Source organism: Lepidochelys olivacea (genome assembly GCF_965140295.1).
Source record: "Lepidochelys olivacea isolate rLepOli2 genome assembly, chromosome: 21".
In the NCBI taxonomy this organism is placed as follows: Eukaryota; Metazoa; Chordata; order Testudines; family Cheloniidae; genus Lepidochelys; species Lepidochelys olivacea.
The window spans coordinates 7,786,480-7,988,645 of NC_140431.1; the positions used below are offsets into that span (position 1 = coordinate 7,786,480).

General features: G+C 51.5%; 5 protein-coding genes across 8 annotated transcripts; all 5 read left to right on the forward strand.

Moving 5' to 3' along the window:
* Positions 1 to 25,701: 25,701 nt before the first annotated feature.
* Positions 25,702 to 119,813, forward strand: PLEKHA6 (pleckstrin homology domain containing A6). 3 transcript variants are annotated; one of them, XM_084611557.1, is made up of 27 exons: positions 64,613 to 64,737; positions 72,110 to 72,196; positions 72,640 to 72,754; positions 73,835 to 73,939; positions 74,452 to 74,524; positions 75,967 to 76,067; positions 81,181 to 81,356; positions 81,766 to 82,251; positions 83,044 to 83,554; positions 84,491 to 84,577; positions 86,351 to 86,404; positions 90,285 to 90,365; positions 93,085 to 93,153; positions 94,604 to 94,684; positions 95,386 to 95,535; positions 96,861 to 96,956; positions 99,186 to 99,297; positions 99,987 to 100,126; positions 100,676 to 100,756; positions 105,057 to 105,186; positions 106,405 to 106,514; positions 107,343 to 107,525; positions 108,319 to 108,483; positions 108,993 to 109,126; positions 109,562 to 109,704; positions 111,621 to 111,744; positions 114,356 to 119,813. In XM_084611557.1, the coding sequence occupies exons 1-26, from the start codon at positions 64,706 to 64,708 to the stop codon at positions 111,734 to 111,736; spliced, it is 3,618 nt and encodes a 1,205-aa protein (XP_084467683.1). In that variant the 5' UTR covers positions 64,613 to 64,705; the 3' UTR covers positions 111,737 to 111,744; positions 114,356 to 119,813. The 3 variants fall into 3 exon arrangements, with proteins under 3 accessions (XP_084467682.1, XP_084467681.1, XP_084467683.1); XM_084611555.1 differs by lacking the exons at positions 64,613 to 64,737; positions 86,351 to 86,404; positions 90,285 to 90,365 and adding an exon at positions 25,703 to 26,083; XM_084611556.1 differs by lacking the exons at positions 64,613 to 64,737; positions 86,351 to 86,404; positions 90,285 to 90,365; positions 93,085 to 93,153 and adding an exon at positions 25,702 to 26,083.
* Positions 119,814 to 121,955: 2,142 nt separating this feature from the next.
* Positions 121,956 to 128,568, forward strand: GOLT1A (golgi transport 1A). 2 transcript variants are annotated; one of them, XM_084611510.1, is made up of 6 exons: positions 122,051 to 122,062; positions 123,217 to 123,257; positions 123,475 to 123,566; positions 124,952 to 125,130; positions 125,620 to 125,683; positions 127,863 to 128,568. In XM_084611510.1, the coding sequence occupies exons 2-6, from the start codon at positions 123,221 to 123,223 to the stop codon at positions 127,899 to 127,901; spliced, it is 411 nt and encodes a 136-aa protein (XP_084467636.1). In that variant the 5' UTR covers positions 122,051 to 122,062; positions 123,217 to 123,220; the 3' UTR covers positions 127,902 to 128,568. The 2 variants fall into 2 exon arrangements, with proteins under 2 accessions (XP_084467635.1, XP_084467636.1); XM_084611509.1 differs by lacking the exon at positions 123,217 to 123,257 and having other exon boundaries at positions 121,956 to 122,062.
* Positions 128,569 to 132,424: 3,856 nt separating this feature from the next.
* KISS1 (KiSS-1 metastasis suppressor) lies at positions 132,425 to 139,787 on the forward strand. The gene is made up of 4 exons (XM_084611574.1): positions 132,425 to 132,450; positions 136,035 to 136,154; positions 137,108 to 137,403; positions 139,426 to 139,787. The coding sequence occupies exons 2-4, from the start codon at positions 136,052 to 136,054 to the stop codon at positions 139,432 to 139,434; spliced, it is 408 nt and encodes a 135-aa protein (XP_084467700.1). The 5' UTR covers positions 132,425 to 132,450; positions 136,035 to 136,051; the 3' UTR covers positions 139,435 to 139,787.
* Positions 139,788 to 147,331: 7,544 nt separating this feature from the next.
* REN (renin) lies at positions 147,332 to 162,028 on the forward strand. The gene is made up of 9 exons (XM_084611594.1): positions 147,332 to 147,470; positions 150,533 to 150,689; positions 152,073 to 152,196; positions 152,983 to 153,101; positions 154,335 to 154,531; positions 156,144 to 156,266; positions 157,010 to 157,154; positions 157,895 to 157,993; positions 158,659 to 162,028. Exons 1-9 carry the CDS (start codon positions 147,370 to 147,372, stop codon positions 158,818 to 158,820), a joined length of 1,227 nt encoding a protein of 408 aa, XP_084467720.1. The 5' UTR covers positions 147,332 to 147,369; the 3' UTR covers positions 158,821 to 162,028.
* A 5,819-nt stretch (positions 162,029 to 167,847) lies between these two features.
* Positions 167,848 to 189,965, forward strand: ETNK2 (ethanolamine kinase 2). Its single transcript, XM_084611469.1, has 8 exons — positions 167,848 to 168,370; positions 174,803 to 175,062; positions 176,113 to 176,250; positions 181,437 to 181,579; positions 181,717 to 181,800; positions 183,146 to 183,321; positions 186,815 to 186,888; positions 187,623 to 189,965. The coding sequence occupies exons 1-8, from the start codon at positions 168,194 to 168,196 to the stop codon at positions 187,693 to 187,695; spliced, it is 1,125 nt and encodes a 374-aa protein (XP_084467595.1). The 5' UTR covers positions 167,848 to 168,193; the 3' UTR covers positions 187,696 to 189,965.
* Positions 189,966 to 202,166: the final 12,201 nt, after the last annotated feature.

The window sequence follows — 202,166 nt, forward strand, 5'->3', positions numbered from 1 at the left end:
AGGAACAAGGCGGGCCTAGTCCAGACTAGAGAGTCCACCCCAAGGAGATTGTCAGGAATAAATCCATGTGTCCACGAGCGCCTTGACAGTGCCCCTGCTGTGAAACGGAGCCTATGCCTCCCTCCCTCAGGAGGGTGCGGGCTCCGAGGGTGCAGCGGGGGAAGCCAAAGAAGAGCCTAGGTCGAGAAGGGAAAGGAGGCTCGTTTGGGTGGCTCATTCAGGCCCCGGGGGCGCACGGAGCGTTTTCATGGGAGAGCCAGGCTGGGCGAGCCCCCGCCCCAGTATACTGTCTCTGGGCTGCCCTGCACCTTCCTTGGCTATCCAAACTCAGGCCCCCCTCCTCCTTTTTCCTTCTGTGGCTTTCCCGGGCGCGCAGGGACAGGAGCTGCTGCCAAACAGCAAGAGGCTCTTGTTCCTCCTTCAGGGTCAGCACTCGCTTTCCCGGGCTAATTATGTAACCCTCGACAGTTCAGCAGCCGCAGCACTGGTGGTGCAGAAATGGCGCCCGGCTCAAAGCAGCCATGGATCCAAGTCTCCACCTGAGCCCCGCTCGGGGGGGCTCCCAGCCGTTAGCGCTCAAGGGAAGGGAAGGGAAGGTCGGGGCCTGGGCCGCCCGGACGAATTGAGGGCAGCGCAGAACTGCTGCCCTCCGTTCCCTCCCCCACGCGTAGGGGCTGATCATGCAGGCTGCTGAGCTCCCTCTGCACGGTGACTTCACTGGCAGCTGACCGTGCCCGCAGGCTCAGGCCAGTCAGCCTCAGGAACATGCTGGCTCTGGTGGTGCCCGCTGGTTCTGGCTAGCTAGGCCGGCTGTGGGAGGCGTCCCCGTGGATCGGAATGGACGATGAAGAGGTTTGAAGTCAGCCGCTGCAGGGCGTGTATACAGCTAGGCACCCAGCCCGCAGTGTTACCGAGCTCCCGTTGGGAGTGACATCCAAGCATGGAGGAGTTGCAAAGCCAAGACTAGCCGGACAGCACCCATATTCCCGTACCGGGGATTGGGGTGGGGGGGCATGACACTGCCAGCCCTGCTATACCGGTTCCACTTGCTCTCCCCAGCCGGCAGCAGCCTGCTGCTGATTTTGGGACTGATTCTCTCCTCTGTCGTTCTCAGTGCCAGGCCGCATGTCCGGAAGAGCATTGTTCTGGCGTGCTTTATCTGGGTGCTCTGGGGGGGAGGGCCGGCTGTCTGGTACCACAGATGACTTGCCCACAGATTCAGTCTGCAGCCCACTCACCCTCATTGGGAAGGGGAGCAGGACGTTGTTCTGGATGTTTGCAAGAGGACCCTGGTGGGGGGTAGCCTGCTGGTTCCTGGGGCGAATGGTCCTCTGCCAGAGAGCAGGAAAAAGCAAGAGGGGGGAACGAATGCTGACTGTGAATGGTGAGAGGGGGCAGAAAATCCCAGGCGGTTACAGAAAACGGATAGAAAACCCCACCCAATTGGGAATGTTCTCCGTTCCAGATTGTCCCTTAGTCTCTTACTGGTCTCAACAACCCCCCGCTGAGCTGCGAAAAGAGACGCAGCATATGGGGAGTCAATGTGAGAAAATCTTAACCCAGGTGCCTCCTGACTTTGAGAGGTGACACAGTATCTTATTTAAGAACAGGCAGGGGGCCCACCCCCTCTGGCTACGGAGCAGTCCCAGGGGCTGGGTGAGTGGTGGAGCTGGTGAGAACTAATTACAGTGCACCCCCAGTTTGCCTCCAACGGCTTTCTCGGCTCTTCCAGTACAGGTGCTGCTGGGGAGGGGCAGGCGGTGTGGTCTGAGCTCTCATCCCACAGCTCTTCTAAGCCTGTACAGAAGCTACTGTGGGACCTGTTGGATTGTGCTTGCGGGAATGTGTCCGTGCACAACCAGATCAGATTTGTATCAGGGCTGGCGTTAGCTGGGGAGGGTGGTGGAGGCGGTTGATTTTCCTGGGGTTGCGTGGGGTGGCGGTAGCATTCAGCTGGGATCCCTTGCTGTGTGTCCCTTGCCATGGGCCGTCGGGTTCTCGCTGCTGGGGTTCTGTGCTGTCTGCGGTCTCCGTTACAGGGGCGCTGGAGCACAGATGGAGGTTTAGGGAAGGGGTGGCACAGGGAGTCTGGAGACTTCTCTCTTCTTCCCCCCTCCTCCCATTGCTGCCCACACTGGGCTTGAGACAGTCTTGCCTCATGGGCTGGGGGAAGATGGGTGATGCCCCTGGGGGTCTGGGGGGTGCCCAGCACGCCTCTCCCAATATCCTGTCATAGCAAGTGACTGTGGACTGAGCAGACCAAGCATCTCTGTATACACAGGGCCTGATCCAAAGTCAATGGGAATCTTTCCATTGACTTCACTTGTCTTTGGATGAGGTCCTGGGGACGGAGAGGCTAGGGGAAAAGGTAGCCCTGCACAATGAGGTGAAAATGTGCATACGCGTGCATACAATCTGCCTGTCCCTAGGGCTTTACTACGCTGTCCCCCGGCTCTGGGTGAAGTTAGGAGAGCCAGGGGCTCAGCAGCAGAGCTGGACAGAAACTGCCAGCTGGTTTTTCATGGGATGCTTTTTTTTTCCCCTCCCGTTCAAGGGTTAATTTAAAAAAAAAAAAGCTTTTTTATTAATGAATAAGAAATTGTTTTTGTGATTGTTCAGCACCCAGAGCGCTTTTTTCCATCAACATGCACGATCCCTGCAGGGCAAAAACTTCAGGGGAAAAACAGGGTATGGGGAGCCCAGGACTCCTGGGTCCTATTCGCAGCTCTGCCACTGACTCAGTGTGACCTTCACTGAGTCCCTCTCCATGCCTCAATTTCCACTCCTGCAAAAAGGGGCTAATTCACAAGGCCATTGGAGGAGCTAAGTGATTGCTCGTTGTAAAAGGCTTTGAGGTCCCCAGATGAAGAGCCGTGGTAGTGGTCTCTGTGCAGCCCTTGGATTTTACTTGAGATCCAGCTGTGCAGTGGGGACAGGCCTAGGGTTTGACGGTGGGAGGCACATTGGAAAATAAAACCAACCTCCACGTAATCCTCGGCCGGGTGTAAGAAAGTGACGGATTAGCTCAATCGGCTTTAACTTGTCTTGACCTGTTCTGAGCCCAAGTCAGGGGCTGTGGGGAAAGGAGTCTGAGCCGTGAATTCCAAAGGAAGGATTTCTAGAGACCAGCGCTCCTATTTCAAGTCTCTGTTCTTTCTGGTTGCCCAGAGTATTTCCTGGGGCGGGGTCCTATTGTCGAAGGAGTTTGGCTTGAGGCCGAGGGGGCTGTGTGGGCACGTCTGACCCTTGCTAGCTATAGCCTTTCTTTTAAACTGAGATCTCTGCCTTTCTCCACTGGTTAAGTGCAGAGCCCTCTGGTTGGTCTGTTCTCCATGGCATAACAGCCCCATGCATGAGGCCCAAGGCGCGCACAAGCTGTTAACACTGCCCATTATTTCGTCCCCTGTTATGTGAAAGGGTAAATAACACTTTCTTAACTGTCATGATTTTATAGATCTCTATCATATCCTCCATAGTCATCTGTTTTCTAAGATGAACTGTCCGTCTCTTTAATCTCTCCTCATATGGAAGCTGTTCCATAACCCAGTCATTTTTCTTGCCCATCTCTGTACCTTTTCCAATTCTTAGATATGTTTTTTTTGAGATGGGGTGACCAGAACTGCATGCAGTATTCAAGGTGTGGGCATACTATGGATTTATATATGTCAATATGATATTTTCTGCATTATCTCTGTCCCTTTCCTAATGGTTCCTAACATTCTCTTTGCTGCTGCACATCGAGCAAGTGTTTTCAGACAACTGTTCACGATGATTCCAAGATCTTTCTTGAGTAGGGACAGTTAATTTAGAACCCATCATTTCGTATGTATAGTTGGGATTATTTTTTCCAATGTGCATTACTGTGTACTTACTAACATTGAATTTCATCTGCCATTTCATTGCCCAGTCACCCACTTTTGTGAGATTCCTTTAACTATTCAGAGTAACAGCCGTGTTAGTCTGTATTCGCAAAAAGAAAAGGAGTACTTGTGGCACCTTAGAGACTAACCAATTTATTTGAGCATGAGCTTTCGTGAGCTACAGCTTACTTCATCGGATGCATACCGTGGAAGAATATATATAAAGTCTGCTGCAGTTTCCACGGTATGCATCCGATGAAGTGAGCTGTAGCTCACGAAAGCTCATGCTCAAATAAATTGGTTAGTCTCTAAGGTGCCACAATTACTCCTTTTCTTTTAACTATTCAGTCAGCTTTGGATTTAACTATCATGAGTAATTTGGTATCATCTGTAAATGTTGCCACCTTATTGTTTACCCCTTTTCCAGATTATTTATGAATATGTTGAACAGCATGGGTCCCCATGCAGATCCTTGGAGCACCCCCGCTATTTACCTCTTTCCATTCTGAAAACTGATTATTTATTCCTATCCTTTGTTTCCTATCAGTTACTCATCTATGGCTGCTTCCCTCCTATCCCATGACTGCTTACTCTGCTTAAGAACCTTTGGTGTGGGACCTTGTCAAAGACTTTCTGAAAGTTCAACTACACTATATCCACTGGGTCACCCTTGTCCACATGTTTGTTGACCCCCTCAAAGAATTCTAATAGATTGGTGAGGCACGATTTCCCTTTACAAAAGCTGTGTTGACTCTTCCCTTACGAATTGTGTTAATCTATGTGTCTGAAAATTCTGTTATTGACTACAGTTTCAACCAGTTTGCCTGGTACTAAAGTTAGGCTTACTAGCCTATAATTGCCAGGATCACCTCTAGAGCCTTTTAAAAAAATCGACGTTACATTGGCTCTCCTCCAGTCATCTGGTACAGAGGCTGATTTAAGTGACAGGTTACATATCACAGTTAGTAGTTCTGCAGTTTCATATCTAAGTTTCTTCAGAAGTCTTGGGCAAAGACCATCAGGTTCTGGTGACTGATTACTGTTTAATTTATCAATTTGTTCCAAAACCACCTTTCTTGGCACCTCAGTCGGGGACAGTTCCTCCGATTTGTCACCTACAAAGAATGGCTTAGGTGTGAAAATCTCCCTCTCATTCTCTGCAGTGAAGATTGATACAAAACATTCATTTAGCTGCTCTGCAGTGTCTTGTCTTCCTTGAGTGCTTTTTAGCACCTTCAACATGCAGTGGCCCTAATGATTGTTTGGCAGGCTTCCTGCTTCTGATATTCTCTTGTGGCCTCATTTCAGGCACCTCTCCACCCTGAGACCTGCTCACCCCTGCTTAATAGCAGCTGGACAAATGTTTCTCAGTACAGCAAAGTCTGCTCTGGGGAAGGTCTGTGGGGACCCAAGAAGCTGAGGGGTGTGTGGGGGTAAGAGAGGGAGAGCAAGAGAGTGAATGACTGTGGGTGACCCACAACAGTGAGTGTTTGCCAAAGGTGATGCAAGACCCCCAGTGTGTACCTGGACACGAGTAATGGTAGGAGACAGCTGCATCATGGATGATGATATTCTTGGCTCCGGCTCCAGCTGGCTCTCACAATCTGAACACTGGCAGGTTCTCCATTTCTGAATCTTCCAGTTACACCCTGGAAATCTGGGGGCAGATCATCTGGCATGAACGGGCCCGGCTCCAGTGAAATTGGTGGAGCTCTGGTTATTGACACCAGCTGTGAAGCTGGCCCATGGATTGCCTGCTTGCTCGTTTCCCAGCTCTCTTTGTGATTCCGTAGCCGGGCAACAAAGGGCCAGTTTCCCTTCTGCAGGCCCAGCTGAGCAGCTACATCGCTTTCTGGGGGGGTTTATGCTGTTTTTGTCCTATATTGGGTGGTGCTCAGGGTTTTGCTCTGATGTGGGCTTGGTGCCTGATTCTCTCCCCCTTTGGCTAGCTTCTAACTCCAATTTCCATGCCCCTGTCTCAGGAAGCTGTGCTGAAGCCTTGTCTGTGTTGGCGATTTGCCCCACTTACTGCCACTGGTGGCCAAACAACCCAAATGTCTGGCACAGGCAGGGTGAACCGGGGTTTGCAGCTTACGTGGGGTTCAAGCAGGGTGAAGCCCCACTGTTGCAGACTGCCCCATATAGAAGTTTTGGGGGGCTGCCCCAAAGGTTCTCCACTGGTGTAGGGTGTGAATGGCTGAAATCCTTAGTGTAGGCAATGTCAGCAATATGATGGTGATAGCTTTTCTATATACATTAGAGCATTCCACTGGTGACCATGCGCCCCCATCGGAGGGGGAGAGACTTATCCCCACATATAAACTTGTTCTGGTCAGTGTTTCTCTGGCCATTAATTGAAGTTGACAGATGGGAACTTCTCACTGATCAACTCCTCAAATGGGAGCCTGGTGCTTTGTCACATCATCCTACAGGGCCTCATTGTGCTAGGTGCTGTACATATTCAGAGTACGAGACTGTCCCGATCCCAAAGAGCGTACAATCTACATAGACGTGACAGACAAAGGAAGGAATGTTCTCCCCATTTTAGATGCACTGTTGCCAACTCTTGTAATTGTTGTTGCATGTTTTGCAATATTTGGGTTTTTTCTTCAAGCCCCAGCTCCCGGAGTCAGGGGATTAGGTGAGAATCTCAGCTCTCGTTTTATAACAACGTAAGCGTCTAGCCCTCGTGTGTGGAGAATAGGTTGGAAGTGCAACACAAATGCACTCAGAAGGCAAATAAAAAGACCCCCACCCAATCTACAATTTAAAATCTCATGAGTTTTAAGCCAATCTCATAATTTTAGAGGCCTGGCTGCCTTTTGAATGCTTGAGGTTGCCAATGCTGTAGGTAGAGGATTGGTGTACAGAGGGACTAAGTGATACACAGAGTCACACAGGGAGTCTGTGGCACAGAAGGGATTGAACCTAAATCTCCCGACTCCCAGTCGGTATCCAAAGCACAAGGCTAATCTTCCTATCTATAGGTAGGGTGTAATTTATAACCTGGCTTCCCGCTAGCTGGTTTTGTGCAGAGGATCCTTTGCAACGGCTATATTAGTGTAAATTAAGGTAGTGTGCGGTGGTGGGTTTTCCCCCGCTAAATCTGCAGCTGTAGTGACCTTTATCTGGGTCTAATTGGAATCCCAGCTCTGACTGCCGTGTGCTCCCCATCTCGCCAGGGAGATCAGGCTTTCAAGAGCTGTGCACAAACGCTGGGACCTCTGGGCTCCAACACTCAGTTGCAATCTGAGTGATGAGTTCCTGGAGGGGCGGAAAGAATTTTATTTTGCTGTGGTTTGATGGGGATGTAACTTTTTGTTTTTAATCAGATGTCAGTGCTAGCATTCTTCATCTCGCCCTCGTCTTAACGAAGTCCCTTGCTCCCTCGTAGCTGCTATCTATTATCAGCATGACCTTGGCCACGTCCGCTGTAGCATGGGGGCTCGGTTAGGGTGATCAGTCATCTCTGTCCAGGGGCATGGCGGGGATTCTTACACTCCCAGCTGCCCTCCTTTGAGGGCAGTTTTCTACCTGAGGCTTGTGTCAGGAATGCAGGAAGCGTCTTCTCTTGTTCGCTTCCAAGAAGGGTGACAGTATTTCCCAAAGGGAAAACAGTGCCCTGCACGGGACTTGCCCGAGCCCCCTTCCCTGCATGGGGGGCAGGTAGGGCTTGGGTGACCAGCAATGCACATACTGCATAGGGTGACCATATTTCCCAAAGGCTGGTGCTGGTGTCACTGCTCGCCCGAGCCCTGCCTCCCCTCGCCCCCCTGCATGGGGCTGGCATCACTGCTTGCACCCCCCTCCCCCCATTCCTCTGCACCCCCATCTCCATGCCGGCCATGTTGCAAGGAGGAATGCCTTTAAATGTCCAGGGGAAAGGGATTCAGGGCCATTGGCAGAGGGGGAGGCGGTGTGAATGGGAGTGTTTTGGCAGCCAGCCCCATGTAGTGGCTGTCAGCGCCTGTGCTGCCTTTCCAATTCTGCCTTTAAAAGCAGACCCCTTTCCCGTTGAGGGGGCCCTATGTCCAGCAGCCGATTCACGGCCACGTAGGGAAGTCACCACAGGGACGTATGTGACACCAGGATGCTGAATTTGGCTGGCTCAGCCTTGTGGAGCTGTGTCGGTGATGTTCTGCATGAACTGCTCTTTCCTTTTGGGGTGACTTTGAATTACCCTGGCATAATGATGAATATTTGTTTTCTTGTATCCCCTGGAGACCACAGCTGAGATCAGGGCCTCTTTGCACCAAGCACTGTAGATAGTTCCCGCCCCAAATAGGCATGTCAACAAATGGAGTATTATCAGCCCCATCTCTCAGAGGGGGAACTGAGGCCCAGAGAGATGAAATGACTGGCCCAAAGTCACATAGGCACTGAACTCACATCTCCTGAGTCCCAGCCCAGTGCCTTAACCCTGGCCCGTCTTTCCGCAAACCTGTGAACCTGACACACTCGTGCCATCTGTATTTTATTACTTGGGTTATGCTCTGGGTGGCGCTCTGACACTGGGAGAGGGGCTTGCTGCACCACAAGCCATTCTTGAGAGCAATTGCGCTGGGCAGTGGCTCCGAAGGCAGTGCCTCCCCCCCTCCCACCTGGTTGGCAGGCTGGCATGGTAGGAGGGGAGGGAGGAAGGTGTGTGGTGCCCTGACCCACTCGTTAGCTGGAACAGGCTGTAAACGTCAGTTGCATTGAGGTGGGGCTGCCCGGGCTTATTCCTCTTGACAGCCCATCCTGTCTGATTAATCAGCAGCTGGGTCACCTGCTGCAAGAAATCTCTAGCCTCCTCACTACGGTGAGCGACCTCTGTTCAGCTCTGGCTCATGAGGGGAGACCAGCCTGGGTTTTGGGTTGGCAGTCTGGCATTAATTCCTTCCTTTCTCCTCTGTCCCAAAAGGACATTGTGCTCTGGGTCTGGAGGACTCCCTGCTGTGTGGCTGATCAGGCTGACTAAGCCAAACAGTGTGGCATGTCAAATATTCTCTGTCCCCTGCCCCCAACCGGATGGCACAACCCATGTGTTGCCTGTTAATGGCACGCTGGGAGTTGGTCACTGGAGGAGGGAGGTGATCGGGTTGCCCAGCTGCTCAGTGAACAGTGTAGTCCAATGGTTGGAACAGGGGACTGGGAGGCAGGACTCCTGGGTTCTGTTCCTGCTCCGTGGCCCTGAGAAAAGCTTGCCATCTTCGTTCCTCTGTGAAATGGGGAAAAGGAGAATAAGATGAACCGACTATGCAGGGATGTGGGCATGACCAGGCTTAATCCGATAGCAGGTGCAAAGTGCCAGGGCTGTTCTCCAGAGTCTGGCGGAGTTGAATGGAGAGATGTGGAATTAGCTTTTGTTGCAACTCATTTTTGTCTCTTCCGCCCACGATCTTGTTGTTTGTGAGTGTGTCTCCCCCCCCCGCCATCCCCGCCCATGCTCACAGTTTTGCGTGTTTGGTTTTGTTTTAATTTGGCTTTGGAAGAGGAATAAAAAAACGAAACCTACGTAAGTGGTGAAACTATTCCTGAGCAGATTTAGCCCTTCTCTTAGCTGACACAATGTGATGTACTATCTAAAGGCTTGTCTACCCACACAAGTTGTAATGGTATAATTAAAGCAGTACAATTTCCTCCCACCTCCCCCCGGGTGGACACAATTACAGTGGTCTACAAGAGCTTATTTCAGCTCCTCCAATATGGCAATAAACTATCCTGGTTTAAGGCACCTTTCTGCTACATCAGTTCTCTGAGGTTATACGGCTACAATCCGATCAATAAAAAATCATACCCCTAACCAAAATAGATCTACTGGTAAAACATCTCTATTTAGATCAGGCCTGAGTAATCGCACGCGCGCGTGTGTGTGTGTATCTCTGTACCTTGCTCCAGCAAATACAACAGCCTGCTTGCAGGCATACCCCTTTAGCTCCATGTCTGAAGACCTATTGGGGTGCTGAAATTGCCCGGCATGTATTTAGCCATGGTAAATTACAGTGGCATAGAGCGTAACATTTACCCATAGCCTGGTCCGTGGGCAGGCATTAACATTTTCCTTTTCAAATGACCTCTGCTGGATGAAATCCCAAATCCCGGATCCAGATGGGACTTGTATTTAACATTGACACTTTTTTTTTTTTTTAACGGATGCTATCCAAGCCCCTGCGGTGCCAGGACTTGGGGTGTTAATAGAAATGTATCAGATTGAATTTCTCAGCCTTCCTAGTTTCATTCCATCGCTTGTGTGTGTAGGCCTTGTTTGTTTCCGTCACGTGTGTCTCAGCCCAATAGAACTGGTCATGTTTGGACATACTATCCTTTTTTTTAAGCTCCTGGATGAAATTTGCTGGTGGTGCCTGACCGTGAATTAGGCAGCTATGGTCACATGATTGCAGTAGCACCCCTCCCCCCCCACACACTGGATTTACCTATATCTCCAGTGTGGGTCAGGAAAGGGGGGTGGGAGCTAGGTGGTAACATGTTCCTTTTATCCCAGAGTGCTTTGTAAACTACATCTGTGCAGCACTGTTCAAATGCAGCCATTTCTGGGGTGGAGGGCAGCAGCCAGAGGACAGGACAAAATAAGAGAGCAAAGGTGGAAGAAATATCCCACACATATGCCAATTAGAGAGACTAATCTACATATGCATATGAAGTCCTTGCTTTCCCCAAAGCCATCCTTGGGGACTGGGGAGGGAGCCTGCAGAAGATTCCCACGTAGGTAGGTGTCCCTTCTCAGGAAGGAGCAGAGGGAGGTGGAGACGGGCGAGGGAGGGAGCGGCCCTAAGAATGGCGGGGTACAGATCAACTTCTGAGCACCTTGCTCCCACGTCCCGGATGTGGCTTCCATCTGCTCTGCTTTTTGAGACTCCCCTGCTGCCCGTTAACTCCCCCGTCCACCCCACTGTGTGGTTTGGACCTGTGATTCCCATGGTACCTTAGCGCAGAGTGAAAGCGGGCTAACAATGAACAAGCCCACCCCTGCGCCCCGCCCCCCGAGGCAGAGGCGAGCAGGGGAGCGGCTGGACATAGGGGGGCTTCTTGAGGTGCTGGGAGACCGTATGGGTGGCAGAGAAAGGTACCGCACTGGCCTGTCAGCTCTGGAGAACAGACTTGCTGTGTCTTTTCTTAGGGCCCAGGTGGAATAACCTAGTTTCTTGTGGCTGTTTGGCAATACCTGCCCTGAATAGTCTGGTATCACTGGCAAGTCGTTGCAAAAGAGAAGCTCAGGGCAGGACTGGAAGAGCAGGGCGGGCAGCAGGTTAGAACGGAGGTGCATTGATAGAGACAGCTGTGTGAGTGGAGCTTACACAGCACTTACCTCCCTTGCACCTGGCTTTGGTGGTCCGTGTCCCTCACTTGCAGCCCCAGGCTCACCCAGTGTCTTTGAAAGTGGGACATGGGCCCGTGTCAGGATTATTTGAAAGCCCCACCCCGGGTATGCTGAGATAAATGACCAGGGCTTGAGAGCACGGTTCCGGACCGGAATCCAGAGAGGGCACAACCTACGGTCCCGTAGGACTGAGTCTCTTACACCCTCCAGGCACTAGGAGTGACCCTGCTGTACAGGGATCTGTCCCTTCGTTAGCGCTGTAGCCTGGTCTTTTAAAATTGGGTTCGCAAGGAAACGTAAATGGTCAGAGAAGCCTGACGCGGTGGCCTGGATTAATTCAGAAGTGGGAGGAAAGTGTCAGTGAGCAGTGCCGGCATGTAATTAGCGTGGGTTAATTAAGGCAGGTTTTCTGGTTCACTCTTTCTATTCAACAGCCGCACGCATGCTGAACGCAGCACAGATCCCAGAGCGCTTCCTCCGCTGAGTGCTGCAGGACAGCTGCCTGTCAAAGCTTTGCTCTCACCCCATCTTCTTTAGGAAACCAACCTACTGCTGCAAATGGCTTTGTTTACTCTGCATGTGATTGCAGCAACTGGTCAGATTTGTGGTGCGAATGGATCTTCTGCACCCACACTGGCCCCAGGGAACTGGGTCGGGAGGCTACTCTGTGCCACTTTGAACTGTAATAAGTGGCTATCGTCGTCATTCAAATCCAAGAGCAGGGACCTAGCAAGCAGACACGCTGCTGACTGATCCAAGCCCATTATCCAAAGGGAAACGGTGGCCATACTAATACTTTAACCTTCCAACAGAAGGTCTTAGAGCATATTGCAAACATTAATTTATCTTCACATCACACTGGTGATGGAAGCAAAGATGATATCATTTTATTAGTAGAGAAACTGAGGCAGAGAGGAGCAGTCACTTGCCCAAGATCAGACAAGTGAGTCAGTGACAAAGCAGAGAATAGAACTCTGGAGTGCTGGCTCCTGGCCCCCTTGCTCCAACCACTAGGTGATGCTTCCTTCCTGAATGTCTGTAGAAAAAGCTCTTTATTCACAGCCAATCTTTCAAAATGTATGAAAAGTGCCTTTGAATGTGAATCCAGGGGGTGGCTTATTGTGCAGTGCAAGGTCATTCACGCTTTAAAACTGAACCCTTCATAACAGAGAAGACAAATGCCTTTTTCTGGCATCTTTCTTTCACTCCCTGCAGTAGGTCAGTCCTCTGCTCCTGGTGCTGTTTCGATAAAGGGCTGACTCTAGAAGATGTAGCTACTCTTTAATCGCCAGTGGTTCTTCTTCTTCGGAGTGTCCTTGTGCAGAGAGATAAAAACCTCTGGCTTCCTTTGCGCCGAGGGCTCTGCTTCTCTAGGAACAGGCTTGTGCGAGCCCTCCAGCCCTGCCGTTATCAGTATTTGTGACGAATTGGAGCCACTAGGAATGTTACTTATGCGGTTAAAGTTCAGTTGTTACCTGCGCGTTCCCTGGCGCTCTGCTCCTCTGGGCTTAGGTCTGAGGCTTTGGAATCGGTTCATACTCGAGGCCACATTTCCATCCTGTATGTCGCGCGTGTGGGGTCCTGAGCTGCGCTGTTAGTGTCGCCTTCCCGTTCAATTCAGAGCATCCCTACCTCAGAGAGACGGACGCTTCTGCCCGTGGCTGCGAGACCTCAGCCTAGCTGAGCACTGGAGTAGCTGGTGCTGGCCTGCTTTAGGAATTGCCGCTGTCAGTTTCTCTGGCTCCCCGTCAGTGGCTCCAGGAGTCAGCCCCAGCATGAACTGTAGGTTCGATGGCCCCTGTTGGGGGGATTGGGCTGCACACGAACATCCTTGTTTGTTCTTTTTTGCCTGGGGCAACAAAATGGGATTTTCTAGAGCAGACCAGGGTATTTAGCTGATTGATTGGGGTCCCTTGGGAGGTGACCGATTGATGCCTCCAGTTACCTCCTGCATGGCTCCCTTTGTCCCTGGTCAGTGGCTGCACAGCTGAGCCCTACAGTGAAGGGTGCTGGGCTGACACCCTGGGAAGCTGGTGCCTTCTGATGATCTATAGGGGACAGACAGAGCCTAGGCAAGTGTCCTCCATGCCGCCGAGCAATGTGCCCCCATCCTGACTTGGGTGGGAGGGGGCACTTCTGCCTCTTGACTGGTTCAGCCTTTGGCCTCTCTGCTGGCTTTGCAGACAAAGGCGGGGGGGCAAGCAGGATGTTGGTTTTGGGGGATGGGGACGCTCGCCTAGTGAGAAATGGACTGAGAAGCTGGGGTGCAGAGCTCTGCCTTGCCATGGCCAGCTGAAGCAGCAGGAGGGGCTATCATAACCCCTGCTTCCCAGTCGGCTCTGGGGGTGCAAAGGAGGATGCTCCCTGGCCCTATCAGCAGTCAGATGGTTGAATCCAGGGCAGATGGTGGATCTCTTCAGTGAACAGGCCCATTCTGTTACCAGGGGCCCAGCTCCCCACTGTGAGCCGAGCTCTGCTTCGGAGCAGCCACAGGGACCTCAAGGCTGTGATGGCAGGAATGACCCTTCCTGGGTGCTTGGGGATCGCTGGTGGATTGGTTTACTAGCTCAATGCAGTCACTGGGGCATCTCCTCCCTGAGATGCTCCCCGTGTATTCAGTGCTTCATCCACTTAAAAACAGGTGGAGGAAACAGCCTGGTGGAGGCTGAGAGACTGGTTCATGTTGGCTGTGGGTTTTTGAGGGGCCTCCTTTTAATATCTCAACAGACAGTGGACAGAGCACAGGGCTGGGCATTGAGAACCCTGGCAGCTAGAATCCGGGTTCTGCCACTGACCCTGGACCAGTCTGGTCTGTATCTGTTTTCCCCTCAGGCAAAAGAGGCATGGTGGAGAGAGGCATGTCTCGGCTGTGCTTTGAACACACACCGCCCTGTATTATTTTTATTGTTGTTTGTTTATGGAGATAACCATCCAAAACGCCCATACTGAAAGCTCCAGGCACCCGAACAAGTAAACATACGGCTGCACCTGATGACAGTCCCACAGCAAAAAACAATTGCGTGAGACTCGTGAATCAACTCGGTCAACCAGTACATCAAACCAGCCCCTTTAGCCCCCTCCATTGGGAACAAAAGCCTTGGCCTTATCCCCTGACCCGTTCCAGGAGAAGTGGTTTTTGCAGCGTGCCCATAGCCTGGTCTATTTCAAGCTTCTCATACCATTAACGGTGCAGCGAGGGTGGGAATGGAGCCGTGCAGGTAGCGGACGCTCAGAAGGGCAGCGTCCCTGGAGTCAGTGGGTTTAGATAGAGGCCGTATGTATCCAGTGCTGCCTTTCTGCGCATCCACTGAGCAAACACTCATTGATGCCGCACAGGGTTAATTATGTGGCAGAGAAAGGCAGCATTAGACAGGAGAGCAGTCAGCCAGTGCCAAGCGCTGGGTAAATGCTCACTATTATTAAGGCAGGGCTGTGCCGCTCATCAAAGCTGCCACCTCTCATTCTCTTGCCAAACAGTAAGAGCCTCTGCCGGGCAGGGAGGTGCGAGTCTATTCCTTGCTGCTCATATGGGGGCTAACTGTGCAATTTCCTTCTTTACATCATTCCGTGTGAGTGGGGGGAGTCGCCATGCCACACATTCCCCGCATGTGCCACATGCGGGAGATAGGGTATAGTCTGACCACTCGGCCCCTGCCTGGCCTCTGTGATTTTGGTTTATTTGTCTCGCAGCAGCTAGAGGCTCCAACTGAGATCGGGAGCCCCTTGCGCTAGGTGCTGTCCGTACCCATTGCAAGAGACTGTTCCTGCCCCAAAGAGCTTATGCTCTAAATCGACAAGGCAGACAGGACTGGGGGGAAAGGAAGGATCATTTTATAGATGGGGAGCTGAGGTACAAAGAGAAGAAGTGAGGAAATCTGTTGGCAGAGCCAGGCTTTGAAACTTTCAGACCTCCTGAGTCCCAGTCTAGTTCCTGGCCCACATGGCCATTCTGTTTTTTTGCTTCTGGTTGATAAATTCCCTGGGGTGGAGACTGTCTCTCCAGGTGCCTGGCACAACCAGTTTCAGAGCCTGATCGGGACCTTTGGGTGCTATTGTAACAGAAATATTTAATAATTAGTCTCAAATGAGGTGACAAATCCCTATGGCAGGATTATACTTGCAACGTAAAGGGCATTTCTCTACTGGGCTTCCTGCCTTTCCCTCTGTCTGTCTGGCAGAGAAAGGCCCTCAGCCTTTTGTGTCCTGCTGGACTTAATGAAACCTCCCTGATCTGGCTGCAGGGCTGAGGCAGCAGAAGAACCCTGCACCCCAGCAGAGTCCTGTAGCCTGGTAGCTGGTTGCACACACCCTCTTCTGCAGTCTACGCACCTGACCAGTACGTATGGAGAAGTACAGTGCTGTTCTTCTATTTGCTGGTGGATGGGGGGCTGACAGTGAGCTCTGGAATAGGATGTCCCGAAAGGGGCCCTTTTCCTCCTTGTTCTCATGAGCCTGTGCATCACACCTATCCTTGCCAGCCAAAGATGGCTGGTTGGAACGCCTGTGTGTGTGTGTGTGTGTTTCGACACTGCCAGGAGTGGTCCCCCATGAACAAACCAAGGCTCATCCCTTCTCTTCACCTGGGTTCGCCCTACTGATGGTCGCTGCTGTGGGATACCGGGAGAGGTTGAGAAGCTAGAGATACAGCAGAGATCTGGTGGGGAAGTTGGAGAGCAGAGACGTCAGCCCTTTGGGGAGGAGTCGCCATTACATCTGGGAGGTTCCAGCTACAGAAACTGGGGCAGCCAGGGCTGCGAGCCAGATCCCTCCATCGACACTCCCTTTCACTCCCTGCTGGCACCGGCTCCCTCAGCCTCCAGGGCCCATTAGAAATCTCCTCAGACGCGCCGTTCTCATTTCCCCTGGGAACGTCCGGCCGCCCAAGCCCCTGTCCGGTCGGGGAAGAACTCTGGGGGCCATGTTCAAGTAGAAGGAGCGAGCTGTTCCCAGCCCAAAGGTCACGGGCCGCTGCCCCACCCTACATGGGCACGCCAGGGGAAGGCTTGTTGGCTGAATCCCAGCCCCTTAAATGGCATTCATCAGTGTGTAACTCAGGCAAAGCTGTAAATAGCAGTTTTATGTACCTGCGTTCTCCCTGCCCTCCAACCAATGACACCATGTGCTTCTGGGACCCTGTGGAAAAGGGCTATAAAGAGGCTTGCAAAGGGGGTAGCCCCATTTTACAGGTGGAGAAAGCAAGGGACAGTGAGGCAGTAGCTCTGTGGGGAATCAAGCCCATTTCTCCTGACTCCTGTGCTCTAACCATTAGACTGCATGCTCTCTCCCCAGCACACAGAGATAGCAGCAGTCTAGGACTTGGAAATAGATGCTGCCTGGTTTTAATCTCTACTCTGCTACTGATGTGCTGTGTGACATTGGGCAAGGCCTTTCTGTGCCTCGGTTTCCCCAGTGGGGATAATGACTCTCACCTACCTGACAGTGTGAAGTAGAATTAGCGAAAGCATGTACAGTGCTTTGAAGCCACGCTTAGTGTGTTTTACACAACCAGGGCTCAATCCTGTTCTGTTACATGGGTGTAAATCTGGAGTAACACCTGGGGAGCAGGCCTGGGTCAATGAAACTTGTTGGAACAGCTTGGGATTTACATTCGGGTGAGCAGATGTCCCAATATTGGGGGCTTTGTCTTATATAGGAGCCTGGTTTTTCAGACTTGCTATTTGGTCACCCAAATGTATGTTGGTGTAACAGAGAGTAGCACATGGCTCCCATGTGGCCTCTCCAGGCACGCACCTACACCGGCACCTCACTCTCCCCTCAGCAATCCTGTGCCATACACACTTGCATACCAGCACGCGCATGGATTTTTGAACACACACACGGGCATGCCTGCGGACACGTGGATTATGCAGCCCGCGGGGACAGCTGCCCTGGAACAAAAATCTCTTGCCTTCACTAGCCTGCATTCCGGTGGGAACCAGGAGCCGTAAATCTGCCAGTGGGTGACACGAGGTGAGAGGCACATTCCTCCCTCGCACCTGCCCTTCCTGGGGCTGCCTATCTCCCCAGGCGAGTGGTGGGGAACCCTGCACCTGCTGCTGAGCAGGCACTCAAGAGAGCCCAAGCTGTGACCAGCTGGGTGAGCGTCCTGCCTATCCAAAGCCGATGGTCCCCAGACAGTCCCTGTGTTCTTGTGATAGGCCAGTCACTGCTGCTGGAGAGCTCCATGCACACAGAAGCTGCAGCACTGGATTGACTGGGGACCCTGCACTGGTATGGACTCCATCAAGAAGAACACGTGTTCTGTCAAAGGCATGAGAACTGGAGGAAGGGTCGGCTGAAATGTGACCCGATTTGGCTGGTTCCTTCTGTCCCAGCCCCACCTCCCTCTTTAAAAGCTTTGGGGGAGTCTTCCGCCGTTTCTCCTTTTAATCTCAACTTTACAAACTGCTATTCAGGACAGGGGATGGCAGAATCCCCGGAGCCCAGTACTGAGAGTTCAGTTTATTTATAGGCTGGGATAGGCACTTAGAGGCTAACTTGTTTTTTTCCCATTCCCCCCCTCCCCACCCACCCAATTCAAGAGGATGGGGCTACCTCATACCCAGGACGAGGGTGCCAAACTCATGGTTTCTGCATTGCTAGTTCATGCCTGCTTAGCATTCCCGTGCCAGTCATTAGAGGCCACCTGTGTGCAGACGGAGACGCCCGGAATTGCTCTGCTCAAGTGGAGAGACCTGATGACTGGCACAGCAGTATCGCAGCGCCAGGCCAGCACTAGCAGTGAGCCGAAGGATTAGTGGTGCCCAGGACATTGCAAGGCTGGAGTTCTTGGCCATCCTGAAGGCACAGTCAAATCGCAAGGCCATTCTCCCTCCTCTCCCCCCCAGTATTTCTGCTGCTGGGGGAAAGCATTGTCCTAAGGTTCAGTGTACATTTTGTCAAGTATCAGAGGGGTAGCCATGTTAGTCTGGATCTGTAAAAGCGGCAAAGAGTCCTGTGCCACCTTATAGACTAACAGACGTATTGGAGCATAAGCTTTCGTGGGTGAATACCCACTTTGTCGGATGCATGTAGTGGAAATTTCCAGAGGCAGGTATAAATATGCAAGCAAGAATCAGGCTAGGGATAACGAGTGTACATTTTGTCACCACTGAGCTGGTTCAGCGGCACACGTGGCAGGGATGATGGGAGCCCTAGTGTAGACAGGGCACCTGCAGTAGACAGGGAACTGTGGTGGAGCTAGGCCAGTTCACACCTGCTGAGGGTGTGGCCCATAGTTTAGCGTAGGCAGAGCCTGTGGCGGGAGGGCTGCCAGGCAGGGGAGTGCTGGTTTGTGGCTGACTGGCAGGCGGCAGGAGCATGTGTAATAAAGAGCCTGCCAGTGGTTGCTAGGGAACCCGATGCCTTTTCTCCTTGCTTGGCGCCCGGGTGGCTCTGCTGCTCTGGCAGTTGTGTGTGTGGGAGCCCGGGACTGGAACAGCAAGGGGGCTGCGGGGCAGGGTCGAGGGGCATGGGCAGACCTTGCCAAGTGCCTGCCTTCCCAATGTCAAACCCTAGTGTAGACAGGGCAAGTAATACGAACGCTTGTTAGCTGGCGGTGGTGATCCCGAGGGAGGAAGTCTAGATTTCAGCTTGACCATCTTAGCCCCCTGCCAGAGTCTACACAGGAGTGTTAGCATGGGTTGGCTACCCCCCCCCCACCCCCCAAAAGCCACACCTTTGAATCTCCATCAAGACATGTCTCTAATCTAGACAGACCCTGTATCTGGCTCATTAGCCACAACAAGGTGTCCCTCTCTCTGATCTGGCCCCATCCCAGCGGGCCCATGTTGGCTTGGGTCCATCACCCCCGAGTACTCTTCGTCAAACACTGTAACGTTCCCTAGCCAAAGCCTCTTCGGTCTCTCTCCCCCATCACTTGTACTGTCTCTCTGTTTCTCCTCTGCAGGCCCAGGGCCCTGCTTGGCTGAGGCTGCCTCTGTCCCAACATGCCTTGGTATTTGCCTGCAGGCTGCCCCGAATGCCAGGCCTTGCCAAGCCACCCCCACATCCCTACAGCCTGGACTGGTCTGATTCTGATGCTTGTCATAGCCTGATGCAGAATGGCAGAGCTGCGCCCCCATGCCTATGGGATGGGGGTTCACGGAATCCTAGCATTTAAGGCTAGACGGGACCCTCAGATCATCCCAGTCTGGCCTCCTGTATACATCACTAGCCACCAGCACCCACACGCTAAATCCAGCAACCAAAACAGAGCCAAGTAGTTCAGCCCACAGCAGCCTAGCCTATGTGCCACAGGCAGAGAAGAAGAGGGGCCAAGGTGCACCAATGCCTGAGGCCCCTGCAATGCCGTTCATGCCACTAACACCCAAGTCACCATCACAGCTGTCACTGCTGCCCAGTAGAGAGTGGGATTGTCAGTCATTTTAACACAGCCCCTGGTGCACGTGGGGCAGAGTACAAGGAGACAACTAACAGCAGAGGGGAGACGGCATTGAAGAGGGGAGGATGAGGGAGGGAGTGTGTCTTGGGTAAGGATTAAGGGATCTGGTGCCTTCTGGGGAGGGGAGTTCTCCTTCCTCTGCAGCATCAGCTCTTGGCCACTGCTGGAGGTAAGATACCTGAGTGGGTTTGCTGGGTGGCAAATTGTAGGCTGGAGAGGAGGGGCCATGGATGGCTGGGGCTGGTGTCTTTGGTCATCTCTCTTGCTCACAGTCCATCTGTGCATGGTGAGGTTGGGCCACTGCACTCTGCATGCCCCTGCTCCCACATTCACCATGTTCATTTTCCCTAGCACTGTGTATCTTTTCAGGTTGGCTGAACAGCAATGATGAGCTGTTCCGGGTTTTGTAAGTCTAATGCATCCTTGTTTTCCATTCCTACCTCCCCGAGGTGCACGCCGCGCTCTCTTCCTGTCAAGGGGAATCGGCTGCCAGCTTGTGTGAGACAAACTGTTTGCTTTGGTGTTTTCTGAATCAAATAGATTGTCCTATTTGGAAACAACAAGCAACTGCTGGAGTGTGAATGTAATGAATTCTTTAAAGTGCATCAAAGTGAGGGATTGACAGTGGGAGCTGGAGCCAGGGGTAGAGCAAACAGGTGCTGTACAAGCTTCCTTGACTCAGCCCTGCCAGTGCTTCTCCGTCCTAACCTCTTATTCCAGATGTACCTCTCCCCAGCTCCGCCAATGCACCTTTGTCCTGACACACAGCAACCCTCCCGATCCCAGTTCTTGGCTCTGCCAATGCCCCTCAATCCTAATGTGCTGCTCTCCCTGTCATCCCACCCCTCCTGGTCCTCTCCTGAGCAGGGACCAGATGGGGAAGGCCTACTGGTTAAATAACGGGACTGGCAGTCAGGAGTTCTGGATTCCAGCTCTGACATTGATTCACTTTGGGGCCTTGGGCGAGTCAGCTAACACGCGCTCTCCTTGTGTGTAAATGGTGATGACAACGATGTCCTGCCTCCCTGGAGAAGCTGTGAGGCTAAATCCATTCATACGGGAGGGCGTTTGGAGGCCTTTGGCTTGAAGGGGCTACATGCAGAAAGGCCCGGTGTGGCTGTTTGTTCAGCCTGCTATGCTCTGTGACACAAACCACCAGTTCTGCATGGAACTAGACTGGACTCACATTGCCAAGCCAGATTCCAGCCGGCGTCTCTAGGGAAAGGCGAGCTCACTAACTCTGTTAGCCACCGCTTTCCTCTCTTTGCCAGCCCTGGGAACAGCTTGTTTCATGTCTGGATGAGGAGAGCTGTCTGCCACAAACCCCTTGGCAGTTGGCCGTTGATGTGGGACATGTCCCGATGTGCAGCCTGGGAGGTAGCCGGTAGGTGCTCGGCAGGTACGTGTCACTCCAACACGTTCCAGTGCTGTGGAGCAGCAAGCAACAACTTGGAATGAAATCCAGGGGACTAATGGGACTGGAGGCCTGTTTACGTGTGGGGCAAGTATAAGACCTTGATTTCCTCTCTCTCACATGCGAAAAACCAAAACCAAAAGGCGACTTCCATGTGTGGAACGGGGTGTGGAAGGGAGAGACTCTGACCATGAATCAATTAAAATCCTTCTCATCTCCCTGTCCAGACACTGCCTAAATAATGAGTGACATAATTTAAACGGCTTTAAACCCCCCTCGACTCTCCTTGGAATCCCACTCCTGGAGGTCGAGACCTTGCATGCCAACTCTCGGCCTTGGGGAAACTTTTGCAGACAAGTTAGCTTCCTTAGATCCCTTTTAGGAGGGGTGCTTGATAGTGTGTAGCCTGACGGGCCCTTATCTTATCCCTCGTAATGCCTACATTATCGTTGGGCATTCCTGCCCGAGGCTGCAGGAGATAGGGGCAGCCTTGGGTTCACTCTAGGGCTTCCACCTTGTGTTTACTGTCTGGGCCCCGACTCGTCACATCTGGATGTTGCACCATGAGCACCGTTGCGTCACAAATGCAGCCTTTCTGCAACGCACAGCACATTCGGGACGTGTCGGGGAGAGGGGATACGGCTCCTCTCTGGTGCTGTCCCACTCCAGTACTCTCCCATGTACCTGGTACTGTACATCCTATAGCAAGCATTGCTCAGAAGTCTGGAGCTGAGTTCGGCTACAGCAGGGAAATGGCCTGCAGCCCTCATTCGAGCTACAGCTTTCTTAATGCCCCCAGCATCTAGGCATCAGGGGTGGAGGCAGCTGATTCAAAATTGGTAGGGTCCCACAGCAAATGAGTGGCAGCCTTACAAACCAGGCCCAGATGTCCCTTGAAGCTGGGCTAATTCTGCCTGACCAGATACTAACCATCTGAACACTCCTCCTTGTGTCCCTAGATCAGCCGATCTCTTCCCGTTCCAGTCAGTGGTAAGATTCCATGCTTGTTCCCTCTTTGGCTTTTATTCCTGATCGGCAGCCCCCACCTGGGTCCCTGGACAAGCATGGCCAAAGCATCTCTAGACTGATGTGCAGCACCCCCTGCCACTCCAGTTTGGATATGCCTGTTCCTGCCGAACTATACCGACTATATTGCTCTTGCAGACCTATGATCAGCTGGGGTCATGATCAGCTGCAATGAAAATACCTGATGCTTGAGGCAGTTTGGTCTATACCATGCTTGATGCAATCTGGTCCACTCCAAGGGCAAATTTGCTTTCCCAAGGTATTTTTATGAGCCCCAGGGATAAGCCCCCGGCAGCAGGGATAATTTAACAGCATTTGGGGACGCCAACCAAGACACAGAAATCCTCCAAACCCCCTTCCAATTTGGCAGAATTTTAGTAAAGACTTTCTGGATAAAGGAGGCCAACAGGGGGGCTGGGGGGGGAAGTAAAATTTACCTCACCCTTCCAAGGGCTAAACCAACTGAGGTAGCGACTGCCTGCTGCCCTGCAAGCGACGGGAACAGAGGTGAGCTCCAGAGTGAATGTATATCCGTCCATATGGATGTAGTGTCCTCCCTACCGCCCTCTCCCCTTAAAGGAGAGGCTGGGAAGGGGCCAGACTGGGCAGCGGGCCAAGCTATTTGGCGTGGCAAGGTGGAGTTTATCCAGCTGATGCAGTTAATTAAGGATTGGCGTGTCTCTTTTTCCTTTGCGAGACATTAGCTGTCATCGAGCCGAGTAACCAGCCAGGTGGCTTGGGGGAGTCCTGTGAACGTCTCGGATGGGTGTCTACTCCCCAGGCAGCTCAGGCCAGTCCAACAGGGTTCTTCTCAGCCCAGCGTTGGCATCTGTTGCTCATAAGCAATGTTGCAGTTGTGTTTAGTGTGTGTGTCACAGTAGCTCCTGGGAGGCCTACCTCACTTCACTACACGCCGCACAGACACCTAGCAAGAGACAGTCCCTGCACAAATTGAAATATAGGAGACCAACCCCCCCATTTCAGAGATGGGGACCTGAAGTCTGGAGAGAGAACGAACCTAGATCCTCCATCCAGTGCCATAGCCCCAAGCCCATCCTTCCTCGCTCCCTAATTTGAACTGTCTAATGAAAGACACTAGGCACAGTCCAGTATTCGCTGTTCAGCATAGGAGCCCAGGTGTACAGCTGTTCCAGCTGTGGGACATAGGTGAGCACAGCGTTTTGAAAACAGGGGAGGTGCCCGTCAAAGTCATTAGGTTTCCTAACTGTGCCAAGAGGCCAGGCAGGGTGAGCTCCCCATGAAATGAGCCTCCCTTGTGAGTGTCTTGGTTTTGCTCAATTTGTTTCTTTCAGCGGAAGTGAGTGAGGATTGTTATAACATTGGCATGAGGAAATCTTGCAGGGTGTCTTGGTCGACAGCGTTAGCTCTCTACTTTGGGTATCAAAATGCCTTTGTTTATCTTGCTTAATTCTCTCTGTGGTCACCGAACAGCTCTGGGTCATATGATGGCACATCAGCAGTACAGCTAGAGCATATGAGTTGGTGGAGCAAAGCGACAGCTCCCGGGAAAAGGCTGCTGGGCGAAAAAACTAAGCCAGCTCACAGGTCTGAGTGGTGTTCGTGCTGGAGAGCAATGGGCAGTGGCTCCTGCCTCTCCTAATCTCTGTGACTCCATCATGGCCATCTGGAGCTGCTCTAATGCCAGGGGAGCAATGGGGCCAAGTGATGAAGGGACTCAGAGAGCTGGGTTCAGATCCTGGCTCTGCTGCTGGGTAACCTTGGGCAAGTCACTTCATCTCCTTGTGCCCTGAGTTTCCCAGGCATAAAATGGGGATAATGATACTGACCAGCTTTGTCAAATGCTTTGGGATCTATGGGTGAAAAGTGCTACGTAAGAGCTAGGTAATATTATTGTGATGACTCCAGCCTGGTGTGGTTTGGCCAAAGCTCTGACCACCTGCCCCTCTTGGAGATGCAGGTTTGGCTCTGAAATCCTGTTTCATTTGGTTGGTGCATTTAACATGCTTATGGACTTCCCAGGCTCTCAGGATCCTGGAATCTCCTTTTAACAGAATGATCACAGCGGCACCATTTGGACCCCGTAAATAATCTCAGAAAGAATAAGGTAGCATGGGGCTGAATTTGGATCCCACTGACCTCAAGGCCGTTGATTTTGATGGCAGCAGGGTTTGGGCTGTAGAACTCAGAGCTGGGAAAGTCCGGCTCATAGGTTAGGTAGTTCTTTTCCTCTCCTGACACTACAGGAGAGTTCCCTCCAGCACCAGTGAATGTTTGTTTTTAGAAATACTGGATTACCGGAAAACCCTGTCGGATACTGGCCACAGGCTGGGGAACAAGACGGATCTGCTGTTGGGCTGAAAAGCCACGTCAGATGAGCTCAGTGGCGCTTCGGAATGGAGCACCGGTCAACCTGACGCCATGCCGTGTATCTGGGCCAGCTGCTGTGCAGTTTGCAGACTGAAGGTCCTGTCTTAGAAAGAGGCACTATGATTGTCCAGGAGCTTTCATTGCAGTCTGAGAGCGAGCGCCAAGCTCACAAGCCCTTTGTGAGTCACTTCATTTGGGGTCCCGTCTTGCAGTGGTCTCGCCCGGTCAGGCTCTGAAATGGCGATAAGACAATATGCCCTAAGTAATGTAATATTAGTACATATAAATGCATACAGTGTATCATACAGTATAGATACTATTTCATTGCCTGAGAGAGGCAGCTCTATCCAGCAGCTAGAGCACTGGATAGTTCCCTCCTGGGATAGTTCCTGGGAGTTGGAAGACCTGTATCTTATTCCCAGCTCTGCCACTGACCTCGTGTGACCTTGGGCAAGTCACTTCCCCTTTTTGCAACTCCGTTTCCTCACCTGTAAAATAGCAGCGATGATACTGACTTTCCTTTCCAATGTGCTTTGAGATCTCTGGATTCTGGCCCTGTGGAGATCAATGACACAGATCATCTGCTCGGTTTCATAGGGTCAGGATTTCACGCTTAGCAGTAGGCCATTAAAAAAAAAAATCTCACTGTGCCAAAGTTTCCCCTTCTGGAAAATGGGGGTGGCGATGCCATCACATTGCAGCGTTGCATGGGTGAGTTAATAATGTTTGGTCTGGACTTCAATGCTCTAGTTTGATGGAAGTGCCCGGTGGTGGTGTTGATATTAGTAAACATGACAGCTGTGCAGGTCAGAAATGTGCTGGAGTAAACACACTAGCTGCTGTTCCTTAAAACAGGACTCCGGAGCCCTGGGTTCTGTTTGCAGCTCTGCCATTGGGTGACCGTGGCCGTGGGTGAGTCACTTCTGTGTCTTGGGTCTCCTGTCTGTGAAATGGGGTTGGTGAGCCTTGCCCTCCTTCGCAAACCGCTTTGCAATCAAGAGCAGGATGTTTCTATGCTGGCAGCATGGTGGCTTGAAGTGGTTTCCGTCATATGCAGGGTTTAGTTTTGGTTCAGTGACTCTCAGCACCCCCACTGTACAAATGGTTCCCACCCCCCTGCCTGGCAGGCTGTGGAATCAGAGCTGTCCTCCAGGGGATATAAAACAGATCGGTTCCCTCAACGGCATTGGAGAAAACGGATGTCAGGTTTTGATTTTGTTCTCTGAGCAGCTTTTCTTCCAGAACTGATCCTGAGAAGACACGGGGGCGGACTGCTTTTTTTGACAGGTCTCTCTCTGCCCCCGCCCCCTGTGAATTTCATTGAGCGCCTATTTTCCAGTGGTACAGCTAGAGGGCTGCCTGATGTTACCAAGGAAGCGTGCAGGGGTGGCGTGAGAGCAGAATGAATGGGGGTGTGTGTGTGTGTGTTTATATATGACTGAGCCAACCTGCAGTTTCAGATTTCAAACCTCGCTTATCAGCCCCTCCAGCATTGGGACGGTCCTTTCTCACAGACAGCCCTACCAGGACAAGGAGAGAAGCTGTTGCCACTTCTTTCCCTTCCCTTTTCCCCCCCCTTTCCCCTTCTACCGGGAGCTTCCCTTGCTTTCCCAGCTCTGCCTCCAGTCCCTCCACGTTGGAGCCACAGGTTGGATTTTTAGCCCTCTCATTCCTTGGCATCGGCAGACGTGGCAGTCTCTGGAGTCGAGGTAAATCTGGGTGTCTGGTTCCCATGGCTGCCCTGACTTTGCAGCAGGGTATGGGGTGACAGGGAATGTCCTGGGGGTCGATCTAGCACAAAGAAGATCTGCTGCCAGACAGAAGCGTGGGGGAAATGTTTTCCTAGGTGTTTGTAAAGGGCAGGGGTGCTGGAACAGTTTGTACAGTGGGGGGGCTGAGAGCCATTGAACCAAACTGTAAACGCTGTATAAGATGGAAACCACTTCAAGCCAGGGGGTGTGGCAGCACCCCTAGTTCCCGCGCCTCTGGCAAAGGGTGGTGTGAAGACCGTTACATGGTTACAGTGCAGTCTGGGGTTCGGAAAGGATGTGCCTTGTCTGGGATTCCCCCTCAAAAGATGGCTGCAAGAGAGCCTTTCCCGGCACGTAGAGTTGCCTCTGGATTTCGAACATGCCAAAGTTTGTGGACCCGGGATTTTGGATTGGCCCATGATATAGATCAGCGGCTCTTTACCAAATTCAGACTTGTGCTCAGAAATGGAGGGCAGGGGGAAGGGAGGGAGAGACAGGCTGTTTTGTCTCACACCCCCTTTCTGCTGCCTCAGAGTGTAAGTTACACCGAATGCCATGTCGGTGCAAGCTAAAAGATTTTACTACTTACCCTGGTGTTTGGACTGACATACACCTGACTTGCAATGAACCCTGCTGTTTGTGGGGATTAGAAGTGCATGGGGCTTTAGCTATATAAAGTCTCTGCTTTGTGGAGTTTATAGTTAGGTCTCCAACGGGTTAAACCACTTCATAGTGGGACTGAGATAAATGAAAGGTGTAGGAAGTGCCTAATAAGGCTGGCGTCTCTGAAAGAATGAGTAGAGTTATGCGCTATAGGGCGGGAGGTGAACATATGTATGCATAAAGCATTAACTTTACACTGCCTGAGATGTGTTGAGCAGAAATTGGTTCCTGTCTCTGCTCCAGAGTGTTCAGTGGCTTATGGCCCAGGAAGGGTCAATTTCGCTAGGGTAATTGACCATGCCATGGGGCGGGTGGCTGGGCTGTGGGCACATTGTGCTGTAGGGGCTGCAGACAGACTGTGGTTTGTGAAGGGCTGTCGGCTTGCTCTGAAAAGGATGTTCTACTGTCCGAGCCCGGTGAGCAAAGTCAGGCAATAAATCCAGAGAGAAACACAGATACGGCTGAGATCTCTTGGCAGAACAGTTCAAGTCGGGCTCTGGTATAAGAGAGAGATCCAGCCTTTATTGACAGCTTTGATTATTCTTGGTGAAGTCTTTTCAGTGCCTCACAAAGGAGGAAGTGGGTGTGTAAAAAGACAGACCTGTATGAAAGACACGCACCTGTACATATGATCAAGCCATTTTGAGCTGTCAGACTGTCCAGTCGTCTGCCTTTTGAACTGACACTGGATAGGCTCTGGAGGCTGGCCATCTGCAGCCACTGGAGGGGCAACCCCAGGGCACAGTCCCCAGCCTCACTCCTTGAAGCAGCCTGGTGTTCCCTCTGTTAATAAATTGCGGGCTATGTGGCTAGCCGGTCAGTTCCAACCATCCGGTTAGAATGGTTTCCCCCATACAGCCAGGAGCTGTTCCCAATCCATTTGATAACTCCTCCTTCTCTCCCCCTGGTCTTATACAAAGCAGCAGGATACTGGGCTTTGCAAGCAAATCTAGCGGCTGCACCTTGTAAACATTAAACAGTACTCCCAGCCCATGGTGCCGTTCAGGACTGGCCCCTCCATTTTACAGGCTAGGAAAACTGAAGTGCAGAAGAGGGAAGTGACTTGCCCAAGGCTTCGTACCAAGTCTGTGTTGAAACCTGGACTAGAACTCTGTTGTTCCTAGGTCCTTGTGTTGGCCTGCTTTAATATATACATGATTCGTCTTGCGGTAGCCCCTAGGAGCTCCAGTCATGGTCCAGGACTCCGATGCGCTAGACACTGTACAAACACAGGACAAAAAGACAGACCCTGCCCCAAAGAGCTTACAGTTTTCCATCATTGTTCCAACTTGAAGTTCTAGTGATGGCACAAACCCCAAGATCAAAGTTTAATTGCCCAGAACCTGCCTCCCTCCGGCAAAATAAACGTAGCCTTCATGTTTTCCTGTAACCCAGACAAGGTGGACGGTTACATGATACTTTATAAATACTCTGGGAATGCAGTTCTCCACTGTAACCATCCAAATTAGGGCTGGCCAAGAAATGGTTTTCCCGTCCCATGAGAATTTTTGACATTTCAAAAAACTCTCCTGTCCCAAATCAGAAGGGAAAGTCAAAATCCTGACAATTTTTGCAAACCGAGATCCTCAGTGTTTTTGGTTCATGTCAATTGAAACATTTCATTTCAATTTCAACCTTTTTTTTAACCTTTCAGTGTAAATTATGAAAATTTCTAAATGAAGTCATTTCACTCAACCCCCGCCCCCAAAAACTTTCCAGTTCAGTGTTAGAAACAGGATGTTTCGACAATCTCTAAACTCTTTTTACCAACGTTTTTCAAAGAAGGTGTCTTCTTGAACCACGCCCGGTTTTGCAAACAGTTTTGGTTTTGATGAATTGGCATTTTGGGGCAAAAAAACCAAAACACATTTAGGCAAAATTTCTGACTAGCCCTTGTACAAATGTGTACCGCTTATAGCAGAGACTGCAGTGTGGTGTGCCTTGCTGTACTCTGTTGTTTCTGCTTTCTAAACCCTTTAGAAATGGAACCTCTGGTATAAAGGGTTAATAAACGATGAACCCCCTACTATGGGCATGTTGCAGACATGAGTAGCATATATGCGAGATGGTTGTAAGCACGTCAGAAGACAGTTATAGACAACACACTGACATCTAAGAATTGATTACTGTTTATGAAAACCTCTATTGATCATTGATTTAACCCTTTAATGACTGCTTAGAAATGAAACCTTAATGCCAAGCTCTTATATGGCACTTTCCCAGCAGTAGATTTCATAACACTTTACAAAAGAGGTCCACGTCATTATCCCAGTTTCACAGATGGGGAAACTGAGGCACGGAGCAGGGAAGTGATATGCCTGAGCTGACCCAGCAGGTCAGAGTTAGGAATATGTCTCCTGAGTTTCAGTCCAGTGTTCTATCCAATAGGCCACACTGCTCAGACAAGAAATCGTGGTGAGCAGTATCTCTTTATAAGGGAGACTCCCTAGGGGAAGGTGAGGCTGAGGGTTGATAACCTGTGTTAGCCACCCAGAGACTGGGGTGTATATGTGGAGCATGGGATCTCCTATAGCGCTCCACTCCCATTGGAGTCATTGGCAAAACGCTCATTGAAGTCAATGGGGCAGAGCTAGGCCAATGCTAAGTGCTTCCAAAAATCCCACCTGTAGCTGCTTCTTTCTCCTCTTGCTTAGGCAGAGTAGGTATGAAGTGCACTAATTCCCTGGCCACGGAGATGACTGAGATGCTCGCCTTGTTGGGCTCGAAAATGTCCTGACTGCTACTAACACTCCTGCCTGGGGAAGCGAAGGACAAATCCAGCCTCCTGTCCATCCATCGCTGCAGGGGGCAGGAAGGAATTGTACCCCATTGGGCCCAGCATGGCCCGATGCGGAAGGGTTTGCTTCCCTCCGAAGCGTCGAATATCAGCTGGCAGATCCCGCAGTGCTACATTCCCCATTGCCCACTGGGATCAGTGTTTTCATTAGGAAAAATCCTTTATTTCTTGCAATGCAGCAGGTTGGTTTGATTTCAGTTTTGAGAATGGCCTGGAACATTGGCCATGAAGACTCAGGGAGGGGGCGGGGGAGAAACATGTTTGCCCTCCCCTCTCCGAGAACCTTGAAGGGCCAGCGTCAAGTAGTGCAGGGAGGGGAACCTCTGTCCCAGTTTTTAATTCCCATCCACATACTGTGCTTGTCGTTCCCCAAATCTGGTTTCAGTCTGGCTCATCGGGCTGACAAGGTTAAGACACATTAGTTTCATAGCCAATGATACACAAGGCAATGATGTGGCCAGCATCGCGTCCGACCACCTTTGACTGGCCTAACCTGATGGACCAGGTACCCATTTTGCAGCTAGGTGAACTGGAGGTGACCTTTCAGTGTGAGATCACGTCAGACTCAAATTCACAACCTTCAGGAATGCTGTCAAGCGCCTTAACCACTCAGGCACCGTGCCTCTTGGAGCCGCATCAAAGCCAGGCGCCATCCGCAAGGCTGCTGGGGTTTGTTGCCGAAGCCTTGCGTGACTCTAGCGCAAGCCCGACTCTCCGATCCACTTTGTTTTCTTACTAGCCCCCTCCCACCATCAGCATGCCCTGGGAACTCCGGGCTGGCTAGGGCCTTGGCTGCACACCAGGTTTGCCCCAATTCCAGCCCCTGGCATAGCCACGCTGGTGCAGACGCCTGGTGCATGCGGCAACGCTGCAGTGTGACGAATGCTAGGCTACAGCAGTTCATGCTAGGGGTTTGGCAAGACCTGACTTCATGCAGGAGATGTCTTTGGTCACTGGCAAGCAGGAAACCTGCCTCTAGGGAGGCAGTGGCCACTGTGCCCCAAGGCAAGCAACCCATTAGGGCAGCGTCTGGTCTCTTATCTCCAGGTGCCATCAAGATGATGAGGGCAGCAACTGCCACTTACCTTGCCTGGTTGTGTCAGCTCTCAGTGAGCCAGCCCGTGATGTGTGACTGGTGCCATTTGAATCATAACACCTCCAGAAAACAAGGGGCGGCCCTGGGTTTTGAAAGAGGCTGCCGCCTTTTTTTTTCTTTTCTTTTTCCTTCCTTCTGTTCTCCTCCCTCTCTGCAACCAATTGGCTCTCCAGGCTGGGGCTTGTTTGCCAACAGTGGACTTCCCTCCCATGCCACAGGTGGGTTTGCAGGGCCCTTGCCTATTTCTGGCAGCAGGAAGTCGTCGTCTCCCCCCCCCCCCCGTACCCCCAGCTCTGCTCTGATTATGATAATCAGGTGAGGAATGCAGCTAGGTGGTGTTTTTCTTCCTAGTACTTCCAGTCATTTAAAGGGCTGCTCGGCCCCAGGACTGTTAGAACTGTTAGAAGGCCTAATCATTAAAGCTGCCCATAACCGCTATCCTTAGGCATGCACAGGGGGTTAGATCTTCAAACCAAACTTAAAATCACAGCCAGACAGGTCTGCAGATGCTGATTCAGGTTGGACACAAGCAGGCATCTCTTTCCAGCCTGTTTCCTCTTTTACTTGGTGGTGGTATGGGGGCAGAGCAGGGCCATGGGCGTTAGGACAGTGACTAGGTTTTGAGGTCAGAAGGGACAGGACAATCCCCAATCTGATGCATAACACAGGCCAGAGAATGCCACCCCAGCTTCCTGCATCGCATCCGGTGGGTTCTCCTTGAGTATAGCTGTGAGGATGGCACTGGTGATCTTGAGGAAGATGAGCACATGGTGTCCCCCACCCCGTGCATGGGAGGTAAGCAGGATGTGAATGCAGGACCTTCAGAGTTGCAGCACTTGAGCTAAAGGAGACCCCTGCATGCGCACATGCTCAGTCCTCCCAACCTCCCACGTGTCCATGAATTAGGGCTGTATCCTTGTCCCCATTCTACGGAAACACACTGAGGGGAAGTGACCTCCCAACTCCCTCCGCAGCTAGAGGAGGCAACAGCTTCCTGGCTCCTGGTGCTGTGCCCGGACCTGTGCCCCCTGCCTTTGTAGGTGAAAATCCCGCTTTTATTTCCAGCACTTCCACTGTGTGATCCAACAGCAAGTTACTCCCCCGCTCTGTGCCTCAGTTTCCCCTACTGTAAAATGGGGATAACGATCCTGGCTCATCTCGCAGGGGGCTGATGAGTCGGAAGAGTGGCAAGCGTGACTGTGAATTGGGAATCTCCCTTTGAAAGCCTCCATGATTTTGCTTGGGCCTGGCAAACCATAAGGGCCCAGTCCTGAGAGGTGCTGAGCACCTGCAGCCTCAATTTCTCCAGACCTCTCAAGCCTGGGTCCTTTTAAGCTGCTGTAGAATCTCTCTGCTGGTGATCCAGCGCTTGCTTGCGTGGCGGTGGTAGGTTCTAGGCACCAATTCGAGTCTGATTGGGTGTTGGGGAGATGCCCATGATTCACAGGGCACTGTACATCTCAGTCCCAGCTACACCCTGTCCCCTTTGCACCCACCTAACTCTCTATCATGCTGCTGCCTGGTGTTAAACCCTGTACAGTCACAGCTTCTGTGATCAAAGGGCATGGCAGACCAGTGATAGCTATAAAGTCAGGCCCACAAACTGTCCGTGCAATGTCTCTGCACCGAAGGCAGCAAGTAAATTGCTGATCTCGCCCTGACGCTTCTTTTAATGACCGGTTTGAGGCCCAGTGCTCCAAGCTTTGGGGCACTGAGAGTGTTTAAAGACCAGCTAGGAGAGCTGCTGGCTCAGTATAATTATTCCAGGCTGCTTATTTATCCTGCATCCATTGGTGGGGTAGCTGTGCTCCTTGCAGAAATTGAAGTGAAGTGGCCCAAATCGAAACCATCCTATTTGTCTAAGGTACTTGTATGGTTTTCATCACCATAGTAACTGAGCACCTCACACTCTTTAACACCCTTCTGATGTAGAGCAGTGCTCTGATGGGGAACTGAGGCACAGAGAGGCAAAGTGACTTGTCCAACATCACACAGGAAGTCTGTGGCAGAGCAAGGAATTGTGGGAGACCCAGTTCTTCCCAAGTCTGAAGCTAGACTGTCCTTCCTCTGTACTATTATTATTATCCAACGTCTACCATCCCTGGCCATGCGCAGGATAAATGCACTCTGGCTATAGGTCTTGTCCACACTAGGTGCTTTTAGCCACGCTTGTAGCTACATCAATGGAAACCTCTAGTGTAGACGCTGCATTGGTGTAAGATACAGCTTGCAATGGTGCAACTTACCATGACTGCAAACCACATTGGTGCGGTGCATCTACACTAGAGGTTTACACTGGTGGCTAAATACCCCAGTGTAGACGAAGCCAAAGTGCACTGCACTCTTAACAGCAGCCGTGCTCTGGCTCTGGACCAGAAGAGGGAGTAAATTCCAGAGCATAGGGCTTTCCTCTAGGGACACTGATGTCCATCCCTGGAGTTCAAACTTTGGGACCGATGGCTGTAGGGGCAAAGAGCATCTTACAAACACAGAGGAAGGGAAGGTATCAGTTATCTGTCCCCAAGAGAAATACCGTAACTGACCAGTGTGTGCAACACAGTCCTCTAGGGGATGAGACTGGAATGGCTCAGCTGTGTCGCGTATCCCCTATACACCCAAAAAGAGTCACCTTTGATTCAAGCTGTGAAGTTCTGTGCTTTTGGAGTAGGAGGGCCTGAATTATTATCCCTGCTGCTGCCATGAAGTTCCAACTGCCCTGGGGCATAGCCCAGCAGCTAACATGCCTAGCAGTCTCAGATTTGTTACAATGCCACACAAAAAGAAGAGATCAGTTGCTAGCATTGGGAGCAGGCAGCGTCGGAGAACAGGTTGACTCTGGAAGGCTGAGCAGGTGTGAGGGTGGAGAGATGAGCTGTGTGGAAGGAGACATGAAGTCATGCTCTAAGAAAACACTCAGCAGAGATGATTGGGTGGTGCGTAGGAGGAAATGAGCTGAAATCCAGGAGGGATCCAGGCAGGGTAAAACTTGCAGGGTGAGGGCGAGACCATGGCCTGGTGCCTTTAAAACTCAGGAAGAGGGAGTATTTTTCAGGCTCTTCTTTCTTAAAAAACAAAGTGCTGAGGTCATAGTGGTGCTCGTCCAACCCCTTCAGTCTCTGCAAAAATGGGCTGAGCTATTTATATGAGCATGAAGCACCCAGTGCTGGGGATGGGCCAAAAGGCCGAGGAGGGGAACGCCTTGTTTTCATTCACAGAACTAGTCCACTCGCAGTAAATATGCGTGGAATGTTATGAAATTCCAAGGTCATGTGATTAATAGTCTTTAGCCAATCAGATCCCAGCATTCAAAAGATGTGTTTAGTGATGCCTCTCTCTCGATTTAAATGCTGTCTCCTTGCACTTTGGGTAAAGCGATGCTGGGGGTTTGTTTGGTTGCTGTGTACAGTGCATCTGGTTTATTGAAGACTCCTGGTATGCTTATTTCTTTTTTTATGTATGGAAATTGTAGTCCTTGTATGTTAGCAACTCTCATGATTTTATTATGAGTCTCAGAATATTTGGTATTTTTCTTAAATCCCCAGCTGTTGGAATCAGGTTATTAGCTGAGGAGCTCTGTTTTTTTAAAGTCTGTTTTTTAGCTCTTGTGGTTGCAGAGAAAATCTTTAAAAATGTGACCCCAAAATGTTCCAGCACTAAAAGGCCAATAAAGGAACCCAAAATACGTTATTTTTTCAACCTCCCGATTTTTGAGCAAATCTTCTCATTTTTGGTGGGGCTAGAGTCCTGATTTTTGAACTCTTAAGTTCAGATTTCAGAAAGTGGCTGCAAGGAAAAACAACAGTAATGTCTCCGTGAGAGAGAGAGAGAGCGTACAGTGTGTTGCATCTCCTTTGTAATAAGCTGCAACAGCTCTGGGAACAAACCTGGCTGCTTTCTGTATGTCCTGGCACTACATGTCACAGTTACATAGTTCATAGATTCTAAGGCCAGAAGGGACCACTGGGACCATGTAGTCTGACCTCCTGTATAGCACAGGCCAGAGAACGTCACTGAAATAATTCCCGATTGAATTCGAGCCGTTCTTCTAGAAAAACATCCAATCTTAATTTAAGAACTGCCAGTGATGGCACATCCAGCACAACCCTTAGTAAGCTGTTCCAATGGTTAATTACCCTCACTGTTAAAAACATATATACCTTATGTCCAGTCTGAATTTGTCTAGCTTCAACTTCCAGCTGTTGGCTCTTTTTGTCTGCTATACTGATGAGCCCATTATCAAATATTTGTTCCCTATGAAAGTATGTACAGACTGTGATCAAGTCACTCCTCAACCTTCGTTTTATTAAGGTGAATAGGCTCAGGGAGCTCAATCTATCATTATACGGAATGTTCTATCACTATACAGCCCGTGAAATGCACTGGAGTAGAGTATGCTGATAATAATCCACCATGCTTTGTTATTCTTTCACTCAAAACACAGACACATCCAGCTTGCTGCTATGAATTCTGGGTTTCAGAGTCCACCAGCCCCTTCTTGCACTAAGTCTCATAATTAGAATTGCTACTTGAAGTACTCTGGGCCCACTTCTGCCCTCAAATACATGCTCACCACTCCCATTGCAGTCAGTGGGAGTTGTATGCACGTGTTGAACTTGCACACCCAGTGTGTGTGTGTGGCCATGTTACAGAATCCATTGCAAGTTGTTCAGTGTCCACGAAACCAGATGACCAGAGTCAAAACTGTGAGAACCTCCCCACAAATAAGTAAGTGTGTGTGTGTGTGTGTGTGTGAGAGAGAGAGAGACAGCCATGTACAGGAAACCATTGTGTTACCAATAGAACCTGGTTGTGGGGAGAATTTGATGGCCAATCTAGGAACCTCACTGCCAGGGAAGAGTATAAAAATATTGCTCGGGCATGCAGGAGTGAAATCAGGAAAGCCAAATCACATCTGGAGTTGCAGCTAGCAAGAGATGTTAAGAGTAACAAGAAGGGTTTCTTCAGGTATGTTGGCAACAAGAAGAAAGTCAAGGAAAGTGTGGGCCCCTTACTGAATGAGGGAGGCAACCTAGTGACAGAGGATGTGGAAAAAGCTAATGTACTCAGTGCTTTTTTTGCCTCTGTCTTCACGAACAAAGTCAGCTCCCAGACTACTGCACTGGGCAGCACAGCATGGGGAGGAGGTGACCAGCCCTCTGTGGAGAAAGAAGTGGTTTGGGACTATTTAGAAAAGCTGGACGTGCACAAGTCCATGGGGCTGGATGCGTTGCATCCGAGAGTGCTAAAGGAGTTGGCGGATGTGATTGTGGAGCCATTGTCCATTATCTTTGAAAACTCATGGTGATCCGGGGAAGTCCTGGAGGACTGGAAAAAGGCTAAAAAGAAACAGAGGACTCCAATTGCTAATGGAGACTAACAGTTTACTAGAGCATAAGCTTTCGTGAGCTACAGCCCACTTCATGGGATGCATGCAGTGAAAAATACAGTGGGGAGATTGTATATACACAGAGAACATGGAACAATGGGTGTTACCATAAGCAGGAGAGAAAAAAAACCCTTTTGTAGTGATAATCAAGTTGGGCCATTTCCAGCAGTTGACAAGAACATGTGAGGAACAGTACAGGGGGGAATATAAACATGGGGAAATAGTTTTACTTTGTGTAATGACACAGCAACTCCCAGTCTCTATTCAAGCCTAATGTAACGGTGCCCAGTTTGCAAATTAATTGCAATTCAGCAGTCTCTTGTTGGAGTCTGTTTTTGAAGGTTTTTTTTGTTGTAATATTGCGACTTTTAGGTCTGTAATCGAGTGACCAGAGAGATTGAAGTGTTCTCCGACTGGTTTTTCAATGTTATAATTCTTGACGTCTGATTTCTGTCCATTTATTCTTTAGAGGGCAGAGGTGCGTGCGAACACCCACACATACTCTTGTCAGTTATTTAGATGCCTTTAGTTTGCCTCATCCCTATCTGTGTTGCTGCAGTGCTGACAGGTAACAAGCTCAATGCAACAGCAGGATGGACAGGCCAGGTATGCATGGAATCTGCAGATCCTGTCATTACCTGACTGTGTGAGGATGCTTCACAGAGCAGCCACAACAGCTGAGAAATCACCCGGGCCTCAGGCAAAAACAATCTGAGACCTAGCCAGGCCGCAGACCGAAGAAGAAGCCAAGCAAAGCTGCAACAGCCTCTGCATTGCCCATGGATAGATGATGTGCTCCAAGAAGAGTGGGGTTTCTCCCCTGTGATCCTCTGGCTAGATCCTGACCCGTCCCTGCTCCCATGCAGCGCAGTGGGCCACGGGGGAACAGAGAGAAGGATTCAGCGTCCAGTGAGGAAATGGTTGTCAGACTGACAACGGTTCCAGCTGCACATGAACAAACGATGGCATAGTCCTGAGCTTTTCAAAGAGAGATGCTTCCTGCTCTTGGACTGAGTGCGGGGCCCAGCTCTGCCAAGAAGGACAAAACCGGCAGGGGATCAGGGCGGTGGAATGCCCCAGTAGCTGAGTGATGCTGTCAGAGGGCGATGAGGGCAACTGGAAATCTACTGCTCCTCCTCTCCTCCAAGGATTTCTATCTCTATTAGCAATGGATATTTTTATTTATAGAGCACATAGGTATATACCTGCACACATACAGATCACTAACAGAGGCAGGGACATTTCGACCCCGAGACCTAACAGGGTGCTCATAAAAGATATGACAAAGAGTAGTGGAAACCTGCCAGCTGCCATGAGGAATGTCTCTCCTAGGAAATTGTACAATCCAATCTGCTGGATTGTCTTTGCCTGAACCCCCAGGGCTGACCTCTTTTTTGTGTGCCCAGGACAGGGAAAATAAACAGACAGAGGGCAGACCTTGGGCAAGTCATTTTCTTGCCCTGTGCCTCAGTTTCCTCATTTGTAAAATAGGGATCATGATACTGACCTGCTTTTTAAAGCACTTTGAGTTCTACCGATGAAAAGCGAATTGGGTAATTATTATGAATTCTTTTAATGTCCTTCACCTTGTGCTTGAACTCTTCAGTTAAAGTGCTACAGTACAGCTTTCAGTATTGTTCTGTACAGTCCCTGACACAAAGTGTAGTGTTTTAGCCACACAATTGTTATGCCTTTGTGTTCTCTGTACTGCACCTTTTTAAATCTTGGAAGGATTCTGCTTACCTATAAAGAAGAGATGGCTGCTGTGTCCAGTTCAGTGCGGATGTTGGCGAGGAGACTTCACTTTGGTTCTTTCTTGTTCCCTTCTAGTGAGTAGTAGGACAGAGGACAGTGGTGCTTTGTGTAGCTTTGTGCAACTCAGGTGCCATGAGCCCACCCAAGATGGTGAAGGATGGGACAAAACTGCGAAATGGTTTGTCGTAACAGAATGGTAGGATCCATTAGGAAAGGGATAGCTACTAAAATAGAAAATATCATACTGCCAGTATATAAATCCATGGTATGCCTACACCCTGAATACTGCATACAGGCCTGGCTGCTCAATCTCAAAAAAGATATATTAGAAATGGAAAAGGTGCAGAAAAGGGCAACAAAATTGATTAGGGGATGGAACAGCTTCCGTACAAGGAGAGACTAAAAACAGTCTATACTGTGACTGTTCAGTTTAGAAAACAGATGACTAAAAAGTCTATAAAATAATGAATGGAGAAAATGAATAGAGACATGACATCTACCATTTCATATAACACAAGAAGTAAAGGTCACTTGGTAAAATTAATAGGCAGCATGTTTAAAACAAAAGGAAGTACTTCACACAGTGCATGGTCAACCTGTGGAACTCATTGCCTTGGGATGTTGTGAAGGCCAAAACTATAACTGGATTAAAAAAAGAATTAGATAAATTCATGGAGGAAAGGTCCATTAGTGGCTGTTAGCCAAGATGGTCAGGGATGCAACCCCATGCTCCGGGTGTCCCTAAATCTCCGACTGCCAGAAGTTGGGACTGGATGACAGGGTATGGATCACTCGATAATTGCCCTGTTCTGTTCATTCCCTGTGAAGCATCTGGCACTGGCCACTGTCAGTAGACAGGATACAGAACTGGGCTGACCCAGTATGGCTGTTCTTATGTAATATCCGCCGGTTTGAGGGTGAGATCTTATAGTAACCAGGTGTCTCGGGGGGTTGCAGCCTCTGGGGACAAGAGGCAGATGCTGCCTTTCAGCCAGGGCATATACAGCATGTGATGAAATTAACAAGAAATGTTCCAGGGAGCTAACTGGGCTGAGGGTCTGTTGCCTTAGGAACAAGAAGCACCTGGTTAGAGCCAAGGATAGATAGCAGGTGGGGTGAAGCTAGCCCAGCTCCAGTATCTTAAAGGCACAGACCTTGAGTGCAGGGGGACGATGAAGCTGTCTAGCACATGGAGACGGGGCTGAAATTTCAAGTGATGGTTCCATCATTCAGATTTGCTGTTCGATTAGCAGGAGCCGGGGCATGTAATGGAGTTACCAAGAGGCCCGCTGTGATGGCTGCTGATAGCAGAGGGAAGGCGAGCCCTGTTCTTGTCAGCCAGGCACTGGGTAATTCACTTCCCTTCTAAGAGCTTCCAGGAGGCTTCTTGTCACCAACGAGGCTCTTACATCAGCAATAAATAAAGGTATCTCACTGGGGCTGTGGTTCCATAGTGGGGAGCCCCTAGGGCCAGAGAACAGACCTCGGGTGATCTTTGGTCACTGGGGCCCTGGTTATGGCTCTCTGAGCTATAATGTGCCTGATCATTTTAAAATGCTGGGCTGAGCCCCGGATGCCCCCTGCCCCCTAAAGGGAAACCCTCCTTATAGCCACAGGTTCAAATCCCTGCAGGTCTGAGTGAGCCCCTCAACCAAAGCTTGAGTCCAATGTGGCATGGAAGGGTTTTTCCCAGCAAGAACTTGAACTCCTGCTTGCTCTACCCAGACCTCAAAGATCCAGAGGCACTTTATAGATGAGCAGGGGTTTTGTTCAGATGGCCTTGGCCAAAATGTTTCCCTTTACATGTATTGTTCTGCTGCATGCTAGCTGGCTGCCACCTTCCACCCCAGAGGTAGCTGCATTTCGGTGGCGGTGGTTCACGAAGCATTCTCAACGTGCAAAACTGCATTATACTGTGTGAGATGCTACCTAGATAGGTGTGAATTAGAAGGCTACCTCCATATGCTAAAGGGTACAGATGATATTAGGGTAACGATAACAGCAGAGCTCTGAGATTTTTGTTCACGATAGTTGGACAGCCGGGATGCTGGGGTTGTTGGCCCATTCAGCCAGTGACTGTCGGGCGGAGGTGAAGTTCATGCCCCTGGTGCTACCCTATTGGTTTTTGAAATGCTGCTGCAAAAAGTTGTCCCGGGCATTTCTTATGATTTCAGGAAGTGAAAGGTTGCAGCTGTGATGTCAAAGCCATGAGCTAGTCACCCTCTGGTGGCATCCTAGTTTGAGTATAAATATTTTGGGAGAGTTCTTGCTCTGTCTCTTAGGTAGCTACTCAGGAATTTAGACCGTTCTGAGTGGCATGTAGCCTAGTGCTTAGAGCAAGGACTCCTGGGTTCTCTAAACCTTTTCTTTAGCTCTGTTTTCCCCATCCATACAATGGGAAGAATAATTTCAAAGCCAGCAGAAGTCTTGAAATGCTTGGTTTGAAACTGATGGGCCAGTCTCCCATCTCTTTCGCCTCTTCCCGCCAACACTACTACCATTTTGTTTTCCAGGTATGGAAGGTGTTTAACATGGTCACATGCGCGGAGAGGCCAGACCCAGTGGATGAATGTCAGGAATAGTGGAGGGGAGGGAGGAGAGGTCAGAAATACTCAAACAGCCTCTAATGTGGGGGCCGTTCAGATCCAGATGCAAGTATCATGTCTGCTGTCTCTAGCAAGCCATAGATCAATCCAAACGTATATCCTGGGCCCCGGCAGAGGTTGGCTGTTGTAGCTAGTGCTTGAAAAGATCCACTTAGGTTTAGGTTTAGGGCTGACCTATGTGGAATGCGGAGGCCAGGGATGAGCCAGTCTCTGTAGTGTATCTCAAAGCTCTGGCTGCACCATGGTGCAGTGGATAAAGCACAAGATGGGGAGTCCAGAGCTCTGGGTTTCGTTTGCAACCCTGCCACTGCCTTCCTGTGTGACTTGGAGCATGTCACGTCAACTGTCTGCCTCGGTTTCCCCAGTCTATAAAATGGGAATAATGACCCCTTTCCACCTTTTGTAAAGCGCTTTGAGATCCAGGGATGAAAAGAGATCAAGAACTGTTATTAAAGTAACCCCAAGCAGAGCAAATGGACAGGGTTGGAGTCCAGAGCCACAATGGAACTGGTGTTGCTTTTTTTGTTTTGTTTTTTTAATGTCTTTTGTTCTTGCCTTGCTGGTCCCTGTCTCTCCCTGTGCAGCAGCAGCCAGCAGGCCTGGAGAATGCTCCAGATCTCGGAGGCGAAGGGGAGAGGGAGCCTGGCGCTCATTTGGGAGACAGCCGGGCCTGTCGTTTTTTGCAATCACAGGCTGTGATTCCAGTTGCAGTGGGACTCGTTAGCTGCCTCTGATCCAACCGAGCCAGATGTGCTCAGGGCGTTTGCCTTGGCGAAGGGGCCGCCGAACAGGAAAGGGGCGGGTGGGGGATAAGTAGAAGCCAGGATATTTCAGCAATGCACACATCAGCCGCGCTGTGAAGGTCAAAGCCTGGCCACTGTGTTCATGGCTGGAGATGGAATGTGAGGGGCTGGGCTTTCCAAGCAGCAGGGAGCTGGGGAGCTTTGATTTTTGATTCCACCTCGGTTAAAAAGTGGAGTGCTGGAGCAGCGAGGAGACCAGACGGAGCCCCAGGTGCCTCCCTCTCTGTGGGAAGGTGCTCCCTGGCCCAGAGCTATAAAGCTAGTTGCCTGCTGCATCTAGAGTTGCCATTCCTCCAGGATTGTCCTGCGGTCTCCAGGAATTTAAAGATTAATCTTGACTGAAAGATTACGTCATGTGACACAACCTTCCAGCCAAAACTGGCAACCCTAGCTGGATCTTGTGAGTCACAGGAACTGGGATCCTACCACCTGATGATGTACCCCCAGGCCGTCTCCTGCTGCTCAGGGCTGGCACCAGCTGCACTAGCGAAGGGACTGATTTCAGGGTCGCCACTCGCTAGTCCACCTCATTCACCTTCCCCTACAGAGGCTCTTGCACACGGTCATTCACGTCATGCCTGCATGTGCACACACACCAGTGCACACAACACGCATGCACACTCGCACTCCTACACCCTGGCACGTACATGTAAACACATGCAGTCATGCTAACACCAGGGGGTTTTAACCTCCAATTGCAGAGCCAGGCTTCCTAGGTTACAGGGAACAACTGCATAGTTTTGAGGTTAATAATTCAACATCTTCCCAAGCCTGGCCAAGGCTCCTGAGGGGGAGGCGGGGAGCATTATATTCCTGTGGGATTAACTAACCCCTTCGTCCTACAATAATAAACCTCTAGCCCCTTAAAGTACCAGTGTCTCAGTGGTATAATGTGTGACCAGGGGCAAGTCACTTAACCTCTCTGTGGCTCAGTTCCCCATCTGTGCAATGGAGATAATACTTCTTACCTCACTGGGTGCTGTGAGGCTAGATACATTCATGGTCGTGAGCTGCTCAGTCACGACCGTAATGAGGGGCCAGGTAAATATCCAAGGCAGATAGCTGGGAGTTCTGCTTGCATGCGCCCCAAGTGACAACTGAGCAGGACCCTTGGGAACTCGTCCTATGTCTGACTCTGTCGTACGGCCCTGCGGGAGAGGGAGCCAAATCCTGCAGCTGGATGTTAAACAGGGTTGGCTAAAGTTACAGCCATTAATCACCTTTGTAGATAATGCAGGCTAAGATCCAAAGGGAGCCAATGAGCTAATCGGTCTCTTCCTTCTCTGACTGCTCCTGTCATTACAGGCTCCTGGTAATGAAATCTCCTACTTCATGGCTAAGCTGGCTGTTTGCAGGGGGTGAGTGTGGAAGGAATTTTCCCCCTACCCCCTGCATTGCATGGCTCAAGTGTATTCTGGAAGAGTTTCTGTCGTCCTCGCAAGCGGTGGCTGTTGGCTACTGCCCAGGGGGAGGCAGGGAGCTGGGTCAGAATGATGGGCACAGTATGAGGTGGCAAATATTATAGTCCTAGCAAATGCTCCAAGAGTAGGAAAGGGAGGGCAGACTTGTGGCCGACGCATTGTCCTGGGCCTCAGGAGAGCTGGGTTCAATTCCTGGCTCTGTGAAAGACTCCTTGTGGGACTTAGTCTCTCGGCATCTGTAGTGCCCTTTGTCTGTGTAGTCTGTTGTAAGCTGGTTGAGGCAGAGACTCTCTTACTGTGTGCAATGGTGTCCTCAGCTCAGCTGATGCTGGAATAAGCTGCATTGCATTGCTCCTTGCAAGTGAAAGGTCGGATTGGCCCCCCATACTGGAGTTGCTCCTGATTGACAAGAGGAGAGTCAGCACCTAAATCCTCCCAGGTGTTCTCAACCCCAGAATCTGTGTGTGGCCAGAGAAGCCCTTGCCTTCTGATGTTGCATCGGAGGGGGCCTCTTGTTAGGGCAGCTCCTTTCTGGAGGAGAGCGTCTCTTCTTGCTGCAGGCCTGCTCTGTCCTGAGAGGTTGGGTAACTCTCCCCGCCCTTCCGGCCGTGTTTACATTCAGGCGTTCTTTGTCCTTTTGCCTCTCCAGTGTGGGGTTTTTGGCCGGGCTCCTGGCCAGGATCTGATCGGACACATGCAAGTGGGATTTGCGGGCTGCTGTTTTGTTTCCAGCTGGAGGAGTGTGTGGGGCTGGGGATGAGAGGAGCAGCGTTAGTGTCCGAGGCAGGGAGCGGGGTAACAGCATCCAGCTGCAGCTTTGCCTGCCATAATAGCCTTTGACTGCTTTTACGTTTCTGTGCTTGTCCAAGTGGGGGATGGAAAGCCGTGGCTCGAGTTAGGCAGAGGGCATGCAAGATTCACCCACGCCGCCGTTCTGCCGCTGACTGCACGTCCTCCTGACGGGCAGCATGCCATGGTGTTCCAGCCCAGGGCTCCTTCCCCACAGGCCAGAGCACCTCCCGCCTGATTTGGAGCCCCCCTGCAGTTCCAGTCCTGGGTCCTCACATCGCATGTAGTGCTGCCAAATGCATCCCATTCCTGACCTGCCACCCCCTGCTCTGCCTGGGTCTCCCCTCCCCTGCAGCTCTGCCAATGCCCCTCAGTCCCAGCCCCGCCGCTGCTCCAGCCCTGGGCGGAAAAGGCCTCTCTGCTGGGCACAGCCGCCGGTGCTGAGGCCGAGGCGGCGTCAGTCCTGACCCGAGCTGGCGACGGACCCCCGGCGTGGGGGGGAGCTGCTGGGCTGAGGGCAGCCATCGTGGGGGTGCCAGTGAAGCTGCCATTATGCCCGGCCAGGCCAAGGGGGGTGGCTGAGGCCTTGCTGGGGGAGAGCTTTTGAGGCGTGCCGGACAGCATGTGTCCGATGCGGGAGCAGAGCAGCAAAGCGCGGAGGTGTGGACTGCGCTCCGTGGGCTTGTGCTGCTGCCAGCCAAGCACCAGGGGACCATGTGCTCCAAAGGGCGCCCCGTGTTTGCCTTCTCTTTGAGGAGGAGCCGATGTTGCTAGCACCTGCTCGGTAACCCAGGGCAGGGTGAGGAGCTTCCCCCAAGCGGACCCTTGGGCTTCCCCGGCTCATGGCACCATGCCCCAAGGGGCAATTCAGTCATCTTTTCTGTGCGACGTTCCCCCACCCCCTCCCTTCCACCCCTACACCCTCAGTATCACCATGTAGGACACTGAAATTGCTACCGAGCCACCTAGCTTCTGTCAGGAGAGAATCCAGCTTGACGGGTCTGGAGGCTGGCCCAGCGTCTCCCAGCTATGCACAGATACAACGTGAGACCAGCTCTGAGGTGGAGAGAGCCACTCAGTTCAGCTCTGGGCCTCTCTGCGGATGGTGCCTGTGAAGGGGCTGATGGGAGCCAGGTGCGATCGGGGTGCCTGCCTGCTGGAAGCTGGGCTGAGACCCACCAAGCTCATAGAGCCACCAATCAGCCTTCCTGCAGTCTTGCTGTCGGTCCGAGTTGGTTTTGAACCTGCTACCGTGAGGCAAGTGGTTCCATATCTCATGACCCTGAAGGTCGGTCAGTCTGTCTTCATAGCTTGGACTTGGTGGTCTCCTCCCATCACCTCCTTTCGAGGGAAAGCCCAGTGGGGTCCATGGGGCAGATGCTCAGCAGTCATTATGGGAACAGGCCCACAGATGGTATGAAATAATGGAGTTGTTGTGTGACCGTATGCCATCGGGATGCCCTCACACATATACCTCCTGACAGTGGGCTTAGGAGAGTCAGTTTGCTCTGCTTGAGGTGATGGTGTGGGGACATGGGTGGCAGGGGTCAGACTGAGGGGAGGCGGGAAGTGGGGAGCTCAAGAGCCTCCCAGAATCACAGAGCAGTTGGGTGTTTCAGGTAAAATGATCAGCCGTGACACAGTCCATGTGTTTAACTGTCATCATTAGGTTTCAGCGTCAACACCTCCTTGAGTGGAATGTGGGCAGCTCAGAGCTATTGTTTCACACTTCAGGCAGGCAGCCTGGGGGGCGGGGGCATGGCACGTCTGGGAAGTTTTCTCCATGACCCCATGGCCAGAAACATTTTTTAACTTTGAAATGAAAGCTTTAAATTCTGTAAAAAGAAAAGGAGGACTTCTGGCACCTTAGAGACTAACAAATTTATTTGAGCATAAGCTTTCGTGAGCTGCAGCTCACTTCATCGGATGCATTCAGCTGTAGCTCACAAAAGCTCATGCTCAAATAAATTGGTTAGTCTCTAAGGTGCCATAAGACCTCCTTTTCTTTTTGCAGATACAGACTAATATGGCTGCTACTCTGAATCCTGTCATTATGCCAGACATTAAATTCTGTAGAGGCCAGCAGGGTCACTGTGGGGAAGGGCTGGTCCAGCATCCAGCTGAGCGCTCGCTCCACTCTAGGCCTCGCAGGTGGTTCCTAACGGCGGCTGGGGCATTGCAGGTGCTGTTCCTTTAAGACTCTGTTCAGTGCACACAGCCCAGCCGGGAGATGTTGACTAGAGGAGCCAAGACGGGAGGTAAGATAAGGCGGGTCTGGGCTCAGCCTCTGGCATGCCTTTGTTCTGGCTGGGCTGGCTGCTAGGTGAGCAGGAAGCGGAGGGCGTGGTGCCTGGGGTCGGAGGAAGGGGTTGGAGGCAGGGCAGGTTGGGGGCTCAGGCTGCTGGACTGGCAGGATCTCTGAAGCTGAAGAAAAAGGGGAGGGGGTGGAAGGAGCTGCTGAGAGCCCCACCAGGTGCATGTTGGGTGCTGAGCTCTTTGGAAAATCTGGGTGCTGTGCCCTTGGAACTCTGGCCCTGGGGGTCCTATATAAATACTCCATGGAACAGGAAGGCTGGAGTTTAGCCCTCTGGACAAGAGAGGGCATATGCCAGTGGAAGCTGGCAAGCAAAAGCCATAGCTAGCAGAGACCACCTTGACACCCTCCATCTCCTCCCAGGAACCTGGGCATGACCATGTCTGCTCTTGTGCCTGTCCATTACTTCAGACAGTCCCCATGTTGCCTAGGTCTCTCCCAGCCGGCCCAGCAAGCGTAAGCTCTCTGGATGGGCCGAAACGCTGGTGCACGACTGCCCTGGCTTTCACGGCTGCCCCAATGCCAGGAGGGAGGCCTGGGGTGGGGAGGAGCTGGAGCTGAGCTTGGCCACGTGGAATGTGGGGGCACTCCTCAGGTAAGCGCTGTGTTATGGTCGGGTCTGGATGGTGCCAGAAGCACAGGCCCGCTGTAACAAATGCAAGGCTTGCCTGGCCGTTAGCAGTGTGGGAGCATTGGGCAGCCCTGCTGGCGTGGGGCAGCGAAGGGGTTAAAGACCTCTCGCAGCTTAGGTGGCTGTTAATGATTGATGATAATGACCGGCTTGTGGGTTTTAAGGAAAAACGTTTTTCAGCAGCATGAAAACCACCGAGGCTTGGGGCTGGGAATCCAGAGAGGGGATGTGGCGGCACTGGAGGAGTGGGGCAGGGAGGTGGGTGTGCAAGGGAGTCAGCGCACAACTCGATAGTGTGGGGCACACAGGTGCAAACCTCAGCACCTTCCCCCCCACCCCCAGCACCCTCCTTCCCCTTCCAACCCCTTGTCTGCAGGGGGAGTGGGGAAGGGATCACTGCTCAGGGAGGTATGTCCCTGCCACAAATTCCGCAGGAACCGCTCTGTGCGGGGGAACAGCATCCGGGGCACATGGCGTAGGGGCTGCAGCTCCTTGTTCTCCACCTGGTTGATTTGAAAGAAGATGCTGTAAAAACAGCCAGGCAGGGCAGAGGGGTAATACCCTGAGCTGTAAATCTAGAGCGGGAGAGTGATGGTAGCGAGGTGCTGCTGGAGTCTGTCTAAACTGAAAAGGAGGACTGACTGGCCTGAGCTATAGGATCCTTCCCTGCAGACTCTAGTGTTTACTCTGTGCAGGGTGGGGGCCCATTAAGCATGCACAGTGGTCTTGCCTCTGACAGGCAGCTCAGGGTCTGGGAGCAACCACTTTAAAGCATCCCCAAGGCTCCCAGTGCAATTTCTTTCAACCAGTGCTTAAAGAGCGACCTCTGCTCCACAAGTGATTTTTTCGCTGGCCCCTTGGGTGAGAACTTAATTCAGGCTTTTCTGTGCAGTGGACGGCACTGCTGGGAGAGACGAGCCTAGCAGCCAGGAACACTAGGGTCTCCTCTCTGAGACACGGAGCAAACCCAGAGACCAGTGTCTGGCTGCCAGTGACGCACGCTCTGGGGTTGTACCTGCCTTCCCTAGCTCCTCAGTGAGCCATCCCCAAAGCAGGGAACTAGCCGTCCATCCATCCAGCGTGGCCTCTCCTTGCTGCGGCTGTTTCCCGTTGAAATCCGGGAGGTCCCAGCTGCTTCTCTGAAATGCACGTGGTGGAATCTGCGAAGGTCCCTGTCCCCAGTGAGGGGGAGGACGAAGGGTTTGGGATGTTCCAGCCTAGCTGTGTGCCTCTGGCCTGCTCTCCGGGAGTTCCCTCTGCGACCCCAGGGTTGGCAGCTTGCAGTTGTTTGCATTGGACAATTGAAAACAGAGAGGGGAATTTTTTGGACTTAAGCAGTTTCTGTTCTACCCGTGAAAAGAAAAACAGCCTGGTTAACCATGGGGCCGAGCAGACCACCAAGGAGGCTGGAGCCTAGCACAGGAGCAGGAGGCTGGGGCTTGGAGGGGAGCCAAGCATCCTGGAATGCCCAGGGCAGCTCCAGCTTCAGCAGATCCATCCTGCAATGATGAGTTTCCAAAGTCCCATCAGGCCCGTGGTGGGAGTGGCGGTGCGTGGCCAGCGCCCTCAGCTCTGAGCTTCCCTCGTGGCTGACTGGACGCAGAGGGGATGCCCGTGTTGTGCCGCGGTGCTTGACCCAGGCCCTAGCGCACACCTGACCCGACCTGCGCCGGAGAGGGCCGAGTCATTTTCTGGCTTGATCCCACCTCTTGTCTGTAGGGTGGGCATGATGGCAGCTGCGTGGCCCCACTCCCACCGGCTGCCGCCCCCAGCTGCACTGTGCACGGTGCTGTACGGTGCAGTGAGAGGTGCTGCAATGCCTCGCCATGCACGCTCAGTGGCGGTGCCTGGCAGGAGCGGGCCACGCAGCCACCACCACGCCGACCCCACAGGCAGGAGAAGGCCTTCAGCGGTGACCCAACTTGACCTGAGAGAGTTGTTTTCCCTCCCGAACCCAGCACTTGCAGTCTGATCCCACCGGGTTTGGGTTGGGTGGCAGGGCTCTGCCCAGAGCCACTCTGGTCTCTCCCCTACTGCACCCACCTATGCATCTCTGGCCACCTCCTCCACTAGACTTCAGGCTTAGTGCCCCCCCCAGCAGAGCCTTTCTCCTGAGCCAGCCTGGGGGCTGACCCGATTCTGTTTCCTTCCCTTGGCTTGTTTCTCAAGCCACCAAAGGATCTCCAGGCTGTGGTGAAGCTGGGACTGCCAGGGAGATAGAAATAGAAGCACCCAGTGCTACCTCCTTGCTGTCTGTTTCAGAGGTGGGTAGTGGTAAAAGGGCCGGTTCTTCACGCAGTCACCTGCTGTTTGTTTGCCAGGAACGCAGTGTTCTCTGGAAAGTCCCCATGTTCTCAAACTAATGCAGAGGCAGCCTGACATCTCGGGAGTGATTTCCCCAAGCATGCATGCCTTGGGGCTCCCTCCCACCCCAGCATCTGGAGCCCCTTGCAAAGCAAAGGGGTCTCTCCCCGTGCAGCGCTCAGCCTGCCATTCTCTGCCTTCTGCCAGGCCAGCAGGTCTGAGTGAGGAGAGCAGACAAAAGAAAAATACATGCCAGGGCCTGGCCAAGTCGGAGAGATAGCGAAGGGTGGGGGGGTGGGGATTTCGAGCCGGTCTGTCAGTTCTCTAGACCTGTCCGTAACCAGCTCCCTCTTCCACCCTGCTTGACTCTGGGAAAACCTGCTCTGGAGCGGATCCCACAGCCCCGGCCAGTTGTGTCTCCCGCAGGTGCAGTGCCATGTCCCCAGAACGGCCAGCCTTTGTGACGCTGCTGGGTGGGATGGGGAGAAGACGGTTGTACCCCATGAGGGGTAGGAGTTCAGGGAGTCCATTCCAGGAGGGCATGGTGCCCAAATTCCAGGTCCTCTCCTGAGGATTATGCCCAATGTGTCCATTATGGGTAGGCAGAGGAATCTGAGCAGAGCCTATGGGAGGATACCTGGAACTAATGTCCAGGGAGGTCAAATCCAACTCAGGATTCCCCCATTTCTCTCTTCTCAGGGTGGTGCCCTCGTGGGCAGGCTTTGAGAGCTAACTCCTTTCATTCCCGAGAGCTGGGGAAAATCCGAGCTGGGATGCCTCTAGCCACATGGAGCCCCCTCGGTCTGGCTCCGTCGGACTGTCCTAGGCTGAAGGTTCCCTCTGGGGCAGAGGGCCAGTTGGTCACGGCATCAAGCCATGTTAAAGCCTCTATCCCCCTGCCTGGTGCCCTTTAATACGAGTCTCTTTCCAGACAGTTGCCCTTGAGCTTGGTCACAGGCAAGTGATCATCGTTATGCATTGGGGAGGGGGAAGTTTTGCTCATCTGTAGATGTGAGTCTTGAGCCCTGGTGAATTATTCACTTGGGTCCTCCCCTCCCTGCTGCCCTGTCACCAGCATGATGAGATCATGCCGTGGTTCTGATCTCAGATGCTAGGTTCACCCGGCGGGGGGAGCGGAGGGGCCTGGAGCTCAGCTATTGCCCTGGACTCACGGGCTGCTGGTCCGGCTCTTCCTCTCCTGAACACAATGGTCATCCTGGGGTCATTTCTTCCTCTAGTGCAGGGTCCTCTCTTGCTCCTGTCGGATGGCCATCAGCGAGCATAACAGTGTGTGTGTCTTTCTCTCTTTTCCCCTTTACCTTCCACTGTTCAATCCTGGCGGATGGAGATGTTTAAAATTCCCCTCCAATCTGTCAACACCTGGGCCAGTCTCCATTCCTCAGGGCCACGAGCACCAGTCTGGGAGCCACATGAGCCCTTTGCTGAGCCAGAACAGAAGCAGGAGTGGCAGTTCCCACTTGGTTTGATTTTCTCTTCCCTGTTCCACAAGGGGCTCACATAAAGCCACCGAAGGCTCAGCGTTATCCGTCCATGCTGCCGATTCACAGTCCGGCCCCCTGTGGCTGGGGTTTCCTCGTATCCCCTAGACTACAGCGCCAAGGTGCTGCCAGAAGTGGTGTGGGTGTGATGGGGCTCTCTTCCAAAACAAACCAGTGCCCCAGCTTGGTGGTCAGAGGGGCTGTGATATTCAAGGCATCATTCTGATCCATGATCCTGACTTGCCTAGGCATTAAATTGCCCCTGGCTGCATGCACGGGTGTAGGCAGTGCCCTGGCCAAATCCCAGATTAGGTCATTACTTTCTGCTTCCCTAATTCCCCCTGCAGTTTCATTTGGACACGGTATCCTTCTCTTCGTGCCCTAAACCATTACGTAGCGTTACTTTTGCACTCCACCCCAGAGGTGGCTGCCTTTCCGTGGCTAGCGTAGTCATTCCTGTATCTATGGTAAACTGCTCAGGTTGCCTGGTGTCACACGATGCCACAGTACGGTTGTTCCCAGAGGGGCTACAGACTTCTGATGAAGGTCAGGTGCTATTGGATTCTCAAGGGAAGGAGCCCCAGCCTCTGCACTGCTTAGTGACCATGTTAGGTCCAGAGCGGGTGGCGAGATTCCCAAGGAGCCTGCAAATTTATGGGCTTGCTTGCATTTGAGCCCTACACTGCGTGAGAATATGCAGTCCTGTGTGAGCATACCCGGCTGGGGGCTCTGCTCTGCAGGCTGTCTGCTCGATGAGCCTAGTGGAGAGGGCACTGGAGGGGGACATGGGCTGTGGATTCTCTTCCCAGCTCTGCTGCTGAGCTGTTAGGTGACCTTGGGCAAGTCATGTCCTGTGCCTCAGTTTCCCCATCTCTAAAATGGGGATAATGATACTGACCTCCTTTGCAAAGTGCTTTGAGATCTACTGATGATACAGTGGAGGTGGTGAACATGCAACACAGCAAGCTCTTAGTTTCTACCTTGGCTGACTGAGTGCAGAGAGGAAAATGCTGCTCCGCTGAGTGGCAGGGGAAAGAGGAGAAACCACTGCCTGAGGCAGGAAAAGTCTCCCCGTTCCCTAATGTGATTAGAGACTGATCCACACCCAGGGGTGGGGCGTGGGTCTGCTGACCAGCTTTATATATTTTTGTAAGAAACCCCCGGGTGCAACTCCACACCTGGGACTCAGTCTTCAGATGCTCAGCACCCTCCATCCAGGGCACATTTTTAAAAGAGCTCAGCACCTCCTAACCTGGGAATCGGCTCAGGGCTGGCATTTTAAGACCTGTAGTTCCTCATGGTTATCTTATAACACTGATATTGGGCCAATGCCTGGAGGCTACTCAGGTCCGGGCCCCATTGTTCTGGGCACCGCGTAGGCAGAGGAAATGACAGGCCATGCCCCAAAGAGCTCCCCATCCAAAATGCTGGCAGCTCAGGCTTTGAACTTGAGCTGTATTGGTGGGAAGGCAAGTGTGTGTGTGGGGGGGAATAGAGGATCGACCGGCTGGCTGGTTCAGCTGTGGGACTTTCCTCCATTTCCTCACTCCTTGGCCTTCTGCAGCCCCTTTGCTCCCAGTCCCACTTCTTTTTCTTTTTTCATTCCCTTCTCTAAGGCCCCGAGTCAGACGTGCTCATGGGTAACTTTGAAGCACTGAGACAACATGGGGTTAGGTGGCACAGGAAAACCCGGAAGCTAGCTACGGCCAGATCCCCAGCTGGTATAAATCAGTGGAGCTCCCAGCTGGGCAGTGGCCCACAGATTTTTGGCCTTTGAGAACAGAATCCCATCTGACGCGACTGACCCAGCAGGAGGCTGGACTGCAGGACTACAACACCCCTCTGCCCACCACCCCGGGAGGTCACAGCCCACAGATGGGGAAAGGCAAGTCGAGTGGCTATGTGTTTTCTCCAAGCCACAACCCTCAACTGCAGGGCTTGATTGGTACTCTCTGATAAGCTGCCCTCACTTGGCAAGGCTGGCTGATAAGGAGCAAGCCAGGCAGGGGGTAAAATGCTCGTAGGGGAAGAAACTCAACAGCCAGTGGGGGGAAAAAAAATCAACGGCCGGTTTATTATTATTTGGGGAAAATAATAAATCCTTCCAAAGCGCCGCTACTCTCCTTCTCCCTCCTTGCTGTGTGCTGATTGATTCCTCTGGCTCCTCGGCCCCAGACAAAGCCTCCCCTTTGTGCTCCTGCCTGGTTTATCTGGGCACAGATGCACCGCTGGAGGAGAGAATGTTTCCTTTCTTTTTTTCCCCTCTCTCTATCTGCCTCCGACCCGCTGTGTCCCTTTGTCTGACGGGCTGGAGGCAGCTGCCGTGCAGATAGATGCCTTCTGGATTGGTAGCCAGCAGAGGGAGGCTGCTGGGTCTGGGGTTCGGTGGAGGTGGGAGTTTAAAACAATGGCAGTTTGGAACGTAGCTCGATGCTTAGGGGCTGGATTCTCGGAGGGGCTGAGGGCCTGCAGCTCTCCTTGAAGTGAATGGGAGCTTTGGGTGCTCAGCTCCTCTGAAAGTCAGGCCCTGAAAATCTCTCTCTCTAGGTAGTGCTTTCAATGTGGCTGCTGTTCCCAGGGATGGAGAGTTTCACAAGGCAGGAGGGTGTAGTAGCTAGAGCTCAGGTTTGGGACTCAGCAGACCTGCCTCTGCCACTCACTCGCTGGGTGGCCTTGGGCAAGGCACATCCCTGCTCTCTACCTCGTTTTCTCCATCTGTAAAACACAGGGAGAGACTGACCTAAGTTCCTGCCTTGCAGGGATCCACATTTGCCGCAACTTCCAGATCTTCACCGGCCACAAGTGGGCAGCAGCTTTTGGGTTTTCATTTGCTGTACCTGCAGCGAAGAACTCACCTAGCATTCTGCATTGGCTGTCCTTGCAGGTCTCCCATCCACAGACTGAACCAACCTGACCTAGGTTAATTAGCTGAGGCAATCTGACAGCACTAGAGTTAATTAGCTGAGGCAATCTGACAGCACTAGCCTACGGTGCTGTGGGGCCAAAGCATGCAAGGAATTCGTAGCTGTTCGGGGCAGCTTGTAGTTACATCAGGAAGCGTGAGCTATGGCTACCCTGCATTTAGAGCCCAGGTGTCCTTACTCACTTTCCACAATGCGGGGTAACAATACTTATCTCCCATTTTGATATGTGTGGCTGATTATTATTTGTATGGCAGCAGGGCTGGGGGGACCCAGTCCTAGATCCAAGGCAGGTGGTGCTAGGTGCTGTACAAACAACAAGTGGATGCCTAGTGTCATGTCCGTGCTAAACCGTACCATTGTGGAGAGGCTTTTCAATCAGGACTTGGCAAGTGTGCTCAGAATTCAGCCTGATGCGCCAACGTCTCCGGTGAGGTGGGTTGGTTTGTTTTTTAACAAAACCCAGGACATCCAAGTGTCCGCTGCAGTCTGAGCGACGCTGGGTAGCAGGTGCCCGCATAGTCACGAGGTGACGGCCCGGTGCTGAGAACGCAAGTTAGACCCAGGCTACTTCGTTCAATTGCTGCCCTCCCCTCTGGTCCCAAACGCATTGCAGCAAATTGCTTCCTCAGCAGAAAGTGCTTCCAAAGGCTCCAGCAATGCCTTAATCGGAAGAGAGTGATATGGATTTGGGGGAGGGGGAGAGGTGAAAGAAGGGATAGGAAAACAAAGGAGGCGGCCAAGGACTGGTTTGGACTGCAGCCACGCCAGCCCCCTAGGTTTAGAGCAGCCTGGCTCCTTGCCCCAGAGCCGTGTCTAAGAACATGTGCAAAATCTCTAGACAAATCATTTTATTCTTCGCTTTTGAAAAGGTTACGGCAAATTGTTGGCCAAATGTTGACTTTCCTCCAACGACAGCCCAGTTAATCCTCAGCCCCTGCTGACATGCGTGGTCCCTGCTGCCTCAAAGTGCTCGTACCCGTCGCTGTGCCTGCCGCTGAAATGCAGCTGTCTCTGGGGTGGGGGCGAGGAGGTAGCCCATTCTGCATGAGCAACAGGGCTTTGGAGAGGGTGGGAAAGAGAGGGGAGGAGTAGCTTCCATCTGAAACAGCTGGAGTGGGGCGGGGCAGAATGGAAGCGTCTGAGTTTAGATTTGGTTGGGGTGCTGGAGCAGACAGGGTTGTGCTTTCATATAAACCTAGTGCAGATGCTGGTGGGATTTCATTGGCGCCCCCGGCTCCTCTCCAGTGAAAATGGAAGCAGGCTCTGGGGGGGGGGGGGGATCTGTACTGTGGGCTCTGACAGGTGAGACAACTGGGGGAAGGGGTGGATGTGTCGGGTTCCCCCTCCCTCACATCCCAGTTCCCATCTCCCTTTCCAGTCTGGCCTGGGTTGAGAGCTCAGCACCCAAACAGCTCAGTGCAGAGGGGAGGCCCAGGTTGGGCTGGATTTTTTTTTTTCCTCCCCTTTCATGAAGGCCCCACCAGTCTGACCATTACCTCGGGCCTGCAGGAATCCCAGATGCTCCAGCAAGGGCAGGGGCTCGGGGAGATGGTTTCCATTAGCCTGTGTATCCCACACATGGGGTGTGTGTGTGTGAATCAGGGTGGTTAACCACATCAGTCCCGGCCAACAGTGAGGGATGTGGTGGTTGCATTTCGCTCTCGGTGCGACACCCGGGCGCGTTCTCTCGTGGCGCATGAACCCCAGAGAGACCGTACCCTAGGATGAAGTCTAGCCAGCTCTAGGGCTGAAGGCAAATGCATGAGGAAGCATCCCCTTGCATTGATCTGGAGGTGTGTACTAAACATATACCCTCCAATGCTAGAGCCAGTGTCTGGGATGTCCAGTGCCCCCCCGCACCTCGCATGCTTGGCACTCCCTGCCTGTCCAGTGCCCTCCACAGATTTCCAGTTTCCACCCAAAGGCTGGCAAGCAAACAGCTGTGGCCATGCCAATGCCACAAGCTGGTTTGCTGTGGCTCAGAACAGCTTGGGTGAGTCTTGCCCTGGTCCGGTGCCCGCTTATCGAAGGCGCTGCATCCCCGTGGATGGCAACACGGCTGGTGCCCGCTCTGTGAATGTCACCAGCCAAAGTCAAGGAACCGATTGTGTAACGAAGGGGAAACCCCCTGCTGCAGCCCTGCGGGCATAGGCCTGTTGGACCTGAATCACTGTGTATTTTTAGCGGCGGTGGCTCACACGGGTGGCCCTCTCTCCGGCCAACCCCTTTGCAGGGAGAAATGGAAACTATCTCAAGCAAGGGGGTGGGGAGCTAGTGTATTTCATGGGGGTGGGGGAGAGGGTCATTCCACTCCACCATTGGGTGCGATCACCTCCTCTTCCAGGCCTTCACTGCCTCCTTTGTAATGACACCTTGTCATGGTAATTGCATGTCGTCTTATACATGGGGTTTGGACGCTGCGTTAGTCAAGCTGATGTGTAAAGTAGGCAGATTTAAATTCTGTACCTGAATTCCCCGCTGGGGTTTCAATAGGCCGGGGGGGGGGCAGGGGTTCTCTTCATTTCCTCTCCCAAGCTGGCTTCTGGGTATACAGTTTGGTTAACTGGCTAATCCCAGTATTCCTGGGAGATAGGTAAACAGCTGTCCTGTCTCAACCCAGACACAAGGCTGCACCTCAGTGGTGGGGAAACGAACCCTCAGTCAGGCTTTCCAAAGTGGCCACTGGCTTTTCAGTTTGTGAGCGTGTGCACCTTGAGCCGCCTTAGCCGGATTTTCAGGGGTGCCGAGTGCCCACAGGAGACAGAACCGGTGGCCACCGTTGAAAATGTTGGCTGCTATGAAGAGACCCACTTAAAAACCAGAGCCTGCAATGGCCTTGCATGCAGAGCCCCTGTGGCTTCAGAGACATGGGCATCCGGCTTAGGATCCTTCAGGTGAAAGATGTTGTAAGGTCATCATGAGCGTAGTCACTGGATAATCATTAGAGCGAGCTTCACCCCACGGTCTCTGTCCCAGGAAGCCTGATTTTTGGGTTGGTTTCCTGTATATCCACAGGTGGGTGCCAGCCTTGTGATTTACTGTAACCTGTCCAAAATGAGAGCATTGGGGGTCACCCTGAAGGGTTACGTTTCCAGCAGGGCCCACACTGAGGCCATTGGCCGTGGCTCGGTGCATACCCCACCATGCCCTGGGACGCAGATGCCCGCCAGGTCACTGCTGGGCGGTGTGTGTTCTGCCCATTAGGTTACAGAGATCTGACCGTTGCAGAGAAGGGAAAAGAAGCACAGAAGTGAGCCATGTGGCTGGTGCCCACCTCCCCTGCTTCCAGTGTAATTAAAGAGGAGCCTGAGTCACTTTGTAAACTGCGGGCAGCAGCTGCCAATTAGCCCGAGGCAGGTGAGGCTGGGGTGTGCTAGGGGGGGCAGGGGCTGGCTGTGATTCAGCGAGGAAGGCAGGGGCATAGGTGACTGCACCCAGGCCTCGCTGGAAGCCAGTCCAGCCGCTTGCTGAGCCTTGGGGTATTGCATTGGCTGGCTCTGAGCCATAGCTTTGTTCAGAAAGCGTCTCAACATGGCTGCGTGGAGGTGAGAGGGACACGGCAGAGCTCCTGCCAAGAATGGCCTGCTCACAAATTGCCCTGCCCTTAGGCCCTGCTTGTGGTTCACGTGGAGGGGGGAGGGAAGAATCAAAAAAATAAAATCAAGGAAAACAACTGTTTGCAGGAACTGGGGCGAGGCCCCGTGCCAAAGAAATGAAACCACGCCCCAGATGCCTGGTGGAGAGCTGGCCAGAGGGATGCGTGTAATGTTGATGCATCGACAACTGAGCCTATGAATATTGCATGGAGGGAAGACGAGACTGCCAGCGGGTACCCTGCTGCGTCTCTAGAGATCCGTGGCAGGATGCAGCCCAGGTGGTTGCGTCTGCTACCCTGGAGCTGACTCGCGTGCAGGGCAGTCCTTGCTCACGCTCACTGTGTGTGCTACCCTCATATTGACCAGGGTGCAGTACAGTCCTTATCCACTGCTGCCTGGGCTCTGACTTGCGTGCAGCATGACTCTCCGCCATTGCTTGGGCCGCCTGCCTGTATTCAAATATCCCCAGCCTTTGGCAGATTAACTCTTTCCCTGGGGTGAGACTAAAACCGGTGCCTGCTTGCCACAAGGGCAGGAAGGTGGAGGTCGGGGGGGGGGGGGAATCATACCACCCGCTGTCCGTTCATTGGTCACCGGTGGGGCTGGTAACTAATATTGCCAAGCAGATCTTGAATCGGTGGCTGACTAACACTGTGACTGAGACCTTTATTAATGGTGATGGGGAGCATAAGGCACAGTATCTGAGTTAGGAATAATGCCACCCGAACACAACACAAGCCGGTCAAATTAGACACAGCTGGGGAAAACTTGAATGGAGACTCACGGGTAACCCTTTGCTCTGTTTAACTTCGGGTCTGATCCAGGGCTTGGCTTACAGGTACTTTAAATCCATCAGTGGCCTCCACTGACTGAAAAAGGACCCTGTAGTCACCCTAGGGCTCTTCCATGTATCGTGAGACTAACATCCTGTCCAATGTGCAGCGGCAGTTAAAAAAGCGAACAGAATGTTGGGAATCATTAAGAAAGGGATAAATAAGAAGACAGAAAATATCATATTGCCTCTATGTAAATCCATGGTACACCCGCATCTTAAATACTGCGTGCAGATGTGGTCTCCCATCTCAAAAAAGATATATTGGAATCAGAAAAGGGCAGCAAAAATGATAAGGGGTATGGAACAGCTTCCGTATGAGGAGAGATTAATAAGACTGGGACTTTTCAGCTAGGAAAAGAGACAACTAAGGGGGGATATGATACAGGTCTATAAAATCATGACTGCTGTGGAGAAAGTAAATAAGGAAGTGTTATTGACTCCTTCTCATAACACAAGAACTAGGGGCCACCAAATGAAATTAACAGGCAGCAGGTTTAAAACAAACAAAAGGAAGTATTTCTTTACACAATGCACAGTCAGTCTGTGGAACTCTTTGCCAGAGGATGTTGTGAAAGCCAAGACTATAAGAGGGTTCAAAAAAGAACTAGATAAGTTCATGGGGGATAGGTCCACCAGTGGCTATTAGCCAGGATGGGCAGGGATGGTGTCCTCAGCCTCTGTTTGTCAGAAGCTGGAAATGGGTGAGAGGGGATGGATCACTGGATGATTCCCTGGTCTGTTCATTCCCTCTGGGGCACCTGGCCACTGCCAGAAGACAGGACACTGGGCTGGAGGGACCTTTGGTCTGACCCAGTAGGGCTGTTCTTACGTTAATGCCATCTCAGACATCTCATGAAGATACAAGTGGAGGATGAGTCTGAGGGTAGAGCTGGTCAAAATGTATCTGTGGAAACGTAATTTCTTTGAAAAATGGTTGTGTAGAAAACTTTTTTTTTTCATTTTCAATTAAATATTTGGGGGTTTTTTTGAGGAAAAACAAATTTGAATATTCAGTTAAAATAGTCAGTTTTCAAAAACTGGGGGGGAAAAACCATGGGAAATTTGAATAAAAATGAAATGTGTTCAAAATTCCCCATGGAAAAAGAATTTGCATTTTTCTGGCAGCTGTAGTAGGAAGCCTGGGTAGGGCCACCCCTTCCTGCTGAACTTCCTTTTTAGGGCATTTGTACACTAAAGTTAGAGGCGCTGACGTATGGAACTGCACTGAGCTGATCTTGTGTGCAGGACTCCGGGCGCATGCATGCGTACGTACCCCCACGTGTTGGTTTTAATAACCCTGAAACGGACTGGGTTGTATATAGAGAGCACAGCTAGACCCACTCGTCGCCAAGTAGTTCAGGCCTGGATCTAGATCTGAAACTTCCCAAGGTTTGGGAGAGCTTGAATCCAGGCTGCTGGTTCTGACCCGTTTCCAGAGGCCCACCGCATATTTCCACAAAGCTGCTGGAAGCACATCTGCTCTTGTTCTGTCCATCACAAACCGGAGGTGGAGGGGGCAGACTGGGCACTGAAGGGGGATTCCTGTTCGTCACACCATTGCCAATGTGTTAGCACTAACTTGGGGTACAAGGCCATGCATGGAAGTTTGTTCCTAAATTCCAGCTCCACTGCAGAAACTTCCTTTTATCTTGTGCTGAGGTTCTTTGTTCTTAGGGTTAAGCTCTTCTCCACTGCTGTTGACACAGTTCCAGCCGCCATGGCCTTAGGCTGACTCTGTTTATGGAGGTTACCCTGCACAGAGGGGGGATATTTCTGAACAGTTTTGCACGGAGGGGATTTTTATGAAGGCCTGTGTGGTGCATAGAAGAGATACTTATGTAGGGGGTAATACACCAGTGAAGGGTTGTCATTGATTTGCAGCTAAGGAGATGATGATGTTGGGAAGTTGCCATAGTAAGTTACCTTGGTCTACAAGAACATAAGAACAGCCATAGTGGGTCAGACCAAAGGTCCATCTAGCCCAGTATCCTGTCTTCCGACAGTGGCCAATGGCAGGTGCCCCAAAGGGAACAAACCGGTAATCATCAAGTGATCCATCCCCTGTTGCTCATTCCCAGCTTCTGGCAAACAGAGGCTAGGGACACCATCCTTGTCCATCGTGACTAATAGCCAGAGACAGAGATGAGTCACCAGAGGCAGAGATGAGTTGAAAAGAAATCAGGAAAGCTGAGACCTAATATACCTCCCCTCCTCTCACTGGGCAGTTGTGTAAACGCACTAGAGAGCGAGCAGAGCGTCTCCCTGGGCAGAGCCGAGCAGTGCACCTCATTATCTATAGGCGGTGTTTCTGAGGGCCGGGGCAGTGTGTTTTGAAAGTACCATGGCTTGCGTCAGCCAGTCAGCAGGGACTGTGCACTCCCAGCTGTGGGTGGGATCGTGATAAGGATGTTATGGTTATTAACGAAAACGGGTGGCGCTCCAAGGAGCGTAAGCTTCCGGCGATCCACTGTGTACTCAGCTCTGTCAAATGATCATTAAATACACAATGCTGCTGCCCACTGAAACTGACTAGGAAAGTAACCGTTCTGGTTTTACTGCCCAGGCTGGGTGACGCATAGGAGATAAACTGCACCCTTGGCATCTGTTGGGTGAGACCCTGGTAGATTTCACAACCTAAAGAGGGTGGGCCCAGGTCACTAGTAGATGGGGGACTTTGAGGGGGATGGCATCAGTGACTGAGCAGTGGGGCACGCTTCACCCTGGCTTAGTATAGATTCCACCGTGCTTTAACCTTAAAAATAAGACCCTTAACACCAAAGCCTAAGCAGAGCTGTTTTAGTGATGATGACAGGCGGTTTGTCCTGCTGCACTGGGTCCATGTTTCTCCTGGTTGGTTTGTCTCTCTTACACCCCCCAGAGGTGGCTGCATTTCAGAGGTGCTGGTACACTTTTCAGAGCAGGGAATGCATCTCAAGTGAAAGGCGCTGTGTACCATACGTGTAAGATGATTCTAGTCTGTTCAGAGCAGGATGGTCTTGTGGGCTGGGACTCAGGAGAGCTGGGTCCAATCTGTGTGACCTTGAGCAAGTCACTTAATTTCTCTGTGCCTCACTTCTCCCTCCCCCTTCTATAAAATTAGGGTAATAATATTTCCTTTCTCCCATCCTTTGTCTTGTCTATTTTGACTCTCAGCTATTTGGGGCGGAGGCTCTCACTACAGTAGAACCTCAGAATTACAAACACCTCAGGAATGGAGGTTATTCATAACTCAGAACAAAATGTTATCATTGTTCTTTCAGAATTTACAACTGAACATTGACTTAATACAGCTCCGGAACTTTAATCTGCAGAAGAAAAATGCCGCTTTTAACCATCTTAATTTAAATGAAACAAACCCAGAAACAGTTTCCTTACCTTGTCAAATCTTTTTTCTAACTTTCCCTTTATTTTTAGTAGTTTAGCACAGTACTGTACTATATTTTGGGGCTTTTTTGGTCTCTGCTGCTGCCTGATTGCGTACTTCCGGTTCCAAATGAGGTGTGTGGTTGGCCTGTGAGTTCCTAACTCTGGTGTTTGTAACTCTGAGGTTCTGCTGTATATGTACCGCCTAGCACAATGGGGCCTCAATCTTCTGTGGGGGGTCTTGGTGCTCCTTTGATACAACAAATTATAACTGGAGAAGTAAAATACAAGAGACATTTATGGGCCTGTGAAACTGGCTAGTTATCAGGATGTTCCAGAGGCGAGCGGCACTGATTAGGAAACAGACAACTGCTTTGTGGGGGACACCTCCCCTTGTCCGAGGTCACAAAGCAGATGGGGCGATATGCGTATCATGTGTGGGGAGTTTTATAGGTACTCAGCTCTGTCCCTTATTGACTTTGATTGATGGTGCTTATGCATGAAATGGCCGCTGCGTGTGATTTAGAGAAGGAGAGAGGATCGAGGAGGTAAGGACAGGCTGCCCCTCTCCTCCTAAAGCATGGCGTAAAACCAGGGAGGATGCAGAGGCAATAATTTCGACAGTGACCTCTGTGGCATTTCCTCCATTGCTGGCCCAGCTGCCAAGCACTGATGGTTAACCTGACACTCGGGTCCCTGCTGCTGGGGAGGCGAGAGGCTCTCCCTGTACCCGTTGCTGTGCCCCCAGAAACCCTTCTTAACTGGCAGCCTGTATTATGCCCCAGCATTAGGGCAATCAGTGCAGCACCCTGATCTCACCCAGAGTTAAATTGGTTAGTCTCTAAGGTGCCACAAGTCCTCCTTTTCTTCTCCCCCAGGGAGTTGTTACTCCCCACTTTCTATCCCCCACCCTCTCAAATTCCCTTCCCACCTCACTGAGATGAATAACGTAATCGGTACGTGCCTTGAATATCCAAACTTCTCCCACTGCTGCCATAAGCCAGAGGGATGCGCTGGAGAGGGTGAGGCCCAGCGGCCTGAGCACAGGCAGAGGAGCCAGGCGTTCCCTAATTCTAATCCTGGCTCTGCCCTGACTCAGTGCGTGGCCTTGGGCAAATCATTCATTGGCTCCTTCTTCCCTGCGGATAACACAGCCCTGCTCTAAGCACTAGGCAGCATTTCCCCTGCCTAGCTCTGCTGGGACCACTCTCGGCAGGGCCCAGGGGAGGAGATATCTCCTGCGTCCAACTCATCTGGTAACTGCTGCGAGGAGAGGGGACAGCGCCTTCCTCGAGCACAGCTGCGTGATCTCAGTGCAGACACTTTCAGGGCTCAGAGGAGCCTATGTGGGGTTTCTGTGTTATGCATCCAGCTGTGAATGGGGCTGAATCCCCAACGGAATTAACAAAGTTGGCTGGTGTCAGGATGAACTGAAGCTAGACGGTCAGTCTGATGATCAGTGACTAGAAGCGTACGCCAGGAATTAAAAATTCTGTGACGAATGGGGCTGGGGCTAATGTGTGGGTGTTTTGGGGCCTGACCCTTCTCTCCACGGACTTCCAGGAGGTTACACCTGATTCATGCCAGGGATGGATGAGGAACCCGCTGTGTGTTTAGAGCCCAGCTCATTTGTTTAGGATTAACTCCTCCGTGTGAGGGCCCCAGGCCCAGAATGAGCTGTCTCCAGCTAAAGTTCAGGGAACCCCTGTAACATGGAGTCACATCCAAGCACATGTACATGTGTGGTGGTGGGAAGTCCGGTCAGATCGCTCCACATCCCCTACCCCCATCTTAAAGGTTCCCCCTCAGGCTGCCACTCTCACTGCAGCCAAGGAGGGCAGGACACCTGTGTTGTCCAGAGGCAGCTCCTTGGAAGGAACAAATGTTGCTCCCTCCAGCTTGGAAGTGTCAGGAGCTGCACACCAGCAACCAGAGGTAGTGAATTAACTGATTCACACACAATGCTACACATCCGCATGTGTCCATAAGTGGTGGTCTTTCTATCAATTGTCTACACAGATGCAGCATATTATAGAGCAACAAGAGAGATGAGCATCCATCCTCCAGGCCTGCCTGTCCTCCCATTGGCCTGGGTCATGCAGCAGGTCTGACTAGATGATCATAATGGTCCCTTCTGGCCTCAGAGACTTTGTCTCCCTGCCCAAGCGGTGGAGCGGGAAGCTTAGCATTGCCGCATGGGCTGTCGCCTGTCCCCTCGGGATGCTGGCTCGGTTTTAAGGGCTTCCGGGAAGCGACGGCCTTTTGGAATTACCCAGCGGAATGATACGATGGTAGCAGAAGTGCCGATTCGTCGGCTACTCGTGACACCCTTTGGATACGTCGCGCCTCCCCAGAGCTCTGCGGCGGTAGCGTGCCAAGGTGCTTGCAGCCCCGGGCTGGCTGTACTGCTGCGATCCTGGCAAGGGGGAGCGAAATACTGTGTGATATAAGCCAGCTGGTATCCCAAGCTCTACTTCCTTGTTTGGAGGTTTCCTTTAAATGTCACTGCTTCATTCCCCCCGGCCCCCCTCCCCACCCCAGCGTCTAATGCTAACAATCGGGATGGACTGAAATGTGCTTTTTAAAGCGTTGGCCTAAGGGGGAGAGTGGGTTGCTGTGTCAGTGATGCCGCCCCCGGCCTCCAGTGCTTTCCCCTTTAAATCTGGGATTGCACAGGGCTTTATAAACCCTAACGACCCCGCTCTGGGAACAAGGGAAGCATTCTTGCAATCAGTCCCACCGTCAGGAGAACCCAGCTTTTCCGCCTCTCAGCCCCCTGTGCTAGCTCTTACTCTAGAGGGCAGTCTGGTCAGGAATGGAACCCAGGAGTCCTGACTCTCAGGCCACACTCCCTTCCTAAAATGAACCGCTGGGCCTTCGCCTAGGAAGAAGCAATAGTGACTAAGTGCAGGGAGGAATATAAGGCCACACTAGAACTGTCTGAAGATGAGCGACTGTAAAAAAGAGCAGCAGGGGGTGGGCCCAGTTTAATAAATCCTGTGCCATGACCCAGGTTAGCAGTAAACGTCTGCTCAGTGTGTCTGCAATTTACTCTGTTGACAGAGGTCGGTCGGTCAGTCTGTCTGTCTAATCACTCCCATCCCTGTAGCATGCTCCTTCCCTTGTTGAGCTGCAGATTTCTCCAGCGCGGGATACGAATAATTCCCCGGGAGGGGTCAGGGTAGCCGAGTGTTTGTGTCTCAAGAAAACCCAGCACCCTCCGCTTTTCACCTTCAGCTTGGCAAAGAGCTGCTCCCTTATGCCCAAGTGGGTACGGCCAGGCTGCAGCATAAATCCTCCTCTGTCTGCACCTGCCGCATGAGTGTGCGGCCGTGTCTCTGCCCTTCACCTTTCTCTCCTTGGGGAGCCGTGCTGGGGATCTATTTTTTTTTCTTCTCACTCCATGCTCGGCATGCCTGCTAGCTGCTCCGACACGCGAGGCTGCAAGCGTCGTTCGCTTTGAATGATGAGCCTGGACGGGGCCAGAATAGACCCCGCTGCCTAGAGAGAACGGGTGCCTCTCTCCCCTCGCGTGTGCCCAGGAATAAAGGGGAGAGAGAAGGAGCGGGAAGCAAATGCAACCAGCGTGGAACTCAAGGGAATCGGACAAGTTGAAGATAAGGATGGAAAGCTTATTAGATCACCCACTCTGTCTCCCTGCCAGTGCAGGATCATCCCCCACGGTATATTGCCTAGTGCAATAGAAGAGCCGCTGGAGTGGCAGGAAGACTTACCTCTCTCCCACGGGATGGTTGTAGCTGGGGATCCCTGCTGAGCTTGGCAAGGGGACCTGTCACGATGCTAAAGTTCCGGGCAGACCGTCGGGTCAGGTAGGGCTCACCTGGTGATAACAGCAGGGCTGGCGGGGGGAAGAGGAAGCAGGCCAGGAAGGCAGGCCCGGTTCGTCGCCGATGGGGGGCTTTGTGTGTGTGTCTGTGTGTCATGAAGTGGATGAGGGAACTTCAGCTTGGTCAGTAATTGCTGCATTGCAGTGCTTCAGAGGAGATGCTTAACTCAGGAGTTTATACAGCCGGGTCAGGCAAGGCAGCTGCCAGGAGAGGAATTATTTAAGGAGGTTCTGAGGAAGTGACTTTGCTTTGGAGGGGGCCTGGGAAGCTGGAGGAGAGGGTGGTGGGTGGGATGGAAGGAGGCAATTGAATGAGTGCCAGGAGGAGCTGCACGGAGCTACCAAGGATGGAAGCTGGGGTGGGGGAACTGTGCCCGAGGATAAAGAGAAACCTGCTGCCAGCTGGCAGAATGAATGAACCTCTGACCAAAAGCTGCAGGCAGGCTAAGAACCGTATGGTTGAGCCCCGTCCACAGATGCTAATTCCGGCAGCACCGGGAACGTCAGCTTTGCGAATGGGGCCCTCCAGGATCTCAGCTCCTGGGTGCAGAAACGCTTGCTATAGCAAAAGGTGCTTCCCCTTGAATGGACATTCCCTGCAAGCTAGAGTGGGGCAGAAGGGACTTTTCTCGCCTGCCTATGTAATGCCATTGTGATCCTTCTAAAGTCACTGGTGTTTATGAGATTATTTTTAAAACCAGGTGCAACCAAGAGCAACCAAAACACAGCCCCCCTCCCCTGCCCATCAGATCTAGTTAGAAAAGTAGCAGTAAGGAAGTGGGGTTATTTAATGGTGTCAATTTCTTTGTTAAATCAGCTTCCTTATTTATAAAAATAATAATACGGCTGGCCCAGTTTGGAGAATGAGATTTCCCCCCTCTTTCACCTGGGGCGCATGCTAACAAAAGCCCTTTAAGCTAACCGAGGAGGGAAGGAAGCAACTGAAAGAGAAATAGTATTGGCCAAGGGTACTGGGGTTTGGGCAGTAATGGTGCTAAGCAGGAAGCCCTCCTTTTAGCAGGATTCCTACCAGCAAACATTTAATATCCTCTAACCCTGGCCTTATCTCAGACATTCAGGTGAAACTTGCAAGTGGCTGGGTGGAGGGATGAGCGGTCGTGGTAGCTATTTTTCTTGCTCCAACTTTCACCGTTTTGCTGACTCTATGCAGAGTCTGGCTGTTTGCATGGAGACTTCATCGGTGGGCATTCAGTGCACAGTGGCCTGGTGCCCAGCTGTGCTGCATGTCAGTGCTCAGATTCTGTGATGCTGGGGGGCCATGTTATACGCAGACAGCCGTGTGCAGGTAGCCGGTGTCTTCCTAGGACGATGGGAGCTGGAGGGGAGGTAATTTATATTGCAGCCATTCTCTGTGCCCTTGAAGAACATTGCAAACAGCCATTGAACAGGATCAAGCAAAGCTGGTACTGAACTGGTATTTGTGCCTTAACCTTGACTTCTAATTCACCAAAGTGAGGAGAGATCCAGGGTTGTAACACAGGCTGCACCTGAAACCTGCTCATCACTGGGGTTCTCCAACCTGGCAGTCAAAGGCCTGACTCAAAAGTCAGCGAAGTCCTTGGGGAAAATTCCCCTTGATTTTAGTGAGTGGCAAATCAGGCCCACTAACTGAATGTGTGGAAGGTGTTTTTCATCCTGTCTCTACTGGAATGAGGAGGAGCTTGCGGGCTGAGTCATCCTCCACTGCTTTGGACTTCCCGCAACCATCCACACCTGAGTGGAGTATAAAATGCTGCTGTTTTCAATCAGTCACAACTTGGAGTTTGTCCGCATGTGGGAGTTGCACTGGATTAAATGAAAGTGTGATGTTAAACTGGTGCAAATTTGTGTGTGGATATTCCTCATATTGGTTTAAATCTGGCTTATGTTGGTTTAGCTGATGTAAGGTACAAGCTAAATCACTATAAACCAGGTTTAAACCAAGTTGAGCATCTACATGCAAAGTTGCCCTGGTTTGTATTCACTGTACACAGGTGCAAATGGCTACAAAGGTATGAGGCAGAGAGGACTCAGACCCTGGCTGGCTCCATCCATACTAGGAAATTAGGGACCCATAACTCTTGACCAGTGGAAACTGTACTGGGCATTTAGGGTTAGACACCACAGTGGTAAAAGCGCCTGAGTTCTGTCTACATTAGGGTCCAATGGTTAGGGCACTAGCCTAGGATTTAGCCACTGCTCTGACACAGAATCTGTGAGTGACCTTGGACAAGTCACTTAGTCTCTCTCTCTCTGTGCCTCAGTTTCCCATCTGTACAATGGGGATGATAGTCGTGCCCGACCTCCCAGGGGTGTAGGGAGGATGCATACATTAAAGATTGTGAGGTGCTCAGATAGTACGGTAATGGGGAGGGGGGACAAAATTATTTGTGTCCTACAGGAGAGCCTAGGGTCCCTGGTCATGGCGCAGGCTGCCATTGTGCTGGGTGCTGTACAAACACAGAGCAAAGAGACGTCTCTGCCCCCAGTGAGCGTACAGTCTAAGTACCTTAGCTAAATAGATTACTACAACCCTTGGAGCTGCACCTCTGGTGGCTGGTTTTCCTCGCATACCCAAGGCCCCTGGCATTAGTGCTGCCTGCGTTTTGATAGCATAACAGGGCAATTAGCCAGTTTAAAGCGTTTTTCATAGAATCATAGACTAGAAGATCAGGGTTGGAAGGGACCTCAGGAGGTCATCTAGTCCAACCCCCTGCTCAAAGCAGGACCAATCCCCAACTAAATCATCCCAGCCAGGGCTTTCTCAAGCCTGACCTTAAAAACTTCTAAGGAAGGAGATTTCACCACCTCCCTAGGTAACACATTCCAGTGTTTCACCACCCTCCTAGTGAAATAGTGTTTCCTGATATCCAACCTAAACCTCCCCCACTGCAACTTGAGACCGTTACTCCTTGTTCTGTCATCTGCCACCACTGAGAACAGTCTAGAGCCATCCTCTTTGGAACCCCCTTTCAGGTAGTTGAAAGCAGCTATCAAATCCACCCTCATTCTTCTCTTCCGCAGACTAAACAATCCCAGTTCCCTCAGCGTCTCCTCATAAGTCATGTGCTCCAGTCCCCTAATCATTTTTGTTGCCCTCCACTGGACTCTCTCCAATTTTTCCACATCCTTCTTGTAGTGTGGGGCCCAAAACTGGACATAGTACTCCAGATGAGGCCTCACCAATGTCGAATAGAGGGGAACGATCACGTCCCTCAATCTGCTGGCAATGCCCCTACTTATACATCCCAAAATGCATTGGCCTTCTTGGCAACAAGGGCACACTGTTGACTCATATCCAGCTTCTCATCCACTGTAACCCCTAGGTCCTTTTCTGCAGAGCTGCTGCCAAGCCATCCGGTCCCTAGTCTGTAGCGGTGCATGGGATTGTTCTGTCCTAAGTGCAGGACTCTGCACTTGTCCTTGTTGAACCTCATCAGATTTCTTTTGGGCCAATCCTCTAATTTGTCTAGGTCCCTCTGTTTTTGGATATATGCTAGTGGTTTGGGGGCTTTGCCGAAACTGCCAGGTTTTCTGCTCCTTAATTTGTTGACTTTGAGTTTTGTTCACGTAACCGCACTTGGCAGTGGTCGCGTTTTCACTTTGTAAATGCTTTAATTTAAATTAACGGCTGGATTTTCTTACCCACTGAAAGCAATTTCTGAACAGGCCCACAATCAAATCAGTTATCTGGCCTGCAGGAAACAGGGAGCAAAGCTTTGGAAATGGAAGTGGGGCCCCGCCGGAACACTGGGTCTGCTGAGCAAATTCTGATTCAAACGTTGCAAGTCAGCTCCGCCCAGAACCGCTGATCTTGAAAGTCGCGCCCTTTTTAGGGGTGTTAGGAACTGAATACAATTCTGTAATCTGCTCCGTTTTTATGCTGATATAATAGTCTGGATGGGGTCGTTTACCGAAATAGCTCTACCAGTTCAACCCATAATGTGGACACAGTTATACCAGTAAAAAGGTGCTTTATATCAGTACAATGTATTCCCCTTCCTGTACAGGAATAAGCTCTAAGATTTTATAGCAGTGTAACTGTACTAGGGAGGTTAGATTGTTTTAACTACACTGGTATAGTTAATCTGGTACATCTTTTGTGGTTTTAATTCAGGGCTCAATCCAACCACCATTAAAGTCAGTGAAAGGCTTCCATTGACTCTGAGAGTAGGATCAGGCCATTGGTTTCCTTGGGGCTGCTTAAGGCACAAGGTTCTACTCACACGCATGGCAGAATCGAGCTCTTAGTGACGCAATGCCATCTCTAATTATAAACAGACTTCCCACGTGCAGTCTAATCTCACTAATTTGCATTTAGGAGGGGTGCAGGGCCATTAATATTGTGAATGACTCTTTTCCGAATAAAGGGGTAAGTGAAAAAACAGCAGGCCAAGTGGAGTTACACCAGCGTTGAGTTTTCCCCACTTACAGCCAGCGTGTTGGAGAACATTACCGCGCTAATTTAGTTGGACAGCAGTAGTTCAGTCTTATGTTAATAACTCATCATGTCACAGTCGGTGTCCTGTGATATGTCCTGTAAAGCTAATAAGGTCTCAGCAATCAGAGACCTCCCTTCGGCTCTCCATTCCGCAAGCTCTGCTGGGAAGTGCAGATGAAATTTGTTGTGCAAATTATGCAGCGTGTGGATTAGCAAAGGGAGAATCTGCTGCAATTTGCCATTCATTAAGTGTTGCAAATCCATCAGCTTTTGCAAGTGGCTCTTCGTGCCCTGTTGTGGCTACCAGGCTGTTGGATGAAGTCATGTGGCTTGTGCTGCTTTGGAGCCCTCTGCCGGCATCTGCACATGATCTGGGGTTCTACCTCCATTCAGATCCTTCGTGAAAGAGCGGATCTGTTCTTAACGTCTGTGAGCGGCGCGTAGAAGGGGGACAAAGGTAAACAGATGTTTGCTCTGGTGTTATTGTGCCCGTTTTCTGCCCTAGTTGCAAGCTGGCATCTCATCTGCTTCTCCCTGCAGCCAAAGCCAGTAGCCACAGCCCGCTCCTTTAAATTCCACTTGCAGAGCTCCCCCAGGGGATTCAGACTGCTGCCATACCTGGGAAGACTGTGCCTATTGTCTGGAATGGAGAAATCCGATTTGTTCCTGCAAGTGTGGGTGCCAATCACTGGCAGAGAATGTTCTCTCCTGGTCAGTCTCAGACAAAATGTGAGGCAGAGAGTCTTGTCTCTGTAGTGAAGCCCTATGCTCAGGGCTGTGGAAATCAGAGGGCTTGGGAGCAAGATATGGGCCTGTGCATCCAGTAGCCACTGGTCCCACAGACTGGGTTTGACAACAGTTAGTTGGGAGCTGGTGTCGTCTAGTGGTTAGAGCAGAGGACAAGGAGCCAGGACTCCTGGATTTTATTCCCAGTTGCCGCGGACTGACTGTGGATTTAGTGCAGATGCTGATACCCTCGCTCATAATCAGTAATGCTGTACTCCACATGTGGTCTGAGTCATTCCAATGCAACACTCAAGGAGGAAAGTCCTGTTCTGTGTGAGGGTGTCTGGATCTGACCCTTGCAGCGTGCAAATGAATTCAGATAAAGTCTGTAAGAGCTGCGGCAGCTCAGTCCCTCTGAAAATCAGTCCCTTTTAACCGCTCTGTGCCTCCATTTCTTGATCATAAAATGGGACGACTAATATCAACCCATCTCTGTAAGGGGCTTTGAGATCCAGTCTGAAAAGTGCTGTGTGATAACAGCGCAGGGTGATTGCTATGGGTACTGACTGCCACGCCGATAGCGAGGATCTGGAGCAGGTAAAGAACCACGGTAAAGCCAGGTCTTTCCAGGGGCCGACTGGCGATATCGGTGTGACTTTGGGCGTGTCACTCATTCTTTATTTACGAGTGCCTGCATAACCCTGTCCGTGCTGCATTATGTACATCGGTGCCTTGTAATAATGTACACCAATGGGCTTGCTGTTTCTTTGGCTGTTAGAACATGTGGCTGCGTCACACAGGAAAATTAATAGGGAGGAAACCCCCCTGAAGACTGAGATGTAATAGGTTGTTTTAACAAGTGAATGCCACTAGGGGGCTATTCATTAGTCCGGTCTATTAACACCTGTGAAAGCTTCTCTTCCAATACATGCCGCTCATCCAAATGGATGCTCCATAGGAAACAGCCTGTGGAATTCAAACATGGACTAGCTGGCAGTGAAGGGGCTAATGCTAGTCTGGTTTTGTGTGCCGGGTCTGTGCAAATGTGGCATACACGCTTCCATCCATCTGGTCGTGTACCTGGGAAAGTGGATGTACTGTGGATACTGGCCTGAGGAGGATCTGCCTTTGTGGCATCATTGCTCAGTGAGAAGAGGAGAGGGAGAGCATTGTGCATGGATGAACTCCGTCTCCCGGCACCATATGTCGGCCAGGCCTACTGGCAGCTGCTAGGTGGGCTCTACCATGTGTTTTTATCTCCACACTCTGCCCTGACCTTGTCTCTCTTCAGCCACAGAGATGGTCCAGCTGGTTTGCCAAGCCTCCTGCGTACAATCCCACCTTGTCTTAAAGTAGTAGGGCGGAGTTGAAATTACAACCACAAAGCCCAAGAATTTAGGGCTGAAATGGGCATATGACTGGGACTAGCACAGCTTGTGTTCTGTCCAGCTTGTGGGGCAGACAGATTCTTCTGTCCCTAATAAATAACCGGGCTGAAAGATGGGAGGGGGCAGTTATAACTGAATCACAAAACCCTCTCCTTCTCCCCCACCCCCACAACCCACCAATATTTCAAGTTCCTGCATCTCCTAGACATGAATTAATTTTACAAATCCCCAAAACATACTGAGGTTCTATCCACCTCAAACTACCCAAGGTTCACTCATTCTTAGTCATGAGACCAGCTAGACAAGAAGAGACCAGTTGCCACCTAGGCTGGCAACCCATCTCCAGCAGTGGGCAGTGCAGGAAGTTTCAGGGATATGTATACATATATATATCTATTGGCACAATGCCAATAGGTACATTTTAAGGAGGTGACCTTGTATACATACTCTATGGTAGAGGAGGGGAATCCTTCCTGACCCCATCTGGTGATAAACATATGCCCTGAAGCATGTGGCTTGGTAAACCTGGATCATTTTTTACTAGGGTAGAGTCACTGCAAATGTTGTTTCCACCCTTAGTGAATTGAAATTCATTCATGAGCCGTGTCAGAAAGAAGCCGAAGGCTAGGCACAGTCAAGCCTTCAGTTATTTGCCTCCGTAATATCCTGAAGCAGCAATTTTCAGCATTTTGAACTGGTATACGAAGCAAAAGAAAGGCCGTGATGCTTAACCCTAGCTCAGCCACTCCATTCACTCCAAAGCCGCTTAATTCCTGCAAATTCTCCTCTGTGTTTTCCAGCCACAATGAAAGACGGAACACGTTCCTGCATCCCGTGACTGGACACATCCCAGAAGAAAACGCAAGATTTGACTTACACTTACAGAAGTAGGTTTGCTTTAGAATGGTGTGTTTGTGAGTGTGTGTGAGTGTGAGTGTGTGAGTGAGTGAACCAGAGGAGAAAAGAACTAATAATACCAAGGAAATATTGAGAGCAAAGACCACAGCAGGGGATCTACGGGTCAGGCGTGGTAGAGAGTAGGGAACAGTGTGGCTTTGCTGTGAGACGAGGGACAGCCTTACTTTGCTATGTCTGTATGTGTAGTCTGTGTGTTTGCACAGCGTGGGCCTCATCTGTGGAAGTCAATGGAAGGACCCTCTGCTGGTTGCAATTAGCTTTGGCTCCGGCCCTGTGCATGTAGGCAAGCACCGTAAGTGTATCAGTCTGTCGTACGTATGGGGCAGACGCTTAGGCCGTTATTCCTCAGCTGTCCTTGCAGAGATCGCTAATAAGCTTCTTTCTCTCCCTTCCCTCTCTGTCTTGATGGCAGCTCTACAGTGGACATGTCCAGCAAAGCAGGTGGGAAGCGACCGGCGACCATCAGCAGCGAATCATCCAACCACACCATGGTGTCAGAGATGCCTCAGGAGCGACCAAACGGCAGGGTATGTTCATGGAACACTGGGCACTGGCCTGGGACCCTAGGAATCTATTCCCAACCATGCCATTAGTCAGCTGGATCTAAGCTGCCCCTTATACCTAATGTTCTCATTGCCTCTGGACATCTGAAAGGGCCTTTCTTCTTGCTGAATGGGCTGGGGGTAACCAAGCACACCTGCCCTGGTGGATGCCTGCTGGTAAGCAGATGTATTTGGCCTGCTGGAGTCGCTGTGGGCAACCAGAAGCCCCCAGCCCGCACAAAAGGCATTCAGGGAGGGAGATGGGTGTTTAGGCACTGGACTGGCACTCAGGAGATCTAGGTTCATTTCTCAGCTCTGCCACAGACCCCCTGCTTTCGGCCAAGTGGCTTCCCTGCTCCATGCCTCAGTTTCCCCCTCTGTAAAATGGGGCCAATGATTCTGACCCACCTTTGTGAGGTTCTTTGAGATGTGGAAATGAAAAATGCGGCATAGGAGCGAGGTGATTGTCACGCTCCTTCCAAACCAAGGGGAAGTAGCTGGCTGGGATCAGAGCATCAGCAAAGTAAAGACAGCGATTAGGATCCAACCCTATTTTGCAGCAGAATCATAGAATCATAGACTATCAGGGTTGGAAGGGACCCCAGAAGGTCATCTAGTCCAACCCCCTGCTCGAAGCAGGACCAATTCCCAGTTAAATCATCCCAGCCAGGGCTTTGTCAAGCCTGACCTTAAAAACCTCTAAGGAAGGAGATTCTACCACCTCCCTAGGTATGGAAAAGATAGGCCGAGCTGGGAGCTGGTTGCAAGAAGGAAGCAATTGCAAGCCTGGGACAAGTAGATAAAAGGCTGAGATTTCCCCAGGGGTGATGTGGTAGGTGCACTGGCGGTAAGATGCGGCTCTCCCTCGCTCACCAGATGGCAGCGTTGCATGGCATCCCTCAGCCGCATGCTCAGTGAGCTGCATGGCTGGGTCTTACTATTCCCCGTGGGTTTGCCTGAAAAGCAAACGCCCCCAACAGCTGCTGCCGCCACCCCTGGGAGAGGCTGTTCCACAGCCTGCGAAAGCCGGTGCATTCTGAGAGCCTCCTCTCTCCTTCTCCAAAGGCCTCGCGACCTTCCCGGAAGGGGATCGCCTTTGGGAAACGCTCCAACTCCATGAAGCGGAACCCCAGTGCCACGGTGACCAAAAGCGGCTGGCTGTTCAAGCAGGTAGCTTTCCCCTGGCTGAGCCAGGCATCTCGCAGTGCCACCTTCCTCTGTCGGGACGATGTGGTGACCCTAGGCCTCATGCTGCACTAGGACTGGTGTGGGACTGCCTGGGGCGTGGCTCTTGGGTGCCCATTCCAGGCACCTGCCAAACTCCCCCCGCCCCGGAGGGTCTCCATGTAAAAGCATGAGGTGTTATGCAGGGTGGGCTGCCCTCTATCTGTCCCAACCTCTCTCCGGTGCATCCCCAGGATCTGGCTGTGACAGCAGGGAGCGCTGCTGCTGGGTGCCTGCCTCATCTGGCCTGCACCTCTCCCCAGTAAATCCCTCTCGCAATGGCTCCTGCAAGCCGTGCAGCTGGGCTCTGTGCCACCCTGCGCCCTCTCCTCAATGGAGTTCATCCCGAGCTCTCCCTGTGATGCACAAGATGCTGCTGCTTCCCCCACTTTCCCCTCTCTCTGCTTTACATGCAGCTACGGGTCTGGGGCGCCCTCTCACTCATGCCTCTCTTGCAGGCCAGTTCTGGCGTGAAGCAGTGGAATAAGCGCTGGTTCGTGCTGGTGGATCGCTGCCTCTTCTATTACAAAGGTATGTGGTGGGGCCGAGGTCTAAAGAGCCGTCCCATGGGCCCAGTCCTGATGGGGCAGGGCCGCGGCAGCTCCTGGTGCACTCACAGCCCCAAAGCCAGGTGGCCAGGGTTCAATCTGGGCAGCTGGGGTGGGATCTCAGAGTCCAGCGCCAGGGAAGAAACCCAGTTTGTTTGATGCAGAGTGAGTCCCACCGAGCAGGTGGCTGCAGGGAGAGGGGTGCGGCCAGTCAGAGGAGGAGTTAAAACCCTCCTCTTCAAAGGGAAGGCTCTGCTATTATGAGGAGCTGAGGGATCCTTGTGGGGTGCCGAGCATCTTCCCCCTCAATGGGAGCCATGTACGGTTAGCACCTTGCAGGACAGGGCTCAGAGAGAGATTGTACAAGGTGCTCCCAGGGGTGAATGCTGCGGAAGGTAGCTTCGTCCATGCATCCTTAGGTTTGTTTTTCTGTAGCCTTTTCTCTTGTAGTATTCAAGGTGGGGGGGAAGGTTGCACGGCCCTCTGGTTAAACACTGTGCAAGGGATCGTGCTTGGTATAAATTCAGCTGTTCCCTTACTCACCTGGCCCAGAGGAGACCAGAAGCTAGCCCTGCCTCTCTCCGTGGGGAGCTGTGGGTCTGAATTCCAGAGGTGCTGCTCTTGGCATGCCCCGGTTCTGAATGCTCAAGACTCCGAATCCAGCATCCCTGTGTAAATGATTGACATCCGCAGACAAACCCGTCGCCCTTTTGCCTGGACCTCCTAAGGCCAGGTTGGCTTTTCGAGCAACTGTTATCAATGGTGCCAAGAAACAAAGAAGGCATGAGGTACCATACAGCAGCTCCAGGTCCATGGGAAACAGCCGCCCCATGCCATAAAGGAGTGACGGAAGTCAGTCCTGAATTTGGGTGCCAAATCAGTCCCCAACCTTCTCCCCACCCAGCCCTGGCCTCATTCGGGCTGGAGCACCCCTCGGTATGGAAATTCGCCCCTTCACACAGCCCACACCTTTTGCAACCTTCCGCTTTCCAGCAGGCCGCTGGCTCGGCCTAATCCCTGGCAGCAGGTCTGGAGGGCGGGCATGAATAATTAACCAGCCTGTATTGTGAGCTGACACTGATAGGTTTTTGCGGGGGCGGTGGGGAGGGGCAAGAAGAGAACAACAGATGGGCAGATGCGACAGGGAGGAAGCCAGCTTCCACAGGTAGGCTGGCTCCAGTCCAGGTGCGGCGTTCTCAGCTCCCTGGGTTGTGGTCGCTCTCAGGAGCCCAGCTCCCATTTCAGCAGGAGAAGGGAGGGATGCATTCCTAGTCAGAGGCACCTCGGCCACTTCCCTCTCTCCTCACTCTCCAGCTTTAAAGGGGAGACGGGTCTTGTCAACCACTTGGCATCTCCAAATCGGCCTAAGGAGGGGAACTCCCCTCTCCTTATCTAACTCCCATTTCTCCCCCTGGGTCAATGCAGATGAGAAGGAGGACAGCATCTTGGGCAGCATCCCTCTCCTCAGCTTCCGGGTGGCGGCCATCCAGCCGTCGGACAACATCAGCAGGAAACACACCTTCAAGGTCAGTGTGTGACCGTGACGGCGTCTCGGGGCCAGCGTTGCGCTCCCATTTGTTGGCCCGGTTCCCGGAGGCCACGAATGGTCCCGCAGTTTGTAGCGTGACCCTCCCTTCCGAGAACCTAGCTGCCTGGTAGGGCCGGACGTAGGCTGTCTGGTAACAGCAACGCTCAGAGGTCTCTTGGCTTGTGCTCTCCGCTGCCTGTGGTGACCGGCGCTTGGGGGAGGTGTGAGCTGCTGTGGACGGTCGCTAAAGACAGGCATGTACCTGAAGGGGAAGAACGGGCATTAGTGACCTGGTTGCCTGCTGCAAAATGGGGTCCTTGACACACCACTAGGAGTAGTGGCGGTGGAAGCTCTGCCCCAGAGAGAACTTCCGCTGTGTCCTCTCACCATGCTCAGAGCAGGATTAAGGGGTCCAGTTCTTTTAGCCTTCTCTGGCGTGACCCAGCCCTGCCCCTTTTGTCCCTGGCCACACCTGCACCAAGCGGGGTGGGGGGCATATGGCACCCCCACTCTGAGCCACCTGCTTTGCTCAGATGTGAAGAGGACCACATGAGAGGTAAAGCAGAGGGGAATTGGGTCTCTAGGTTTCCTGTCCAATAACGTTTAGCCAGAAAGCAAAGACCAGATCCAAACCAAACTGCCCCATGATTTGGGTAGGGGGCTTGGATTGTAGGAGGAATCCTGCTGCTTCTTCCTCCTCTGAGGCTGTCCCTCTGTCCGTAAGAGAGATGGGTGGAGGAGCTGGCGTGCAGATCCAGACTAGGTTAGAGCCTGTGTGATGGTGAGTCCCTTCAGCTCCTAATGCCTTCAGTGGGAGTTGAGGGTGCTTAGCAGTCTTGCTGCTAATACGGGGTGAAATTGACCCCTGTGCAGAAAGCAGCACAATAATAACACCACCGAGTGCTTTACACCATTGCTCTCAAAGCACTTTACAAAGGAGGTCAGGATCATTACCCCTGTTGTACAGATGGGGTAACTGAGGCACACGGAAGGCAAGTGACTTGCCCAAGGTCATCCAGCAGGCCTGTGGCAGAGCCAAGAATAGAACCCAGGTCTCCTGATGTCCAGTCCAGTGCTCTAGTCACTAGGCCACACTGCCTCTAACTGGAAGCCTTGTGTCAACCACATGGGTTTAAGTGTGTTAGCCTGCTGCACAAGAGTGAATTGCTCCTAGCCGGAGGTGATCAAAGCGTGCTAGTAACCCAATGCCAAGGAGGGGCTTCTCCTTCTTAGCTGACAGCTGTGGTGTCGCTGATCAGCCGTTCCCCCTGTTTTGAATTACTCTCCCATTTCAATAAAAACAACAAACGTACGTAAGCCAGCGTTGCTATGTGCAGGCGAGCTTCCCCCATCTCCCTTCTCAACTAGTTGAGACTAGTGTTCACACACTCTCTCACACACACACGCACTCACACACACACGGCAATAAATTGTCATGGTTTAGCACGTAATTAGTTTCTACTTGTCAAACTTCTGTGCTGAGGGACGCAGCTGCGGTGGAGCAGCGACTGAAGCTGTGAAATTCCTGCTGTGCTGTGGGCCAAAGGAGCCGTTTGGTTTCATCCTCCCAAGAACACTTCGTGTTACGCACGCACGCACGCACGCTCATACACGCACAAGCACCGTTGTACACGTGGTACATGTGCAACTCACCTAGACTAGAATAACCTGTACCTTCACATATTCACATTGAAATTTGCATCCAACCCATGGGCCAAACACAGACTCAAAGGCTTAATTTTTTTTCACACTTGTACATAGGCATATTCACACTTGCACGAGCACACAGACCAAACACACCTCGCGTGTGAACACACACACACAAACATACTCCCGCACACAAACACCCACTCACTTGCACATGTTTTACGCTCCGCTCTCGCTCAAAGAAAACCCGGCTCGCCCACTGATGCACACAAACGTACACACAGAAACAAAAATCCGCAAGTCACAAAAACACACTCCTACGCAGAGTGCTTCTGGATTCTCTGCAGCTGGGGGCAGAGACGCACACAGAGTCTGGATTCTCTCCAGCTGGGGACAGAGACGCACACAGAGTCTGGATTCTCTGCAGCTGGGGGCAACGCTACACATGCAACCTTGATTCTCTCCCGCCTGGGCCGTGCTACACCCACCCCTCTATTTTGTTTTTATTCTGAGGCATTTTTGGGTGCGCATCACTGGAATATTGTTTGCACATTCACTCCTGCTCCAAACCTTATATTGCAACATTCAGCACAGGGCGAAAGGTCTGCTCCGCCCTCCAGAGCCTGAGCTCCAGTCTCCCTGTCCTATCAGTGGCAAAAAAAGAAGAGAGCAAGGGAAGGAGCCTTCAAGAACTGGCAAGTCCTGGGAATGTTTGGGTCATTAATAAAGAATGGATCCTGCCTCCTGAACTCGCTGCCAGTCAGGTTAACCCCTTCAGGCCCATATGGGGAACAGAGGGAGCCCGGGTTAGAGAAAACGCGGCTCAGACCCAACGTCAGCCAAGGGGAAAATGAGAGATTTAAGGCTTTATCATGTTTTATTACTCTCCTCAGCCGCCTCCTTCCTGACCCAGGCCAGGATTTGGGGGAGGTCAGAGAAGCACTTAGTAGCTGGTTTGTGCCCCCACTTACTCTGTGCCGTCCCTTTGGCTTCTGTGGAGCTGCAGCGGCTGGAAGGTGCCGTTTGGGCAAAGCACATGCTACGTCCCATTGACTGCAATAGGACTCAAGCACGTGCCTAGGCCCTGATTCAACAAAGTCTCTGGTGAAGCGGGGCAGGATTTGGGGCCTGGTGGATGCCAGCACTGAGGGCAAAATTAACCTCAGCGCATCACTGGAGCGCCTCTCTAGAGCTTGTCTGGTTCCTAGGGACTGTGCTGAGCCTTGGTGCCACTCGTGGAGCGTGCTTACACTCATGTACCCCTTTCCACTGGAGCTGGGTGCAAGGTTCCCATCGACATACAATTCTCTGACCCCAAAAAGCCATTTTTTGTTGCAAAAGAAAAATTTTGACCCACATGTGTTTGGGTGACGTTTTTTTTACTGAAAACCATTTTTTTCTCCTTCCCAAAAAAGCCTGAAAAGCTTTTTTTATTTTGTTTTTCACTGAAAAGCTGGATGTTTTCATGGGAAATTTGGATAAAAACATCAGTGTTTCAAATTGGAGTAAACTGACATTTTCCAAACAGCGCTGCACAGAGAACCATTTTTCTTATGGACGCCGATATTTCTTAATTCTGTACGGGGCTTAGGGACTCGAATGGCTAGTGCCTTAGAACTAAACTGGTCAGCTAAACAGACAGGCTAACCCAGCGCTGACCATGCCCTCGGCTACCCTCCATCTGCCCTTCTTTGGTGACGGTGCTGCTCCTGCCATGCTCTGCCTGCCTGATGCATCTCCCGGTTGAATTCTCTGCTGGGTGGTTTGACCTGTTCTCTGTGTTTCCTCCTTTCTTCCACGTGAGGATCTCCCCCTTGGAGAGGAGGTTTCTTCCAAGTGCCTGTCTGCAATGCCAGCACACAGCCACCACATAGGTAGTATGCTCCTTCCATTTCCAAATGCATGCCAGAAAGAGAAGGGATGCGGCCGGTCACAGATTGCCCAGCATGCCTTATTCACCCCCACCCGACGAAGGGGGACGAAACACTGGGGTTTATTTCTCTCTTGCGGCTCGCATGCTTAGACCTTCCCAGTGTAGGGAACTTGGTGGAAAGACCGAGGTTTGTATGAGCCTGGCAGGAAAGATTCCTCTGGGGCTGGGAGCCCTTGACTAGTAACAGCAGTTGGTCAAAAAAAGCTACATATTGCCCCAGGGGGGACGGGTTCGAACATAAGGAAGAATTTTCCATTTTGTTGGAATATTTGGGGTTTTTTGGCAAAACAAATGTCAAAACTGTGGTTTTCAGTCTTTGGGGTTGGTGAGGAGGGAAGGGGAAACCCAGGGAACCAGTGAGAATATTTTGACCAGCTCTGTTCTTATCTTACCATTGCCAGCCAGCTCCTTTTTGAGCTCTGAACATCCATGTAGGGGACATGCACTGACATCAGTGGCCAACCTGCAAGATTTGCATCCATATTTGCAAAGAGCATTTGGATCTGGAGTTTGGCTCAGTGTAGCATCCTGCCACTTCCTGGATCTGAACTTCCTTGATGATCAGCTGTTTCAATCGGGGAGGTTTTGAGTCAGGCCCGTCTATAGTTGAAGTTGTGAGTTGGATGAGCCTGGATAAATCCATTCCTGGCGGGACATATTCCTCCAGTTCAGGATTTACCTGTGCCTGCCCCAGGATAGAGCCTTTATTTGTATGCTGTGATAACTAGCAGGTCCTGCTCTGGTGCAGGGTGGGAGTAGTGACAGGACTAGGGAGCGGTAACAGTGATGTGCAGAGCTGGACTCCACCCTTCGGAAGGGATCAGGAGGATATGGAGGTGGGTTTCTCTGTCCAGTTCTGCCCCTGGTCCAAGCCAGAAACCAGAAGTCCTAAAAATGCTCTTCTCACTAGTCCTGGTCAGGGTCAGAATTGTGAACTCTTGTTAAATCAGTGCTCCGGTATTGTGCAGTGACTGCCCCAAGCCTTGCAGCATCCCTGGAACAAGCTGTCCCGCTTGGGATCAGTACTGCACAGTGCTGTAGTATTTTATTTTTAATAAGGGTTCCATGCCAGGAATTCCCAGAGGGGGCCCATTCTGCTGCGGTTTTTCACATCTCAGGGTATGGGGAGAGCTTATGATAAGATGGTGCTCATCTGAACCTGTCTAGATCCTGCCCATCACTAGATATGGGTCTCCCTGAGTCAGTGAATCCAAGAGAAAGAGCCTTGCATTTGCTCTGTGTGTCTTGCTCGAATGGGTTGTCGGGAGACCCCTGGCGATGGCATGTTACCCAAATCTGACCTCTCCCGATGTCCCAGGGCATTGGGTCATTTTCACCTGACTGGCTGGGGGGCGGACCTGATGATTTGATGGGTCTGTGTCCATCTCTCTGACCCTGTGGCGGGGCGTGTGGTGGACTTGGCCCTGGGGGAGAGCTTGTCATGGCTTTGCCTACGATTCCAGGCGCCCTCAGCTGGACGACTGACTTCTCTCTCCTTCCTCTGTGTCTGCGCTTCTCTCCCTCCCTGTAGGTGACCGTGTGCTGGGTGGAGGAGGCACTGGGGCGTCACACGCAGTCCCTCTCTCCCCAGGCCGAGCACGCCGGCATCCGAACCTACTTCTTCAGCGCCGAGAACACCGAAGAGCAGGAGTCCTGGATCCAAGCCATGGGCGAGGCTGCCCGGGTGCAGATCCCACCCCCCCAAAGGTCAGCACGACAGGCCCCATACGCTATGCAACAGTGGCCAAAGACTCTGGGTCTCTTCAGAGAATTGGGGGGAGGGTGTCTTGGCTCAAGTTGGGGGCACACTGGAGGATACAGTGGCTATTAACTTGGGGGCACAGTTGCTAGGTAACTTGGGGTCCCTTTGGAGATGAGGGGAAGTGGCCACTAACTATGTGGTCCTTTCAGCACTTGGAGGGACAGTGGCTAGAAAACTGAAGTCCTTTGGAGCATGCAGGGTGTGCAGCAATTTGGGGAACGTGTCAGAGCCAAGAGGGTCAGTAACCATCCACTAGGGGTGCAGGGACTGGATCGGCCCCGCTGTTCTGGGATGATTTGGGCCCAGGGTTGCTGTCCAGCAGGAGGTAACGGTCTGCGTTTCTGTGCCTGGCAGGCGTGAGAAGACGGACTCTGAGAACATCCCCCCCAGCAAGCACCACCACCACCGGACCACCGCTCACCGGGAGCACCCCAAAGCAGACCTGGAAGCCAAGACCAGAGGGGAGGGTGATGGGCGTGGTTCAGAGAAGATTGAAAGGAAGCCAGAAAGGATCGACAGCAAGAAGGAACCCCTGGTGAAAGCCAATGGCATTGTGGGCCAGGAGATGCCATCTGAGCCCAGCAGCCCTTACCCTGAAGCCCCACGGTTTCCGGCGGGGGTGGAGAGGTCCACGCAGCCCAACGGCTGGCAGTACTCTTCCCCCAGCCGCCCCGGCAGCGCCGCCTACCCGCCGCAGGATGGGGAGAGCGTGGTGCACCGGCAGGGCTTTGTGCCACGCACCAACCCGGAGAAGATCGCCCAGAGGAAGAGCTCCATGACGCAGCTGCAGCAGTGGGTGAACCTGCGCCGGGGGGCTGCCCCGCCAGAGGAGCTGAGGAGGTGAGAGGGCTGCATGGTGTGCCGTGCTGGGGTTCACATAAGGGAAAGGGCTGCAGATATTCACCTCTCCCTGACTGAGCAGCATTCCCATCCTTCCCAGCTGATGGGTGGGGAGCGTTCCCCGTCCTGTTCTCCATCCACAGGGACGGGGGGGAGGGCCAGGAAACCTCCATCCCAAGCGGTACTCAGTGCCAGCACCAAACTATGTGCTGCTGGGCCTTGCAAACCAATAGGCCTGCCCCCCAGGACTGGGACTAGAGGGCAGTGAGTTTGGAGCATGGGGAGCAGCAGCATAAGCAAAGGGGGCCAGACGTAGAAGTGATCACAAAGCCTAACTCGCTGCTGCAGCCTGCCCACCGGCATAGGGGAGCAGCTGTGTGCCAGCCATGCCCAGGGGAGGTGGCTAGGCAGAGGGGAAAGTCGTGGCCTAAGGTCTTCCAGGACCTACACTGACTCAAGTTAGTTTCCTAAGGCAGCTGTGTGGGCCCCTGCTCTGAGATCCAAAGGCTGGTGCAGTGGGGAGCAGCCCCGTGTCAGAGTTCTAGCAGATTGCCCTCCGGATGGGGTCCAGAGGTCTGCCCCATCGCTGGCAGGGGATGCCGCACTGCTCAGCACCTTGGGCATCCCTCGCAGGATCTGCCCTGCTAGCAGGTGGCAGGTGGGCACTGGCCCGTCAGCGCAGTCCGAGGCCGTGGCTTTCTCATGGGGAAAAGCCTGCAGAGCCAGATGGCGTTGAGGCGCTGGATCCAGGTTTTACGATTCTCTCTTCCTTCCTTCCTTGCGGGGTTGTAGCCCCACCAGGTTTTTCCCGATGTCTCGAAGGGTCCCTGACTACTACGCCCCTTACTCGCCCCAGTACCCTGAGGATTACCAGTACTACCCACCCGGCGTGCGCCCTGACAGCATCTGCTCCATGCCCGCCTACGAGCGGGTGAGCCCACAGTGGGCTGTGGAGGACAAGCGCCACTCCTTCCGCAATGGAGGCCCCTACCAGCTGCGTGAGTGGAAGGAGCACCCAGGTTACGGCAGGCAGGACGTCCCAATCTGGATCCCCAGCTCTGGCCGGCAGCCCGTTTATTACGACGAGATGGATGCTGCTTCAGACTCCCTGCGGAGGATGTCCCTTCAGCCCCGCTCCAGGTCCGTGCCCCGTTCGCCCAGCCAGGGCACCTACAACAGGGCTAGGATGTACTCCCCGGTCAGGTCGCCCAGCACCCGCTTTGAGAGGATGCCATCCAGGAGCGAGGAGATCTATGCTGACCCCACGGCCTACATGATGAGGCGATCGGTCAGTTCCCCAAAGGTAAATGCCTGCCCTTTAGAGGAACAGCAAGGGGGACTGCAGGTCAGGATCAAGGGGCATTCGCAGAGCTGGATGGGGGGAGCCCAGGCCTGGAATAACAACGGTCTGCAGGTCAAGATTGCAAGCTCAACTTGCACCCCCGCTTGCACTGTCCCTGGCTCAGGGTGGGGGAGTTAGTTTCTCTCCTTCATGACTGCTCTGCTTGTGCCAGATGTCCTTAGACCAGGGCGCTGGCCTTCAGAGCTTCCTCCTGGCCTACCTCCTCTGCCTCCCCGTGAAGATACCCTGCAAGGTTATTTGTGTTTGTTTCCTTCCTGCTTCTCCTCGTAAGATGAGCAAAGAGGGCAAGCCTGTGCTAGCGTGCCAGGGCAGGGGATACAGCGGGGAGAGATGGCAATGCTCTCAGGGGCACAGGGTAATTCTGTTATCTGAGCCATTAGTGGCTTGAGGAGCCCCCTCTGGGTTTCCCTGACAGTAAGCGCAGGGGTCTCGGAGCTGTGACAGCGCAAGGGAACACTGGCTGAGCTGTTGTGCAGCCAGAGCTAGAGATGGGCCCGACCCAAAACCTGGATCCAAACACCCCCGTACTGTAGACCTGGGATCTGTGTCTGAACTCAGACCCACTTGTAGCCAGAACCCTTTTTCCTTTCCTGCCCCCTTCCCCACTAGAAAATCTCCTCCTAAGGAGTGGGAGCTGTCCATAAGGCAAACAACTTGGAGCCAAGTGAGTTGGGTTCTGCTCCCATCTCCGCGAGTGGCTCACTGTGTGATCTTGGGCATGCAAGCTCACTACCTCAGCTTCTCCATCCCTAAAATGGGCATAATTTAAACTGAGCAAGCTGAGATCCAACTGCACAGTGTGAGCGACCACAGTCAGTTTGTGGAGTGGTATAAACATCTCACATGTCTTGTGGGGGGGGTCTCTTCTTTTCTTAGTATGATTATCTGGGTGACAGGAGGCCTGTCCCTGCGGGAATGTATCCCTACAACTACCCGGCGTCCCCTACAGTCCACGACAAAATGGTATGTGCTGTCGGTGTCCGGGCGTTTTGTTGCTGACCTTGTCTCTCCCGAGCTGGTTTCTAGCCAGCGGAGCTCACGGGAGCTGCTGGAGTCAGGGATAAAGGAAGTGATACTGAGATGCCTGCTTTGCTGGCGTGGGGCCGGAAGTTTAGAGCTTCCTGAGATCGCGAGTGTGTCCAGCTAAGGGACATGTGTGGCAGCTGGGGTGTATTTCCCTTTCCTCTCATTGCACCGGACACCCTGTGAGTCCTGCTGCCTGGATGTGCAGGGAGCATAGCTGGGACTCAGACTAGACTGACTTCTCATCTGCGGGGCGGGAGGCTGGGTAGTGGGGTGCATCCGTTCTCGGAAGACTGAGGAGGAAACCGATCTGCTCTGAGTCCTTTGCAAAGATTTGAAGGGGATGCACCATCTGGCAGCGGGGGTGCCATTCGGGGCTGGGTCCAGTGAACACCATATGGAAATGCGCTCCCACCTTTCCCCACCTTGTCCACTGCAGAGTGGCGTACTCACTGTGGAGCGGAGGGTATTGGAAGGTGGCCATGTGTTACCCTGGGGGTACTTGCCTACCCTAGGACTCATCACTCTGACGCCCCTCAAGGGGTAACGAAGGTGCACAAATGTTTGGAAATCCCGGTATCCTATCACCTTGCTGTAGGGCTTTCAGCCGGGGGGGGTGGGGAAAGGGGGTGTGGATGCGAAGGATGGATCGAGCCCTCCATTTCCTCTTTCTCTTCCATTCCCCAGTTTTGGCTTCAATAGCTGCTTTTCTTTTCCCAACCAGCCTTAGCTTTGCTTTTTGATTTGGGTCTTATAATAGGTCAGGGGGCAGCAGCCAGAATCCACTTGATTGGGCTGGAACCTCCAGCCTGGGACTTAACTGCTCTGTGCCAGGGCCTTGATCTTTCTGACCTGATCTTTTAACCGGGGGAGCAGTGGGTAGACCCCAGACCGGGATTTAGACGCCTCACGGAACGGACTTGAGCCGCACACTCCTGCTGCACGCAGCTTCTCCCCCTCACTGCTCCTGTCTTGTTGCCTAGCTATGCACACAGGGTTTCAGTCTGATCGGTAAATGCATGTGGCTGAGCTGGAAAGGTGTGACTGGAATCCTGCTGCCATTGATTTCATTGAGCCGATCCAGGAACCATGTCAAAAAGCTCCATTCCCAACTTCCCATGCTGCAGGGCAAAGGGGCAGGGAAAGCAACGAGCAGTGGGGTGTGGCAGCTCGTTAGAGGAGCTGCTGGCTCTGCCAGCTCCCCTCACATGGAGCAAGAGGCACTAATGGCAATAATGCAGGAGCCCTAGCCGTGTGGAAGCTCCCAGCTGCTGCAGACCCAGCCTCTCCTAGCAGAAGGCGATGCAATGCTGGCTGTCGGGGAGCTCCTAGCTGCTTTGAACCCAGCCTCTCCCTGCCGGAGGTGCTCTGGGAAATGGGGAAGGAGCATTGGCTGTAGGGGAGCATTCACTGCAGTCCCAGCCCGACCCAGCGGGAGGCGCTCTAGGGAATGGAGCAGGAGCACGGGCTGTGAGGACGCTCCCAGCAGGAGCCCCTGCCAGGAGCACAGACAGAGCTCTTGAAAAGGCTGCTCGTGCTAAAGCACACACCGCCAGTCCTGTGTTCGGGGCTGCTTCGCCGCAGGAGGCAGTACTTGGCCTCCCAGCCCGAGAGCTCTTTGCCTTTCTGCAGCCTTCACCTAACCGCTTTGCTTCTTCTTTGTGTGTTTGTTTGTGTTTCCGTTTTTGCTGCATGTCTGTTGGCTCCTGATAGGATGAACTTTTAGACCTTCAGTTGCAAAGAAACCTAGAATATTTGGACCAGCAGGTAGGCAGAGTTGGCCGCGAACGTCACGCTGCTCATGTCCCCTCCTGCCTCCGTCACTGCGCCATGTCCCCTCTGCCTTCAGTACAGTGTCATTCCCTGCCCCTTCCCTGAACATCCATTCTGCAGCCTTTCTTGGCAGCCCGGCAGCATAAGCCATCTTTGGTTTGCTTCCTCCATTCTTCCCTTCTCCAGGGTCACCCATCACTTGGCTGGACAAATGCCTTCTGTGTGTCAAATGACTGCAAGGTACCACACCAGAGTCAGCGGTGCAATGAATATGTGTCTATTGAACGCCCCTTCACGCTGGTGCGAATCAGGAGTAACTTGGGTTGGGTCACTGGAGATTGGCTGGGGCGAGTGGGAGGAGAACGTGGCCTGTCCAGATGTGATTGGATCAGAAAATGGGTGCGTATGTAAATGTAAATTTCACCAGTCTGGGGCCTGGATTCTCCTCGCACACCCATGTGTCACTAATATAACTGTACTGATTCCAGTGGGCTCATTCCTGATTTGCACCAGCGTAAGTGAGAGCAGAATCTGGCAGCAGACCAGCACAGATTATGCTAATGTGGGACCAGATTCCATCCCACCTCACTCATCCGAGTTCCTTACTCTTCTGGGAGCCTGTCGATTGGTACAGCATGACTCAGTGGAAGGAAGGGGAGCAGAAACTGGTGCTCAGGTTCTCCACCTGCTCTGGGTCACCACTGAATATGGTGCAGTGAATTCTCCGGGAGCCGTGCATCTGCTTACGCTGAGTCTGATTGAGTGTACGGAGGTGGCAGATCATGGAGTGCTGGGGGTGGGAGGCAGGTAGTTTTCTGGGATGCGGCAGCAGACTGTTTTCGCACACGATACCGTGAGGAGGGGACAGCCAGGACCCAGCAGATTCAGGGCCCAGCAGAAATTGGAGATAATTGTTAAGAAATTCAATAGCATAAAAACCAGTTCCCTCTCATAGGTGAGAGACTTGATGCAGGTCTTGTGGAAGCATCATGCGGTTCTGATACAAGAACTGCCCTGGACAAGCATCCCCCAAGCCAACCCTCCGCTGCATGCAAGGGTGTGTTTGAGGCAGGTTGTAAACTCCACATCATCCTAGGAGTAGGAAAGCCTTTTGGGGAACATCTGCAGGAGCATCGAGATGAAAATTACAGACGAGGCGTGAGATTAAAAAGGGAAAGAAAAAGAAATTCCCCAGGCAAGTGCTGCAGCCTGATGTTTGCCTGCAGAAGTCTGTATTTCAATAGGGAAGCTGCTCCAGAGCCAGAGTCATATATGCCCATTGGTAGGGTACTCCCCGAGGTGTGTCTGGCTGGCTTGGAGCAGAGCCAGAGATGAGCGAGAAGGCAGTAAAATAAAAAGCTCTTCAGATTATTTCACAGCCATCAGCAGCAGGGTTTCCTCTCTGAGTTCTTTGAAAATGCTCCCTCAAAGGCCTCTGTCTTCTCCTTCCCTTCTGTCCTTTGGAGAGACTAATCAAGAGTCCCTTTAAAGCACTGTTTGCTTCTTTATTTTCTCATTCCCTGTTTGTCCGGGAAGCTGGAACGGAACATCTTAAACATGATCCTCAGCTAGTGTTCGCTGACGCAGCGTCACTGGCTTCTCTACAGCTATGCCCAGTGACATCAGTTGAGGATCTGGCCCTTTGTGTGCTAAACTGACCCCTACCCCTGTGTGGTTACTGGTGGAGCGTGAAAGGAAAGGGACAATGGCAAGATTTCATGGTGCAGAATTAGATCTCCTAATTGTGGTGTTTGTCTGGTTGTTTGCAATGCTGATTACATGTGGATCCCATCCACCAAAACAAACAAAAACATTAGGGCTATTTATAATTTTAAAAAGGAAATAAATCCCAGTAGCCAAGTACTAATGACCAACCCTACAATAATAAGCTAGCTTGTGCAATCTTCCCACAATACACGCCTATGTGGTGGGTAGCCCGACAGTCAGTCACAAACTCGTGGGTGAAACACTACACTTGCAAACTGGAGTCTACCAAGCTGCCAGTCACTTGAACAAAGCAGTTTGCACAGCCCTGCAATAACGAACCAGGTTATCCTCGCCCTAGGAAGAGGGGGGAAACCCAGCAAGATAAGAGATTTCAATGTTAAGTTTCCAAGGGGTTGTTATGAACAACTGTAAGAATGTCGTCTTAAAGAATCTGGTGCATGTGCTTTTGCTTCCTTTTATTCTATTCAGTGGGATCATCAAGATATCCCCTATCTACGTGTTACCAGCATCATTCTGGGGGCAGTGTTTATTCATTAATATGCTCAGACCAGCAGAGGGCACATTAGAACCCAATTTTTAATATGTAGGTCTGACATAAATGGTGTCTTTGTTTATCTTTTTATTTCACAATTAAGACTGGTTTTTTTTTTATTTTTTTAAAGGAATATGTAGTCTTGCTCCCCAGATAATAACACTCTTGGGGGGAGGGATGGCTCAGTGGTTTGAGCATTGGCTTGCTAAATCCAGGGTTGTGAGTTCAATCCTTGAGGGGGCCATTTAGGGATCTGGGGCAAAAATTGGGGATTAGTCCTGCTTTGAGCAGCGGGTTGGACTAGATGACCTCCTGAGGTCCCTTCCAACCCTGATATTCTATGATTCTTGACAGGCTGAATTTTAGGCCTAAAATTCCTTTCAGCTACTCCTAAATAGATCCAGCGTTGGGATCTGACTCTCTTGGATTCAGTCGGTGTGTCTCAGTGACTGAGTTAGTTTCCATGTAGCAGGGTGCAAAGGCTCGTTTCTGCCTCGCACATCTCAACTCTCCATTCATGCAAGGCCTGGGGCATAGCAAACACCGCAACATAGAGCGAACTCCAGCTCCGAGGGCAGGACGCTTCCTTCTGCAGCACCACCCAACGTGCCATCTCGCCCCCAGGCAGACCACGGACAGTGAGCGACGGGGTGGGAGAAGTTAGTGACATACGTGTGATACAACACAGGCTTTCCTTACCAAGAGACCCTGAAAGATTCCCCGTCGTCCACGTGCCTTGTAACCCTGTGCAGCCTCTCCAGCACTGCAATAATACTGTCGCAGTAGCGTAGATGTTAATGGAAACAAAGCAACCGATCCTGATCTTTGGAACTAGAGCCATGGGCTGCTGTGAGGTCAGACCCTGCTCCCGAGTTCCGATGTAACTCTTCTCTGGGTGCATTCAGCTCAGCAGTGAAAGGAGAACTCTGGTTCCTTCCTTAGCTCAAGGTTCTTGGAGAGAAAGTCCCTGGGCTCCCCCTCTGTTGAGGACCTTGGGGAGTCAGTCTTCTCACGGTGCAAGGAATAGCTGCAGACCATGAAGTCTTGTGCAGCCATGGGGGGCATGAGGTTCACAGCATGGGGAAGGAAGTACGCCTGCAGCCTCCTGTCTTTGTAGAGCAGAACCGCTGCTTCTCATCACTTTGTGAGAGCAAGGGAATTTTAGTGACCCTGCGGGACACATGCCCTTTGGTCTATCCCCCAGGACTGTGGCTGGTGCCAGGCTTGCCCCGCTGTGGACAGTAGGGTGGCCTTCCAGAGCAGCTCACTTCTGACCCATGAAGGTTTTCGCCGTGTCTCCAGAGCTTTGACAGGTGGCCAGGCAGGGAGCCAAGCTGACTTCATAGAAACTGGGCAGCAATGCCCCAGATGTGCCAACCCTGCACGGGGCTGAGCACCTCCTGTGAGGTCCTGTTTGATCCCGGCCCCTGTCGGCTTCCAGCAGAATTGGTGGCACTCAGCACCTTGCAGTACGAGGCCTGAAGAGCCCTGTCCAAAGCCTCCCTAACCGACGCCGAAGATCACCCCGTACTATGTCATGACCGTTAATGCTGGAACCGAGGGAGAATCCATGTCTCTTCTGACGTCTGAAATTTCCTTCCTTGTCTGTCGCAGATGAGTGAGAGCGAAACTTTGATCAGTATGGTGAACAGAATGGTGGAGAACTCCTCCCCTAGGGCCCAGCTGTACATGCAAGTAAGACACCACAGCAGCTCTGCCATCGATAGTGCCATTCCAGCTGCTTTTGCATGGCAGACCCATCGTCCAGCCTCCTCCCACACACGCAGTTCATTCGGGAATGCGCCACCCCCATCTCAGCTCATTGCAATGCCTCACCCGCCTGCGATGTCTCCATCACAAGCTTTGCTGGGACATCCATAAGCCATTCCAAAACCTACCGTCTGAAGGGACATAGGAAGTCCTGAGTTCTAATCCCCCTCTCCCATCAACTCCCTGGGCAGCCTCGGGAGAGACACTTACCCTCTCTCTGCCTTGCAGCTCCCATCTGTGAAATGAAGGTGATAAATACTTTACGTGTCTATGAGAATTAATTAGTTAAAGACTCCACCACCACTGGGTATCAGCAGGTTTAGACTTTGGGGCAGGCACTGTCTTTTTGTTCTCTTTGTACAGCGCCTAGCGCAGTGGAGTCCTGGGCCATGATTGGGGCTCCGGTGCACAACAATAATACAAATAATAATAACCCAGGGTCTTCATCTCCAAAGCACAATCCTCTGTCCTTTGAGCTGCAAGAGCAACCCCATTAGCTGGGAGCAGAAATAGGCTTTTATCTTTTCTGAGCCACCAGAGGAGGGATGTGACACACACAGCAAGCATGTTACTTCTGCACAGTGCTTTGTATACAGAAAGTATATATAAGAACTAAGTAGTATTATTCTTTCCTCCTGTAATTCCAAACTGCAAACACACGCCAACCAGGGCCCATTCATAAAAGTCACATCAAGGAAAGCTTAGCGTCACCCATTCATGTTTTCAAAGTCTCATTCATAGATCTGCCATCTGTGTTAACCGAACTCACTTTTGCTGAATGTTTCCGATGTATATTTTCCAGACGTTTGTACAGAACACAGTGGGCCGTTGATGGACATAGCAGTGGTCAGGCAGGACCTTAGGCAGGGCGTTGGTCAATGTACGTAGAGCTAGCTCTGCCTTCTTGTACTGGACCCCGGGGCTGTTCTGTTCAGTGTAACCTCCTGGTTGTCTCGCTAGGTGGGTTGTTGGGCATGTTGGGCTTTATCGCACTGAGGAAGGGATAGCTATGGATGGAAAAGTGAAGAAGTTTGTACCCGGTGTGTAAATGGAACATGCCCCCGGCTGGGACGGATGGTGCAGTCATGGAGGATTGAATACAAGCCTGGAACGCAAAAGAAGTCTCTCACTGGCTCTCCTGTCCTGCTCTGAGACAGCAGGGTCCCTTGGGCCAAATCCTGCAGCATGCTGAGCTCAACATAGGGTCAGGACCTATTTGCAGCTGTGGGTTGTCGTGGTGGTCCCTTGCCGTATCACAGTAATAATCCCATGCTCTTATTGTAGACCTTTCACCTCTTAGACACTGATTTGAGGTCTCCGTGCATCCTGTGCGTCGCCCTGGGGAATCACCATTACTCTAGTTTTCCAAGGGAAGGAAAAGTTCTTTAGAGTAAACGTTTTCAGACGTGCCCACTGACTTTGGTGCCCCACTTGAGACACCGTAGGCCAGCGTTTCAGAGGTGCTGGCACCCACCAATCAGTTGAAGTCAGTGGAAATGGTGGGTGCTCAGCACCTTGTGCAAATCAGGCCCATAATGTCTCTAGTTGGACACCCAAAGCTTGAGGCACCCAAAATGAGTGGCCATTTTTTAAAATGTTGTGCCTTTAGCTCTCTGCCTTAGTTTTCCCATCTGTAAAATGGTTGGAGTAAAAAGTTGGGGAGCTAAAATAGAAAGACCCCAAATAAAGAGCCTAACACCAGCATCTCACTGAAAGTAAGCCCTCAGTGGGGAATGTCGGTGCAGTGTCCCCTAGTGACTGCAGCAGCTGTTTCTTTTGGTTTGCTGTTGGTCGCTACCCCTTAGCCCACCACTCCGGTGACGATCAGCTTGTCTCAGCCTGCCATGAAAGGGGCACTCTGGGACCTTATTCAGCTATTTCTTCTTGCCTCTTGTAAGCTACATGCTGAGTCTTTAGCTCCTCCTAAGCACACGTGCACCCCAGCACCCTCCTATGTTACAAGGGCAGGCAAGGCCCGGCCTTTCTTTAGAGCTCTCGCATTTTGAGGAGCCCCCGCTCATCTAGAACAGCTTCGTTCTGAGAAACTGAGGCACATTGTGAAAGCAGTTTCGTGCACGATGGCACCCACAAAGGCACCACACCGATTTGCACACCAAGCTCCTCTGGCTGTGAAGGAAACGGGGTAACTGCACGTGCAGGTGGCTAATTACCATTGTTCACAAGGCCGCGTCTAACCTGTTTACAAATCCAGGCCCCAGATGTGGTTAAATATTGGAAATCCTTTGCTGAAGTGGCTGGGATAGGAGCATTTGCTTGGCAGTTCTCTCTTGGTTTGTACATGGAAGTGCGTGCTTTCTTGGCTTCTCCAGGACTAACTGTATACTGAGGAGGCATTTCTAAGTCACCATCAGAGCCCATCACTGGCCTGACTCTGGGGAACTGGGTCATCCTTCTAATCACTGAAGGCCAATGCACTGCACGTGCACGCCCTTCACCCCTCATCATTGCACCCCATGCTAAGTGTTGTGGGGAAAGAGGACTCGATCGGTAGGGAAAGGGGGACGGTTGGGCTGGAAACCTTTCTCACCAAGGGCTCCAGCAGCCACTTCAGCTCTCCCAAGAGGCTTGTCGTGATGTGCTCCCCGCAGGAGGGAGCAGCAGTGACTGGTTCCTGTTGTTGCAGGTGTCTCCCTTCCCAGAGGCCTACAGAGAGACTCTGCACGCCTACAAGATAAGCGAGCAAGACACTGATGTAAGAGCCACGCTCTCTGCTTGCTTGTCCGCCCTGCCCCCCTGCTGTCACCCACCCATCCTCCGCCCCGCAGCAGCTATGCCTTCCCCTGCCTCTTTCTGTGAGGCTATTTATCATTGGACGAACATCCTCTCTCAGAGCAGAGCTAGAAAGACGCGGGCACGATCAGTATCATTTCTGTCGCTCACTCGTGTTGCTTGCTTGTCCTCTCTAGTTCTCAGCTTCCTTTCCACTGCCTCCCTCCCTCCTGCTGTGCGTGTATCACTCGTGCTGTGTAATTGTGTGTGCTTCCTGTCTGCTGGGCTTGTGTGTTACCTGCGTGGGTATTTGCGTAGTAAATGTCCCCTGGAAGATGGCAGGTTGCTGCAGGTCCCCACTGTGCAGATCCCAAAGGGATTTCCCCTGTCCCCTGCCCACCTGTGACACAATGACGTGGTAAATAGACAGTGGCCCCTCTAGTTGCTAGAGGGGTCTTGTCCTATATCTGTGGCCTGATAAGTCACCTTGGAAATGAAACTCGGTTCCTAGGAAACCCAGTGGATCCTACTGACTTCTCATTTTCTGTGCTGCCAAGTGTGACTGACCCATCTGCTTCTGAGCTGGGGAAAAGGGGAAGAGGCCCACTGAATGAAGACTAGAAATGAGATACTGTAGAGTCTCTGGGCTATAAGCTAGCGTCACAGAAGATGTATCAGGTGCTAAACTGCTGTCAGGTGGACTGGGTGCCAAATCCTCTTCCCAATCAAATCACTGGGAGCTACTGACCTGAGTGGGATCAGAGTTTGGATCTGTGCCCTGCCCAGGTGAAGATACAGACTCGCTGATCTACCATAATGAGCCTTCTCCATCCTTAACTGTGCACCATGGCGCAATGGCAGAACAGACCCTATCTCCTCTCTCCTGTCAATTATCCACAGCTGGCTTGGCATCAGGGCTCTGAGGCCCATGGTAAAAGCCAAGGAAGGGCTTCCACGCTGAAGGGCTCCAGGGGAATGGGGCTGGGAAGAGGTGCAATCCCCATCCCTGTGCGGCTCAGCACTCCCCGTTGCGGTGGACTCCCCGCAGTCGGGCCTCAGACGGGTGGTACATTGGCCGATCAATAATCAGAGGTGCAGAGGTCATACAGCACCCTGGGGCGTGGGGAGATGCGTGGAGTGGGGGAGACCCAGCCTTCCAACCTGCCCTGAACTGCCTTAGTTTCCAGCTGATCAAATGCTATTAAAATACCCAGGCCTCTCCCTTGTTTGCCCAAAGTGATCTCAAGACAGGAATGGGGAAGCTTCACACATACCAGGCAGCATTGCAACCCAGAGCCTGGAAGTGGTTGTTACTGGCTAGGCCAGCTTCGTGCCTGATCTGATGTCCCCATGCACCTTTACACCTTGGACCCCAGTGGCCCTTGCTCTTCATTCTCCCCACCTTCCCCTTTTCTTTCCTTGCCCGAGGACAGAAGCTACTGGGAAAACTGTGTGAGCAAAACAAGGTGGTGAGGGAGCAGGACAGGCTGGTGCAGCAGCTCCGAGCAGAGAAGGTAAGTGGCTGAGGGAGGGGACTGGAGCAGGCTGGTTCCTACCACCGTGGGGGCACCCAGATGCTGGGGCTAGCCGTGTCTTCTGTTGGTGAACACTTCACCAGTAGCAGGGTTGTAGCTGTTTGCAGGGATCCCTACGCCATCCCCCATGGTGGGTGGATGAAGCATGCACAGGCCTCCCGCCAGGGTGGGTATTTCTGCCCGGGCAGTTACACAGTGCTAGCTGCTTTCAGTTCTCACTTGGCCCCCATCACAGTAGTGACAGAGTGCCTCATATGGTAATTACGGTCCACTCCTGACACCACCTGGCAAGAGGGCAAGTGTTCTGCCCACGTTGCAGATAGGGAATGGAGGCGCAGAGGGGCCAAGTGACTTGCCTGAGGTCACAGGGAGACTGGGGCAGGGCTGGGAAATGAACCCAGATCTCCTGAGTCCCAGGCCAGTGCCTTAACCCTGTGATGACCAACCTCCCTGCTTGCAGGGCTGGGCATTGCTGGCTGCCTGCAGCCCCATCCCCAGGTCAGCCAGATATGCTTACCCGCTGGCATTGACCAAGACGGGAGCATGGTTACCCACAGACCATTCTGCTGCAAATTGGCCCTTTCAGATGCCAACCTCCGGGCTTGCCAACGCCGAGTGCTTTGCGCGTACGAGGGGAGGGAGGTGATGAGGATTTAATTACCATCTTTCCCTACCATTAGGAGAGTCTTGAGAGCGCCCTGATGGGGACCCACCAAGAGCTGGAGATGTTCGGGAGCCAGCCAGCCTACCCTGAGAAGCTGTTGCACAAGAAGGAATCCCTCCAGAACCAGCTGATCAACATCCGGGTGGAGCTGTCCCAGGCCAGCACGGTAACAGACTCTCCTCTACCTGCCAGTCCATGAGACTGCTGGGGTCCCCTCCTCCTTCTGGGGGTGTCATGGGGACCCAAACTGGCCCAGTGCTTCAATTTCCCCTGTGCCCTGCCTGAAAGTGAAAAAATGACATGGTAAGGTCCAGTGGTCCTCAAGTCACTAGAGAGGCCTTCCACTATATCAATGGGTTGGATGGGGCGCTACACGCTTGGGTACTTCTTAACTTTGGGGAGGATGGGATGCAGGAAGAGGCCCATGTTCCCTGGGCCGCAAAGTGCCGTGCAATTTTAACTCACGCAGTGCCATGCACCCCCACTGTTCTGCTTCTGAGGGGAGCAGCTGCCCCGGCATAGATCCTGGTGTCTGCATGCTGCCCACTTGGCAGGGCAGCAAGCATGGACCTTGCTGGTGCTGGAGGGGGGAATGTCTCTACCACCTCAGCCTGGGGGGATAAATCTCTTCTCTGCTTTCCTCTCCTTTGTCTGTGCATCACCCCCTTCTCTTTTTCTTTCATTAAAAAAGGGGGGGCAAATCCCATCATCCCACTGGGAACTGAGACGAGCCAAAGCATCTCGTACAGGGACAAAAACTATTAACCCCTCCAGTGCCGAGTTGGGGTGCATGCCAGGGAGCAATATTTTGGGTTCCCACTTGCAGTTTGCATTCCTTGCTTTTCTGCACTCCTGTTTTGCCTTCCAACCCCTGATCCCTAATGATGCAATACAGTCATCACTTGCTTCCCTTTGCATCCAGCACCAGTCCTGCCAGCTCCCAAGTAACTGCAGATAAGAGATGGCCACAATTCCCTGTCTACCCAGGGGGTCATTCTGTACAGATGACACCTGTCATTACATCCTGCCTAATCCACTATTGCCACCATCTCTCCATGGATCACCTCCCCCACTGTCTGCTGTTCCCTGTGAACAAATCCCCCAAACCATTTTCTGTTGCCTTCCCCTGATATGCCCCCTGGCTCAGTGCCATTCACAGCCAGGCCTGGTATTTCCAACAGACAGCTAAAACAAACGAAGAGTAAGCTTGTCCCTGGAGAATGAGTTGAGCATCCGCTCGCAGAGGGTATGGGCTATGGCCTTGCTGACCGTATCCTAGCCCCATATTCAGCCCCGTGCTACTACACGCATGCCAGGGCCCACCCGCTGCCCAAGTGCCTCTTTCTCCAAGGTGGGGATCCCCCTCTTAGCAGCCCATCCTGGCTCTGGCAGGCTGGTGAGGGCTGTGTGCTGGCATATATTCCCTGTGCCCGCCATGGACACAGACAGACTAATTGATTTTCTGATGGAAATGTTTGGAAATTCCTACAGGCCTTGGCCAACAGCACCATAGAGTATGAGAACTTGGAGGGCGAGGTGTCAGCCCTGCACGATGACCTGTGGGAACAGCTGAACTTGGATATCCAGGTGAGAGAATGGGACCGTGCCCTTTCAGGCCAGTGCTAGTGAATCCAAGCAGCCTGGGATCTGGCGGGGTGCATGGAAATGGAGATCTCAGCCATTCTGGGCAGCTAGACCAGTTCACTGGGGCCTGATTCTGCTCTGATGTAAATCAGGAGTAACTCCATTGAGGTCAGTAGAGTTCTCCTCTGTAAAATTGGTGTAAATAAGAGTAAATTCTAGCCCTAAGAGCCCATCACTTGGAGTTCTTTGGGTTTAAGTCACAACTTCAGGACCTGCTTTTCAGAAACCTTCATGTGCAAAAACAAGCACGTGTTTTTGTGTGCACAATTATCATGACTGTGCCATGCTATTTGTGCAGTAAATGGCCAGTTAGATGCACAAGTGGTCGTGCAATTACTGGGATTACATGTACAAGCTCAGTAACTGCCTGTGCAAATTAGGAACGCAAATCCGCGTGGAGTTTACGCACAGTCATTTGCACACATGGTTCTGAAAATAGAGTCAAGTTCTCATAAATCCAGAGTAATTCCATTGAATTCAGTACTCATTACTCCATAATCACACTATGTAACGTTGAGCAGAATTTGACCCCTAAAAATGACTTGGGATTGACTAATGACATGGGGATAGATATTCAACAGGATCTGCCCAAAGCAAGGTCAAAGTACACCCCATCCAAAACTATCTTTCTAAAGCCAACCCAGTAACCTTCCTTCCTTCTGCTTGAACCATGTCAGTCATCCTAGACTAAACCCTGCTCCTTTGAAAACTAAACTCGACTGGGATATAATCCTAGCTCAGCCTCTTCAAGCTTCGCCTTTACCTCTATATTAAGCAAGCTCTGCCTTTGTGGGTAATTACTCACTCTTCCGTTCCAATAATGTATTTATTGGGGTCTGTCTGCTTCAGAGATGGAGCCAAGGTAAACTGGGCATTAACGTCCCTCGCTCTAAGGTAGCAGTTGCTGTGATATAACACTTAAACAGAGCGCCATGCCAATATTACCCAGCCCGTCTTCGCAGCTGCCCCGCTGGGTAAGCAGTGTTATCCCCATGTGGCCGAGGGGGAAGGCAAGGCACAGCAAAAACGCGACTCGCTTAAGACCACTGAGCCAGTCAGTGGCAGAGCTGGGATTACAGCACAGGAGTTCTAAGTGCCCCAGGACTCACGCCACTAGATGGCACTTACCCTCTGCTGTTCTGAAACGAAGCTCTCGTTAATACGCTGCTCTTGGGAAAGGCCCAGGGTTACCAGGAGGGATGAATTCACAGGATAATTGTCACCTGCTGCTATAGAAATGCCCTGGCAGCAGCATGGAGGAATCTTTGCAAGATAAACATTGAGGTGGGGATTGAGGTGCCTAACTCCCATTGATTTCAGTGGGAGTTAGGTGCCGAAATACCTTTGTGGATCCCACCCTAGCTGTTCATTTTCCGAGCAGGTGACTGATTCTGAGGCAGTGTTCTACTGCAGGCCCCCTTTGTCTGTGACACCAGACGGTGGGAGGGAGAGGTCGGTAGTCCTGGCCTGCCTTGCCAGTGCCCTGGTGAACGAGCCTATTGTGTGCTCCAGTCATGCTGGGGCCAGCTTCCCCTGGAAAGCCCCTCATTATTCAGTCCTTGCTCATGCCACCTTCCAGTGACTCCTGGGGCCAAATCCCTGCAGGTCCCGCTCCTTGCTCAGACACCCCCCTCAGTGATGGCACTGGGAGCTCCCTCGGAGTGAACTCAGAGTGAAGGCCCCACGGGTTGGTGCTACGGTATTAGTGGGCGGGAGGAGGTGCTGGGTCTTTTTACTGTCGGGCGATGAGCACAGAGACACAGGGACACAGGGTCAGCCAGGCCTGGCCTGCATCCAATACTTAAGTCGCCTAGCTACTTTCCTCGGGGGGTGTAAAAATTCACACCCCTGAAAGAGGTTGTCATGCCAACCTAAGCCCCAGTATAGACAACACTAGGTGGACAGACAAATTCCCCCTGCTACAGCTTCTCGGCGGGGTAGATTAACTACGGCGACAGGAAAACCTCTTCCATTGCTGTAGCAAGCACCCACGGTACAGTGGCACAGCTGCAGCTCCGTAGCTAGGCAGCTGTTGTGGCTGTCACATAGACCTCGCCTCAGAGGGCAGGTTAGCTGGGCCGTGCCACGCCCCTGTGGCTCGGGGTGGCTGGCTGCGAAGTGCGGTGCGGCGCCTGCCAGCTGCTCTGACTCGCCGCACCTCGGCCCTTCCAGAACGAAATGCTCAACCGGCAAATCCAGAAGGAGATCTGGCGCATCCAGGACGTGATGGAGGGGCTGAGGAAGAACAACCCCTCCCGGGGCACGGACACTGCCAAACACAGAGGTGAGCGCTGACTCCTCCCTACCCGGCATGGGCCTGCCACTCCCTCCCTTTCCCCGGCCGCAGAGCTAGATGCCGCTGGCTGCCCGGGTGTCTCAATGCACCTGTCCTCCTCCCTGTTGACACAGTCACACTGCTTTGTATTGGCTCAGAATGCCACATGCACCTGGCGCTCGGCGGCATTCCAGGCCCACTCCCGGCTCTGCCATCACGTCGCTGTCCTGTGGCTGCAGCCCGCAGAAGGCAGGAGCCCTAAGGCTAATGGAGAATCGGACAGCAAGGGCTCTGTGAGGTTTTTTTTTTTTTGGAGCAAAAGGATGTGGGTTGCAGCCCCAGTGCCGCATTAAACGCAGTCCCGCTGGTGGCCATGGTATCTGGCAGGGTCCCTATGGCAGGTACCTGTAGTTTCCGTACATCACACACCTCTCTAGACATCCCTGCCGGTTCTCTGGACGTCCCTCTGCTGCTTCTGCCTGAAGGTGTCTGCTGCTTGCTCTTGATAAGTCCAGGAGAGAGAGAAGACCGTGCAACGACCACCCTGGGCACATTGGCCTCTGGCCTGGCGTTGAATGCCGCTCAGAAGCCCCGGGCCCTGGTTCATTGGCCCCTTCCCTGCTGTGCCATCCCCCCCTTGCTCAGTGTGAATGAGCTGCACGCTCACTTCCGCTCTCTCCTCTCTTGTTTCTCCACAGTGGCCGCTGGCCCCTCGGGAACCTACAGCTCCAACAGCCCCGCTAGCCCCTTGAGCTCAGCCAGCCTCACTAGCCCACTGAGCCCTTTCTCCCTGGTGTCAGGCTCACAGGGGTCGCCCACCAAGCAAGGGGCAGGCGAGGTGAGTGGAGCCGCTGTTGCGTGGGGCTAGAATAGTAGCCCGGGGCAGGAAGTGTCCCTGGCTTTTCTCCTCTTGAGATTCTCTTTGCACCAGCAGGTGTCACTCCCGGCTTTCTCATCCGATGGCCGGGAGAACGGCGTGAACTGTGGGTTCTAACTAGAGCTGGGATCAGGCTGCACAAGTCAGGGTCAAAGTGAAGGTGGATTTGGACCTGGGGCTTTGGTTTGGCCCATTGGGAAGATTGGGGGAGGGTGGGACATGCACATTTTGGGTGCAGACTTGGGTCCGGATGCTCTGAAGTCCTGGGGCGTGGAGAACCAGGGTTTTAGTTCAGCCCATTGTGCTCTACTCTCCTAGTTTGGGTTTGAGTCTGGCTTTCGTTGGAGCCCATCAGACAAAACCACAACAGTGCCTAGATGCCACGGTGTTGGGCACGTTGGACATTTTCTAGGTAGAGAGGGAGAAACTCAAACCTAAGCCAGAGAGTTATGCTCTGCTCTGTGGTTCGGCTTGTTTTGTGGGGCTTCTCATTTGCTGCTGTCTGCCCAGCTGGTACCAAAGATTCACTGTGAAGCTGAACCAAAGGGCAAGCGCCCAGCCTCAGAAAATGGGAAGAATGGCCAGGGCTGGGTAAGTGGACCTACTTGTCCTTTCTCCTGGGGGCGCATTCACAGCAGCAGGGTGGGGTTACTCTGCCAGGCTCCCATTGGCATAAACACATGACATCCAGGTAAGTGGTCCCTCTGTTGAGAGCTGTGACATAGCAGGGGGTGCTGGATGTGTGGGTCTGGGCCCTAGGCTAATGGGGCGAGTTGGAATTGCTGGGTCCCAGAGCGAGTGCTCACCCTGGATGGGGAGGGACCAGCGGTACTGTCTGGGCTCCAGCTGCTCTCGCCCTGGGCTCAGTGCCTTCGTTTGTCTCAGTCTCTTGCTAACTGTCTTTTCCTTCCTATTCTCTCAGTTTTTCTGCTGTTGCGCCTAACACTTTGGCTTCCTCTCTGCCCCAGGAACCAGGCCCGCCTCGACCTCCCCTGCCCAAATCGTATGTCCCTCTGGAGTCTCCTCCAACTGTTCCTCCACTCCCTAGCGAGAGCCGCTTCTGGCCGTACCCTAACTCCCCTTCCTGGCAGCAAAGCGGCGAGGCGAAGAGGGGACAGGTATCCAAGCGCCTCCAGAGCGGACCTCGGCATCCAGCAGCACACAGTATCCCCATCCCCCACTGGGAACCGAAGCCAGCTAAGGGGAGAGCCACGGGGATAGCTGGGAGGGGGCAAAGCAGAGCTGACCCTCTCCCTACAGCAGCAAACGCTGGAGAGGTATGGGGAGCAAGCTGCCCCAGGGAACAGACAGGCAGGGGCTTAGCTCCGTGACTGCCCTCGGCCAAGCTGGAGAAGCATGGCACACTCCGGGCATCCAGACCCCCAGCACGGGCAGGGGCTTTCCCAGGGTCAGAGGCCATGCTTGAGCCCTCTCTGCAGCCAGGCCCTGTCAAACAGGAAATACTTGTATTGAATTCTAGATTTATGCAGGCATTTTAAGGTGGGCACTGTAACTAGAATCCCTCCCCCTTTGGGGAACTTAGTGAGCTCTGTCCCCTTAATGGCTTATTGGCAGGCAGCATTGTCTAAAGAATAGGGCACTGGCCTGGACCCAGGATCTATTCCCAGCTGTGCAACTGACCATGAGCAAATCACTGCCTTACTCTGTGCCTCGGTTTCCCCATATGCCCAACAGGGGTAATGATGCCCTCCTTTGAGATCAGTGCATAGTGACACTCGCCATGCAAGAGCAGACTATTCTTACTGTCCAGGGAAATCAATGGTCCATAAAACTTTGCCCAGAGAGGGCACTCAAGCCTGTTTCTGGTAAGGCCGTTAAGCTAAACTGCTGCTGGATCCATTTGAACTGAGGTGACTGATGCTCAAAGGCAAATGCTCTGAAACACCCTTAAAGCCAGTCTCAGCTCAGTGTGGAAAAGGGGATACTATGCCGGTCACTAGGATGCCGTAAAAGCCTGGGTGCAGGGATGCAACCATTATGAGCCCACCACACAGCAGGATAGAGGGAGAATTCCAGGGCCTCTTGCTGGCCTCACTGTGATTCTTGCTTGGTCCAATGTAACACCATTGATGTGAGTAGCCAATTTATTTCTGACTGACACCAGTAGGAGAGGAGACTCAAATATGCAGCGTCACATGCTGAGCAGCCTGGTTCCTGTTTGCTTTTCTCTTCCATTCTCCCTCTGGCTTTCTTTACTCCAGCCTGGATAATTGCACTTCCAGTTGTCATCTGCAAACAAGCACTCGGCTGTAGCGAACTAATTGTACAGGGCCTGATTCTGATCTCACGCCAGCATAACTGCATTAAGTTCGGGTGCGTTACTCCTGATTTATACCCACGTGTAAAATTCGAAATACTCACTCGCACAAAAAAAGCACAAGCATTCATGCAGCCAAGTGATCTCACATGTGCGAAAGGCATGCTAGTGTGTGTGGATGGATACTTGGGCATGCAGTACAATGCACATGCACCATCAAGTAACAGCATGAACGAGCTAGTTAATTGTGAGTGCAGATAGGTGATTTGTGCATACAGAGGTTGCATGTATAAATGCAAACGGGCAGGAAGACAACTTTTTGCACATGCAGATTTGACCCGCATGCAGCTGCACATGTAAAATAGGTGGCTATGCGTGCAAACAGCTATCTGAGCTTGCAGTCAGCTGTTGAAAACATGCAAACAGTTCCCTGGTTGCATGTGCAATCTCTTTTTTGGGAAGGGTGCAGTTTACCCAAGGCAAAGTTATTTGAGAATTTGCCTTGCCATGGAAATATTGGGCAGGAATCTTTACTGGCATGAGCCCGTTGAAGCCAGGGGATAAATGTGGCCTATTTAATTTTATCACAGGATGTCTTTGCAATATTTAATGTTTCTTGTAGCTTCAGCCTTTTATGTCATGAAAGGGGATTCTTAAATAAGAACCACAGTGGACTGTGGGGGATCCCGGACTCTTGAGTTCTGTCCCCAGCTCTGTCATTGGCTCGCTGTGTATGTTGGGGCCAGTCGTGTCTAACGGGGGTAATAATAGAGCTGGCTGGAAAAGATAAGAATATTTTGTACAAATATTTGAAAGGAAACAATGTTTCCATTTCGTTTGAAACTTTTCCTGAAATTTTCTGGAATTTTTTTTTATTAAAAATTGTTTTGTTTAGTTGGGGGGGATAAATCCCACTTTTTAAACTTTCTCCCTCCCTCCCCCACTGAAGTAAAGAAGGGGGTGGGTTTGTTTTGTTTTTAAAGAAAGAGAGAGGAATTAAGGAATAACCTATTTTTAAACTTTTTTGTTATCCTCCAGTAGAAAAAAAGAGAATTTTTTAAAAAAAATTCCCACCAAAATGAAATTCAATTTTTTTAAATTTTCACTTGGAATTTTTTCCTTGAAATTGTTTTTCTTTTTGGTCAAAATGTTTCACTGAAAAAGGAAAAAGATTTGACCAAAATGAAAATGTTCCAAAAAAAATGGTTGTTTCGGTCAAGAAGCCTTTTTCATTTGGGGAGTTTTTTGATGACAATGTTCTGAGATGCGCTCATTATGAATGCTGGCCGCTCCGAGGCTTAACTGACCCTCATGAAGCTGACTGAGGCCCTTGGAAAGGAGATGAGCTGCAAGGAAGTGCCAAGCTGGGGCTGAGGGTAGGAGGGGATTCAGTGCAAGTGGCTGATGTAATGGTTGCAACCCCCGCTGGCTCATTCTTCCAACCCATCCCATGTCATCTACACCCATGGCCTACCTTGCCCACTCCCCCATTCCTGCTGTATTCATTGACACACTGTAGCAGATCTTGTCCACAGGGAATGTTGTCTGAGCTGAAATGGAAGCAGGAGGAAGATGAACTTGAGCAGGTTCATTGCAAACATTGTGGGAAGGAGGGTAGAGGAATAGACCTACAGAGGAACCCTTCTCCAGGCCCCGGCTGCTCTTCAGGGTGTAGTGGCCAGAACCTGATTTACATGGCTCATCCATGCAGCCTCCTGTCCCTGCTTTGCAGACTCATGAACTTCAGAGACTGGGGAGCAGGATCCAGAGTTGCTGGCTCGTCCAACCTGAGGAGCCCAAATCACTTGAGCATCTCCCACCTCTAGTTCATGGATCAACACAAACATAAGCTTTGGTTAACCATCCCTGTGGTTAAGGTGTGGGGCCTGGAGCTCAGCAGCCCAACCCAAATCCCGCTGGAGTTAGTGGGAGCCTTTCCACAGACTTTAACGAGAGTTAGTTCAGGCTGTCTGTCAGCAACCTCGGGCTGATGATCACGGCCCGTGGAAATCAGCGGGAATCATTCCATTGACTTCAAAGGGCTTTGGGTCAGATCCCAGGAGACTACTTCCACATTCCCAAACCCAAAAGAAAAATAGCAAAGGGTCTGACCACGGGGCAAAGGTGTCTCATATTTCACAAGGTGAGCAAAATGTCCTGCACAAACTAGTTCAGTAACGATCCTGCCGAGAGACGGGGCAAAGCCAGGACAGCGTACCCCGATCTACCCGTAGCCCCAGCCTTCAACACTTCGGCGAAAGGGGTGTCCCAGACCATGCCTGGTTATGGCTCTGCAGCTCCAAGCCCAGCCTGGATTTTGCCTTTCTCTCTGTCCAGACGATTGGATCTCGTGCTTTGAGCGTGTCTGGGCTGAGGGGCGAAGGGTGTTGATCAAAATGAAAACCTGCCTAAGTGCCTCTCCCGATTGCTATTTCGTTCGTGTGCGTGTGTGTGTGTGTTTTGGTCTTTTTGGTGTGTGTGTCCTTTGCGTCTGCTGTCCCCCGGCTAATGAGTGGCAGAGGTCTGAAGGCAGGGTGTCTCCCCAGCTGCCCTGCCAACAGCTCCTCCTGAGCAGGTCAGCTGCTCACCAGCGAATCCACTCTCTTTCCGCAGTCCAAGTCCAGCTTTGAGCAGAAGAAGCAAGATGCTCATCGGAGCTCCGCCCCCATCCCTCCCACAGAGGCCAGGCTCACGCAGACGAGGCAAGAGCCAGATGCTGAGAAGCAAGCGGCTCTCAACAAAGGTACCTCCCATGGCCTCGCCATCTCAGTGGGGGCAGCAGCTCCTCTGTCACCATAAATAACGTCCAAGAAGGGGAGATCAGGGCTGGAGGCACTGGCCAGCAGAAGCTTTGGGTGGCCCCTGAGGGAGGCTTCATCTCTTGGATTTTGGGTCTGGGGATCTCCTTATCAAAATCCATGGTACCTTATGAGCGCAGAGCACAATTAAGAGGACACAGTAAGCTGGGTTCAGAGCTCGCTGGGGCCATCTGCTTGCGCCCAGCGGAGCATGCTACCGAAAGAGAGGGAGTGAGTTGGGAGGAGACTATTACCCTAATATTTCCTCCTGCCCGTCTGGGTAGAGGCTATTACACCTGGGAGAGTCAGGGTCTTGTCACCAGGCCCCCAGGATGCCGAGGTCCCTCTGCATCTGGGGATACTCCTTCAGTGGGGTTAGGAGGCTCTGCGCCTCCATGTCATCTACTGTCTGGGGGCTCTTTGGTGCATTAACAGATCAGCTCCCCAGCCCTTCCTCTGCATGCTCCATATGAAGCACACAGTATGATTGCATTGATCTAGTAATCCCAGCAGGCAGTTGGAGGATAGGACTCCTGGGTTTTATTTCTGGATCTGCCACTGACTGGCTATGTTACTTTGGGGAGAGGGATAGCTCAGTGGTTTGAGCATTGGCCTGCTAAACCCAGGGTTATGAGTTCAATCCTTGAGGGGGCCATTTAGGGATCTGGGGCAAAAATTGGGGATTGGTCCTGCTTTGAGCAGGGGGTTGGACTAGATGACCTCCTGAGGTCCCTTCCAACCCTGATATTCTGTGATTCTGGCTCCATGCCTCAGTTTCCCCTCACTGTAAAATGGGGTTAATAATAATCTCTTGGGGTGCTGGGGCTGTGAGACACTCAGGGGAAAGGTATGAGGGATGGGCCATGCATCCTTACGCATTCCCAGTGCCGAGTGGCCCGGTAACACTCCCCGGAGTACACAGTGAGTACGTAGCCACCCCCCACCAGCAGCTGTGGGAGCATATCCTCTGCACCCAGCAAAGATGAGCAGTGTAGAGAGAGGGCAAGGAGCAGTGAACCACCCAGGCAACCTGCAGCTCAGGAGAGCTGTTGCCATGTCCCAAACCAGCATGGGGCCCTGGAGCCACCCTCTGGGCCTGCAGTGCCGTGAGCAGCCAGCTGATTTGGGTTCAAGCATTTATCTTCTCTTCTGCTTCTCCCCAGTTGGTATCGTTCCCCCGAGGACCAAGTCTCCCACCGATGAGGACTTGGCTCCCGCTTCAGGCGTGGTCAGGAGGAGCACCAGCAACATGGCCAATGGACTGACCTCCGGGGTAGGCTGCAGCTCTCGGCTTTGCATGTCACTGGGGATCCTGGGATGGGGTGCAGGGACCTGGGAGGAAATGGAGGGGATGCAGGGGTGTAGATCAGGGCTGGGGTAGGAGATGGGAGACTGTACAGGGTGCTGGAATGGGCTGTGGGGAGGTGGGACTGGTGCAGAGGTGGAAGAGAGTGGGATAAGATAAAGGAAGCCCATAGGAGGTGTCGGGCTCACAGCTCATTTGCCAGCTTCCCTGGAGCATTCAGGAGAGGGGCACAGGAGCTGTGTTGGCACAAGGAGGTGGCATTTGAAGCTTTTATCAGGAAATACCACCTGTGGAGAACCCCCTGGCTTCACTAACCGGATTAGCCTCTGCCTGCCCCTGCAAGGCCTGGGAATCCTCCCCCCGGCTATTGACCTTGGTCTGAATGTCTGAACTCCAATTCAGTGACTGTCTGCACCTCCCTGGCTGCCTCACAGCTGAGCCGAGGCTTCTCCTTGCCACTGTCCCACCCACGGTGCTTCTCTCCTGACCTGCCCTCCCACCTTCACCAGTACGCACCACTCTGTCAGTGCCCTTCAATCCCAACCCACGGCCCCCTGCTAGCCCAGCCCTGCACTCCTCTGCTCCAACTGATGCTCTTCAGTCCAGCCCCCCATGTTCTTCCCACCCTGAGTTTCCCAGGAACAGCTGCTGAGATGCTAATTGTCTAGCATAGAAGCCTTTCCCTTAGACAGCAAGTTGAGAGCAGCACATCTGAACCCACTACTGGGGGACACTATGGTCCCAACCCATGTTGAGGCCCTTCTGTAACCGTGGGGCTTTTGGGATTCTCCCCAGGAGAGGCCAAAAAGCGCCGTGTTCTCCAATGAGATGAAGGCAAAAATGAGCGTGGAGGAGCAGATCGACCGAATGAAACGTCACCAAAGTGGATCCATGAAGGAAAAAAGGCGGAGTTTGCAGCTCCCAGCCAATCAGCAGCCAGACGCTCCCAGCACGAAGGCACCCGCGTCATACAAAGTGGTACGGTCTTCCCATGTCAGTCGTGAGGTTTGGGGGTGGAATTTGCATTTATGCCACAGGCCTTCCTCAGAATAACATCCCTGAGCTTGTCCAGTCCCCAGGCTCCTCTGGGGTTTCTGGGCCAGCTCCCTTGGCGTGGGTTAGTCCGTGCTGTCTCCCAGAAAGAGGGTTTTCAGATCCGGGACTGCAAGTCCTCCCCTGACCGAAAGGCCCTGTTTGGATTTGCCTGGAGGCAGTGTGGTCTAGTGGCCAGAGCACTGAACTGGGACTTGGGACACCTGGTTCTCTTCCCAGCTTTGCCACTGGTCCACTGGGTGGGCGAGTCACTTCCCCTCCCCATGCCTCAGTTTTCCCATCTGTGAATTGGGGCTAACGATACTGTCTTTCTCTGAAAAGCACCTTGAGATGTTCTCATGGAAAGTGCTGCAGAAGAACCAGATGGTACAATTATTACTAAGGCTGGGGCCTGCCATGGGTCAGCAGTCAGATGTTTGGGGGCATGAAGTCAGAGCCGGTGGGGCCCAAGGTGGGGTGCTTGAAGGATGTGAGAGATGGGGACATAGGGAAGTGCTTACCCAGGGAAGGTAGGTGTGGGTGTTGCTCTGAGGCTATGGTGATGGGCACAGATGGACGGACAGAACAAACCCTGGGGTTTCTGGAGGAGTGGGGGAGGAAGAGGAGGGGAAAAAGCCAGCGAGACAGAGCCACCTCTTGCATTTGTGAGCCAGCAGGGGCATGACCCTGCTGGGGGACCGACCTGGCTCTTAGGTGGCAGCTCTGTGGCCCGTTCCAGGTGTGCCGACACCGCAGCATCCACGAGGTGGACATCTCCGACCTGGAGGCAGCGCTACGCACCGAGGACTCCGGCAAAGTCTACGAGACGCCGAGGGAGGAGATCGCCCGGCTACGCAAGATGGAGCTGGAGCCCCAGCACTATGACGTTGACATCAGTAAGGAGGTGAGGCCTGACCCCACTGGCGCAACACACCTGAGGGATGGCAATGGGGGCAGGTTGCTATGGAGACCGTGTGCATGGTGCGGGGAGACAGCTCCTCTGAGTTGACGTGGGCCCAGGGCAGGCGGGAGAAAATGGGGCCTGGGCTGAAGGGACAGGTCCCTCTTGGCGTTCGTGTTGCCCAGGCCCTTACGTCCCATCTCCTGGGCCTGGGGGCTGGAGCAGACACCAGGGCTGGGCACTGGGCAGAGAAGAATGCAGTGTAGGGTGAGTGTCATGTGGGCTCTGGTCCAGGGATGAGTGTTGTGCTGGTTCTGGATTACAGAGAGTTGCTGGAGCAGGAACAGGTGATATACGAGTGCTGGAACAGGCTGGGTGAGCCCTGAAGGAGGGACTGGGTGCTGGAGAAGGGACCGAGGCTGGCTGCGGTGCTCTCCCCTATGCATGCAGTTACAGAATGCTCATGTTGACTTCAGACCCCGGACTTAAAACCTGCCTTTGCCTCCTCCTAGCTCTCTACCCCAGACAAGGTCCTCATTCTGGAGCGGTACATTGAGCTGGAACCGGACACCCCCCTAAGCCCCGAAGAGATGAAGGAGAAGCAGAAGAAAGTGGAAAGGATAAAGACGCTCATTGCCAAATCCAGGTGATGGTACTGTTCTGTGCCCATTTCAGCACCGGCTGGGCCACACCGCCACCTCCTCCATTGTACCCTCTCTCTCGTGCCCGTGTCTGACCTTCTACCCATCCACTACGGCCGCTGTTTGTCTGTCCACCCTCCCTTCGTGCACCTGCAAATCCATTCAGCTATCTGTTCATGGAGCCTCCTGATTCATCTATTCAGTCGCCCACTAACTCATTAAACTCCTCGCCCATCCAGCCACCCAACTATCTGCCATTCCACTCATGCATTCACCCACCTCCCCTCTACCCATTCATCTCTTCTACCTAATCTTCTACCTGCTCACCCTGTCGTTCTGCCCAGCCATATCCTGCATCCTTGCAAGCATGCCCTGTAGTTCGGGCCGGGCCATCGCTCCAGGGGCACTGGGACAGTAACACCGAACTCTCTCTGCCGCAGCTTGCAGAATGTGGTCCCTCTAAGCGAGGGAGAGGTGGACGTGCCCCAGGATGCAGAAACCCAGCTCCAGGAGCAGGAGAAGAGGATAGAGATATCCTGCACCTTGGCTACAGAAGCCTCCAGGCTGGGCCGCATGCTCTCCGGTAAGGCACTAGGGAGGCGAAGAACTGCAGTTTCATGGTAAAAATATGAGGCACAGGAGATGCCTTGGATGCCTCAGTCAAGGAGGGGCAGATCAAAGCTGGGAGGTACTTATGACATGGACAATTCCTAATCATCATGGATTTATCGGCCTTAAGGGCAGAAGACTGAACTCAGGGTAAAATGAGTGTTGGGGATGACCAGGCAATGCACCTGGCAGCAGCGGGGTGTAGGCAAAAGGCTAGATACAGCGAAAGGGCCTTTAGAAATAAGACAGATAGGTATATAGGCCAAGATCCTCAGCTGGTATAAATTGGGGTAACTCCTATAATTTTGATAGAGCTATGCCAATTTGCGCCAGGTAAGAATCTGGCCCACAGAGACAGATCCACCACTGGGCTATTCCATTTTCCTGTACTGAAATCAGTGGAGTTACACCAGTGTAAAAGTGAATTAGCGCCCTGGCCGATCAATCCCGTCGACTTACCCCGGCAATTCCAGTAATAACCACAGGTGTGACTCTCCTCTCTCACCTGTGTAAATCAGGAATAATGCCACTGAAGTCAGTGAAATGACACGCATGTAGGAGCAGACTCGGGCATATTCATACCATGTGCACGCATGTAATGGGCCAAATCCGCAGCTGGGGTAAATAGTGGAGCTCTGACTCTCATTGCTGTCCTTGGTCATGCATAGTACTTCTGTGAACTTCAACGGGCGTCATCATGAACAGACAAGGGCAGAGAATAGAGAGTCAACAGTCTTGTTCTCCTTTCACTTACAGCAGTGAAACTCTAGGGGGCCAGATCCTCCACTGGTATAAATCACTGAAGTCAAGGAAGCTGTACCACTATACACCAGAGGAGGATCTGGCCTGTTGATGTCAGTGGAGTCGCACCAGATTTATACTCTCAGTGCTTTTGGTGGTCTGCACCTGTCCTCCCTGAGCTGACCCATCTTATTTTTGCATTGGCGCTATTCAACCGTGAACCTTTGGGAAGCGGCAAACCCTCAGCTCTTGCTGTGGCAGCACACCTGTGCCTGGAGATCCCAGCTTCTGGGCTAGCCAGCTGGTGACTAAGAATCATTCCTCATGTGGCAAAAACCAGCTGGGAAGATGGGACAGCCTCCAATGCACGTGGAGCTGATGAGCGATATTGGATGGAGAGGGTTGTGCGTGGAGAGAGGGAGGATGGCCCAGTGGTGAGGGTAGCGCCGCCCTTCCTGACAGGAATGCTGTGGGGATAATGTGGGGCACTCAGATACTACAGTAATGGGAGCTGTGTATGTCGCTAGACCAGACTAGAATATGGTGTATGTTGGATGGTGCAGGTTGGGTTGGGCATCTCTCTGGAAGGGCCTGTTTCCCAGGATCTTCGATGGAACTGTGGCATTCTGCAGGGGAACCAGCTGAAGAAAGGGATGCGTCTGGGGGGAAGTCTTATGAAAAAATATAACCCTTTTTCTCTGTCAAAAAATGTCAAAACTACGTTTTTCGCAAAACTTGTCACAAAATTAATCCATCCTTTTCTGGTCAAAAGCTTTGCACTGTCTCGCCCCAGCTCTGGAGTAGACTAGGAAACGCCTGAGCCCTGGTGTGTGCAGTGCGTTGTGGGAGGCTGTACTGGCGAGGGGGTGTCATGCTGTGGCCCATGCCCGTCTCCCTGCAGACAGGCACTGCCTCCCATCTTTGCCTTAGTCCATGAGGATCCCAGCATGGAGCTCGTGTGCGTGCTGGGGGGGAACCATTTGTGCCTCTCTGTTGTTTCTGACCTCGCTTCACTTCCTTTTTTATATTCCCCTGTCGTCTCTAACCTCTCTGCCTTCCTCTGGAATTTGCTCCATGCTTTGTTTCCTTTCTCCCCTTGCTGGCTGCAGCGCTGTGTTCTTCACGTCCTTTTCCATTTCTTGTTTCCAGCTCAATGTGCCACCCCGAGTCCTCCCACTTCCCCAGCCTCCCCGACTCCACCGACAAACCCCCTCTCGTCTGAGTCATCCCGGGTCGTCGACAGCAGCCATTTTATGCGTGTTTGAGCCATGAAGTAAGCACCTTTTCTATTGTACTTCATCTCATCCTGTGTACATCTCAGCGTCCTGGGGCGATGGGAAGAACCTCATTCAAGAGTCTCCTCTTCCCATCCATTCATACATTGCTTCTCACCAAGCTAACACTCTCCTCTGCCACGTTAGCCCAGTCTCTTCCCATGGAACGAGCACAAGGGGCTTAGAACTTGAAACACTGAGGGTCCCGGACCTTGTTTCGAGTTCCTGGGTCAGATCCTCCACTAGGATAAACTGGCATAGCTCCACTAAAGTCAATAGAACTGCCCTGCAGGGTGGATTGATTTAAATCACAGTGATTTAAAATCAACAAGCCTTGATTTAAATAACCATTTTTAATTTTTGTTTTGCATTTATACTTTTCAGTTATTTACTTATTATAAAGTTGATTCTCATTGGTTGGTACAATTTGGTACTTCTTTTTGCTAACCAGGATGTTACACTATGTCCATACACATTTATTTAAGCAGTTATATTGCTTACCATATGTTTATTCTGAATTGTAGCTTTTTATGGTGTTAGGAAATGGGAATGATGCATTTCTTATGTACTAGATTATGATTCATTTTTACTCATGATTTGTGCCAACCTAATTGGATGAAAATTAGAATTCAATTTAAAAGCCACAAGAAGAACATTTTAAAATGTTTTAATTAGTTAAATAAAAGTACCTTAAATGTGCTGAATACATAAGGAATAAAAGTTGAATAAATCAATTTTAAATGCAAAACATGTTTTGATAAACAAAGGAAGCATCATCTGTAGTTAGTGAATAGACCTGATTGCTTCTGGTCACCCTGTCCATCATGATTTTAGAATTAGTAGATCTGATCCTCTTACACCTTGTTTTCAGTCACAGCTGGAAGAGGAGAGCAATGTTGCATGTTGTTTCAATTCCTCGTTGATTTCTCGGCTTTGAATGCATAGTCATTGAACTGAATAAACTGAACTGAAGAAAATACTCTCTGCACCTGGAGAAGAGACTAGTGCTGTCAAAAGCTAGTTTTGCACGTCAGGTTCCAGCTGCTTAGCCAGTGACTTTGACCAGTTCAGTGCTTTGACTTTCTCTAAAACTTCGGCAGTAAACATGCACTGCTTGAATATTATATTTTTTTTAAGTAAATTTAAATTATTTGAATCATCTATAGTAAGTTTAGGCCTGAACGTAGGTTGTCATAATTTCACTTTTAATTTTAAATACATTTATTTTTAAAAAGAATGATGTATTGAATTTAAATTTTTTTAAAATTGATTTAAATTTTAAAAAAGTCCATTTTTAAAATCATTCATTTTTATCCACCGTGCTACACTGCTTTCCACCGGTGGAGGAGCTGGCCCCATCCCTCTTCAGGATCAAGAGTCTTTTCCAGGATTTCTGGGCACAAAGGAAAAGCTAATGGTGTAGCTAAGTTGTACTAAGGGTTCGGTTACGTGGTAGAATGCAGCTGGATGGGAGCATGTGGTTTCTGCCCATTCCAGGACTAAGTGGGTCCTGGCTACGCCAAAGCCATTCCTTATAGCCTACTTTGGCCATGCATTGAATGGAATAAGCTGATGATGTGGGCCAAATTCTCGCCTCACTTAGATCCACTGTAAATTAGAAGTGACCCCAGCTGAAATCCAAGGGTGCAAATTAGAGGAGAAAACAGGCAAGAAAAACGACACATCCTGCACCGAGAGAGACTGGTTCCGTTCACTGCATAGACAAAGCCGTGTAAATAACTGACATTGGGAATGATGGCCATAAACCAAGGAGACAGGATGAGCATGAGCTCCAGAAACCCTTTGCCTCTAGGTAGCAGGTTCAAATCCAGGCCAGGTCAGTAGTGAGTCACTGGAAGCTGTTACAATCTGGTGGCTGTGTGTTGGCCTGCGTGAGATGAGATTGGTGGCTCTCAGTGCAGGTTCTAGTGGACACACAGCACCAAGCTGGCACTGCCTTGTCAGCAGCCTCAGCAGAGATGCTAGGGACTAAATGGCCATGGAAACTGAATTCTCCTCCCATCCCTGGGGGACAGCCCTCCGGGGTTGGGCCGAGGCCCATCAGCAGGGCAGTGCAGGCGGAAAGGCTGCTTGTGCTGGACCTGCTCTGCGGATGAATAGTGGAGCCTGTTTTCCATGGCTGTTGGCCCAGCTCCTGTCACCAGCACTAGAGTGCCTCCAAAATGTCCCTAATTCTTTTTGGTGAAAGTGGCCAGTTACCGAACAACGGCCTTTTCTGCCCTGGGATTTTAGCCATTGGTGGAGCAGCAGCACTGCACACCCCTGGCATAGATACAATTCACCCCAGCGCAGTGTGGTTTGCAGGGGTGCAGAGCCCCCTGGTTTGCACGGGTGGAGATTGGGGCATCCCTCTGTTTACCCTGGCTTTGCACTTGTGCAGCATTTGAGGTGACTGTATCTGGGTTGAATCCTCAGTACAGACCAGGCCTAACAAGGGTCATTTATTTTTTTCAAGAGTGGACAAAAATCCCATTCGCTCCCGAGCGTTCCTGCCCTGGGGCGTGATGCAGGTACAGTTCTGCCACGCTTCCCGGTGGGTGGAGGGCTCGGCTTTCTGACTCCTTCTCCCCTCTCCTCTCTTCCCTCCAGCACAAGCCCTGGCTGCTGTGAACGCCGTGAAGTTCCATGGAGCCACGTTTTAACACACAAACATGTGCGTCCCGACTCGACAACCAAATCTTTCCCCGCTCATCGCTTTTGGTTCTCCCCAAGCCCTGCCGCTAACAACGGTGAGATCGTCCAGGACGAAGATGGTGTGCGTCGGCACCTGTCGCCAAGAGAACATGAGAGCCTTATCCCTGCACTGGTCCCCACAACTGGCCGTGTACCATCCTGGGAAGAAGTGCCATGGGTGGGCTGCCTGCTGGAGCACAGAGTGGCAGAGAGGCGCTGGTAAATCACTGCTCCTGCAATGATGGATGTTTTGTGTGAGATGTATTGCAGTCTGGGAGATGGGCCCACTCCACAGCCGGCGTGAACTTCAGGGCAGGGGATCTGACAGCTACCCACCAGTCTGTTCCATGGCCGGAATATCTCATGGAGGGGATGGCGTCGCACTGGAGGCTGGGGGGTTTTCCCTTTGCTTCCTGCACTGAAATATTTGTCTCCCAAAGCTCGTGTCCTGAAGGGGCTTTTGCATGGGGACCGAGCCGTCGCTGCAGTTGGAGCTTGCTCTTGCCCTCCACTGACGTGAGCACCCTATTTCCATTCTCTGTGCACCTTCCACCTCCCCAGGCCCTGGCCTGGAACGGCTACTAGCATCTTTAATCTCTGGAGCTAGCCACCTGTGCCCAGCCACATTTCTCCACTCACACGCATGAGCATCCACGGGAGGGAAGGAGTGGGCATCTGGGATGGACAGATGGAAACAGGAGCCAAGGAGGGAAAAGGCTCCTGGGCAGAAAATGGGAGAGGTGATGGGATCTGCAAAATTAGGATATAGCTATATCTGTGAAATACTAGTGTTTCCCCTCCCAGGGCGAAGGGTGGTGTGGAACAGCAGGTCTGTGCAATGTATGCGGACATGTAGTAAGGGAATTAGCTGAACGATACAGGGGGACGGGGCTAGGAGAGCCCAAGTGGCTGGTGTTGGTGACCAGGCGAAGTCTTGATGCTTTCTGAGGCCAGGAGGGATCTGTTTGCACATAGAGACAATGAGGAGAAAGGGGGACAGGCTTCAAGATATTTTTTTTTCTTGGACCAGAGCAGGTTCTGGATGGTAGCAACAGGTGCCCTTCCTCAGAGTTTTGTTTTACCCAGTGCAATGCTCATTTCTTGCATTTTTATGGGGATGGGAGTGGGGTGAAATCGAGGGCTGCTGCCCACATACTTAATACTAGATTGGGCAAAATACTGGAGAAATGGCTGAGGGAACAGCACTGTCTCGCTGTCTATGGCATTTCTAGGGCATCTTATCACCTTGGATCTGAGTGCCCCATCTAACCCTTGGTATCTAATTCTGAATGGCCTAGAGTGGACCTAGAGGGGCTTTCCCTGCAGTGGTTTTGGCACGTACTATGTCGATGCTGTCACTGTCTCTTGCCTCCATCTGGAAAGCACTGCCTTGCCCCCAAAATGGAGGGGACACCAGAGCTGTGAGGCCCAAGGGAATAGGAGCATAGCTGGGAGGGGACCTAATCCCTTCAGTTTTCAGGCTAGAAGCCAACTTCTTATGGATGGGACAAGGGAGAAGCTTCCCCATGGACAGGTGATTACATAATTGCCCACTGCAGGGTTGTTGCACCTTTCTCTGAAGCAGCTGCTACTGGAGACATGGGATATTGCACTGGATGGCCCCCTGGTCTGGCAATCCCTGCATAGAGAATAATCCTGCTCTGGGCTTAGGGAAAGGGGCGAGATACCCATCTCTAACTTCTATGGCTTCCTGCTATATTTGCATCTGGAACGGCACGCAGGCAACTGACACTCCTAACTCACTGCGCTGAGACAAGCATGCCCCAGAAGTTCTTTTCTCCTGAAGAACAGCAAGCTAGAATAGTTCCTCTGATGTTTTGGAGTGACTGAGGTCAGGTGTGCATGGTGCTGAGTCACTGCTGCATGGTCTCTCTTCCACGTTCTCCGTTCCTGCAGTACCTTATGAGATGAGCCTGCTCTTCCAGATGTGGCTTCATAGTTTTCTGAATACATTGAGAGAATCATCATCGCAGGGGGACATATCGGGGGTGATGGAAGAGACATAGTTCAGAGAAGCATCCAAGAGATTGTCGGTTCTTCTGAAGCTTGTCAGAACTACCTGAACCATCGGGGTCTGCAGAATCTAGCATTATTTCAGCACTGCTGCTTCCCAACGGGAAGTGAGAAGGTCCATCTAGACCTCAGCTCAGTTCAAGCAATGGTTTGGAGGAAGGAGGTTTCTTATATCTGTCCAAGTTGGTTTCCTTGTCCCTTCTCAAAATTAGGGCTGCATGCAGATGCAAATATATTTTCCACCACGGAGTGGATTTGCAAGTACTCAGCTCGCATTTAGGCATCTAAACACGGGCAAGATTTTTTAAAAAGTGCCCACACCCAGCAGCTCCCGCTGTGATATTGATGGGCAGATTTTCAAAACAGCACTGAAAATCTGGCCACTTATTTTGGTGCTTAAGTGGGAGATGAATTCTTTTGAAATTTCAGTTTTTTGATAGAATGGAATTTTAAAATTCCCAGATCAGAAATTGAGGCCTATGCTCAAAAACAAGACCAATCTGGGTTCAATATGGGCTTGCTTTTGCACTCCAAAATCTACTTTTTCAAGCGCGAAGCTGTGAAATGTTGCTGGCTGTATGCAAAATGATCTGGTGTAAGGAAACTGACCTGAAATAGAAAAGCCCCAAGTGTCAAGCTGTCCCAGTGTTGCTGTGAATATTATCTGAGCTCCTCTGACAAGAGCCCCTCTTCCTATGGACTTTCCAATACAGTTAGATGCCCTGTTCTAACATCGGTCAGTATTGGACTTCTGCACCTGATTCTGCTCTTACCTACACTGGTGCAAGTCAGGATTAACTCAAACGAAGACAAACTGAATTCAGAGCAGAGCATAGGAGTGGACAATCAAGCTCTATACCTTATACTAGAGACTGGGGCTTTGTCAATTCACTACATGGATGAAGAACTGTCTTGTCCCAGCACTTGAAACTCCAGGGGATAGTTCTGAAAAAGGCAATGTGATGTAGATGCGCAATCAAGCTCAATCTATTGCTTAGCTTTCTTTCTCCATTGGCCTGATCCTGATTGGTGCTGAGAACCCACATCTCCAGCTGAAATCTAGAGAGGGTGCAGATGCTCAGCATCTAACAAGATTTCTACTTCTTCCCAGCCATGCCACCAGTTGAGTGAAATGGGACCTGGCTGCCTGCCTGCTGTAGCCTGTGAATCAATTTTTCTTTCTAGTTTGGCAATACACATAAAATCCAAGGAAACAGATCCTCTCTGCCCAATGGGATCTATCTAGCATCTCCCTAGATTATCTGTCTATCTATTTTTAATTTTGGCAATACACAAAACGTCCCAGGAGACAGAACTTTCCCCAGAATCAGATCTATGAATCAATCTTTCTTTCTTTCTTTCTTTTTCTTTTTCTTTTTCTTTTAGCAATACATAGAACATCCCTGGGGATAAAACAGTCCTGCTCCCATAATGGAATCCCAAACAGCCCCTGTTAGCTCATGAAGCTGGCCCTTTATTTTGCTATACATGCCTTAATATATGTTTTATGGAAATTATACATTTATATAATATATATATATATTTGTTTTTCTCTCCTTTTCCGGGTGGTACTGTTTTATGCTAACTTTCTCTCTCTTTCTGCTGGGCTGTTGGCATCAGCCCCGCTGGAAAGTTACAAATGGAGATTCTTTGCCAGTTCATCAGAAAAAAAAAAGACCTATTTAAATATACATATATATATTTTCTGCTTTTATTAAAAGCAAATTTATTTAAAATAAAATATAAAAACTGTAAGTTTTGAGAAATGATGCATTTATTTCCCTGTTACTGAATAGGTAGTGCTCTGTATACGGCCAGGTCCTCAGCTGGTGTAAACTGGCATAGTTCTGAAGTCATTAGAGCGAGGCTGATTTGCAGATGCTGAAAAGCTGGTCCACGAGGCACAGTATGTGAAGACATATAGGACTGTACCCTATTGGGGATTGCAGAGGATGTCTTGCTGGTACACAGCTGTCAATCATGGATCCTTGTGACTGTATGTGGAATTTTTAATCTTGAGTTTCAATGTTACATTTTTACCTCCCTTTTGTTTTTGTGAATGGTTTCTCTGTGATGGTGTGACTAGTGCAGAGGGCTATCGGTAGCCTAGCTGCTAACCTCACCAACACACCCGAAATGTATACCCAAGGGCATAGGCCCCCGGGGAGGATGGTCTCTGCATGGTGGATGTGTCCCCAGACGTAAAATGGGGTGGCTGAACTGAGAAAAATGCAGCCAAGGTAGGAGAACCCCCAGGACCAAACTGGGGTGCAGGAGCTGAGCAGAGGCAGGAGAGAGGTGGATGGTCAGGAGGATTGTTTCTAGCGGCCCAATTGAAAACCCACCAACATCAATGGAAAGACTCTCACTGACATTAGTGGCCTTTGCGTCATGGATGGAACCAAGAGACAACCTGGAGTTCCCACCAGTGTGTCAGCCCCCCAACGGGCTCCCCCTTGACTCTCCAGTCAGTCCAGTCTCCCATCATGAAGAGGGCTCTCCTGCATCTCAGCTCCAACAACATGGTTCCTAGGGGAGGGTATTGTACATTTAAGGGAAGGGGTGGGGGAGCAAGGCAACCCCACTGGTAAGCATCCTTGAAAGGTATAGGGATTCCCACGAAGGACACAGGGAGCTCCTAGAAGAACCTTCCTGGCATTAAGGCATGACCTAGCAGATGTAGAGGGGACAGCGAGGAAACCTCCCCACTAAGCGAATAACAACGTAGTGTCTGTGACCAATCCCTGCTACTGTCACTTTAAGAGTTTCCTAAGTTACAAGTTGTGAGTTCTTGGTGGCATGGCTGAGGATCACAATATTGCAGTATTGTGGAACTGTTTTTAATTATTTTAATTTTTAATTTTATTTTGGTTATTTTTTCATAACACCTTCATATACCAGCAACTCTTGTTAAAAAAACAAAACAAAACAAAAAAAACCTGTTTGCATCAAAAAAAGATCTATTTATGCACATTATTTTGGGGGCGTGGGGTGGGAGGAGTGGCAAAAAATTGATTTTTGCTAGTGTTAGGCAAATAAAACTATCCAAGAAACAATGTGATGTTGGTGTCTTTCTTTCTGTATAAAAGTGACCTTAGATGACAACTACTATAACATTAGATCGAAGAGACCATGGTCAAATGGCTGTCACATTTCAGCAGCTTGAATTCTTCACACCAATCTTCCCAGTAATTAAATCAGTGGTAGTTTGCTTTGTAATTTTCCCAACAGCGTTTGTTTTAGATGTAGCTACTAAAAGATCCAATCTCACACAAGGAAAAAAAATGCATTTGTACTTTGCAAGTTTGTATAAAATAAAAATTGCTGGTTTGTAAATAGATCATTTGTTGAGCTTGTCCTTCTTGCGACTATAGCTAGGGGACGGACATGCTTGGATATATTTAGGGGACCGATTTTCAGAGGTGCTGCAGCTTCCGTTGATGTTGACTTGAGTTGTGGGTCCTTTATTATCATTGGAACAGATCATAATTTCTGTTGTAAGACCTTGTTTGAGTTGAGTATAGCTTTGCCAAACTAACCATTCAGGCTGAAATTTTTTATAATGACTGTCTACCCCAAGCTGATTATTGTTTTAAAGTTTCAGCTTAAAGAGTTTGGCCATTTCAATGAATGAGGCTAGGGGGGAATACGTTGCTTTGCCAATGTTTTAAAAACAAAATTCTAGCATCACCATACTTTGAATGAAGGACTTGAAATTTGGGGTGCAGGTCGCCATGGAGCAGGGGATGTGTCTTTTACATCCATGTGAAATTTCACCCAAATTTGCCTCTGAAAATCTCAGTTCACACATGCTCAGTGGAGATAGAGATATGTTGGAGTTTGGCAGGTAAATTCTCCAAAGACTCCAAAGAGGGGCCCTATGGGAAAAATAGTATATGACCATGTAATTGAAGACTATATCCCACTTCTACACCAGCTCAGCTGCACTGCCCTCTGGGATGGTTATCCTAGAGTTCCACGTACACAGCTCCGTAGCAATGCCTTCTGGGTGATTTTGAAGGACCTTGTGGGAATCCAGATGGCCACCCGAGGGAACTATGGGAGGAGAGGCCAAACTCCCACTATCCTTTGTGGAAACTCCAGAGCAAATCCCACAAGTCCCTTGGCTCCAGCATCATTTCCAAAGAGGGAAACTCAAGCAGGGGACTTCCAACTCTGCTGCCCATGAGAGGCAATTAGTAATGAAAAGTGAGTATGCAATCCATGGCTTAATGGGGATTCTTGAAGGGTAAGAGCTAACTACAGGTTCAGTGGGGAGCAAATCCATACTCATCGGGATGCTCTGAGGGTACAACCCAACTCCAGAAAGCAGTAGGGTGGGATGGAACTGCTCAATGTGAATACATGGGGCAGAAATAGACCTATAGAGGGACAATTGTGAATAGCAAACGCGTCTGAGCATTTCCCAACCTCCTTGCGAATGTTTCACAGACAGAAAAAGAGACCAATTGCTGATGAATAATTAAATTCTCACAAACGATCCCTCCTGCATGTGATGGCTGGAGCCCATGTCTGGTGAATCAGGTGTACGGCACGCCAGAGCACGCTCCCTGCATCAGACAGATGGCAACAGATGTGCCTGGCTGTGTACTTAGCCTCGCACAATAAAGATTCTCCACTTGCTATTCAAACGGGGACTTGCATATGGAATGAGCGCGCTCTGTTCTGGAGCAAGGCTGTGCAGTAGAATAGAGAATCCTGCCACAGCTGAGTCACGGGGTAAGGTTTAACCCAGCAGGATGTGTGCATGAGGTAGACATTGCTGCTCCTTGGATCAATTGGTAGCAGATTTGGGGTCTGGCAATGGGGCAGTTTTCTGGTGGAAAAGAAATTAGCCACATGCTAATTAGAATTAGAGGCAGCAAAGCTTATGTGGCTCAGAAGCACAAGCCCGGTCCCGGAGAAGCGTCAGCTCTCTGGGGCGGAGGCTATCTTTTTGTTCTGTCTGTACAGTGCCTAGCACACAGAATCATAGAATATTAAGGTTGGAAGAGACCTCAGGAAGTCATCGAGTCCAATCCCTTGCTCAAAGCAGGACCACAGTTAGAGCTCCTAGGCACTAAAAACAATACAAAGCAGGGGAGACTCAGGCCTTGCAAATTCTCTTCTTTCGTCCTCATTTACAATGGTGTAGGTCAGATTCGAATCAGGCCCTTGCTAGGCAAGAATGGGCCATTAATAGAGGTCTCTGGGAAGTAGGAACAACAGAGGGGGGCAATACAGAACTCTGCTCTCCCAGGTAACAGTGGTGGCAGAATCCCCTGGGGTACTTTATGCAGAAGACGCTCCGGGTAAATGACCACAGGCCTGTGCTGGTTTCAGAGCGGGGACCTAACGGTGATGAGCGCCACATTTACAGCTGGCCCTTTTAAGGTGATTGCCACTGCTGGGGAGTTAATGATTTGCAGCATGATGAGGTAGGGATTAAAGACCTTTCCAAGGGTCACCGGTTGGGAGCTCGTGGAAGCTGTGGGTCCGCCCCCCTCCCCACCACACCCCTCTCCACACACACCTTGTTTCACTCCAGGCTTATGCCAGGAAAGATGGTGTCTCTCACGGAGTTTCAGAGTGAGTAAAGGAGGCAGCCTCAGGGGGGTTGGTTGTTAACTCGTCAGTGATACTTGGTGAACCTGGAGAACAGCCTGGCTCAGAGGCTGGGGCTTATCTGCTCCGTCCAGTGTGCGATGCTGCCACGGCCGGAGCTCAGAGCCAAGTCTGGGCTGGAGCTGGAGATTGCTCTGTCAGCACCGGTCACAGCAGATCAGGGAGTGTCAGAGGCAAACTGAACTACTGTCCTGCCCCTGCCCCAAAGACCCTGCGTCTGGTACTGTCCCTGCAAACCTTGATGGCTGTTTGTCAACACCACAGAAACACCATTCCACAGAAGAGGGAAACATGGATTTCGCGGCTCTGCAGAACCCCTAACTCACCACAACTGGCAGCGTCTGCTCAGATGAGGTCTGGGCCTACAATGCCAAGGCCGGGGGGTGTAGATCAAGGGTGAGCTGGCAGTTCTTGAGGTTTGGAGTGGGGGAGCCCAGGACTGGCATAGCAGTGGGCTGTGGGTCAGGATGGAGAGGCGCTGGCAGAGCTAGTGGGGGAGAGCTCAGGCCTGGAATAGCAGAGGGGGGCTGTGGGTCAGGACTATGGGGCATTGGCACAGGTGGGGGTGTTTGGGGGGAGCTCAGGCCTGGAATAGCGGGGGGGGGGGCTGTGGGTCAGGACTATGGGGCATTGGCACAGCTGGGGGTGTTTGGGGGGAGTTCAGGACTGGAATTGCAGAGGGGGGTTATGGGTGAGAGCCATTGGCAGAGCTGGGTGTGTTGGAGGTTTGCTGAACCTGCCCTTCTCTCAGCACTGTTAGTGAGCGCCAAATCTCCCTGCAGAAGACAATAAGTGAGTAACTCATGCCCTGACACACACAAGGTTTGCTGGTGCCTCCTGGGTTTTCAGATCAGCTTCTCATTGCTCTAAACTCCCACGACATCCCATCCTTAGCTACTGTTTGGCTGATAAATAAGTTGGAGAGCCCTGGGCCTGACCCAAAGCCCACTCAAGGCAATGGAAGACTTAGTGAGTCCAGAGCTTTGGATCAGCTCCATTTTGAAGAGGGTGGGGATTAGGAGGTGACCCCTGCCATATGGAAACCACTTCACATCTTTTCAGGAAATCATTTTCCTAGTTCCAGCTGGTTTAACATCAGACTGTCTCCTTCTCCCTAGATACATGTGGGGAGAGAGGCGCTCCGAGTCCAGGGTGATGGGTGAGCTCTCAAAAACCTACAATAGATAGAAATTGTCTTGACGTGTTTCTAAATATTTGACGCAACCCACAAATTAAACTTCCTTGCTGAGGTGGTGATGCAAAGAGGAACCACAGGGGAGGATTTGGTGACCTAAGCTGGCACCATCCAACACTTCCTTCGTAGTAACTACATCTGGCTGCTGTGCTCCTAATTGCTGACCCTCCATCTGTTGCAGAGATTGGTGTCGGCCTTGTGGGCTTTGGCCTATTTTTCATCTTTTTTGGGGTGCTCTTGTACTTTGACTCAGTGCTGCTGGCCTTTGGAAACGTGAGTACCTCAAAACCTTGATCCCCTTCCTTGCCACTCCTGAGGGCAAAATATAGCACTAGGACAGGGGCCCAGACACCACAAACCCTCTGCAAACAGTCACAGCTCCCATGGTGAAGCGTGCTAGCCCTTTGGCCCTGTACAGCTTCCTATTATGAGAGGAACAGGGCTAGTCTCTGTTCAAATCCCACTCAGGTTTGTGTGACATAAACTTGCTGGGTTTCAGTCCAGCTGTACTGGTGTCCCCATCCTTACACTCACCACAACTGGTGCTAACTGATCCCCTTGTAGGCAACCTTGAAAGAGAAGCCAAGAATCTAATCACATGGAGACTAAACTATTATCTCCCTATGGGGGATGCTCCTTCCCAATCAGGGTTGAGACACATGGTGTGGGGGACTCTCGTATGGTGCAGCCCATACCTGTGGGCGGTAAACCGAGCAGTTCAGTCTCCAGGGAAGTCAGCCCAGCACCTCTCCTCCCAGAGACTAAAGTCCTTCTAAAAGTTGTCTTGAATTTACAAATAAAAAGAACTAAGGGCTTGTCTACACGTGGAAGTTCATTCAGATTCAGGTAGGGTGTAAATTTAAAGTGGATTATCTATTCCTGATTAACTCCATGGATGGATGCTTTTATTCTAAAGTAGTTTAATCCATTTCCAGAGTGGATTAAACTAATTTGAAATAAGGCACTCTTACTCTGGGATAAGAGCATCAGTGCATGGCATGAATTAGGAAGAGTTAATGAGGAATAGCTATTCTGGAATAACTCTCCACATAGACGAGCCCTATAACATGAACACGGTTTCATTCTCATGATATATCAGAGATGTTTCCTTCTAACACTGAGGGGATCAGCTGGCATCAGAATTCTACCGCAGTCAGTGCGATCCTAGTGGGGCTCTACTGGTAGGACTGTAACAACTACAGTGGGGTAATGATACTGACCTCCTTTGATATCTACTAATGCAAAATGCTGTGTAAGACCTAGGTATTATTATAACTGAGAGCAGAATTTAGCCCTTCATTCTCTTATCTACTGCATTTCTGTTGTGTGGGACTTAGGCCAGAAATGCAAGCCTGTTGCCTTACTGCTTTATTACAGCGGCTTTCTCCTGGAGCTGCTATGGTGGAACTAAGCCTTCTGTGGCTTATATGCATTGTCCTTTGTAAGGGTTACATGGATTGCAAAAGCAGGCAAGTAGGCTGCTGCGTTAACTTGATGGATGGTGCCTGGGTGATGGGAGAGGGGGATGCCCATGTCAGCTGAAGGGTTCTCTTTGATGCACACAGGAAAGAGGAGCTAAAGTCGACGAATGAATGAAGGGAATGTGTAGACCTTCTGTCCTCTAACAAGTCCTGTGCAACTCCATTTCCTCCGCTTAGCTCCTGTTCCTTTCTGGCTTGGCCATCATCATCGGACTGAGAAGGACTTTCAGCTTCTTCTTCCAGAAGGAAAAGCTAAAGGGCACCAGCTTCTTCCTGGGAGGCATTCTCATTATGCTCCTGAGATGGCCTCTTCTGGGCATGTTGCTGGAGACCTATGGCTTCATCACCCTCTTCAGGTGACTTGTTCTCTAAATGCCTTTAGTTTTGGCCTTTGCCAATAGCCTTGCTAGGGTAACTGGCAAAACTCCATCGGTGTGGAGCATTGTGGGTGCAAGAGGCTATCAAGGAAACCCCATTCTCATTCCCTTAAGGAATTCCTTAGCAAGCATCCAAAGCTCCCCAGAAAGCCACACAAATGTCACAGGATCAACTCCCCTGTTGTTTGCAAGGCTCTGATTTCAAACACTGTGAGCCAAAAGAAATTCTACCAGGCCCCATATCCGTACCAAATGCACATGGCCGCTTGTGTGCTGGCAACAACAGGGAAAACCTGGCAAGCAGCTGGATGGGACAATATTTCCCAGCTAGTGAAAGCTCACAGGAACTTTTTAGACCTGGGTTTACTTTACCCAGTTATAGATCATGGGGAAAATCCTTCCCCGACCCTAAATCAGCCTTCCTCAGCTTCCACCAAGTGATTAACAATGATCTTTGTTTTGCTCCAGGAATTTTTTCCCAGTCATCCTTGGATTTCTGGGAGCTTTGGGAAATATTCCACTGCTGAGCAAGGTAAGCAGGGCTTTGGGGTTGGATTTCGTGCAGAGTCGGGGGCTTTGGTTTTGCAAGGTACTGGCAGAAGATCCCAGTAAGGATACTGGACCAAATTCTGAACTGGTGTAAATCGACAGATCTTTATTGACATTTCCAAAGCTTCACAGATTTACACCTCCTGAGAATTTGGCCCATTCTCCTCTCACACTGGCTTCACATCTCGTTTGATGTGATTTCAAATGAGTCACTCCTGATTTACAGGTGAAAGGGAGAGGAAAATCTGGTCAAAAGAGGCAGTTTCATTTCTGCCCTCAGTTACACTTGAATTGTTTGAATGTCTGTGTCTCGCAGACATAATTTAACACAGACCAAGTGCAAGTTTTTAAGAGTTGGGATTTTAAAAAGTCTTCAGATTTGATGTTCCTTCTCATCCGATGTTAATTCTTCCAGAACGTCTCTTTTTCTCCTGCTATTCTGCTGCCGACTTCGTTAGCTGATCTTCCGTCTTCTGTAATGATGCTTCCTAAGTAACAGTAATTTCTCACGTGTTGTACAGCTGTGTCACTCGCTGGAATCTTGCGTGTTTTCCCAGGATCCTTGCATATCACCATAGTTTTTGCCTTGTCCACATTCAACTCTAGACTCTCATTGATATTAGAATTGGTCAAAAAATTGTGAAAAATATTTGACAATTTTTGTTGAAATGTCACCAACAGGAACAGTTTTGACCAGCACTAATTCATAGGCAACAATGTGTATCTGTTTGCCAGAGGTCTGGACTGTATCTTCTGTGTAGAAAAAAGTCTTAAACTGTGAATACAGAGTTGCTGAGGAGACGGGTTGTACTCAATAGCAAATAGCATCAGGACTTCAACTGGTCATTCCTTGTTACAATGCCAACCAACTTTGAAAGCTGCTTTTAACTACCTGAGAGGTGGTTCCAAAGAGGATGGTTCTAGACTATTCTCAGGGGTAGAAGATGACAGGACAAGGAGTAATGGTCTCAAGTTGCAGTGGGGGAGGTTTAGGTTGGATATTAGGAAAAACTTTTTCACTAGGAGGGTGGTGAAACACTGGAATGCGTTACCTAGGGAGGTAGTTGAATCTCCTTCCTTAGAAGTTTTTAAGGTCAGGCTTGACAAAGCCCTGGCTGGGATGATTTAATTGGGGATTGGTCCTGCTTTGAGCAGGGGGTTGGACTAGATGACCTCCTGAGGTCCCTTCCAACCCTGATATTCTATGATTCTATGATTCTATGTCCTGGGGCAAGTCTGGGAGAGACTGACACTGTCCTGGACAAATATTGTTGAATTAAGTTTAATACCTTTGTGGTCCATTTCTTCAAAATGCAGTTGTGCCTGGATTATTGTGGGATTGTACGTAATTTCTCTAGAAGCCTGACCAATTAAATCTCTGAAAGTATTAGAAACTTCAAAGGGCTTTGGAGGACAATCTCTCTGATGTGGCTATCCTGGAAAGTATTTGAGAGGAAGGAAATGCAAATTCTCCCCTAGGAAACCAGCTTTTTGAAGCTATGTCCTGGGGAGCAAGACTCTTCCCCCCCCCCCCTTTCTAGTGGTTACTTGCTCCTGGAAACTTGAGATCAAAGACCCTTAAACTGTATAATAGATGGACTAAACTTTACCTGAATGTGCGAGTTCTGAATTGAGGCTGAATTTGAACTTGTGACCACAGAGGAGCCCCTCTTTATGGGGTTTTGAAGGACAAATTAGCCACCAGAGCCCATTGGAGTGATCTCTGGGAAGCTTATTAGCATGTATGTTGGTTCCTTTTTGTTTTTAATACATTTTCTCTGTAATGCTTTCACCTTAAGGATAAATCAGCTTGCATCACAAGCTGTATGGTAGCTTACCTGCGGGCAGATACACTGTTCTAGTGTCTGAAGAGGAAGCAAGGAGTTCTGCTTAAGCAGTCTGTCTTTTCCTGGGAATAGCACAGTGAAGGCAGGGAACCGCTCAGCCTGGGAATACCTCAGTCAGAAGGGAGAGACGCGGGGCTCCACCCAAGAAAGGCAACAAGCTGGGAAGCCGGAAGCCTGCCCGTGGGTGCCCTTGCTGAATCTCTAAGGGAAATACAGGCACAATTGTGCTGCAAAGCAAGAGTCACTGTTATGTTCAGCCCATTGTACAGCACGCTGGAGTTTATTACTGCTGCTAATGAATTGTCATTGTTGCAGCTATTCCAGAAACTAGGAGACGCCAGCTCCTTGGTGTGACCTGGAAGAGTTTCCAACAGCTAGTGGAGATAAGGTCACCTGCTATAGACACCCGGATCCCTGGGCAGCTGGCTGTCATTGCACAGACACTAATCTGCAGTCTCTCCAAGCCAAGAGCCACCTGGACTGGACATGCTCTTTTATTGTGTGACGGAAGAAGCTTGGAGCCAACAGATCCTGCTACCAATTGACCCCAAAATCCAAATTGCTCTCAGTCAGACAGATCTGGCGGAGATTCTCACCTTCCCATGAGCTACGCTGGAATGAGTGAATTTCCCAAGCCAGATGGTTGTGCAAGTTGTTGATTTACTCTTTTGTCAGGTCCTCATGAGAGTGAAATTGTATGTAGATTAAAAAGCACATCTGAGATAACATTGCACCCTTGTCCCATTAGAAGGACATGCTGCTGTTAACACATTGCTCAGAGTGTTAATATGTCCCCATTCTGATGGCTGCTCCATACAGGGTAGGAGCCTATAGCCTACAACTCGGAGGGAGAGGACTTATTCCTTTAGCTCACGTCCGCTAGATCAAAACCAGTTCAGGTATGTCTACACATGCTGCAGTCACACCTCCTGGCCGCAGTGTAGACATACCCTGTATGTGTAGCTCTCAGGAATCACTCTGGACAAAATACCTTATTAAAAGCTCTTCTTGTTCTTTTTCATGGGGGAGTTTTATTGTTGTGTTTTTTCCTGGAGAGGGTCAGGAAGAGGTGGGAAACAGGCTTTCCCAGCCCTTGAAGGGCTCTGACAGAAACAAAAATGAAACAGGGAACTTGGAAAGAAGCTGCCAGATTCCAGTGGGTGTTTAAGCACAAAGCTAAAAACAAGGGTCATGTCTGATGCCTCCGGGGTGAGATGGGAAGCGATGCAGAGTGTCTAGGGAACATTGAGTCCTGCAAGGCCAATGAGCACCTCAGACCCTGTCTCATTCCTATAAATGGGAAAGATCTGGTACAAGAGACACATTCTGATGCTATGGTTTTAATCCTGGTTTTGTAATATTTTAAAAATCACTACGCAGCAGGTGCTCAAATTGCTGACTACAATAATGTTCCTCTCTGGTCTCTGAGTCTTAGCTGTGAAACAGTGAGCTGCATTCTCTGGCCGAGCAGTCCAACTGCTTACATTGTGCCTTTTGTAAAAGCTCAAGGCGCCTTTCCGAACCAGAGTTTGCTCCCATCGAAGTCAGTGGCAAAAGTTCCTCATCACATTAAACTGTACAGGATCAGGCTCTTAAAGGGCGTTGTGGCATTCAGTACGAAATAAGGTGAAGTCTCATTCCCTGGGCCAACCCACTGATGGCGCCAGCTCCTTGAGGCCGGATTCTGCACCCCACTGCAGCATGTTGGGGAATTCTCCTAGTGCAGGAGTGACATAGCTTAGGGGCGCGGCAAAAGCCGCGGGGGAATGATCAGAGAGCTCTGTGCTCCATCTCTTCTGGGCTGCAGAACAGCCATCAGGCAGCCATGCAAGGAGGCCTTAAAGGCCGAGGGCTGCTCTAACTTACTGCAGAGGTCACCTGCATGTCTCTGGAGCAGCCTAGGATCTGGGAGGTACCACGGAGTTATAAAGCTACCCTGGAGCTCCCCCTGCCTGGACTGCTCTTCCCACGGGGCACAGCACAGAATCTGCCCCTTAGCATGCAGCCGCTCTCAGAGAGGGCAGGGGAAGTTGTGAAAACTCCTGTTAAGCCCCATTAACATTTCATGACCCGATCCAGGGAGAGTAAATTACCCTTTTCGTGTGCAATGACCATGAGAAACCAAATGAGATTTGGGGCCATTAATTAATAAAGAGCTGCAGAGGGGTGAGCAGGTGGTTGCGGGGGAGAGAACACAGCCGTAGACAGATGATTACTTCCGATAATTATCTCTCATTTTTTAAAGGCCATTCTGCTGCCAAACAGGAGAAAGCTGAGCGAGGAGGAATGTACTGTATTGGAAGCCCAGATGCCAAGCCGATAGCTCATGGCTGATGTATTGAGAAGTAGGGCATGTTCTTTTCAGTCCACCGCTGGCTGCGGATGCTATGATTAAGTGCTAAAGGACTTCAGAAACAATGGGGCCTCTCCGGAGCCCGCATGGAAGCTGGAGGCCACGAATATGGCTGAGGACACATGGGGAAGCAGGAGGAGTGAACCCATCTTGTCTTCTATGAGGCAGGTTCCACAGACAGTGGTGCATGGGGGAAAGGACAGGCAGAGCGCTAAGCTGCTGCTGGAACAAGGCCAGATCTGCCGCTGGTGTAATTCTGCGCGGATCCGTTGGAAGTTAATGGAGTGATGCCGACATACAACAGCTGAGAATCTGGCCCCGTTACCTTGCATTCTAACGCAGCGGTGATCATAAGATCGCATCCTTAGTCGAATGTTCTCGCTGACTTTGGGCTCAGCCTTGTCTTAAGCCCTTGCCTGGCTGCCTGTTGGCTGTTCTGCCGCCCGAAAAGCCAGAGCACTGAGCACTCTGGTCATTCCCCCTCCCACCCTGTTCTTATGCAAAGGGCTGCACAAGCCCTGTGTTGCCCAGCACGGGGTGAGGGGGGGGGGCGGATTGCACGAGGCGCTGCGGTGGGGGCCAGCAGGGTACGAAGTGCAAGGTCATGGGCTAGGAAGCTCCCCAGCACCCCCAGTTCAAGCCCAGCCTTGTTGCATTGGGACAGAAAAGCAGCTACATCTCAGAGTGCTGTTTGGTGGCCCCGGTGTGGAATGAGTGTGTTGGGTCTCAGGCCGGTTCCTGCTGGCCGGGCATCTCCATCACAAACAATAGCAACCCATGGGCTGTCTCAGCAAAGAGGCAGCTGAATATTGAAGCAAGCAGGGGCACTTAACAGCCCTCTTTTGGCAAGGTGCCATGGAGGGCAAAAGGAGCACGCACTCTCCCATCTCTCACCCTCGAGGGCACATTCTTAGCTACCCTAGTTCTAAGGAGGCCACAAAGCCAATCCTGCTGGCTCCCTTCCTGCAGGTGACAGTCACATCAACTTGTCCTATCATTGGCAAGAGCAGGGCACACAGAGGTGGGCAACTCCCACTCCCTGGCCACTTGGCATTGCCTCTGTGCGGTGGGTCCCTCCTGAATCCCCAGTGCTCCACACCACTGGCCCTCTGCAGCACTGACAGCAGCTTCATATCCAGGGTCAACTCCCAGGACTTGCCCGAGTAAGCCCTGGGTATGGGCTACTAGACTTGCCCCTCACCCAGAGACTAATGGAGCAGCACGTCTCTGTGGTTCTATAGCTGTGCAATATCTCTATGAAACTGAGCTAGCTGCTGAATTCCTCCATGGCCATTCCCAGGGAAGCCTTGGGCCTGGTGTGATGGGAGCGTCAGGTTATGGGCAGCTCAGCTGGCTTCCTTGGGAGCCTCTCACTAGAGCTTGCTGTTCCCCCCGCGTGCCCTGTTAAAACGGCTCGTATTCATTAGGTGCATCTCCTTGAGAAAGAAGGAGAAAATACATGAGGGACCTTGACTGATGCAACTCATTGTGATCTAGGCCCTCTGGAGACCGTCCTGGGAGTCGGCAGGCCATGGCAAATGGTATTGGTTTGTGGGAGCATATTGTTTAACAGCAAGGCCATCCACAATGGAGCTTCCGTCTCCTTACTTGGAGGTCACTGTAGGTTCTTTGCTTTGCTTCCTGTGGCCTCGTCAGTGCTAAGGCCATTTCCACCCTATTTTGAGGATGAAAGTGATGCCTAAGTGCTGAGCCGGCACTCTGAACTGGTGAATTTTAGCCCATGTCTCTTTATCCCGTAGATTTCTTTAAATAACAAGCTTTAGTTTGAAGCCTCTTAGCTCCTGCCACTGCTGGCTGCAGCCATGCTCTCTGGCATCCCGGGGCTGTCCAGCTCTGAGAATAACATGGGGCGTGAAGCTGTTAGGGCATTTTCCACCCAACCGTTGTTTGGCTGCAGAATGCAGAAACCGGAGCTTTGCAAAGCAGGGTGAGTGAGTGTCGACACCTCTTCTGACTTGACACACGTTTGGGGAAGAAGGCTTGGAAATTGCTGGAACAGCCCGTTGTGACATTCTGCAAACCAGGAAGTTATGCCAGTATAGGTACATTGGTATAGCCTCTGTAGTATAGATGTACCCTGAGTGAAAAGGAAAAGAGTCTGGGGGGGGGGGGAGGGGAGCCAGATCCCCAGCTGGTCTAAATCAGTGTAGCCTTGTTGAAATCAATAGAATTAGGCCAGTTTATACCAGCTGATGATCCTGCCCAGAGAGAGGCAAGTTGCGTTCTCTTGTTTAAAGTGCTGTATAGTAAAACTGAATGTCACAGCAATAAGCAATCAAGAGAAGAAGAAAAGTGGCAATTTTCTGAAGTGAAATGGCTGGGAGGGTGGGGGGAAAGCAGAGGTGGGCCCAAGCCTTGCTGACATCACAACCAGCCCCTATAATAAGGGGGAGAGGTTTCTACTGAAGATGAGAGAGATCCAGCCAGCCAGGGCAGCTGCTCACCTTCTTTGTAAGGGACCAGAGTGGGGAGAAGTGTCTCATCAGTTGCCTCCCACACTTTGCACACGAAGGTCCAAGAGCAGCAGAGGTAAGTGGAGGATAAGATCTCATAACAACTAAGCTGTGGTTCATTTTTCATTTCTCCCCTGATGAAAATTTGGGTTCGCTTTTCATGGAAACTTTTTAAAATTAAAACCCAAATGTCCTGTTTTCGGGGAAGGGTATGTTGAATTTTGGTCAAGGAAAGAGACAGATTTTAAATGGTCAAACTCATCCTCATCGTCATCAAATAGAATATGATCATGCTTTGTGCTTTGGTAGTAAAAGGACCCCAAGCTCTCGAGGAGTTAGACACTGTTTGATCTCTAGGGTTTTCCCAGACAGCAAAATGGTTTTCCGCACCATTGTACAGATGGGGAAACTGAGGCACAGAGAAGGGAAGCAACTCTCCTCAAAATCACCCAAGACTGTTGCTAACACCAGTTCTGTTGCACCGGGGGAAGCAACACTGAGCATGAACATAGCCCAGGCTCCCGCCAGCATTTGAAACACCGTGTTGTCTAACCGTGTTCAAAATCAGGCTAGTCAAAATGGAACTTAAAACACTGGTAGCAGCAGGTGACTCCCTACGTTGCTACCACTGATAGATATGAATTGGTGTTAGCAAAAATGGGAATTTTTCAAAATGTCCCCAGTGTAGACCAGGCTACAATGAGCTGGGGGCGGAGTCTTGGGCTTCTGGCTCCCGTTCCTGCGTTGGCTTTGCCCCAAGAGCATGGAATTGCTTTTGGACCCTGCCATGAGGAGCAATTTGGGGCTAAAACTAAACACTTTGGGTGGAATCCTGACTCCGTAGAAGTCAATGGCAAAACTCCCACTGACTTCAGTGAGGCCAAGATTTCACCCTTTAATGTCTCCCTTGTCTGCATGACCACTTGCTCTTACACCTCAAATATTTAAAGTAGCTCGAAGAGGAATTTTGCAGGGACTGTCAGTCCAACAAATTTCTCCACATTTACAGTCGTGTGTGCATGTATGTTGCTAAGTGGAAAAATGATCACATAAGCCTGTGTTTCTTATGTTTTCTCAAGAACTCCAAAGACCTAGAAAGGAATAAGAATCATTCAATCTAATTTTAGGATGTTCCTGCATGTCCTAATTACCCTGTGTATCAAGGCTCTTTTTTTTGATTGTTCGGATCTGCCCTCCGTTAAAAGGGAGCATGTGCACTTTGAGGAAATGCAGCGTCCTTTTTCTTTAGAAGATAGGGACAGTTTCCTGGAATTGATTAAAAGCCCATTTGACGTCTTGTAAGATGCAAGGGAGCAAACGAAAAGGGTGAGCAGCCCTGTTCGTTCCAGATAGGCTGCTCTGTTTAGAGAGATATGGAAATAAAATATCAGCCGGTTGCTGTGATCCGTAGCAGGTGACAGACCAAAGTGTCTCAATCAACCAGGAGAAATTGCAGTGTTAGCCTGATGCAGTAAACTTGGGGACTCCTTAAGATAAGCACATTAACTCCACTAACAGAGCACAGTGAAGGGTCCAAGGACCGACGAGAATTCTTTGTGCAGTTTAGTTAAGGGTCCTTATTGCCAACAAAGAGTGCGGGATTGGCAGCCCTGGAGATGAGTCTCTTTATTTATGATGACAGGTTTCAGAGTAGCAGCCGTGTTAGTCTGTATCCGCAAAAAGAAAAGGAGTACTTGTGGCACCTTAGAGACTAACCAATTTATTTGAGCATAAGCTTTCGTGAGCTACAGCTCACTTCATCAGATGCATTCAGTGGAAAATACAGTGGGGAGATTTATATACACAGAGAACATGAAATAATGGGTGTTACCATACACACTGTAACCAGAGTGATCAGGTAAGGTGAGCTACCCATTGTTTCATGTTTTCTGTGTATATAAAATCTCCCTATTGTATTTTCCACTGCATGCATCCAATGAAGTGAGCTGTAGCTCACGAAAGCTTATGCTCAAATAAATTGGTTAGTCTCTAAGGTGCCACAAGTCCTCCTTTTCTTTATGATGGCAGTAGCGCCTAGAAACCCAGTCCTGGCCCAGGACCCATTGTACTAGGTGCTGGATAAACACAGAACAAAAGGATAGTCCAGGGATGCTCCAGGAAGCTCACAGTCGAAGGTGAGATGACAGTCGGAGACAGACAGATGGGAGAGCATAAGAAACAGACCGAACGGGCCTGATTTTTCAGAGGTGCCAATTCACCAGCAGCTCCCGCTGGCCTCGCGTAGGGCTCTGGGTGCTCGGTGTTTCTGAGAGTCAGGCCCAGAAGTTCATCAGCTACAGAACAGGTACAGCAATGCAAGCTTCCCCCACCCCCCCAGGAACGAGCCTCAATTCTGAGCAGCAGGCGTCCCTTGCCAGTGAGAGAATTCAGGCCTGTGTTCCATTCCAGCCCGCGGGCTGCGTTGCTACCTTGTTGATGCTGCCAGTGAATGGGAGCCGGCAGCGATGACATGTCTATGCGGTTAATTGAAGGAACAGGGCTGAGTTAGGGCTGTCGGCTCGTATGGGCCACTGAAGAGCCCCAACAGCCGCCGACGGAAAGAAGGACGTCCCTGTGGTTAGGGGGCTGCCTTGGAACGTGGGGCATCCAGGTGCCATGCCCAGCTCTGCCACTCCCTGGGCGCCCTTGGTCTCTCTCTGCCTCAGTTCTCCCTCAGTAACATGGAAATAAAAGATTGCGAGACGTTCAGATCCTACCAATATGGGGGCCAGACAAGTACCTCAGCTTAAGAGAGACAGGCAGGATTCAAATTCGTGGCCTAGACATAAAAGGCGTCATGGGTAAAGGTCTCAAAAGTGTGTAAGTCCCATTTCCAAAAGCAGCTTCGGCCCCCACCAGCCTAAGCCTGGTATGTCCCAAGGGACTTCACCATCTCCTTTTCCTCCTCTCTCCCGGCCACCTCTCGTTTCAGCAGGGAGCCCTTTGTAGCTGCCTTTGGCATTACTCTGCTGCATCACTGACTCCCACCTGCAGGGACGGGGGTGTTTTTTGATGCATCTTTGGCTGGGCTTGCTTGCTGAGCACATCTTTCATCTGACCATATTGATCCCCTTGTTCAAAGGCTCCGTACGCTGTTAGCCACTCCCTGTAGCCTTTATCACCGCTCCTGTAGCTGCTGGCAGGTGGATGAAAGGGAGGGGGGTGGCCGTCCTGCCACCTTCGTCCCTGTTTTGCTTTGTATCCAATCAAAACCCCTCTGTAAGGCGCCGATCCCACACGCATGTCCCGTGCATCGTGTGCTTCGCTTTGTGCAGGGGAACAGCCCTGTTAATTTTGGGGGGAGACAGATGGGGCGGGGATGGGGAGGGGGGATGAAGGGTGTCTGAATGCCTTGCATCTTGGACTCAACTCTATAGTCTACTCACAATTCCCTGCAAAAGGGGGAGCCATTTTCAATTTTACTCAGCTGAGCTTGCTATTTCCAGCAGAGTGACACTGCAGTGATTCCACTGCAGAGCACAAAGCCACCCCGGGTTTGTATCTGTGTCACCGAGAGCAGGCTATAGCCCAGAGACTCTCCCTTTAAAGAGCTCTGTTTAAAGAGCAGAATGTTCCTGGAGATTGGAAACCATCTGACCAATTGTTGTTGTTTTCTTCTTCCTTCCTCTGTGTTCTCTTCCCCTTTGTCTGATAATTCAGGTCTGGGCCAGCCCGGGATGAATCCCTTGAGCTCCATGCTCCTGCTTCTCTTCTTCTCCAATGCTCTGTTCGGGGAACCCACAGAAAGATATCTCCCCCTCTGGAGCCCTCGACACACAGGTAGTGCGTCTGCTCGTGGAGATCCTGCATTGAGAGCCACTCCCTTGGAATCAAAAGGGTCACGTCTCCCAAAGAGGTTGTGTGAGCTTGGTGCAGAGCCCCGGCACCTCGGGGCTTGTCCAGTTATGAAAGTACAAAAATTGCTTGAGCCCGGGCACCACTTTCATTACAAATTAAGCACTGCTGGTTGTTAATTGATGCCTTGAGGCCAGGAGCCCATTGTGCCAGGGGCTGTACAAACACAGAACAGAGAGACAGTCCCTGCCCCAAACAGCTTCCATGTTTTTAAAAATTAAAAATGTTTTTATTTGGTCAGGTGTAACTGTTCAGGCTGCCCTCAGTCTAAATGAATCTGATTTTCAGAGGTGCTAAGCACCCACAGCTCAAGTGAAAGGCACGGGGAGCTGCAGGTGCTCAGTCCCCTTCCCCCCCCCTGAAAAACAAATCCCCGAGGGCTGCATTTTCAGAAGAGCTCAGGGCGAGATTTTCAAATGCTCAGGGCTCCCACAGTTGGGGCCTGATTTTTCCGAAGTGCTCGGCATATTGGATGCAGAGCTCTTTTGACAATAGGATCCATATTCAAGTGCCTGTGAGCTCTTGGGGACAGAGACTGTAGGTCTGTACAGCACCGAACACATTGCTAAATTTCCAAAGCTTGGCGGGTGAATGTGGGGAGCAGGATGGAGAGGAGGCAAAGAGAGGGAGTTGGGGGAAATGTGGGGGTAAGATTACGGCAGGCCCTGGACGACGAGAGGCAGCCAGTGAATTCTTTACTATTAGTTGTTTGGATTGCAGTGGTGCATAGGAGCCCCAGTCATGCACCAGGACCTCATGTGCTGGGTGCAGTGCAGACGCAGAACAAAAAGACAGACCCTGCCCCAAAGCCTTTGCCACTGGTGTGTCTGACGCTGACCACTTTCCCTCATCAACTCTGTCTGCGCCTGTCTCTGTAGGTGACCATTTCAAACACCTGGCCAGCCCGGCCCACGGGGATCAGGCCATTCCTTGCTCAGAAAGCAAGCCCAGCCCTGGGAAGGCAGAACCGAAATCCGTGCTGCCCCTGCTGTGCAAGCCTCAGGAGGAGAGCCAGGTCCAGCTGTGGCAAGGGATCCATCCGGCCAGGAGCAGAGCCGTCTCTGTCCCCCAGGGCTCGCCGCTCATGGAGCAGGAGAAAGATCTCTCCGCCTACAACTGGAACACATTCGGCTTGAGATATGGCAAGAGGCAAGCGGCCATCGGGGAAGCCAAGGTGAAAATATTGTGACACCAAGGAGCAGCTGGAGCTGGGGGTGAGGGTGGGGGGATCAATTGCGGCAAGTGTAGCTTTATGATGGATTCTCCAGCATTCTCTGCTTTCTGTCCTAAGGGTGCAGGAGGAAGGCATGGGGTGGGTTGGAGGGGGATGGGGGGGTGCTGATATGCAGCACGGCCATAACTTTCCAGAGGGATTGGGAGAGTTTCTGTTTGGCGGGAGGGAGTCAATCTGAGATACCTCAGGCCTGATTTTCTGAGGGGGCCAAGCACTCACAGTTCCCATTGACTTCAGTTTGATTTGTGGGGTGCACCACATCTGCAAAAACCAGCCCCAAATCGTCATAAGTGTTGCTAGCCTCTGTTTGCCAGAAGCTGGGGATGGGTGACAGGGGATGGATCACTTGGTGATTCCCTGTTCTGTTCATTCCCTCTGAAGCCCATGGCATCAGCCACTGTCAGAAGACAGCATACTGGGCTAGATGGACCTTTGGTCTGACTCAGTCTGGCCGATCTTATGAGTTTGGGCACTTAAAAAATGGAGGATCTTCAAATCAGAGGGCATTGCTGAAAATGTTGGCCCCAGAGGCATATGTGACCGCAAGGCTGAAGTCAGAATCAAATTGGTATAGATGGTGCTGCATGGGTAGTTTCTGTAAAGGCTCAAGTGTAGGGACATCCTTGCCCAAGAGCCTGATCTGCTAAGACCCCCCAGGGCCTCTTTCTCTCTCAGTCCTCGCACAGGGCCTGATTCTGAGGAACAGCGACGCAGGAAGCTCGCCAGTCCTGTAGCATTCTGAGCATGGCGTTTTCAACAGTGGAAGGACCCCTGTGGGTCACCCAGATCTCACATTTGGACAGTGAAATCGAACCAGGTCCATACATACCAACGGGAGGGCCCACAGGGGGACTTGGTTTAGATGTTCCATTGTGGAGCCCACTTCCAGCCCTGAATGTGCAGCATGCTTTTGCACACATTCTCCCTTTGATGCACACATGGTATTCAGGTGTCTGGTTGGTTGACTAGCCCCCATCATCCCCTGTATATGAACCAGTCCACACCTTCTGGGAGTCTCAAAATTTTTCATTGCGTGGCCCACATCTTAGAAGAGAAAGAGTGACTCCTGGTTGCGTCACATCCCATCCCATTTGCGATTCTACAGACCACTTCCCGCCCTGTTTGTAGAAACACAGGGATTGCCAGACTGAATCAGACCAGGGTCCATCTAGCTCAGTACGCTGTCTCTGATGCCTCAGAGGAAGGTATAAGAAACCTTGCCACAGGCTAATGTGGAATAATCTGCCCCACATATTAGGTCTCTAATAGTTGAGAGGAGATTGGCTTAAGCCCTTAGGCATGAGGTTTAATGTCCCTTCCAAAATTGTTAGCCTCAATTATAACTCTGGATATTCTTTTTAAATCTTGCTCATTTTTGGCCACACCCTGTGGCAATGAGTTCCGGAGTCCAACTGCGTGTTGTGTTCAAGTGTTTGTTTCCTTTAATCCCTTTAGAATTTGATTGACTGGCCCCTTGTTCTTGTGTAATGGAGCAGGAAGGATCAAAGCTCCCCATCTCCCTACTATTCATTATTGAATATACTTTTACCATGCCCCCCTCATTCACCTCCCTTTTAAGCAACACCCAATCTCATGGACCTCTTCTTCTCCCAGCTGCAGTTGTGTAATGTCCCTGTAGCAACCACAGCAATTGCTCATATAATGCAGTGCCCCTGGGTGTGACGTTGGCAGCAAACCTGGGCCTTCTGGATCTCAAAGCACATAATCAGAGCTTCATAAATAATAGTTACATGGAGCCTGCTCACGGTGCACTTGCCTAGCGTGGATCAGGTGCGCTCCAAACTCCCACTGAAGTCCACAAGGAATGCGGAACCAGGCTCCACATTTGCTGGGATGGGAGCTCTCAGCTCAAGAATCTCTGAACCCTCCAGTGTAGAGGGATGAAGGATTGAGATTCTTCTTCCCCCTTCATTGTTCCCTCATGTTGGCTCTGATTTCCAGGGGTGCTGAGCACACAAAACGGAGTCAGCTGAAGTCACTGAGAACTGCAATGGGCCCATCCTGGCTACCAAGCCTTTGGCATTTAAATACTCACGAGCTCTTGGATGAAACGTGTTGTGGCCCTTGGCATTAGTCAGTGTCCCAGCAATTCTCGCAGACCTATTATTGAACCTGATCCTTACTTGGGCTCTACTCACTGAGTGATGCCTGAGGATACTCTGAGTAAGGATTCTAGGGATAAGGTCCGCTGTAAATAAGTCCCCAGGTGGACACTTGATTGTACCGTTTGCTAAGCTTTTGGGAAGCAAGAAGGGGGAAAGGCTGTTTTAGAAGTCACCCCTTGTCATCCGAGTTTTTCTGTGGGTGCCTGTGATTCTCTGACATGGTTCAATAAAGGCAGCTCTATCTTCCTCCTCTGTGTGTTGTCAAATCCTCTCCCCTCAGGGCGCTGTCAGCAGCACGTTAGGCATTTTATAAAAAGTAGCGTCTTGATCAGTAAGAACTGCGATGCCCGGAGCAAAGGCGCAGCCAACTAAAATATCCTCCAGCCATCAGGGCTGTGCAATGTGCTTTGCAAACAGACGGGCAGGGCGGGGAGACTTGAGTACTCCTACAGCACCACGATGGCTGGATACATGTGTGATGAACCTGCTAAGCAGGAGACCACTCCTGTTGGAACCTTCCCCACTGTACAGCGGAGGAAGGACTCCGGCAGGAGGCACTTTTGGGAGGCCGTAGCCACGTGGCTAGCCCGGAGGTGCAGAGAAGCCGCACACGGAGAGGAATTCCCAGGAGCTCTGCGCAGAGCCGCATGTGAAACAGGCTGCAGCTATCAGATGTTACAGCTGGATGAAAATCTGTGCGGGACTTTACGGGGAGCAGTGATGACTGGGTAGGGAGCCCGTGCAGAGGGGCCCCAGTGAGAGAGACACCACTAAGTGATCCTGGCCTGGATGCCTGCTTGCATAGAGACTGGACTGGAGAGGGCACCCCAGGCACTAGCCCTGAGGAGCTTTGACTCTCCATTGGCCAGCCCCCGGGACTCAAACAGGAACCGCTAGAGCTCACTTTGGACTGTAACCGTTTAAGCCACTGGACCTAAGGCATCTGCAACCTTTCCCTCTCCTGCCAGCCCGAGCAAAGTGCCCTTTCCCTTAGCCATGTGTCTGCGTGGTTCTTGGGACCCCCCCGGGCTAGCACCTGAAAGCCCTGTCAGAGCTGTGACGTACCTGGCATGCTACTGCTGCCTTAGGGTTTGGTGTGCTCCAGCACCCAGCAGCTACCATTATCGCACAGGGACTGTAGCAGAATCGCGGTCCAAGGAAGAAGTGAGGGGTAATACTGAGCAAAGGCAAACTGGCTGAGAGTCAGGAAAATCGGCCAAGTGGTAAGGTCTGATTAAACTGCAGAAAAGTCTCCCCAGACACACACACACACACACACACGGCTGCTTTGGGGCAGCGTAGGCCACCCTGAGCTTGGGGGTATTCCCAGGGAGTCAGTCAGCTGGCTTTGGGGCTCCTCCCTAGCAGCTGAGCCCCCAACAGAGGGGCTGCACCAGAACTCTGAACTGGCTGCAGCTGCTTTAAGGAAAACCTGCTCTGAGCTTCCCCTGCTGCAACCCTTCCAGTGTCCTCTGCTGCAGCCGAGCTTAGGGCGTGAAGGCAGAGCCCCCCCTTAGGGCCTGGAAAGCTACAGATGATCCTTGCTACGTTTAAATTTGAAACACGCAAAGGACAGATTCCCAGTCTGTCCTTTGCTCAGCCAGACCGGGGCAAAGCCCTCTTCCATCTGGGCCTGTCGCAGGGCCCCATTCCCTTCCCACTCACTGCATTTACACCTCTGCTACCATGGAGTTACTTTCGACTTACACTTCGGTAAAGGAGAGGAGAATCCAGCTCCTGCACTCGCCACTGTGGACTGTACTGCGTGGACAGTGAGTCAATGCCGGTTCCGGCCCTTTGACACTGTGCTGGTGGCAAAGACGGGCCACAGCAGTTCCGGGATGAATCCCCCGGCTCAGGAGCAGCCTAGAGCTGGTTCCCATGGCCCTGCGCTGCCCCACCTCACAGCATGTAGCGCAGGGGTGTCTGGGGACTGCAAGGGTGATGACCAGAGTGCTCTGTGCTCAGGGGATTTGGCCTTCCCCACCAGCAGCTGGAGGGCTCTGCTGTAAGTTAGAGCATCCCAGAATCCAGGAGGCATAAAGCTACATCTGTCCTGCTCCTCTTTGGTGAGACACAGCCCAGAATCTGGCCCTCCCAGCTTGTCTCTCCCCTCCCTTCATCTGAGCCCAGCCACTGGCTCGTTATGCTCATTAATTTGCTAATCAAGGCTCCTGGGTTCCTGTAGCCCTCACACAATGCCAGCCCTGAGCGGGTAATGAAAGCCCTGGATGGGCCTTTTCAGTTCTGCCTCTGGCGCCAGCTGCTAATCTCGCAGGCGAGGCTCTGGGCCTCCGGACAAGGTGATTGAAAAATTCCTTGAGGGGCTGTGGTGAGTATGAGAGCAGCTGTCCCAGCTGGCCTGGGACCAGGTAAAGGACAGGGGAGGTTCTTGAACAGCTGGGACAGGATGGGGGAGATGTGACTCGTGTCCTTGAAAGCGCTCAGGGCCCCGGGAGCTACTCGGGCCTTGGAGGAGCGCTGCTGGCAGTCCACATGCACAAGTGATGGGCAGGTGCCAGGGGAGCCTTCCCAAGGGGGGCGCCTGAGTTAAATGCAATCCAGGGCAGAGTGGGAGAAGGGTGGGCTGTCACAGAGCTTCTGGAACTTTCCTACCAATTGGGGGCACCTGATCAGCTGATCTCTTCAATCATGCTGCTTTATTCCACTAGCAGGTTCTCTTTAGCCACTCCATCCCGATCCCACTGGAAGGCAGCTGTCTAGCGGTGAGAGCAAGGGATTGGAAGCCAGGACTCCAGGGTTCGATTCTTGCCGCTTTGTTGCTGTGTGTGACTCTGGGCAAGTCACTTTCTCGCTCTCTGCCTCAGTTTCCCCACCTGTAAAAGGCGATCATAGCGCTCACCTCCCTTGCAGGATGAAGTTTAATTCATTCATGGTGTTGAGTTCCTCAGATGCAGGATGCTGTAGGGGGGCAAAGGGCTATTCCCACGATCCAGCTGTGGAGTATGGTCGCTCTTCCTCCAGCTACAATATACTCTGCATTTTGGCAGAACTTGCCCTCTGAGCCTCTCGCATGGATTCCGAGGCCTGCTCTATGCTTGAAACTTAGGTCAACGTAGCTCCGGCGCTGGGGTGTGAAAACTCCACGCCCACAAGCACTGTGCTGGGTGGGTCTACAGAAGAATGCATCGAGAAGAGTCCCTATGGGCGCGCCACGCATCTCCAAGAGCCACAGTTCCTGTGCAGAGTGAGTAAGCCCTCCTTCTGTTGACCTAGCGACTCGTGCTCGGGGAGGGGGAGTTCCTACAGGGATGGGGAAACCTCTTCCGGGGCTGGAGTCTGCGTCTACACTACGGCCTCGTAGAAGCACGGCCACAGTGCCATGACGACGCTGCCATACCTCCAGTAGCGTTGACGTGGCCTCACGCATCACTGAATTGAGACCCATGTCCCTTCCCCTTTGGACGCCAGGTCAGGAGAGTATTATTCTTCCTCTACAGATGGGTGACGGAGATTAAAGGCCCCAATGCTCCCCACCCCCACTGCTTTTATGACAAGAGCCAAATCCCCCCAGATATGGCCAGAGGTTAAGGCACAAGTCCAGCCTCATAACGTGCTTCCCCCTCAGCCCCGCAGAAGCCCATCCAGAATGGGATCCAGGCCCCAGATGGGGCCAGGTGCTCCTGGCAATGTGGCCCCCCCATGACTCGCTCAGGGCCTAAAGCAGAGCTGGAATATGTCCCCAGGCCCCTTGCTCCCAGTCTTGTGTCCTGACCATGAGACCCTCTTCCCTTCCAGGAGCCATCAATTTAAGTGGAACCCTTCATTGTGAAAGCCTCTCCTCTAGGAAACTCAGCTCTGCTATGTAAACAAAGCCCGCGGGATGCCCTGGAAGGGGATTTATATCTGCCGGCTCCTGGCCCAGCTATTTCTCATGTTCCTGCTGCCCCCGTACACAGCTCAGAAACGCAAGCAGGAGGCTGGTGGTTTGTGACCCTTTCCTCTGAGCAGCCAGCTCAGAGGGCACCAGGTTCCTTAGTGTGACGCATCCCGGAGCCCCTGGTCCCAGAGGGACGGAGTCTCCGAGTCCCTCTATGGGAAATGACGACAGGCAGGACTGGCTCATGGGACAGAGGTAGCTCAGCCATGACCCCGCTGGGCCATGCAAAGCAAAGGCGCAAAGATGAGAATGAACAGTTGCCTTCCCCGAGCATGCGGGGACATGGAGCGGAACCAGCATTACAAGGGAAAGTCCCCAGGGGCCAGTTTCACTGGGGGGGCGGATTTAGCTGTGGGGCCAGAAACAAGCTGCCAAGTCAGAACAAACTGCATCCAGGGAGCATCTAAACACGCTGGCTCTGACTGTGTGCTTGAGGGCCGGAGGCACAGATCTGAGGCTGAGCGGCCTGTGCACCAGTTGTCTGTCTGCCAGATTCTGGGCTGCAGCCCCAGCAGACCCCAGCCGCTCTCATTTACAGCAACACATCCCAGTAGCGCCCCGGATCCCTGTAGGCCCACCCTGTATGTCTCAACCCAACACAACCCCCTGCACTGGGGCTGGTGAGGGGGGCAGGCAGAAGAGGGCTGCTCACAATGAGCCTATGCTGTGCTGGTACCCTGGGGGAATTTGCATTAATGGTGGCAGATTGAGGCGGGGGCCAGGCACAGAATCTGCTCTAACTGCTCTTTTCAGTATTCGTTTCCGCAGCTGACATAGGGCCCAGCATATCATCTCTGCTCTATGCTTAGCCTGAACCAAACTCCCAGCTCTAGGCCCCAGATCTGTGTTCAGAGCTTCCCCTTGTCTCTGTTCACTGGTTGGGTCTGAAGGCCTAATCCAAAGCCCTGACCCCGGGGAGGTGTGGATCTGAATCCAGATTTCGAGCCCTGATATTTGGACGAATTTGATTTTTGGGTCCGGATTACAAACCCTGACGTTTGGTGAGTTTTCATCTTGGAATTAGGATCAGCCTGTTACGGAGATAGGAAGTTTGGACCCTGTCCCAGAGATGACAGGTTTCAGAGTAGCAGCTGTGTTAGTCTGTAGCTCACGAAAGCTTATGCTCAAATAAATGTTAGTCTCTAAGGTGCCACAAGTCCTCCTTTTCTCTTTGTCCCAGAGATGTTTCACACCACTAAGCGTGGTCTCCAGTGTTAAGGGTGGATGGGGGATCTGGAGTCCTCTTCTCAGATGTTCTTCAAGTCTTTCCCTTCCTCGGGCGCTGCTGGCAGAGTGCAACAGCTGCATTCCAAACCAACATGCTGTTTGAACTAGGAATGCATTGGTTTGTTTGTTTAGCTAGTTATTTCATGGCATGGGCCGTTATGTAACCAGGTTCCTTGAGAAAACATTTTTATTGCCTTCCAAGTAATTTCCCACTGCGGTCCCTGAGCCATTGAGATCGTTCCCCTGGCTGAATGCTCCGAGGGCCTTATCCAGGGCCTCTCAAAGTCAATACAAAGATTCCTATTGACTTCAGCTTGCGCTGGACCATTGGCTCGTTTGCTGATGTGTGAGACTGAGTTTTCTACACACAATGGGGGAAATGCCCCATGAGAATAAATCAGCCTAGCTTCAATTATGCCAGTTTAAACGAGTTGACCAGCACTGTACCTTCTGCAAAGAATGCTAATAATGCCTAAACAGATTCCATCTGGCGAAGCTTGCGCTATGAGTTATGGATGGAGTTATTCATTTTAAAACGTGGCCTGTGTGTTTTGCTGGTAGCGTGATCAGACGTCCCAATATTAGGGGCGTTGTCTTATATATGCAACTATACCCTCCCACCCCCGAAAAAGAAAAGTGTCCCCATTTTTCACACTTGCATTCTGGTGACCCTATTAGCTGGTTGCATGCAACTGTCTCATAGATGTAACTTTAAAAAGAAGCTGGTCTGGGCTTTGTTAATATTGGATAGGTTAACCCCCGGCCCCCAGCCCTTTTCACAAGACCATGGAGAACTCAATTCCTTGAACCTCACCCGATCATTTACACCAGTGCAAAGTGGCGACGTAACACAACCATTCTGATTTGGTGGCATTCAGCATTAACTTGGCATTGGTGCAAATGACAGTGCAAGGTGGTGATGGATCGAGCCAGATTCTTGGCTGGCATATGTGAAGCCGTGGAACTATCCCGATTTGCATCAGCTGCTCCCAGATCTCCACTGTGTTATTTTTTCATCTTTTGATTACACCTGGGCAAAGTGTTCTGTTCTGGGAGCAGCTGTGCACAGGGGTAAATGACTCCACAATGAACAAGGCAGCGGGGAATCGGGTCCACGTGTCGGCTAGCATGTGACAGTGACCACTGCTTCCAGCGGGGTCCCAGATTTTGATCATTTGAAAGGATGCTTTGCTTTGATGCCTTGCCTGATAGCTAAAGGGAGTGCTCTGCTGCTCATTGGGAGACCAGGGTTTCAGCCTGATTCCCTGGGCTTGGCAGGAATCGCACCAAAGCCACAACATTTCATTTGAACCAGCGCTTCCCACCCTGCGTTATTTACTGGATTGCCACACACAGCCAGAGCTCTTACGTAGTCTGACCTGTGTGCCAGCCCCTCAGTGCCCTTTAACCTCTGGGGAGGGGAGTGAAACAGCTGGGTTTGGGAAAATCCCTGCTCATCAGGGCTGCGTCCAAGGCAGCCTGTGGGAAAATAAATACAGAGTCAATTAAAGAAACCCAACCCCTTTGCTGACCCTTTAAGGCCCATCTTAAGTCTCCTGTGCTCCACTCAAGAACAGGCCTGTGGCTGTGTGTCACTGGGCAATGGCACCTGCCAGAAGGTAGGGGACTCAATTTCTCTCATCCAAAATAGAGTTGGCCTCCATGTTTACTTGACTGCTTGAAGCCAGGCACCCGAGTTTTTCAGAGCTGCAGAGCGCCCACAGCTCTCATTCGTTTCAGTGTTAAGTCAGGCCACTCACACTGGTGCCTCAGTATGGAGTTAGGAGATGCAACCACAGTATTAGCCTTTCCCTACATGACTTGTGCAGGACAACTGGACAGGTCAGATCCTTGAGTAGTGTAATTGGGCACTTCTGCATTGACGTCAGTGGGGCTGTGCTGATTTACATCAGCTGAAGATCCTGCCTCAGGGCTTCAGTGGAGATAGCATGAGCTAGTGGTCAAAACAGAGGGGACTGGGACCAAGTTCCCTGGGTTCTATTCCCAGCTGTGCAACTTTTGGGCAAATCACTCCGCCTGTCCAGGCCTTGGGGAGGATAAAATTCACCCACTTTTGCAAAGTCTATCAAGTTCCGAGAATGAACGGCATTATTATGGGCTCAGCTGGGGCCAATTCACCCTCATTCTATGGATTTCCATAGAGCTAGCCTGATTTACGCCAGCTGACGGTCTGGCCCATGTGGTGTAAATGCCAAGTGTTATTAAATACTTTGAGATGACTCTGGAAATGCTAATAAATTAAAAGAGCACAGGTTAGCTACATGGAGAAATTTTATTTTTTAAATCCTTTTATTAAATGCTTTTGCCGTAGTATACCTGAAGAGATTTGATCTGCATTATTGGGATGTACACCGCATTCTGTGTGTGTGTGTGTGTGTGTGTGTGTCACCCAAACTGCCCTTTGCCAGGAAGTGAGGTCAAGCTCAGCTCCAAAATCTGTGTACCTATGGAGCGTCCCCATTTGCAGGATTTCTTATCCCCCAGTCTTCCTCCAATCCGCATTGAGCACAAACCTAAACAGATGCAGAAGGTTTGGCTATAAAAACACAATGAGTTTTTCCTCTCCTTTGATGCAAGCAGGAATCTGCTGTCCTAGAGAAAGGTTATAGCAGTGGAGAGAGAGAGGGGTCCATGCAAACGGAGCAAATTAGAAGAATGCAACACTTTCTGATCTTTGCGATGGCTACCTGGGGTGCAGGACTCTTCTGCTCTTCAATTGATGCTTTCCAAAGGTAACGTTCTGTATGTTACTAAAGGCCTAAGGGATGGAGTGTGTGTGTGTTAATCTCTCTTGCATGTTTCTTTTCACTTTGGCTGTAACTGATGACAGAGGCCCAGATCTTCAGCTGGTGTAAATCAATGCAGCTCTGTTGACTTCCATGGAACGATGCTGATTTACACCAGCTGAGGATCTGGCCCTCACTTTTTAAAAGTTCACTCAACGGGTCTGGGCTTGCTTCGCTCTCGGTCCCTTGGGGAGGTTGCATTGGTCAGCAGTGTCTCTATTTTTAAAAATGAAGAGGGGAAGACGAAGGGTTTTAATTTAAGTCTTAGATTAGCTGTGGAACGGGTGAAGCAGAGGCTGTGCTGTCCTCAGCCAGCTGAGCTGGGTTTATTTCTGCTTTGTGTCGCCAGAGCAGCCCGAGCATTTACAACTATTTTGGCCCGTTTGCCTACTTAGAGACCCCACCAGCGATTGCCAACCTCTGCCATGTCACTCAGAGAAGGACAGGTAGCGCACAGCAAGGGCTTCCTCTGTTTCTAAATGCATTTCTCCAGGCAGATTCAGATCTCATTTACACTGGTATAAATTCAGAGTAATGCCACTGAGACTAACGGAGTGACTCCAAATTTCCCCAGTGCAAATGAGATGAGGATCCGTCCCACACAATTTAAGTTAGGCCTTTGAAGGGGATGTGGGAGAAGTTCCTACCCCTGGGTGATGGCTGCAGGGCCAGGACAGAGCATTCTCCACTCCTGGTATCAGTTAATGTAGAGAGTCTCTGGGGCAGAAACTTCACTGGAATGGCAAGTTGGAGGCTTTGTTGCCCCTTAGGAGACGTCTCTTACTGACAAAATAAGAACCTGAGTCAGGTCTCTGAGAACCAAGTAATTTTTTTTGCCTTGTAAACGCTTATTGGGACCTTGCCTCAGGGCCCAACAGTGAGGTGAGGGGGGGGTATTAGTGAATTGGTCACCCAAGGGTTGGTCCTAGACTGGAACACTGGACCCCATTGCTTCTGAGCTTTGGGAAAGGCGGGACCTGAATTTGGCTGCTTGGGTCCTCCTCTCGTAGAGCAGGTGATATTTTTCGGTTGAATTCTTTTTTTGGCAAAAAATGCAAACTTGGAGTCATGGAAACGCTTCCCACATTTGTGTTGGTTTTTGCCAAATTGTTTATGTTGGGCAGGGGGGAAACTCTGCAAATTCTGAAACAATTGAAAGGTTTTGATTATTTTTTGTTTGAAACCACTTTTCATTTCCAAATTTCTTTCCCTTTTATTTTATAAAATGCTCAAAATCTAAACAAAACATTTTGTTCAACCCGAAACAATATTTCATTCGACTTTTCAACTGGCTAAAATAAAGCTTGAAAATGTTCATTTGTGGGTGGATCTAAAAAGATTTTTGTATTTGATTTTTCAGAATTGCCACTAAAAAAAATCTGTTCTTATCTCAATTCAACACACATTAGAATGTGGGAAGAGGGGCACGGAAATTAAGGGTAACATTTTTCTAAAGCACCAAAGTGACTTAGGAGCTGACATCTCATTTTGAAAAGTGACTTGGGCATTTTTAGGACGCTATGTCTCATTGAAAGTCCGTGAAAATTTTACTCCAGATTGCGGACAGGTAACATTAAGAATGACTGGAGACAGAAAGACAGACAGATGAACATGGAGAAAGAGAGACCCACAGAGAGAGGAAAGGAAAGGCAAAGAGAAGTGGTGTAGATCAGGATGGAAACAAAGAGAGGGAGAATAAACTTTGCTGGAGGAGAACGTGGAAGAATGAGAAATGTTCACAGCAAAAAGAGAAGGCGGAGGGAAGACAGTAAGTGCAGACGCTCAAAGATAATTAGCCAGGTGCTGTATGAGGAGGTTTCCTCTCCAGAATCAGGGCCGTTCTAGAGGAATCCGAAATGCTCTTGACTTGGTGGACTGTTGGTTCGGTCTGATCTGACAAACCCTCTGTACAAAAGAGAAGCTTGTGATTAGCACATGGATGGGGTTTCAGGGGTGAGAGAGACAGGGGACCCAGCAACCAAGGAGCATTGGGAGGGAAAAGAAAAGTGACTTTATAAAGCTATTCGTGGCAACTGATACCCTGTATTGTGATCCTGTCCCATCCCATAGGGGTGCAGCCCACCAGCTGCTGGGACTCCGTAAGGAGCGGCCTCCCCTTGGAGTCACTGCTACACCAATGCTCTGATACAGAACTCAGGGGTGCAGCATGAGACTGAAGTCCAACAACCCGAGTGACCGCATGAGGGTATGAAAGGTCCAGTGGCATATTCTGCAACTGCAGAGGGGAGGAACCACCGTGCCCTGGCCAAATTCCACCTCCTTAAACTCTCTCTGCAGTGTCCATAGAATATAATAGTCTCCTGCATCCTTGGCCCCGTGAGCATGGGATCTGGCCTCATGCAGTCGTTTTGCTCTACTCAGCTGTGACTGGCCTTAGGCGTGAGCAGCAACCGGTCATCTGGGGATACGTTTCCATAGCTCTGTGCTGATTGTGCCGGCCACTGAGCTGCTTCATCTTCCACTGGGATAAGAGGGGCAGTTTGGGGCAGCCTGTGAGCTCCAGACTCCAGTCAGGCTGGCAGATCTGCCATTCTGAGCCAGGTGTCTGCTGCCACCTAGAGTAACTGAGTTGCATTCGCCAGGCCAGCTGCCATGGCTTAGCCTAGAGGAACGCCGGGTCTCTCGCCCAGCGTGGCTTTCTACAGGCCCGATTCTGTTCTCAGACCAGTTCTGCAATGGAGTTGCTTGGCTGACTTCAGTGGAGTCACTCCTGATTTACACCAGCATCAGAGCAGAATCGGGCCCAGATTAAAGAACAGGAACATGGGGATTTTCAAGTGTTTGTGCGTAACGGGTCAGCTCCTCAACTGCTGTCGGCATAGCCTCCTTTGATTTATATGACCCCAGCTGGGGTCTGGCCCCGTCTTCTCTGAGATGCAGAGGAAATCTGACAAGCTATCCGGCATCTTATCTTGCTGCTCACTCCAGGCACCTTGCAACCGTCACCCTAAGCCCCTGGCATTTTTCCTTCTTCCCCCAATGTATAGGATCCCACTAAAGAAAATGCCCTCAATCCGTCAGAGCTTGCAGGAAATGGGTGTGAAAGTGTCGGATGTCTTCCCTGCCCTGAAGCAGAATAAGTACGCCGGTGTCGCAGGCCCTCGGAACGGGACGGCCCCCACCATCCTCACCAACTACCTGGACGTGAGTTCCCCTATTGCTTCAGGACCCATCCCCAGGTCTCCTTCCGGGCCTACGGGCTTGTCAACACAAGAGTTGTACTGCTTTATCTGTCCTGCTGTCGTTAAAACGGTACAATCCCCATAGCGTGGACGTAGCACTCTCTACTGACAAAGCTATTGCCACGCAGGAAGCCGATAACTTCTGGCCAAGCTATAGTATGTCTTTTAGAATGACATCTGGACTTGATTAAAAGACTTCAAGTGACGGAGAATCTGCCATGTTCCAAAGGTTCGTTACCATTTACACGGAAGCACTGAGGGAAACAGACAGGACCGTGAAATACAGAGACCTCTTCGGGGCAGGAACAATCTTGTGTCACCCTGACACCACTTAAATAAGACTGTGCTGTCGGGAGGCAGCATGGTCTAGTGTTTAGAGCCGGAGTCGGGGCTCATTGTTTCTGCTTCTGACTCGCTGGGTGATGTTGGGCAGGTCTCTTCACCTCTACAGGTACCTCTGAGCCCGGGTCCACAGACTGGGGCTCGCAGGGCTCCCGCTACAGTGCTAAAACCAGCAGTGTAGGCAGCATTCTTAAATTGTGTGTCGGGCCCACCCCCTTCCCTAGGCTTCGGGACTGAGCTGCAAAGTTGACACAGCTCCTTTTAGCAGGGTAGCGCAACCCCTGCGAGCCCGAGTCTGTCGGCCTGGGCTCAGAGGCTTGCTGCCATGGGCTGTGTAAACACACCCAGTGCATCTCCATTTACACGCATGTAATACCACCCTGTCTTAGGTGCTTAGACCGTCCCCGTTGCCAATGTATCTGAGTGCTTCACAACACTGAATGAGTTTATCCTCACCCCCCTGTCCCTCCGAGTGGCAGTGGAGTAGTATTTTACGGGGGTGGAGGGGGAGCTGTTCAGAGACACGGGGGCCTAGCCCTGTTTCAGTCTCGGTGATGCCCGGCCTAAGCGATTTAGATGGCTAAAGTCCCATTTTCAAAAGGGACTCAGGCTGTTTGCAAGTCAATGGGACATGGGCTCTGAAGTGCCTACATCGGTTTTGGAAATTGCTCAGGCCTGGCAATGCTCAGCCTAAATCCCTTTAATAATCTGGGCCTAAGTGCCTTGCCCAAGGTCCCCCAGCATGTCTGTGGTGGAGAAGGAGCAGGTCTCCCATTGCCCAAATGGGGATGATGATACCTCACGACCAGGCTTGCAGGGAGTGACTTAAGTATTAAAGCTTGCTAATGGCTTTGAGGCCCTCTGATGGGGCTCTTGTTACGCTTAGGGTGCATCGATGGGAATGCAGGTAATTTTTCCTAAGGATAATGCTCTCTCCAGCACAAATCAGGATTGCCAGGGCTCACATTCAGTTCTAATGCTCCTCCTGTCGTGTATTCTCCAGACCCAGTACTTTGGCGAGATCAGCATTGGCACACCAGCGCAGACCTTCAAAGTGGTCTTTGACACGGGCTCGGCCAACCTTTGGGTGCCTTCCTGCAGATGCTCTCCACTCTACAGCGCCTGCGGTGAGCCCTGGAGCGTCTCATGCCCACTGTCAGGGGCCAGATTCTGGGCTTGTGCAAATCAGGACTGACTCCATTTGAGTCAATGGATTGAGAGCAGAATTAGACCCCACTTCTTGTGGCTCCTGCAATCAGCCTGTATCATTTTCAGTAGGAAGATTGCATAGGACCCGGAGTAGGGAGTATGGAAGAAGCCTATGGTGTAACAAAAGTGCACACTCACACCTCAACGTGCATGTGAAATGATAGGGAAATACTACTTCCAGGTGGGACTGTATGTGTCACGATGCAGAGAAGGGTTCTGGACTCGGCCACTTGGTGGGAGCATATACGTGGTCATAGCAGGAGAGAGCATGGTTGATGGGAGGAAAGGACTTGAATGACATCTCAGAACAGATCTCAGGGAGTTGGGAATGTGGGAAAACTGCCGGAAACCACAAGCACCTGTGGAGGCAGTCTGAGCTTGTGATGAAGGGAAACGGAGATCTGGGCATCTATTCCCCACTCTGACACTGACCCCCTGTGTGACCTTGGGGAAGTCCCTTCATCCCTCTGAGCCTGATCCAAAGCCCAATGAAGTCAGTTGAAAGACTCCCATTGACTTGGATGGGCTTTGGCTCAGGTTCTTGCTGTAAAAAGGGGATAATTCTCCCCTGCATTGCAGGGAATGGAGGAATTAATTAACCTTCGTGAGGCACTCACATACTATAGCGATGGAAGCAGATAGCACCAGCCTGTCATGCTGATTGGCTTTAACTCCCGCCACCCTCCTTTCTAATGTATCCCCAGTGTCTCACAACCGCTACGACTCTTCCAAATCACGCACGTACCTGGAGAACGGAACGGGCTTTGCTATCCAGTATGGATCAGGAAGCGTGAAAGGCTTCCTCAGCCAGGACGTCGTCATGGTAAGTGCTGGCAAAGCCATGCTAAGGATAAACTCCAAAGCCCATTGAAGTCAATGGAAAGACACCCACTGACTCCACTAAGCTTTGTATCAGGCCATAACCCCCCTCCCCTCCCCCCCGGTATAGGTCAAATCTTCCACTCAGTGGAGCACCATTGACTTCAATGTAGACATACCCATTGCACCAGCTGGGGATCTGGCCCATTGACTCAGTGGATTTCTGTCACACCTTTCATCTGCAAAGATCCCAAAGCACTTTACAGACTGACAGGATTGCTTCCCCCATCAGTCAAGCCAGCTGTGTGTCCTGGAACATGGACACGCCAGACAACCACGTTCCAAAGCTGGGTAGAGCAAAGTAGACTACAGCACTTTGAGTGCACGGCAGCAGCGTCCACACGGACAGTTAGTGTGCGGCAGGCTACAGAGGGGTCGATTTACACCCCATCTTGCCTCAAGCTAAGTGTTCATGTGGACAAACCCTTCCTTTTCCCTGTAAATGAAAGCAGAGATTCTCCCATAATCACTGGATTCCTGGAGTTTCGTGCTTTAAGAACCATGCCAAGAATGGGAAGGGTCCTGAAAAAATCAAGAGAGCTGGCAACACTGGAATGTCCAAAGCGAAGAGTGTAGCGGGTTTTGTTTAAACTCATGTCACCACAGGCATTGTTAGTTACACAGGGCTAGGAGCCTGTCCAGCTTTCCCCCAAAATACAGGAGAAGCCAGGGTTTTTATGGCTCCACCTGCAGTGATCTGGAGCCTGCTTGAGCACCACCAACTCCCATCAGAGGTCAGTGGGAGTTGTGGGGCTCAGCATGAAAATCAGGCTTTTGAGAGGGATGATCTCCATTCGCTTGCAGTCCCTTGAGCAGCAGGAGTGTTTGGGGTGGATGGGGGGCAGGGCAGCTTCTGCAGTGGTTCATAGTGGCTGTGGACAGGTGTGCACAGATTAGAGCAGCCCCTGTGGCAGCTCTAACCCGCACTGCAGACTGCAGCAGCCCCTGAAAACCCCAGGATCAGGGAGTTTCGCTGCTTATCCCTTGGCCCCTGAGCTGGGCTCTGCACCGGTGCATGGATGAATCAGGATCCTATGTGCTACCAGCCCTCTTGAGTGTTTAAATGAGCAACATGCAGAATACCCGAGTGCACGATATTTGTGCACCAAAGAAAAGAGCACTAGACCCCCTTGTACGCTCCACTGATCTGCACTGTCTCATACTCTCCTCTCCCCAGGTGGCTGATATCCCCATCATCCAAGTTTTTGCTGAAGCCACGGCGCTGCCTGCCTTCCCCTTCATCTTTGCCAGGTTTGATGGGGTGCTGGGCATGGGGTACCCCAGCCAGGCAATCGATGGCATCACCCCAGTGTTTGACCGGATCCTCTCCCAGCAGGTCCTGAAGGAGGATGTGTTCTCCGTCTACTACAGTAGGTGGGTGTTGCTAGGAGCAAGCAGCCCGTACCACAGAGGAACTGGGAGCGCTGCATGAGTCTATTAGTCTTGTATAGTGTGGTGGGGGTCCCCGGGGTTCACTGCTGCAAGAGCAATGAGTATAAAAGTTGTCTGGGTTCAGAATTATGGCCTTGTTTAGCATGGCCTTCACTGTCCAAGAAACAGAAGAGGCGGAAGGTTGGCAGGGTTCGGGTGCAGCCTTGGAACTGAAGAAGAGGGGAGCTTTGGGCCAGGATGGAAGGGCACGGGGCAGAGCTCAGGTGCCCAGGACTGGAATAGTAGGAAGAGGGGCTGTGGACCAAGATTGAGAGGCAGGGCACAGTTGTGTTGGGGACCCATTACTGGAATAACCAGGGTGTTGCAGGTCAGAGTGAAAGGCAGACCTGGTCAAAAATTGTCATTCAAAACATGTTTTGGTGGAAAATGACTTTTTTGTGAAAAAAATAATTTTTCTGTAAGAAATACCCATTTGGGACCCCCCAAAAATGTTCAGGTTCTTGTGAAAAACTGGAAAACCCCCAAACAGAAATTGTTTGGGTTTTCCGCAAGTGAAAATGGGCGGAGGAGAAGTCGGTTTTTCAATGAAACTCCGAAAACTTTTGAGGAAAAATATTGATGGAAATAAAAATGTCTCCATTTCCAGCAACAATGCGTGTGGCATCGACCCCGCTTCCCAGCCAGCTTTAGGGAAAGGCTTTTGGAAGCGTGCCTTGGGGGAAGCCATCTGCACAGTGCCCAGCCCACACTGGTGCTGTCACTTCCTGGCTTTTATGAGCAGTAAAACTAAATTCAAGAGACAAAAAATAATGAGAAACAAATCCAGAAATCAGAATGTGAAGCGAAACCTGTGGATCTCGTGCTCCCTAATAAAGGTGCGACTGTCAGTGATGGACAGAGCCTAATGACTCCTTTCCCAAAGTCCTTGGTCTGCAGTCCTAGGCCAGATCCTCAGCTGGTGTAAATGAGTGTAGCTCAAGGCCAGCTTGCACCAGCTACGGATCTGGCCAGCTGGTATGCAGAGCTCCTGAAGGCAAAATCTCCCTAGGATCCTTGTTTTATTAGATTTCTCTTTCTTTGCAGAGCTTCGAAGTAAGAAGATGATCAAACACAAACCCTCTCAAGGCATCACCACACTAACAATCACCCTTGCACCCCGGTTCTGGGCGGTAAACTCTGCTAGCTCTGCCAGAAACATACCAAAAAATGACTCCCTTTAGCAGCCCAGTACTGGTTAGTATGAGCTCCCTCTGCACTTATTGGGCCACTGACACAAGGTCAATTACACTTGCTGGAACACTCTTCAGCCTCTAAAGCACAGCCTTGCACAAGCAGCCTGGTGGCAGCTTTGCTAGGTGTGAACTTGAGATTCCCAAGAAGCCTCTAAACAGAGCTTTCTGCATGCTGGAGCCACCTCCCAGATGCTAGTCACCATGCCCGCTAACTCCCCTCACTCAATTCATCTAGCACATATGAAATCTGCAAGGCATCATGTCTTGGTCCTTATGGGGTTTCCCCATCCCCTGCCTTTCTGGAGTGGAGACCTAGAGAAGGGACAAGATAGGAAGTTACTCTGTTGTGTTTTATGTCCTAGGAACTCTCTTCTGAAACCCGGAGGGGAAATTATCCTTGGAGGAAGTGATCCAGCCTACTACACCGGGGATTTCCACTACCTGAATGTCAACAAGAACGGCTACTGGCAGATCAGCATGAAGGGGTCAGTAGCAGGGAGCACACCTAGGCCTTACATAGCTCCCTCCCTCCTAGGTGGGGAGGCACGATAGAGTTATCAAGGCTGGAATCAGGCTGGATCACTGGGGTTAACCCCTCTAATGCCTGCAAAAAGTGCTGGGGGACAAGTAACATTGGATCCCAAAGGTTAACAAGAATAGTGCTGAGTCCGTGTGTAGCCCTCCTTGTGTTCAACATGAGAGGATTACCCCACGGTCCAGTCCTGAGAGGTCGGTAAGCCCAGTTCACAGGCAGGGAGACTGAGACACTGGGTGTGACTTGTCCAAGGAGACACAGAGTCATTGGCAACGCAGGGCCAACGCAGGGCAACGCAGGGCCATTCAGCACGCACGTGCACACAAGCTGCCCCGTGCCCTGGGGTTCCTGACCCTGAACTGTGTGTGTTACAGGGTTGGGGCTGGGAGGAATGTGTAGGAGCTAGCAGACTGATGGGGTCAGGGCCCAAGAAGAGCGCTTGGGTCTGTTGGAAGGGTCAGAGCAGATGTACGTCAGCACCTAGCAGAAGGATGTGAAGGGAGGTGGAAGGAAATGGACTGGGAGGGAAAGAGTTGGTGCTGATTGGAGGGGCAAGCAGAGAGAGCGAGGTACCTAGATGAATGTAATTTCTAAGGCTCCAGTTGACCTTGGTATTAAAGGGCAGAGGTGACCGGAGTGCTGTCGGGAGGGAGACGTTAGGGGAAAGTCAGAGCTCTTTCCTTCACTCCCTAGGGTGTCTGTCGGTGCTGAAACGTTGTTCTGCAAAGAAGGTTGTTCGGTGGCCATCGACACGGGGGCTTCTTACATCACCGGCCCAGCAGGCTCCATAGCTGTGCTGATGAAAGCCATCCAGGCAACGGAGCTGGCAGAAGGAGGGGTGAGCAAACCCACCCTTCGCTCCTGTCCATCTGCTCGCTGGTTGGCATGTGACCAAGCAGCCAGCTTCATTAGGTCCCGACCTGGGAACTAGGGCAGGTGCTAGGGATGATGGGGATGAGGTTACAATTGATTCCCAGGGGGGAGTGCTCAGCCTGCACTCCCTTGGCTGTGACAGGGCCCCTGTTCTTCCAGACCATGGGGTAGCACTGGCCATTCCCACTGGCAGAGACAGGTCATCTCATCCTCTCCCAGCGGTGCAGGAGCAGATGGAGTGTGTTGATGACTTCTCCTTTATGAAGCCAGGGGTCAAAGACTCCATGTGCGTTAAGGCTGGCCAGGGGTGGATAAGGAGAGAGATTCCTTTTGGGAGCATAGTCACAACCCCAGGCAGAGGGAGGCAGAACAGGATCCCTGGCCCCCAGGTTTTTACTGTCTTGTTAACGCGCTCTTGATCTCCTTCCAGCTTGTTCTGTGTGGTTGCACCTCTTTGGGAGACCGAGTGAGGTAGTCCAAGAAGCCCAAATGAGCAGTGAGGTGGGAGGGGGGTGATATGGGATGCCCCCACACTGGTCAGTCTCTGTTGCTAGCATGGGTCTGCTTTATCAAATGAGTTGCAACAGCCTCTAGCTGAGGCTACTTGTGCCTACAGTAGATTCTTTGCTGGACCATCCTTCTCTGAACCCCAGGAGACCACCTCTATAGGACCTAATCGCCTTCTCCTTCCTTCCTCTGCTCCAGTATATTGTTGACTGTGACAAAGTCCACCTGCTGCCCGATATCTCCTTCCACCTTGGCGGGAAGGTCTACGCACTCAGTGGCTCGGCCTACGTCCTCCAGGTGAGACGCCTGTCCTGTTATTCCTGGCGGTGGGGGTGGAGAAGGCAACTGCTGCTCCTGACAAGGGATTTCTAGGTGATACCCACTAAAGAACATGTGTGAACTTGTGTTAAGGGCAGAGAAGGGTTTAGTAAGAGATCACTGCAGGCAGTTCCCCAGTTGTGTTCTTTATCTGGTTCAGAGCTGTTATTTTGAATTTCATCAGCCGTGGACTCCAGACTTATGCCCTGTATATTGTTCCCATAACACACCTAGGAATAAAGATAAGCCTAAACCGGAACTAGTTTTTTCAAAGCTCACGAAGTTTGTGGAGATGTCTGGATAAACTAGGACCTGACTCCAAACCCCACCCCCTGCTTTTACAAAACACAAACCCTCCTTGGGTAATTTCTCATGTTCACAGCAAAATCTCAGAGTGAAGCAGGAGAATCTGGTGTGCGGGGCAGGACCTGAGGTGGGGAGCAGAAATCTGGAGCAGGCCTGGCTGGAAAGCATAAACTGAAGTGTGGACCAGATTCCTGGGAGAGTTGTGGAGCTAAGTAGCAACCGGGAGGAGGCAGTCACCTGGGGCATTTCAGGATCTAGGGAAACAAATTCCAATCCAGGGCAGGATTCTCTCCCCCGGCGTCTCTCTCCTCATGAGCTGGGTCTCTTTCCTTTCATAGCAATCCCAATATGGAGAGGACATCTGCACTGTGGCATTCGCAGGTCTGGACATCCCTCCTCCAACCGGCCCCCTCTGGATTCTGGGAGCCAGCTTCATCGGGCAATACTACACTGAATTCGACCGGCGGAGCAACCGGATCGGCTTCGCCACCTCCCTCTGACAGCAGGAGTGGGGGAGAGGGGTGGGGGGAAGAGGAGAGAGGGTATCGGTTTGGAGAAGAAACACAAGACTGCCAAGGAGAAGCATTTTAAACTGTGAAAGAAAATAGCTTAGCGGAGTAGTTCCTTAAAGGCACAGAAAACACATCCTGTCTATATTTAAGTAAAACCCCCTTATTAGTCCACTTTGAAAATCAATGCTACACTTCAGTGATAAGCCTCAGAATTAACCCTCTTTGCTCCAGGACTCCTCCACTCCACTGTCCCCATCACGCAGGCACTGATCTCCTCTTCCCCAGGGACTGGGTCTCATCACTTCAACTTTTATTTTTCCAATCTGTTTTGAGCCTCTTTTTGCCACAGCTGGACTTACTGCTACTTTCCTACCCTATGAGTCAGCTGAGAGAGACGCTTTCCCATAGGCCCGAATTTTCTATGGGTGTAATACGGTATATTTGGGTGAATTTGACCTCTACCTAGGTGCCTAAATGAGAGCTGAGAACTTTAGAAGATCTGGCCCTAATTGGGCGTACTAAGTGCTTGGAAACTGGGCCCTGAGCTCTTCTGAAAAATTAGGACCTTATTGGCACAGTGATAAGAATGTTTTGGAAAGGTGACCTACCAAAAAAAGTCTATTTTTAATATAAAACCGAGGTGGTGTTTTTAAGGGGGATATTTCCTCCCGTCCCCCGCCCCAGGTTGTTTATTTACATTAGCATTTCAGATTTTCTCTCCCCTGACAGACCATATGGATGACTGGCGAACAGGTAGGAATATGACATCAGACTCTAGGAAAGTGAAACCTGATGGATCCATAGTTTTGTTTCTTTGTTGTTGTTTTTTAAGGCCAGAAGAGACCTTTGTGATCTGACCTCCTGCATAACACAGGCCAGAGAATTTCCCAGAAATTCCTCCCTCGAGCCCATATCTGAGAATTTGAGCAGAGAATATGTTTTTAGAAGGAGACATCCAAAATTAATTGGGAGGCTATGTGATTTTTTTTCATTCCAGATGCCTCAGAATGCATTTTTGTTGCTCTTGCTCCTTTTTGTTCATGCCTAGTGCAGATGTTTGAGAGAGAAGCTCTTTTTGTTCATGAGGAGGACGGAGCAGCAAACCCTTAAGGCAGAAAGATGCTCAGATGGTCGTGAAGGGACCACATCTTGATAGAGACACCTCTCTCTTCCACAGTCTCCCCTTCCATTTGCCGTCATGTAGCAGCCCTGTGGCGATTGCTGAGATGGAAGAGCGATAACCGGAAAGGCTTAAATAGATTTTTAGCTGGCTGCTGATGCAATTTAGCAGGAGAAATGAGGCGGAGGAGCTGGGCACCATAAATCAGCCAGCTCTCCATAAACCACCAGCAAGTCTCCACAGCAGTTCGTCTATCCCAGTTTGAGAACCTTTGAAGTAAGGGCTGGGAAAGCACCCATCCCAGAACCCCTCTGACAAAACCCGATAGAACCAGACTCTGCATTCCTGAAATGTTCCCTTGAAAATATCAAGCGAACGAAAAAAAGCCTTTAAAAGAAAAATCTTTCAAGCTTCCTTTTTCCAACCTAAAAAAAGGGCAAAAGCTCATTTTATTCCCCCTTAGTGGGTCACCTTTAGTGTGCTGATGCTTAACGGCACTGCCAGGATTAAAGGGAAGAGCTCTGTGAAATACTCCCTTGAAGCTGCACCTCTCAGATTGGTGCCTGGCTCTCTGGAAGTGCTTGCAGGGATCCAAAAAGTTGGAACCTTAAAACCCAGCAGGCCCTGGAAATCAGGTGGAAGGTTGGAGGCCTCTATTCCCCCCGTGCCGGCACTGGACAGTCGGTTCCAGGAAGGTGCCCTGAATCCTTACAACCTTTTCAGACTTTAAAGTGGGCTTCCGTTCTGAAAAGTGACCGTGTAAAAAGTGGTTCCTTCCTACTCAACCAATCAGCTCCCTGGGTTTGACTGACCCTCCCCCCTGCAACACACTGCTATTCTGATCTGGTGTAAATGACTGCCCAAGGTGCGGGGCAATGGTGAATTCCTTTCCCCCCCACCCCCGCTGCCCCATTGCACATGCAGTTGGATCTTGTCTTGCAGATCCTATTAGACCTGCAAAGCTAGTGCTGCTGCAGGAGAGGGAGCCGAACTGTCCTCTGGCTTACGCATCGCTGACAGCAACGTTAATCTGCCCTCCGTTACACCACCACCTGTGCAACTCCATTGCTGAGGAGGAGGAGGATACAGAGGGATAGTTCAGGGCAGAATTTTATTTGGCACTAGCCAGGGTTTCATAATTCATGAGCCAAATGGAACCAGCTTGCTTTTCAGATCCCAGGGTGAGCGCAGGTAGCTTTCAGTTAAGGGAGCAAGGGGCAAGGTCAACTCCTCTACCTCCAGTGGAGTTGGACGGAGTATAAATGGGGGTACAACAAACCTTTTTTAAAAATCTTTTAAACTGAGTGTATTTGATCTGGAAATCCAAATCTGCACAACAGACCTGGATCTCCAGAGTGTCATTTGTAGAAATTTTTCTCAGAGCAGGGGCACACTTTAAGGTAACAGTCTTAAGTTAAAAGTATTAACAGTCAACTTACTAGTGGACAGAACACTGGGGATGCTACCAGGTTGCCGATGGCTGCCTGCCAGGAACAGCTGAGTGTTTTGTCAAACTTTTCCACGCTGTTTGTTTGTTTTTGAGTGGTAGAAAAACAATTCATGTGTAGTTTAATGATATATTTATAGCTTGTGTTAATCCTGCCTACTCCATGACCTTTTGTATTAAACAAAGGCTCAAAGCAACAAGGACTCTGAACTGATGTTGTTTGTTATTGCAGATGCAAGAGAAAGCAAACGGATTTAAGAGCATAACAAGTGTTTCTTTATCCGGGTTTACCATAACAGACACAACGTGTATGTCGATACTGCAGCTGGGAGATGGCACAGGCTAGCTGCTGGAGTCAAAGCCTGCCCAATTCTCTGTCTGAGTTCAGGTGGCTAGCTCGTAATGCCACCTGTGAGCCACTAGCCACTCTGCGATTTTTGGCATGTTAGCTTGAGTGAAGCTACCATGAGTCTGTCCACCTGAGCTGGGAGGTGGACAGACTCATGGTAGCTTCTCCTTCTCTTTACTCCTAGCTGCAGTGTAGACAGACCCTCAGTGTATGTACAATATAAGAAAAGGCAACTGCAAAATACTCCATCAGTGAATCTAAACACACTACGGATACTTAGTATATGTGGCCAAAATCCAAATCATTAAAAAGTTAGTCCTGTTGAAATGAAAACAATGTATTCCTTCTTGAGTGCTCGTGCCTACATAACTGCATTTTGTGTGTGCGTTTCCAGAGTTTGACTGAAAATACGTGGCCATGAAGAGTGCGGGGCTGCGGAGAGTGGGGAGCGAGATTTGCTTTGCTTTGGACTGTATTCATATTTTCAACCTCTCACAACCCCTCAGGCTGGTTTTTGTTACACCCCCGGGGATCGCAATGCAGCAACTGAGAAACACGGGGCTAGAGCAAAAGAAAGGTCTCCTGCCTGAGGGCCGGGCTGCTCAGAGGGAGCCCCGAGTTCAATTCCCGGCTCTGCCAGACACACAGTGTGACCTCACGTACGTCAGCCAGGGCCCGATTTTCAAAGGGGCGCAGTGTCAGATGTACAGCACCCAACGCCCTGGGCTCTTTTGAAAATCTGACTGTTAATCTCTCTGTGCCCTGGTTCATGGAGATAAGACTTCTCTCCCACCCTTTACAAGCTAAATAGATGAGAAACTCTTTGGGTCAGGGAATGGATGTGCCTGGGAGGGGAAAGGGGGCACTAACCTGCTCAAGCTCCTCCCATGAGCCTAAGCTAAAGAATTTGACGGGAATGAAACAAGTAGGAGTCTATAGGCATTAAACAGGGGTCTGTGGCAGTCACTCAGGGACCCCATGGAGTTGAATAGAGTGTTATACCAGTTGCTATGCTGGCGGAGGGTAGGCGGTGTTTCTTGGTGCGCCCGCAGACCAACCCCAAGAGATGGGGCTGCTCAGAGAGGGTTTCAAGCAGTGCCTCTGGGGGGAAGTTCTGGGGTGTGTCTGCTTCTGGAAGAATGGGCAATAGTGTAATAGCAGCTGCCTCTGTGCCCTTTTCCACTAATAAATAGATGCTCTCCTGGCCTCATGCTGACATCGTGATTCCCGGGGGGCGGCCTGCTGGGGATAACCCACCAGGAAGTGGAGCATGAGGTCACGGAGCGGCAGCAGGAGACCGAGCTGCAGCTCTGCGGTCCCCGTCCCCGGGGCATGTGATTCCAGGCAGGGCACATCACTTCTCTAGCCAAGAGGAACAACATCCAAGTATCTGGAGAAGAATTAAACGGAGTCGCAGGCTTGAAGTAGGCTATACAATCCCCTCACAGAGTATGAGAGGCTGCCCTACATACACACCCTGCTAACCCAGTGTAAAGGTATGCACCCAGGGACTGGCATGGGTTAACGAGCTCTATTTAAAAGGTGGTTTGAATTAAAGGCTTAAGGAAAACCTTTCCTATTCTATCCCTGAGAGAGGGGTTCCTTGGGAGGGAGGATCCTACCATATATGGTCTGGTCCAAACAGCAAGGGAACCCCTGCAAATAGGGGGTGGGGCCTCAGCAGGCCCATGCCATGGGGGGGGGCCTCCTTCACAGGGGACCCCTTCTACTGGAGGGCATGGCTTCCCCCCACTCAGCCTGTGGAGGGCTGGGCTGGAGCTCAGGCCCCCTAAAAGGCTTCCCCCTGGATTGGGAGCCATGGCCGTTTCCTGAAGTACAAAGTTGGGGGTGATCAGCCTTGCCCCCTCCCCCCCAGAAGACTCCAAGGGCAAGTCTTGAGCGTGGAGGAGTACTCAAGGAATGGGTGAGAGATTGGAGAGCAGAGAGTAAGGAAGTCAGAGTGAGGAGTTGGAGCAGTGGGGGGGATGTGTGGTAGTCGGGGGGGTCAGAAGATGGGGAGACAGGAGAGTGGGGAGCAATATGAGGAGAGAGTGTGGGGGAGGTAGCAGCATAGTCTGTGTGTGTGGCGGGGGGTCACAATTCCTCCCCACGACTGCTGTGCTCAGCAGCGGAAGTAAGCTCTGACGTTCCCCTTCCCTGTACTGCTCCCCTCCTTCTCCACATTACCTCCAGCACTGGAGAAGGGGTTCTAGACTCCCCCAAAGCCCAAGCCATCTGTGTGGGGGCAGCAGCATAGAGTACATCTGTGCTTCCTCCCAGCTTGACCCTGGAGCACTCCAAAGAGGCCCCTACTTACCTCCCTTTCATAGCATGGACAGGGGGACAGTGTTAAACAATACCCTCTGTAGGTTTGAAGGTCTGGCTCTTCCCAGGGAGCTGAGCCCGGCCTATGCCTGTAGCTCTCTGGAGGCCACTGTGTTAACCCGGGAGGTCCCAGGTTCAGTCCGGAGCGAGGACAAAGACGACGACTGCTACGTAAGCGTGTGTGCATGTATGAATATAAACAAAACTAGTGATTGCCCAATGTTAAAATCTTAAATTAATGCTGCCTGTTTTCTCCCGTTTCAGATTGCTGTTATGTTTACAGACAGTGTCCGTTTAAATAATTGGGTCAAGACGTTTAGCCGTACATGCTTTTGTCAGCTTGTTAGTGTTCGTTTTTGTCGCAAAGCAGCATGCTTTCATTCACAGCTATAGAGTTAGCAATACCCAGGTAGGTACGAAAGGTTAGTCACTACTTCGATCGTAAACGCTCTGAGGCAATCTGTCTCTTTGTTTCTGTGTTTGTACGGCGCCGAGTGCAATAGGGGCCTGGTCCACGACTTGGGCTTCTACATGGTACGGCCATACAAATAACGACACCACGACGTCTATGCGGGAGGTGAAATTCTGCAAACTGATCTGTGCCTCAATTCTCCATTTGTTAAAAGAGGATGCTGCTTCCGTGCCCCAGAGAGGTAAATTCATGCGAGACACTTGAATACTCTGGTGATGAAGAACATAGATAGTAGGTGTGAAAGGCTGGACTAAAATACCTGGCTTTGCTTTTCAGGAGCCAATGCTTGTAGGAGGGCTGTAGAATGTTTGTAAAGAGCTTTGCAGGCAGTTGTGCGGTGTCTAAAAGGGCAACACATTTTCCTAAAAAATAACCACAGGTAACAGCCTTTACCTACCAGTTGCTTACAGCGAGGTGCTTTAGGTCTTTTTAGGAGCCCTGGTTGTATCCTCTGGACATGTCTGTTTGGGTTTTAACACTAACTTTCGGGGGGGGAATGTCTCTATGGTGCATGTCCAACGAGGCCTCACTTCAGTCTCCCGAGGGGAGACAAAGGGAAGGTGTCCTTTTAATATCTCCCTCCACTCAACCATACGGACGACTACAGAGCAACATTTGTGTGTTGTGGGAGAGAAGTCTGAGCTTGGAGCAGAGCCAAGACGCACCCGCGCTGAGTGACAAGCACAAACATCTACTGGAAGCTCCTAATCCTAGTCTGTGCACTGTGTCCCCCTCATCAGCTGCTCACTGAACTATCGGCATTGCCTGGGTACACAGTTGGGACGTGGGATAGTTCATAGAATCATAGAATATCAGGGTTGGAAGGGACCTCAGGAGGTCATCTAGTCCAACCCCCTGCTCAAAGCAGGACCAATCCCCAATTAAATCAACCCAGCCAGGGCTTTGTCAAGCCTGACCTTAAAAACCTCAAAGGAGGGAGATTCCACCACCCCAGTAGGTAACACATTCCAGTGTTTCACCACCCTCCTAGTGAAAAAGGTTTTCCTAATATCCAACCTAAACCTCCCCCACTGCAACTTGAGACCATTACTCCTTGTCCTGTCATCTTCTACCACTGAGAATAGTCTAGAACCATCCTCTCTGGAACCACCTCTCAGGTACTTGAAAGCAGCTATCAAATCCCCCCTCATTCTTCTCTTCTGCAGACTAAACAATCCCAGTTCCCTCAGCCTCTCCTCATAAGTCATGTGTCATAAGATAGTCATAAGATAGTTCTCCGACTGCGATCTCCAACTTTCAGGCTCCAGCTAAATCCAAGGGAAAAACGCTTCTCTAGTTTAATGACACTTCTTGCCATTCAGTTCACAGGGCGGCTTTCATTAAATAGCAGCCTCTGTGCAGCAGTAAGGGAGGGTAGGGAGTGGGATCAGGTAACCCCTGAGGAGCAAAAGGGGGTGGTGCTAGGGGCCAGCTTAACTCCTGAGTGCACAGGGAACCAGCGGCAGATGTGTTTTACAGCTCAGTAGATTTGTGTGGAAAAGCTTGCATCCCCCAAAGGATAGGTACCTGCATGGTACAGGGGTACCTCCTGCTCCGTTTCCCCATGCTGGTGGGCTCCTGTGTTAGGTGTGCGTTGTGCTTATGGCAACCTCTTAATAAAGCCAGATCCTAGGGCTGGAGTGTGTCCTGGACAGGCTGCAGAACCCTGCTAGGAAAGGGTGGGGTGGTGTTTTTAACGGGCAGACCACAGGCCAGCTCCTGGGCCACATTCTCACTTCTTTACATCATTTGGGAGGCACAGAGGTGCTGGACAGCATCTAGCTCCCCCCCAGTTTGGCCAGCCCTACCCCATTTCTGTTCCCCCAGTCCCCAAGGGTCATGGCAGGGGAGGACTTTGGGAGAGTTACTCCTGGGTTGGAGAGTGGAGAAGCAGGCCCAGTATATTCAATAAATGGCTGATCTGCTTCTCCATCCTTCACTGGTATATTTCAGCCTCAGCTAAGAAGCTTCATACCTATGCCCCATGGCTGTTTCTGGCTATAGCTTGCAGCTGTAATCTATTAACATTACTTAAAGGGGATATAGGTCAGTAGATTCAAAGGTGTCTCCTAAAACAGCCTTCCCATTTCAACAAAGTCCTTCTGAACCGTCCTGTGGTAACGAAACAGCCCCCTCAGAGCCTTAGGCCTCAGTAATTGACAGGCCCACTTCCTGGCGACCACTCTGCAACAGGCAGAGAGCACTGGCCGGGAGCCCCTGGGGACTGGCAACTGATGAGCATTCACACTTCTGATTGCACTGGACAAGGCAATTAGGCCACACTCAGCCTAGCACAATGGCAGGAGCAATTATGACCGTCCTATTAAAGTGACAGCTCCCCTTCTATTTATAGGCTGGCGGAGGGGGACTCAGCTTCCTGAGGGTAAAGTGACTTTCCTGACGAACTGTGTCCCATTTAGCAAAAAGAAAAGGAGGACTTGTGGCACCTTAGAGACTAACCAATTTATCTGAGCATGAGCTTTTGTGAGCTACAGCTCACTTCATCGGATGCATACTAAGTATGCGTCGTAAGTATGCATCTGATGAAGTGAGCTGTAGCTCAGGAAAGCTTATGCTCAAATAAATTGGTTAGTCTCTAAGGTGACACAAGTACTCCTTTTCTTTTTGCGAATACAGACTAACCCGGCTGTTACTCTGAAACCTGTCCCATTTAGCCGGCTCTAACTGTTGTCTGAGTGCTTTGGAGAGGGCTCTCTTACCCCATGTCCATACTTTCCTTGGATAATCAGGCCAATCCGGACCACGCCAACAGGCAGCAGAGAGCAGCGGCAAAGGAGACGAATTCCTAAATTAGGGTGACCAGATGTCCCCATTTTACAGGGACAGTCCAGATATTCAGGGCTTTTGCTTATATAGGCACCTGTTCCCCCTACCCCCTGAGTTTTCATACTTGCTCTCTGGTCGCCCTGCCCTAAATAGCAGTGAGATGCCACCTTCCCTGCCTTGAATCTTCAACTGTCCTAAAAGTTCCTGTTCCTAAGACTGGCCCTCACTGGGCCAGGGAGCCTTCCCCAGGGGGCAGGGCCCAGAGTAAGCCTGGAGGGGCCGCAGGGTTGTGCGGTGACAGGCCCAGGGCTCCCGCCCACTGAACAACAAGCCCCTGGGCGATGCCGAAATACCTGCGAGGGGCTGCGCCCCTGAGCCCAGACCCCTCTGGGCCGCCCCCACAGTCCTGCCCACGGCCTGCGGCACCAGCGGGGCTCCCCCTGCCAGGCTCCGCCTGCGCCCGGCCCGGCGCACCTGCCCGGAGCGGAGCGGCCCCTCCGCAGTGCGTAGGGCCGGCGGGACGCGGGCGGAGCGGCTCCCCGGCGGCTCGTCCCGGCCGAGCCGCGCAGGGGGGCCCGCCCCGGGGCGGGATGGCGGCGCCGGGGGACCCCGGTGACATCACAATGGTGGCCGGCCCGAGCGCCGGGCTGGGCACGGAGGGGCGGCGGCGGCGGGGCTGACTCATGGGTTCCCGGCGGCGGCGGCGGCGGCTCCTCCCCGCCCAGCCCCTCTCCAGCCCCTGCCCATGGGCCGCTGCCCCAGCGCTCCGCGGCTAGCGGGGGTGGAGTCGCCGGTGCCCGCTCCCCGCCTGCCGCTCCGGCCCGGCAGAGGCCGCGGGTCTGCCCGCGCTGCACGTGGGCCATGGAGGAGAAGCTCTCGGCCGCCGCCGCCGCCGCCGCCGGGCTGCCCGGCCGCCGGGGCCAGCCGGCCGTGCGCTGCCTGGGCATCGCGGTGGACGAGGACAACGTCCGGCCCGGCGCGCTGCGGCTGATCCGCGAGCTGAGACCGCAGTGGGCGCCGGAGCGCGTGAAAACCAAGGTACGGGGCGAGCGTCCCGTCCCCTCCCGGGGGCTGCGAGGGGCCGGGCTGGACCGGCTGCCCCCCGCCGCCGCCCCCGGCCAGCCCGGTTTCCATGGCTCTCGCCCAGGCAGGCGGAAGGGAAACCGCTTGCTGGGGCGAGATCTGGTCTGGGCAGCCGCCTCCCGCAGCACCCCGGGGGCGGTGCAAGTTCGCCTGGGCTCTGGAGCTAGACAAGCCCCTGGAAGGGGCGAGGTTTGCGCCCAGTGACCTGCTCCGGGTCTTTCCTCCCTCGCCGGGGGATGTTGCCGGGCACCTTTTCGCAGCCCCCCCCGTTCCCCCCCCCGGGCGGTCCCAGGGGCGCTAGGGTGGCCGCGAAGAGCTGAGGAGTGACTGGGCGGATTCATATTCCCTGCAGAACTCTGAAATGCCTGTTGCACGTTGGAGATTTTTAAGAGCAGGTTAGAGGGGCACCTGCCAGGGACGCTGGAGGCCAGCGCGCTCCTCCAAGTGGTGGTCCGCGGGCCATCGGCTGCCGGTCTGCCCGCACAGTGGGAAGAACATTGCCAGCCCCCCACCTCAGACAGCTGGAGAAGCAGTGGTCTGGAGAATACCTGGGCCTGCTGTGGGTGCAGGGGGCTGGGCTAGATGACCTCTCGAGGGCCCTTCCAGTCCTGTGATTCTGTGATCCATGAACCCTGGTTCTCCCCAGGCAGAGGCATCGAATCCTTAGAGCCAGAGACCAGGCACTGGGACTCCAAGAATCTGTTCCTGGTTGTGCCACTAACTGGCTTTGCTGCTCTATGCCTCGGTTTCCCCATCTGTAAAATAGGGATGGTAATAGGCACCTGAAGAAGTGGGGTTTTTACCCGCAAAAGCTTATGGCCAAATAAATCTGCCTGTCTTTAAGGTGCCACCAGACTCCTTGTTGTTTTTATAGGGATGGTAATGACACATTGCCTAGCTTAGCTCATCAGTATTTGTAAAGTGCTTTGAGATCCCTGCATGAAAATGTTCTGTAGCTGGGCAGCAAGGGCACAGTACTAGTACAGTATCGATGTAATCTAGCACTCAGACAAGCCCGTGCGCTTATTTCCAGTGTGCCTGGAGCATCCTTAGTAATATATTAGTAGCCCAGAGTCATTTAAATACAAGAAGCTGTGTCAAAATATCTGTGCCAGGGCAGCTGCTAATAGACAGGAGACTCTTGAGTTAAGGCTGTGATCTCTTCAGGGCAGGGGCTGTCTGTCATGTGTTTGTATAGCCCCTTTAGCCCCAGTCTCAGCTGAGCCCTCTAACTGCTACCTATAATACAAAGCGTTCGTAATAAGACTCTTGTCAGCCGTCTTGTATCCATGCGTTGATGTTGTGTTGAACAGCAGATCTTACTTGTGTAAGCCTAAGGGGAAGCCTTAAATCGTAGCCCCAGCTGATGTTACTTTATATTTGTTTGTTTTTTTTTTAACATGGGGAGAGAGACTTTCTTTTTAAAAAAATTTTTTCAAAAAGACCATTTTTTTTATTAAAGAGAGAATTGGAGCAGATCCTTAGCTGGTACATATCAGCACCATGATGGGGTGACGCTGATTTACCCTGCCTAGCTCCATGGTGTCCGAGCCAGCCTCTTAGGTACTGTGCACCACTGCAGATGTTAAAGGCTAAGTCTTTAGAGTGGCCAAGGTCTGCTCGGTGTAGGACCCAGGAAAGCTGGGTAAAGGTGGCTGTACGCCCCCCCGCCCCCCCCCATGCCCACACACAATTCTGGGGCCAGCTGAAGATTGTCCAGCCCCCCAGTGCAAGTAAAAGGAGCCTACAGCTTGCACTCGGTTACGCCCAACTGCAGTGGTCTCCAAGGATCTGGCCCCACCACCAGTGCATCCCCTAGTTCTGCCACTAAGCAGAAAGCATCTCCCTGCAGGGGACTGGAATCATAGAATCATAGAGTCATAGACTATCAGGGTTGGAAGGGACCCCTGAAGGTCATCTAGTCCAACCCCCTGCTCGAAGCAGGACCAATTCCCAGTTAAATCATCCCAGCCAGGGCTTTGTCAAGCCTGACCTTAAAAACCTCTAAGGAAGGAGATTCTACCACCTCCCTAGGTAACACATTCCAGTGTTTCACCACCCTCTTAGTGAAAAAGTTTTTCCTAATATCCAATCTAAACCTCCCCCACTGCAACTTGAGACCATTACTCCTCGTTCTGTCATCTGCTACCATTGAGAACAGTCTAGAGCCATCCTCTTTGGAACCCCCTTTCAGGTAGTTGAAAGCAGCTATCAAATCCCCCCTCATTCTTCTCTTCTGCAGGCTAAACAATCCCAGCTCCCTCAGCCTCTCCTCATAAGTCATGTGTTCCAGTCCCCTAATCATTTTTGTTGCCCTTCGCTGGACTCTCTCCAATTTATCCACATCCTTCTTGAAGTGTGGGGCCCAAAACTGGACACAGTACTCCAGATGAGGCCTCACCAATGTCGAATAGAGGGGAACGATCACGTCCCTCGATCTGCTCGCTATGCCCCTACTTATACATCCCAAAATGCCATTGGCCTTCTTGGCAACAAGGGCACACTGCTGACTCATATCCAGCTTCTCGTCCACTGTCACCCCTAGGTCCTTTTCCGCAGAACTGCTGCCTAGCCATTCGGTCCCTAGTCTGTAGCTGTGCATTGGGTTCTTCCGTCCTAAGTGCAGGACCCTGCACTTATCCTTATTGAACCTCATCAGATTCCTTTTGGCCCAATCTTCCAATTGGTCTAGGTCCTTCTGTATCCTATCCCTCCCCTCCAGCGTATCTACCACTCCTCCCAGTTTAGTATCATCCGCAAATTTGCTGAGAGTGCAATCCACACCATCCTCCAGATCATTTATGAAGATATTGAATAAAACCGGCCCCAGGACCGACCCTTGGGGCACTCCACTTGATACCGGCTGCCAACTAGACATGGAGCCATTGATCACTACCCGTTGAGCCCGACAATTTAGCCAGCTTTCTACCCACCTTATAGTGCATGGACTAGATGACCTCTCGAGGTCCCTTCCACTCCTATGATTCTATGCTGGAGAGCTTCAGGGCATTGTAAGCAAGCTTGATCGCATACTATCAGAGGGGTGCCTGCTTCTCTCTCACCTTAGATGTGATAAGGAGAGCCAGCACAATACATTCAGCGCTGAAGCCCTGTCTGGACTGCAGCAGGTTGGAGATCTATGCTCTGCATTCCAGTATCTTTAAGGCTGTGTTGGCAACACAGAAAGGCCCCTGCTTAAATACTCATGGAGTTACCATCCAATGAAAGAGACAGGAGATGCACGGGAGCACTTTGGGGTGAAGAATGGCTGTGAGAATGTCTGAATAGGCAGGGATGTGTGTGTCACATTCACTCTGCAGTTGACACTTCCGGGAACGTCTCAGGTGGTCTCCTGAGCAGCTGTCCTTGTTCCTGGAAGCTGGAGGAGCTGTGAGATGCTGGGTACGCAGGTCGTCAGCAGTGCTGAAATGAACGTCATGGAATGCCAGCAGGATCAATACCAACAGTCCAATTCACACCCACAGGAAAGATCTGAATGGACTTCAGATCCGAAAATGGAGAAGAACTGAGGCAGAGTTCAGTTTGCCGAAGAGGAAGGGGCTGCTGAGCTAGAACTGCTGGGGGAGTGGGACCTGTCCACAGGAAATTCCTGTTCTCGCCCTCACGTAACCTGGGGCTATTCTATTCCATGTGCAGGGGGCTAGTTTCAGTGGGTCCCACCCTTAGCTGGTATAAATCTGGATAGTTCCAGTGATATCAATGGAACTATGCCGGTTTGTACCAGCTGAGGATTTGGCCCATTGGATCTGAAAGGAGGAGGACAGGGAGAGGCTGAGGGCGAAGACTTTAAGGAAATATGAGTCTTATGGTATTTACTTCTCTCTGGCCTGTGAAGCTCAAATCAGTTTTCTTTTTACTTATAGGGGAAAAGCATATTGTCACCTACAGCGAAGCTACTAAAGCTCCAGATCATGTCCCGGGCAGTGCTGGACAAAGGTAGCATCAGCTTGGGCGGTACGGCACCAGGCTGTGCCCTTGGTGCTGCCGGTTCTGCAACAGCGGGTAGCCTGAGCAATGCCTGCTTTGGGCATGGCATCCCTCCCCTGTGCATCAGGCCATAATGCTGGGCACTGCCCGCCCCGGCAAAACAAGCCCCATCGGATTGCACCCTCAGTGCCACTGTCTCATCAGCACCCAGACTGACTCTGCCCGTCCCATTGCACTCCTGGGCAGCACCAGATCTGCCTTCTGAAAGGCCCAAGGATCCAAGCCTGCATTTCCCACAGCAGGATGGCTCGGTGGGTGGCAAGGATTGCCTTTGCGGGGGCGCCTTGCTCAGCACTGGCTTGCAGCCGGAGCTAGCAGCCCCTCGCTTCTTTCCACAAGCATCAGATTCCCCCAACTTTTAAAAAATCGAAGAGAAAAGTGGCCCTTGGAAACAGCATTAATCTCAACTTAACCCGGGGCTAAGGGTTCCGCTTCGCCCCCATCTCGTTGGCTCCTTTGACTTCCGTGGAGTTACTCCTCATTTACTCCAGTGTGAGTGAGAGGGGAATCAGGCCAATATTTCTTGCCGTCCCCAGACCATCTGGAATGGCCTCCCTTCCCCATCAATCCACACCTCTGTGCGTTTCCTCTGCTTCCCAAGAGAGAGCATAGACAGGAGCATAGAGGGAGAGATCTGCAGGAAGAAGGGTCATTGAGTTGGAGAGGACGGGGGAAGGGGAGAAGACTCCGTGTATCCGGGCATCCAGCCAAGTTAAGGAGAAGCCCGAACAAAACCCTCTTTCCATCTGTGAGGAGCCATCAGATTAGTGACAGAGGCATCCCCAGCAGAGACATCCCCGCTGTCAATGATCAAAGTGCTGTCAATGATCCCTGCGGTTGGTTGGTTTGTTTCATTTGCTCCTCGCTGTGTTTTGTGCCTGAGGCTCTGTGCCAGTTCAGGGATTCTGCCCGCGGGGCAGCTCAGAACCTACAGAGGCCTGAGCCGCGGCCCTCAACACCTCAAGGTGGAACGGTTCTTTTAGCTCTCTTGAGTCGCCAGCCGGAAAACAGCCCAAACCACCCAGCTGTGCCTGGTGCCTTCATCAGCGCCTCCAGCTAGCTGAGAACTTATCACAGCCCCCTCCCCCACCCCACCCCGGTTCGAAACCCTGCTGAGCGCCCCCATTGAACTGGGATCGAGTGTCAGGTTTGTAACTTAACCCAGTGTCATGCTTTGCTACTAAATCTCCAAGCTCCACTTATAAGCCTGGGCCGTATGAGGAGTGCAAGACAGGCCCATGTTTGGGATGCTGTCGAGACCTCCCAAACGTACGTTGTCTTGTGACTGGTGCGTCTCCTGAGGCGAACCGACAAGAAAGGTCTCCAGAGAGAGTGCCCGCTGATCATAACCAAGCTCTTAATTAAACCATGCGGTTCCGTGCGGTGGTGCTGCTGAGACCCCTTCTTTCCTCACCTTGTCCCTTTCCTGTTCTCTGTTGCCCCCACATCTTACTGCAGCCTCTTTTGGCAGGGACCGTGCACAGGTGCACACATTCATTCACAAGCAGCACCCAGAGGGCACAAAACAGAACGGCTCCAGCAATGAGCCAAGTTGCAAGGCGGGGGAGAATCAGACCCGGTATCTTGCAATCTGTCCTTGTAAAGTGCCTAGTGCAACTCGGACACTGTTCAAATAATATTGCGCCACGCTGCGCATTTAACAGCCTCAGCCCATGTGCCCTGAGTCACAACCTCCATCCTGAGCCAAAGGCTGGTGACCTGGCTAGGACTCCGTTCCAAGTGTCTGTGCTGTTCCCTAGTCGGCATTTTGACTGGCGACAGTGGCAGAGAGAGAAAGGGTGGTTGCCTGGGACTCAATTCCCTGCTTCACCACAGACCCCTGTGCGACCTTGGGCAAGTCCCTTAGCTCTCTGGGCCTCAGTTGCCCATCTGTACAATGGAAATAATAGCCCCGCCTCGCCGGGGTGCTGTGAGGATGGTGATAGCAATGCCTAGCTTTTATATAGTGCATTTCATCAGATCTCGGAGCACTTTCCCATGGAGATCGGTTTCATTATCCCCTTTCACAGATGGGAGAACTGGGCAGTTCCTGGCCCAAGCAGGCTGGGCATTGAGCTGGGACTTGAAGGCAGGTGGAGTGCTCTGTCCACTAGACCACACTGCCTGCCTAGGTCAAATCCATTGGAGTGTGAGCCACTCACATGTAATGGTTGTGGCAGCCAGATAAGTACCATGGACAGACTCCTGTGCCAACCTTTGGCTTTTACACTCGGGGCTGTTCGGATTCTACATTAGTGTCTCTTTTCCCCCTTCCCACAGGGCATTCCCCTGCGCACACACTTGTTAATGGCCCCTACGGCCTCGCTGCTTTTCCCCACACCATGCCCTAACCCTCTCCCTCTGTCCCTCCCTCGCCAGCTCTTCACCGATGGCATCACCAACAAGCTCATGGCCTGCTACATGGACGAGGGGATGGCGGACGCGGTCCTGGTGCGGGTCTACGGCCGGAAGACGGAGCTCTTTGTGGACAGGGAAAATGAGCTGAAGAATTTCCAGGTGCTGCGAGCCCACGGCTGCGCCCCCAACCTCTACTGCACCTTCCAAAACGGCTTGTGTTACGAGTTCATGCAGGGGATGGCTCTGGAACCTGAGCATGTGCGGCAGCCACAAATCTTCAGGTGAGTGTGTGTGTGTGTGGTTTGTGCCACGTTTCCTTCCTCCGTGGTCCTGCCTTGGGAGGGGAAAGGCACGTGGGTGGATTGCTATGGGCCTGATTCTGCTATCGGTCTTAGGGTGCTGCATGCAGGGAGTGACGTTTGGGAGAAGCCAAGCCAGATCAGGGAATAGGTTCCTGACACCTCTGCAATGCCCCGTATTGGGCTGCTAGCAGGAACTTGGGTGGGAGGCAGCATAGGGCATCCTTTCTCCCAGCAACCAGAGGCAGCTGCTGGCAGGGGGGTGGGTGTTGCCTTTCTCTTGCAGACTGGCCTTTCGTCCGGCAGATGTGTAGTGCGCACAGCCATTGCAAGCCCCACAGAGGCTGTTCCCCCGAAGTCTCCCATACCATTTGCCTAGATAGAACCAGGACAGCAGCATTCTCTGGTAACTGCAGTCGGCGACCAGATTCCCTGCGCGTGTAAATGCCAGCAGTATTGCCAACTCTCCTGGTTTTCTGACAAATCTCGTAATTTGGGGTGTACTGATTGAAGCCCCAGCTGCTGGAATCAAGTGATCACATCAGAATCTCAGCTTTCATTTAAAAAGAAGTAACTTGTAACCCTCAGGGTTGTTGTGAAGAACTTGAAAACATGATGCAATTGCAACCTGAGGGCTCAGAAACCAGAGAGCAAATCACAGGAACAACAACAACAAAAATTTGGCTTGAAAATCACAAGATGATATTTTAAAAATATCCCATGATTTTTGAATCATTGAGGTTGGCAATGCTGAAATTGGCATTTCTCCAGAGACTTATACCAGCAGAGAATTTGGCCCAGTGAGTTTGGAGATTTTTGAGATGGTACCTTGAAGCTTTTGGAAGTCACGCCACTAAAATGGAGAGAGAATTTAGACACTTTCAGTCTGAATTTTTAACAGTAGGCGCTGGTTTTGTGGGTGCCCAACTTGATGGCCCTGGGCTGTGGCTGACAGAAGGTGCTGAGCATTTCCCATTGACAGAATCTCGAAGTGTAGCCACCTATTATCGCTGCCCGTGTGATTTGTTATAGGTTGATAGCCTGGGAAATGGCCAAAATGCACGCAATTCACGCCAACGGGAGCCTCCCCAAACCCAGCCTGTGGCACAAGATACACAAGTACCTCACCATCATGAAAACTGATCTCATCACCAAGGCATCCAACCCCAGGTAAAGAGAGAGAGAGAACCCAGCAACAAGACTCCTGCTAAGGGCATCCTGTATCCACGCAGTTCTAGCCAGCTGCACTGGGCTCATCTCTAGTCCTGCGTATGGGTTCAGGCAATGCAGCCAGGCAGTTGTGGGAAGGGTAAGTGACATAGAATCATAGACTATCAGGGTTGGAAGGGACCTCAGGAGGTCATCTAGTCCAACCCCTGCTCAAAGCAGGACCAATCCCCAACTAAATCATCCCAGCCAGGGCTTTGTCAAGCCTGACCTTAAAAACCTCAAAGGAGGGAGATTCCACCCCCCACCCAGGTAACACATTCCAGTGTTTCACCACCCTCCTAGTGAAAAAGTTTTTCCTAATATCCAACCTAAACCTCCCCCACTGCAACTTGAGACCATTACTCCTTGTTTTGTCATCTGCTCCCACTGAGAACAGCCAAGCTCCATCCTCTTTGGAACCCCCCTTCAGGTAGTTGAAAGCAGCTATCAAATCCCCCCCTTACTCTTCTCTTCTGCAGACTAAATAATCGCAGTTCCCTCAGCCTCTCCTCGTAAGTCATGTGCTCCAGTCCCCTAATCATTTTTGTTGCCCTCCGCTGGACGCCTTCCAATTTTTCCACATCCTTCTTGTAGCGTGGGGCCCAAAACTGGACACAGTACTCCAGATGAGGCCTCACCAATGTCGAATAGAGGGGAATGATCACGTCCCTCGATCTGCTGGCAATGCCCCTACTTATACATCCCAAAATGCCATTGGCCTTCTTGGCAACAGGGGCACACTGTTGACTCATATCCAGCTTCTTGTCCACTGTCACCCCAGGTCCTTTTCTGCAGAACTGCTGCTTAGCCACTTGGTCCCTAGTCTGTAGCGGTGAATGGGATTGTTCCGTCCTAAGTGCAGGACTCTGCACTTGTCCTTGCTGAACCTCATCAGATTTCTTTTGGCCCAATCCTCCAATTTGTCTAGGTCCCTCTGTATCCTATCCCTACCCTCCAGCGTATCTACCTCTCCTCCCAGTTTAGTGTCATCTGCAAACTTGCTGAGGGTGCAATCCATGCCACCCTCCAGATCATTAATGAAGATATTGAACAAAACCAGCCCGAGGACCGACCCTTGGGGCACTCCACCTGATACCGGCTGCCAACTAGACATGGAGCCATTGATCACTACCCGTTGAGCCCGACAATTTAGCCAGCTTTCTATCCACCTTATAGTGCATTCATCCAGCCCATACTTCATTAACTTGCTGGCAAGAATACTGTGGGAGACTGTATCAAAAGCTTTGCTAAAGTCAAGGAATAACACATCCACTCCTTTCCCCTCATCCACAGAGCCAGTTATCTCCTCATAGAAGGCTATTAGATTAGTCAGGCATGACTTGCCCTTGGTGAATCCATGCTGACTGGTCCTGATCACTTTCCTCTCCTCTAAGTGCTTCAGAATTGATTCCTTGAGGACCTGCTCCATGATTTTTCCAGGGACTGAGGTGAGGCTGACTGGCCTGTAGTTCCCTGGATCCTCCTCCTTCCCTTTTTTAAAGATGGGCACGACCTTAGCTTTTTTTCAGTTGTCCGGGACCTCCCCCGATCGCCATGAATTTTCAAAGATAATGGCCAATGGCTCTGCAATCACAGCCGCCAACTCCTTTAGCACTCTTGGATGCAACACATCCGGCCCCATGGACTTGTGCTCGTCCAGCTTTTCTAAATCGTTCTGAACCACTTCTTTCTCCACAGAGGGTTGGTGGTCTCCTCCCCATGCTGTGCTGCCCAGTGCAGTAGTCTGGGAGCTGACCTTGTTCGTGAAGACAGGCAAAAAAAGCATTGAGTACATTAGCTTTTTCCACATCCTCTGTCACTAGGTTGCCTCCCTCATTCAGTAAAGGGCCCACACTTTCCTTGACTTTCTTCTTGTTGCTAACATACCTGGAGAAACCCTTCTTGTTACTCTTAATATTTCTTGCTACCTGCAACTCCAAGTGTGATTTGGCCTTCCTGATTTCACTCCTGCATGCCCGAGCAATATTTTTATACTCCTCTCTGGTCATTTGTCCAATCTTCCACTTCTTGTAAGCTTTTTTTTTGTGTTTAAGATCAGCAAGGATTTCACTGTTAAGCCAAGCTGGTTGCCTCCCATATTTACTATTCTTTCTACACATCGGGATGGTTTGTCCCTGTAACCTCAATAAGGATTCTTTAAAATAAAGCCAGCTCTCCTGGACTCCTTTCCCCGTCATGTTATTCTCCCAGGGGATCCTGCCCATCAGTTCCCTGAGGTTGTCAAAGTCTGCTTTTCTGAAGTCCTGGGTCCATATTCTGCTGCTCTCCTTTCTTCCCTGTGTCAGGATCCTGAACTCGACCATCTCATGGTCACTGCCTCCCAGGTTCCCATCCACTTTTGCTTGCCCTACTAATTCTTCCCGGTTTGTGAGCAGCAGGTCAAGAAGAGCTCTGCCCCAGTTGGTTCCTCCAGCACTTGCACCAGGAAATTGTCCCCTACACTTCCCAAAAACTTCCTGGATTGTCTGTGCACCGCTGTATTGCTCTCCCAGCAGATATCAGGGTGATTGAAGTCTCCTATGAGAACCAGGGCCTGCGATCTAGTAACTTCCGTGAGTTGCCGGAAGAAAGCCTCGTACTCCTCATCCCTCTGGTCCGGTGGTCTATAGCAGACTCCCACCACGACATCACCCTTGTTGCTCACACTTCTAAACTTAATCCAGAGACTCTCGGGTTTTTCTGCAGTTTCATACCAGAGCTCTGAGCAGTCATACTGCTCCCTTACATACCATGCAACTCCTCCACCTTTTCTGCCCTACCTGTCCTTCCTGAACAGTTTATATCCATCCATGACAGTGCTCCAGTCACGTGAGTTATCCCACCAAGTCTGTGTTATTCCAATCACGTCATAATTCCTTGACTGTGCCAGGACTTCCAGTTCTCCCTGCTTGTTTCCCAGGCTTCTTGCACTTGTGTATAGGCACTTGAGATAACTTGCTGTTTGTCCTGCTTTCTCAGTATGAGGCAGGAGCCATCCCCTCTTGCGCTCTCCTGCTCGTGCTTCCTCCCAGTATCCCACTTCCCCACTTACCTCAGGGCTTTGGTCTCCTTCCCCCGGTGAAGCTAGGTTAAAGCCCTCCACACTGAACTTAACTGGAACTGGGCAAAACCAGAGTGAAAAAACCAGGCAACAGGCAAAGCCCTTGCTGGGGTTTGTCACAAACCTAAAATTCACAACAGGTTTGTCCAAAGATTCAGAGAGGTCAGTAAAACATTCAGCTTAGCTCCGGGGAGTCAGGCCAGTCCAGGGATTGGGCAAAACCAGGCCAAGTTTTGGGTTGAAACCATGTAACTCTGAGACTCTGACCTGAAACAAGACACAATTTTGAGGGCTTTGGTTGCGTTTGGGGGCTTGTTTGAATCCCCAAACTGCAGGGAAGGCAAAACACGTGAGCTAAAAATGCAAGGAAAGAAAGGTGAACATCAGAACTGAACTGCTGAGTGTGGCAGAGCTCTAGACGTAACGTGGGGTGGCGTTTGTCAGCGGAGCAGCTGACACAATTACAGCAAGGTTTGAAATTTGTCATGTTAAGGAGCAAACCAAGGTGGGCCCTTCCATAACGCAACAGGGAAACATGGTCTAAATATAGCTATGGTCTGTCTACTCTACAAGATTGGCCAATTTTTGTATCTGGGCCCACCGACAAGCAGACTTCCCAGTATAGATGAGACCGCACGGGAGAATGAACCTGGTTGAAATGGGAGATCTCTCTCAACACTTAACTCTCGGATTACACTGCCCAGCCTTTGCTCTGAGTTGCCTTGGAGAGACCTTCGCTGTGTCACAGACAAAGACTTTGGAGCGATCAAAGTGGAGACAACTTCGATTGTAAGCTCTCTGGGGCAGGGACTGTCTTGTTGTTCTGTGTCTGTACTGCGCCTAGCACAGTGGGGTCCTGGGCCATGACTAGGATTCCTCTGTTACTAGCAGTAATAACTCCCAGGAAAATCACCCCAGCTGGGATTAAACTGGGACCTGAGCCCCACTTACACTGGGCATTGATCCCAATTATGTGGGCTGATTTTACACCTAGTTCAGGGTAAATAGGGGTTAAACCAGGGGCCCTTGTAGCTCCAGTACACTGGCTTTAAAACCATCATAGGCCTAACGCTGTTTTTCGGTGATCCAGACAATGCACGTTTAAAACCAGTCCATCTAATGTCCAGTGCAGACAAGGCCTCAAGGGAGATTTAATCCATTCCAGGTGGGTGGATCTAGAGGAAGTCTCAACCTGCGTCAGGATCCACCTACTTGGACGCCATCAGTACCCATAAACAGTGAAGGTGAATGAACTAGGTGGCACACAGAGTGCATTAAATGGCCAGTTAGATTTAATTATTAACTAGTTCATTTTTTTGGTATCACCGGGTTGCTTGAGGTTATTAATACAACATGTGTCACTGTGGGGTCTTGAAAAATCCCGTTGTCCTTGTGGCTCTGGGCCTGGGAGCTCAGGGAACTGAACCATCATTTTGATCCACATGGACCCTTTGAAGGCAAATTGCTATGAGAGTCTTCTGCTCCTGATTTGACTGATCTGATTGTTGCTGGTTTGTGCCCTATATGTGAGACGGGTTTGAGTCTTGGTCTAGTTCCCTGTGGGACAGGGTTTTACATCACCAAAACCACCAGTGCAATTGAGCTCACTTGTTAGCAAACTCCACCTAGAGGCTAAAGAGTCAGCGGGGCACGGAGATAGAATTATCCTTTTTCCGCCTAGAGAGAGTACATCCACATCACCATGGAGGCACGTTGATAGGATAACATGGGGAAGCTTCTGCTGCTTGATTTGTCCCTGCTCTGAGGCTAAGTAGAGGATCCCAATCTCCAGGACTGTCAAGCCATTCACCGCTGCTGAGTATCAGAACTTGAAAGTGCATGGCTCCCAGCCTGGTGTTTAGTCCCCATTGATCTTCCAGTGAACAAAGAGGTTTTTGCTGGACCAAGTACCCATGCGATGTGATTCTCCAAGACTGTGCTGCCCTAGGAGATCTGCCCGCGCGCGCTCGCTCTCTCTCTCCAGTTATTGAATGTTACTGAGCTTTGCATTATTTAAAAAAATAACCCACATTTGAAAAGAAACTTACTGTGCATGGACATGACCTCACATCCTTTTCTCCCCTAGGTTCCGTCAGGAAGTGCCCAGTCTGGAGGTGCTGGAGCAAGAGGTTGCCTGGCTGAAGGAATCTCTCTCCCAGCTGGGCTCTCCCATTGTGCTGTGCCATAATGACCTGCTGTGCAAAAACATCATCTACAACGAGACCGAAGGTTTGTTCCATTCCTGTCCAGTGCACACGAGCTTTGCACACGTGTCCCTTCCCCTGATGGTGGCTTCCAAGGGGTACAAGGATGCTTGAAGAACCAGAGGCGTCTACTCTAACCGCTCCCCGTTTTGCCTTCCACAGGGCACGTGCGGTTCATAGACTACGAATACGCTGGTTACAATTACCAGGCTTTCGACATTGGGAACCACTTTAATGAATTTGCAGGTGAGTCAAGCTCCCCTGCCCCCTTCTTTCCCTAGCCTGAAAGCTGGGCCCCTCAGTTTGGTGGAATGTTTCCCTTTGGCCATGTTTACTTACAGGGTAACTGATGAGGATATTTCATTAATGTAAGTAACTGTAGGAAACATTCCTTCCTCTCCCCATGTGTAGCCCCAAGTGCAGGTAATATTTATGTATGTCGATAGCCATTTCAGCTTGTACTGTGTAGCCTTCAGCTCTCACAAGCTAAGTAGGGTTGGACCAGGTCAGCACTGGGCGTGGAAACCTCTAAGAGGATTTGGAGGAAGTGTTGTGGGTGATTCAGTATTTGGTCCTTCTCCCTTCAAGTGACTACTGAGTCAAGAGCCACGTTCGGGGGGATTGTGCTGGTGGAGTTGCCAGCACCTTTCAAATGAGACCTAAAACTGAGATCCTGGCCACTTGTGGGCATTAAAGTTGCCATGGCAATAACATCAGAGTGCCTGGGTCATTCTGTTCTGCCTACCCGATTTCCCAATGTGGTCTCTGTTGGCTTCTCTCCCAGCCCTAAACTTCTGAGCAGCGTTGCTGCACGTGGTTGAATGAATAGCTGCCACGTTCCTCTCCAGAAGAGTCTACAGGAAGTTACTCCTTGCACTTGGAAGACAAAAGGGGTTGTAGATGTACCAGTAATTTTTACCTTGAAGACTTAGGCAGGATTATTGCAGCCTGAAGCACAAACCCACACTGAAATTTTTAAGTCCCCTTCTGTGCGCCACTGCTGAGAGCAAACAGTAAAAGAGATCAAATCCAGGCTCATGCATGACAAGGTGCTCATGGGCCGGACTAGATCTAGGGGGAAGGGGGGCTTGGTATGTATCGTGGCTCCCTGTTGTTTCCTAATTCAGTGGCCTTTCTCAGAGATCATCCCAAATTATTTTAAAGCCTCTGAAGAACTTCTAGGAGTAAAATTCACATGGAGCGCAGGGAAGATTAGGAATCAGCTCATGTGCCCTGGAGAGGGAAATTACATTTAGATTGTAACTTCAGGGCCAAAATCCCAGCGCCAGAGAGGGATGGATAGGACCCACTTGCTAACAGGATCTTGTAACAAGTAGATAGGATCAGTGTACTTGCACCCCATCCCTAGCTCTGGGGAAATACCTTGTCTTCCACTAGAATGGCCCTGGACTTGCATAGTGTTTTTCTCCCAGGGGCTGGTCCAACAGCAGTTGAAAGATTCCCACTGACTTCAATGGGCTGTGGTTCATGGCCTGGGAGAGCCCATCTTCATCAGCACTTTGCCCTAGAGGAGCTGCCTTGTTCTCCTTGTCCGCCTCCAGTCCTCCTAATTGCTAGCTTCTGTTTGCAGGCGTGAACGAGGTGGATTACAGCCTATATCCCAGCAGAGACACCCAGCTGCAGTGGCTGAGACATTACCTGCAAGCCTACAAGCAACTGAGCCGGGAGAACCAGGGAAGCGGAGGGGGAGTCATCTCTGACCAGGAGCTGGAGACCCTCTACGTGCAAGCGAACCAGTTTGCTTTAGTGAGTGGGCGCCCGGCGGGGCGGTGGGAGGAGGCAGGGCTGACCAAGTGATGTGCGCTGGGGCGGGGGTTCTGAATATACTGAACCCACGGGAGAATTGATTGTTGGGGAATAGAAGAGGTATATTTACCATCCACTGGAGCATGTTCTTCTCTGACAGGCAAGACCCAGGGCTCTTGGGTGGGAGAGTTAATCTGCCCTGAAATGCACTCTGGGATTCAGTTACGGGAGTGGACAGGGAGAGGAAATAGGATCTGGTCCGGTGGCTCAAAGACACTGAAATTCTTCACTGTGCCTGTGTGTCCGCTCTGCGTTTAACATCGCTGCAGCCCCAGGCCCAGGAGTGAACCAACTCCGTCCTCATGGTCCTGGAGCTCCACCGTTCATGAAAGGAACATAGGAATTGCCGTACCTGACTAGAGTAATGGTCCAGGAGCAGTAGCTCGGCAGCAGTTCTGCAGAAAAGGACCTAGGGGTTACAGTGGACGAGAAGCTGGATATGAGTCAACAGTGTGCTCTTGTTGCCAAGAAGGCCAATGGCATTTTGGGATGTATATGTAGGGGCATTGCCAGCAGATCGAGGGACATGATCGTTCCCCTCTATTCGACATTGGTGAGGCCTCATCTGGAGTACTGTGTCCAGTTTTGGGCCCCAAACTACAAGAAGGATGTGGAAAAATTGGAAAGCGTCCAGTGGAGGGCAGCAAAAATGATTAAGGGGCTGGAGCACATGACTTATGAGGAGAGGCCGAGGGAACTGGGATTGTTTAGTCTGCGGAAGAGAAGAATGAGGGGGGATTTGATAGCTGCTTTCAACTACCTGAAGGGGGGTTCCAAAGAGGATGGATCTAGACTGTTCTCAGTGGTAGCAGATGACTGAATGAGGAGTAATGGTCTCAAGTTGCAGTGGGGGAGGTTTAGGTTGGATATTAGGAAAAACTTTTTCACTAGGAGGGTGGTGAAGCACTGGAATGGGTTCCCTAGGGAGGTGGTGGAGTCTCCTTCCTTAGAAGTTTTTAAGGTCAGGCTTGACAAAGCCCTGGCTGGGATGATTTAGTTGGGGGTTGGACTAGATGACCTCCCGAGGTCCCTTTCAACCCTGATAGTCTATGATTCTATGGTTCCATGGCCAGCACCAGATTCTTTAGAGGGAGATGCAAGAAACCCTAGAATTAAAGTTCTCCAGCGGAGGGAAGGGAACTGCTGTGGAAGCAGAGAGGGAACAGATGTGATGGATCAGATCTTGCTAAAGAGCTCAGTAGGTTGAGCACGTGTTGGTTTTTTTTGTTTTTGTTTTTTTGTTTGTTTATTTGAAGATCTAGGCGCAGTGGTACGTTCAGAGCTGTTAGAGGCCTGGTCCAATGTACATCAGCAGAGTCTGCCTGCCTAGCTGGAAGTCCTTCATGTTATTAAGTTCCTCCGACAATAAGGCAGATCCTCTCTTGGAGTCAGATGGCCAAGAGCTCTGAGTGCCACTTAATTCCTCAGGAATCCAGACCTAATGCCACCACTGACTTTGAGCAGAGTGCTCAGTGGGGGAGAGCACTGGATGGAGCAGCCAGAGGCCCTTCCCTGATCGCTTTTCCCCCCAGCCATCGTGGTTCTCTACTGCCTTCCACCTTGTGTAACATTTACAACTCGTAGGTACCTGTTGTTCAGGGGTTAACAGCATCGCCGGCCTCAGGCACTCCAGAAATCATGAGAATGGCTTTGACAAGCAGGTCACCTTTTCGAGTTTTTCCTCTGCAACCACACACACACACACACCCCCTTTCTCTCTTTCAAGTGAAAGCCGACATTCCCATGCAGTCTCTTGATGGGGTTTCCCACCAGCTATCACAAAAGTGCTGTTAAAACCACAGGAGTTGGCAACACTGGACCATGAACCTAGCCTGTGGGCTTGCTTTATGGTTTGCAGAGTTGCGAGAAAGAGCAGGCCCCCCCAGAAGCCACAATCAGGCTCTGGGTTGAATTACAGCTCTTCTCCTGCCACTGAGGAGGGGCAGTGGAGGAAATCAGGCCAGGCAGTGGGTGGCTTCCTCTCTTCCCCCTGCCCTGCTTGAGGAGCTATCCCACAAGTAGCAGAGCTTACATGGGATCCAAGACTCTGTGTCACTTTGAGATTTCCCAAAGGGCTACGAACCCATTTAGACACCAAAATAAGCGGCCAGGTTTTTGAGAGAGACCTGCACGTTGGGGTTAGCCACTTGAAAATCTGGCTCTGAGCTCTTTCTCGGTGAGCATAAAGACACATCTGACTGGGTGGTCTCAGGTTGCCAGGCTGATGGACAGACGGCGGTGCCCTGTTAGCCATTATCTTGTGCATCCTCTGCCGGACAGCAAGAATCCCAGAAAACTGGCTGTCAGCCGTGCACATGGGGCAGGAGGAGCCCTGGAAATTTAGAGCCAGATTCTCAGCTGGTACAAACAGGTGACGTCAATGGAGCTGCACTGACTTACACCAGCTGAGAAATGTTCTGGCCTATAGTTTCTGAGGACCGGAGTTTCTGTCCTCTATGGCAGCAAGACTGGGAGAGCTCAAGGAAGAAGTTTTTGCACTGGTAGCCACCTGCTCATAAGCTGGAGAAGAGAGGTGGCCACATCTTCCATGAGACAGGAGGCCAAAATAACGAGTGATGCGCTTTGACTGTAGGTCAGTGGGGTACTAACAACAGGTGAGCAAAGACTGCAGTGACCTGTTGGCCTGAACCTGGGCCAGAGCCCGCTGAGCCCTGGAATACAAGGAAATCTGACTTTGCCAAGGTTACTTACATAAAATCTCCAGAGAGAGCAATGACCCTGTTGGAGCTGCTACAGCGACCTTTGAACCGAGCCGCTAGAGGGGAATTTACCTTAGCTGAGAGCCAGGCAGTAAACAACTTCAGACCTATCCATCGTGATAAGGAAGCCGAGGGCTTGTGGAGCTAGTTGCCTGTATTTTAACTCCGAAACATTTAGAGAAGAATTGTCAGTGGACACGTTAGGGAACATGCTCTTGCTATTTCAAACATGCAGGGGTAGGGGACCATCCTAGAGGTGCTGTGACCCAGGTGCTGCCAGCCAAGGATGGATCAAACCCAATGCTGTCCCACTCGGAGGGACCAGGTGGTAACATTCCCTTCCCCCTACCCCGTGCAAGGAAGGGGATAATATTTCGCTTACTTATGACTGTAAGATCTTTGGGGCAGGGACAGCCCTTTTGTTCTGTGTTTGTACAGCACCTAGCACAACGGGATCCTGCTCCATAAAAACGTCACACAGATAATCGTTAATAAGACAGGAGCTGACTGTTCATTAGCATTAAAAAGCTCATGGGCCAGATCCCCAGCTGACTGCAAATCAGCATAGATTCATTGAAGCCAGTGGAGCTGACTTAAACCAGCTGAGGATCTGGCCCTGAGTGCTGGGAGAAGCGGGTGACATGAAAGGCTTTATCGTCCCGCAGTGGTATGGGAAGCTCTAGGCAGGTTCCTGATTCTTCTCTCTGTTGCAGGCCTCTCATTTCCTTTGGGCATGCTGGGCCCTGATCCAGGATAAATATTCCACCATAGACTTTAACTTCTTCAGGTGAGCAGGTCCCTGCAGCAGGGCTGGTGGTGGGTAGGGCTTCCCCTTTGCCACGGCACAAGCAGGCTGCCACGCTACTTCTGCACCCAGGCTGGCATGAATTCCTCTCTTGTTTTGGCTGCGGTGATCGGCACCGAGGTCCTCGTTGGATCCGTGGGTCACTGCAGCACCCAGACAGAGCACGTGGGGAGGTGCAGTGTGATGGGATGTGTAACGCGGCAGGGATCGACGCTGGGACCCATGGATCCTAACAGGATTGCCGCTCCAACCTGGGCTAAAAGACACACCTCTGTTAGCCCGAGCTGCAGCAGGCTCTTCAGATACGTAGCCCAGCCCCAGATTGCCACGGTGTTACGGACACCCAGTGTATCAGCATTCTGCTGCAAGCACAGGAGAACGCAGTGAGCCCCAGGAAGACAGGGCTGCCCCTTGATCTGTTATCTCCTGCAGAGTTTGGACCAGAAATTGCTAGAATGAAGGCAGACCATCTCTCTCCAATCCCATCTAGCTCCTTACCCAACAGCTCAAGCAATCAGGATTCCAGCATTTCCCCTTGGAGATTATTCCACACCTTAAATCGCCCCTCTCCTTCATTGCAGCAGACGTGAGTAAGCAAGGCCGTGGGCTTCACCCTTGAAAGGAAGTGAGGGGAAGTCCCCGTAGCACTGACAGGGTGGAGGCAGTCAGATGTTCCCACTCTCTTGTGTAAGATCTGTCTCTGTCTCTCTTCACAGGTATGCAAGGCTAAGATTTAAACAGTACTTCAAGGCAAAGTCTGTGGTGACAGCCCTGGAGATGCCAAAATGACGTCTCAAGGCTGCTTCAGGGCCACAAGATTCCCCATTATTTTCTCCTGCACGAGTCAGCTGCTGCCATGACCTCAGACCTCAGTCAGCCACTGGCTAGTGGAGGGGGCAGATAGTCTGGAGGGAGAGGGGGAAGGGGAAAGAAGACTTTCTGGGAAGCCAAAGATTAAACGAAGCCCCTGGAGCACAGTTATCCCATCTCTGGATTTAGCCCCATGGTTGATTTTGCTGATGGTGCCATTCCGGGGAATGACGACAGGCCTTGGCTGCTGGCAAGACACTTGGTTCCAAGACTGGAACGTGAGACATTCAGGAAGGCCATGAGCTCAGCTGGACTTAAAGATTTCGGGACTGCCTTGCAGATTAGTATCGCCTTAAGATTGGAGCTGTGTTCCTTGGGCCGGGTGACCCGGCAGGTATGTGCTTTACTGAAACAAACCGTGCTGCTGTTTGGTGTCACATCCTCCACAGGGTATGGGGAATTCTGCTCAGTCAATCCTGTCTCAGGTGGGGATGGGGCTGACTCTGTGCCTCTCACCCCCACAACTCCCTTCTGCCCCACACTGTGAGGGGCTGGCTCTAGACCCCTCCCCCTTTATTTCTGAATGCACACTTAGGGCTTACACAAGGTGGCCTGCACAGGTCTGCAGTCAGAGGGTCTGGAGAAGGGTCTGCTGCTAGGCCCATGGGAGAAAAAGGGGGGCCTTAATCATAGAGGTCACAGCAGCTGGCAGTGACCTCTCCACCCTCACCACTCAGCGTTGTGTTTGCCTAAGTATCCCGAGGAGGAGTTGAAGATCCCGACTATGAAGAATGGTCCCGCGTGCCCAAAATAAACTTCTCTTCCCAAATAGGGCTGCTCACCTGGTGCCTTGTCCCACAGCTGGGTGTCCTGGAGACGTGGCCGAGGCTGCACGTACCCCTTCCCTCCCACTCCCCCATCCAGCACACTCCTCCGGCAGTGAGGACAGCATGTAACTTGCTATAAAGCACAGCTGGCCCCAAGCTGCTAAGTTTAGATATGAACTTTCCCTGAATTTGGGGAGCACGTTGGGAACTGGAGTTTGCTTAGCTCAGTAGAACCAGATCCCCGAATCTGGCTTGGAATCTCCCTTTAACACTACCCAGGACATGGTATGTTTGGGGTGTGGGTGCTGTGCAGTCAGCTTCCACTGGACCCCCCCAAATACTTTCCTAGGTGTGTGGTTTTGCACAAGCTTTTTCTTTTGCCTCAGATCCATGGGGCCACGCACTCTGGTCTCCTCACAGTGTTTCCACCAGCCCAGGGACTGCTGTACCCCACAGCTCCCTGAGACATGTAACGAGTCTGCAGGAGAAGCAGATAGAAAAGGTACAACCCCCGCCCTCTCCTTGTGACTGCTAATTCCCCCCACACACACATTCTCAGTGCCTGAGTCATTCGTGCCCCGCACCTTTATGCCGGCCTTGCTGGCAGAAAGGGGCCATAAGCCCCTGACGTGCGGGAAGAGCACAACAGGGCTCACGGCAGCAGCAGGGGTCGCGCTGGCGGAACCAATGGCCCTGGCTGTGCAGTGGGCCCGGAGGTCCTAGTGAGGGCACCTCGGCTTTGCCTGGGTGGCTGGGACCACCCCTGACGGCGCGAGCATCAGGAATGTGGAGCTCAGTGAGAGCCAAAGCGGGTATGTCTACGGGCGCTGGGAAGCGCACCCCCAGCTCCAACTGCTGGGGAGCTGTGCGGCCAGTGCTGATCCTTTGAGCCTTGTGCAGCAGCTGGGAGTACCCCGTTTATTCTGGCAGAGGGTTAACCAGGGCAATATCAGATTCTACTGCAGACCAGAGCCTACAATGGGTGCTATAACCTGGGGGAGAGGGTGTGCGTTGCAAAATAGGCATGTTTCTCCCAGTTGGATGCCAAGCCAGCATCCCATGTGCTGCTTAGTGGCTGGTTTTGCAGGGGTTAACCTTGCTCCCTTCATCGGGCCCACGGGCTGGCTGAGCACTCCAGCTGCATTCCCCCCCCCCCGTCGGCTCAAGTTGTCAGGGCAGCCGCAGACTGCTGGCGTAGGGCCCGTTCAGCCTGTTGTCCCCCTGCCCTGCTCTGTCCTGTGCTTCGATACTTGTGGTTCAAATCTACGCTGATTGGTGTCTGCAATTACCCGTGGTGTTAAACAGCTGTGCCTTCTGCCAGGAGAACGAGCGCGGAAGAACAAATCTCGCATCCTTACCCTGCAAGAGCCAGTATGTCTGGTATTGTCTCAAACGGTGATAATAAAACGCTGCTGTTGTCTGGATCTTAGTGGAAGGAGGCTCTTTAATAACAGAGGGTAGGGGCTGCGCTTAGGGCCCCCATCTGCAACACCATGTGGGGGCCTGGTTCCCACTCCTCTGGGTCTCAGGTGCCTGGCTGACAGGCAGGAGGGGTGTATGGCCGCTTAGGAGACTCCGCCATGAACCCACTTCTGGAGTGAGATGCCTCATGCAGGTCAGCGTCCCTTTCTCATGAAAAACCAGCGTGAGAAAGGATCTCCTCCCATCAAGAACAAATCCTGTCAAACTAACCTGATAGCTTTCTTTGACGGGGTAACCAGCCTTGTGGATAGGGGGGAAGCGGCAGATGTGGTCTATCTTGACCTTAGTAAGGCTTCTGACGCTCTCTCACATGACCTTCTCATAAACAAACTAGGGAAATACAACCTAGGTGGAGCTACTGTAAGCTACTATAAGCTACAACCTATGAGGGAAGATTGAAAAAATTCAGTTTGTTTAGTCTGGAGAAGAGAAGACTAAGGGGGGGACATAACAGTTTTCAAGTACGTAAAAGATTGTTTGCCTGGGGGGTCAGTGAAGCGGGTTCCAATCCTTCCTATGTTGGTGGCTGTGTGCGCCCTCGGGTGCTGAGTGGCTCAAACATGGGCTGTGTTCTCCAAGGGGGTCTGCTGTGCCCAAAATAGAGTTGCAGGTTATTAAAAATATTTTAGTGGACAGCACTTCTGTCACACTTACACTCCACCAGCTAACACACTCCAGCCTGCCTGGTTAGGGACAAGCCCCCACACTGCATCCTTCTGAGCATAGACTTGAACTAGGCTTTCCCACACCCCATGCATAGGCCTTAACCAACATGCTAGAGAGTCTTTCCTGGCTAAGGTCTCCCAATCTCTTCTGTTGAAGCTACTCCACTGTGTAGCCCTAGTTAACTCTGTGTGGGGCCAGCCTAAGTAGTTGAGTGCTGTGGTCTAAGCATTCGGCTGAGCTGTATGCATGTCAGGTTCAAGTCCCTGTCTTCGTTTCAGCTGAAAGCCGTAGTTCCACAGCTGGCAGGATTCTCAAGCTAGGAATGTCTCTGCAAAGCGTTTTTGTTCCAGTACAAAATAGAGCGTGCATTTGACTTTACACAGCAAGTGCTGCCAGACCTCCAGTAACTAGCCACACTTTGAGGAAGGCCACCAACAAATGCTGGCTTGTGAGCAGCACCTCAAACCTGGGCTTCCCACAACCCAGGTGCCCAGCCAACCATGGCAGGACTTTTTCAACCGTTCCTTGTGAAGTTGTTGCACGTTGTATTGAAATAATTAAATAGGTATCGGGCCAGAGAGCGAAAAAAGGGAGGTGGGTTTCAGTGCCTCGGCAGCCCGGGTGTGGGGGGGTCATGGGAGGGTGAGTCTGGTTCCTTTCATAGGTTTCCAGTACGGAGGGTGCGTGTGTCGGGCTGGTGCTGAGGTCTGAAGAGCTAGTGAGCCTTTCAAACTGGTCAGGTGTCCTTTGAGAATATTTGATGTGCACAAGCTATGGTCACATATTAGAAACTTTGTAGACAGAAGCACACTCCACCAGTCAGACAACAGGGATAGACCACCCCCCTTTGAACGCCTTGAGAAGGGAACAGGGCTCTACCCTTGTCCCACCACTGGGTCTTAACCAACAGGCTAGAGAATCTTTTCTAAGCAGAACCTCCCAGTCGTGTCTGCTGAAGCTGTTGCACTTAGTAGCCATAGTTAACTGTGTGTTGGGCCAGAGAGCAAAACCAAGCAGTTGTCTCTAGCCCAGCCACATGGGCACTCAGCTAGGCTAAGGCAGCGTTGGGTTCAGGTCCTTGCTGCAGCACCTACAGGCATGTGAGTACAAAGCTGGCTGCCTCGTGAGCAGGTCTTGAGGTTGGACCATTGTAGTGCTCTCAGTAGGTATGCCCAGAGCCTTTTCTGCCCAGCACAAAATAGATCAGGCCTTAAACTACTCCCAGCTCTACCCATCCCAGAGACTGGGACACTCACCTAGGAGGGTCACCATGAAATCCTAGAGCTGGCTCACACTCTCAAACCAGCATCTCTCCCACCCCTCATGCATAGCCTAACCACAAGGCTACAGGGGAACCCACAGCTGGAGTTTCTTAATCTCCCCTGTTGCAGCTGATCCACTTTATATTTATAACAAATTCAATCTGTATTGGGCAACAGAGAGAGCAAGGGGGGAGCTGTATTTGAGTCCCTTGCTAGTGCAGTGGTTTGGGTGCTGAATGTGGCAGAAGTAGAGAGTGCCTCAAACAAGGGATCTTCAGAGACTGTCTTCTGGGCCCCAAACATAGTTGTGTAGTTGAAATTTTGTGGGCAGCAGCTCTCCCAGCAGTATGCTCTGCTCGTCAGCCAACAGGACAGGAGCCCCACCTTCCTGTCCCTGATGGTGGTATTTGAACTCAGCACTCCCACAAAGAGGCTTTAGCCCCATGCTAGAGAGTCATTCCTAACCAACATCCCTCAGTTACCGCTCTGGAAGCTGTGCCACGGTGAAGCCATCCTTACCGCTGTCCTGGGCCAACGAGGCTGCTCAAGCAGTTGACTCTTGAGTCCTGTGGTGTGAGCACGCTGTTGGGCTGGTTCGGTGTCAGGTTTAAATCTTGCCTTGGTAATTGGCGGCATGTGTGTGAGGTTGTTGAGGCTTCGCAGCGCTCTCCCCTCTTGGCAGTGCGTGTAGAGCTTTTTTTCCTGACACAAAAGGGATTATGCCTTAGACTGGCCACAGCAAGCAGGACCAGCCTGCCAGCACACTCACCAGGGAAGGCTGCCACCTCTGAGTCAGAGCACAGTCTCAAACCAGCATCTCCTACACCCTAGGCACAGGCCCTAACACAAGGCTATAGAGAAGCCACTAGTTAGAACCTCTCAAGCTCTCCTGTTGAAGCTGTTCCACTCTATAGTCATTGCTAATTGACTCTGTCTGGGACTAGAGATAGAAAACAGGGCTGGTGCTTGTATCCCTTCCTAGCCTGGTGGCTTGGGTGTTGGCTTGGGGGCCTTTGCAAGGCAGGTTCAAATCCCACCTTGTGTTCCTAGCACTGTGGGTGCTGAGGTGCTCTCTGAAGAGAGCTTCCCTTTAGTTTGCGTGTTGAAACTGTTCCACTTTACTTAACTATTAGCAAGGCCAAAGAGAAAATCAGAAGGTGTCTCTAGCCAAGTGGTTAGGCTACCTACCAGGAATGTGAGAGACCTGGGTTCAAGTCCCTCAGAAGGCTGGGAAATGTGGTGCCCTTTGAAGAGAGAGCACCTTTAAACTTTCCTCTTGGAACTGGTCCGCTTTACTTAACTATTAATTGGGGCTCTATGAGAGCTAGGATCACTCTGTAGCCCAGTGGTTGGGTGCTTGCTTAGGAAGTGGGAGATCCCTGAAATTTCTGGTTCAAATCCTGCCTCTGCCCCTTAAGAAGGGGTTGGAATGAGGACATCCTATCTCCCAGGTGACCAGTGAGATGGGAAATTCCTGTTTAAGTCCCCTCTCCTTTGCAGGAGGCCCTTGTCTTCCAGGCAAAAGGAGGGGGCTTGAACAGGGGTCTCTCACCTCTTAGGGGGGTGGAGGGGAGGTGGGGTAGGTGGGGAGGTGGGGTAGGTGGGGTGGTTGGGGTAGGGGGGTGGGGCAGGGCGGGGGGTGGAGGGAGGAGGGGTGGTCCCTGGGATGTAGGAGCTCCTCGTTCCAGTCCCTTCGTGGAGAAGGGATTGGAACTGGGATCTCCTACAGCCTAGGCGGGTGTCCGACCAGCGGGGGCGAAAGAGTGATTCAGCTTTTGCTGGGGCCGGGGCTGGTGGCCACTAAATATTAAAGTAAAAGCTGCTGCTCAGACAGCAATGCCCTCTTCAAAGATCTCAGGCCCTGGGGACTTGAACCAAGGACTCCAGCATCCCAGCAGAGAGCCCTCACCACTAGGCTATAGAGGGCTTCTTGCTTTCATGTCTTCGTTTGTTCTAATTACTATTGAGTTAAAGTGGACCAGCTTCAAGAGGAAAAGTGAGCACCCTCCCAACTGACCAGCACCCCTCTCACCAGCCAGAGGAGTGAATTGAACCAAGGACTCCAGCATCCCAGCAGAGAGCCCTCACCACTAGGCTATAGAGGGCTTCTTGCTCTAGTCTTTTCGTTTGGCCCAATTACTATTGAGTTAAAGTGGCACTGCTTCAAGAGGAAAAGTTTCCATGAGCACCTTATGGAAATCCCTCTTTTCAGGGGGTAGACAGAGGAACTGAACCAAGCTCATCAGGATTTCTACTGAGCACTAACTTTTGGGGGCTACTTTTCTTTTGGTCCAATTAGTGGTTAATTAAAGAGGAACTTTAACAGGACTCCTAGGCTGAGTTCCCTGCTCAAGTCCACTCTCTTTGTTAGGAAGGAGAAATTGAATCAATCTCATTTATGGAGACAATGGGTTTAAATGATGAGACAAAGCAGAAGGGAAATAAAGAGCAGAGATTAGGCGAGAAAGACACAGGGATGAGTGGGTTTTGACACGTGTTCTGTTGCACCCTGTAGTGGGGTGAAAGTGAAAGCTGGAGGAAATACAGCTAAAGTTGAAAGTTTCTGTCTTTGCTGCAGAGTAAGCTCAGGGTTATAGAACCCAAGTTAGCAGACCCTGAGTTTGTTAACTTAGGGGTTGAGCATCTACACTCACTTGACATACCCCAAGAGACTCCCCAGCCCTCTTGGAGGGTGGAAAAGAAGCTGTGAAATTTAGGGACCCCTTTTGGAATCTTGGGGCGGCCACCAGGCACTGGGCACAGACTCACCCTGAAGGCTTCAGGTCTGACACCAGAGCTCTGGATCCTATTGAACCGGGCATCGAGCCGCACGATGCTGCTGGGCAATATGGGCAGCGCAGTCAGCCTGTTCTCAGCTAGGATGAGCTCTTGCAGGGTGCTCAGCAGCCGGAAGGAGTCCTCGCCCACCCAGGAGATGAAGTTGCTAGTCAGGTCTATTCGCTTCAGCTTCTCTGATGGAGGGGAGGATAGAGGTTCTGCCTTCACAAACCCTTGCCATCGCTCACAACGGTGCTGAGCAATAATTAGGGGCTAGGCCTGGCCAGAGCTGTAGGAAAAAAAGCCAGCACTCCAGCAAACAGAACTAGAATGAACCAGGTCCTCACCTAGTGTAAATGAACATAGCTCCATTGAACTCAATGAGCCAATGCCAATCTATGCTAGCTAAACTCAATCTAGCACCTAACACAACAGGCCAATATCCTGACTACGGTGGCTGGATGCAGCTCCAACAGAAATGTGAAATTCATTTATGTCTTTGTTATTATTATTCCTCCCAGATTATTCCTCCCAGGGCCAGATTTTCAAGACCTCAGCATCCCCTCTCAGGGACAGGTTTTCAGAGGAACTCAGCATCCATTTAAGGGCCTAAATCAGAGCAAGGTTTTCAAATATGTACAGCACCCAGCAGGTCTCATTTTAACAGTGCCCAGCCCCCTCAAACATGCACCTACTGTGCTGAGAGTCTCTGCAAGCCCCAGCTCACTGTTTTCTAGCTAGTCCTGCAATCTTAAGGCTCCATCTTGGCAGGGTTCATTCCATTGACTAGCACCAGGTGCAATTCCTTCCTGCAGGAGAGAAAAGATTTTAAAGCTACAGGGCTCCTATTCCAGCCAGCCAAGGGGGGAGGATTGTGCAAAACCACTGTCCTGCCTCTAGAGGGACCCGTTAGGAGCTCTCCAGAGCTGGGCAAAACCCAGCCAGTTTGCGTCACAGGGCATGAAGAGATGACTGTTTTCTCTGGGTTTTTAACCATGTGATACAAAACTGCCACCCCCAAATTTTGAGTTCAAACTAGCGTGGAACGGCATTAAGTGCTGTAAATGGGGGCACCTGGCTTGGCACTCATTGCACAGTCCTACACTCTCTCTAACCGGGCTTTTCCATCTCCAACATCTATGAGCCCTGCGACGTTCTGATGTTACAACCAGAGAGTTCTGGAGAGCCCCTCCTGTTCCTAGACCCGACCAGGACTTGCTGTACCGGGACTTCAATAAACAGCAGCATTGGTGCGGTGCAGCGCAGTGTTAAGGGCTCCCATTCCCCCTCCTGGGAACAGTCTGCATTCGGCTCCCTGATTCTGCGCCAGGCTTTCTTGGGTGTGATGGGTGGGGCAACGTGTGCGAGATGCAGCCATGTCCCGGCTTGGCTCGTCCCCGCGGTGATGCCCTTACTTGCCACTCAGCAGGAAGGCACAAGGCAGGTCAGCGAGCTACAGCAGTGGGTCTTAGTTTCTCCCACCGCCTCTTCCTATCCCTGTTCTGACCCTTCCTGCAGGCTCCTACCACAGCTGGTTGCTGCAGCCTGGTGAGTCTTCCTTCAGAGGGGAATCTAGTACTTAAAAGTGAAAAGGCCTTCCAGCCTGCCAGTCCTATTAGGTCAACATTGAAACTGTTAAAGAGCCATTCAAGTGGTAAAGAAGCCATCTAACAGGCATTTGCCAACTCCCAAGTATATACTGTCACTTTCTGAATTTACTGACACAAACAGTTGGCTGTTACTGTCATATTTACTCAGAACATGTTAGTCTACAAGACCTTAGTTTAAAAATGGCTTTAAAAATATTTCAGTCGTGTGTTGCTGACGATTATAAAAAAACACGTCTCTTTAAAAAAAGCCTTCCATAGATTTTGGTTTTTTTAGATGTCTGAGCTGAGTACGCATCTTTAACCTTAAATGCTTGGCTCTTCAGCCATGTCATTTTTTTAAATAAATCCTTCAAAAGCCCACCCTTATCGAAAATACACCTGTGAGCCCGGGCTGCCGTCGGGCATAGGGGCACCAGTTTAATAACACTGCATAGGGCCCCATAAATCCTAAGGACGGCCCTGCACCCAATCCCATTAACATGCACCTGCGTCCCTTAGGCTCTGCTGAAGATACACCCCCCCTCCCGCCACCCTGCCTGCTGCACTAGGTACTAGAGGGTTCCTAGACATGGAGTGCTCCATGCAGCCTCAATACCAGTCATGTCTCGCAGTCTTATGGTGCCTTTCCGCTCCATGGCTGCCAAAGTGCGTGAAAGGCTGTGATCCAAGTTCAATGGTGTTGGGCAAGGGGTGAAGGCAAGATACACCTGGGCAAGTGGGTGTGAGTAAGGGAGGCTAACACCATCTCGCGGCGCCTCTTTGCTGAGTCCAAGGTGATGTAACGTCCATGCTGCAGGGCCCTGGAGCACACGTCCTCAGTTTAGCCTCAGCCCTTATTTTGCCCCCCAGTGATGCCAATGGGAGTTTTGCAGAGGACTCCAGCGAGAGCAGGGTCAGCCCCTGTATACTGGAACAACTGCACCGCTGCTGAAATGCAGCCACCCCCTGTGAGGGAGCAGCATGCCCTGGTCGTCTGACACACAGCATCCAGCAATGAAGCACGGGGCAGGGAGTGAATTGAAGGCAAATGCCACGTGCAAGGGAATGTGCAGAGACCAGGTCAACTCCTCAGCTGGTGTCAAGCCACGTAGCTCTGTTGATGGCACTGGGATCCTGCTGACTGATGCCAGCGGAGACTCTGGCTCGGGGACTTAGGGACGCAGGGTAGAACTACCCACCAGCTAGGTTAGCGCCCCTACCCCGGAGCAGCCTGCCACGGATCTTTCCCAGAACCACTGCTTCACTCTGCCACAGCCTCTTTAAGCCAAGTACATTTGATAATGAAGCCTTACAACCCCTTTGTGAACAGTATTATTTCCAGCTTACACAGGGGCAAGGTGAAGCAAGGAGAGGGTTATGGGACTTGCCCAAACCAGTATGGCTCTGTGTGTGTCTCCTATTGGTGCTGCTTTGCTCAGTGCCAGGACCTAGTGAGGCTCTCAGATGAGCAGGTGGATTCAGAGTGGGTCTGCTGTGCCCAAAATACAGTTGTCTGGTAAAAATACTTTGGCAGCTGGCACATCTGCCACTCTTATGGCCTGGGAGGAAAGCACCCCTCCACTCCAGCAGCAGGGATTTGAACCAGGGATGCTCTCACAGTCCAGCACCGTGCCTTAACCCACATGCCAGAGCTTGTCCTTAGCTGAAGGGGCTCAATCTTTCCTGTTGAAGCTGTTGCACTTAGTAGCCATAGTCAACTATGTGTTGGGCCAGAGAGACTACTCCAGCCGTTCCCGGTCTAGGCCAGTGGTCTGCACATTCAACGGGGCTGGCTGAGCCTCAGGTTCCAGTCCTGGTGTTCATTTCTCTGCACGCGTGTGAGGCTTCCCCATTAGACCTTGGTTCCTGAGCCCTGGCAGGACTGTCAAGCTTAGTAGGAGTTGTAGAGCTTTTTCTGCCCGGCACAAAATAGAGCCCCCATTACAGCTTTTTGCTCCGCCACCAAACAGCTCCAGGGATGGGACACGTGCCTTGGCTGGGGAACGCCCACCTGCACGCCCCTAATTTGGAGCAGGGCCTCACCCTGGGTCCCCACACCCCCACGGCAAAGCCTAACCACGAGCCTATCGGGGAACCCATCTTCCTTGCAACGCAGTGCCACGTTGTATGTAAATAATGAAATATGCAGGGGGCGACAGAAAGAAAGCAGCTGTGCTCTTCCTACACTCTACCCCCAGGGTGGGTTAGGGCGTCCGCCTGGGGGCAGCAACTGCTCCTGCTCCGTTGTGCAGTAAGTAATTGGCTATGCATTGGGCCAGAGAGAATGGCTTAGGTGCTTGCCTTGCCTATGAGATTGATCGGGCCACTTCAGTTCCCTCCGCATTTCGTTGTGTGTCCTGATTGTGCCCAGTTGCTCTGGGCTGAAGACCTAGTGGGGCTCTCACAGTCAGGGTGCGTGTTCCGAGTGCATCCACCCCGCACAAAAGATAGCTGCAGGTTAGCTATTTTGGGGGACCCACAGCTCAGCCCCTCCTCCACTCATGGTCACGTCCTTACTTAAATTTCCACACGTAGGAGTGTGCTACGCTGCCTGTAGCCTATGGCTCAGCTCTGGCAGGACTCTCAAGCTAGGTGTGTACATGTGTGCACAGAGCTTTTCTGCCCTGTTCAAAAGGGAGCGAGACATTAAGACTTTTTGCAGCCAGGTCCCCTCACCTGAGCTGTGGGAAGCTTTTATTCCTGCTTTGGACCAGGTCTTCTACCTTTCCACACCGAGCTCTAAGTACAAGGCTCCAGGGTAACCCAGAGCAAGGCACCCTCAATCTCTCCTGTTGAAGGTGTTCCACTTGGTATTAAACAAACATACATATACATTGGGCCAGAGAGAACATGAGAAACAGTTTGACTCTGCAGCCCAGTAGCTGGGGCCTCTCAGCTGTGAGGTATCCGAGTCAGGATCAAGTCCCTGCCTAGAGACGTGTGAAGCCACCTAGGTCTTGATGCTGCCGATTCTTGAGTTCATTTTTTGCCGGTGGAGCCCATCACACAGGTAAGTGCTTGGAGCTGACCGTAGCAGTTTTTCATGCACACACATCTCTCCACCCCACACTTCAGGACACGCACCTGAAAGGGGAAACCCCACCTCTGAATTCCTGATTTGGAGCAGAGCTCAAATCAAGGCCTCCTACATACTACGGCCATGTACTAGCCACCAACCTTCAGGACACTCCCAGTCCCTCGATCTCTCCTGTTTAATGCACAGTAGGACAGCTTTAACAAGTAAACATGTTGGGCCAGAGAGATTAACTGCCTCCCAAGCCCTATTGCTAAGGGTGTCAAGCTGCCTTCCTGGTGCCACTGAGCTTCTTGGTGTCGTGGCTCTCACGCTAGGTATTCAGAGCACATCTACCATGCCCAGAGTATAGCGGGATGTTTGAATTCTTGTGGCAGGCAGCTCCACCCCTCGTCCCAGCAGCCAGGCCCCTTTCCTCCAGTGTAGAACACCCTCTGAATCCCTGGTTTGGAGCTGGCGTTTTGTATGCTGGGAATTGGGGCAAGGAATGAAAGCTGACTAGTTCATAGCCCCAGAGAGCTCCCGAACCACTGGGTTAGAGCCTCCCTCTCTTGCACGCTGGTCCAAAATATCTTTTATTATTTATAAAAAGTGGAAGTTTCCCCAGGAGAGGCCTACCCCGATACCCTGTCCTCGGGGGGCTAGAGCATTCTCCCAAGAAGTGGGAAACCTAGGTTCAAAATCCCTGCTGCAAATCAGCCAGAGCAGGCATCGGAAAACATGTCTCTCACCTCTCACGCAAGCGGCCTAAACCCTGGGCACGTAGCAATAGCAAGGGCGGGGGCTCTCTCTGCTTCTAGGGCACAGGTGGGTCAGTCACAGAACTCCAAGAGCCCGTTCGGAGCTGAGAATCCCCAGCGGCTGGCGGTGGCTCTCCTTAGGCCAGCGTTAGGCACCTGACCACCTTTGAGGCCCCTCCTCCCTTTTTCTTGCTGGCTTAGCTCAGGGGCTCCCTGTGCAGCTTGCTGCTTTCTGTGAATACCTTTGTGAGGAGCCTCACTCTCTCTCTTCAAGGCCTGGGGAGCCAGCTCAGGGCTGTGAATTCACAAGTCCCCTTTGTGAATCTTGCACAAGGTCACCCAGCAGGCCAACGGCAGAAAGAAGAACAGGACCCAGCTCTCCTGGCTCCCAGTGCGCTGCACTATCTACCAGGATGCACTGTCTCCCCTAACAGAGACTCAAGCCACAATTGGGAGAGTGGTCACCGCTGAATTTGTGTAGCTGGTGGCCCCACTGAGAACAGCAGATATTATTTAGGAAGAGGTGGCTATGCCACCCTGGCTTTGGGTGAGGAGCAGGGACCACCTTTCTGCAAATTACTCCCTTTCCAAATAAAGACCTGCTACACCCGGTTCACAGGTCAGCAGCGAGGGCAAAGACCCCTCAGTGACTCCGCTCCACTCTGCGAGGGGACCAGAATTTCCACAGACCTCTATCTGCATGTAAAAACCTTTAATATGAAGATTGTTTCACAGCGACACCTCCTCTGGAGCTCACACAGGCTGGGGGTAGTGCTTTGCGTGAACTAGGGCTGCTATTCTCCCTTGCAAGTTCCCTGCGTCCCTCCCACCCCCCTACATCTCCCCAACCTCCCTCCACTGCCCTCTCCCCCCATTCTCCCTCTCATACCAGGGGCTCTGTGGGCTTCCCCATTAACCTTCCCCACAAGCCAGGGGCTGTGTGTGCCCCTACACCCCTTTCCCCCCATACCAGGATTCCCCCCCTTGCCTGGGATTATGTGGGACCCCATTCTCCCTTCTCTCTATACCAAGGTCCTGCATTCTCTCCCTCCTTCCCAGGGACTCTGTGCCCTCCCGCCTTTCCTCACTGTTCTTTCACACCGACTTCTCTTCAGCTGCTGCTTCTTCTCGGCCATGTGGCTCGTGAGTCCGAAAGGAGACCTTTCCCCCCCGTCTCTCACCCCCAAAGAAAGACTTTTAAAGCAACCAGGCTGAGAAGCAGCTGGATTAATTCCCCACGGTGTGATATGAAAACCAAGAGGAACATAACCCCCAGCACCCAAGGGAATTAAACGCTGGGTAACGCCTTTCCCCCACAGACACCCCTTCTTATCATTATTCTTATCCTCTTATCCGCTTTCATTTTTCAGACCCAGATTGTTCTCTACAGTCATCCACTCACAAGCAGAAACAAGTGAAACTTCGTAAACAGCAGCAGTTCCCCCCCTTGCCACTAGAGGGCAGGGGGCCATAGCATTTGGCTTGCACGCCCAGCCCTGGGTTTCAAACTGGGGGGCACGCCCGGTGCGGGCGGGGGGCAGAGCGGGAGGATCAGTTCCGTTTGTTAACAACCTCTGGGTGAACAGCAACATCAATGTCCAAAGGGGGCCACAGCACAAAACGTGTGGGTTCCTCAGCTACTCTGCGTGAGGCATCGGGTGCAGGGGATGGAAGCCCCCTCCGCCCCCCGATAGGGCCATCGCATCCGGATGCTGGGCAGTGGAAAGTATCTAACCCCAGGCGACATTTGGAGCAGACTCCTCTCAGATTCATCAGCACAAGGGCACCCTCGGAAACCCACCGCCATGCATTAAGGGGGCCGCAGGACACCCATTTCTCAGCCGGCTGAGCCTGCAGCCAGAGGCTTGATACAAGAGTGACGGGTGGGAGAAAAGGAAAATGAGGTAGGCAGGCAAGAGGTAGGAATCGTTAGGCGGAGACAGACTACAGACAGGACTTCGCAATGCTGTCACCCATGCCAACCCAATGGGGATCTCTGTCCCGGACCACATGGATGTTTGCCAGCCAACGTCAGCCGTGGAGCTCAGGGAGTCGAGACAGGTGCTTTGACA

What these genes read in the sequence shown, in the direction of transcription:
- PLEKHA6 (XM_084611555.1), top strand. Translation starts at nt 25,809, where the DNA reads ATGACTGAGCCAACCTGCAGTTTCAGATTTCAAACCTCGCTTATCAGC. An exon ending in TGGCAGTCTCTGGAGTCGAG is followed by an intron (nt 26,084 to 72,109) that starts GTAAATCTGGGT and finishes TGTGTTTTCCAG; the next exon opens with CCACAATGAAAGACGGAACA. An exon ending in CTACAGTCCACGACAAAATG is followed by an intron (nt 84,578 to 93,084) that starts GTATGTGCTGTC and finishes CTGTTGTTGCAG; the next exon opens with GTGTCTCCCTTCCCAGAGGC.
- GOLT1A (XM_084611509.1), top strand. Translation starts at nt 122,026, where the DNA reads ATGCCAGGAAAGATGGTGTCTCTCACGGAGTTTCAGA. An exon ending in TGCTGCTGGCCTTTGGAAAC is followed by an intron (nt 123,567 to 124,951) that starts GTGAGTACCTCA and finishes TCCTCCGCTTAG; the next exon opens with CTCCTGTTCCTTTCTGGCTT. An exon ending in GGCTTCATCACCCTCTTCAG is followed by an intron (nt 125,131 to 125,619) that starts GTGACTTGTTCT and finishes GTTTTGCTCCAG; the next exon opens with GAATTTTTTCCCAGTCATCC.
- REN (XM_084611594.1), top strand. Translation starts at nt 147,370, where the DNA reads ATGCAAACGGAGCAAATTAGAAGAATGCAACACTTTCTGATCTTTGCG. An exon ending in TCAATTGATGCTTTCCAAAG is followed by an intron (nt 147,471 to 150,532) that starts GTAACGTTCTGT and finishes CCCAATGTATAG; the next exon opens with GATCCCACTAAAGAAAATGC. An exon ending in GCTCGGCCTACGTCCTCCAG is followed by an intron (nt 157,994 to 158,658) that starts GTGAGACGCCTG and finishes TTCCTTTCATAG; the next exon opens with CAATCCCAATATGGAGAGGA.
- ETNK2 (XM_084611469.1), top strand. Translation starts at nt 168,194, where the DNA reads ATGGAGGAGAAGCTCTCGGCCGCCGCCGCCGCCGCCGCCGGGCTGCCC. An exon ending in CATCTACAACGAGACCGAAG is followed by an intron (nt 181,580 to 181,716) that starts GTTTGTTCCATT and finishes TGCCTTCCACAG; the next exon opens with GGCACGTGCGGTTCATAGAC. An exon ending in ATAGACTTTAACTTCTTCAG is followed by an intron (nt 186,889 to 187,622) that starts GTGAGCAGGTCC and finishes CTCTCTTCACAG; the next exon opens with GTATGCAAGGCTAAGATTTA.
- KISS1 (XM_084611574.1), top strand. Translation starts at nt 136,052, where the DNA reads ATGAATCCCTTGAGCTCCATGCTCCTGCTTCTCTTCTTCTCCAATGCT. An exon ending in CTGGAGCCCTCGACACACAG is followed by an intron (nt 136,155 to 137,107) that starts GTAGTGCGTCTG and finishes CTGTCTCTGTAG; the next exon opens with GTGACCATTTCAAACACCTG.